The sequence below is a fragment of the Crassostrea angulata genome, chromosome 7, assembly GCF_025612915.1.
Source record: "Crassostrea angulata isolate pt1a10 chromosome 7, ASM2561291v2, whole genome shotgun sequence".
NCBI classification, from domain to species: Eukaryota; Metazoa; Mollusca; class Bivalvia; order Ostreida; family Ostreidae; genus Magallana; species Magallana angulata.
In genome coordinates this window covers 40250815-40493110 of record NC_069117.1, presented here as the reverse complement: position 1 = coordinate 40493110, position 242296 = coordinate 40250815, and the positions used below count along the sequence as shown (strand labels likewise).

The following is a 242296-nucleotide window of genomic DNA, read 5'->3' as shown; positions in this document are numbered from 1 at the left end:
ATGCGATTTGTTAAGCAACAAATTATTATTTAGAATGAAAAAAAATCATAAATGTAAACTTTAACTTTAAAGTTTTATTTTTCTATATCTTTATACAGAGCTTTACTTTTTAAGGAGATAAAAATCGTCTAAAAATGACCAAGACCATCCAGCCCTCTTAATGATTCTACAGGTTTTGTCTTAAAAGAAAACTTTTAAAATAAAGAATCTGCCGTGATTGACTAAATTATTAGTATTAACCTTTCGTCATTCAAGAAGAGCGATCTTTGGTTATCAAATGAGATTGCACAAAAACGGACTTGAGTATAAATTTTATTTTAATATTTAACGTGTATAAAATTATCCCTGAACACTTTAAGAATAACACAATTAACATATATTTCGCTGTCTACGCATTTGCTGGTGGTGGATTATGCCACCGAGGCCTTGTACAATTCCACTAGCTATCATCGCCACTCCGCCACAGTAAAACCCTTGGTCGTAAACACCAAAGTGGTCCTTCAAAAATCCTAAAATGAAAAAAAAATCTATAATTTAAAAAAAAGATACTATAGAATATTTTTTTTCTACAATTGTTAAGGGTATACGCTTGAATTCACTTTCAACTGTTAGTTACAAGTACCTACCAGATATTGGAGGACCAAATAACACTCCAAACCCCTGGAAACACACGAGTAGGCCCAGAGAACTGATGAGATGCTCCACACCTAAAATGTCCACCACTAACGTAGCTTTCTGTGCGAGTCCTGATCCTAAAAGAAACCCGTAAATTCCACACACAAATAAAAGCCATCCGAACACTCTCAGAAACGGAATGATGACTGTTAAAATTCCAAGTACAAACAACACTATGTTGTAGATCAGGAGCCTGTGAGGTTTTACCATCGGTAGATCGAGGATAATGCCCGACAGAATGCTCCCTATAGTCTCTAGAGCACCGGCAGACGACACGACGTACGCCGCCTCGATGTGGGACTGGCCGTTCTGAATGGCCAACGGAGGTAGAAAAACGTACGAAGCCTGGAAAGAAAGGGTGTACAGACAAATACCGATACAAAAAGTCAGGAACCGGATATTCTTTAAAAGTGATAAATCTAAAAGTTTGGGACGTGAATTGGATAGCACTGGCTTTTTTGCTTTGACAGTGCTATCATTTGAACCTAAAGACACGCGAGACATAGCATGTTCCTGTAGCCGCTCATTGACACTTCCACTGAAGTTGATCAATTCCGAACTTGCTCCATGTAGTACTAGTGATGAGGACAGCGTTTTGACAAACGACTTTTCTGTTCGCCTTGCTAGCAGAATATTTGGTAAGCTTCTGGTTAACTCGTCACCGTTTTGGAGTAAAGTCGATCGCAGGTGATTTTTGACGGGTTCTGTATTTTCCACATGGTCACCATCGTCCAAATCACCATTGCTAACGTCATTGGAAATGGCGTCCGTTACTACAATTTCTGTTTCCACACACCGTCTAGAACCGAAAAAAGAATACAGCTAAATCATCAATGTTGACCCCCACAAATAAAATAAATTAAGAAGCGCTGTACAATACGTTGAAGTTCAAAATACCGCTTAGATATTCTGTACTGGGCAGCTAATGGGCGAAAAAGTGCACCGAAAACGCAGGTTTGCAAACCAAAAGCAGCCAAGAGAATGAATGCACCAGCGAATCCAAAGTCCCGAAAAAGAATCTCCACAACAGGGGGAGCGATGAATGTACCAGAACCGATCCCGGCATTAGCAATCCCAGAAGCAGTTCCTCGTCTTCTTTCAAAATACAGAGCGACTATCACCACTGCTGGGGTATATATGAAGGCCCTACCCACACCTAAAGGAAAGTATTCAAAATTAAAGGTGTAAATGTTTTTGATAATTCCCTTTAGTGTATATTAGATGCAAGTGTTCTGTTAAATAAGATTGATCAAGATTGTTTTACCTCCAATGAAAGAGTAACTGAAATACAGAAATTCCAGATTAGGAGCAAAAGCACTGATCAGCACACCAGCACACAGCACAACTCCGCCCGCCATCACTACTGTGCGACACGAGAAACGATTGCACAGGGCGCTGGCCAGGGGACCTACAAGCAAGTACCCAAATATTAAAACATTAACCACCAAAGTCTAATTACATGTAATAGAATACGTAAGCTTTCAGAAATAACTATATTATTTAAAAAATTCAAGGAAAGTCTAAACATAAGAATTGCAGCAATATAAGGGCTAAGAAGATTGTGCACATCAGCACTGGAGTAGAAATTGTGCTTGGTCCGAGGGACTTGGATTCTGGAAATCGGCAAGATCAATAAGCAAAGTCACAAACTTTATTATTTAATACAGAATCTGTTGAGCCCAGATCCTCTAGAACTACAGTATTCAAAAGGCACAACTAAAGGCAATATTAGGGTCGATGCAACAAAAAATTTCTCTTAAGATCTTATGGATTTTAGTACTTTCCATGACGAAACTTTGTCATTTTAAACTTAATTTAAGATTAGATAATGAAAAGATAAACTTCTGTCGACCTCGGATTTAAAAAAAAAAGATAAACTGAAGAGAGTGTGCCCATGCCCTAAGTGCATGTCTGCACATACATGCACTTTTATATGTCACATGCACGCAGTACAAACACAACTTTTTAGCTCAAGGTCAAGCTAAAATTATGAAGCACTTGAAATATCTCTTTGTTATGTCATATTGTCAATTTTGAATATACCGGGTGGCAGTGAATACAAAATTTTATATTTACTGCCACCCGGTAAATTCAAAATTTACAACAGGACAGTTAGATGAATTCTTTTAAAATGCAGTGAAATCGACGTTTAAGTAGGTTTTTGGTTTTCTCTCTATCCCCCAATCCCTTTATCTTTTTATCTTTGCTTGTCAAGAATTTTTGGCATGAGTCTTCCCCCCCCCCCCTTAAAAAACGATGATACGTGTCTGGGAGAGTTAAAATCCCAGTATTAATGCATGATTCAACGTATCTGCAGTAAAAATGTAGAATGAAACGTTCGAACCATAGTTCAAAGTTCACATGATAAAACTATTTTTAGACGGATAGATAGAATTGACAAAAAATCTTTTATGTGATGCAAACAATAGCCATAATAAATATCATTAAAACTGTTACCATATAACTGAACTTGAGTTCTCTGCAAATTCAAAATAATCAGAAAAATTAAGTTCATGTGTTTATTGTGTCCATAGTCTTAACGAGAGAGAGAGAGAGAGAGAGAGAGAGAGAGAGAGAGAGAGAGAGAGAGATTTCTGTTGAGAAAAAGAAGTATTCGAATTAAACTTAACAAACACATTATATCAGTCTTTAAATCAAACATCACAAACAGTGTATAATACTTTATTGTTAGGTATGCTTCCTTTCTCTTTACTTGAATTCAAACATCACAAAGAGTGTAGAATTTTCTCTTTGCTAGAAATCAAAACATCACAAACAGTGTAGAATACTTCATTGATAGGCATGCTTCCTTTCTCTTTACTTAAAATCAAACATCACAAACAGTGAAGAATACTTTATTGTTAGGCATACTTCTGTTCTCCTTACTTGAAATGAAAACTATTAGAACGAAACTTTTTTCCCTTATCATGGAAGGAACACGTGGCGCACCTCGCGCGTTGATTTGATTAACATTCTCTCTCTCTCATAACGATCATAATAAGAGAATATCTGGATTAATCAAGAAACCCCTTCTGCAAGATAGAAAAGGAGGGGGGGGGTTGTACAGTTAGACAAAGTAGTTTGCAATTTAGAGGTTATCTTTTGTCTTGAACAGGTGTGGAAACCTCTAGGATATGCCGTTTTCTACCTTGGGTTTGCAAATCACTATACACAGGAAATAATATCGACTTAAACTAAATATACACAAGAAAAGAAATGTGTACATAAATAATTTGCATTGTATTTTTCGAGTTCGAGTTGTATGCATTTAATAACATGAACAGTTTCCCATGTTGTTTTGTGATACAAAATAATTTCCTCCTTCCTTTTTTCGTAAAGAATAAACACCTTTAAGAAGTAACATAACAAGCTTATAAGGTTAAAATAAGAGAACAACACTAATTATTTAATAATATCTACCTAACTCTGATGTCAACCTGAATAATATCCTTGCGACCTTGAATTGCCATGATACTAAACCGCTTTGCGAATATTCTAACATGATAAGCGGTAAGCGCGCTGTTTTTCCTTAAATAAAAAAAAATCATATAAATTTTCATTAGTTTAATGATGCCTCCGTCTATCAGTACTTTCAGTACTTTGATTGTTATAAATCCATGTTCTAGTAAACTCTCATATTTACCGAACAACATGCGGACGGTGACCGCCAATGATATCACCCATGCTGTGTTGGCCGCAGAGTCGTGGAATTTCTCTCTCAACTCGATGTAGATGACACCCCCTGATCTCATGAAACCGCCTGTAAAAAGTTTCAGATCACATAGAACCACATACATGAAGAATCTTAAACTATAGACTATATCGCGCATAGTCTGTGGCACGCTGGTTTATAGAAGATGATTTAATTTCTGTGTTCATCTAATTAGCTCACAAAGGGTCTTGCCGATTAAAGTTGTTTAAAAATAATCAAGATATTTTGTTAATGTACTACGACCTATAAATATATACGTACTTGTGGGGTTTTTTTTAACATTAAAACAAATCCTGTAAAAGCCAATGATAATAAAAATACATTTATCAGTTCATTTCAAAAGAAAATTACAAAGAGGAAGTATATCAATACACGACACTGGTTTTCCTAAAATTTCCACAACTTGTTGACGTTTATATGGTACTATATAAATAGTGCCTGTTTGGGAGGGTAACAGTTGAAATTGACACCCCGAGAAAACCATTGTCAACCGACGCGAAGCGGAGGTTGACAATGGTTTTCGAGGGGTGTCAATTTCAACTGTTATCCTCCCAAACAGGCACTATTTATTTTGTTATACTGAATGTCTTTTTTAAAAATTTTATGAAAATTTTACTGCTTTTATATAGGAATAACGTGAATTCTACAGCGAACCGTACGCGCATAATTTTCGCGCATGTAACATTTTTTAATGTTACCCGTTGCCAAGTGCGTTGCTAACGCTGAGGGTAATAGTAAATATTATTAACTGCGTCTTAACCAATCAGATTTCAGTATTTAACATGAAAGTATAACAAATGTACTTATGTAATCCGTATATGTATGAGCGGTAAATCATCAGATTTTTTCTGTTGTAATATATGTGTACGCCAAAGTGACATTTTATCTTCTTCTTTATTTTTCTATTTATATTAATGACCTAGAAAATTTTCTGTTCGATAAAAATACTGCTGGGTACAAAGTATCAGCTCTTCCACTGAAGATAGTTTATGTAATACATAAAACTTTGCCCCTTGTTTTATGCGGACGATACGTTTATAAAGACTTGAGACCGCTGGTAAAATTAGATTGCGTTAGATGAATTGCATGTGCATTGTTCTCAATAGAAACTAAATGTAAAATTTTAAAAAATTTTCATAAGGCCTTAAGCCTAGAAATATTGTTTTTTAGTAATAAACAACTAAATAAATTATTACAATATTCAGTACTGTATATTCACGAACGATTTCGTATTGGTAAAAAAAAATGATCCAAGGTCAAGACAAAAAATTGTGTTTACTGTTTAAAAGTATATATCAGTTCGATATATGTATAATCCATTGATTTTTTTTATTCGACATTCGACATATTTTAATCTCTTGTGGTTTTAGCTCACCTGAGCCAAAGGCTCAAGTGAGCTTTTCTGATCAAGATTCGTTGTCTGTCGTTATTGTTGTTGTCGTTGTAAACTTTTCAGATTTTCATATTTTTCTCCAGAACCATTAAGCCGATTTCAACCAATCTTCGCAAAAAACATCACAGGGTGAAGGGGATTAACCTTCCGTCAAATAAAGGGACATGCCCTCTTTTATAGGAAGATAATTTAGAATTATTGAAATTGTTGGGGTATTTTTTTTCTTCAAAAAATCTTCTTCTCAAAAACAATTTGTCCGTCCAGAAAAGCTAGCACTTGTGTGGAAGCATCCTAAGGTATTGTAGATGAAAATTTTGTTTAAATCATGGTCTCCAGGGGTAGGCTGGGCTACAATGGGGGGAAATCAAGTTTTACATAGGAATATATCAATAAATCTTTTAACATCTTTATCAAATAATATAAAGCAAAAATGCTCAAATTTGCATAAAAGCATCTTCAGATAGTGTAATTTCGAATTTGTTCAAATCTTGGTCATCGGGAGTAGAGTGAGCAACAATGGGGGATGAATTTTTACATTGGAATATATAGAAAACATCCTTTAAAAACTTCATCTCAAAAACCACTGGGCTAGAAAAGCTCAAATTAGTGTAGAAGCATCCTCCAGCATCGTGGTTCCCGGTGGTAGGATGGTACCACGATGGGGAAGTCAAGTTTTACATTGAAATATATCGTAAGGAAAATTTTAAAATCGTCTTCCCAAAAACTATTGGGCAAAAAATGCTGTAGAAACATCCTCAGGTAGTATAGACTAAAGTTTGGTCAATTTATGGTTCCCGGTGGTAGGATGGGGCAACAATGGGTGATGCCATTTTACATTGGAATATTTAGAGAAAATCTTTTTTAAAAACTTATTTTTAAAAACCATTAGGCTAGAAAAGCTTAAATTTGTGAGGATTCATCCTCAGGTAGTATAAATTCAATTTTGTTCAAATCCTGAACCCCAGGGTGTGGTGGGGCCACAATGGGGGAGGGTTAATTTTTTACGTGGGAGGATATAGAGAAAAATCTTAAAAATATTCTAGGAAAGCATTCAGCCAAAAAAGGCTACAACTTGAGTGAAAGCACAGATCGTGCAGATTGAAGTTTGTTCATGATTACCTGGAGAAAAGTGGCCCCCACAGAGGGAGGGGGGGGGGGGGTAAATATGTGGATGAAAATCAACAGATTTTTTAACCTTTTGTGTTGGATCTACTGTACTTAATTGTCAAGATATTTTGAATTTGATACCATTATGCTCATTTAATCAGAGTAATGGCTATTGTTACTCACGTGAGCGATGTGGCCCCTGTGCCTCTTGTTCTAATACCTGGACACAACAACGCACTACAATATTTACTGATAAGTGGATTTCTGCTGCCGTCATACAAAGGTTACAAGACCAGTTTATTCAGAATTGGCAAATAAAATAGATAATTTATTTAAGGGTCAATTATATAGAATTAATAAATAAAACTGGGGGTTTGAAAAAATACTTGTAAGCATTCTTAAAATATTTTGAAAACCACTTATTAAATTCAAATCACCATTTACCGATTAAAACTGGTAGATAGTATGGAATTCCTGTAAGTGACAGAAATTGCTCACTCTGCAATATTGGTTTAGATGACGAATTCCATTTTATTCTCGAGTGTAAATCCCTCTCAACTTTACGAAAACAATATCTACCAACAACCAGGTATTGTCATAAACCGAATACAATAAAATTAAATGAACTGTTTACGACATCAAACTCAAAATAAAAAAAAACTATTAAAAAAAAAACTAAAGCACTTTTATTTTAAAGAACGAGGAGCACGTCTGGTATTCAGCCATTATACAGCCTTGACATCCACTATTTCTATCACCTTTTTATACATATATTTTAACTTATGCTTACTGGCACTTGTATTATTAGGTCAGTTTTATTAGAGTATTATGTAGCAAATAAGACCCTCGACATTACGATTTAAAGCATATTACACAACTGTATGTCTATCTCATGTCTATTCTCACGTACCATTTTGTTTAATTAAATTAATTAATTGATTAAATGGTTTGAATGAATAAAAGAAGTGAATTGTGACTTGACCGCTGGATGTGGTCAGCGTGTGATTAACCCAATTGAACATCATTATCTTGTAAATTGTTGACTCAGTCGATAGTTAATTCCTGTACATGGTCCGGACTTCACCATCAGTAAATATAAAGTGCAGTACATGGTCCGAATATACTATCAGTAAATAAATGTTACATAATATGTGTTCAATGCTGATTGATATTATATACATATAACATTAATAATTAATATATCAATCCAACAGGATACGTCTTATTGTTTTTGTTCTATGAGCTATGGATTAATTTTTTCTAAAGTAGGGAATTAAACAAAAGTGGTGGATTTTAAATGTGTCTATAGGGTAATCCATTTATTTTTTATAATATACCATTAAGCCAATACATGAACATTTGGTCGATTTTTTTTTTCTGTAGGTGTTATTGGAGGATGTTTGTCATTATTTCTGTTTCTAAAGTTCATAAACGATCTAAAAATTTCCGTAACGTAAGGTATATCTGAATTAAGAGGTCTGAAATGATCATGACAATTTTTAGACCATATAGAATCAAATGGAAATTGTTTATTGTACATCTAAGGGGTAATTTGTTGTGCATCCAGCCTCCTTTAATTAGTTATTTATCAAAGTTTTTTTTAATGTAATGAGCAGAAGAATGGAGTAATTAGTATCGTAGATAGCTCGTCTAGCTGCATTTTGAACTAAATATATATTTATCAGCAAAATTACGAACCTATTTTTTATTATTAGCATATACCCTGTAGTTCATTTATCATTGACAAATAAAAAATAAATAAATAAATAAAATTTTTAAAAAATTACATGTATATCGAACACATACAACCGTACTGATAATGAATTTCACTAATTAAAAAAAAAAACAAGAATGAAGATTAGTGCGAAAGAAATAAAGTCAGAACACATGCATACATTATTTAGTTTAAGAGCTGATGAATGCAAGCAATGTAGAGCAATGGGCAACTGAACAAGTTAGGGGAGAAAGTCGTCTGCTATTCTGGATGAATTTACAACAGATTGAATGTGCATTCTATCTTTCAGCGCTTTTTCACGGCGTGCAAAGTGTGCACACTAACTTTAATATTATTCATAAATTAAAGCACATATGAAAAATAAGTCAACCAATAATAAATATTTATTCATAGATGGAATCTCTCATTCATTTTCATTTCCTCCGTATTCTACAACTATTCGGGGAAAACTATTTGCAAATTGGACGTCCATTAACTAGTGTGAGACACGTACGTAAATGCTCGAAATACTGTAATTAAACTACTTATTAATCTATTTTAAATACTTATCTATGACGAAATGTGCCAGAAAACTCCCCAACACGATCACCCAGCCGTATCCGCCATCAAGGGCGTGACTGTAGCCGCATGCATCGGTCGTCTGCTCCTTGTTTCCCGGCATGTTAGACGACGTACATTTACACACAGTAATTTTTTTTTATTGCCAACTGTCACTGAAATCGTTGGACCACGTCAAAAATTATCTCGAGATCCAGTCTACACTATAGTTATTCGTTTCATTTCTGATGCGAGTGCGTGATGTGATTTTAGAAGAAAGAAAAATCACATCAACCTTTACATGGGAATGATAAAATAGGATGCATGTTTTTTGCTTTGAAATATATAAGAATTTATCTGAGCGGGGGTAAAAAGGCAAAATAATGTTATTTACATTAACACAATACAATGTCATCTATTATACTCTGTCAGGAGTTTTTGCTTCCACCACTTTTCGCTTGATATTTCGATAATAATAAATACCTTTGTACTCAAACTACGTTCATCCACTATTATGAAAAAAAAAATAAAATGTATAAAATATAGGCGGGAAACGGGCATTTGCGTTCACAGTTCTTTGAGCAACTTACATGTGTACAAAAGTATTTTACATGTACAATGTATAATAATTTGTAATTATTTTCACATAAATTATATCCATTTAAAAGAAAAGATATAAGTAAACAATAAAATGTTTTCTTTGATGATTCACGCAGGATATGAAGGTGGCGACATTGCAGAAAAAATACATTTATATATAATTTTATATTTTATATATAATTTTATATATAAAAATGTAGTTTTTTTTTTCTGCAATGATCGCTACCGTCATAACCCGCATGAATCGTAAAAGAAAGCATGTTATTGTTTATATTTACATCTTTCTTTTAATTAATTAATAAATTGATTGTAACAAGTTAAATTAACTAAATTAACTAATTAACTAAATTATTGTTAATGACTTAATGGACATCAGTAGGCTAGTTAAAAGAAACAGCCAAATCATCTCCTACGGGAATTTGAGCCTGACATCATCATGATTATTTCGTGCAGTCCGTGATTTGTCTTAGGTCGCTGTAGGTTTCGACCAATCGATAAACGGGCGTGTAGATTTCAGTCGTGTTAGCTTCTGTAGAGCTTTGAATTAACGTAGTTAATTAAGTTTTCGTAGGAACTAGAGGGAATCCTACTCGGTACATGTAAATATTGAAACATGTCATAAAAAGATAATGAGAGCTTGATATTTTAACTGACGATCGGAGATGAGTGTGATAAAACAATAAACGTGTTTCCATCGTCGTATAGATACTGCTGGGTGTAAACACTGCTGTTCTGGCAAAATAGATCAACAAATTTTTCACATCTTCTCGTCTTTAACTTTAAACGTATGCTCTAGAAAATCATAAACACTACAATTATCCCATATATTGTTTTCCATATCCTAACACACTCCACAGAGGCCCCGGCATACCAAGTTGCGGTCAAGGCGTTGTAAAATTCCTAATCGCAGCAAATGCAGAAAAAATGTACAATTTATTCGATTTTTTTTACAACTGCATATATCACGGCGTCCTGACATTAATACTGAAATCTGATTTGTTTAGACGCAGTTGGTAATCCGTTCTATTACCCTCAGCGTTAGCAACACGCTTGGCAACGGGTAACACAACGAATTGTTACATGCGCGTAAATTATGCGCGTACGGTTCGCCATAGAATTCAGTTCATTTCTATATATTTAACTATCCCATGTTTAATTTCCTCTTTTTCTTACGGAAAAATATAGTCAATTCATAGCTCTATAGAAACAGCCAAACTGAAATTTACACGCCCCATTTATCGATTGGTCGAAATCTACAACAGCTGAAAGTGACAGGACTGAAATTGACACGCCCTGTTTATCGATTGGTCTGAATCTACAGCGACCTAAGTAAACTCACGGACTGCACGAAATAATCATGATGATGCCAGACTCAAAGTCTCACAAGAAACGATTTGGCTGTTTCTTTTAGCTAACGTACTTATGCACATTAACAGTAATTAAGTGAATTTTACTAACTTTTCATAATCAATTTATTAATTAGTTAAAAAAGATGTTAATATAAAAATAAATTGCTTTGTTTAACGCGGGTTATGTATTTTTCCTGCAATGTCGCTACCTTCATATCCCGAATGAATCACCAAAGAAAGCATTTTATTGTTTAAATTAAAGCAGTAAAATTTTCTTTAAAAATAAGACATTCAGTATAATAAAATAAATAGTGCCTATATAATGGTATTGTTTTTGATCATATCGGATGGTAACCGTCCGGGTGCAAGGAATTTTTCATGGTTAGTGAGCACCTGTTGTTTATAGAAGAATTTGTACGCACGAGTTTTACTGGCCAATACTGTTTGGAAAAAGAACTGTAAAGGATTTGTTTAAACTTTTTTTGTTAAGGAAATCACTTTAGTTTCAACAAAATTTACCCCTATGTCATGCCACGACTCAAAGAAAACCAACGTAATCGTGCTGTTGGGATGCTGCAAGCTAAGCTGGAAAGGCACAAAATAGTGTAGCAAGACACTTTGGAGTTCATCGGAACACCATTCAGTCATTATGGAGACGTTTTCAACAATCTGGCAACACCCAGGATCGACCGCGCTCTGGGCGACCTCGTGTGACGTCACGTCAACAGGACAACCACATTAGACTTGTGCTTCTGAGAAATCGTTTCCAGACAGCAAGTTTGACTGCCCGTAGCATTCCAGGGCTTCGACCAATTAGTCCAAGAACTGTGCGTAATCGTCTGCGCGAGCAAAACATCAGACCAAGACGTCCAGCGGTGCGCCCAGTACTGCTTCAACGTCATCGTATCGCCAGACTAGCGTGGTGCACACGACATCTGCGATTCAGAATACAGGACTGGGCCAATATTCTGTTCACTGATGAATCCAGATTTCATTTGGATAGCAGTGACGGCCCTTGTAGGGTGTATCGTCGCGTTGGGGAGCGTTACCAGGACGCTTGTGTTGTGCAACGTCGACAATTAGGTGGAGGTAGCGTTATGGTGTGGGGTGGAATATCAGCACGTGGAAGGACCCCTCTACAAATTGTCAATTGAAATCTCACCGGCGTACGCTATCGAGATGAATTTATTCAGCGCCATGTGATGCCCTTCATACAGAGACATCAAAATCACATCACTCTGCAGCAAGACAACGCAAGGCCACACGTGTAGTCAGGGACTTGTTTGTTCAACAGAATGTCGATGTCTTGCCTTGGTCAGCTGTTTCCCCCGATTTGTCGCCGATCGAGCACGTTTAGGATGAAATGAAAAGACGTTTAAGCCGTTTACCAAATCAGCCAGACATTGGCTGATTTAGGCCAGGCTTTAACCAACATCTTGAACAACATCCCTCAAGCATTTCTGAACACTTTAGTGGCATCAATGAGGCGTCGCTGTCAAGCATGCGTGAACGCAAATGGTGGTCACACGCGTTATTAATTTTGCTAATTCAATTTCAATAACAGTGACTTTCGAGTGTGCTGAAATTGACGTTATTCGACGTTGACGTTAATGTGTTATGAGATGTTGTTACGAATACATGTGTTAACAGTATTACAAAAAATAGAATTTGTTCATTGTAATTTTTAAACGTTTTTTCATATATTAAATAATGCAGTTTCTTTTTTCCGCTAGTATACAAAGTCATCCATATCAAGTTTGAGAATACTACATCGCTCGCTATTCGCAGCTAGGTTAAGGCCTCCCATAGATTTCACCTCATGAATATCACGTGACATTTCATGACGTTAGCTCCGCCCATTATTCATGTTTTCATCTTTTTCCTACTTTCGATATAGTAAAGCGATCGCTGTAAAAATTTATCGATTGATTGCTTTAAATAATCATTTTGAATTTTATTTTAAAGAATATTGTATCGAAAATATGTGACTGAAGGTGTTTATTTCTTAAAATTACATTGTCGTTTGCTTACCATCCGCGTCAACACAGCGCTTTCACTCGCCTTGTTTTGGTTGCGAACAGCTGACAGCGGTGTGTCAACATTTTCATAAGATGCATGGCCTGCAAGACGCCGAGAGTGAAAAATGCAGCTCAACCATCGTTTGAGAGATAATAAAGGTATGTTTTAATACAGAATAGGTAGTGCTGACCTTTTCTTTTCAAATCATTTGCTCTTTTCAGTCCATGCAGTGTACATGTACGTTACACACGTGTTGTTTTGCACATCATCGCTGTTTTGAATTATTATTTCTTATTAGGCTATTATTTTGTGTATTGAACTACACACCAGACACTGTAAACATTGCACTTGAAATAGGTGGGGTTCCCAGGGTACACAATTGTAGAATTCATTAGGGCCTATAAACCACAGGGGCTCGTCACGAAGTCAACCTTTTATATATACCACCTCTATACTATAAAATACACAAGGGTTGTGTATTTTATAGTATAGAGGTGGTATATATAAAAGGTTGAAAAAACTTCGTGACGAGCCCCTGTGCTATAAACAGCTGATAAAGTGCATATGCATGTTTGCATGGTGATAATACATATGTTTTGCACTTCAGGAAATTTTTGGATCTTAGATGATATAATTCATTTTGCTGGTATAGTTTACAGTAGATATCTGTAAAACTGTTTTGAATTCTTATTTGTTATTATGCTATATATACATACTGTATGTACATGTGTGTCTTAGTTCCGGTTTGTATTGAACTATTGTATATACACACCATAATACATGTAGGCTAGCATACACTGTATAAACATGTGGGGTCCCATGGTACACAAGTGTAGAATGATGTAATCATCAAGTGCATGTATGCATCATGATTTCTTTACTTTATTTTAATGAAACAATACTGTATCATATTGCCATCCACAGCTTCATTTATGAATTCAAATGTTCAGAAAGATTTGTACTACATATTCAATTTGTATGTGCTGCATTAAAAATATATGATTAATATATTTGATGTGTTAAATATGTGCAGTTATGCTTCATAATAATCTGATAATAAACCCCAACCAGTAAAATCTAACATATGTGGTGGTCAGACTCGGCCGCTTCAGACCAGGTTGCATAGTGGCTAGATAATATTCGAGGGGCACAAGCTTTAAACTGACCTGGTTTGTTATTATTATTCACTACCTTATCCACATGTACATGCATACAATAACATATACATTTCCTCAATAGCAGACTTTTTAAAAAAATTTACCAATGTAAATTAAATTTATATGCTATTCTAGAATTCATTTATGTATTTTCTTAAAAGAAGATTTTAAATTTTTAAATTGAAAAGAACTTAATATATATATTACCCTAAGGTCAGAATTTTTGGGTATTTATATTCCCTGATATTCATAATACAGTCTTTTCTGGATTTTTTTTTTACAGAATCATTGTTATTTGTTTTGAGTTATGGTTTATCTTTATGTTATGAAATACATATTGATTCACTTCTCGGTAAAGTGTTCATGCATAGCACATGTACATTGTGTACAAACAATTTTGAGATAACAAATACATGTGTATGTTGAGTAATTGTTACTGTGCTCAGATACATCAGCTTATGTGTGACATTATGGACAATTCATTGTTAGAAAAAAAATGAAACTGATGGAATTATAATGTCAAAGATTATTTCGAGAAGAGATAAATAGTACTGTATATCAAAAGAAATTAAATATTTACTACATGTATCATGCTTTGAGGAAAGCAGACTCTCTCTCTCTCTCTCTCTCTCTCTCTCTCTCTCTCTCTCTCTCTCTCTCTCTCTCTCTCTCTCTCTCTCTCTCTCAATTTGATATGTGTTAATAGTTTAGACCTAAGCTATTTGGTTTGGTTTTTGTACTGCCATCTTGTCTTATGCATAGATCCAGAAATTTTTTTCCAGGAAGGGGAGGGGGGGGGCAGGAGGTCCAAAGGGTAATTGTTTTTTTTCATGTGGTCTGAGGCATATTTGCGATAATTTTACAATGTAAAATCTTCCTCCCTTCTAGATCCGCGCATGTTTTCATACATATGACACTGCATGGTCAGTGTATTTTTTTGGTAACAAATATTCATGTATTTGCTATGCATATGTTCCCCCAGCTAATTGATTTTTTAAAATTTTTATTTCAGCCCAACATGGACTTCTGCTACCACCTGGCGACATGGGTTTTGCGGGTCGATTCTTGTGGTTTCAACTCTTGAGGTTACCCTGTCTTCCCTACCCACATATTCCCTGTGTTCTACAGACTATTTAATAAAAAAAATAACCTGATAATGCATAAACATGATGGATAAAAAGGTGCTCATCATCATGCTTTGGTGTATTTTGAATGTGTGAAGACATTATTAAAAACAAAATTTAAGCTGTTTAAAAAAATTACAATTGTGAGTTTTGAAATTATGCTTTTCAATAAAAGTATAAATTGATGCCTTTATTTTGTATAATTCATTTGATATCATATGCACTATTTTTTATATACAATTATTTATGAAAATCTTGACAAATATGAGGTTCAGTGTGTCTTTAAAAGAATTCTGTATCTTAAGGTAAAGATCTAGTAAATGATTCGAAAGTATCGTTTTGGTGCTAGAACCATTATGACGTCATAATTTATTTGATGAATCTTTTCCCGTATTTTACGTCTTTGAAGGGATTATGTAGAAAATAAAACAATATTTTGACATTCTATATTTAATCACCGGAAAAGTAGTCCCGGTACCTATATTCAATTTGATATCATTTTAAAGAGGAGGTCAAGCGCTTGTTTAATGCCGTTTTTGGAGAGACTGTAGGCATTCTAGATATATTTCATTAGTCAAAAATAGACAAAACTCCGAGGTTTGTTACTTTTATTCTTCATATTTCATAGAAAATGGTTGTTTAAAACATGATTTTTCATTGTGTTTACCAAAAATACAGGCCCCGGTACACCATATGAAACAAAGATATTGTTATAAAGCATCATTGAAAGAATTTATATCTTGAATTTCATAAACCTGTAGGCACATTCCATTTACTAGATCTTGACCTTAATATGATGAAAAAAATATTCTGATTTTATGGTAGAGATACTCTTATAGTTATTAAGCAAGATTAACTTATATCGTGGCAGAGACACCATGCGCGGCTCCAAAAAAAATTCCAGGGGGGGTGGGGGTGTCTGAAGGATGAAAGGGGGGGGGGGGGGGGGGGGGGATGGTCGTGCCCGAGGCATATTTGCGATGATTTTACTAGACGTATGTAAATTTAATAAATTTTCATTTTCCAGGGGGGTTGGGACTCCTCTTACCCCTCCTCTAGATCCGCGCATGGACACACTTGATAACAATATCAAATTACATATTTAATAAACAGGGGTAGATTGAAGCAGGTACGTAGCATAAGATGGGGGGAGGGGGGGTCCCCCCCCCCCCCCCCCCGCTTTTTATTGCCGAATTTTTTTTTTTTTAAATTTACATATAAGAAATTAATATTCATGGAGTTGGCCCCCAACTGTTTTGAGAGTATGTAAAGAAATATTGATTTTTTTACTTTGCTTGTCAAGATTTTTTGGATGAGTCTGGCCCCCCCCCCCCTTTCAAAAACGATCCTACGTACGCGTGGATCTGGCTTCTTATTTTTTTTTCTTAAGCCTGTTATATAAACACTTTAATTAGTCTAAAATTATAAGGAAGACATTTATAGAAAACCAGCACCCACCCCAGACCTTAGATCCGCGCATGGGGTTATCTGATTCTGTTCTGGTGCATTGAGGAATCTATCACTCTGTTCAGTTTAAACTGAACAAAAAATAATAAATTGGTAATATTCCTGTGTATTTTACGAATTGAAAGGTTTAAAAGGTTAATGAAATGTGCAGGTAAGGAATAACCAACGATTAACAATGTAAATCTTTAAATTTTCCGCGCTTCACAACGCCAGATTATCTGCCCTTGATCCTGATCATCAGTGCGTTTGAAAATCGGCTAATTTGCATAAAATCATATACATCTGTCTAAAATTGCAAAAGTTCAACGATATCCCGTCAATTTCAAGGATTGTGTTTAACTTTTTTATTTTCATCAAATACCAGTGATTGTAAAAAGTGCTGGGAGCAAGTTGTTGCTTGAAAGGAAACATTTTTTTGACACGTGAATTAACTCGGTTATCGAAAATTTTTATTAAACTTGAACGATCAATGCTAAAGGTAAGCATGTTGCTGGTACTGCTATAGTTGCTCCCAGCACTTTTTAGATTAAGCAATTAATTTTCTTTTAAGTGATATAAACAACAATTTAATATTTTATTCGTATATCGTCGAACTTTTGCAATAAATGAAGTCATATGTAGCTGCTCTATTTTTAGCGTATCACGTGATAAACAGCTGATGCGGTGGCTGTGTTCCGGTGAAAAATGTAGGGGAGATCGGTAGTAACATAATGATGTATAAACTTTATCATTGCCATATTTGGATGAGTTTGTATACTTTGTCTGGAATAAAGTCCGTTTTTAGTGTATTTATTTCATACGATAATCCATGGGCGTCCTTAACCTAGCTGCGTTGTCCAACTTTTTGTGGTCTGGCTGACAATGCACTAGAAACAGGGTGGATGCGCGTTATAAACGCGAATGAACGCAGAAGAAACGTCAAGAGAGCGCGATGTCGCAGCAACAGCTCTTTTGGGTCGCTGTGTGAACGCAGCAAAATAAAAACATGTTCAAGCGTTGTGGATGCGCAGTGAGAGCGCGATAGAGACTCAGTAAAATCACAAGGGACTTCGATGGGTCTATGTGCAAGCGCAATCGACTTATCACTGCGCCTACACTGCTATTATGTGCGTTACCAGAGCGCACCAACGGAACTCTAATGATTACGGCGCTGTAACGACGACCCCACTTCGTTTCTACTGCGTGTTTATCAGAACGCAGAGCCACGTCGCGCGCCGTTGCATGGCGTTCTACAAGGTTCTAGGCGATCCCAAGGCGACAAATGAAGATGTCGTTGTGTTATTGCGGCGCTTTAGGAGACTATACTGCGTGTACCCAGGCGTTTTATATTACCAAAGGACGCAGCAGGATCGCATTGAGGACGCAGCCCCGGTGTGACAGTGTTCTGAGGATTTCATTATTTGTTCTGCTGTAAGACACTATACAATTTGGAAATATCTTGTTGACGGAGAGAAATTTTTATTTAGTCTAGATGTTACGCTAACTACCTCCAAGTATTTCAAGTTGCCACTTCCTTGGTTACGTGATAGTTTTTGTAGAGAGAAGCTTCAATCTTGTGATTTTACAATGATAGTTCGTGTATTCTGTGCATTCCTAAGCACTGTAAATAATAAAATCAAAAAAAAAAAAAAAAAAAAAGAAAGAAGAGAATTTGACCAAAATCGTGACCACGCCCCATTTAAGGTACCTCACTATATGAACAGACACTGCGTACGTCACAAATGGTGATTTGAATTTAAATGTTTTGTTTAATTGTTTGTATTGATTGATTTGGTTGAATGTCTTCATAGCTCAGTGGTAAAAGTATTGGGCTTGTGATCAGCAGATCACGAGTTCAAATCTGCCTGGATCTTTTGTTTATATTTACAGGATTTAATTTTTAAAAATCAGTACATGTGTTATAATCTAAAATTGCGTGTGTTTTTTCCCGCCTATTTGACTTTCACTTCTAATGCATCATGTCCTCTATCATGATCACAAAAATTTCTGCTGATCTACATCCCAAGTTCGAATCTCACAGGGGCGTCTGCTCTTACTTGTTGTATTGAATTTTTTAGATAATGAGTTTTTATCCCTAAACTTCGCTTATTTGACATTTGTACAGTTTATTTATTATCATATCTTTCATAATTAAATAATTTACTGTTACGAGTGATTTTTGTCCAGGTGTGTTATTCCACCTTAAACAATGTTTTTCATTTCATTGATATAAATACAATAAATAAAAAAAATAATATTTGATCTCTTTATTGGGGAAACATAATGACAACATACCTTGCTTGGTTTAAAATCAAAACCAATATTGGGTGTTAAAAAGTGCAATTTATACAAGTCTATACAGATGAATATAATTATATCATTAACAACATTTTAAAAAATATATATATTTCAATAAAAATAAAAACAAACAACAGGATTTCACATGAAGTTTCTAAGCATTGTAATATCATACTAGCAAATTAATTAAAACAAAAATGTTGTGCTTCATAATTCATAAACATTACTGTATCACTTTGATTGAAAAAATAATCTTCAATATTCTTTGTAAATATACAGGTATTGTTCCATATAATTTTTAAAATACAAATGTACTTTGAAATTATTTGTTCATGCTAGAGTTCATTTTAAAAATATTAAAGTTATCTAACAGTGTTTAAACAGAGACCACCAATGACTTTAAGCTTAATCTAATTGCACAGAGAATATTTCTGGAGGAAAGAATATGTTTACTGTATAACAAAATGGAAAGTTTCATTTTAGTAGCTTTCAGCATATTAGCTTACTCCCAGATGTTTTATTCTGATGGAAAAAAAAATATTTCGACTAGTTTCGATCTTTACAAATTATTGTACTTTCAAGACTTTTGATCAGTCCAGGGCCTTGACCTTATCTTGTACACAGAATTTTCAGCAGATAGAGTGTATTGAAATGCATGTATGACTAAATAAATATATACCGGTACATAAATGCTATGAAATATAAATAATATAAAATATAAATTTATACAAAGAATAAGTAAAACAGAACATTTTTAACAAATGGACGGATCAAAGTTTACCAAAGGTGTAAAATAAAACTGTGTTAGGTTTAATTAAAACAGTAAAATATTTGTTTGGCAGTCGTAAGGTTTTTTACAGCATGTAAAGGTATATATGCATAAATATTTAATAACAAACACAGAAACTTACACTTATTAAGTTATTTTTAAAAGAATTCTAATTCATTTGATTAGAGTTTCAAATTGACTAGAAAAAAGACATTAGATTCACAAAGAATTTTAGATCTTCGGGAACAAAAAGTTTCAGTAATATTACACTTTAAATCACAATACAACAGTGGAGTACTAGTATGTAAAACAAAAGGTAAAAACATAAAACATTTCTTAAGCTTTTGAATAACTAATATACCAGTGCATACAGAAATGTCCTTAAGCTTTTTATACAAGTACCCTTTACACCTTTGGGGTTGGCAGGAGTTGTCCCCCTTTGTAATGGGGACCCCGTAGATCTGGGATTTGACTTTACATGTTGACGTGGCCCTCCTCGGCCTCTCGCGTGTCAATGACCATCGGTGTGGACATTTTACGGAACACTTGTTTCTTTTTCTCCGCGGCTGCCTTCCTCTGCTTCTGGTAGATCTCCTCCTTCTGTCGGGCCATCTCTTCTTGCTCCTTTTGCTGTAAATATATATATTAACAGACTTTTGATGAAAAAAAAAGATATTTCAATGATGTTCAGTTTTAAAAAGAAAAATTCATGATAGAAGCAATTGATTGAATTTCATTTAATTACATGTATCACAGATATACTGTTAAATAACATCGGTAATTCTATTAGACTATTAGTGTAGAATTGCATTTCATGGGAGATTATAAAATTCATATACATTTATACCTGATACATGTACCACCAAATTGTTAAGATCATGCAAAGATATTTGACAAACTGTATTTATACATGTACTTAGATATGATGATAAATCTTAGATACTTGTCCATCTATGAATTGACATTCCCATAAAACTATAAACTGCAATGAAAAACCCTTAAAAAGAGTCTTATAAGGCCTCCCCAAAACTGAATGATACTCATGTAAAAACATTGTCTCATGAACACAGGGTCACTGATTACGTACTGTTTGGTGCCACCGGACAACAAAGTTTCTGTCGCCGTCTGCGCTGGGGTGGGAGTACGTCAGTCGCTCCTCCTTCCTGATTTCTGTGCTCACGCTCTGTTCCACAACAAGCACTATTTTCGCCCACTGAAATTTATTGAAAAACATTCCTAATAGAAATTTATTTCAGTTAAAGTTTTTGATGAATACATAATTTAAGCACACATTATTCCTGTTAAAAATATTTGACTTCAAAAATATAACATTGCTTAATCTTTACACTTTATTCTAATGTTTGCTGTCCTCTCCCCCATAATAAATGTCATAATGATGTTCCTTTTTTTATAAACAAAAGACATATACATCAAATATTCTTGATATACAACATTAGTTTCACTCGTAGTAATTGAAATCAAAATTCCGTCGTTAAATACCTGTCTAAACCACTCCTTCTGAGTCTCGTTGACCAGCTGGTAAGTGTTACCCATCATGGCAATCAGCATGTTCACCAACAGTAAGGTCACCATGATCATGTATATCATGAAAATAATCTAAAACGTAGACACCAAAAAAATCTCATTTCAGTGGGGGTCCTTATATTAAGATCAGAAAACTTGAAAATTCAAAATGCATCATTTTTTCATCAGCACAGGCTGCATTTTATTTATTTACTATTAAGTATGGTAGACTTGAAATAAGAAATTTTAGATAATAGTCGTATATAGAGATCGGCAACACAGACGAGACAGATAGATATAAAATCTATAGATGTTATCTTATGCCATCATCCAATTACAGAATATATATGAAAGTATTTGACAGTAACACATTATCTTATGCCATCATCCAATTACAGAATATATATGAAAGTATTTGACAGTAAAACATTTTTTCAGTTAAAATTGGTCAAACAAGAGGAAAAATTAATCTCTAAGACTGTGCTTGTCCTAAATTCATTTTTTATTTTAGAATTAATTATTAAATATTCTGGAATATTAGTTCAATTAAAAAGTGATTCACAATGAAAATGGTTAAGAGGAGGACAAATTAATCATCTTGTGCAAAATCATTAGGGTAATTGGGTAGAAATAATTCAAATCAAACGTGATGGATATATAAAATACTTAAACAAAAGATATTCTGGTGCTCAAAAATTTAGTGAGAATTCATCAAAATTATTTTGAAATAAACCTTTCATATAAGTCAAACTCTAACTACTGAAATAAAAATTTGGCAATTAAGGCTATTAATATTTTTAAATAAAAATAAAAGAAATGCATGAAACTACTGGTACAATTTAATAGTATTTTTTTCCCAGCATAAAAACCCCCAAAAAGCAAAAATTGAAGAAATGTGTGCAAATATTACATGTTTATACTAGTCTAAAATGATTTTTATATTGCTTAAATTTGTGGCTATATAAAAAAAATAAATATGGGGGTACATCCAAAAAAAATATGCATATATGGGGGTACCTGTGTCTCAATTCTACAGTGGGGAAAACATAATTACATGTTCTACATAGATATTGATCGATGAAACATGCAAATTTACACGGGGAAAGCTACTATGCTGAAAGACATTGATGTATGAACATATACATGTCCCATTTTAACAAAAAATAAATCCCATCAAATATCACTGTGCCTCCAATAGCATCACTTACTTTGATGAAAGTTGGATATTCAGAGTAATCAAAAGTGCCGTAAATGTCCTCAAATTCTCCAACATTCATAGCAAACATTCCGACTATGGACTCAATGGGGCTAAGGAAAACACAGGGGTTTGACTCGGGGTCACAGGTACCATTAACAAACGCAATAAAAAAGGCTGAAATAAACACAAGCAGTTGAAGGAAAAAGAAAAAAAAAGATAACAAAAACAAGCAATTATGCTGAAATGATAAAAAATTATAATACACTTAAATCAAAATTAAAAATAAATGAATAAAAGTATACACTGAAAAGCTGAAACTAAAAATTGAATTTATAGAAGACCTGAAAAAAATTAAATAAAGCTCCAAACTTAAAAAAATTATTTATATTATAGTAATAATATATAGTAATAAAGAAAAAAAAAGTGGCTTCACTTTTTAAATATTTTAATGCACCAGCAGGCAGTAATTCGCTTATATTATAAGTTATTATCACTGCTATCGAAGATAAAATTCTGTGCAATAGAGTTTAATCGTCTCCTCAATAGATGCGTTCCTATTGCCTAATTAACAGAAACTGCAGTGTAGAGGGTCATTGAAATTGAATTAAAGCACAACACAGCAACTTGAAATCCAACAGGATATTAAAATTTTCTGCTTTTGACAAGATTTAGACAAATGCTCTGAGAAGATATTATCATGGTCTATTTTGTTTTTTTTCACAATTTCTGTAAACTACGAAAGCCCATTGAGCTCATTTTCGTAGGTAAAAAAAATATTTTTTTCGCGAATAAACGCCAAACTTACGCGAATAAGCGTGATTAAACGCGAAACTTTCGCAATTAAACGCGAAACTTAAATATAAATATTGTTATTTCATAGAAGAACCCCTATGAAGAATAGTTACTGAAAACAAATATATCAACTTAAATAAAACAAAATAATATTATATAAAGATGTAAGTGAATTAGATTTAACCTTATACAAATTAACATAAATTCAAACGTAGGAAATCTTTAAAATCTTAGTACTGTTTTCAAAAGAACATAATGCATCGCGCTTCTCACATTCTAATAGGCGCTGTATTATTGAAAATGAAGCAGCAACATATTTTAATTATAACAATTTTAATTCGAATTAAACGTTTAATTAAATATCATTTAAGAATTTAAAGAATATCATTGTTTAAAACGTTACACTATATGTTATATCACTGCGACATAACTTAACGTCTTATGTCTAGTTTAATATCAGAAAGGTCAAGCTGTGAATAGAAATTTTCAAGCCTTTGTTCAAATCTAGATGACGCAAATTCGTCCTCCAAATTTATCCTGTTCGAACACAGGTTCGGCGAACAACTGAAAATCGTACTATAATGCCCAAACTTATTTTTTACTTTGGACTTATAACATATAAAAATGTTATAAAGTTTAATCAGATTTATTAATACCTATATGCAAAAAAGATAATTTTGTCTTCATAAATCAACCTAACACGGATATTTGAATAATAATGAACAATGAGTATTTTATGATATAAACTTAAAATGTGTTTGTTTTCAATCGTTTTTCTTCATAAGGGTTCTGTATGAAATTAAAATATTTATATAATGGTTTCGCGTTTCTTTGCGAAAGTTACGCATTATATCGCAAAAGTTTCGCGTTTATTCGCGAAACTAACGCTTTATATCACAAAAGTTACACGTTATATCGCGAAAGTTTCGTGTTATATCGCGAAAGTTACGCGTTATATCACGTTTATTCGCGAAAGTAACGCGTTATATCGCAAAAATTATGCGTTTATTCGCGAAAGTTAGCGTTATATCGCGAAAGTTTCGCATTTATTCGCGAAAGGTACGCATTTATTCGCGAAATTAACGCGTTATATCTCGAAAGTTTTGCGTTTATTCGTGAAAAAAATATTTTTTTTACCTACGAAAATGAGCTCAATGGGTTTTCGTAGTAAACTAACTCCTTCAAGTACGAGAAAATGTTCATGAGGTTTTAAACAAATTATTTGTTGTGAATTTCTCTTGCGGCATAAATGCCACAAATTTGCAGTCCTCAAATTTCTTTCTGCATGCATGGTTGTTATTTCCCTATACAGAGCTACAAGAGATATGACTGCAGACCAAATGTATATCACAAAATAATGACTGTTATTAATAGCAGTTAATTCGCTCACAGTACATATTTTTCCCAATCAGATGACTTCCATGGAAATTACCAATATTTCTCTTGCGAAATGCAGAAAACATTAATTATTAAAATTTGGTAAGAAAAAAATGAAACAAAGGTTAAAATCAAATGCAAAAGAATAAGTATAAACATACATAAGAGGTGTCAAAGGTCAAATGTCCCCACACAGACTCAGTGACACAGAATGCTCTAGTACTAGTTAATTAACACTCAGGGTTAATGTTAAACAACAGAAATATCAGGGGAGACAACAACCATTACAGAGTAGCGTCCCCTACTTTGCTGAGAATGGGATGATTGGTCTGACTAAAAGACTCATAGTAGTCCCCGAATTCTCCCAGAGACATCATAAACATGCACATGACCGCTTCCACTGGGTTATTGAATGGACTCCCAGGTACATTTAAGAATATTATGTACATGGCTGAAACAAAATTTGTCATATTATTTATTGGTTTAATCTTTCAGTTTGTATAAACTTGGTATTATTATTATCATAATAAATTTAAAAGCCACGTGCACAATTTAAAATTTACTTTATTTAATCTTAGTAATTTTTTGTAATTGAAAAAAAAAAAATTAGGAAATGACCAATATATTTTAAATTTCAAAGCATTTTTAAAATTATTTTTTTCTATTATTCGGCCTTGCAATCATGATTAGACATTAAACATGTTAATTTAAAGCCAACCAAACTGAAACTCCCATCAATCCCGTAAGCCTAAATTGAAATTTTAAGAAGGAAAAAACACCATATACATGTACATATACCCATACAGATACAATAATTTTCAGGACTGGACTATTTTACCTTGAGAGAAGCCAATGATGAAGACCAAGTAGATGATGATCCACCTCAGCAAGTCTCCAGCGATCATGTTGTAGATCATCACAACAAAAGGTCCTACTATCTTGAAGCCCCTGAAATTACAAAATAAGATATTTATTTCTAAGAAATGGGCTCAAGTAAATTTATAAAATTTGGGTAAAAACCACTTCCAGATTCTAGCTCAAAAACATGGGAGTTCTAAAAAGACTTGTTTCATTACTGATGAGATAGCATAATTTTTTTTCTACATCATACTGCTTGTAAATCATCAAATTCTGACATTTTCCAGGTACCATCCTCAAAGTAAGTTATTCATAGATAGCTTAGCTAAGGTACTTTACCTGCAGAAGAACAGAAAATATGGCGCTGTGAACAAAATGGCGAACACTGCGATGATGTCCTCGTATTCGTGTTGACAGAGAGCCCGGCCTGGTAACATCAGCACTACCAGGACATCAGACAGCAGGAACATGGCCTTGGCTGGGGCTCCTTTCTACAAAACAGGATAACATTCTGCTAAACTACCATGTCTTCTGAATTACTGCAAACTTTAAACTGCACTCTATATACATTCTTGATTTTTAGCAATATACTTGACACTCTTTCTTACTATACAGTTTCACTACTGAAGCAAACATCCATAGTTTACTGTTAGCATAATTACATATATGATACTAAAAGAAGTACTGTGGAATCATTAAATTTCGTGGGGGCCAATTTTCGTGGATTGCTTAAATTTGACAGGTTCGTGGGGACGTAATTTCATGTATTTTCTTAAACCTACAAAGGATATATGAGTTTATTACCCTGATTTATTAATTGGTTGAGGATGTTAATTCGTGGATGCGAGGTACCCACGAATTCAACGAAAATTGAGCCACCACGAAATCTAATGATTCCACAGTATATGCCAAATGACAATTTTTTATTCATTATGTATTTGTTAAATTTGGTAAACAGTTTCTACATTTTAAGATTAGGCATTGGGGAATAAACTAAGTTCACTGTAAACATGAATTCATAATGAAGAGTTTTGCTGTAAACATATTTCACTTTATTTCTGTGAGACTGTATCTTACCAGAGTGATGAAGAAGACTCTGAACCCCTGATGGTAGATCTCCTTCATGGCTATAAAGATGTACCACACCGCTCCAATTAAAACCATTATCTCCAGTGCAAATCTCACCTGTATCACAAAAATTGCAGATATAAAGGCCATGATTGTGTTTCAAACCTGAACATTCATTTTCCTTCTATTAGGATTACAAAAATCGATTTATAAAAAAATTTGCATTTAGTTTTGGACTAAACTTTACAGCTTAAAAAAATTAATCGCAATACAGCTTGGTAAGGTTGATTTTGTACAGCTAGGTAAGGTTGAACATATTGCTAAAGTTGACGCTTCACTGCTTGGTAGTGTTGATCATACTGCTAGAGTTGACACTACACAGCTTGGTAGGGTTGATAGAGTGAAACTTGTTGTGGTTTGTTATACCTTGTCCTCGGTCCGACAGGCTTTGATGAGGTAGCAGGCGTCGTTCTCCGTGGTGACCTGACTGGACTGGCTGGTAGTGGAGTTAACGCTACTGCTGCTCGCGGTCGTTGTCGGACACAGGTCTACCCCGGGCCGCAGGATAAAAGCAACCATGAAGATGATGAAGTAGGCAAAGAAGATGGCAAACTTTTTGTAGAACCTGAAATTTTTGCATATTTATAGATGCGTTCATATTGAAATTTAGAAATTTTTTTAAATGAATTTTACTGTACTCAAACTTTAAACTAAAACATGTCGTTTTAATGGTATGAAACAAGTACCTATGTATCAACCTTTTGCATTTTTCAAGTGTTTCATATGGCAGTTACACATTAGGGAAATTTAGAGAGATTTGCAAGCAGTTAGCGATAACTATTAATATTTGATTAAAAAACGTAAGAAATTGTGCTCGTAGTTTTACACACCTGTGGCCTACAAAGGTTTTCCATTTGTCCTTCAGAAGTTCCACAATCAGTCCATCCATCATATCCAAATGCCCATCCTCTGCCTACAAAAATAAAATAATTCTTGTTCAACCTAACAACCTAGCTGCTTTTCATGAAAATAACAGTACTAACCGTACATGTACATGAAGTTTCTGGTTAATTGCTCCACTTTTCTCTCCTCTTAACACTTGACAGATTAAGTACATGTATTAAAAAAATTACAGAAACTTTGGTTGAAATTTTTATTAAATGGGCAGTTTTAGATCATGCATTGTCAGCTGACAAAATACTTTGCAAACAATGCATTTTGGTAGAAAGATACAGATAACATCAATCCAGATTTTTTTGAGTGCTAAATCTGTCATGGCATTGTGAAGAGAGGAGCAGATAAGACCCAATAAATTGACTTGGGAAGATGACCTACCCCATACACGACCAAATTCAATACAGAGTTCCTGTTAATTTCTCCTGTCTCTGAAATGGTGTCAATGTCTTTCAGAGGATATCCGGCACAAGTCACATTCCCAAATATCCAAACTACTTGTCGGATCTTCTCCAAAATGTATTCATACATCTACAAAATTAATGTTGTATAACAATAACAACATATAATTACAATAACTTTGGCAGTATACCTGCAGGTACACATTATTAATGGTTGATCTAGAGCTAATAACTCTACGCATTTAAAGAAGACTTGATATTTTTCGTAATGAATTTTAAAAAATTGAAAATCTACCTATACTAATAAAGCCATTTTTATTGTATGGGTTGATTTTCAAATCTTTATCTTTGAAAAATTCAGCTATCACTTATAAACTGGCTCTTATCATGAGGGTTAAATAACAGAAAAGGGCATCATAAAGGTACTGTAACATTGCAAAGTAGCAAATTACCAAAAGAATGCTACTTCAAAGCCCACTGAGGGCTTTTTATTTCTTACTGTCTTTGAACCATGCAATTAATCTACAGCAGCTAGATCAGTCCATCCAACTGCATGCAAATAGTTACCGGCCTCCAGGGGAGTCGATGACTCTTGCTCCATTACATATAGTAACATGGAAGCCCTATGAGCCTGGGTATTCCAGACAATTAATCATGCATATACCTGTAGCAACATACCAGGAGCATCACAGCTACATGTATTAACAAGCTATTAGCAACCATTGCCTGTAGAGGCTTGCTCAGTACCTCTTTTCTTGTGAGCTTGGCCGCCAGCGTCAGTGGAGTTAAGCCCTGCCGATTCTTGATGTCCAACCTAGCTCCAAGCTCTACCAGGAGGTTAAACATCTCCTAATAAAATACAGGAAATAATATTACCATGGCAACAAACATGTAAGATACTGCTTCATGAATTGATGCTTCATAAACTAGCTAGTATGGTACTGCATGCTGACATGCTTTGCCTTGTCGAACCACACCTAATGCTACAGTGTCACAGGCCATGCATTAAATTTTTGAGCCTGTTAAAACTATTAAATATCAATATAACTGTTTTGATATCAGTGCATTGAAAAGTTCAATAATAGTATTCACATTAATTAAAATCTATACATGTAGTTGGTTCCTTTGATATAGCAGACAATTAGAGATATAACTGAACATGTACAGTACATCATCAACTAATGTACAAGAATAAATTTAAATGGTAGATAGGCATGGGGTTTCCTGAACACTGCATGTACTGTATATCTGGTAATTTTCGCAATGATCTAATTTTCACTTTTTTTTGTGATCACTTTTACATCGCAAACATATGAATATGCAAAAATTATATTCTGTGTTATATTCTATGGGAACCTTTTTGTATTGCAAAAATTACTAAAGCAAATAAAAAATGATACACTCGTGCATTTTCTAGATTTTCTCAAATTTTATGACACGCAAAAAAACCCCCTGATATACTGTATATTGTGCAGGTACAGATGAATTGGGAGCTTTGGGTAAACGCTGGGTTCTGGCTGAAATACTACATTCACATCAAACAAATATGTGTACAAAGATACATAAATCTACAGGAACCATGACAATAAAATAATAAAAATAAATCACAAAACATGCCTAGAAAATACATGCTATACATGTGACAGAAGAAAGATGACAACAATGTAGTACAATGATTCAAAGAACTGGACTTGTTTCTTCTGTTTTTCCTTACTTGAAATAAAAAAATTATGGTCATCTAACGGAGAAAAATCTATCAGAATTCAAATTTATCATTATAACTACTGCTTTTCACAATATACACTATATAATACATTACCTGTGGGGGTCTCTCTAGTTCAAGCTATTTCAAAAGGACATAGATTATAAACGAAGTTTATATTCAGATAGTATTTCCTTTAGTACTCAACTGACAGTACAGAATTTTGATCTGTAAGCAGTTTTATTATGAGCTAGATTAATTGATTTATTTCAATTAATTGTTATAGACACTGCAGGCTCCTGGGTCATCAAACTTAGACAAGCTCCATTTGGATCTTTTTCGTAAGGGATACTAGCATTCAGTGAAAAAATTCTGACTTCAAAGTGAGTATAAAGTTTTGTTTCCAGAGTCTCATCACATGTTTTGTAATTCTATCCTTTTCCCCTCTCCCATGCAGTCATGCAGATCATCATGCAACACATGCATTAAGCCATTGTAAGCTAATAATTTTATGTCCATTCAATTTATTTTCATTAATTCTATATATCGGTAATGATTTTTACCAACAATTATACACAGAGAACATGTAAACACTATATATCGATCAAGCTTCTTAATTCTCCTATTTTGCAAGAAAACCGATTGTGATTCAAAGCTTTATAGAAACTGTAAAGGCTGATATCTACACAATACAGTTCTGGCTGAAACCATCAGCAATCTGAGAAAAATTACGGACTGCATGAAATAATCATGAAGATGTCAGACTCAAATTCCCATATAAGATGACTCTGCTATTTCTTTTATCTGCACATTAACAACAGTTAAGTAAATTTCACTTACTCTTTACAATCAATTAGATAATTTGTTAATTGAAAGATGTAAATATAAACAATAAAATGCTTTCTTTCATGATTCTTGAAGTTAGCGTAATGTTGCATATACGTATTGTCGCAACTTTCCGCATGAATCGCCAAAGAAAGCATTTTATTGTTAAATAATAGGGCACAATATTGCATCATTTCAAAAGCATACATACATGATAAATATGAGCACAAACACATGTATTTTTAGCACATACACAGCAATGGGACGTTCAAAATAGGACAACATGACACAATTATTTAACTAATGGTTCTAACCAGTTTAATCAACATTATGCAATATGAACACACACAGAGGTAAATATATATTATGTATATATTTAATAAATTTCATGGAACTTGGTATGGGCATTACATGGGACAATACAATATATGATACAGAGAGCAATGAAGACAAAAGATAAGCAGAAAAAGTTATACAAACCTGTTTAGAAGCGTACTGAAGCGTGAGCATGGAAGAAAAAAACAGAGTTTTTAGTTATTAAACAAGCTCATCTTGAGAGATATCAGTCAGAAAGTACAGCTACATATTACATATGAAGGAAGAGCATAATTAGAATTTTTAAGTTCCAAGCTACAAATAAATATATATTTTATGAATTATTGAAATTAAAAGTTAAGAAGCTCGAGAATTCATAATTTTTTTTCAATCTAAATCATTTATTTTGATAAAGTTTTTAATTCTTAAATACATGTCACTAAATCTGTATAATTGGATTCTGATGTCTTTTAAAAGCACACAATGCTCACCAATGAAAATGCACTTACATGTATCATAATAATCATTACAATAATTATAGACTGAAAAATATGCTATTTAATTCAAATATACCGGTAATGAAATTATTCTTCATGGGGAAGCATCTTGATAGCATGGTAAATAAGATTTGTCAAACCTTTCACTTTCAGAGATGTTTTCAATTATGTTTTATTGATGTATTTAAATCATAACTTTACATGTATTTTTAAAATCATTATCTGCAGTAATGAGACTATATAAACTAGATATTTTCTACTTTAAACATAGGAGTTTGGTGAGATAAACCATAATAGATAATGCAACATTTACTGAAATATTTAAAAGAATGCAGGAGATTTTTACTGTGTCAACATGACTTTTTCTGACCACAATGTACAGTATATGTTTTCAGGTTACAATTCTGATGTAAAATGTCTTCCACAGTAAAGAAAAATATTCAAAAATGAATGCCATATGTAACTTGGATAAGAAAGCTTTAGTTGGTAATGTTTGAAGATGATGATATAGGCCAACTATTCACCACCAAAGTTGTTTCAAATTAAGGTTATTTCAAGGTCACTGATCAAGGTCAGACTTCAAGGTCACTGATTAAGGTAAAATTTGATAATTAACTCAATTCTTAATTTAAAAAGAAAGTTTGGAGAAAAAAGTCAACAGACAAACTTTGATCAGCACGCAATCAACCTTTTAGCTCAAAATAATTTCACACCCAACAATAAAAGGTGAAAACACTTAAGATTAAACTTGAAAAAGAGAGAGAAAATGAAATCTTTGTTAATATTAGAGATACATGATTCACTGTGAAAATCAAGAAACTTTTTGAATTGAATCATTTCCAATAAATCCTTTGGAAAAGAGGGATGCAATACATTCTAAATATATTCTCAGTAGCTTTTATATGGGAAAATTCATTGTACAACAACAGGTATATGCATGACTATTTGATTTTTCCCGTAAAAGCTACAGGTTTGCAGCTCTAGCTTTGTACTTATGAAGTTTTGCAGAGCTATCTGCTTTCTTTTTGATTCAAATCAATTGTTTCATTGCTTTTCACATTTGAGAAAAAGACTAAACAAAAGAGTAGCTATTATACTTTAGGTGCACGCAAAAAATTAATCATATTTTAAAGTAATAAAAATTAGATGGGGTGAAAGAAAAAATTAGGATTGAGTACATGCCACATATAACTTAAAACTTTAGTTAGTATAATGATGGAATGGATTAACTATCAAGTATTGATAAAATGACATTTTATGATAAAAAGGGCGAAATATTATTGATTTTCTATTGAAGATGTAGTTTTAATGCAAGAAAAGAGGCAACGATTCTTTACATAATTAATAAAAAAAATATAATTAAAATGCTACAATGGGTGTAATGGTTTATTAAAAAGAACTCAAAGAAATTTAACAGCTATTCTTCATGGTTAATGTTTTAATTAAATCATGTTAGCAAATTCTGTGTTGCAAAAATTTTGCAAAAGGTGGTTTTGGGCATTGGTCTTTTAAAGGTGATTTATTTTTTTAAAATAGGGAACAAGATTTAATTTAAACATCTAGTTATACATGTAAACTAAAAAATTGTTAATATTTCAAAATGTGCATAATACGCATAAAAGAAACCAAACCTGTCCTTCATATTCACTCTCCTGAACATAAATACAAAGTCAGGTATACATATGTATTTATAATTGTAAATTGTGAAAATTTTTAACTTGAATAGGATGCATTCAGGCTAACAAAAATTGCATTATATGGTGTATACTACAAATAACATTAACAATATATGCTATGTAAAAGGGTTAGCTAATATCTGTATATAACAGCACAACATTAAAACAGAATCTATCCAGTGATTCTAATCACCTTTGTCACGCATAACACAGGCTTTAAATTGTAACATCTAATAATTTTCATAAACTACATGTATATATAAATAATCATTATTAATTTTTTAAATTCTCATTTTGAGAATATTATACAGTTAACTACCAGTAATAAATCAGTTGAATTTCATCACAATCAATTGCTTGAAGTGATCTATAAAAATACTACATACAAATAAATACATCAAAATTACCATAATCAATTCTAAAATTGATTTAAAAAATCCACTAAAAAATAAAGTCAAAAAGAAACTTGCAATAAAAGAATGATGAGATCTACCATCATGTGTCCAGTACAGACATTAACCGTTACCATGGTTACAGTGTCACATGATCAATAGCCACAGGGCGAAAAACCATCTTTAAGCAAGTCCTTAAAGGTGGCTTAAAGGTGACTTAAAGGAGCTTAAAGGCTATTCAACCTTTAAGCTGCCTTTAAGTCACCTTTAAGCAAGTGCTTATAGGTCCTTAATGTCCAAACTTCTTTAAGCCACCTTTAAGCCACCTTTAAGCCATCTTTAAGCATCTTTAAGTGGCATTTACGCTCTCTTTACACTGTCTTTAAGTGGCCTTTAAGTCAATATTGATCAAGCTGAACAATAAAAACATATATTAAATGCAAAAGCTCTTTTATAGAGAAGGGAGGGGGTCATCCGAGTGATAATATAATTTCCAAGGAAGGGGGGGGGTGTTCCAGGCGGTTTTAATCGTCCCTCCATTAAACACAGATCGCTATCATCAGCACCGCTCCGATGGACACAGATTGCCGTTATAAAATTCTTTATAATTTTTGGGGGGTTTCAAAATTATTGTAGGGATGAGCGCAGTCTCTGTATCTTAATATGTGCATAAAACTAATTAAAGTATGTTTGTTTCCTATTATAAATTAATCGGTGAAAAAATATCTCTCTCTCTCTCTCTCTCTCTCTCTCTCTCTCTCTGTGTTCCTCCAGTTATTAAACAAAATAAAGATAATGAACCAAAAATGCATGATTTAATTTGATAATCGGTTTAAGGTTTGTATTTTTTTTTTCAATTTTCATTATTTCTAATTCTAGATCTGCTAGATACATGTTAAAGATGAAAAGACTCTCAACTGCCTATGTTATATCGGGCAGGATATTACTGCTTTGTTTGTCTAGACATAGTTTTGTTCGTTTGTGTATATCTAATTAGAGTCTATTGTTTGTCCAACTTAAGAAAACCCCTGGAACTAACACAGAATATACAAGATATACACAACAGTTGTGTCGTGTGCCCAGGTGCATGTTTGTGTATATCTAATTAAAGTCTATTGTTTGTCCAACTTAAGAAAACCCCTGGAACTAACACAGAATATACAAGATATACACAACAGGTGTGTCGTGTGCCCAGGTGCACGTCAGGGTTTCTAAAGGCGTTGAATTTTAGTATGTACAAGTATACGATAAGTCTAGTGAATAAAAGTTAATTTACATTTGTAATTCATTTTCAAAGTATTATATCCTAGCTCTGGGTTTCAAAGATGTTACGTCTACAAATCAACGATACATGTATGTAAGAGTAAAATCTTGAGGCTAATTAATTAATGTACCGGTGGTCATAAATAGGGGTTGATTATTTAAATATATGTATAAGGGTAAATATGTCAAATATACCCGGCCTGGCACATCATACAATTGTATATACAAGTCATTTGCAATTGCCACATGCAGTAAATACGTCACCGGTAATTGGTAATTTTGTTTGTAATAGAATTGATAGTTTAAAAATCATGTACATACAATTACATGTAAATATTTAAACATATTGGAACGGCGCCGCGATCATGAAAACCGGGAAATTGCGGGAAATTGAACAAATACCCTAATAGTATCAATGCATTTCATAAAAGAAATGATTTCATTTTCTTTCTTACATTTTTATAGCTATAACTTAGATGAACGTATATCTACTCAGTTTAAATTTATTAACTAAGAAAGCCTACTATAGTGAACCTAACGGTTTCCATTTAGGTATAATATATTTCTGTTCACTGAAGACCAAGTTCCGTATTTCATTCTAAATACATGCATGCATGTAATTTATAAATTAGATATAATTGATTGTTACAAACTGAATGGTTTGTCCAAATCTTTTCAAGTAAACACATTCAATACAGTGTTTCAATATCCACTGATATATACGATATAAAAACGCTCATATATATGTAAGTTGCCGTGGCGCAGAGGAAGTGAGGTGATGCTAGTAAACTAAGGGTCCCGGGTTCAATTCTCACCATGACCGGGTTCTTTTTGGTGTTTTTTTTCTTCATTTTTCTTTCTAGAACAAAAACCGTTTTAATACCTTTTTTTTCATAAAGTTAATACATTTTGTTGGAAATTAAGCACAATATTGAAATAATTTTTTTTTAATGGCTTAAAGGTGGCTTAAAGGTAGCTTAAAGGTGGCTTAAAGGTGGCTTAAAGAAGTTTGGACATTAAGGACCTATAAGTTGTCCTTAAAGGTGGCTTAAAGGTGGCTTAAAGATAGTCTTTAAGCTGCCTTTAAGCCATCTTTACGCTTTCTTTAAGCCATCTTTAAGCAACACATATAGCTTAAAGGTAGCTTAAAGGTGGCTTAAAGATCGTCTTTAAGCTACCTTTAAGCATCTTTAAGCTATCTTTAAGGAGAACTTAAAGATGGTCATTCATCCTGTGAGCTATTTCCTATACTGACCTTTCTATCATGTATCACAAGCATGTGCATGACAGTGTTGCCATTGCTATCTTGGTAGTTTGGGTTAGCTCCCTTGGCCACCAGCAGTCGAACACACTCCTCCTGACCCAGACAAGCCGCGAAGGACAAAGGGTACTCGCCGAAGTAAACATGTCTGTGAAAGGTCAGAATGACAGTATTTTTCACATCAAAATTCCAAATTTTGATAGTTTTAATGCAGTTTAACATGTCGAATATTGAGGCTGCAGATGACAAAAGTTTACATATTTTTCCGAGGATTTTTAGACTTAATTCATTGTGTTAGATGCTCAATCTCCCTTTGCGATGAAATTCTCTCATCATATAATCAATGTTGCTTTCAACTTCAAGTGAAACTGATCCAGGAGGATAAAATGTTACTTCTGTCACAATTTTTTTTCTTTCTTGAGAGAGACAGAGAAAATGTAGGGTATAATTTTTCCTATTTAAACTCACCCCTCATAATTTGTTTTTTCAGTCACATCAACCCATTCATGATCGTAGGTATCCATACGAGAGCTCTTCTGATCATCTGGGCAAAAGAAATTTCCACATGCTCTCTCGTGTACATCAGCCCCATTGTCCAGGAGAAACTTGACCATTGCTGGATCTTCATTCACAATGGCTATGTGCAAAATGCTCTCCCCTGTGTAAAAAATAAAACAACCCCAATGTAATGATCATAATTTGAACACATAATCAATTGAATTAATTGTTTTAAAAAAGTGTCATATTTAAGATAGACCTGTATTTAGAAAGTATTCTTCAACAAACTTAAGGTTATGTATCTAAATAATCAGCATAGATCTTCTCATTTACCGGTATATACTGTCTATAGGGAAATATTTGCCCCCGTTTTATTTTTGCCCATTTTGCCATTGTTGTCAGTGGGCAAATTTTAGACCAGGCGAATTTCAATGTCTCAAATTATGATAACTCTCTTTAAACATAACTGTCTGGGCAAATTCAAGCACTATAAGTCATTGATTTGTTTGTAAAACTAGACTGTGAAAGTTTTTTACCAAAATATTCATCAGCTAGGTAGATGTCGTTGATCATCTTTGGGTAGGCCTGGATTAACCGCTTGGCCAGATCAGCATGGATGGCGGTGGCATTTAGAAGGCACAGATGTAGAATAGTCTCCCCCACTGACCCAGTCTGGTGGATGTCCCAGCAGCATTCACGGAATTTGCGATCTGTTCATATCAATTTTTTTTTAAAATGTACCAAGTTCAAAATATACATCACTGGATTCAGAAAGATGTACTTATCCCAGCAGAAAAGTTAGTACATGTACATATAATATAAATGGGCTGTAAAATGGGTGCTTGAAAACAGACAGTGTGTAGATAGTTTAAGTCAGTGACTCACACGATATTGGACCAACTGCCATATAGCTATCATAAAAATGACAAGGATGAACCCCCTACCCCCTAAAAAATTCCCATCTCACTCGAACAGAATATCAAACTGTAACACTGTTAATTATTAATCACACAATGTGTATATACTTGGTCCTAATGCTCCTTACATTTTCAATTATTACACATAATTATAAATAAATTTAGCAAAGAATCTTTGTTTTAATTTTGATTACAACATCTCTACAATTCAAATAATAGAATACTGATTTCATGTCCGGAAATAACACTTAATATACTCAGATTTGTATAATACATGCAATTAACACAACAACAATTTTCGGATCGATCAAAATTTATAAATATATATGTTAATTTACAGTTTGTGATGTTACAAAAATTTTGCACAAAAAGCCATCATACCAATGCAACAAGAATCAACATGTGGAAAACATATATATGAGAGTCACAAGACAAGGGGGTAATTATATGACAGTACACGGACTGAAGCCCAAACATAATCCACAGGCTTACCTGGCATATTCATTTCATCTGAAATTCAAAATCTCAGTCATTAAAGTACAAGTTCTAAGAACTACAGTAGATCAATATCTGTTTTCTGACATTTTGGTCATAATTGAATCTTTAATTGATTCTATTGATAATATTAGTTTTGATATTTTCAAAAATCCCCATTTTAAATTTTATACAGTGCGACATTTGTAGAATATGGTTGACCAGCATTAAATTCTCTCTCTCTCTCTCCTGACCAAAATTACACATGTAAAATAACATCAAAACTATTAAATGACAAACAATATATAGTCAAATAATATATTTATAGATGTTTTATTTTATACATCTCTCTCTCTCTCTCTCTCTCTCTCTCTCTCTCTCTTTTATTCATGTTACATAACATTTAAAATTAATGACAGTTTATTTTTAACTAATCAAAACATTTATTTAACTTTTTATTAAAAATCAGAGAGAGAAAAATGTAGTTCAGTTATCTCTGTAAAATAATTCAGGCTATTATATATAGGCCTATATATTATACAATTATTTAATGCTTGAGCAGTCAATAGACCAGAATATTTTTCCCGAGGTGCAGGGAACAGCTCAGTATGATCTATTGCCCGAGGCCAACGGCCGAGGGCAATAGATCATACTGAGCTGTTCCCTGTACCAAGGGAAAAAATTCTGGTCTATTGACTGTTCAAGCATTAAATAATTGTTTTATTACCTAATTCCTTTTTTAGTTTTCGGGGTTTACAATTTGCATATTGCAGATGGTTTTCGTGCCATTATGTAATATACTAAGATTTTTTTTTCATCTTTAACATGCACAAAACCTGTTGCATGCATTACAACATCTCAATTTAATATTAGTTTACACAAAGAAGGGGGAGTCTTCAACCCATTAGATTTTAAATAGTCTTTTACCTTATATGAGGCTTTAAAACTGTTGATTATTTGATACTCTATTTTGATAATATTGAATTTGGTTTCACCAAGTACTAAAAACAGCGTCTATGTAAAGGAATATTCATTCCCTGAGAACTATCGAAAGAATGTAACATTAACATAACCGCGTTCTGAAATACGTTGCCGGTCCAATAGATCGCAGTCTATTGACCGGCGGTCTAATAGATCGCAGTCTATTGACCGGCAGTTCAAAATAGACGCAAATATTTAATTTGTAATAAAACAACAAAATCCCTTTGATTAGGTAATAAAATCATATAGTGGTATTGTGAAAATAATTATAGATAAAAAAAATTAAAGGCGTCTGCAATTCTAATTGAGATATTCTACCTTCATAATCATGTTATTTCTGAAATAATATACGCAGATAAACATGAATATTTCGTCCGATACTTCATGTCTGCAAATTCAATTTTTTAGAGTTATCGCCCCTGTTTCATATTGGCTGCATATATCGCGAGCTTCATTGAAATCCGGTACAAAAAAGTCAACATGAAGATTTTGTTCAGAAGATGATGGACGATTCAAAAGATGTGTGATGACTGCAACTGTGAATTCCACAAATTGTAACTATACATTACTAAAGTCATCCAAGAAACTTCGATCGTTTGTAATATAAAATTTATATCGACAGATTTAATACACAAAATACGTCACATACGGCCTTATTATTTCAAATAGCCTAGCGATTAATTGATTTTCTCACCTGGTTTGTTCTGGAGGTAATTGCCTTCGCTATCCTGAAACTTCAAATCCAATAGTGCTTGTTCGTGTGTCTTCTTTTGTTTATCTTTTGATGCAGACTTAATCGCACTCGAACGAGTTTTGTTTCTTAGCTCTATTATTTCACTTATGGGAACTTTCTTTCCACGTCCACCGTCATATAAAAATGTCCTTACTTTTTCTTGAATAGTGTCATCTATCTCTTTAAAATTTTTGGTCCAGCGGGCTCTTTTCATCATCTCAACCAATTCGCCGCCTCCTTTCAAATCTACCATTTTGTAAACATCGGCGGCACCGCCCGACCCCTCACCCTGGCGCTTTACGTCATCCCCTACGGTACTGATCTTGTTCCCCATCGTTTCGTCTAACGGTACCTGTTAATTATCCCACCGATGCGCTAATTTAGCACCTGTAATTTATACCCGCCATATTGTTTACCTGAGATTCGGCTCTGGCATGCGTAGGACGGCACTTCCGTGCAATTATGTTTGGCCTTTTGAAGTTGCCGCCACGGTACAGGTAAATAATACAATGCGATTGGTCTGATTCTAAAGAGTATAATACCTTAGCAACTCTGAGCGACCTAGACGACGGAAGGGAATTGTGGTCAAACAAGTCACTATTTCCGATTATAGTCGCTACCTGTGATAAAAAAATTACCCGTGTGTGGGGGGATATACTATAGATAAGGTAAAATGACAACCATAGCTTTCGGAGGGGGCCCTAGTTTAGACCAGAGGCGCTCATTCGCAGCCCTAAGAGATGGAACTCACGTACCAGGGTAGGTCTTTAACTGATTGTTGATTGCAATCTAGATGTGCAAAGCTACAATGGTTTCAATAATGAAACGTTTACACAATGAATAAACCTTTTCTTGTTGAAATTTGACTTGATTAATTGTTTTTTATATAATTCTTCTTGCCAGTTTTTTTTTTAATTTTATTGCCAGAAATATCTTAATTCAAGATTTTTACTTTCAGCTACCGAGGATATTGTCCCCAGATAAAATACAGAGTAGGGAAAACATATGGTACAGATACCCATGAATTGTCCCAGGTAAGGAGGAGTTACAAAAAAACTGTCATCAACCAATTTTGAATCCCTGTGATATATACTATTTGTTGAAACTTAAAAGGTAGGGGGAAAAAGTCCACAACAACCTAGATTGTTCCAGATTGATTTGAGTATAATCCATAACTTGTGACTTGAAATTTACTTTGAATTTATTCTACAAAATGATGTATTTTTACTCGCATAAAAATATTCTGACTCAAGGCAATTGAACAATATATGTGAAACATTTCTAGGGATTAACTTAAGCCTAATTATATTATTATTGTCTCTATATCATGGAATCATTAATCAAAATAATGTGATGGCCTTAATGAAATAATCACCATCTCTTGTTGATTGTCTCTTTAAAAGACTATGGTTAATGAAACAAGATTAGAAGCCATATATTGTTTAATGAAGTGACAAGATTTAAACAGATTTATTAACTCACTTTTTTTTCTTAGAAATACTATAAATTAAAACTGTTCAATAGATGCAGAGTTGCATTATAAATTAACTTTAATCTATTGACTCCTAAAAATGTTATTAACCATAATCAAAAAGCTAGAGGACTTAATTATCATGTAGTTTATAAAAGATCACAATCAATTCAATTGCGTGAAAGAGAGAATGACACAATCAAGATTACTAGGTGTTCAAACACAAAATTATGACATACACTAGCTGTGCTATAATTTATACATATACTTCAGTTCCTTACTGTTAGATCAGCTTAACTTAGAACCATTTTAACAAGAGCTTGGACTTTCGGTAGGATGTAACTATCTATTTCTTGCGTCAAAACAAATTAAAAATTACACTGGTTTCAAGTGAAATATACTGGTACACATATTGCGTGTTCTTAGTGCAAAAGCCTATGTTACAATGCTGTTTGACACAACTATTCAAAGTCCAAGCTCTTGTTAAAATGGTTCTATATCTAACTGGTCAGAATCCAATTAGCATTATTAGTAATAGGATGAATGAATCTATCATATAGATATTCATAGAGGTATTCCTCCTATTAATCTCTTTTTACCTACATCTCAAATGAATTTAAAGTCTGAAGAACGCGTTCATGTTTATACAAGGTTTGACCAAAGGAAAAAATAAATACATTTATAGGCCTCAAGTGCTTTTAAGCCTCACTTGTACACAAAGACTGGAGGAGTTCATAGTTTAAAGAGCTATTGTAAAATGGACTCTAAAATGTGTGTTTAAGATGTTTCACAACAGATATCGATTCCTCCCAGTCAGTCTAATTGCTCCATATATATCTCATATAACTGTTATTAACAAATTGGCAATCCATAATTTCTTGGTGGAATAGAAATCATTAGAAAATTTAATAGATAGATAAAATGAGTCACATTACATCGAGACATTTTAGAGTCATGGTTGTTTCAACTGACAAAGTTAATTTACAGATTGAAAAATTTTGTGCTATCTCTCCAATTTCAGCAAGCTAAGCAATGGTGTGCGATTACTGTGTAAATCAAAACTTATCATGAACTTTTCAAAAGAGGTCCGTTTCAATATAGAGACTTTTTTTCCCCCCTCTAGTGGGCGATAAATTTTGCCTACAAGATAGCATTGATCCAAACTTCATTTCGACAAATCTTTTAATCTGCCTATGTTTACCCAAGAGTTAAAACTAGAGCATTTTTAAACACGGCTACACCGTACAGACATTTAACTGTCTGTGTTCTGATCAATTATAAATTGTCTAATATTACCTACAAGGTGGCGCAGGCTTCTTTTTAAAATCAATCGTTTCTCTTCTCAGTCATTTAAACTTGATAAAACATAATTGGAGTTACATATATTCAGGGATCACTGAGCATGCAATGAAGTTGCATTTAAAATATCTCACTACCCGGAATTTTACTTTTGAATACTCATGATTGAAATGAAATTTGAAACATTTAAATTCTAAAGAGATCAATTCAGTGCATTGATTTTAGTACCTATTTATTTTTTGTAGGATACTATCCACTTGGAACCTGCTTCCATTTTATCTGAAGTACCCACTACCAAGTCAACCACTAGAAACAGACTGCCAGAATCGACAGGAGACAATAAATACACTGAAAAAATGGTTCCCGGGTACACAGGTCAGCCTCAATATCACTTACATTTGATACACATTGCGATTTTCAGGGAGATAACTCTTCATACACACTTATTTATTTTATTTGCAAGCCAAAGGATTCTGATCTCCCTGGCTTGTAAAGATACCTAGTCACCTGTAGGAAATCCTGTCATTTCTGTAAAAATGTTGAGAATTTTATTTACTTGGATGAGCTACTGAATATGCATTGCAAAAGCATACAAAAAAGTACAGCAATGCATACTGTGGTTTCATTAATATTCAAGGGTATCAAATTTTCATGGATAAAGAAAATCATAGTTTCAAGGATATGTAAATTTGTGGCCAAAAAACCCTATAAATTCAAATTTATAGTAGAAATTGCACTTCAAAGAAAATTTAATTTATGGATAAACTCAACAACAAAATCCACGAAAATTGGTATTCAACGAATGTTGATGAAACCAAAGTACATGTAGTTTCTTAATCTGAACAGATGGTATTCTGTCATTTTCATGCAAAATAATGAATTATGAGGATTTTGTTTACTCGGATGCATTACTGACTATGCCTATTTAAAAAAAATGCATAATTTCTTCATGTGTTATTTTAATATATAGATAACTTAATCTTGATATTGAGCTGTAAACTTTAATTCCATCTTTGATTGATGCATATTAAAATATATGAATTTTTTCAGGATACATTCCTCGAATGCCATTCAAGTTTGGAAACACCTACAAAGAAGACTGTGACTCATGTATAGATGATTACCTCACTAATAGGAACTTTTATGACACAAAGGCTAATGACTTGAAGAGACAAGTGGCCAGCTGTCCGCGCCTCACCCCCATCTCCCAGGACCCCGAGGTCAGGGACAAGCTCAATCTGTACAGAGACACCCACCCAAGCAGACCTATCCTTGTTGGTAAGCATTTACATTTCCCTAAACTACTAGTCAGTCTCTACATTAGCATTATTTAAGACAAGTTGGGTAGATTAATTATTGCTCCAGTAACTGGGTAATGCAATCTGAATTTAAGAATTTCTTTTTAGTAAATGCAGATGCTATTTCAAGTTCACAGACATTTGCAATTTCATACTGTTTTTTTGCAGAGGACCGACGAGCTTTGACTGAGCCACCAGTACCCGGCTACTGTGGCTACATCCCCAGAATCAAGACTACCGAGCAGGGACTGGGAGCCCGCTATCACATGTCCACTAAGAACGGACTAGAACTTTTTGCTCAAGAGACTGCTTCAGCTTCTCAGAGGTTAACAGGCCAAGTGCCAGCCTCCTTAGACAGGTCAGTAGGTCAAGGGCAAAGTGTCAAGGTCTGAGTTCAAGTATTAGTAAATCAAACACCAAGTTTCAGAAGGTCATGGACCAAGTGGAAATTTATTTTTGTAAGGAGGCCAAAAACTGTTCACATTTGTATTTATTTTGTCTATTTGATGTTCCATTTGCAACTGATTCAAAAGAGATATGATAGTGGATAGTGCAGAGGTGCATTTTAAAATAAACACTGCAGCCTTACAGCTACAGATATAAGATTTGTTTTTATCTGTTGTAGTGTTCCTGAGCGAGTTTTCCAGGGAACGAAATCCGCTTCAACCCGTCGTTTGTACCTTACTGACGGAATGATTCCCAAGTACACTGGATATGTTCCACGTAAGTCTGCTCTTTTGATTTTTAGCAAACTTAATTTGGTTCAGTGTAGGTTTTGCAACATTTTTGCTCACTAAAAACTACACTGCACAGTAATGCTACTTAAAATGAAATAGATACAGATCTTTCTATTTGGCTTAACAAGACCCAGAATCCAAAGCTTTGAGGGTTTTTCGCCTTTTAAAATTCATGCATAGAATATGTTATACATGTAGTCATATTATTTTATTAGAGAGAAGATATGCCTTTGGCAACACCTATGGTGACACCACAAGAGGGTTGGAGGTTTGCGGACATCCAAATGGATCATACGGAACATTCATCCGATCGAAAACCTTTGCTAACTAAAGCAGCATTATACAATCCGATATCAAAATCAGAGGACAAGCGTGATGGACCAAATACTCTGTGCCAAGAAGACAGTATAAAACCTGCTGAGAAATGATGTTCCATCTATAAAAATATTCAAATTTTTATGTATACAAAATTCTATATATTTTTTTTTAATGTGCCTTCTCAAATGAGAGCCTTTTCTTTTTATCTCTTCCACTTGCCTTCTCTATTTATTTCCCCCTCTCTTTTATCATTTTTCTTGTTTATATTGGTGTTTGTTATCTGACAACTCTTGCCTTTTTAATACCACTTCTTTTCAAATTTTTTGGGTTTGGAGATGAAAAGAAGTGTCGTAGAGTATTAGGTATGCCTGTTAGTGAATTTTGTGCTCAGTTACCCTACTTTAAAAAAAAAAGAGAAATGTTGACTATTTTAACCCAGTATTTTTGTAATAAGTCCATGTGATATTTTTATTTATCCCCTTTTGTTGACTGTGTTACTTGTATATATGTATATGTATGTTATATTATATTCACTGTTGACTGTCACACAAACATAGTAGTGTTTATCATCTCCGTCCCCCGACTGTCGGAAATCATGACTTTGTGAAGTTCTTAATACTGGATTCTTGTGTGTTTATAATTGCATAATGAAAAGGAAGTTGACTTGTTGACATCATTTTTTTTTTAAGAAAGAAAAAATGTTAATGAGAAATTCCTGTTTAAAAGAGAAAGTCAAAATGACTGTTATTGTCTTGTAAAAGAATAAATTCTTGAAAAGGTTTGAGTCCTTATTTTTTTGCATTCATACGAAGAGATTTTGGTAATGTCTACTACCGAAACTGATATACTGATGCTTAAATTTGGGTAATTCCTTAAAATAATTACATAGACATGTATATGGATTACATACATTGTATAAAATAGAACATTGTTGCCAGCCAATGAGGAATATCTATGTAATATATACAGTCAAACCTCGTTATCTTGAACTAGATGGGACTGGTTAAAAACTTCGAGATATCCGAGTATTCGAGATATCAAGGGTAAAATACTAAAAGTTTAAGTGTTTGGGACCTAAAAATCACTTGGACATATCCATTGTATTCGAGATATCGGTGTTTGAGATACCGAAGTTCAACTGTACTAGTATTCCTCCTTTAGTTTCAGAGTGAGAGTTTCACATTTAAAATACAAAGTTTTTTTATAGGAAATTTTCTTAGACTAAATAAAATTTAATTGAATCTTGATATATATATGTAGCTCAAAGTGCACTTTCACATGGGGAGTCTGGCACCCTGAATTTTCATTGGTAAACTGACACAAATTGGAGAAAATCTTGCCACCAGTCAAATCACTGTACCATAGATGATACTACTTTAGTTACCATCAAATGAAAACTAAAGTTTTGTAAATATATTTACGATTATTCTAGAAACACATTTTAAATAAAATATTAGATAAAACATTTAACTTAGGTATGTTTGCTACATGGCACTTTTGCCAAATCTTTATTTTCCCATAAAATTGTTATAAAATTCTTTACAACATAAAGCTTTTGTGAATCTTTGTCAAAAGATTTCGATTTGTACATTAAGTTACCTTCCTTTACCTCCATTTGCCAAGATGTAAGTTTCATGAAACCAGATTGGTAACTGGTCATATTAAAAAAAATTCTAGCCATAAAAAGTGATTTAGAGCATGTACCATTGTTCAGAAAAAATGTTTAATGGTACACATCTACTACCACTGAGTGTGGGTATACTGTATCTTGAATCATTAATACATTTCATTCATGTGTATTAACAAAGCAAAACATTCACATTATCAAAAACAAATTTTATTCTAAAACACCAACAATACTTAATAATATATATATATACATCACAGCATTATTCATGCAAAACAAAGATATTTGTCTTTATTTATATTTGTAAAAGTTTTGTACAAATTCATCTGTAAATATTCTAATATACCCAGTAATCGGCAAGTACATGTGGGTACTACACACACAACCTCATGTCTTTTATCACAACTCTAAAATGTTATTTAGTCATATGGCATGTCAATTCTGTGAATCTGCAAATACCTTGTATTGGTAAACTACAGTAGAACTAATACAATACTCAAGAGATGGGTAATTTCAACAAAATTATTCTAATGTAAACAATGTTGCCAATGGATATAGATAATATGTATGCCAAAAAATCAATTCATTTTTTTCCATTTCTCCAACTTCACAGTACATTTGTATACTATGATATGGACAAGATAAACATACATATAAATAGCATGTTTCTGGATCCAATACAGACTGTAATTTATTCAAGCTGACTATATTATTACAGACATCATATTTTCAGTTCACTTTTAAAAATTCTCACCTTTATCCCAAATTGTTAATTGTAACAATAGAATTTTAAAATAAAATAAAATAATTTTCTTTGGCTAGTGCTACCTATCCTTCCAATTTCCAAATTCAGTAACATCATCAAAATAAAAACATTTTCTGTCTATTATTATTCAAAGAACATATGTCACAAACTTGATTCAAAAGGATGCTTAAATCAAATACCGGTAAATATCGCTTTTGAATAAATTTCAGAAATATTGCACTAAAAAAAATTTTGGCACGAGAAAAACATATCTCGTTCTGTAATTTTTTAAGCAACAATTTCTTGTTTTGTTTGTATCATTCAAATGAATGTTCAATCCAATTAACTAATTAACTATAACGGGGGTTACAGTATTCATTCTGTTTTTGTAATGTCTTCTTAGGCACTGCACTGTTATTGCAAGTTACAAACGGATATCCCAGTAGAACAAACTATTAGTTGATATGTGGCAGATTTACAAACTGGATTGTCAATAATGAGGTCTTTGTATATATAGTTGTTGAAAAATACTATCAAATGGTAATGGATTTAGAAAATTAGTGTAAATGTATATTGTATAAACATATCAACTGCATTGTAAAAATTTCTTACTTGAAACCAGTGCATTTATATAAAACTATCTGCACACTAGCTATTACAGGTATGGTAGGTAGTTGACATAACATGCAATGTCTAGCCTACTATAAGTCTATCTAAAGGTTTCTTCACACCAGATCTTAAATATGGTACGTATCACAAACTCAACATCAACACTACAAACAACAACTGTAAATGTAAACATGTATAATATATCTTTTGTCGTGACATACTGTAAATGTAAACATGTATAACATATCATACTGTAAATGTAAACATGTATATCATATCGTTTGTGTGACATACTGTAAATGTAAACATGTATAACATATTTTGTCGTGACTTACTGTAAATGGAAACATGTATAACATATCTTTTGTTGTGACATACTGTAAATGTAAACATGTATAACATATCTTTTGTCGTGACAAACTGTAAATGTGGATATTTTTTAGGGGTAAAATTCTGCAACTTTTGCGTAAAGCATTAAAATTCTGCAACTTTTGTGTAAAGCATTAATTTTATGTTCAGCTAGGTTACATTTGTGAAGAAAAAGAATAAATAAAATATATTACATGTATTAACAGATTATGGCCATACTTCTTTATCTTCACCATATACCATACCCCACACATGTATTTTTAGGTTCACAGTATAGTTCATGTTTATATACAGTATTTACATGTGCATCAGACTAGTGTGTCCTTGATCCCAAAGTCATCAAAGTAAATACACACGGAGGAGTGAGACCGGCTGGAATCATCTTGGTCCCGTATCAGGGCCGAGCTCTCGGTGGCATTCAGCGAGTCGCTGGAATCATACCGCGCGATGTAGGCCTGGGGGGAGGGGACCGGACTATCAGGGGGAGAGCTCATTCTATGAGTGGGAGGGGGAGAAGTGGGTGACTTGACCCTCTTAGCTAGGCGTCTCACGATGGGGGAGGTAACTCCCTGAGGGGGTTGTGTGTTGCTCTGGGGTTCCTGTTCAGCTTTTGAGGCCCAGTCGATCGGTTCCCGGGGGCTCCTTGCAGGGCTGGAGGAGGGGGAGCGTGAGTGGACGATTCTACCCCCCTGTCGGGCGATCCTTCCCCTGGCAGAACCGGCTGGGGCATTCAGGTCCCCGTGCGGATCGTCATGGGATTTGGAGCGCTGTATGTATCTCTGTCTATTAGTCTAAAGAAGGGTACCAGAATGAGTACAAGTCTATCTAACATTTAGTATTGCTAATAACAATAAGTATTCTCTTCATGACTATCAAACTATTTAGAGTGTACAAGCAATTATACATGTAAAATAAACTGCATGCATTATTACAACAAATTGAAAACAAAGAAAAGCATATGTACTGGAAACAAACAGAAAATATATATTCATCAAGCATCACAACAAAACAGGATAAAGCAAGAAATGAAAGAAGTTGACTGTCATGAAAAAAAAAATCAAAAAAATTTGTCCAAAGTGTCACATGCTTCTTTATGTAGATATATGCCCATTGTAGGTTGCTCGTAAGAGTCATTAACATAGGTTTACTTAAGAAGTTTCTAGGAGCATATCAAATTGTTTAAAAAACCTAAAATCAAAACAAAAGCATGTATGTTCACCTAATAATTTAAAAAAAAACCCATTGACATGCAAATTCATAATAAGCAAACTGTGTTTACAGTTATCATACAAGTTTAAAGTATTCTTCACTATTCTTATTTAGAATGCATGACCTTTACAAAAATGCTGACTTTTACAAAAATGTCAAGGAAACAATTCAAACCATTCCAAATTGATTTAGAACGTGCATTGAATTGACATTTAAAAATTAATATTAGCTGACAGAGAGATTCAAAGCATGCTTAGAAAAATGCCTGTTCACTCTGTTGACAAGCACAAAGATGAACAATAAATCTGAGGTACCTTGATTTCCTCTCCCGGTGGTTCGTGTTCCGACTGTCCTTGGCCACTTCGGTGCTGGGTACGATTCCTCTCTGTCGCTGTACCGCTGCCCCAGCTTGACCGTGTATTCCCTAAACGAGACAGCTCAGGGAAACCAGGATGTGACGTAAATCCCTGATGGCTCCGAGAAATCTCTCTGACATATGCGGACCTGTCTTGATAGGACGTGAGGGTGTCACGTTGGTTGGTGCGGCGCATGCTGTACGCTCTTCGAGCTGGAGAACTCTCCGAGCTCCCTGCCTCCCCTTCGCTGGTGTCCTCTGGGTAACCATGGCCCCCAAGTCTCTTCATGCTAGGTGCTTTAGTGGCCTTCCTGCGTTTGAAGGTCTTTCTGCTTCTGACATCTTGCCTTTGCAGGCGATGAACTTTGGGATCCAATTCAGGGCTTATTGTCTGTTTTGCTACAAGAAAAAATGTACTTATCGTAAAGGAGGTTGGAAAATCAACAATTGGTCCAAACATTTATCCTAATACATTGATTACTCACAATTAACATGTTGGCAAAGTAAAAATCTCTTGTAATCAATTAAATTACACAATGTCATCTAATTTGAAACAATAATACAGTTAAATAATGAAATTTGAAATTCTCAAAAATTTGTGGTTATATTTGAAAAATCACAATGAAAGATGAAAGAATTGCTGATCGGTTTACATGATGCTTTTCTTACCAAGTCCATTGGGTGGTGTCTCCAGCTCATTAGTCTGATACATCACTGCTGGGGGGAGAGGTTCATCAATGCTACTCTGTCTGGAAATAGTGTCCATGGACCGGTAGATAGCTGGCTGTCTGGACAGGGAACAAACCTCTGGCCCTGAGGAATCTGAACGTTACAAACATACAAGTTATCTACATGTATAATGTCTTCAGCAGTACTTCTTCATAGTATTATCACTTTACTTTGTTTTCATCCATACTATCAATTACACTGTGTAAAAATATGGTCTGATTGGATACAGAATCTAGTGTCACTGACAAACCTTTCTCACACTCTGACCAATGAGCTAACAAACTTTTTTTCTTATGAAATGCATCAATGTAAGAACTTCCCCACCCCCACCCCTTTACACCAAAAATTGATAACATCTAGTACACATTGGTGATACAGACAGCTTACCTGGAGGGGACATGTCATCCAGGGGATGTTTCCGGAACCTGTCCAACAGGTGGAGGTTTTCCTTGGCGGAGATTCGTCGGCTGGTCTTCCTGTCTTTATGAGTCGGACTGTCGCTTTCAATACTGGACGTAACAGCAGTGGCCTTAAATGGTGGACTTGTGCTGGAACTTGGCTGGGACAAAATGGTGGCTGAAACAAATTATGAATCAAATATTACTGTCAGTGTAATTATTTATTTTCTTGACCAAAACTTGATAAAACCTCTTTTATTAAAAAAGAAATGTTAATATTGAGCAAATTTTCATCAACAGCAAAAGCTGATTATAGCCATAACAAGAATCAAGTATTGCACATGCAATATTACAATATTCATACAATGAATATGAAATTCAAAGGGAAGGAAAAGCCTATACCACTGGGGAATTTTCCTCCCGCTGCTAATGTTGGTCCCAGGGACAATCCAATCAGATCGATGGCCACATCAGTGACACTGGCCCGCTGTTCATACTGATTGTGTGGAAGATCTGCCTCCTGGGAACGCACCTCACCTGTCAATCAAAGCAGACATCACCCTAACATTACAGGTTTAAAAGGTAATAAGCAACTTTCAAAATGCAGTAAGACATTTCATTCAAAACAAGCATCATGCTTTGCCTTAAATAACCAAAGTCACTGAACAATAAGAAATCTTTCTATTACCAGTATATAGACAAATTTAACAATGTAGAAAGCAAGAGTACAAAACATGGTTCACTTGCCCACATTGTAGAACTCCTCTTTGAGATGCTGCAGCTCCACAGCCAGTTGGAGTAGCACGGTGGCTGAACACTTGGGATGGGAGAAGGAGAAGCCCTGCATCTTGTCCTTGATGGCCTGCTGTAGGTAGTACTCCTGGGCCGTGTCACAGTTTATCTTCATCATCTGTACATACAAAAAGCATCTATCTTGCATCTGATGTACATGCATTTTTTTTTTATTTTTCGCCTTGTATAAACTCACAAGGTCCAAAACATTTATAACTTCCAGAAAAGGCATAGGAGGGTCAAAAATTTCAACAAAACAATGTTGGAATGTGAAGAAACTGACAAGAACCCTTTCTTACTTCACACGACACACCAAGACTGACAGACTTCATTTTTGCTTCAAAACAAAAAACATGTATGAGTATCCATCTATTCTGTCCTATTTAAAAGATGAAAAGATCAGTTCCCCATTATACTTACTTTATACAAAATAAATGGATGAAGCATCAAGAAGCAAGATGGTCTGTGGGTGACCAGAAAATCCACAAATCTCCACAGTGGCAAAGATACTACAAGGTCAAATCATCAAGTTAATATGAATGTTCTAAATGCAACTGTTAGTTTTCTTTTACACCTATTTAAGCATCAGAAAACATATTCATTGCTAGTTAGCCCATATTCTTTTTACCTTTTCCTTTACTCCCCAGATCCTGTATGACCTTTGTGACCTTGTGCCACTCAGATGACAAAATTCGATCAAAACAGACCATCAGTATTTCCAGACCTAGAATAGAATAAAAGTCATTTTAAAATACAAACATTTTGGTACAGTGTATATGCATGAATCATATATGTGCTCACATATGTTTATGTACATGGATAGACATAATTCTGAACACAAAAGCAATGTAAGAAAAAAACTGCTATAAACCCTAGAAAGGGAACTGGACACCCTACGTATGAAGTAATATTAAACAACAGTTGCATCATACAAATGTAAACCGATATCACAATAAAACTCCTGCTTTAGTCTCTGGGTAGGGACTGTTGGACTGGAAAGGAGACATACTACTAAAGAAACATTCAGCAGCAGAAACTGCAATATACACTGACACCACAATATAACTCCTGCTTTAGTCTCTGGGCAGGGACTGTTGGACAGGAAACTAGACATACTACATAAGAAACATTCAGCAGCAGAAGCTGCAATATACACTGACACCACAATGTAACTCCTGCTTTAAACATTATGGTATACATGTATATAGACAGGGAACTTGATTACCAAGATAAGCCACATTGAGCAGTAGCTGGTTCTCTGGCCGGTGGATCTTGTCTGACTGACTGAAGCTGCTACAGCGGTGATTTTCGGAGAAGGACAGGTGATGTATGGTGGACTTGGAGCTGGAGTTCTGCTGCTGTTGGGGGTTCCTCGCAGGGGGACACAGAATATTCAGGATCACCGTCAGGGCAAAGGTCACATTGTCTGCTCTCAACTTGGGAGTGTCTCCTGCGAAGAATGAGACAACTTTTGAAACAAATCATGACTTATTGTAAGTACATGTATATACCTACATGTATAATTCTGTACATGAATGACAATAACTTTAAAATTTCTAAGAATTCATAACAAGTTGCCTTGATACCCTTTCTGGCACATCCCAGTCTGATACAGAGAGGCAATATGAAGTTGACCAGCATGTTGATACACTTGTCATGAGAAGCAAACACACTCCCTCCACAAATTTGCTCCAAGGAAAACTGGTCCTTGAAAAGAGAGAATAAACAGGATACTAAGTACATTGTAACTATGTAATGGCCAAATTTTTCCATTCTTTATGTCAGCTAGAGGAATATTGCTTTGTAAAATTAGATTCGCTTACCCCTAATGCTTGCATCTGCATTGCTACAAGTTTGACCACAGCTGAACAAAATGTGGGTGGGACGATGTGAAATACCGCTCCATACTCGCTGCGGTGGCTGCCGTGGATTCCGGAGGTGGTCTCTGGTAGAACAGGTGCCCCCGGACCCGCCAACACAATCACCAGCAGTGCATTCACAAATGTCTGCAGACACAACATTATCAACTTAGTAAAAATGCATGACATTAAAATGACTCTAAAGAAATGAAGAAAATGAGATAAACTATTTACATAGAATTTTTTTTCTCCCCTGAAAAATTTTAATAAATATTTTTTATCTTATTATAGTCAAGTACTCAATGTCAGACTACAATTTTCTACCAACAACATGGCTAAAGTAAGTTTTTTACCATATTCACAGATTGTCACCCAAAGTGTTTACACCGAAAACCATTTTAATCACATGAACCTCTCGATTTTTAAATATTTTAAACTATGAACAAGTCTATAAATGTCTTAATTTGTGTAAGTTAAGGTTTTGAACATAATGTGAAACCATTTTATCTCAAGTTAATCCCCCCCCCCCCCCCCCCAAAAAAAAAGTTGTCCCAAATAAATAAAAGGTGATTAACATTCAATGAACCAGTAAATCATGTCAAAATGTTCATTAAACTTCAAACATTCCGTTCAAGGTATATATATTTTAATGCAACTTATAGGCTTTTTTTCAACACTATTCATCAAACGACAAAAGTTTATACATATGAATCTTGAAACTTTATGTTAAAGATAATCTATGAAAAATATATATATAAATACATGTATAACCATGAATTTCTGCATATTATTTGTAATATTCCATAAAGTTAAGCAAATATGGTAAGTTTTATTATATTTTAATAGAACAACAATGAAAATGTTCATGCAGCAACAACAAGGTCTACACAAACACAGTGTTAATACAGAATATTTTTTCCAGAAGCAGATATATGTATGGTATATATTCAGAGGAAAGTAGACAGAAGTCAGAAAGAGAAAACTTGGCACATTTAGGAACAATTAGGATAAGCTTCAAAGATTCATGACACCATCAAGTTTGTTTGTACAGAAGAAAGCTATCAAAGATGCCCAATTGCATCCAGTCATTTTTCCTTTTGAAAAAAACCCCTACTATCACACTCATCTCATTCAAACTGCTATTAATTAAAAACTTGCTGCTAGGAAAAGGCTAAATTAAATTTTTCACATGAAAAGGAAATGTTTACGTTAACAACCACTTTAAACCTTACAGTTTACAGACGAAAGTTAAAAAAAAAAATGTTCACATGAAGAGGAATCTTCACGTTAACTTGACAACCAGTTTGGACTTGACTATATTTCACAGACTTGGACAATATTCAGTAATAATATCTCAGTATCCAGAAGAAGGAGAGCTAGGACATGCAAGACTGTCTACTGATCACCATAGACTGTACATAGTACCTACGGTACAGGGGAAGAGAAGTTCTCATGCCAGGGCTACAGCATCTATATATACAGGGACCACCAGGCATGCACCGCCCATGTTAACTGTGTTACCTTTAGGTGGGGTAAGTGGGCAATATACTGGAAAGTCTTTAGTGCCAAATATACACCTTCAAGCAAGACAAATCCATCAAAGGTTAATGGCAATTAACAGTTACAAAATACAGCATTGGTTAATCATTGATTATTTCTGAAGTTCGCAGAAGTGTTAATAGTACCATATGTGTACAACAGTGTACCTGGTATTATATGTTAATGTCACAATACATGTAATATGAAAGCGATACAATTTGTTGATTAATACACAGGTACAAGTAATTCACTGAAACTGAAGTTGGATGTCAAATGGATCAAGTCATGAAACATCAGTCATTTAAAGGGTCATAAGGAAAAAAAATCCCCCAAACTCAAGGTGACTCTTATTTTTGCATAATAATCTTCTTTTTTTAAACTGGTACATGTATTTCATTTTTTCGTGTACTGGGTCTAAATATCTTTTATTCTGTCATCACTGATCCACTGGTATAAAATATCCCCACCATGCACAATTCTACGTAATATCATACCATATAAATACTGTTAAACAGATTTAAAAGTTCCAGAGCCAGCTAACTGTGTAAGCATACATACGTTTGATACCATACTTGGTCTTGTAAAAACTATGGCATATGAAATGCAGAATACATGTTTCTCTTTAAAATCTCTGTTGTAGATAGTGAATACTCAACAGAGCAAGCTTTTAAGTTATTGAATTAAATAAATAAAATAAAATTATCCACAAAACTTGATTAATACACTGGGATATACAATGTAGATATACACAGTCAAGTAAAGGATTTGTTTAATTTGTTAACAGTAAAACTCGTTTAGTACGAACACGGATATTGCGAATTTACGGATATAGCGAAGTCATCATGGATCCCCAGCTATATAAATTTAATGAATTTCTTATACGGTTATAACGAATTACGGATATAACGAAGTAATTTCTTAGGTCCCAGTGACTTCGTTATAACCGAGTTTTGCTGTATTGCACTGTTATTAAAGCATATTATGTAATTAATATAGAGTTCCAAACATATTTGAAATTTCTGATACAGAAAATATCAAAATTACATGTACATGTATGTATTACATCTGAGATTCAATAAAACCATATATTATTTATTAATAAGTTAAAAAAAAAAATTTCTGTATAGAAAATATCAAATGGATTTGGAACATCTAAGCATTCAAGACGATAGGTTGTGATGTATGGACATGGTCAAGCATGACTGAAAATAGAAATATTCTCCTTCATGCCGTGTCACCTTGGTGTGCTGGTAGTTAGCCAGATCCTGGTGCCTCCTTACGGTGTAGAACACCCCTACACATAGTACACAATCAACTGTATTAAACACTTGACAACTGTACATTTACACTGTAGAATATGTACATGTAACTGCATGTAAGTAAAATGTACATGTAAATAAGATATATTTGGACGGAAATTTATTTCCTTCTAGGATGAACGCTAATTTAAATGGAAAAGACACCTTAAAAAGATGCCATTTATATGCTACCAATGTGCTGTTTGTATGTCCCCCCTCTACCTTTTAATTTATCTAGCTTTTTGTATGACACAAAACCAGTAATTCATGTTTGCCATTGGTATGGATTGTGCAGATATCAATGATGTAAATGTTCTACATATGCAATGAAATTTTTCCCAAGTAATCTGACAAAATTATGGAGTCATGTAAAAATATAATTACCTATAAAATGAAAACAATGATGGCTCACAATTTCAGCGATCAAACATTGGATATTGATTGGACAATACCTCGATCATATACACAAAATTCTTCATCCATGAGCAAATTGTTAAAAAATTGAGTTAACGAATTTGCGTGTTTACCTATAGAGCTTACAAAAGCAGTGCTTTATAATTTTATCTTGAGAGAAAGACATTTAAAAATGCACATTAAAACTACAAGTAGTTTGCAAAATTGATCAAAAAAGATTGTGTGATAATTTCTTAGGCGTGATTTGAAATACAAAATTATGAAGCAAAAATATTCTTAATCTATTCTAATTATTAAATGCAAATTCCACAAAGAAATACAAAGTTCAAGTTAAAATATATTTTTATAACCTACAATAATCAGCATTTATGCTTTTCATACCTTGTAAAAGGTTTGCTGCAGCGTTCCAGTCTGCCTGTCTCTAAAGTAAAAAAAAAAAAAGTTGAAAAACAAAAGCAAACCACAGTTTTACAATTCCAAGAACTCTGTATATATATGGATAAAAGAAAGTTGTACCCTGAGGGACGATTTTTTTGAAATTTTGTTGAATAGTCGATCAAGTCGCCTCAAAATCAGATTTAATCCTGGCCTCACAGCTTCTTGCTTCCAGTTTGTCAGTGGTAAAATTTCTGTCATATACCTTGAAAAGAAATTTGTGATACAATTATGAGCATATATTACATGTATCTATAGCCAAGAATAAATTTAGATGCTTAAGATAGAAATATCTACTTGTTCTTTTAATGGACAAATATTGTGATTACTGGTAACATTCTGCTATTATGGTACATGTACCTTTGAAGTCCAGTACAACTTAGTGTTTGGGGATCATATGGAGCCAATTTCAACAGTGTGTTGGCTATTTCTGCAAGCCTCTATAAGAAAATATATTGTGAAATATTCTAACTTCATCTACAGAAATCAATTGACCAAAATACTACCAATACACTGCATGCACATGAATATTTGATGAACTTCATAATACAATTACAAAATACAAATTCTTAATTACAAAAATACTATTCTCTGGATTGGCAAAGTTAGCAGTCAGTCAATGAGATTCTGTCAGTTTTGTTAAAGACAAGAGAATGGCCATACATTGTGAGATCTGTGATCCAGTAGTTCCGTGGGAGGACGCGATGCAGCATCCACCAGCATCCTTCGCAGTTCGTTACTCTTCAGTCGTGGCTGACAGGTGCTGTAGAACTCGGCAATCACATTCAGAAACAAATCGCGGGGTTTCCTGAACTCATTGGTCAGTTCTGTGTCCTCAGTTTCCTGTCTCTTTCTGCCTTCTTCCACATGGCGACTGGAAAAAAAATCAAAGTTTTGAAAGAATTTATGGCTACATGTAAGTGGTCATTCGAGTTAGGCCAGTATTTTAAAGGTTTGCTGGTTTGAGCCTTTCTGTGGTTATTAAATGTTTGTCCTAAGACAAAACACTTTGTCAGCATTTTCTCATTCCATCCAGCGAATGCATTCCGGTACCTGTTTGATTTGGTGGTTACCCATTAATAAACCGCTGTCCAATCCACGTAAAGTTAACAACTCCCATCCACTCAAGAAGGTGATAGACACCAGCAATAGTAGCCAAGCCAATAGATGGAGTTGAATCAAAATGCACACTTATGCTTATAAAAGCAATTCTACTGACTGAGTGGCTAAAACAGTCATAAGAATACATATTTTGAACTCACCTGATATGAGAGTCTTCCCTGTCGTCATAGTAACTCGTTCCTCCCAGAGGAGAGTGATTGCTGGTCACACTCTTGGGGTTGGCTTTCTCATTTTCTATCTGTCTTGGTAAGGCCATACTCCTATATCATGTACAAGGAAAAAATAATAGTGATATCGATAAAACTATCACCACCACATGTACATGTACCACTTTATTTCACCACTTCTGAGGTTTCAATTTCGCTAACCTGGTAAAGTATTCACAGGAGCTGATGAGAGCCCGCATTGCGATTCCTACGTCAATAATGGCTGACACCTCGGCCTGGGCTGCATGGGGTTTATCCACTCGGATCGTCTCACTTCTGACATGGTGGACGTACTTAGAAACCACAACTTCAAGGATGGTCTAACAAAATAATATTGATATTAATATTTATCACATACTGAACCATCATGGACTATCTGATACATTGAAATAATTTAGGTAATTTTCTGCATGTACTGACCAACATCTCCACACTTCTGAATGAGTCGGGGGCATATGCTATCACAGTCACACACAAGTTGACCACCTCGATCATCGTCAGCCGATCCGGCTCATTCTCGTAACAGAAGTCCTAAGAATATATTACAGTTAAAAAGATAAAAAATTTCACAACCTTTTAAATCAATACCTTTCTTCTTATACATGAATAGAAAATCATGTTTATCAATCACTCCACAAATTGATTACTTTTCCGATTATCTCAGTCTGCAACAAAAACATATTGTATCACATGAGTATATAGTTATCCTACCAGAGCTTGTAGAGGCTTTGCTCCGTCCACCAGTTCTAAGATACTCAGGTTGTCGGCACAGTCTGGCTTCTCCAGGGACAGAAGAAGCTTGAACAGGCAGTCTGGCTGAATCTGAAGGCAAAGAACATGAAACTGTATCTGTTATCCATTGTTTTCAAATTCAGAAATATACTAGTTATTTATTTTTTGACGCATAAAAACCACATTATTAGTATTAATGGAAAAGATCACTCTTAAAATGTACACATACAGATGTACAAATACCCTCTACATTTGAACTGTGTTATAAAAATGTATGTAATCACCTTTCTGCAGTCTATCATCCCAGTTTCTTTGGAAGTCAAGTCCAACATGGTGGCTACACTACCAAACATCTATAAAGGATCAAAAATGGTTAATGTACATGTACATGTAAAGGAGTCTGACAGTAGGATTTTAAACTGCCTCTAATAAATGTACACTGTTAATGTATCTGAAATATTTTTTCCACATTCCAATTAGAAATGATTACAAACCAAATTATTTCTGAGAAATACATGTAAGATTGCATATGCCCCCCCCCCCCCCCAAAAAAAAAGAAATCACACTTTAGTTCTTTAGCTAAAACTTTATCTTTGTAAACCTTCCAATTAAAAAAAATTGAGCAATCGCCTTTTTTTCAATTTGACAATAAAATTTAGCAATGCAGCAGCTTCTGACAAATAGAGAAACAAATTCTTCATTTTTTTTATAGCATATGGTGACTTGCCTGTAGTATGAAGGGTTTGCGGTGGAGTATGTAGAACTGTCGACAGACAAACTCTATGGCCTGACACAACACAGGGTTCGGCTGGTTGTTACTGTACGTCTTCAGGAGGGTGGGCATTATGTGCATAAACCTGCAGAAAATGACATCAAGTACTTAAACAAGTGTTTACAAATGCACATGTAATATACATACTATAAAGATGAATTATTGCACATATATCATGTACCGGTACATCATTTAACATATATGCAGTAACAGTTGTATTCTAATTTTATTCCTAAGTTTACTATAACATATAAATCTTATTCAAATTCAGTATATTTAATACTGTTCAAATATCAAAACAAGGTTTAATCATAATACAAAATACATGAACATCATTAAAGTTAACACAGAATGCAGAAGTATACTTTGTATTTCACTTGTTTAAAAATAAAGTATTTTTTCTGCTTGTACAGTTTCTTTTCCCTCAGAATTTATCAGTAAAAGGGAGAAAGTGGCCGCTGATAAAAGATATGGTGGAGACTGACCCGTTCATGGAGAAGATATGTTTGAAGTGCCTGGAGGTGTTGATCAGTGAGGCCAGACAGAACCGGAGCAGGGCGGTGTCCTCACAGTGGAGAATGATGCAGCCATTGATCACATTCAGGAACAGCTGCAGGTCGTTGTTCCAGCCAAAGGAGCTGGTCATTGATGAAAACAGTGTGTCTATCAGCTGAGTAAATAAAATTTGTGTATTTTGTAATACTGGAAGGAGATGAATAGGAAGTGACTGGACTGGGAATCAAACCCAGGACCCCTGTATTTTTAGTTAGCTCTACCACTGAACTTTCCATATACTGGGTAGCTAATACTACAACATTATAACTTATTACATGTGCCAGGAAGTACAATTCATTACTTCATTTGGTAAAAGCTCAATCCATTTTGGCTTGCTGTTAAATCTCTTGTTTTACATTATGCTATGTTGAATGTACATGTACATATATACCAGTTCTGTACTTAGCTCTTTTTACTTACCTTGACCCAAGATAATTTATGCAAGGTGTCCAACCCATATATTTCCTGTAATGTGAAAAAAGAAACCAATGAAATTTTACAGGTAAAAGACAATGTGTGTATTTTTTTTTTTATAACTATACAACTTCAACAATGGGAACCAGTGTATGACTTGCCTCGCCCCCTTTACCGTTGTACAGACTGAACTCAGCTTCCAGGGCTTTCCTAGGAAAGGCGGGCAATTTCATAAATTCCTCATGAAGGAAACTCACATGATTCTGAATCTGTGAAGAAAAAAAGTACACTCCAGGGCTTTCCTGTCATCGAGGGACAAATATTCTGGTATTGTCGCCCGAGAAGACATGTAATATATGTTATATAACATTTTTAAACAAATCAAACTCGGGTTATCAACATATTTATTTAATTCACAATGCAGAGGCAAATGTTTTTAAAACACTCACGCTTGAGTTATCACTTTTGTCGTATTCGCCGAATTTTTTTTTCATCAATTAAACTATCGAGATCATCTGCAATTTTCAGGGCATAGTAATATACCATTTTTGAATAAGTTTTCTCGTTATGTCACAAATGAGATAATTTTATTACTATGCCCTGAAAATTGCTGAATCACACCGGAAACAGTTATATTGCCCTCCCGGAAACAGTTATATTTCACAGGAAATAGTTATATTGCCCTCCCGAAACTGTAATATCACCATCGCGTGCAAGAATTCTGCATATTAATTACGTCGGGTTCGAAATTCAAGGAGCCAGTTGCTAAGCAAACGTAAACAGATCTGCGAATTTTCAACATGTCAGGCCAACGTCTACGGTTTGTTCATCTAAATTCAGATGAACTCGATAGTTTAATTGATGAAAAAAAATCGGCAAACACGACAAAAGTGATAAACTCAAGCGTGAGTGTTTTAAAAACATTTTCCTCCGCCTTGTGAATTAAATAAATATGTTGATAACCCGAGTTTGATTTGTTTAAAAATGTTATATAACATATATTACATGTCTTCTCGGGCAACAATACCAGAATATTTGTCCCTCGGTGACAGGAAAGCCCTGGAGTGTTATGTCGCCCTCTGCCTTCGGCATCGGGCGACATAACACTCCAGGGCTTTCCTGTCACCTCGGGGCAAATATTCTGGTATGTCGCCCTCGAAGCCATGTAATATATGTATAATATGTACCATAAAACATAAATAAAACAACAAACATTTAAATGTAAACTGTTTTATGTTATGAAGATAAGTATGGTATGGTAAAATATTTAACATTTATTTCATTACAACACACATCATCAGAGAGGAAACTTATAGTCATTATATTAACGATAAAGAGGTTTGTATTATAGCTGGTTTATAAACTTATGTACCTTATGCAGTGGTGTGCTCTTCAACACATTGGTCGTAAATAAGATTTTCCCTATCTCCACAAATTTTAATGTGAAGGCCTGGAATATTAAAAACAACAAATTACATATGATTTGAATCTGATACTAGAAAGGTACATTTACATGTTATGATAAAAAAAAAAATTCATGGAAAAAATGGCATGTACACTGTATACACCTGTAAATGTTGATCTTATTAAGTAACTTAAAAGATAAATACATGAACATGTAATACAAGAACATAATCATGTAAGTTGGTGGTTTTTTCATTCTACATTATAAAATAAAAATAAAAATAAAAGTACACATCATGTCTTTACAAGTAAAGAGGTCTGCATGTAATCTAAAGTTGGCATTTATAATAAATACTGGAAAAAAGTTAAGTAATTCCATTTCACCTGTCTTTCCAGGGAGGCCATTGCATTATCTGGATCTATGGCAACCAAACTCAGCTGTGGATAAAAGTTCCGACGGAAGAAGTAGAAGTCTCTGACATAGGAATTCAGGTTGTGTATCTGATCTGGAAAAGTTATCAAATATAGATGTAAATTTATACTTGTACCTGGTACTTGCTTTTAAATTTGCTTAAAAATTTATACTTTTTCAAAATATAAACAACAAAAGTTCTCTTACTTGATTTGGTATCCACAAGAAAATAGAGTGGATAATCCTCTTCGGGAATATTAAAGAAATCCAAACTGTCTTGCAAAATTTGAGAGAATTGGGTGTCCTGAAGATGAAAATAAAAATTAAAGTTCTAATTTTCAACACAATTACAAAAATATAATTATTTTGATATCACTGTAATAGAAGAGGAGGGATGACCACAACTAGGCTCAAATTTGGGACCCTTTAGTTTAAAATTCAACGTTCTACCAACTGAGCTTAAGGGTTAACCAACTAGCTAGTGCTAGTAGGAGCGTGGCGGTACTGAGCCTATTATACATGTATAACTAATACAGACTACTGCATCAAAATACAATCAAATCATGATATAAATTAAAGAAAGTGAAACATGTATGGAACAAGAATAATATCAAAGATAATTAAAACAGACATGCATGGGTATCAATCTTGCACACCTCATGTATTGGCAGTTGTGATGGAATACTAGCTTCATCAGGGCCATGAATTAAGATCTTCTTTGCACTGGGAACATTGGCAGAGATCAAGATATATGGCTACATGAAAGAAAAAATATAATAAACCCATTATCATATGATGCTCGTACATTGTAAGATATGCGTCAATTTTCTTAATGTTTTATTGCTTTATGGTAAAAGACTCACATCACATTGCTCTTTTTTCAGTGTTTGCTTCAAGTCCTTGAAATAAATGCCATCAACGCTGGGAATGACCTGTAAAAGCAGACAATATATCACAAACATGAACATAAATCCCATTTACTGTAGTTCACTAGTATTTGTTGAATACCAAATTTAGTCGATTTTATTGTTGAGTTGATCCACGAAATTTAAATGTTTATTAAAGTGCAATATCTTATAGCATATTGTTTAGTAAGGATAATTGGCCACAAATTTACTTATTATTGATACCATGTAAATTCTTAAAAATTCATTCCCATGATTAACCATAGTTTATGTATTTTTGTCTTCCTGTAATATTACATATTAAACATTTCTCTGTGGAGACTAACCTGCCAGATCAGAGCGAGGGCACCTGCTATGGCCTCCTGACTCCCTGCACAGGGGGACCTCACATAGAACATCACATACCCTATCTACAATACAAATCAAACCTACATTTACATGTAAAAACAAGTACATTATATCATGATTTTAAATTTTTTGATAATTGGATGTGGTTAGATAGAATGTCAATAATGTCTATACATTAGCAATTTTTCAATAAGCTTGCTATGGAATATTTTCTTTTTGCATTTGAATTATGATTAAGAAATTCTATTTTTAATAAATGTATGATATGGGCATTTTTTTTCTTCAAATTTTGAGTTATGGTGTGTGTTATTTGATATTTTCCTCACCAGATAGTTATACAAAGCATGTGCCATCTGAGCAGGAAGCTCTCTGTAGTGAAGCACAAGTTTTCTCATCAAGAACAACAGTTCTTCCTAAAAATATAAAACTACAAGTATACAGTATGTAAAAATATCACAGACAGTATATACATGTATATTTTGCTGACACCCTCAAGACAAGGAAGGAAACAATATAAATAAAAATTAACTTTTTAATTAAACTTTTCCTACATAATAAACATGAATGTACTTAAAAAAAATTTAGCCTATTATTTTTGCCTATTACAACCTATTATGAAACATTCAGAATTGATACACTGAAGTGTTGACCTCTCATCAGAACAAAGGCATACAGTATTAATATTTAATAATAATTAATAGTAATAAATTTAAAGAGAATGATCCCTAATACAGTACATTTCCTGAACATTGCTTAAAATACAAAAGTACACATTCTTAAAAAAAAAAATTGCAAGGCACAGAGCCCAGGTCTGCTGCACCAACATTATAAAATATCTCAATGCATCTTGCACTTCAACTTCTATAATTACTTGTGCATAATTTTGAGGTATAAAACCTCAGGCCCCACTGTCCTCAACTTTCGTCAAGTCATTACCTAGCCTCAAGTCTGAGTTTTTACCTCAAATTTATGCAATTTTCCTTTGAGGATTTGAGTTGAGGACTAAGTTGAGTGATTTGAAAATTTTGATGATGGCCAGATCTGAGCTTGAGAATTAAGATGAAGAATGCTGGTGACAGCAGGTCCCATTTTTACCAGTTTGTCCCTGTGTGTGAGTTTCTCCAGGAAATGCCTGAGGAACAGCACAGGGTCCTCAACCATACAGTTCCAGATGACCTTCTCCGCAACCTCGTTGACAGACACGCCGTCACCGCCCACATCTCCATCTGCCAGCAGGTGGATGATGGGAAGGACCGCCGCACAGATACAGGACGGGAAGAACGTCTGGGCCTGCTGCATGTGGTGGAGGTGTTCAGCACGCTCTTCCTCCCCTGTACCAAAACAACAGTCACACAGGGGTCTTCATCAAAAAGAAATGTATGGATATTTTGTCGGACATTTTGGTGTACTTAGGAGGGCGATCAAAAGATCAATGTCAGATAAAATCTTAATTCATATACAGGAAGTTTGTGGGAGGAGGGAGGAGGAAGTAGTTGAATCTTCCAAAAGAAGGTGGTGGTCTTGATAAAAACTGCCTAGTATGTGAATTTAGTTTTTTGTCAGGCATTGAACTTTTGATCTCACCCCAAACAGTTTTTATTTTTCACCTACCAGTTTTCTGCCATCCTGGTAATGAGGAAATTCTAACTTCTAAAATTTTTAAATTTCCTACCTCTAGTCCTTATCATCTTTAATTTTTGAACTTTCTGGTATTAAAAATCCATGCTACTTACCAAAAGTAAAAAAAAAAAAAAGAAAACCCTCAAAATTAAAAACAGATGCTTTACGGTTAGAAAAGCTTATCATTTTTAAAATGTTAAGTACCTTCCAGCCTTGCCCAATAGACACTACCATTCCTCCAAGACATGCTACGACTTTGTAAGTTAGCTCGATTGAAGGGAGCCATTGATACACGCCGTGCAGCCAGGTTGCTAAGTTCATCCGTCATCACAGCTATTGACACAAAATAACAAGCGGGTGGCATTAAACATCACACAAGCAGTACAACATGGGTTAAACTCTACAAGGTCATGGTCCGGTGAGGTCAACATGTAAAGGGTCAGAGTGCGTATGGATTTGTGGAGGTCAGAGGTTAATTCAGTTAGTTGACTACTAAGATGACTAGGTTGATTAGGCATGTTAGACTTGGTGAAAAGGGGGGAAATGGAGGGGTGGGGTAAATTTTATGTTAAACTATAGGTCTAGTTCTGTTGTTTGATTTTTTTTCTTTCCTCTGTAGTTAATGTTGACCATGTAAAAGGTTTCCTCTCTAATCACAACGATTCACAAAACAGAGAGAAAAAAGAAATTTCAAGAATTACATTGTAAGAGGAGTATGCAGTTAGTCAAAGACAAATGAATAAGACACAACAGGAAAACAAATATTAATTCAGGGGGGAAACTCAGTTAGTGCAGTTGGGAGGTACATAAATCCTAGCCGTCATGCGCTTGACCCCTGAAGTCCTCGGCATGCCCCCACTACCAAATGCCCGAGCTCTGTACAATATCGCCTCACCTTCCTCGTGTTCTTCGCTGGCATGATGGATGGCCGGTTCGTAGGCCGCCAGATGATTGACGGGGATGGTCGTCATGGGGAAGCGTTCTCGCCCCACCCTCTTCCTTTCTTCCTCTGCCTGGAAAGCCTTTCGGATCATCTCCTGTTGTTCTTTACGCCGAGTTGTAGTGGTTGTCACTAAGGATTTCTGCACACACCAACAAAAGTTTTTACAATACATACTGAATTTAATTATCAAACAACAGCTCCACAACAGAAACACTGCGATTTTACAAAATTTAATACAATGTACATTTATGGTAACTGTTGCTTTAAAAATACTGTGATTTTACAAATACATTTACATGTATGGTAACTATTACTTTAGAAGCACTGTTTTATACAAAGCGTTTTTATCTCATTATTTTTGAAGCTCTGTGAGGCTTACAGTTCCCTCCTGGTTAACCGTGACTTCCTCTATCTTGGCCTTGAAGTGGGGGGTCCAGGGAGGGTCAACCACGGTCTGTGAGGGCAGGCCAATCGTGGGAGATGGCAGGGTGAAGTCTATGTTAGGAGGGGGCATCTGTGATTGAAAAGTAACCGATATTAAATAAAGTTACTTTTACAACTGATGAACCCACGTGCAATGCAAATTGCTGTTCAGATTCAATACTGGTAAATGCAACCTGCATTAATGATTGAGAATACATGTACGAACCGGTATACTTTGTACATGGTTCAGCCCAGACAATCAATTTAAAAAATACTTTACCTTAAAACATATATAAGTTTACAAGACATTAAATGTACAATGGCTCCTTTTAACTAACAAACAAACATTCATACCTTAAAGAACATGTTTGCTCCATCTTCCATTCTTGGCCAGACTTGATGTCTAAATTTCCACAAAACCCCAAACCTAAAGAACAAATCATTACACATTTCAAAACTTTCATGACATTTTCAGACCCTTTTTTCATACCCACATACGATGAATGACTAGAGTTGAATGTTACATGTACCTTAACACAGCATTGATCCTCTGTGTGGTATCCTCATGCTGCATCTCCTTCACCATCAATTTCTGGGCCTTATCGGGGCACTTCACAGAGGTCAGCAGAAACACAGAAGCTAAAAAATAAATGAACAATGAAATTTTTATAGGTACTGAAAGACAACAAAGAAACAATACAATAACCTGTCAAAAAAAATTGTAAACAAACATTTTCCTTAAAAATAATAAAACTGCAATTCAAAAAATGTACATTTATATAATAAGATATTGAGTTTCATAAAGACGAATATTTTAGCAATGTACATGTATATGTACATGCTAATCTCCACAATATTATACACAGGATCATGAAAGTCAGTGAAGACATTTTCTGCTGGCCAAACAACATTCTCATACATAAAAGAATCAAATCTGCACAATTTAATGTTACCAGCAGAAGCAGCCAGTTCCTGGTCCGTCTCCATTATCAGCTCCCAGGCTACAGGGATAATGTCAATCAGATTTTCCTCCGACAAAATGGGCGCAGCTTTAGCAATTATTCCCATTGGACACTGAGTCAGTTTCTGAGCCTGTGGAAATAGTCACAGTACATTAAACAGTCATTCTTTATTTTAGAGGGAAGGAATAAATATGCACTGCATATATTTACCATATTGATGCTTTTGAAATAAGTTACAACTTTTTATTCAAACAAAAAATTTATTAGTTAATCAAATATTTAAAGAATATGCATTACTGCATTAAATTGTCTAGCCTTAGTGTTATTTATGGCAAATTGTTATAGATTTACTTGTAAAGCACTATACAATGAATTTCAACAGGTCTACCTGGGATGCGATGTACTTGATCATGGGTGATTCCTCTTTAACCTCCTTTGGCTTTTCCTCCTTCTTCCAAGTGGAGGTCATCTTAAGTTTAGTCATGGAGACGTCCGTTTTGATCTTTTCTAGCAGCGGAGTGCTCTCCCTTCTCCAAGTAGGTGAAGCTTGTTGATGAAAGATTGATCCCTGCAATGATATTAATAAATTTATCTATAAATGTACATTATATATGCATATCATGCTTTATTGTAGTTGTAAGACCATCAGTCTATGTGAAAAAGCTTAACAATTTACGAATAATGATATGTTTTTGCATCAAGTTTAATTGAAAATGACTCAATATTTCAATGTTTTGAAACATTGAAAATGCTAACCCTCCTCTTGAGCCTCTCCTTGAGGAAGTCTTTCTTTGTGTCCTGTTTCTTGTCCTCCTCCTCGTGCTCCGAGGACTGGTAAATCTTCTTGAGGGCCGTCACAAGGCGGGAGCACGACCTCCTCTGACGTTCGTAGCAGTTTGGGTGGCAGAAGTTTTGGTGTGGACATATAAAGTTTGAGAGATTCGCAAGCTGTACTACAACCTAATATAATTGAAAATGAACATGAAATCATCATTGTTAAGTTTCAATTTCAAATTGTCCAAGTCAGAAACATTAATACAAGTATATTAACAAGCCTTTCAGTGCATATACAATGTATATGAAATTTTTGCTTAATTTCAAGTACACTTTCTGTTAACAATGATTTCCACTAACCAAAAATATCATCATACTGTATTTTGCTGTGGCATGCTATTTGTTGCTAAATAATTATCTCAAACACAAAATTTCAATTACAATTTTCTTTAAATCTTATTCTGAAAGACGTAACAAAATTCAGAAAGTACAAGTCTGCGTGGAAAACTTGCAGTTGCATTGACTACCTTGATCCATGGCATGTTGTGACAAAGGTTGACGTCATTGGGCTCGTCGTGGTCCCCGCTCTCGTTCTCATCACTGAGAAGTGATTCTGTGTCCTCCATCCCCAGGTCCTCCTCCGCCCCACGGTCAGAGAACTGAGACTGGCTGCTGACCTTCCTTGACTTCTGACTCCCGTATCTCTTGAAACCTTGTACACAGATAAAACAATGTTATACAATGTGAAAGAAAATTTTCATGAAAATCATGACAACTTATAGATGGAAGTTCTTACTGCTGCTTTGCTTCTGTGGAAGCCCCTTTTTGAGTCTGAAACTAGAATTGGTTCCAGATCCTCCCCTGAAAAGTTTGATTTTTGGTCTAGTTGCTGCTAATTTTCTCCCTGATTTGAAAAAAGCATTAAAACATATATTACAAGATGAGTATCTTAAAAATGAAGTAATTGTACTTTCAAAACCAAAACATTTAAGGCAGAAATAAACCATGTATGTACCTTTCTTATCATCACTGTGGATATTGGGGGACACGGAGGGATCCATCATGGAGATGGAGGTGGTGCTGCTGTGAATGGAATCAGATCGTTCCCCAAGCACAGCAAAGCTTATCTTCCGACTGTTGTCCCCACTTGGGCTTCCAACCACAGCTAAAATCAGAAGAATATATGTATATGAATGCTCAGCTCAGATTAAGGAGAGGTAAGACTAGTCTGAATTAACTTGTGCAAGTTTTCAAAGTTTTGTCAAATGTGTTACGAACCAGACGATGAATGTGGCATGTCAGCCATGCCGGACTCGGAACTCTGGGAGTGACCGGGACTGCTAACAATGCTGCTCCACCTCCTGGTGTTGCTGGTGGGCCGGTCCCACACATGTCTGACACTGTGTGCTTTTGGCAGGTCCCTGAACGTCTCCCTAAGAAATGTGGTGATCTCTTGCAAGACTAGGCAGGCAGCCATCTTAAGTGCGTATGGACACTCTGATCCTTTCTCATTGACAGTACCTGGATGGATTCAGAAGTAGGATAGTTACATACATGTATCTACGGTAGTTAAAAACAGCAACAGAAACGTCAGTTCCACAAATTTTACAGAATACTATATCATTTGAATATTTCTATAAACTAATGACGTTTAAATATACATGTAGTATCCTGTCCTAAAATCTCAATATAAAGTTTGGTTGATTCAGATGCTATTTATCTATAACATCAACAAAACAAAGTACCTTCATCTAGAAAGTCCTCCTCTTCATCAGATATCCGGAGTTCTTTCTTCCTAGACTCGCTATGAATGTCACTGATTATATTCAACCTATCCTTGTTCTCCTTGGCTAAAATGTACTCCATCATACTACCAAGATTCTGAAGAAAAGAAAAAAAAAGAAAAAATAGTATATGCCTATGCATTTCACATCTATAAAATTGAATTCAACCTGGCATTCTTATTTTCTGCTCATCTTGCACTGGAAATAATATTGAAAATTTGCCATGCAAAACTTCTCCAGTAACATGTTTTATATATTCCATTTTCATACCTCTGCCCATTTATAAAACATCCTCCCTGCTGATTTCTGTAGAGCCAGGGTGCGTCTGTAGCCCGATGGCTGGCCCCGATTCTGTAGAGCGGAAGTAGACTGGCGATAACTCGGCAGATTGAGTCTCATCCAGTTGGGCCAGTCGCCATGGTTACAGCGATGTATAAACTGGGCACACTCCAAAAGTAATGCTGCACGGGCTACTACAGGGGCTTCCTATCAAAAATGAATACTTTGTATGAATTTACATGAATTCATACTTTACTTGTATATCTCACTTTACAGACTTTAACAAATGATTTTCAATGCACTGTACCAAGTCTGAAAAGAGATTTTTCAGTAAAAATCAATAAAAGGTCATTCTAAATATTTGAACCATTCAACAGTTAAGTTCTGAGAATTTCTGTGACATTACATAATGGTACTCGTGGATTACATGGATTCATTATCAAAATGTGATGGCTCATCTATAACCAGAAACAAAGAGACAAAAATCTATCAATATCAATTATTATATCATTCTTAGTTAAAAAATTAAAAAGTCATTGATGTATTGTAACTCCAGTTCTGATTAACATATTAACAAGCTCAAAGCCTACCAGTTCCAGCATGGCTGCTACAAGCTGGGGGTCAGGAATAGCTCCGGGAGGGGCACACTCCAGCAGGAAGGAGAACCTGAGCATGCCCGACTTGATCAGGAACTTGTCCACCAACTTCTTCTCCTTCACAATAATGGCGTCATTTTCTGCATCCTCCACCTGGGTGGTCTCTTTTTGCTTCCATTCTTCAAAAGCACAAGCAAATTGCAAATCAACATTTTACATAATCAAATGACAAAGTATGACATGCAAAAATAGCTTCAAATCTGACTGATAAATGTGTACCTGATTTCATTCAAACCATTAGTACAATTATTATAACCAGTTTAGCTATCCCAAAGAAAAATCTGTTTTGAAAAGTAAGAACAAATCCGATAAGATTGTTCACCCACCATCTACACTTCCTCGCTTACTCATCCTCTTCCCCAGACTTTTGAGACCCCCCTCAATCTTTCTCCTGGCACTAAGGAAGGTGATGGTGGCCTGGCTTGCTGTCCTAAATGACATTTTGGTCTTCATTCTGGGGGCTTGTATGTCACTCTTACTCTCCCTCCGGTCCAAGGGAGGGGGGTCACTCATAGCCTCCTCCTCATGGTCAGGCTTCAAGGGACGTCTAAACCCTATACATGGATACCAAAAAGATAGCATTGTTCAACAACAAATCCAAGGAAATTCTTCATAAAAAAACCCACATTTTTTTTAAATTGTGAAATCCATTGATCAAATTCAGTTGTTGATAAAACTTTTTAGCAACTATTTTTTCTTGGCACATTTTTAAAATCCAACATCTATTAAGCTAAATTCAAGGAGAGAATATACACAGGCTATGCCTAATTTCCAATCCTATTGAATTTATTCAATAAAATATGTTTGAATTAAATCAACTCAATTCATGGTGCTTATACCCAGATGGAATTTGCTGAAGCGTCGTCGCCCCGTGCTGGAGGTATTGTTTGGTACAGCCTCGTCGTCAGTGGTAACGTTCTTATTCTTGGAGTCTTCCAGTAGCTCCGAATCACTGGCTGTGGCATATGGCTGAAGGATTAAGGACTAAAAAAATGTTTAAAATTTTACAGGAATACAGTACCCCAAGTACTGACTTTGGATGTAACAACAATTAAATTGTGATAATGAAATTCTCCACCTAATTCAAACACACACACACACATAGAGTATCATGTTTTTTAATCCAATTTTATATACTATAGTGTTTATATTTTCTCAACGAATAACCATACCATCAATTCCTATATGTACACCCTGGTTTTTTTTCACAAATATATAAATATACCTTTTTCGGCTTCTTTTTGAAGATGGATTTCCGGCCTTTGCTTCGAGTGGGTGGCTCTTCACTGGGTGTAGCAGGGGACTTCCCAATGTCATCTCCACTATCAGAAGTCTGGGACGTAGTTCTCCTGCAACAAAGTACATGTATATAATCATAGTTACAAGTATATTAACCTTATTCAATGTTACTTAAGGTCAGACGACACGTTCCTCAATTTTAGATAACTTTTTCCAGGAATTTGTTAATGGTTTACTTCTACTTTGACAAGCTTTCTTGCAAAAAATTAGGGTACCTTACCAGGCATTTCTGCAAAATACTACAGTATGCAATTTCCTATATAATCTTCTTGAAAATACACTTGAATTGCTGATATAAAAATAAATATATCTACAGCACAGCGAAATTCCCAATATTAGAACAATATCTCCGCCTCGGTGGGGCTTTGAACTCACGACCTCTAGAACCTATACGCTTCTGGCAGAGAGCAGCCACGGTTCTAACCACTCGACCATCTAGACATCTAACCATCTAACCAAATCCAAGAAAATTTTGATAATTTTTAAAGTAATCATAAAATTAATATTTTTTATTAGAACTCTTTATTACGAGGAGATATAAAAAAGATTCTCGAGGAACGTGTCGTCTGACCTTAAAATCAAAAGGATAAAAATCTGAAGTAAAAATGCCCACCTGATGGTTATTGAGGTTCTGGCTTTGGATTCTTTTTCCTGCTTTTTCAGTTTCATTGCGGAATCCAGTAATCCACTTAGTTCCACTCTTCTGAATGTTCCTCCGTGGATTTCTTTCACGTAAGCCATAAACTGGCGGATATCACAGAACACACACTGAAATCAAGTCAAACACTGCTCATAAAATTGTGTACAAATACTGAGAAAACTTTAAATTTTCATAGGGACTAGTTTGAGAAAATGTGGTTTGTTTGTTCCTGGTTGTTAATGAACATGAATTATCTCCTTGTTCTGAGTTTTTGGGGGAATATGATTTCCTTGGGACAGACACTACATGATATCAAAGGCATTATGTATATATCTCCAACAAATATACATGTATCTGAAATTTTTCAACACTATTTTCCAAATACATGTACCGGTACATGTGTAACATCGTTAAGACCATTCACCAATATAGAAACTAACGGTAATTTATCATTTATATATACATGCATACAAAAGTTCTCCAAGATTTATGAATGGACAATCCTACATACTATATTGTCACTTCCATACAACTCCCTGGCATTATCCACACACTTGGACACGAATGGCTTCAGGATGTTTGCAATCAGCACTCCCTCCTCCCCTCTGTAACCAACTCCCCCAATGCTATGTCCAAAGTTGTTATGGAAACCATTTACTGGGCCATCTTGCTGGGAACAGGATCTTTTCCTTTCCGCTGTTGAATAAACACCGATAATGAAAGTAAAAACACAAATCATACCCAACAATGGACTTCATGAAAAGAAAAAAGAATACTGCAAAGTACTGCAAGGTATGTGTACATGAAAAAACAAACACAAGCACAGGTACCGGTACATATATATTTGTAGCAATATGATATATAGACAATTATGCCTCAAGTAGATTTCATGTGTAAGAGCATTGATTTCAGATAATCTTATTCACTTCACATGATTTTCCAAAATAAAAATTTCATGAATTTCAAAATCATTCCACCTGCACTTAACATAAAATTACAAGCACCTTCATAAGAATTTCACTTGAAATATTCTCACATGAAATTCATATAATTTTCATTTGAAATTCATGTGAGACACAATTGCCTGTGTAGTTCTTACCTTGACCCTGTGTCTGCTGAGCGATCAAAGTTGGATCTGTGCAGAATCCCAAAAGAGAATGCAGGAAATCCACTGTTTCTTGAATAGGACATTTTTCAACAGTTTCTTTCAAGTAGACTCTGAACATCACAGAATTAACCTGCTGCAGTCTCTGTAAACACTTGTGACCTTTCAACCTAAGGTGGTCTCCATAGCTACCCTTCAGTCCATCTCCACATCCATTAGGACATCCCAGAGATTTGAAAATGCTTTAAAATGTAAAAGGAAAAATAATTCATAAGAACCGAAAGTTTTTGTGACAGGACAAATTAGTAGAGTTTAAATATAAATTTCATATAATAAATCTGAGTACTAATATGTACTATAAACATACCCCAGTACTTATTTTTATAAATTATGGACTCCAAATGTGATAATTACTGAAAATCTGAATCAGAATTTATCAAAATACTTTGATTATATACCTAAACAAGCTGTCCATGGCCAGTCCATGTGCCGTCTGCTCCTGGGCAGAATCCGATGTTGTGCTGCGAGAGCTGCCTTCGTCCGCCTTTTTATTTTCGGGTGATTCCGTCAGCTTGACATCCTGCTTCCTCTCCACGATGTCCAGATCTAACAGGCAGTTGATGATGTTCAGCAGCACCTCACACACTCTCGGCGTGGCCTGATTCAGAGCAATGAAGTGAATGGCTTGGAGTATGACTTTGTAATTCAAATGCCCGTTTTTCTGTATGTAGTGGACTGACCCTGGTACCTCGTGGACCTCCTCTTCGTGGCTGTAGTTTATGTCCGAGTCTGTCATGCTACGAGGAAGAGACCCTTCTTTCTCTTTCTTTTGCTGCTGAGACTGATCATCGACAGAAAACACTGATGGAAATTTTTCTCTTTGGGCAGCTGTGTCCTTCATCCAACTTGGATTGTGCATTTCAAAAATGTTTTTCCTGCCTTTAATTCCATTGGAAGCCTCCATGGGCTTATTAATCTTCTGCCTATTCCTCTGCCTATCCCACACCCCGTGCTCCGATACCATTATCATTGGCTTCTGTTTCTCGTCCTCGGAGGACACTACATCTGACCGCCCTTCAGTGCCTGTTCTGTTCTCTGCATGACTAGAGTCTCCCATCTGTGAGGATGATGAGGAACTATGGCTACTGGTCAACAGGGAATCATAGTCAGAGCCCTGCTGCTGCTTATATTTAGCATCGGCTGTTTTAATCAGATACAGGGGAAATGACACTGTCTTCTGACCTTTATTTCCAGGATCCACATCCAACTCCTGTGTAGATGTGGCTGCACTTGAGGAATCTTCCTTCTTTGTGAGATACTGTTCGTAAATTCTCTCATTGTACTTTTTCCCTTTGTTTCTCACTTTTTCAAAATTCAAGAATTCATTGGTCAAATGACTGTACGGACCATCATCTTTTGTTGGGGACCCGGCAAGGTAAAAAGTGGGCTTCCTATCTTTGAAAGGTGGGCTTTTGCTGTCCTCATGTCCAAGGGTTTTAAACTTCTTATATGCCTGATGGGTAGTACTATCAGTGTTCTGATCAGGGATTGTTTTATGATCCAATGCAGGCGAGATTTCTCCAGCACTTGGAATTGTTTCTAGTCGGCTAGAGGGTTTCTTAATTCCCAGTTTGGCTTTTGATTTTTCCACTCCATGCAATGGAATAGTTTGACTTCTCAGTAGTTTAAAATCTTGGAATGGCAGGGAATGACTTCTTTCTCGTTCCGAGTAATCTCTTCTCAAGTACTCATCGCAAACTTCTAGCAGCCTCTGATGGACATATTTTAATGCCCAGAAAACACCATCCTCTGACCAATGCAAGCTAAAAAGACAGCGCAAAACTGCAATGTCAAAGTAACTGGCACTGAGTATATCTGGCGCTGTTGGTCCTCTTATCCCACTTGTTACGGCACTAGCAAGCCTCTGCTTTACCAACTCCTCATCCACAGAGGTGGATAGTTGAAAGTTAAACAAGTTGGGCTCTAGAGTGAATGTATCTGTGCTTTCCTTTTTGTTGCACTGACAAGATCTTTCCTCCTGATCTCGGCTAGAAATGACATTGTTACAGTGTTCACACAGCACCTCCATGTTGACCGAGTGCGAATCTGCGGTAGAAATGGGACAAATGTCACTCCATCTCGCAAGAGGCGCATGTATGGAGTGTTGGTCATTGAAGCTGGATTTACGACTGGCCCCAGAAGGTTCTACAAGGAAGCTAAGATTCTCCCTAGAAGTGCCTTTGCCAATGTAAATATTGGCAGCATTTGTGTTCACTTTAAGCAGGTTGTGCTGAGCCTTAAGAATATTTCGCTGAGGTTTAACAGGTGTAGAGAAGCATGGTATGTCAGGTTGTCTGTAGTCCCATAATGGCTGCCAGAACCTCAGGCCATTCTCTAATTTCAGAGTCTGAAAATCTGAGTCCCTCAAGAGATGGATTACAGGGGCTAGGAGATACACTAAGAGCTGGACTGTACATAAAGAGTGCAGTTGTACCGAGGCACCATTTCTAGCAGGGTCACTTTCCAGGTCTTCACATTCGGAGGCAGCATCAAGAATGATCCAATGAAGAATATACAATAGTTTCACCTCACTGGGTCCAAACTGGGCATCTAAAACATGAATCAAGGAACAAAATGCATTTCAATATTAAACATGTGTGTATTGACATTGTGCTTTCTATTGAATCTTTGCAAAATAAAAATCATCTTTAAAACAACTTTGGTAAATAAAGTTTATTTTTTACACATTAATTACATCTTTCATTTTATCTACATGTATCATTTAAATATAATTTGTTAAATAGTTTTATACATGTTCATAGAGTATTTAATGCATTTCTTCCAATATTTGTAAAGGGATAACTATAATAAAAGTCAAAGAAGATGAAAGAAAGAATAAATAGAGAAAATTAAATTATCATAAAATGCATAATTTTCTATATGTGTAATATAGTTTACCCTGGTCACACTGTTTACACTGCTGAATGAGAGCCGCACATGCATGCATGACATGGGGAAACGCCGCCTGAATGACCTTCCATCTGGGCACGCTCTGAATGGCCTCACAGAGACTCGGAGACAGACCATGCAAAATATTCTGTACCACCACCCTCTCCAGAGACTATAGTGTAACCAAACCATGCACATGTATTGAAGTAATATATGATACACATGAAATCATTATTAATATTTTTTTTTTAATTAAGAAGAAAGATATAACAAATAATCATTCATTTGTTAAAGCATATCAAATGCATCAACATATTAAATAATGGAATTAAAAAACTGTAAGTATTAAAGAAAAATTCAGATTTTCTATCTTGCTATTTTTTTTTTTTGGTATTAAATTGCATTAAAATCTGTTTGAGATGATTAAGAAGTACATGATTACATAATGATACAAGGAATAAAACTCACAACACAGGCAGCTTCACATAATTTTCCTAGTTTTGGTCGAATGAATGGGCTGAAATACAGGAAATAGTAAATATTGAAAAAATATTTTAAAATTGTTTAAATGTAACCACAGTTTAGTGTTCCAATTATAATATGTAATATCATATACATCCCTGGTAATATGGTATAAAAAAAAAATGACTCAGTCAGCCTTAACTTTTTATAATTGAATAACTTATGCAGCTATACTGAACATGTTCAAAAGACATGGAGGTATCCAGGTGCTTGCAAAATTTCATTTTGTTTTTTTATTTATGAAACACAACTAAAACTTCAAAAGTGTCCACTCTAAGTACTGAACAGCTGCTTAACTGGCCAATTAGCTGTTCCTTCAAACCCAAACTTGATATCTTATCAAAACATTAGATGTTTAATGGTATAAGTTGGTCTACACAGACATTCATGTCATGAAAAAAATTAAAGAAACTCTAAAATGTCTAAGTTGCAAAATTAAAGAGCATAAATTCATTAAATTGAATAATTTGAGAAAAGTATCTTTAATAACTCGACCTGGAAATAATTATTATGGTATATAGTAGGTAAATATTACTTTTATTTCTATTTTCTTTTAGTTGCTTAAATCCTGGATGGAGTCAGCCTATCAGTACAGTAGAGTTGACAACAGCACTAACAAAAATTTGGTTGGTTTTATCTTGTACGCAGATTCCATACAAGGGAAAGATTATATAAATTAAAGCATCAAATTTTCGCCCTCAATTAGTAAACTTCATTTTTAAATATAATTTCCAAACATCATAAACGGTATCTCTATTATTCATGTAAACAGACTCTGCAAATCACTTTCAATTTGCATAGCATTATCATATTGAGGAAATACGAGAGCACCTTGTCTGTCTCCAGAAAAAGGACTGAATCGGGAGCGGGATGGTCTGGTCGCCCTCTGTGTCGTCTGTGGGGTGGTTCTTTCGCTTCGGCATGCTTCAAAATGCCGGTCGTGAGTTGTGTTATGTCATTTAGAGTCTGCAATATATACATTAAACCATTTCATACATCTAAGATGGCTTCAGATGCTGAATATGACCTTTGATCTTGTGAAAGGTAAGCTTTAGAGACGAACGCGAATGGAAGCTATCGATTCCGGATATCCACATCGGTGCGTTCATTCGTAGACTATACAGTAAACACGTTAAAATATATTTCTTTTTTTACATTAAAAAAATTCCTGTAACATAATATTAATCAACAAAGGGATTTATCTTATTATAAAAACAAATACATGTATTTTTAACGTTAGGCTCTTATGGTAGGCCGTTTTTCGTAATTAATGTTGATTTGCCATGCATGGCATGCATACGATCATTTGGTATCTTTTATGTCACTGTGTACATATATATCAATTAACTTATACTGTGTGCTAGCACACCGTTCTGGGATTTATTAACCCATTTTATTTGTGCCTAGTATACAAGATGTAATCCCTCAATAATCGAAAAGTAAGTTAATAAATAAAATAGACACGCCTGCAGGAAAAAAAAAATGCGGCTTGAATTGATATACCTTAATTATATGCGAATCACTTTAAAAATTCTTTGTGGATGATATATTGAATATTCGGTATCATAAATTTGTCGTGTGCCCCCCCCCCTTTTTTTTACACTGGGACACAATGGTTCATACTATAAGAGACCTTCAGTGCGTTCTTTTTATACAGACTCACTTACAATGGAATACATTGTATAGCACTCTGCAACTACACGTTTTGTAGACATATAACTAGATGATGCTACAACCAGCCCCGTGTGGAGGCCTCTCAATGCGTTCCTGTCTTATCAAGGGACGTTTTGTACGAGCTTCGGTTTTTACGAGTTCACGTGCGGGACATTTATCGATCAAAGGAACAATTGTATTGACTTGCATGTCATCCAGCTCGGGATGAAAGTGCCCCGTGATAGAGAAATTCATGCATGATAAACACTTGCATGTCTTTTAAAAAATCATCTGCTGTAGATATTTTATGTTTCTCATTTATTTAATTACGTAACCGAACATACATTATAGTGTAAAGATAGTGAATGAATGTTTGCATTGAACTGTGACATGTATATCAGCATGAAGAAACAATATACTCCTGAGTATCGTGTTTGCAAAGATTATTAGTTCAGACCCATTGAGATTGGAAAAAAATAATCACAGTTTCTTCAATATGTGATAAATTAAGCATAAAATGAAAGCATGTCTAAAATAAACTATTTTAATTCTTCATATCTTTTCGGCTGTAAACTAATTCATGGAGTATCTAATTGAATTGATAGTATCTTAAGCTACATGTATTTGACGTGTATGGTGCTTTGAGAATGGTATGATTTTATATATATACAAACAATTCAATGGTATATGTCCCTCAATCTTATTTTTTTTTTTTGTAAATTATATTTTACCCGGTTTCATGTATTTCTTACATACATGTAGTTAATTAAAAAATAAAAATGCACGAATTCCCCTTAACAATTCAAATGCGTCAAAAATGAATTAAGCATTCAATCATTCCAAATAAATCACAATTATAATATTGTCTCTTTTTCCTCTGACCGATCAGAGTCTCAAAAGCCATGTATGGGCTAGATTTTTTTTTACTATAATGAGTTAATGACTGACAATTTGGCTCTGTGTAACGCTGTTGTCCATGTTGTGTACAACTAGTAGGCCATTGTCATATGCGCAAATTCATATTTTTTCTCGGGATGGGGGGGGGGGGGGGGTGTGAGTTCATGGCCAATTTAACAGTAATGTCCTTTCCGATATATTTCATTTTATCAAATAAAATATACAACATGACTAATGTTGTATATTTTATTTGATTAAATGAAATATATCGGAAAGGACAGTAACATCATAATATATGTGAATCTGAATTTTAGCGGGGATGGGTATTCGCTCATGATCGATTGTTATATATAGAGGATAGAATGTGGTGAGTATAACTGCGTGGTGGACGCGCCCGTACGTGTACGTGGTGGTGGCGGTGGGGGGGGGGGGGTGGTAATATCAGCCAATATAGCGGAATTTGGGGGTGACGTGAAAGGGCTGCCGTACGTTGTATGAGAGCATCATAACAGGGAAATATTAACCACCGCAAACAAAGTGCTAGATCTGACACAACCATCTGAAAGGAAACATGCCTCCCAAGTTTGTAAGTACTAGATTCCTTCATCCTTAATTACCTACTAACTCTGGCGATTAACTTAGCGTTAACATTATCTATAATAAGATAAATGGAGATGTGAAGAGTTTTTGTGTGTCTGTATGCTTAATATGCGCATGTTTAATTAGGAAATTCACGTGTAATGTCATGTAATACCGGTAATCTTTCGTGACTTTAAGAAGGCAGTTTCGGATATTTTCTATTAATCAATATATGTATTAGTTCTAATTATTCATTAACGGTATATAATACATCAATCTTCTTTCAACCAAATGAAGCAAACTTGCGTCAAAATAAATATTTGGAGTGAAATGAAAAGCTAGTCACAAATTATGTTAATGTTCAAACCACTGATTTCATTAAGCTTCTTTAGCCATGTTTGTGTGTGTGTGAGCAGATAAACATATCGATGTTTCCCTTTCTCTCTCCCCCGGTTAACGCCCTGACGATGTGTGTAAATACAATTAACTGTCTGCCAAACCCTCCATTAATATCGCTGGAAACTTAAGCTTCCCCCTAGTGTGTCGAAAGACAAGCTTTATGTACGCGCCTATAACTAACTACTTCAGAAATATTACAATTTGGGGGTAGAATGTTGACTTGAAATATTTAAAATGCTCGGGTTCAGTCACTTTAATAATGTGTTGCGTTCATTGACACATTCCCCTTTATAATTGGCATTTACAAGATATATGAGTATTGTACATGTAAGAAATCCATCCTTTGATGTTGATTTCATGGATCAGAAAATCCCATTATGCTTCACTTGAAATGTATGAAACCGTGATGGAATACTGTTAATAAAGTATTTCTTGCACGTGAAACTTAAAAATTGCGGTGAGAGAGAGAGGGGGGAAGAGATAGATAGAGATGGGTTCAACACAAACTTTAGTTTTCACTATGTTCTACCGACAAGGGGAGGGGGGGTGGGGTAGTAGTAGAATAATGTCTATTTTTGGTACGAAAAATATCTCTTTCAAGCACGTAAAATTTGTACACACCGTCTGATTTTGGCTGCTTTCTCCTTTTGACTACCAGGGTGGCGGAGAGAAGTGCGGCATCTGTAGTAAATCGGTGTACGCTGCCGAGAGGATAGAGGCGGGGGGCACACCCTTCCACAAGCTGTGTTTCAAGTGTTCAGAATGTAAAATGAGTCTCAAGTAAGTATTATATTTCATTAATATAATGATAACAATACCTTCAGTTGCAATTAATCTACCTTAAATAACACCTAAGAACAATGCATACCTTCCCCTCCTATTGTTTTTTTTTTTTTACATGAAATTGAAGAGAAAAACAACCCCAATTTGTTTTAAAACAATTTCAGTGTCGTGACTCAAGATAACCTGGAATAAGCTACACCTAACAGGCTGCGATTCTGGGAGACAGAAATTAAATGCTTGGCTTTTGCGAATTATACAGTCGGGTCATGATTTTAAACATATGCTATACAACTGATTTTTTTTTCCTTTAAATCATGTTGACTTCTAAAAATATTTTCCCCAAGTACTGTTTTCTTGTATCTGAATGGTGGAAAAACAAATCCCTATCTATACTCTCGTGCACTTGTAGAAATTCTACACCGCCTACGCAACATAGAGCTCTACGAAACACGTGCATTATTTTTGTGTTTTTCAGTAAATAAAAAAAATATTTCGTTTCAGGTTAAACACGTATGCACAGGCCGATGGCATTCTGTACTGCAAGAAGCACTACCAGGAGATAGTGGTTGCCAAGAACACGCAGACTCCCGTCTTATAGCCGAGAAGCCCAGGGAGCGTGTGTGTCAGTGATCTTTGTAGCTCTTTGATATAAAACTGAAATGGTTGTAATTTGTCCCGTATGTCGGTGCTAGTTCATCTATCTATACATCATGTACACAAGATCTGATTATTTCCGTTGAATAAAATTATTAGTTTTATTAGAAACTTTATTTTTTTTAATTTTTAGTAGGGTAAGGGTGGGGATGGGGTGGGGGTGTTGTGTTGTTGTTATACGACGAAAATGTTGTACTACAAATTACAAGAGTAAGTTAAAGATCGCTCAGTTTTCTTCTTATACGTTGAAGTATATGAAATGCATTGGCCTATCATGTTATAATAGCATCCATATAAATGTAAACGGTGATGATTTCCAAATCCGAGGATTATTATGTTTTACATTGATCGATGAGATCATGGAAACACACAGAGAGCACAAAGAAATTCAGTTCATAAAATGTTTATAAATAGCTATGTACTTATACAATGTATCTACATTCGAAGTGTGTCTTCTTTATCATATTTAATTTTTTATTCTATTTTTGTTGGTTTTAAAAATGTTGTTGTTGTTACTGTTGTGTTTATATTTAATCTCTATCGAATCGACCTAAATAAAGAACATTTACTAGACAGGTCGATATGATACAGTGTTATGTAAAATTGTATGTTGATATATAATCATCCTTAACTTGCGTACGCGGGTTTCTTAAACAACAGGATTAGACATTTATGTCATGTTCTTGGGATGTAATTCATGTAAAGTACAGATATATAAGATAATGTGGATCTACGCTTCATCCACACTTTCTATTTGTGAGTGATTATTAAATACAACCACTGGCATTTAAGAAAGTACTGTACAGAAATAATTTTCTGCTGGCTCTTTAGTCATGCTAGTGATGTCATAATTAATAATCTTCTTATCCCATTCTGGATATAGCTGCTGCTTCGTTAATAACACGTGTAGGGGCAGATCCAGGATTTCTTGAAAAGGGGGAGGGGCCCAGGAGCAAGCCCCTAGAAGCATGCACGTTTTGGGTTCTTTTGGAACCTTTTTTAGTCTTTTTTTCAGTTATTCTACCTATTCTTCACAAGTTATAAGATCAACGAATGAAAATAAGTAAATGGTCTGAAATTGTTCAGTTTCATAATAATGGCTTGTTTTAATTGTATCAGGCATTCCATCCTCACCCAGCACATCATCATACCTCTAAGCAACACTGCACCAGCCAGGTTGTTCTAGGAAAAAATTTTTTGAATTTCTTAATTTCCTTGAAACAAGATTTATTTTTTTACCTATTTCAAGATTAACTTCTATCTAGAATAAAATTCATATAATCAAAAGAAGAAGGGGCAACTAACTGATCACGGCGTATAACACAGAATTTTAAGGAACCTCACAAAATTTTATTAAAAACTAAAATTGTGATCTTAATGGTCATGTATTTAACTTAGTATGGTACTGACTAACTAATTAGCTAAAGGAATAGTTTGATACATAATCAGGGGATAGTCCAATGCCATTACATGTCATTTCCAACTTGATGATGATTTTGACTGAAATTAGGGGGAAGGTAATTCGCGAATCTAAAGGAGGGGGAGGGGTCGGGGAAAAATTCAAATTTCTTGAATTTACATTGTAAAATTAGCAAAAATATGCCTCGGACGCCCCCCACCCCCCCCCCCCCCCTTGGCAAACTCAAATACCCCCCCCCCCCCCCCCCCCACTAAAAAATGATGGATCCGCGCATGAAGCTAAGTAAAACAAGTTCAAAGAAACACATCGTGAGTAAATGACATTGATGTCCAGAAACAGGAAAGAGTTATTTGTAATACATGTACATATCAATTTCAATTTCAATTCAATTTCATTAGAAATTACCAGCACGTAATAATTTTAATTCTAATCATTAAATGGAACAAATAAAGTCGAGTTGCAAATTGTTCAATGATTTATAACACGACTGATAAATTCAGCATCTATAGAAAATCAGGCGGGAAAGTTTATCTTTTTTTTTTTTGGTCAATAGTTTTACTTATATTTTCTTTTCAATCCGCTTGTTTATGTAAAAATATGCATTTAAATATAAACACATGTATCATGTTTATGCATCCACTCATATATAGAGGGGGTATAGGATTTTTATCTCTAAGGCTCAGTGCGTTACGGTAAGTTCTGATGCTGGTCACGGTGTGGTGTTAAACATAGACATAAATAACACCGTCTCTGCTTTAAATAATAAAATTAAGCACAAATATTAAAAAAAAAAGTGACTTAATAAACTATACCAATAAACACTCCCCTGATGCTACGTGCCTGGAATGACTAGCTCATAATCTAATTTTAAAATAAGCTTGCATCAGTTTCAATTAAACAAGAATCCGGAATGTTTTCCACTACTACTCGGCTTTTATGTACAGAAATAGCGGAAGTGGAATTTCGAGCCCAACACCTCTTTTCAAGGAGACGATTAATTCGTGATGAATAGTCAATTTTGGTATGTTTTAATGATTACCTTACTTATAAACATTATTCCTCAGATTGACAAAATTATTTTTATGATGATAGCAAAGACCATTAACGGTCATACCCCGATTTTATTTGTGAAAATGATCGGGCTCGGCCTAGCGTGGGTTTTCACCACAAAGCCGCCATGACAGTACAAACAAGAAGTACAGAAAAACACTTTAGTTTTCGCTTTGTTATGCGTTATAAACAACATGAATATATCCAGTTTCGCAAAATGTTGAGGAATGAAATAAATTAAGCCCTTTTCTGTACTTGACTTCCCTTTTTAACCAGGGTGTTTTCTAGTTCAGTAATTGAGCTGTGACGTAACAAGTTTGTGAAATTTTCAGCGGGAAATTTCGATCCACTTTTGCCATGTACATGATATATGAGGGGCACAGGTTAAACAGGAAATGAGAAACATTACTTACCCCACACTTTGTTTTAAAGATTTTAGTTTAATCCAAGCATTCCCAGTTTATAAGTCAATTGTCTCCTATCTTTGTTTAATGGAATAACTTCTTTACTGGACTCTCACAGTAACAATGATTGTCATATGGCATTTGCAGGGAGGTATATGCTAACTATATTGCTTCGGGAAGGGGCTATACCCATGGATATATTGAAAAAAAAGAGTAATTATTCAAACTGAGACTATCAACATTTTGAAATGGGCTACATGCAATTAAAAAAAAAATTCCCTTTTGACTTATCTGGTAATATTGGTTTCGTATGGAACGCCAAATTAACATATATTCAAATATTTGTACCTATCTTCAAATAATTGTACCTATCTTTAATTCAATTGTACCTATCTTCAATTCAATTGTACCTATCTTCAATTCAATTGTACCTATCTTCAAATTGAATTAGAGATAGGTACAATTCAATTATACCTATCTCTAATTCATTTGAAGATAGGTACAATTCATTTGAAGATAGGTACAAATGCAATGAATTGAAGATAGGTACAATTGAATTAAAGATAGGTACAATTGAATTGAACCTATCTTCAATTACTAAAATATTGGCAATAATGAATACTCCCTGTATAGTACGTCATTTCCGTTACGTCACAAATATGATTTTGTCAACTTTTCGAAAGATTGAGCCGATAAACAAACAAAAACTCATAATAATTGTTACCGCTTTAATAAATAGAGTGATTATCAACTGAATTATACATTCTTTGATAAAATTATGGAAAAAAATAAAGCCAGTTTTTTTTATTTAGGTATATAACGTTAGTCACCCTAACTACGTCACTACCCTAACTCCGTCACTTTTGGGGTATTCGGGTACATACATGTTTTTGGCTTACTTATTGATATACATGTATATTTTAATAAGTAAATGATGCCTTTTGCAAATATATTGCACACACACACACATACACACACACTCGTTTCCCTCCATGTTGAAATGTCTTCAAGGGAGCGTTCATTATTTTCAACAATACACAAAACGAATTGAACCTAGGTATAATTGATTTGTACCTATCTTCAAATCCTTTGTAGATATGTCTGAATTGAACCTATCTTCAAATCAATTGTACCTATCTTTAAATGAATTTTACCTATCTTCAAAAAAATTAGAGATAGGTATAATTCAATTGAACCTATCTTTAATTGAATTGAAGATAGGTATAATTCATTTGTACCTAGGTATAATTCATTTGTACCTAGGTATAATTCATTTGTACCTAGGTATAATTCATTTGTACCTAGGTATAATTCATTTGTACCTAGGTATAATTATTTAGAGATAGGTATAATTATTTACACCTATCTTCAATTCAATTGTACCTATCTTTAATTCAATTGTACCTATCTTCAAATGATTTGAAGATAGGTACAATTAATTGAAGATAGGTACAATTAATTGAAGATAGGTACAAATATTTGAATATATGTTAATTTGGCGTTCCATAGTTTCGGCCTGCCAAGGAACACAGTTCATTTCATTTTTTTCAAAGTTTTAACTGATGTTCATATTAAGGTCCTAAATACTTATTGAAATGCTGAACAGGAGATTTAAAAAAAAAAATCTTTCAAAAGATGTATGATAAACAGATATGTAGTGAATTGCTTGTGCTGATGTGTTATTTTTTTGTTATGCTCCAGCATAATGTGTTTAATTTATGATGCAAAATGATATCGTGGAATATACATGCAAAATGTTTGGAGGAAACTTTGACTTACTTTGTTGCCAAATTTAACTTAAAGAAGTAAAATTATTTTCAATAAAAAGTAGGAATTGAATTTCTTTATTGATTCAACAAATCAGCAATATAAACAATAATGTTATGATCATTTCTGTTGCCTTGCATTTATGTGATAGATTTAAATAAACAATTGTATTTAATACACCAGGAAGTATTACATTTAAACTTGCTGTCATTTGCCTGTTTGTTTTTGTGGATTTACTTTCATTGTTCAGTACAGGTGTATTAATAAATTTCTCTTTGTCGAAGTGAATTGTTGAAAAAGCATTGTCCATAAAAAGAGCATTCATTCAAATCGTAATACAATGTATAATGTTTTAATTAAAATTTTAGATTTGACGAAAAAGTAAACATGGCAGTTAAAGTGGACACAAGCAGGGTGGATGCCCTTAAACAGACCGTAGAAGAAGTAGTAAGTACTTATTATTTATTAACTGCATGTACTAGTTACTAAATGTTTAGCCATGAAAATCTCTATATTTTTTAATGAAAGTCTGGAAATGTGCAGAATTTGTTGACTAAGGTTTAAAGGATTTTTCAACTGACAAAATTTGAAATTTTTTCAGTGTGTAGAGCTGGCAAGTCTTGGTGAGGAATCCTTGTTTATGTCCATCAATTTAAAACAGAGAAGTTGCTTCTACCTTGGATCTGAACCTGGCAAAGAATTCCTTACAAAGAGAATGGACGTCATAGAAAACTTCTACCACTTTATCAACAGTATGTTTATAACAATCTGTTAAATTAAATAGTAATTCAATATTCCTTGCACATGTTGAAATCAATTTGGTTTTACTTTAGATCTGCATGTAATATGCGCTAGTTGAAATAGGAAAATCTTGTTAAGGTCAAGAAAGATGTTTTGCGTTTTTCTTTAGATGTATGTTTTCTTTTGAATCCTTTAAAATTGTACCGTACTGCATTGTCTTGATTGAAACGGATAATGATAGGTTATTTTTGCCCAATAGTTGTTAAACAAATGAAGTTTATTATTAAAAATGTAGTGAGTCATGCTACACAATTTAAAAAAAAATAAAATGTTGCAAAAATGATCATGGACATCTGACCCAATGGCATTCAACCTGAAAGTTTAAGCTTAAATGATATACTTGACTGTGGGATGATTCAACATGCATATTACAAAAATTACACTCTTAACACACAATTAGTGTTTTAGAATATGTATTTACCAGACTACATTTGACAAAATGATTTAAGGTTGCATTCAATGTTGTTAACAAAGAATTTATGTCTATAAAACATTGAGAAAACGTATTAAAGGTAGATTTCAACATAATGATAAAAATGATGTCCAATACCTTCACATAATGCACAGGGGTATTCTTGAAATCATTTTGATCAGGTATTAATACGCTCCTTTAATAAGAACATTGTCATCTTTGGGTAGGTTAGATATAGAGACATTTCCCTTATATAAAATTAGTTTGAGATTGTCATAAATCAATAGAAAACACTTTAACATTTTGTATTTGCAGCTCACTATCCACTTGATGAGTCAGAGCAGCAAAGTACAACTTCATCACCGACCAAGGCTGCACAGTATACAGGTGATATAGACTTTGAGAAAATTCCACAGAATCCACAGCCAAGTGAGTCTGATGCAGATGATTCCAACTCTTTCACTATCGACAATGAGATGAGGGAGGACCCTGATTTTGAGCACAACTTAAAAAAGAATTCATTAGCATCACTGTTTAAAAAACGGTCGGTTGGGAGACCAAGAAAAATGGATATTTTTGATGGACGGGACAGAAATGCCACCTTGTTAGAAGATATGGAAAAAGTTATCATGAACAAACCTGTCGTATCAGAAATACCCTTTGGAGATCAGCTGAACAATCTTAGTGAGAGTGGAAGTAAGATAGAAAAGATTGTTACATCAGATGTAGAGTTTGTAAAATCATTAAGAAATAATAGGAAATGCCTTCTAATTTGTGGAAACTGTGGAACCCCATGCTCCTGGAAAAGGTCTATGTTGACACATTTGGGGATCTGCAAAGGAAAGAAGAAAGATCAGAAAGAAGAGAAAGATGTCACAACAACAGTTGTCATGCAAGAAAAACCTCCTGAAACCAAAGTAACTGAAACCATAGCATCAGAAGGAGGTCAGATAGTAATAGAACTTGTAGATGGAAATGGAGAACAGCAAATTGCAGTACTTCAAGCCTCACCAGAAGATACATTAGCTCAAAATTTACAGTTACAAAGAGAAGTTGCAAAACAAACAGATGATCCTCTAGAACAAGCTATACAGAGTATAACAGAAAGCCAAAATGAATCACAACCATCTGTAGAGAAGACACAGAAAGAGGAATCAAATCAACCAATAGAGAAGGAATCTCAACAAGTCAACACTACAGAAATGATGGAAGCATCACAAATAGAACATGGAACCTCCGAAACTAAGCAGGCTACAGAAGAGCAAGTTTCTAGTCAAGACGATGGCAATAGCCAAGATTCCAAGTTTAGTCAGATCAGTGAAGACAATGATGATACACTAGACAGCACAATGGGTGATGAAGAAATGGAGAAAAACTTGGAAGATATAGAAGCAATGGAATCTCTTATCATGACATCTGGAGGTAGCGAGAATAAGAAAAAAGAGGATAAGGAAGACAGTGATGAAGCAGAAGTTGAAGAGGAAAATATTGAAGAACCGATGGAAGAAGATGATGATCCAGATTTCAATGCCCAAGAGGAGGCAAGGGAAGAAGTTGAGATTGCAACTCCAAGGACACGTTCTAGACGTCAGATAAAAATGAGCAAAAAGTACGAAGAATATATTGTAAAAGTAAAAAAGGAACCTGTTGAAGACTCTCAGACTTCTGAGGAAAACCTAAAAGCAAATGAAAGCACTGCATCTCCAATGACACGGAAAAGAAAAGCAGAAGAGTCTCCCACAGTAGCAAAATCTCCTAAGGGAAGAAAGCCTAAAAATCAAGGTGAAACAGAGAAAACGCCTGGGCCAGCAAGTAAGAAGGCTAAAACAGTTGAGGATGAGTCTGCAACAGAGATAGTCACACCTAAAAGAGGGAGAGGACGACCTCCCAAGAATCCAAAACCTGCTGCTTCAAAGGAGGACAAAGCAGAAAAAATCCAGGACGAAACAAAGGAAGAAAAAGAAGAAAAATCTGCACAAGGAGAAAAAGATGAAACACCAGAAGAAGATGTGCTCGGGGAAGAAGAAGAGGAGGCTCCTGATGACACAGTAAAAGATGAAGATTATGATGAAGAAGTGGAAGAATTTGTTGAGCCAGTTAAAAAGGTGAAAGGAAAAAGAGGAAGAAAGCGTGGTGGTAGGAAAGAAAATGAAACTGGATACAAGATAACAGCGCAAGATGTCAATGATGCCGCAGACATTGGTGTAGAAAAGGGAGACTTTAGATGTAAGCAGTGCAACATTGTTATAAAATGGAAAAGGTCATTTATGAGACATATTGAGCAACATAGACTGTTGAATGATGGTAAGACAGATTATCTTAAATGTCCAGAATGCAGTCGAGAATTTGTATCAGAATGGGAAATGAAGAATCATATGAGAGGCAAACATAAAATGCTGGGAGTCTTCGAGTGTGATACATGCCCAAGAAAGTTTAACACGGCTATACAGTACAAGAATCACAAAAAAGAATGTTCGGAAGAAAACCCAATGCCTGAAGATCCGGAAGAATCTGAAGAGAAGCCTTTCACATGCAACTACTGTTTGTTCAAGTTTAAGAGCGAAGACCAGCTTATAACACACAAAGAGCTGCATAACATTGTAGATTTCAAGTGCGATGAATGCGGGAAGGTGTTTCCTGAAGGATATAGGCTGAAGAATCACAAACGTGACGCACATGACAAATCCAAACACTTTGCATGCGACATCTGTGGAAAGGTTTTCACCAGTACAAGATACTTGCACAGACATCGTGTGTGTGTTCACAAGCAAACAGAAAGTGTCTGCAGAGTATGTGCAAAACTGTTCTCAACAAAAGAAGAGCTAAGATTGCATATCAAAACTGCCCATGAAGAAACTGATTCTCTAACCTGTGGAGTGTGCAAGAAGAAATTTACCTCGCTTCGAGATTTAGATGCCCACAGACCAGAACACTATGGCTACCAGTGTGACACTTGTGGAAAGAAGTTTCAAAAACTGATCAAACTCAGAGAGCATGTTCATTCACACACAGGAAATTATCCATATTATTGTGATTTCTGTAGGAAGGGCTTCCTGCATACGCATGCTTTGGAAACTCATCTTTTGACGCATGAGACAAACAGACCAATATATATTTGTGATGTATGTGGTCAGCAGTTCAAAACTAAAACCATTCTGCTAAAGCATGCCAATGTACATAAGGAAACAGTTGATTATCCATGCAAGTTTTGCGACACTGCATACAGAACTCCTGATGGGTTAAAGATTCACATGATAGAAGTCCACATGAGTGAAGAACAGATTAAATCTTGCGGTCTGGAAATTTTCAAATGTGAAATATGCGACAAAGTCATGGCCCGAAAGCAACATTATGATCGCCATAAAGCACAGCATTTGGGACTGAAGAAATACAAGTGCGAGGAGTGTAACATGTCTTTCTACACCCAGTATCACCTCAACCGCCACCACAAACTGCACCACGATCAAAGCAAGTTTGCCAATCAGAGGTCTATGCTCCAGCAACAGCAAGAAGAAGGGAAGGAACAGATTGAGGAGATTATTACAGAGACGATTGTGGAAGAGAATGTGGATAATGCCGAAACAATACAGTACATAGGGACGCTTGAAGACGGCAACCACCAGGTCCAGACCATCAGCTACGCCATGAGTGGAGAAGGCGGCGAGGAGCATCAGATGGTGGAGTTCGTAGTCATTAATGTACCTCAAGACTCGGTGACCGAAGTGGTGGAGCAGCAAGACGGCATGGAAGGAGAGGTCGTGACTGAAGACGGCACCGTGGTTCATTCAGCTCAAGTGTCGGAGATGCAAACAGAGCCTGATCCTCAGAATCAACCAGAAGTGACGACAACAATCACAGCAGAAGACGAAAACGATGTGGTCCAGTCAATACTTAATTTGCAAGAAGCCATCAATATGGGTTGAGGTGTTTGTGGTATTTAATCACGCATTTAATTTGATATTTACAACTGTGTTTTCCAAAATCTAAAAAACAAAATTTTCCCCTTATCTGAACTACCTTCCTGATTTTAATTTATTGAGTGATATTTACGTAAAATGACTATATTTATAAATCAGTAATGTAACAGAAAACACCATTGCGTTGAATTTGATTTCCACTTATGTTATTATATCATGTATATATGTAAATAATTCTGTTTAGCATGTTCTTGTCAACAGTTCATTATGTACGAGTTTTTTTTAATTGAAATGTTATTTATTTGGCAACTATTGAGAGACTGTTCATTGTGTTAACAATTCATAAAGTTACTCACTTCTTCTTCCGTTTCTTTTAACGCCTTACTGTTTTGAATATATTTATTTCCGATTGTTGAGGTATATATGAGAAAGACATCTTGAATGTACACTATGTTAATCAAATAATGGAAATATTATTTATGAAGTTGAAAAATAAAATTTGAAATTCAGGTTTGTCTTTTTAGTGGACATTCAGTTTTGGTATATAGTAATTTTAGGGGCGACATGTGCATCACAAAGTTTGTGACAGACTTGCATGTTACAAGGAATGTGACCACTTAGCGGTCAAATTGTAAACGAATACATGCACGGATCTAGACAAGTGTAAATAACTAGATTTGTCATGTTTGAGAATTAAAAGGGACCCCATTTGGATGTTTTCCTATTCATTTAAAACATTTTATGCTAGGATAAAATTCAAGATGAATGATATTTATGTTGCAGGGCAGATAAAAAACATAAACCAATATGCCAATCTACCGATTTTTTTGTTCTGAACAATGTATATCTACTGTAAAAAAGATATTCCCAGCACTTTAACAAGCACAGTACTTGAAACATTTTGATAGTGTGGTTATTTATACAAGAAATAAGTGTTCCATCTGTTTGTCAAGCTTTAATTATGAGCAATATGAGCTGCAATTTTGATGCAGGAAATTTTTATTGTAAATTGTAATTTACCATATAGCGGTAAATTGAATAATGGTTTAAAAGAAAAACTTGTCAAGTTTTGGTAGAAAAAGCTATTTAGAAAGTTATAATTATCTAAAAAATTAGTTTTCCATGTATTCCATAGTAAAGTAACATTCTTATATAATGTAACGATTTGGTGAAAACTACAGTTTATGATACAGGTTAAAGTAATATGCAGAATTATCTTTGCCTTAAGTTTACATAAGGAATAAGAAATCATTCTTTGAGTATTATGAGGTGATAATTTTGGTCGGGGCATGATCAAATTCAATAAAGGGAGTTATGATAAATTTGATCACGCCCCGACCGAAATATTCAAAGACTGATTCCTTATTACTTACATTTATATAATTTTAATTAGCCATTGTACGATTAAATATTCAAATATAAATAAGCAAACCCCGCAGGCGCTGGTGCCTCAATTATACGTCATTTGAAGTTATTGGTAATATAGTACAAAATCGATACGTAGTACTATCACAGGCAAAGACACTGGAAAATGTAAATTTAGCAATTTAAGTCCAAAAAATACAGCTCATATTATTAAAGTTCTCAAAAAAGGACCAAAATAAAAAACAACTGGAAGCGATGACCCACTCTTTGGACGTTTTTGGGGCGCAACTGCGTTAAAGAATAATTCACTCAAACGTTTTGACTTCATTGGCCCAGTGGCTAGAACATTAAAAAGATGCGTTTTGCTTAAACAATTTCAGCGAGTTTTTTAGAGGTTCATCACAAAAGAATATTTTAACTATTTTTATTCTTCGTGTTAATTTCCTTAAATTTTGCCAGTTTATTTTAACAATCAATGACTAATGTATATTTTTATTTTGGGTGGTTTCATTCTAGCTGTTTTTTAATAAATTAAAAGTTGCAATCGTATTTTACAATCAAAATAATAGGTATTCGGCAATGTCATTTCTCTACGAACAAAAAAAAAAAATAATATTCCAATTCTATAATGAACAACCAAAGAAAACATTTATTTCTTTAATTTGCCATCATCAAATTTATATACCCAATTATATATTTAATCTTCACAGCATCATGCATTGATAATTTTTTTTTTTAATTCTTATTCACTTCACTCAAGATAAGGCGGATGGAGCCAATACAGGGAAACGTATGAACACAGTTCATTTCTATTTAATATGGGTCTTAACTACTCCTTTTAATAAGGAAGAAAGCTCTATAAGTAAGCAAATGAAAGTGTTGGGTTTTATTTCTAAGTATAAAACAAATAATATTTCAGTTGAGTGAAAGTATTTCAATATACTTCAGATGACATTAATGTAAATATGAAACATAGGTATATTTGTAAGTAAACTTAATTTCCTGCTTGTTTGCCATTTGTGAGCGACGACACGGAAACTATCGGTATGAAAAAGATTATACTTCCTGTACCGTCTGAATACACTTGCCAAGGAATACGTAACTCCTAAACATCTAACTGTAAGTATATCAACGTATTTTTCGAATAATTACTAAACATTGAACTATAAAAATATCAAAATCGTGTAAAATAGGGGGATTTGGTGGGGAGTTTTCATGAAGGGAGATGGCATAGATGAGCGCAATGTTTGTTTTTACCTGGGGTCAAATGATATGTAAACCAATAGGCATCTGGAAGCAATACGATAAAAACAAATCTGATACCCGATACATGAGGTAGTATTTGTGTGAAAATTTTATGAAGCATATCTGACGCTATGCTTTAGCGATTTTTTTAATGAAAAAAAAATTCATTTGCTGCAGTTGTTCTTAACGGACGTTCGCCCGGCCAAGCGGACTTCAGGCTGAAAAAAAATGGAGCCAGGGTACGACTACCACGTTGTTGGAACGATTCATAATTTTGGAGTCTTCAAAAATTCGGGAAAGAAGGTTATCTTACAGGTAGTTATGATTTAACATTTGCATTATTTTTTTTTAATAAGGATTGAGAGTCGTTTTAAGGAAAAAAAGTTTGATAAAAATGAAATATATATCGATGTTATAGCATATAGTTACACGTAATGTCATCACTCTTGATATCAAACATCACGTACTTTGAATCTTAAATGGTGCTTTTGGCTGCTAAAAAAGATAAAGTACGTTCCTGATTGTCTAAAATTATAATACACATATTCATCCAATTGATTTCATTGCTATAACTATACCCTTCTTGACATTCTTCCTTATGAGTTTCCCGTCTATTATGATATATATCGCAAGCATATAGATTTAGATACTAGTATTGCAAGCAGAAAAAAACTCTTCATGATGTCTAATTTTAGAAAAGGCGAGGCACAAGTCGATCCTAACTCATATCTATGTTTCTTGTTTTGTTGAAAGTTGAATTTGAATTTGCAGATTGACTTCAAGACCAACAAAGTCAACCTTATAAAAAGAGGGACCATTCAATATAAATGTGACTTTGATGATCTCTCCTACGATTCGGAGGTAAAATTAAATTCATGATCGATAAAATTCAAAAAGTTCATGTACCTGACTACATCAAATCAAATAAATTTACAGCCCAATAAGGAAAACCAACTTATGAGTTTCATTGTTAAACAGTTTGTTAACAATTAATTTCCTCTTGTGATAAGTTTGCGAAATTCACACCGCATTTCAGTTTCTATGTATCCTTGCAGGAAGGAGTGTTGTTTTGCATCAAAATTGGCGGGAAACAGACAGAGCTCACAGCTGAAAACCTTGAGGAGAAGACCGCGATCTGTCGTCTGCTGAGTATCGTACAGTCGACTGCTGTTGATTTGGTGAAACGCGAAGATAGAAGTACGCAGCTACATCACAACTTTTACAAATTTATTGCTTTAACAAACCATTTACCATTCCAACCCACCCATCCCCTTAAAAAATTCTTCGATTTACATGATCGTATACTCTTTCCTTTAGTAAACAGTTTGGATAAAGATGAAGATCTTGTTGTCAGAACCCGGGCGGCGTCTGTACTGAAAGAAGGCGTGCTGGAAAAGAAAGGAAACGCCACCATTCAAATATGGGCAAAGTAAGCGATTTCTCAAGCTCTGTTCGTAATGATGTAATGATGCAAAAAGGGGTTGTAGTTTTGATGAACTACATGTACATTTAAGCATTGAATACTTATTTTTAGATGTCGTCCGTCGGTCCTATAACACACGAAGTGGTACAGACAAATTTAATACTGTGGTTTCATCAGTATTTGTTGAATACCAATTTTCGTGGATTTCGTTGTTAAGTTAATGTTCTTTGAAGTCCAATTTCTATTAACATTTTGTATTAATAGGGTCATTTGCCACGAATTTACGTATCCTTGAAACTGTGATTTTCTCATTATCCACAAAAATTGACACCCTTGATTATAATTTTTGTAACTGCTTGGTGTGTTATAGGACCTACGATATCCAAAAATAAGCATTCAAATGAATCTTATAATTTCATACTGATGTCTCTTTTCTACAGTTTAAAAAGTTTTACGTAATAGTTTGAATGAAATTAATTTCATATAAATTTTTCAATTCATAATCTGATTGTTAAAGGTATCAATGTAAGGTATTTTTATTTTAAGCCAATTAGCAAAAAAAAAAAAACTATATATAGTCTTGTAAAAGAATACATATATGTAGTGAATTCGGTATGGTTATTATTGCGAATTCGTTATGCGGATATAACGAATTTCGGATATAACGAAGTAAATCCACTGGTCCCTATGACTTCGCTATAACCGAGTTTAACTGTAACATGCTGTTTATCGCTTCAGCGACTTTTAATATAGTGACATAAAATTGGTCAAAAAATCTTTTTTATTGACAAATAGATATGATTAAACGATTCTTTCCATTAGTACATATCAAATTGGTTATGTAAGTTTAAATGTTTCAATTAATCTTACATTAAAAATATACTCAAAACGCTTCTATTTTGTGCTTCTGGCGCAGTGTATTCACAGTGAACTAACGTCGCATATTTACAATGGAAACATAAGGGGAAATATACACTGATTATATCAATATTAATAATTTCAGGAGAAAAGTAAAGGTGACACCAGGAATGTTTTCATATTTCAAAACCGATGAACAGGTAATAGAATTTGTAAATATATGCACAATTGACTAAAATTAGGAAATAGATAATTTTTCCTGATGTAATGATCCTTTACATAAATGAAATGAGATTCTGCATGAATATCATTTTTTTTTCAGGTTTGAACGTTTCGTCCTTATGAAATGAAATCATTATGCTATTGCGTTCTCTTACTTTTGGTCTTTATATATTCCAGACGGCGTTGAACGTAGTTCCATTGAAACCGAATCAGTACACGGTAAAAAGTGTGGGGCACTATGGATTCAACATTATATTCCCAAAAAGAACATACTAGTAAGTAAATCATTCCATTTACCGTTATTATCTGATGTTCCTTTTAATCATGGATTTAGTTAACGTAGTAAAAATCATCATATTTCTTATTTTAAAAAATTTGTATTTCTAGCTTCCGTCTGGTTAGCGGCTCCAATTCACCAGCCTCGCAGACAGAGAGGGATGAGTGGATAAGCGTAAAACATTCAATTTTTGTTTAAAAATAAAATTTAAAATTTAATTTTTCATCAAATGACATGCAACGATGCATTGTGTTATAATAATATCCTTCAAAAATATTTCTTAAACACTTTTTCTACCAACTTTATAAAAGTTCCTTTGTTACCTTTTTAATGTCGCCTTTCCAGGCATTCTCAAATGCAGGTCTAGAAAAGAGAAGAACAGTGGTGGATTTCGAAGGATGTGCATTAGAACCAAGCCACCAACCGAGTCAGAAGTACTTGCTAAATGTTGGCTCATTCAGACAATCAGACGATGCGTTGTACTACCACGCTCTTGGGGTGAGTTCAGTGTTTACAGGACATGTACTGTATACAGGGAAATATTCGCCCCCGTTTTATATTCACCCCTCTCGTCTTCGTTGTCAGCAGGCGAATTTAAGACAGGGCGAATTCTGATGTCTTCAATTATTTCTCTTTATAAACACAACCATGTCTGGGCGAATTCAAAACGGGGCGAAACTGTTTGCAAGTGTAGAAGGGCAAAAATTATACGGGGCAAAACAACCCTATATATACAGTATGTATATATCTCTTCATATCGATTTTCAGGTGCGAAACTCACTGTAAAACTACTGTAAAAAAATCAATTTTTCTTGGAAATTTATTTACGTATACATGTAATTTGAAAGGCTCAATTTTCTCCCAAAATAAAAAAATAAAATTAAAAGGGATATACAACATACCCAGCGATTATAAATTTTTGTCACGTTTGAAGAATGAATATGAAGGTTTCACTAGATAGTTATTAGAAGCACACATTTCTTACTAAAACAACCATGTTTTATTTTCACAGGGATAGGTAGAATATTTAAATTTTTTGCAGAAATAAAATTTGTCTTTTTTTTAAGGGCGAAGGAAATAGCAAAAATGATGAGGCTATGTGAGTAAATATCAAATGAATGAGGAAACATATATTCTTGCCGCGATTGAAATATCAATCTTTGTTAAATCGCGTTTTTTTTTTAAATAATTATTTTTATTTTGATATTCAGGAAAGATTCTGCAAATCAAACAAATTTTGGAGAGAAATTATCTGACATTGTTTCAACATCTGTCACGAAGGGGAGACCCAAACTTAGTTCCGGCGAGAAACAACCACTGGTTGCCGTAAAATCGCTTATAACTGAAGAAAATGAGGAAGAAGTAGAAATGCGAGATGGCAAAAGAATTCAGGATGAAGACGCGCTGCAATTAAAGAACCCTCTTTATGATGTTGTGAAAGATCTGCGATACTCATCTTCTGAAGACAATATGAGTTCGGGTCACGAAGAGATGGTTTGTCCCGAGGGAGATTATGCTTATCCGGAGGATGTTTTCGAGAATCAACATGAAGAGGGCAACAGAAAATCAGACGCAGGATGTCCAACCTATGACGAAATTGGAGACCAGATTGTTCCATCTGGTAAAAAGCATATCCTTGCTTGTTTGTATTTCATCGGGCACCTGTGCTCGTAAAGTGTTAAAAATATCCTTCATAGTTTGTTAATTTTTTTGTAGAAGAAAACAGGGATCAAGATAAAGAGGAGAATACCATGGAACACGCTCTTTACTCAACAGTTAACCCCAAAACCAATACACACGATTCAGGCAATAAAAAACAATCTTTCACACCCAGAAAGGAAACACCAATTTATTCAGTGTCTGTAAAAAGGCGAAAGTCGAAGAGGGAATTGCAACAACAGCGTGGATCCCTCCCGGCCCCTCCCCCTCCTCCCCCTGTCTCCCTCATTTCACCACTAGCTTTACCATCTGTACAAATCTCAGGTTCACTTTCTGAAAACACGAATGAAGTGAAGTTCAGCCGAAAGAAATCCTTAGACAGGCCTAATTCCCATCCACCGCCGCCCCCAATATCTGAGGATCGCCGCTCGGTGTCATCGGCAACAACAAAATCAGTTGTACCAGACACAACCGAACAGCAAGAATCACATGTAGAAGGGTCACCTAGTGTTTTTCTATCACCGTCTGACAGGAGGTCTGCTTCATCTTTTTCATCAGAGCTATCGCATTCATCTGCAGGCAAGTCGGGTGTTTTATCGGATGATGAACAAGGACAGTTTTCAGAAAAAAATGTTTCGGAATCTTCAAGAGAGAGACTATCTTCGACACAGTCTTCAGAATCATCGAAGTCGGACACACTGATTACAAACACGGAACAAGAGTATTCTAAATCAGATGCTGGGTCCTTAATCACGCTAGTCCACCAGCTAACAATAGTGTCGGATGAGAAAGTCGACCTTTTAAACAGCCATGAGCATCCGACTCCTGCAACCGAATCGGAATCCTCAAACTCTATCAAACAAAACGATGACAAACCCGAAATTGAAAGCAAAGAAGAGTGTCCAACCAAGGAAGACCATATAGTGACATCTTTAGATTCAGATACTGAGAAAACCGATTTACATCATGATGCAGATTTATCAAGGATGGGTTCCTCCAAATTAAACCTACCAGCCCATAATCTTCCCCAATGGCCCCCAGTATCAGAGGTAACACCCCCACCACCACCACCACCACCACCTACCCAGTTTCATTTTCTGTCAAAACCACCAACTATTCCTCAACCCCCCGCGCCCCCGCCTGTCCCACAGACAAACAAGTCACACTCAAAGAAATTAAGGACGCTGCATTGGTCGAAACTGAATAAGTCACAGGCGAGTTAACTGTTTCGTTGAAAATAATCATGATTAACCGAAATACTTTTTATATAAAAATATTAATAAATTGATTAATCTTGTTTATCATTGTAGGTAAAATCGTCATTTTGGAAACATGCGTCAGATCGTAAAAATGACATCAACAAAGATCTCATAATGGAACACTTTTCTATTGTTGAGGAAAACCAACCAACTAAAACAGGTGATAAATCCTTTTCCCTCCATTTTCAAGTTTCTGAAATACATTTGATGCAAGTATACACGTATATTGGTATTTGATTGGCAACTGGGTTTTTTTTTTATTCAAAGCTGAACAAACATTTGCTGGAACGAAGTTGTTATTAGATGCTACCAGAGCAAGAAATCTTGGTATCATTCTAACGGGACTCAAAGCTGAGGGAGCTCGTCATATTCGTGAGGTCATAAACTCTGTTACCGAGGACGAATTCTTTCCCGCTGAGAAACTTACCACTATTCGTCGATATCAGCCAACATCTGATGATATAGAACTGTTCAAACTGTATTCCGACAAGAAATCGACACTAGATCCTGTCGACAGGTTTATGTGTGAACTGTGTGAAATTGAATATATTGGAACTCGACTGGATTTGATTCTACTACTTTGGGATTTTCCAAGACAGTTGAGATGTACTCACGAAGTAAGAGTTATTTAATGAATATATCACTATTCCCTAGGAATCTTAAAGATGTGTGATTTGATTTAATGATTTGGTTATCTCCGTTTGATTACAGTCTCTAGAAGAACTTTCACAAGCGTGTTCGGACCTGAAGACTAATACTTACCTTGTGCAGTTGATGGAGTATATACTTGCCGTTGGAAATGTTATGAATAGTAGTCATAAAACACATGGGTTTCCATTAACCTCTTTGAGGATGGTAAGAACATAAGCATTAATACACACATTTATTCAATACTACATATACTTTCCTACTAACTTCGATATTCATTAATGAATAAAAGTATAGATAGTCATTTGGAACCCTTTTACCAGACGGTCGTATTATTGTGTGGCATATCTGTCCATCTGTTTGTAAGTACATTCTTTTTCGGAGTACATTTTTTGCACACACAATGGTGCAATCACACAGTTTTGTATGGTGCGATGCTGCATCCAGGAGAGAGGTGACTCGATACATTAAGTCGACTCTAAAACTTATAAAACAGTGACTCTATGTTTCGTTTTCATGAGCGATACACTTTATTTGGTTTCATTATGCTAGTGTTACCATCTTACAAACACATTCTGTTATTCCACTGGATAAACCTCTGCTATTCAGTCAACTTAATGTTAACTGAAAGGTCTGGAAAGGTGACTGAATGGCAGAGTTATGCCATTCAGTCACATTTCAGTTACCTTTCAGTCACATTTAAGTTGACTGAATGGCAGAGAGATTCATCCTGTGTTCATACTCAGGAAAGAGAAATATATGTATGCCATTTGCAAACAAAAGAATACGGTGTTTCCAGTGGAAAACTATAACCATTAGGCTGCAATTTCGTTTCTTTTGAAACAGTTTATGGATATGCGAGGCAAAACAACAGATTTTACATTTTCACATTTCCTCGTGGTAATGTTGGAAGAAAAGGATCCAGAGATCATAAAATGGACCGGTACAATGGACAGTGTAATCAGATGTAAAGACATTAACATCAAGGCCCTTGTTACTGAAGTAGAAGGTAAAATTGCAACGTCACTGCACATGAAAAGTTCTTTGTCTTTAGGTTGAAACACAAGTACGAAATAGAATTATTCATGCAATATTTTTTGCATGAAACGTCTTTGATTAAGATATTTTAATGACTATATGTTTTTTGCAGTTTTGAAAAGTGACCTTACAAAACTAAAAAAGAACCTCAAACATTTGAAATCGAAAATAAAGAAACCAAACGAAATGGAGACGGACTTCTTACATAAAGCACAGGTGCTTTTCTGTTCTTAAAATTAGTCTTTCTATACTAGTGCATACTATATTACTCATCGTTTAAATGCTAAGTTTGTGATAATTTTCTAATCAACCAGCATAAACTGGTGGAGTTTGAAAACAGTATGAATTCATTAGAGAAAGAGAGTACCAACATACAGACCACATATCGTCATCTTTTGGTAAGCCATACCTTTTGTTATTGTTGTTATATTGTAACTTAGGTATTTCATCAAATGTACACCACTTTTATCAAATAAAGCTATATGGGCTATTATGACCTTTAAAAAACCATACAATGTTTAAAAGGCGAATGGACATTGGTTGTCAGTCAATCTGATTAAAAATAATTAAAGATAATTTGGTCCGCTTATATAGAGCTCTACGCTTGTGTGAGAGCGGAGAAAAAGATCTAATTTAAATTAGTTTGTCAAATAACCTTCCTGCTGGCTAAAGAATTACAGAGTTCACCGAAAAGGTTAACAATTAACGACTGATTAGATTTCACGACTTGCAACATTTCTGTTCAGGAAGTTTTATATTTTAGTGAGGGTAAACTATATAAAATATTCAGCACAGTATGATCCAGTTTCATACTTCCAACTAAGATGCATGTACTTTAAATACGATGCCATTTCAATGTAGGGTAAGAGAACACTGTTTCTTTTTTAAAGATTTTTTTCCTCAAATTTTAATCTAGGAATACTTTGGAGAAGTAAGCAGCCTTCCGTCAAATGAACTGTTCTCTGTCTTGTCCGACTTTGCCGTTAAATTCAGGAAGGCGACAGAGGACATTGATAGGAAAAAACGTTACCAAACACTCCGCCATTTCTAAGGTGATCAGAGTGTGATCAGAGAACGACAAATTACCAAAAGTGACGACTTACTACAACTAGAAAGAAAGAACACATCTTTTACCTTGAAGATACGATCACGCACTAAAAAGATGCAATAAAAAAAAAAGAACTTGTGAAATTATAGAGACTAATAATTTTTAAAAACTGCAAAGATGATGAATATTATCATAATGGTGTACAGTGTATTATTAAAACTTTTTATAGCTTGTAAAATACATAATTGAAAAAATCAAATGATACACCCGTTGTTTTCTTTGTTATTCGTAGAAACAATATTAAACATCGTCGGAAACCCACGGTTGGTCTCCATTCTCTTCACCGGGAGTTTCCGACGATAAACATTATAAAACAGCACTTTCTTTAAACAACACTATTTGTATACTTAAGTATCGGATTTTAAAGATTATCTTTTTCAAATTATCATACACAGATAAATATTCATTTGTTAACAATTCATTTATCCATCAACATCAAATGAAATTAATATTTTTTTCTGTGAAATACTAGTATATATATTATATCTGCTGACGGGTCAAATCAAAGGGTTTTATTTGTTACTGCAATTTTGTGCGAAACAAAAAGAATAAGTATTTTTTTTTTCACATTGGATGTTAATCAGAAATGAATAAAAAAATGATGACATTATAAAACAAAAAATAAACATATATCAAACAAATATAGTAAAGTCATAGTGATTAATACAATGCATATAGACTATACCCTTGATAGCGATACATTATCATAACACATCTCCAATGAGACATAATGTATTTGCATTTGCGATTCTACAGAAACTTGCATAAATCTTGAACTAGGTCAAGTGATACCCTATCTAGTGTGAAATTGTGACATTTTATATATAAAAAAAAGTTGTCATGAAAAAAAATCCCTTAAACCCCCGTCTTGCTTGGGTTGTTTTACAACGTATACGGACGGGGTTGATACAAGACATCTTTCCAATTATGCAGTCATTATAAGCTGATTTTATTATATTTTTGCACTGTGAACGAAATTTGGATTACAATCAACAGAATACATACAGTTAAGGTAAGTCAAGATATGCGAATGAAAGTAGCGGTTCTCTCGTACTACAAACAACTAGTAAAACATCTTCCTGTTTAAAACCTTTTCATTTTCTTGGTAAGTTGACCTATTTGACCACAATATTGCATATGTAATGTCAAACGCAAAGCAATTCATGCAACGAAATCTATCTATTATTTCTATGTAATAAGCTGGAATTATTTCTATGTAATAAGCTGTCAAAAAAGGAAGAATTCTACTTTTGAAACTTTATAAAATGATATCACACAACACATTTTCACAATACATCCTTAAAAATAGAGAAAAAATTATATAGAGAGCAAAAACAAACCCACAAAAAACCCCTGAACAACATTCCTATCCTTAAAAAAAAAACCCCGAAGGAGTCAACGACTTTCCTCCGCTTGACACTGCAGATACAGGGCGTAAGCCTCAGCCCTATAAGCTCATGGTTTTGCATTACTTTATACTGTCATATTAAATAGATAATTTGTTAATATATGTACAAACACTTAAGTATTCGTAATATAAGATAAAATAACACTTTCTGTATACTAGTATATTGTTCTGCAAACAAAACAAGTAACCCCCCCCCCCCCCGAAAAAACAGCACCCCCCCCCCCCAAAAAAAAACACAAAACAATCATCATTTGTTTATGATTGCGTACAGCTGAATAGATGTAGATCAAATTGATATGGTGCTTGAACGTGTTCATTATCATGATTCTATTATTAGAAAACAACAGGATTAAGTGATAATAAAAAACTAGCCCACATACTTCGCACTTATATATGCATTTAGATATCTAAATGTTTCTCAATTGTAAATGGGAAATCCCCGCAAAATTCAATCAAAGATGTAAACTATGCCCAAGTGACAAGCGAAGGTAAGTTGAATTTGTGGCATTTCAATTTCAACACAGACATGCCTCAGAAACCTCGTATTATGTTAGAAGATAAACCCCATTTCGGTAAAAAAAAAAAAAAAGTTTGGAAAAAAGGTGTTTCGTCGTTATAGGCTGAAACAAACAAGGAAGAAGTTCTTGATGTAAGTATTGAGTTTCCGAAGTTGAAGTCGTTCAGTCGTACACGACAGTAAGTATAATAATATAATATTCCTGGATAAAGGGTCAGTCGATGGTGATTATTTCAATTTTACGAGGTAGTCCAATGTTCACTGCAAATTGTCCAAAAAGAGTACCGGTATTAGGTGCCATCGTAGGAAACCCACGGTCGGTCACGCTTTTTTTCTAATAAGCGCGACCGACCGTGCACGGGTATGACGATGACTAGGTGCATAAGCAGTGGATTTTGTGTTACAATCTACACCACGATCTGTAAACCTTATTTTATTTATCTATATACATTCATAGATAAGTGCAGCAGTACAATCGAATGATTCGGGTCAAAACTTACCTTAGGAGTTTAAAAATCTTACTAGCTTGTTTACATTTGTGCACCATGTATCAATTGTTCATCCGCAGTATTTGCTGCCTACCCGGGTCCTCGTCTAAATGGAGGAAGGAAATGATGGCGTTGTCCAAGAATTCACTTTATGGAAATCAGGAGGACAACGTGTTATTTTAAAGGTACATTTTTTAATGTATATTTATTTTCTATAACTTCCTGATCCAGATTATCAAGTGACCCCCTTATTTAAAAAAAATCCACTCATTATCATCTTTGTTGCACTGGCGTCGGAAGCAAATTGAAAGTGGGGGGGGGGGGGGGCTAGACTAATCCTCAGAAATATTGAGAAAAAAAGGGGGGGGGGGGCTAGTATGCTTCTGAATCCAACTTCTCAATCTTTCAAGGTAAATTTAGGAACAATAATCTTTCCTGCGAGAAAAAGGGGGGGGGGGGGGGCTGAACCCTCTATCATGCTATGTTTCTAATGGTTAGGTATACCTTTGCAAAAAAAGTGGGGGGGGGGGGGGGGCTAAGCCCCCCCCCCCCCCCCTTGCCCACCCGGTTCCGTCGCCTATGTTTGTTGTTTTATTAAGTGTACTGAGATTTGAATATGAAATGCATTGTACATGTTAACTAAACAACGAGGAAAATTATGAATCTATTTCAAGAACCCAATTAAGAGTAAATGGTGTTTAAAGTTCAACTGTGTGCTTGTTTCAGATTGACTCGGAACAAGGGAACGTAAAGTACATAAGGAAAGGACAGGTTAAACACTCGTGTATGATAAAGGACCTAACTGTCACCAACAAGGTTATATACTAATAACGTAACGTTTGTTAAGTGATGATGCATCAACTTCAATTTCAATCAGATACCAGCTAGTTTCTCTATGCTTAAAATATCTCTTGCAGGATGGGTTACAAATAGCTGTCAACATTGAACATCAGCAGAAAATTCTGTCTGCTGAAAATTCTCAGATTAAGGAAGAAATACTAAAAAACATCAAAGAGGCCATAGAGCAACACACGCCTAAACCGAATATCCCCCTAAGTAAGACAATCTAATGTAAGGTCCGTTTTCACACTGCGTGCACCCTGATTAAAGGGTACTTTTGAGTGTGTGTGTATATATATATATATATATATATATATATATATATATATATATATATATAGTGATCTGTCATATGGATGTATATAATGAAAAAAGGTAACTGCTGCAATGTACGGTGCATGCCAACATTTGCACTATAAGTAAGATAACGAATTTTTGGAAAACTTTTAAAATTGTGTGCCTTTTCCAAAACTAAGAAAGTTGAGGCATGAGGTATTTATCAAAACTTTTTTGTCTTTGGTGATTTTGTATTGGTTAAAATTTCAAGTATTCTTTGCTGAATTCAGCTAGATACAGTGAAAGCAAAAACAACCCCCTTACAATATTTTTTTAATTAGAAACTAGTGTATAGAGTGTTCTAAAACAATCAAAACATAGAGTATTTTCCAAACAGTTTGATTAATTTTTAAGTTTTTAATTGCAGATGAAGGATCTCGTACTATAAAAGAAGGATATTTAATAAAGAAGGGAAATGCTGTGATTGAAAAATGGGCCAGGTATGATATATTTTCTTTTATTCTTTTGAAGTGTAAAATTATGCAATGAATGTTGGGCTCGTTGAAATTTTACGTTTATACATGTATAATTATGTTCTACTTTTACGATTTATTCCCAATCAATAAGATTTTCGTGTTTAATACCCATCCTAATATTTCTTCTAATAAATTAATTAATGGAAGAAAATTAACTGATTTATGATGTGTATTGTATGTCTTTTTATTTTATTTTAACCACCGGTGTTCCTCAGAGGTCTTATGAATATATATATATATATCAATGAAACAACCCTTGATGATTGATAGAGACACTAGATTCCTTGAAATGTGTCCTAAATTTTTCCTTTTGAAAATGAAGTTTAAAAGTACAAATACTTGCAACCTGTGTTCATATGAGTGTCCGATATATAAACAATTTTTGACGAGTTGTTGGTCTTGCGAAGTTTCTGATTAAAAGCCGAGTTATATTTTTTGTCCCAATTCAGGCGAAAGATTTGCGTCAAACAAGGTTTCTTGATCTACTACCCCGATCATTCAGAGGTAAAAGTTATATCTTTAAAAAAAAGATTCTAATATTAAGGATTTTAATGATAAAAGACGTGCTTTATTTTTTGAATTTCCGAGGAATAAAAATTAACCAAGCAGTCGTTTTACAACAGAAAATAGTCAAACTTTCACCAGTAATAGAATGTCACGTGGAAGCCGTAGGGACAGACAAGTTCAACGTCATAGTACCGGAAAGAACTTACAGGTAATCAAGATATCAGTATTCCACTTCTTGATAGTTTCAGTCATGGTTTTAGTTTGGATAAAAGCCAATGTAATGTAATAATGATGATTGTTTTGTAGTTTTCAGATCCCAGACACTGTACAGGATAAACAGGAAGAACGAGATGACTGGGTCAGGGTAAGGTTTCTTGATGGCGACGACGAATGATATACGTTCTGGATACACTAGACACTGCAAAACTAAATAGGCGTCATCCTGTTAAATTTCAAGCAACTAAATAGCGTCACTTTATGTTAAAAAGACTATACTGGAATTTACAGTGTATGACACAAAATTAAATCTAATTAGGATATTATTATTACGTAACACATAGACAAATGAATCACACTCTCTCTTTGCATGCGTTTTCTGTTTATTGATACATTGTATTCTTTCAACATGTTCGCTGGGAATACGAACAGTTGCACATTTTAATAAGAGAAATGAAATGGTGTTATATATATATATATATATATATATATATATATATATACATAAAATGCGCTCCTCGTAGAAATTGATTGTTGTTTTTTTTATTTCAGTGCATTAGGATAGCTATAATGGATAGGTAAGTGAATAAAATTAACTAAAAAATTAACTCAGAACACCTATACAAATTTGTTTTTTTTTCTCTTAAATTCTACTTTTATTCTTTGATAGAAAATCACAAAGAGTGGGGAGTCAGAAGGTGCTACCGGATGCTCTGATTAGACATAGCGCCAATCGAAAATCCTTCCCTAAATCACCCATATTAAAACAAGGCATTCTCGATAAGCAGGGACACGCAACAGTTAAAGTCTGGAAAGAGTACGTAAAGTCAACAAATAACATTCTTGGATAAGGTTGTTTTAAATTATATTGGTTTCGCTAAAATATATTTTTTTATTTTTAAGGCGTTTTGTAAAGGTGGAATCTGGAAAGTTTTCATACGCTCCCCCTGACAAAGTAGAGGTTAGATCACACACAACAATCACAATTATTAAAAAAAAATTAATTTTTATATTTTCATCTATGTCCTGACCATACAATCAGATCAAAACACCTATCCTTATACGGATTTGATGTATTTTTTAATAGAATACTTTAAATGTTGTGAATCTTCAAGAGAACAAAGTTTCAATAATAGCAACAAAAAATTATGGATTGGATGTGCAGGTTCCAGGCAGGACTTTTCAGTGAGTTAAAAATATAATTGTAATCAGATTGTTCAAAGCTCGGAGTTGCAAATTTAACTACTTTAAATTAAGAAACTAATTTCACTTTGCATCAAACTGCAGTTTTAGGATGCATGCTACAGTTGAAAACAAAGAGGAAGAACATTGGAATTGGATGGAAGTGAGTTTTTTCTTCAATAGTATCTTTTTTACTAATTGCATGAAGAAAAGTAGGAACAGTCTTAATGATACATTTGTATGATAAATATATACAATACTTTTTGAATGCTAATTGTGTAGGCTTTCAACAAAGCATGCTGTTCTAGGACATCTTCTGAGTTACTGGAAGACATAAACAAAGAAAATGGTCATAATGACACTTGCCCGACAGAACAGGTAATACCAGAAATAGTTTGATGATAGATACAAAAATATTCGTGTTTTTTTTCTAGTTTTCATATTAGATTCAGCCAAGTATTTCAATCGTTACTAAATTCTAAATTCCAAAATTGTAAATGCATTATTAAATGCCTATCATTTTGTTACTAAATTATTAAATGATGTGGATTTTGAATCCTTGATAAATTGTTTTGTCGACATGATAGATAAATTATTCCTGGTGCAAGACATTCGTGCATGTATAACACTGCCTGTACCAGTCACAAATCAACAACAGTTAAATAGTCAAACTCCATATTATGCAATTGAACTTTGAAATTCAAAACTTGAAAATTTGAAAACTTTGTATAATTATTATATAATACGGCATTCGATTTTCATATCCTCTTTTTTTCTACATATAAATAATTGTAATTGGTTTTTAACCCCTCTCATCCCTTGCAATATTATCAAAATTATTGCATTGGTTTCCTAGACACAAGAAACGTGTAAATACCACTTTTTAATACATTTTGCTGGATTGTCTTTCTTGACATCACGAAAGTCAATATACAGTTTCCACAGTCACTCAATTTTGTGTGCATTCATTCAACTAAATTTGTTGCGATTCTGGTCAAGTGAAGATCGTAGATCGGGATATTACGCGATATATATGCTGAAAGTACAGAGCTGGCATCAAAATCTTGCATTGATTTTTTTTTACCTCTTTGGCTTCAATGTTGCAGGGTCCCCAGAACACGATGGGCAATGCAGACGATGAAAATAGGTTTGCCAATCTCTATTACTAACTTAAACGTATTATTCTAAAAATTTAATACACATTTTGTTTAAAGTTAATTTTTTTTTATTGCAGCTGTCGATTGACTATTCTGGTACCTCCAGGAGATACATTAAACGTGATCAAAAAGCCAAGTAGGTCGGGTACAAAGAGACCTACCCGAGAGCACCTTAGACGGGAAAGTAAAGAGGAGCCTCCATAAAATAACTTTTTTGGGGGGAGGGGGGATCTAGTGGGTGGCTGTTAGTAACTACTACTACTGATTATTATTGTGTAATCGCCATATATGATATTATATCATATATAGTATTTAAACTATATTTGGATTATAGATTATTTCAGGGACATCTTACAAGAAGTATTTATCATTTTAGTTCTTGTCTATATATCAATTAAAATATCGTAAGTATATTCAATATTAATACAATCTGAACAATTTTGTTTGTTTTACAGAAGTGAAATAATTGTGATTAACATGAGAAAGAAACATTGTTTATTTAATGTGATACTCTTGCATTTGTTCGTTATATATATTGCAATGTTAATTGTACTAAAATTTGTATGCACCAGTTAAAAAAAATTAATAAAAATTCAAAATACCAAATGTTTTCTATTCTGCTTTTAAACGTTTGTCAAAACCAGTTTCATGGTCTCTTCATTCTTCCTAATCGCTTAATTTGATCTGGAGATCGACTGTCTTTTGGTAAATTTATATACAAATGATCAGCAGACAATAATTATTCAATAAATTATCGAAATAGAGATCGATTTTATCGTTTTATTACCCAGATCTGGCTATACACTGGCTCTTAAGGTAGGCATATGCCTTTCAGATACCAAGAGAAGGTTTCAGCATGGATTTTTTTTTTGTATTGATTAAGTGCTGAAATTAAATGTTATCACGCACGGTAGTTCTGTTACATAGGTCTCTGGGCTTGATTTCTAAATAATAGAATGAGATTGTCAAAATTATATGATTATATTGAAACCCATGGTGTTTCATATCAGTATATTTTACTGTAAAAAACATTTGAATCTACCATGACAGACAAATTAATTACCTTTATACACGTACTAGTATATCAAATCAACCAACTTAAGCTTGTACGACTGTAACGGGCTAAGACAATAAATACTAGTAAAGTGTTAATATTTGTTAATAAAACTTGTTTCCACGAATTTTATAAATTCCGCCATAGCGGGATCATTAGATTCTTTAGCTTAAGAATAAAGTGTATCACTCTAAATGAGCCTAATAGATAAGTGAAGGTCAAAATTGTAAACACAAAGATTCAAAAGACATTTACAATACTCTGTAATAATGATAACTATTCAGATGTAAGGTCAGAATGTGCGGAGAATTTTTTTAGTTCCTGGTTTGTTATTTTGTCGATTAGCAATAGATACGTTAGGCTTCCTTTCCTTATCAACAGATAATGGCTTCCTTCCGTTATTTTTAATCGGACGTTTAACTTATCTATTCATTTAATCATTTTTAGATAAAAATTAATATTTTGTTCATATTTTTTAAACCTATAAATATAACGTTCTAATAGTATGTGTCAAATGTAAGGCAATCATTAAAAGAAAAAAAGGAAATCGTAACAAAATTTACCTGCTTTTTAATTAAAACAATACATAACATGTTTGAAAATATAAAAATAAAGAGTTTATAAATTCCTTTTGTACTCAACATATATTGTAATATAAACATAATACTAAGTCAATTGCCCAAAACGGCTACAGAATAACCTTTTAAGTAAGACGAAATCGTAATGTGCAAGATCACTACGAAGGCTTATAGTTCTGATAATTCTAAAATAAACCAAGATGTAAAATAAAAATGAACAGTAACATTGTATTTGGAACTAGCTTGCCTATTTCATTAAAATATTTTATTTCTATATTTTTCATCAAGAGTTGTGCTTCTATATTATAATTGCTATATTATATTTTGAATCCTTAAGATGTTCCTTCCCGACCCCTTAGGTCACTAGGAACCGAAAAAATTCCATACTTCCTCGCTCATACATAGCTGTATATATAGATTTAGAACAATTCGTTTCTAGTATTCTACTATTCACCGATGCTCTTACAAATTCTGGGGGTTTTTTAAATTTAAAATTATATTCTTTTATAAAATATATTGACTATACACTATTTCTAAATTTAATTGATTCATAAGAAAAATGATGTGTGGTATTATCGTTTGAATATATTTTAGACAGATAAGCGATGCTTTGAAGAGAGTAAGCAAATGACCATATTTTATTTGACAGGCGAGAAATGCAACTTCGAAAAATAAATATCGTAAAAAAAAACAACATCAGAATAAAGAAAAAAGTGGACATATAATAATAGTGTCAGATCGTATAATTAACTACAGGGAATTAAATTATGATAGATACTACATTAATATATGCCTTTTCGTATCTAAACGTTTCAATAATAAAACCATGGAATTATAGTAATATTAAATTATCAATATTAATATCAGTAATATCTACCCAGAAAAGGGTTCAAAACCAAGCTTTACGGAACAGACAAGGAAGAAGTTGATATTTGTGTTGGATTTCCCAAACACTGAATCCTACAGTCATACACAGTAGCTAACCCCAGGCGAGTAAGGGTAAGTCGCTTGTGATCAACTTTCACTGAGCTCCCGGTGTTGTCCTACATTTTATTTTATCAAATGAGATTTTTAACAATTATTTGTATTATTTTGGTGAGGCATGGACTTTTATAGTTAAATCTTATTTTACTCTCCTCTATCGGTACTTTGTTTTACTTTTATGTTGTTTAGCAGTACAATGTTTGCTCTGAGAGCTCTAGACCCTTTATGTACACATGAATTTTTAGATGTTTGTGCATCATGTATAAATTGTTTAATCGTAGTATTCGCTGCCTACATCCGGTGCTTTTTCTTTCTAAATGGCGGAGGATGAAGGTGATTATGTCCAAGAATTTTCTTTATTGGAATCGACAGGACAACGTGTTGTCTTAAAGGTATTTGTATATGTATTTTTTTTCTGGAATCAAGATTAGCAGGCGACTTTGTCAAAAAATCCATTCATTAATAATTTCTAACAATTAAGTGAATTTATAGCGTATTTTGCTAGTTCCAACACAGTTTTGTTTCAGCCCTATAAAGCAGAAAAACGTTTAATTTCTTTTGTTTCAGATTTGTGCTGTTTTAGCACAATATGTTTTAATCAAAACATATTTCTTTGGTTTCAGATTAACGTTAAAGAAGGGCACGTAAGATATATTAGGAAGGGAGAGGTTAAACAATCGTGCATGGTACAAGATCTTACAGTCTGTAGCAAGGTAAGATATAGTGGTGATTGAGGTGTTGAAATGAGTAAAGCAAGTATCAATATATACTTATGTCTATTCTCGTACAGAATGATTTAGAAATAGCAGTCAATATTGGGCCACTTGAAAAAATATTGTCGGCTGAAAATTCCCAGAGCAAAGTGGAAACCCTAAAAAACATTGAAGCAATCAAAGAACAACACGCGATCAAACCTAGCATCTACTCAAGTAAGTTGACAGGAAGGTCTTCTTAGCCTTTTCATTTTTATTTATAATTTACACGCACATACACAAAAACCCAATATTTCAGATAAATATTTTTGATTTACAGAAGAAGGATCTTACATAATAAAAGAAGGATTTTTGAATAAAAAGGGAAATACCGTACTTGAAAAATGGGCCAGGTATTAACCAATTATTTTTAAAAAATAACTTGTGCATAATCCTTGAAGAAGGTTACAATTTAGCTTTGGATATGCGTTATAACCAGAAAATACAGCAATTTTATGTGAAATGAAATGAAAATGTTACAAGTAAGAAGACTGTTGAAGATCAGTTATAAAAATACATCGTTATTTTATTTTCCACCTGTGATTTGCCTGATAACTTTTCTCAAGAAAGGAACAATCGGTCATTCGATTATATCTTGTCATGATTAATAGATACTATCTCAAAAAGTGTAAAAGGCTAACCACCCTTAATCCAGTAGCATATACTATGTAATTATATACATGATCTCAGAAACGTTGATTTCATATCAAGAGAGTTAACAATACATGATCAAGTATTTTGACAAAAAAGATTTGCACAGAAATTGGTGAGTGAGTCTTCTTTTTGTAGGCGAAAAGTATGCATCAAACGAGGACTTATAATCTATTACCCAGAGCAATCAGAGGTAAAATCATTCAAATAGTTTGAAATAATTTAAAGAGAATAAAAACCCATCTTTTGCAAATATATATTTTTTTTTAAATTTAAAATAATTTTGATTTCAGAAAACGATTAAACTTGAGCCTATTATAGAATGTCATGTGGAGGCCATAGGGACAGACAAGTTCAACGTCACAGTACCGGAAAGAACTTACAGGTAAAATCAAAAGATATAATTTTTTATTTATGTCAACTTTTTATGGATATATATAACATATATTGAATAGCTTTCAATGATAGAGACTGTGTCTAGTTTTCAGATTCCAGACTCTGTACGAGACAAAGAGGAAGAACGGGATAACTGGATAAAAGTAAGTTGTTTTTGTGAACAGATACGCTTACGGCAATCACAAACAATAATATCAATTTACTCTTGTAAGGCTCTGAAAAAAAGCTCGAATGTAATAAAATGACGAGTTATTAAAAGTGAAATCAAAATGCACCCTCTTAAAATTAAAGTAGTAACTGGAATAATTTTAAGCTAAAATTTAAGAAACATAAAGTATGCCACAAAACAATATCCTCTACCAAGTCATTACTTCAAACTTGTAGATTAAAGGACAGAAAAGGAATGCTATTATGCTCACACATGCAATGCATTGGAATATTTCTATATTAGTTGTCTTATCGCAATCCTAGAATAAAAATAATTGAATTATTGTGTTATTTTATGGTTTCATAACAAATATTTCATTTTCTCTTTTCAGTGCATAAGAACTGCTATAACTGACAGGTATGGATATTTCATAAGGATTTTATCAAAGAACAGTCAAAGACATTGACTTCTTTCAATTTCGACTTTTATATTTGAATAGAGTCCCACCCCAAAGACCCGGATTTCATCAGGTGTTACCAGATGATGTTATTCGAAAGAGCATCAAACGGAAAACCATCCCCAAATCTTTGGTAGTAAAGCAAGGCTACCTTGATAAAAGGGGAAATGCGAAAGTCAAAGTCTGGAATGAGTACGTTAAGTTGTGATGTAGTTTTTAGAAGTGGTATATTCAGAAATCATAAGGTAAATTATGGCATTTTATGACGTGGTATTCTTTATTTTTTTTCAGGCGTTTTGTCAGTGTGGAAATTGGAAAGTTTTCATACGCTCTCCCAAACAAAACAGAAGTAAATGCACATATGAAATATAATTAGCGTAAATCAATTCTTATACCTCTATCCTTAAATCAGCCTTTTATATTGAAATTATATATATATATATATATATATATATATATATATATATATATATATATATATATATATATATATATATATCACAAAAGTATTTTCTCAGTGTCCGGTACAAATATAATAAAAGAAGTGTTGCTTTTTTTCTTTTATTTTATATATATATATATATATATATATATATATATATATATATATATATATATATATATATATCTTCAATGTTATAGAATACGTTAAATGTGGTCAATCTTCAAGAGGGTGAAGTTTCAGTTATATCCACTAAAACCTATGGGTTTGATGTACAGATTCCTGGCCGAACCTTCCAGTAAGTTGATGATAGGGTCATTGAAAAATTTGTATTTTGAATTGAAAGGGAGTTCAAATGATCATATTTTTTTTATCTATATGACAGTTTTAGAATTCAAGCCAAAGTGGAAAACAAAGAGGAAGAACATTTAAATTGGATGAAAGTTAGTAATTTCACCAGTTTTTACTATAATAAAGCTTTAAAGAAATAAGGTCTGATGACCAGTCTGCTTGATTGTACACATGATTGAGGTATACTGCCAAACTGTAATATAATTTTTTTCATGAATATGTGTAGGCTTTTAACAAAGCATGCTGCTCCACTACATCCTCTGAGTTAATAAAAGGAGAACACGAAGAAAATGACGACAACACAAATAAGAAAGAAAAAGTAACATAAAATATATATGATAACATGTTATATGATTACATGTTACATAACGTGATGGCATGTAATTTCTTTTTTTTAAATTAGATATTATAAAAATGTATGTTTTTTTTCTCTCCATTTTCAACCGCTTTAAACCTCATCATATTGTTGTATATTATTCATGAATATGTGTAGGCTTTTAACAAAGCATGCTGCTCCACTACATCTTCTGAGTTAATTAAAGGAGAAAACGAAGAAAATGACGACGACAACACTAATAAGAAAGAAAAGGTAACATAAAATATATATGATAACATGTTATATGATTACATGTTACATAACGTGATGACATGTTATTTCTTTTTTTTAAATTAGATATTATATAAATGTATGGGTTTTTTTTCTTCATTTTCAACCGCTTTAAACCTCATCATATTATTGTATATTATTTATTTTTAATCAACTTATTCAATTCATTAGGGGTTTGATTTTTACAGGAATTAAAGAGTGTGACGGACAACACTGATGATGATGAAAGGTTTGTTATATTATACGATCAATTATTGTGTGCAGTGAGGTTAAAGCTGCATAGTGCGGAATCGTGTTCGATTGAATAATTGTTTTTGGACAAAGTAAATGTTCAACTAGGATTCGTGAATTGATAAAAACCAAAATATGGGGGGGGGGGGGGTCCATTAGACGTCGCGTAGACATTTTGACTTGTGAATCAGCCCAACAGCGAAAATCATGAATTTATTTTTATTTTTTTTTAAATGAAATCACATTTTTATTTTCTTCCTCTAATTGTAGCTGTAGCGACACTTCGAGAATTCCATTAAAAGGGAGCTTTAAGGAAACTAAACTGGGTTCAACAAGATCGTACCGGAAACACCTCAGAGGCGACAGTTTAGATGAGCACCTCTAAATCCGGTCTTTTATGTTAATCATTTTGAGGGAAAACGGGAAAACATTATCTCTGTATGGATGCAAATCTACATGTTTATTTTTCATATGATATTTTAATGTTGAAAGCATGTAAATGTTTTTTTACATATCACTAGTTAGTAGTTTTCAGTCATCTTAAAGAAAATTCATGATTTTCTTCTTTTGCGAGAAACATCACAAAAAAGCAATCTTTAAGTTTTGGTTCTCGTATTTATTAACGAGGTTGTTTGTATCAAAACTAGTCTTATATACTCTATGCTTTATATATTTTTCTTAAGAATCACAGTAACACAGTCAATAAAACAATAACGTCTGATGTGGTGGTTGTATATTTTTCAAAAAAATGATTTTATTGTACGATCTTCCTTTCTACAAAAACCTGAATGCTGCATAAAAATAAACTAGGTCAAAATATCGCTAGAGCTCTCTGGGTTTTTTTCACCACGTGCAGTTGTTTCCGAAGTGGATGTTAATTTCGTTGCTTCCTTCCCTTCTTCCTCTTAGGCTTGAGCTTGGAGTTCAGTAACTCTCTTCCTAGTCTTTTGATATCATCCCTGGTGAGTAGGCCTTCGTTATCGAGATCGTGATCGAAGCGGAACTCATCTTCATCGCTTCCTTCATCTCTCTCTACGCGGATCCGGACGTTGTCTGGAGTGAGCTGGCTTTCCAGATAATCGTGTAGCTGTTCAAATTGATAGACAGATAACAGTAAGAAAGGGGTCGGATATCGTCCTCGGAAACCCACGCAGTGTCGTTCTAGGTACGAGATTATGAGAAGCGAAACCAAGTTCTAGGTTTTCAATCAGGAAAAACTAAACTGTATTCACTTTTAGTTTGTTGCAAAGTTTTGGGTTTTTTTCCTGAGATGATTGATAATTTAGCGATAAGCATGTGAACGTCATGCTTTATCAACATTAAAAATACTAAAGAAAACCCCAATTAATTTTACTTATAAAAAAGATAAAAATAAAATATGACACCTATACAACATTTACTCATATATATATATATATATAGATATAGATATAGATATATATATATATATATATATATATATATATAAGAAAAACCTCAGTGGTCGGTGAAATATATATAAAACTTAAATAAATGAAAACACATTTTTCATTTATTTAAGTTTTTTATATATATATATATATATATATATATATATATATATATATATATACACGCGCGCGCACACACACACACACACACACACACACACACACACACATTGTATGACCAGGCACCGGGGCCATAAAACTTAGATGAGCTTAGTTGTGATCTAAGTCTCACTTTTACAAAAGAAACATAAAGTGGAAAAGTGAGACTGAGATCAAAAGTGAGCTCGTCTCAGTTATGGCCCCGGGGCCTGGCCCTGGGGCCATAAAACTTAGACGAGCTTACTTTTGATCTAAGTCTCACTTTTACAAAAGGAACATATAGTGGAAAAGTGAGACTGAGATCAAAAGTGAGCTCGTCTAAGTTTTATGGCCCCGGGGCCTGGTGTACAGGTTTACATATACAAATGCTTGATTTGTTTCATACCTTAAACTGGTCTGATGCGTTGGACAATTTTGGCACTTCCTCTCGAATGGCTTGCTTCTCAGCCAGTAGCTCTAGTTTACGGGAACAGTTGGACAAGTCATCTACCGGATCACCCTTACTAAAGTTGTGATAGGGCTAAAGAAACAACAAAATAGATTTATACACATTACAAGGTACTGGTACATGCTGTAAACATGTACTCTAATATTACTGCAATTTTAATTTGTCGATGTAAGTTAGAAACTTCAACCACAGCTAGCTCTATATACTTTACTACCGCCAGTTGCAATTATAAATTCATTTGCTTTCTGCTTATTTAGCAAAAGAGTATTTATTGAATGGCCTTTACTGTCATGTCTTTATTATCTTATATGATATTACTATTAGATACAAACAATATCACTTAATGAATACTGTAGTAAACAAAATATACGAACAATTCAAGATGACAAATCAATGGATGGTGTCAATTCAAACTGGCAATTGGCAGCCAACAGTAACCCTTTTCACAAGATATCTTAAGACTAATTTTTATCGCAAGTGTAAACGTATGTTTTTTGTTCATTTTCACATAAAAATCTAGCAACATTCTAACGTGTAAAATTTGTAACTAAGAGAGCTTATACTCTCTATTATTGTAAAAATAAAAAGAGTAAAATTCAATAACAATGAGCCATAACTGCTGGTAACCATGGAAGGTGGACAGCATTGAAGTATAAGGAGAACATTTCTTTTTTGATAAATGGAACTAGCCACACATGGTAATAAGTTTACTTACTACGATGCACTAAAGGTTACAAGGTTACAACAGAGCACTAACATGTCAGGTACACCAATGGATCATTGCTAATTTTTAAGGGTATTAGTGTGTAGAGCTAGCCTAATTTCAAAAATACTAGCAATCCAAAAAAAGAATTTCCTTTTCGATATGGGGCGCTTTCCATTAACGTTGCCTCGCCTGTGACGTTATCGGGAAACAGTGACGTTGATGGAACGGTTGGCAACGTCACAATGATCCAACGATGACGATTGCAGCTTACAACTGATACTTGTCTTAAAATTTGATCAAGAGATCCTTCGATGCCGGTTAAGGTATACGTTTACTCAGAAAAAAAAAATTCCACTGATGATAATGAAAAACCATCTATTGTGTGTTAAAGACCTATCATGGGAGTGCTATTTTTTACTTTCAAAAAAGTAGGTCAATGACCTACTTTTTGAGATAATGGTCATTGAAATTTTTTTGGAAATTCAAGAAAAGTCCCTAAAAATTTTAAACTATGATTTAAATTTTCTTAAATGTGAAAAAAATTCAAATTGCTAAACTCTTTTAAAAATGAAATACAGTTTATGAATGGCAGTGACACTCAAAAGACACAATGAAATAACTTTTCATTCACAATTGTTTTGAATATTTCAGTCCGAATTTCCTCTATCAGTTTTCGAATTCCTATCCTTTTTTGATTTAATTTTACAAAAAACTGAATGATGATAATACTAAAACATTAATAGCATTAAACTAGGTATATCGACGTTACTCTGCAGGCATAAAAGTTATATGAGGTCAATGATCAAAATTTTGAGATATGGTGTCTTTTATCGTTTTTAGGCATTTTTCAATAATGTTGTATTGTGTGCCATTCGAATATCTTAACGAAAAAGTGAGATAAAACCAACAGAAAATATGCAAAATTATGTTATTTAACAAGTAAAATCTTAACTTTAAATATTACTGTACTACCAAAAATATTTCAGTGAAAAATAAAATCTGAAAATTTTAGTCCGAATTTCCCTGTTTTGCTAAAAGTCCAACTTTGCTTGAGCCTAATTCCATAATATAGTAAAAATATTGAATGGTTTGTCAATACTAATTCATTTCATAAATACTTTTAGTGGTTAGAACAAATTTTACTCATGAAATTGAACTTTATACTAATCCGAATTTGAGAACTCCAACCCTGAGTAAAAAACGTCCTTAAATGGAAAGCACCCCTAATAAATGATTCCTGAGTGTCTTTTTTGGTGCTAGAACCATTATGACGTCACAATTGGTCTAATGAATCTTTTCGCGTATTTGACGGGTTTAAAGGAATAATGTAGAAAATAAAACAATATTTTGACATTCTAAATTTATTCATGGGAAAAGTAATCCCGGAACCTATATTCAATGTGACATCATTTTAAAGAGGAGGTCAAGAGCTTGTTTAACGCCGTTTTTGGAGAGACTGTAGATATATTTCATTAGTCAAAAATGGACAAAACTCCGAGATTTGTTACTTTTATCCTTCATATTTCATAGAAAATGGTTGTTTAAAACATGATTTTTCATTGTGTTTACCAAATATTTAAGCCCCGGTACACCCTATGAAACAAATATATTGTTATGAAGCAACATTAGAAGAACTTATTTCTTGAATATCATAAGCATGTGCGCCTTTCATTTACTAGATCTTGACCTTAACTTATTCAGAACTTACTGGCTTTAGTTTGACATCTTTCAGTTTATCATAAAGTGTGGCAATCCCGAACTGTAGGTCTATCAGTAACTTCTCGTTTTCCTGCATTTCTTTTACAGCCTCTGCACATTTCGTCTCATCTTTTGCTACGAACTCGTGCATGTCATCCACCATCTTTCTACCTCTACTCAAAACAATACAAAACTCCATAGTGATAATAGTTTCAGATCAGTTGCGCATTTTTGTTGGCACTCCAAAATACACAGGGATAGTAACTCAACATCAGTTGCGCAATTTTGTTGGGACTAGTTTACACATTACACATACTAGTACTAGTATAGTCAAGCAATTCATGAATAAGATTCCTTATGAAGTGCGTTTTCCGTGCATCCAATGTACTTTTCTATGATTCCCCAATGACCCACAGAAAAAAATTACTTGTATATCTGATTTTATCAAATCGTTTAAAACATGCTTGCATCTTTTAAATGAATTGTGTCCCAATAAGACCATTTGGAGCAGTGTATTTGCGCGTAAGTAACAACGCATTGGCGCAAAGTGACAATTAATGCTCTAGTGCGAAGTGACAACGCCAAAGCGCGTAAATAACAATGTGCTTATACACGTTTGCAAAAGACCCTATCGGGACACCACATGTATGTACTTTTCTTACTTTGCAAGTTGGCGCTGACTTGTGAACTTCATCTCTTCAAAGATTTTCACGAGCTTCTCGCGTTCCTCCTGAAGTCTGAGTTTTGCTTGCTCTTTCTCTTTCTTCTGTTGAAGCAATCGTTCGTGTGTGGATTCCTGGTTTGTTACTCTGAACACAATGTCCTAAAAGTAAATTTAATACATTCTACTTCTTACATTTTTTACAAGAATATATTGTGCTTTATGATACGGAATCTACAATATGTAGTTCTACAGATTTGACTTCAATCGAATATTGCAAACATGCATACATGCAAATGTCTCCTATGGCCACAAATTAATGTAGAAGTAATATTGTAAACCAACAATTCCTAATAAATACAAATGTTTATATCTCGAATTGTATGTGAAATAGCATTCAATACCTCCATGTCTGACACATTGATGGCGCTTTTGATTTTCTCGAATCCCTCGGTAAGTGTTAACAGCTGTTCCTGCCTCTCAAACTTTTCTGTCTGAAGCTTAGCTGCTTTTGCATCTTAAACCATAATATCGACAAATATTCAAATGCAACTTCAATTCCTACATGATATCTATTATTTGTATACATGTTTTTCTTTTCTCTTAGAAATTACAAAACGAATCATTAATAAAAAAAAAAAGAAGGGACTTTTGTAATAACCTACCCGTATTTTCCATGATGATATTTACTTTCGCCTGAAAAAAAAATGTAAATATCATGTATAACTTTAAAATACATCTATTAATTAACTAATTGGCAATATTATAACTGTAGGAATGTTTTACCCTCTTTTCCACCCTTTCCACCACCGGTTCTCTCCGCCGTTCCACTTCCTTTTTGGTTTCGTTCAGCGTGGCGTCTCGTGCACGTTTTGCTTGGTACATGTCTCTCTCCATGAAATGAAGCTCTTTCTGGAGCACGAAAATTAATTAAAGTACGTAGGCATAAATGTACTTAACTGTATGTGACAAAATTTTGACATTTTTCAACGGGACTAAAATGTTCTAAAATTTGATGTACCTTTGCTTCCTCTTTGCTGTTAACAGCTTTTTTGTTCATTCGCCGTAAGACGGAGATTTCCTGCCGGGCCTGAACCACTGCCGACTCCATGGTGTCCAGACGCGCCGGGTAAAGGCGACACTCCTACAAATGGAAGAGAAGGGAAGGCAGAAAAATTGTACTTTGACTCTTTTTTATGTACATGTTATATTAATAAACCAACCATAGGGCGTGTATTCAGTCAATCACAGAGCAACTGTTACCTCTTTGGTGTGTTGCATAACCGTTATTATTGATTTGAAGAAAAAAAACTTAATTTATAAAAGATTTTATTTTTGTTATGTAGCCATAGGTATCTTTTCTTGTAAAAAGATGCATCTTTTACGGTATTTTACAGTACGTATATAAAAAAAGTTCCTCTTCAAAGTTGAATTTTTCTTTTCTCCATTCTGAACAGTAATAGATTTATAAACTGTTTACACCATATATACCTCTTCCATGTAGCGCATGATTTCCTGATACCGTTTGGTGATGTTTCTGGCAGCTTCGTATTTAATTCTGGCTTTATCCATTTCGTTTTGCAGCCTTCGAATTTCCTGAAAAATATGGATGGAAAATCAAAGACAAATCATGTTGTAAATTTTGAATTTACTGGGTGGGTGTAAATACAAAATTTATAACATGACAACTTGTAATTTTTGTATTAATGTCATGTTGTAAATTTTGTATTTACGCCCATCCAGTAAATTCAAAATTTTCATGACATTTACACCCACTCAGTAAATTCAAAATTTACAACATGACAGACATGTAAGGCATAGATACATGCAATACCATACGTAACTGAGATGGTCAGGTATGCATTAAGTCTTACTTCAAAAATGAATTCCGATTTTATCATACACTTTAAAAAAGCTATATTGTCTCACTCTTTTCCTTTCGAAATCATAGTCCTGTGCGTCTATCTGCATCATCCTATCGAGCCGGGTCTGCATATCCTGGTATCTCTCCTCTCGGTCCGCCTTCTGGTACAGCAGATTGTTGAGGCGCTTACTAGCTTCACAGACCTTCTGGTCCATGGTCTTAATCGCTTCCTGTTCAAAACAGGCACAGTGAAATCAAGAGAGAGAGAGAGAGAGAGAGAGAGAGAGAGAGAGAGAGAGAGAGAGAGAGAGAGAGAGAGAGAGAGAGAGAGAACCATAGACGTACTTCAACTGTGCATCTCTGCATGGACAACAGTTCCTCTCTTCTGTTGTTAAACACTGTTCTGATTACTTCTTCGTCTCCCTAAAACGGATGGGTACTTAAGATAAATACACGAATTACACTGGTATTATGATTATCATATCATGGGTAATGTGCAGTGTATATATGTACTTACTAGTATATAAATTGTACATATAGCTTGATTAGCGTTACAGGCACGTAGCATCGGGGGGGGGGGGGGGGGGGCAGGGGGGGGGGAGCTGCCCCCACTTTTTCTCGCAGCAACACATTTTTTAAAATTTACATATAAAAAATTGAATTATCATGGAGTTGCCCCCCCCACTTTTTGGGAGTATGTAAAAATGATATGAAAATAAGGAAATGAGGAGTGAAATTGAAGTTATATGCTACGCCAGCCCCCCCCCCCCCCCCCCCTTGTCAAGATTGTTTGGATGAGTCTGCCCCCCCCCCCCCCTTTCAAAAACGATACTACGTGCCTGCGTTACTTTTACATTCAAATATGCAACATGTTTATACCGATAAAACTCACATAGATCTACATGTATTTGATAATTCTTCTGGTTTTTTTTTTCATAAATTACCAAATAATAACCGAAGTTTAACAGTCTCCGAGAAAAATTCAGTACACTACATGTACTACAAATCTGAGAAGCTTACATTGATACTCTTGGCTAACTGCACTCTCTTGTTTTTGTTTTCGGATCTTAGTTTGGCAATCAGTCTCTCATAGTATATTTTCCTGGTTTCTGCACTTTCATAACACGCCTTTGCATCTCTTTCTGTTATAAAGTTTTTAAAAATATAAATTTCTTTTTAAACTGACCTTGACGTATTACTTTTTTTTTTCTATCAAACAACGCTAATGAATTTATTTTGAGTCGTTTTTTCATAATCATACCTTTAAGATGAATTTTCCCCCTGAGTTCCTCAATTTGATCTAGCGCTGTTTGGGTGGTCTCCAAAGACGGCAACGTATTATCTTGCTGCATGATTAATTACTTGAAGTGCTCAATCCAAACCTCTAGAGACATCCGGCCGAAAAAGGTCTTCCTGTTATTTGTGGGTTTCTACGAAACTAGCGTAAAACACAACGTCATAGTAATTAATTTTAGCGTCAAACGGAACGTACGTTAACGTAAAACTATACATAACGTCATAAGTCATTTCTCTTTTCTACAATGTGTTTCAGAAAATGAATGGTCTTGGTTTTTGTTTTTTCGGGGATTTTTATTTAACTAAATATGAAACAACTTCCGAGTTTTAATTTAAAAAATGCAACAGGGTTCCTCATATTCTGAGTATTTATAGATATTAACGGGTTATCATGTAAGCTATATGCCCAAAAGAAACCCCCACAGTGTTGAAATGACTTGTCCGTAAGATAATTAAATTAGTTAACAACAAACTATCCCGAAGAACATAGAACAAGACAGAATGCGGAAATATTTACTCCATCGATACTGGTTTGTGAATAAGTGTCAACAAGTAGTTTCCGAGCATGAGTAGAAAGAGGTGGGTGATTTAAATATTTTATTTTTCAGTCCCTAACGAGTTATGTTGATTAATCAATTAGATCTGTAAAATCTTTCACTTTATTATTACACATAGTATTTACCTTTGCAATTATCCTGAAAAACATGGACAGAGGCAGGCGAAGGAGGGAAATCGAATGCCGCCGGTTTTTATGACTTAACGTTAGTCATTGACTATTCATCATGGATACATCGTCGGAAGCCCACGGTCGGTCTCGCTTCTCTCTTAGGTAAGAGTAGCGAGACCGGCCGTGGGTTTCCAACGATGGGGCAGATAGAACGAAACTATTTCCATACAGTTATAGATAGAATTACAATAGCTCGTAATTTTCGTTGTTATTTTACAAAAAAAATTATGGTGGCAAATCTCTGCCCCTTGTGTGCAAGTTATTTTTCTATCAAATATGTCGACATGCAAGATAAATATGTTGACATGCAAGATAATTATGTTAACATGCAACATAAATATGTTGACATGCAAGAAAATTGGAATCAGATAAGAATTATACAAAATCTCAAAAAATCTCAAATATCGCCCACCTGTGACATCCAAGATACTAGATGGTACCCTTTTATGTCGACATGCAACTTATTTATGTTAACATGCAAGATAAATATGCTGACATACAACTTATTTATGTCAACATGCAACTTATTTATGTCAACATGCATCTTATTTATGTCAACATGCAACTTGTTAACATGCAACATATTTATGTTGACATGCAACTTAGTTATGTTTACATGCGAGATGAATATGTTGAATGCAACTTATAAGTTGTATGTCAACATAACTAAGTTGCATGTCGACATAAATATGTTGCATGTCAACATATTTATCTTGCATGTTAACATAACTAAGTTGCATGTCGACATAAATAAGTTGCATGTCGACATAAAGAAGTTGCATGTTAACATAAAAAAGTTGCATGTTGACATCAGTAGGTAGCATATCTAGCATCTTGGATGTCACATGTTGGCGATATTTGAGATTTTTTATAACTCTTATTTGATTGTTGTTTTCTTGCATGTCAACATAGTTATGTTGCATGTTGACATAACTATCTTGCATATCAACATATTTATCTTGCATGTCGACATAATTAATAGAAAAATAACTTGCACACAAGGGGCAGAGATATGCCACCATAACAGAGTGATTATACAGTTTAGTCAGTTCTGAGTATATATTTCCAATTCAACGACTTTTGTAAAATTAATATACACAACTTAATAGTGCCTAGATTTGATTGTCAAAGTAAACCAGGTTTTTAAATCGGAGGATGTCAATATTGGGAAAACATTATTGAAATGCAATTCAAGCTAAGAATGCTGATGTCTGAAAAAACACGGGTATTTCTTGCTGGCAGTAAATAAATTGTTATGCATGATGAAGCAGAACTTGAGCATCTTCAACATAACCAAATTTTTTCTTCAGTTTAAATGACTTGAGACGACCAAAGACTACAGCATTCAAATCACCAGTAAGTTTATTTCTTTTATTTATTGATTTCTGTTTTGTTAACTGTCACAAAAGGTTTTCAAATTGTGCAGTTTAATGGCATATCCTATTTTTCATGGACTAAGATGAAATAATAATAGCCCCAGACTCTCAGTGAAAATACTGTGCCCTGTGTGTCCTAATGACCATGTCAGACACTGTCAGTTAATGAATCCATTTATAATTCATTGATACATGTCTAAGAAGTACAGGTACATGATAAATGTACATGAAATAATTTCAAAATTTAACATTTCGTCTAAAGCTTTCAAAGTGAATAATTAATTTTATTGGCTAGTGCTTTTTTATTACAAAAAATTCTTATTAAACATCATTACATGTGGATTTTATATCTGTTTAAATTCGCAAGAATCATGTCTGGTGAATTTTGAAACCTCACTATAATTTTTTAACAGTTAATTGCAAGCTTTATAAATCTGAATAAAAGTAAGATTTTTGCAATTAATATAAAATGGTGGAATTTAGTACATGTATTCATGTGAAATAAGAAATCCCCTGCACATAATTCCAGATAAGTTTGAACATGCCTTCATTTATAACACAGTTGCAATATTTTGAATTTTCTGTCATTAAACAGCTCCAAAATACCTCACAGAAGTCAAGCAATGGTTTAAAAAACAGTGAGCAAGATGATGTGCAAGAATTGGAAAAGAAACTGGAGACCTTTAATACTGAAATAGCAGAGCTAGAAAGCAGGTAAAATCTAAATTCATTTGATGCTTAGCCTTACTAAAGATGGATTAAACAATGAAATTCAGATATTTTTTGAAACGTGTATTTTTGCACTACGATAATCACATGTACATGTACAATTGTTTTGCCTCGGATGAGTACTATTATTTTCTCCACTATTTCATCAGAAATCTTATTGTGTTTCATATAATTCATATCAATTAACATACCCGAACAACGATCTACTTTGTTATTTAGCCCGTGTACGAAATTAAGCATTCATTTTGCTATTATAATTGCTTTCAAATGCATTGTTAAGGTAATTAAATAAGATAATACTGACCTTCGTATACCAGGTATCTGCAAATGTTGTATGTTTCAATCTAGGTCCATTGTTGTCACCGCACACTGATTTATTTTGATACAAGAGTGACAGACCTTTGCTGCTGCATTACATTACATCATGTACATCGTATTCTAAAATTTCATTTCAGGGGCTTAAATGTAGAAATGCTACAAACCCACATAGACAAGTTACACCAGTACAACGAGCTTAAGGACTGCGCCCAAATGGTGTTGGGAAGAATAGGTAGATATAGATTTCTGCTAAAAAAAATAATTATGTCTTTATGAAAAAGGTAGCGACAGTTCATACTATCAATTAAAGGCCCAGGTATAAATAGCAGCCAATCACAAAATGAATGGGAGACTCAATTTTCTTTGCAGCTTTCAGTTCAGAGAGAATATTTTCAAATTAATAGCATTATTCATGAATAAAAAATTCTAATTTTTGGTGTGGAAGAAGCTACCAAGGCAGCTATCAATTGATGTCAAAATTTTTACAAACAAAAAATTATTAAAAGAGTATTCATCTTATAAAGTTCTGAAGCAGCTCAAAATTTTGAATTCTAAACTAGTGATTGACATTGGAGGCGGAGATCACCAATGTTTTGTTTACACAGGAAGTGGCTGTAGCCATGTGCTCTATAGATTACTCATCATAGCATGAGAAATGTATTGGCAAAAATCTTTTACCTTAGCATTGATTAAAAATTAATCCATCACATGAATAACACTGTTTGTATGATAATTATTGAAATTTATTAAAAACCTAAAGTTAAAATTATCACATTGCTTTTAATTCCACATAAGAATCTTCATGAGTCCGAAATAAAGATGCAAAATGTCCCATCTATGGTAGATAAATTGTCAAAAATGTGAGTTAATTCACATGCAAAACTTCCTATATTATTAATACATCTGGGCTATGTTTGATATCTCCCAAAAATTCCTGTGTCGAAATTTAAATCAAGCTTCTGTCCTTCCAAAGGTGTGAGCTACTTTACTCTGCACATTCCACTAGCCACCATAGTTTTGTATGTGATGTACGAAACAACACAAGCAGTGCTAACATTCTTCAATCTTCAGTCTCCCAAACCCGACTTATCACAAAGTCATCAAAATGTGGGTCACTGTCCTAAGAACTTTGTAATAAACCCATTACTGTTTTTCTCAACAGGAACTTCATTAAAATCCCAACTTATTGTGTCAAAAGCTAAAAAATGTTTCTCCACGACATTTAGTTACTTCCAAAGCTGGAACATTCATTTCTCCCTGCTTATTGTGATGTCCTTCCATTTCCCTCCAATTTCAATTCCACCACATGATAATTAATATGGGGTAAATAAGGGGTATATGAATATATGTTTGCTTGTAAAAGCAAATGAAAGTTTTATGAACGTTGAGTTCTCAACAACCAGCTGTTAATTAGTGTTCATATTTTCTTCTCACATCGTAATGACAATCTACTGGGATTTTAATCAGTTGAATGAAAAATATCCCTAGAGAACCTCTGATAATTCTTTGTAAGCGGGGAACTGCTAAATGTTACTTGGATCAAGTTTCATGCTTGAAACCACTATTGTTTCAGGGATGCCATATATCAGTATTGAAATTTTATCATCTCCACACATATATGTTACAAAACAACATAAATGAAATTAAAAACTGATCAAAATCCCTCTATATGAAAATTTATACAGCCCCTCTTAATAGATTGGGTTTTCCCCAGTATATAAACAAAGCGGCCTGAGCCACATGCAATGCTTACTCTTATCAGCATCACCGACAGTGATGGAGGTAGCCCAGCCTTTTTGCCCTTATAGGCTTAATTGTCTACCAGGTGGCAGAAAATCTAGGTCGACCCAGGCCTTTAAAGATTATGCATTGTTATTGCACATTAGTCGACTCGTTTTTCCTGTACAAGTGTCAATGCATCATAAATGATGAAAATACCAGATAAAGATTGAGATATCTTATTGTTTCTAAAATTCAATATCAGCAGCTGGTTAATTTGTCCAATTTATTATTACATTTCCCAGTGTTATATAATCATTTATCTTATTTTTCTGTACTATTTCAGCTGTACTTGAGGGTGTCAGGACCAAAGACCTCTACCCTCGCTATAACCTTGACCTGGAAGACTAAAGTCGATAGGAGCCAATGAAATAGTCCGTTTCATAATGAACGTGATGGACCACCAATGGTGGCATTCAATTGACGCACAAATTTGTTGAAGAAATACAAACGGAGTTGAATACTTTAAAATTTTATTTTATAAAATTGTTAGCAAATGCAATTGTACTGTATATAATTTGTTGAAGTTTAATAAAAATATTTTTTGAAAAAATTAATGAAGACATGTCATGATTGAGAAAAAATTCAGACAAGTTCATAGAAACTTGATGGTGAAAGCCCAGCGTATATACATGATATATTCCACATAGCACCATATTAGTATATATATAACATTGCATTGCAATTTCAAATACACATTTTCACACGAAACAAAATCTTGACCTACATAAAACAACAAGAACCACATATAATTCGGATTTCCAGCAATGTAAAAGTTGGCAGTCTATATGTAAACATGTTAAATATGGCAGAAAAACTATCCAAAAAATTAAGCTGTAAGTAGTTTTCCATGAAATCACAACTGGTAATTTATTAGGTTGATTGAGTTAACATTAAAATGATTATTGTATACATGGTGTGATATTTTCTACATCAATGAAAAAGTTCATACATTGTACCTAATAGGACATTTTGTTACAAAGATATGAATTATTTGCTTACATATTTTAGTACATTTATAATGAAATGAGCTTACGGTGCATAGTATTTATGCATTTATTCTATCTACAAAGAACTGAAAAATAATGGAAAGAAACTTAAGTGTACATGGTGAAAATGAAACAGCCACTCTAATTATTCTAACTGAGACTGAGATAATCATATTATGCAAATTCTATCATTTGAATTAAAGTATAATACTAGCATGTGTTAAAAAACACAAATACATGTATGGATAATACATTAAAAGGTATACCGGTACCAATACAAATACTTCAGTTTACTTATAATCAAGCATACAATTACACCCAACAATAGACTTCAAAACAAAACACCAATGACTAGACAGCATATATATATATATATAAAAAATACAACATTCACTCTGCATGTACATGTACTTAACACAATCTCAAATAATCTCGGATGTTATATAGAAATCAATGATGATCACAACTCCTCTTTTGATGATTTTCCCTCTTGCAACGATTCTTCAGGTTTCACTACAAAGGAGTTTTCTGTGTCTGATATATAGTTGGGTTCTCCGGTGTAATGTGTTGGTTCTACTAGTAAAGGCTCGGCTGACATTGTAATCAAGTTACGAGGGGTAAAATTGGACTTCCAATCATTTCTGAAATTGATAAATGAATAAGTTTTGAGCATCATCAAAGATTGTCAGATTATATTTTCAAACATATATTTATGTACATGTACATCGATAATCTTATGTAACAGAGACAAATATTGCCTCTGTTGGGGTGTGAACCTGCGTTCTCTTGCATGCACTTTCAGTACTTTACTTTTATCAATTGAGCTAACGGTTAACCTACAAGCCAGAGCAAGTAGGAGTGCCATATACCTGACTCTACCACACTTACAATGCATGAAACCAGGAACTTATCACTAGATTATTTTTTCATGAGCTGGCCAATGCTTAAAATTTAATAGATCAAGTATTTTTTGGAAGATTTTTAAAATGGATACTTTATGTTGCACCAAAATTCTATATAAAGAAAATATGCTAAGAGATTCATGTCAAATAATTATCCTATAAAGTTAATATTCCTCTTTCAATGGTAAAATCACAATTCAAAGAGAACTTTTTGGTGTCATTTCTCCTTAAATTTGGTAACACAAAGGAATTTAAAGCTTGTGTTATTTAAGAAAGTCAATATTTATGGATGTTAAGAGATGCATCCTTTATCCTCAAATTTACATCCCAACAAAAAATGGTATAATATTTATCCCAGTACTTTTAATGTATTATTCCAAAAAAATATCTTTCCCTAATTTTTATCTCGTACTTTCAAATTGATTACAGTATACATGTAAATTATTCCAAGAGATTCAAATTGCCATGAACTTTTCCCCACAAATATTTGCCCCTGTTCCCAACATATAAAGGTGAGTCTACAAAATTTTGCTTTCATGTTAGAGTTCCTTACTGAGGATGTCTATTAAACATGATGGGAAGGTACTCGTCCACTGGCACCATTTTGCCGAGAGGCTTTTGATTGAGCAGTTTCTGGGCCCCCTCTTGGGATACTATGTAGGACAGGGTCCAGTAGGAATAACTGGGCCACACTAAGTGAGAGGTTCCATCCACTACTTTCTCCTCATTCCTGTGCAAGCGTTTTCTCCCTAGATATCTGTAAAAAAGAAAATAAAACACTTTCAATTACAACGTATATTAGAAGTACATGTAGTACAATGTACTGTAGATTCCTTATTTTACAGAAGTACCTGATTCCATGATAAAGCCGTTTCGCATCTAAACACGAAAAATATGAAATTGCAAATGCCGAATTTTTATATAAATCTACATACTTTACGACTGTCTGAAAAACAAAAGTGATATTTTAAAATTCGTGACTTTATGCAGATATTACTTCCTTGTGTTTAATTAGGAATTTACGGTACATTTATGTCTTATTCCAAAATTTCAATAAAAATCAAGATATTTTACTTCTGAATCAATATATCATAAAAGAAAAGTTATAGATTTTCAATTTAACCAATGATCTATTAATTTTACAATGGTCTTACATAAGATCCCAATCTTTAACATTTTGTTCTACTTCGGACATCAATCTTGTCAATTTTGTTTTGAAATAAGGACTAAATCGGACATCATCTTCAAACACAATAGCCTTTTTGTAACCATTCTTCACAACCTGGAAAGAAGATCAAAAATTTATAATTTATAAAATAATCACTTAATGGTTACATCGAAGTAGAACCAAAAAACAATGCCAATGTTTGTATAGATTAAACGTGTCTGTAATGTTTTAAAAATAGATGCATTTTACTTACATCTTCCCAAATAAAATAGTGACTAAGGAAACATCCAATTTCCCCCATAGTCAGAGGTCTGCAAATGAACAGTGGATATCTTAATTAACAAGATAGGCTGTACAATGCAGCAAGAATTTCAAAGGTGCACTGTATACAGAGTTATTTTCGCCCTATGCTATTTTCGCCTTTCTTCACTTGCAAACAATTTCCCCCCATCTTGAATTAACCCCGTCTTGTTGAATTCGCCCAGACATAGTTTTGGCTAATGAGAGATGATTTGAGACAATAGAATTTGCCCAGTTTTAAATCTGCTCACTGACAACTAGGGCGAAAATAAAAAGCAGGCAAATATTTCCCTGTATGCAGTATATATAATTATAAAATTAGAATCACATGGTAATTTATAGGTGGAACTAATTGAAGTGTTTGCATTTTTTCGAGTTGGGAATATATAAATGTAGACATGATATTGTCGTAATGCAACTGACTTCAAATGTGTAATTTGCAGAAAATGTTTATCTTTACGTCTCATAGGTATAGTTAAACAAGATTTTTAGAACTTTTGATCATAAAAATGTCCCATAGTTACAGGAACTAAGATTTAAATGATTCATGTTAATCTAACTTATTTCTTCATGTAATATATGGATAATGTATTTACATTAGTATTTAATGAAAACAAGCACCAACATTTTTTTTTATAAAAATTACAATCTACAAGCAAAAAAAAAATGTTCTAGAAGTATGAATAATATAAACCCAATTCAAAGTACATATAATAGCTAAGTACCAATATATGTATGTCAATTATAAGCCACACACCAAAAACCAGAAAAAATGATCCGCTCATGTGAAGGAATAAAAAAGTGTGAGCGAAAAAAAAGATTATAAATAAGAATATCCACTTCCCATAAAGGCTATAAGGATGACCATGGGTTGTTAAAACATAAATGGCCTTTTTAATAGCATACCAGGTATGCAAGAAAAGTAACAAATTCTTGATTACATAAAGAGCTTCAACTCAATGTCCAATCCTTTTAAGCTACACCTACATGTGGTTACAATCAATAAAATTGTTTAAAAATCAGCATGGCATCCTTAGATTTGCTAATAAGCAAAAAGTCTCTCTGAAAAATTCCAAAATTTCAATATACATCCAAAATTAAAGCGTATATGTATTACATGAAATTGAGAATTACAACATGGTATGTATATATCAAGATACATTATGATATACAGATATTTACTATATAATAGGTGCATTGTACTGTACGTGGCATAAAATCTCGCAATACAAACTTGCCTTCCATGATAAGGATCTGCATAACCTTTCATCATTTCTACTCCGAGTTCATTTAGGTATGTAGTATTTAGTTCCCTGAAAAGAATTAAAATACTTTTCAGACAAGAACATTTGATAGCTAGTTGTTGATAAACACTGAAGTAAATAAAACCTATTCACAGAACATGGAAGATTTATTGTTATCTTAAATAAATATACATGTACATGACTTACTTTCCATCAACAGCATTTACTGTTTTGGCTTCAATACCAAGAATTCTAAATGCTTTATACATCCTTTCGCGTCTCAAGGGTCGTCTTAACAAATTTATCATGTAAATCTGAAAAAATATTCAATATAATATAAATTTTTACTGTCTTGTGGTTTGGTTTTGTTTAAGCTTTCTTCTTGTTTTATTCAACTTGACTCCATCTTGGTTTCTACATGTAATTTCAGCATTTGTTGATGATTTCTTTAGTAAATGCAGTCACATAGACACATACTTCCTAATATCAGAGAAGAAGATATCAAATATTATGTTTATTTCTTCAATGATGTGTACCCCATTTTACGAAAAAGAAATTGACAAGAGTGAGCCAAAATAGCTCTTGTGTGAAGTTGGGCATACTGAAGGACAAAAATTGGTACCTTACAGATATCATGCGGACATTGAAATACATACAGCGGCCATATAAATTGTCCAACCCAATAAAAACCTTATAAAATTCAAATGAATTTGAAATAATTTTTTGGCATGCTGCTGCATGTAACATTTAATGATATAAACTGTACCTGGTCGAAGCCTAGCTTGGATGGTGTTGGGTCTGTCGTTGTAATAAATGGGGAACTGAAAAGTTCTTTTCTATCCACTGTCAAAAAAAATTTAGAAGAACCAGTTAACTATGAAATATAGCTATAGAATATAGAAATATTGTAAATCATTAATAAGACATTCAATATTTTTACAGAAATATTTGAAATTATTAATCTTGCTGGACTTCAGTGTTACATGTGAAATGAAATCTCCCATAACCTATCCCTTTGTGGTATTGTATGATATTTTGCCATTACTTGATCGATCGACCCTTAATTTGTTACCACACTTCAAATTTAAATTAATTACAACAAATATAAAGGAAAAATAATAATAGATAATAATAACATCACTGGTATATTTCAAGGGTTTAATTAATATCTTAACATGTTGCTATACTAGCTAGTGCATGTAATTATATACCGTACAATAAATTTGTTGGAAGTTATATTACCAGCTACCCCCCCTTTCAAAATTTTTGTGTAAAAAAAAGTTCATATATTTTCATCATATAACCAGTACTGTTCAAATATATATATATATAGATATAAAAATATATAGCAGGGTAATAATAAATTGTTTGTTGATATACAGTGTTTGTCTACAACTAAATTGCTATAAAACATGAGACAATACATGAGCATAGCAGTGTGCTTGCCATTCTAATTCATTAACCCTACAATCAGATTATAAAAGCAACATGAACATCATGCCTGCAATTTGTTCCTCAAATTTTCTAAGCACATGATCTCAATACATTGTAGATATTTTTTGCTTATTTTCAAAAAAATTAATACTAATAATCAAATCATCGAGACTTTGGAAATATATAGCTTACCGGTAATTCATCCAACAAGTAAAATGATGGTACATGTACATCGAAAAAAAAATTCTTGTACAGATTTTGTTTGTACAACTATATATTCCTTGTCGAATTATGTAAGCACAGTGTTTGTATAATTTTTTAAGCTTATAAGTTTGAAGTAATAGTTTAAACTTACTTCAAATTGCAAAAAAAAAAATACATGTAAGGTTCTGGCTTTGGATAAACGTTGATCAAAATATAAAATTATTTTGCCAAGAATTCATTTTAATGAATTTTGCAAAGTCCTTTAGGATCAGATTACAGAGTATTTAAGAAAATAACAAATAATCCATAAAGTCTTTTTTTAAGACATACTGCCAAATTGAAAGAGATCTGAAATTTACAAATCCATGCTTTCGAACACCACATTTGGAACAAGTCAATATTAATAAAGCAAATTTTATTATAAAATTTCATCAAACCTGGGAATTGTCTGCCTATTTTCATCTCATCAATAAAGTTTGCATCTACAGTAAATAAAATCATATTTGCTGACACATTTCTGTTCCAAACTGAAAACTAAATGTTCCTTTCCCAGCAAGAGAACTTGGTTTAATTTTCACATCTGAACCATACTTTTTTTTTTTTTAAACAGTTTCATGAAACCATGGTTTATCAATATATACATGTAAAAACATAGCATAACAGAAGAATATAATAGACAATAGTCATCTTCGAATGAACCTCCTTACTTTATATTTGCCAAATACTTAAACAGGTTGTAATGGGACACTGTAAGTTAAGAAAGTTAATTGACCTTATACATGTTGTACAAAAATTAATGGGAATACATGTATATGCTAGCTTGTACTTGATGTAAAACAGCAAACTTATGTTTGACAGCTCCAACAGAACTCCAAAAAGCCAATTTTGAAATTGTTGTTTTGCTTTACACATGCATGATTATATTGTTATCTTAAGAAATCTCATTCCTAATATTGCTGAACAAGTTTCGGAAAAGTAAGAAAACAAAGACAAACAGAAAGAAGACAGAGAAATGACTTCAGAGTTACATAAACACGTTATTATTTTGCCAAAAACATAAATCGAATTTAACACAGTTGATAGTTTGTATAGCTGTTTTAAGAATAACAAAACATTCTTAACAAGCTCTTAAACTTATCAAAATCACATTTAGGGAAATAGCTAGGAAACAAAAGAAAGAAAAGTTTTACCTATAGCCTCCAATAGAATAAAATCAAAATGTTGGCTTTCTTGTTCCAACGTATTGTGACTCTCTAGAGGAACCATCACAATTCCAAAATACTCTGTATTCATAATGTGCATAACCATTCCTGCAAATAAGCAATCCTAAAATTATTTCAGATGTTTTTTCTAAAATATTTTATGCAATATTGATATTCAACATATGTTTATGTTCAACTAAAGACTACATAATGATGGTGCTATTTGTATGTTGGCTATATATTGAATATTCAAAAGAATTTTATACAGGTGAGAGAATAAAACATCAGATGAATTCACACAAGAAAAACATAAAAAAAAAATGTAACAATTTCAATATATAAGAGAATACTTATTTCTTGGAACCATATATAAGTGCTTTATTATTTTCATAATATGCTCTATACGATTTGTCATTTGTATATCCAACGGAGTTTATGACAATGCATTATCATCCACAAATTTCTAACCTGCTTTTCTGACATTGAGACCAAAAATAATGATGTCATCATGAGGGCCATCATAGCCCTCAGGTTTGTTGTAGGTAAAGGAATCGGACTCCATCAGATGCATATCTAAAAGGAGTGCTGTGTGAACCATTGGAACCTCAAAAACACCCAACCGCTTTCTCTCCAAAATGTCAAAATATCCAGGGGCTCTCTTATAGTATCCCTGCAATATAGGACACAAGTGTGTTCATTGACCATAAAACAAAATGAAGTAATCTTTAGCAGTAAATATTAATTAAACATACAGCTATTCCTTTTTTTAATTTAGATATCCCTCTTTTCACAATTTGGCCAACAAAAAAACTGCTGAATATCAACAATTTTTATGTTCTATTCAGATGACTGCTTGACTATAATCTTGGCATTATGGACTTCTTCTGCTTGGTCAAAATGTAGAGCATATTTTATTGATGAAACAAGGCAATATACATCAGGGTTAAATTTCAAGCAGATAGTACCTCCTATCCATAATCTACAGGAATATTTACCATTTCATCCATTCCTCCCCAAAAATTTGAATATGTTTCTCCTATGCTTGCATTTAGCATGGGGGCTATGATGGGTCTGAAAAATATTAAACAATTATCATTCATTAACAGTACTTATGAGGATAGTTCAGTCACTTATGTACATGCACGTAATGAAGAAAAAAGGCAGTTGAATGTATTATGTATCAAATTTTAATCAATAATTTAAAAGAAACAGTGCTGACTTCTAAAATCATACTTTTCCAAATTCTACCAAGTTTTCTAGTTAACTTTTATAACTGTGTAAATTTTAAGAAATGGTTTTACAAGATGGTTTCCATTACCGGTACTTACTGTTTGGCATCAATCAGTTGTGTAAGTGTATTTCTATTTTCCAGAACAACATCAGCATCAAGCATCTAAAACAACAAAATATAACAAAAAACAATGGACCAAAGGTAATTTTAATTATTATCAATTACATGAACAATGTACCGCTAAATAAATGCCAAACTTAATCATTTATACACGACATTATACTGTAATATTATGCAAAGCTAGCAATTTGATTTGAAATTACATAAGTATATAAATTCTGTTTTCCTTACAAATAAGTAATCCGCCCAGGCATGTCTAGCAGCTAGCAAAGCATTCTCTCTAAGGGCAATAACTTTGTCAAATCTCTTAGTAGACCAGTGTAAAGGACCAATTTCATCTTCATATTCTGCATGTAAATACACAAAAATCATGTTCAAAGATGCAGTGATAATTTTTTCTATAAAAAAAAAATGATTTTAAAATATGAAAATTAATGCATTTTAGAATAATTAAGTGAATCTAATCTATTCCATTAAAGCTATCTCATACAAATATATTTCAAAATATTAAAATAGAAGTTTCTAGAATTTTTCAGTAGATAATGACAGTCATTAGCTATTCATAAATTAAGAGCTGGGAAATATAGTAAATTGTCAGATCTGTATGAGTACATGAGTTTCATATCATTTCTTGAACAAGGATGCATTTGGACTACAGCCATATTATTAAGAAATAAGGTATCATTTTTGGATGTATATCGGGATATAAATACAGGTTTGTCATGTGATAAACCAGGCAATTTTTCATGTCTATCTAAGAAACAGTTCGCAATTACACACCATCAATTAATATTTTTGTTACTCTATATCACTCCTGTAGTCAACTGGGCAAAATAGAAACTCATTTTGACAAACTTCAAACTTGCTGCATGATACATCTATTACTGTATAAGTTAAAGTGAAAACGGCATCACTTACTGTCTTTGTTGTCCTCAATCACCAAGTCTATGTTGTGGTAAACATTTTTATTGGCATCCATCCACTCCCTGAGCATCCGGGCAGAGTCATCCTCATTGTGGTCACTTCTGATCCTGAGCAACAGAGCAAGATATAGATATGAAATATCACCAACACACGTTTCAAGGGCTGTTCATATCATTTGTAATCAATAAAAATGCATAAAAACTCTTTTTTGAGAAGAAGAAGATAAGTAAAACTCACCAAAATGATATTCTATTCTTGGGATAATTTAGTTTTTCCAAGTGTCCGAAGAACCATGGCAGAATGTGAGCCTTATTTCGGACCAAAATCGCTATCATTACCGTCGGTTCTGCATATTTGTAATTATTTTCGGAGGCATTTTTTATGGCTAAATCTTCACCCTGCACAAAATTACCCTCATTTCGATATAAAGTTAAAAAACAATAAGAAATCACCAGACACGTCAGCCAGCTTCCCATCTCCAACGGCTTCAGTCAAGTGAAATATGATCTTACTTCGCAATTTGATCATCGTCTTATGCAAAACGTTCCAGTGACTTCTTCAGAAGCGGTGTATTATCCGACTTGGAATCGGCGAATTTCCGCATTTAACGAGTAAATTAAAAAAAATAAAGCTTACTTTTTCCGAGTTTTTTGGCTGGTACACCTCACGCCTGAGATTACGTTTTACTTAAAATACAATCTTCTAATCTTCAAACATTATCGCCCAGCAAATCAAATAATTGAGTGCTTCAGTAAAAAATCAATAAATGAAATTTTAAAGATGTTTTTTCCCCAAAAAATAAAACACAAGCATTGATTGGAATCAGTGTGTCTGTTGATCTGAACTGAAGAACACATAGCCTAAGCCATAAAAGCAAATACCATTTTTTATTTCAGCCCCCCCCCTTTATATATACGTCCCTTCTCAAACACCTTTGCCTTATTTTTCATATCAATAGGCCTTAATATAAAGAAAGTAGATTTTAATTTTCGTAAGTTTGTAATTCTAATCTGAATATTTCTTTTCTATGAAGACATATATGGCCCTGCCACTTGTACGACTACACATTTCTCTGATGCAACTTTTTTCCCCTCTGTTCTCCAAAATTCAGAAAAAACAGAATGATCTTCAAAGTAAAATGGAGGAGGAGGAGCAGCAGGATGAGAAGCACCAGCAGCATCAGAAAGAGGAGCAGCAGGATGAGGAGCATCAGAAGGAGGAGCAGCAGGAACAGCATGATAAAAAAGTGTCTTTTCGCATAATTTCCATAAAAACCCACAACATTGACTATTTTTCCATAGGGCCACACCAATATAATTGCTTGTTCGTCAGGACTCTGCGCGCTCGTATTTCAATAAAACTATACAAATAAAATAATTATTAATTTCCCACATCCAGAAAATTCTGTACTGTTTTCTGTCCTATTTCCACTATATACTTTTCATATTTTAAATAGTTTTAATTTATAAATCAGAAACAAATGGCAGAAATATCAATGTCAGCTCAAATTTATTTACAAACTACCAGTACCTAAAAATTTTGGCTACAGACAATAATAATTTTATTTTTTAATCGCTTGCCCACTCTCACCCTTTTTCACTGAATGTCTGACAAACAAGAAAATTATATTGGTGTGGCCTAGATAACCATAATATAAATCTTTAAAGCACATGTAAAATACATGTACATTTACTATCTTTTAGATAGTAAAAAAGACCAAAAATTGACAAAATATGAGAAATAAACAGAATTTATTTTTACATCAGGAATTACATTAAAAAGTCATTCATGCATGCAATGATTCAAAGGAAACACTACTTCAGTCCAGTTACGTAAATGTATGTACAAATCATGAAATTTCTATCTAACAAATAATTTAAAATTTACTTTGAGTGTATAAATAAAATAGCCAATAGCAGGCAAAGTTTGACTCAATGAAAAAAACAATGTAAAGCATATGGACGGAGAAAAAATATCACAAGCATAGAAATGTATGCACAATGCAAATCTGACACAAGGAGAATGCCATACAACAAATCACAATGCATATCTGCACAACATCCAATATGGCTGATTGTAAGATAAAGGAATTCCAGATCCTAATTCAAATTTGTAAATACCAGTTCAACAACAAAGAGTTTTCAGATCTACAAGTACATGTGATCATTCATTCATTCTAGACATAGTTGTGAAGACACCTTCTTTAATGATATCAGTACTTTCAGAAAATGTGAATCATTTGTACATGCACTATGGCGACAAGTAAAAGAAACAGCAGGTGGATGTCACTATCACAGATTTATCACTTGGTTCATACACTCTGAACACATTCGGACCATTGAGTTTTATGATCAGTCTACGTTTTTCTACATCATCTATAGTTGTTCTATTCATCGGTCATGGATCAGTACACTCCTTCATCGTACCCATTGTACCCATACTGGTAAGGGTCCTCCTCCATGCCCATCCCATATCGGTCCATCATCATGGATTGTCTTCCATCCATCATATATGGGTCCATCTCCAGTGGCCTGCCATACTCATCCACAGGGGGGCCGTTCCCTATGAATCCCATATGGGATTCTGGCCGTTCATATGGATCATATCCACCGTCCATGGGATTACCATACCTTGTATAATAATTAAAAATGTATTTCCAGCAAAAAAATCCAAATATTTCTCCATTTATTCAATTTCATGAACAAGGTATCTGAATGCTTGTCAAAATTGAACTTTCCATAAAGAAAATTAAAATATTGAGGTTTAAAGAATCCAGGAATTTTTAGACAACACTGTGCACATACCCATATCCGTATGGCTGTCCATCATACATGCCATTCTCATCAATGAACTCTGGAGTCAAGTGTCCATCCATTATGTATGCATTTTCATACATATCTGAAACCGACCAAAATGATTAAATACAATAACATCACGTTATTTTGATCAATTTTGATATCAAAAACTAAAACAACTGTATGTCTGTGACATACAATATGTACATGATTTGTACATATACCTCATTGACAAAGATGCTTATTTGAAAAAAAAATTAAGAGCATGATCCTAATATCCACAAAACACAATACATGTATGTATATCATAATCATTTACTATATATAAAGCAAAAATTCACACATGCAAAATATAAATATACCCGGTACATGTATCTATAAAAATTGTTATCAAAGCTGATCAACATTTTCATACATAAACAAACTTCAAATTGTAAGTATAATTGGTACATGTACAGGTAAATGCTGGGGGTAAATTAGGAAGATGCACGGTCCCTTTGCTGTCAACAGACCCAAGGCATCAATTAAGGTATCAAAATTAGGGTGGTTCATTTTTTTTAGGCAAAGCATGCTATATTGAAATGCATTTTCTTTTTATATATCTGTATGTATAAAAATTACATACACGTACCCAGTAAATGCATGGTTGCAAATTATGAGCACTAATGCTCATAGTGTATGTCCACTATTTGCAGAAAGGGTTTCATATATTCATTTCTCATGTAGACTATTGCTTTCAATTTGTTATTTCACAGAAGTTAAAGCTTTTCTTGCCAAATGGTTTTTTAAGAAGATCTTTAAAAATTGCAACAAATTTTCAATTATTCTAAATTATCTCCCCTTTAAAGAGGGCATGGCCCTTCATTTGAGGAAATTTGAATCCTAATAATGCTTTGTGCAAAGTTTGGTTGAAATTGGCCTAAAAGTTCTGGAGAAGAAGACAAATGATGATAAATGATCAAATGAAATGAAAAATTAGGAAAAAAGGCTTTTTCTGCTTCTGCAGACTGAACAATTTTTAACACCATGCAACGATACACAATTATAATACTTATATTTGCAAACATGAACCACCATAAAACATATCTCTCTCTCTCTCTCTCTCTCTCTCTCTCTCTCTCTCTCTCTCTCTCTCTCTCTCTCTCTCTCATCATAATCTGGAGTAAAAATTATTAAGGACAAAAGCTTGTAACTGCAGTACATAATAAATCAATTCAAGCTCAATTATTCATGCATCCTCATACTAATAAACATGTTAACAATAATGGACACAATGTAACACACTCAAATACATGTAGGATTCATGCATGAGCTCTCACCTTTTCCACCTATCAAAACAAAACATCTTTTAAACTGAATGATATGGAACACAATCCAAATCAATAACAGGGTTTATTTTTTATACCCATTTTTGAAAATTAAACCAAAATTAACTTTCAAATAGAAAACGAGCTGAAAAACCAGTCATATGAGGTTACAAACTGTTACATATTGACCATTAATTGCCAAAACCTAATGAGTTTAAAACCTAATGTAGCTAGTACATGTAATTACAAAATTACACTAAGACTCTAGCGTGCCTGACCAGTCAATTAAGTCTACTTCATACATTTTAACATCCCATTTTCTTCACTACTGGGCCAAAATTAAAAAGAACATTATTTAATCACATTGTTGCATCAATATTGGTGGATTTCACCCGTTTTAAATTTTGATATATGATACTGCAAAGACGTCCAATGAATTTTCAAACATTACTATTGAAATGAAATTAAAAGGTCTTTTACATCAAAAAGCCAATGAGGAATGGGGATATACACAAAAAGGCAGGATTAATAGAAGTGATACAAAGTGATACAAAGAATTTCTCATAATTTTATAATTTTTAATGGTATATATATGATACTGTAAATTCCTAATTAAACGCGAGGAATTAGTATCCACGTAAAATCGCGAGAAGCATCCTTCGCGGATTTTAAAATCTGGCCATTATTTTCTAAGAGTTGAAAACTATAAGAAATAAGGAGAAAAGTTCAATGTTAGCATTTTATATTCTCATGATTTGATACAAACCAGCGGGATTGCGGAATTAAGTACTCGCATAATATAAGGAATTTACAGTAGTCATCCAACTTGTGCATTTTCTTTCCTCTCACCAAGATTCAGAGATATAAAACACAAATTGTTGGATGAAAACCATATACCTTCACAAATCTTTGAGATTTTTTATACTGAATAAAAGAACAAATTAACAATACTTTACCATCGTAGAACAGGTCCGGTCTGTCCAGGATGTCAGCGTCCTGGAGGTAGGGGTCGTACCCCTCCTCTGGGTACATGTAGGGGTCCCCCATCTCTGTCACCTGGCGAGTCTCCACCATCTCTAACCACTGCGAGTTGTGCCAACGGAACTTCTCCAGCTGAATCTTCTTGGCCCACTCCTCGTCAAATTCCTGTAATGGTCAAATAAATCAGAGATATTCAAAAGCAATTTTTGCAATTAATGTTTCCTAGCAGTATGAAACTCTGACATCATTGATAATAGAGACTTAGTTAATTTAACCAATATTTTATTATGCTAATCATGTAAATACATAAAAGGATTGGACATCTGTCAATATGTCAAACGTGTTCTATAAAAGTTTGCCATGCACAAGAACATTACCCATAAATATCAAAATTAATTTTAAAAGGCATGATTAGATGGTGCAGAAAACAAACAATAGAGAAGAAACTGCTGAGATTTAGAGGAAAATTCCTGAATACAATACTCACAGCTATCATATCCAAAGTATTGTCACAAACTTTCCTGATCTCTGAATTCTTGTCATGCATCAAATCAATGAGGTAAGCAGGAGCCTCTAAACTAGGTCAAGGTCATTTGAAGAATTTAATCAAAAGATAATCTATAAAAAGCATTCGCTGAATGTTTACTTAATTGTACTACATCTTTAAAATTGAGTCTGATTCTTAGAGAGGGGCTTTTTTTGCTACATAGGTACATAAATAGAAAGGATACGGGTATCTTTGATGATGACCTCTCGGGTCGATTCATGGAAAATCATCTGGTAGAATACGTATACAATTTGACAGACCATTTCATCATCCTCTTGCTTGGCTAAAAGAAATAAATATCAGCAATGAAGAAAATGACCAAAATCAATATTACTTGACATATGTCATTGTATACTAAAATATATAAATAAGTTCATTCCAATTTCAGCTATACTAAACGGCACATTATTCTTCACAGTAATTATATGATATACATGCATTAAATTCTATTATATACAACCTGTCTAAATTGTATCTCATCTAGTTCTAAGAAATATACGTACACTGTAAATGGTGTATGGCTTTCAGTAATCACTAACTTCTTTGTATAACAATTATTGCATGCACTACATTCAAGACAGAACTGATCCACATAAAATCTTTTTAGACACTTATTCACTTAAGAAATTTGAGTTTCAGAAATGCATGAACTGTTAAGTACTGCTTTTCAAAAACTGTAACAACTTAATCAAAGAAATGATAGCAAAAGATATTGCAATGCCTGAGGTGACCGTATGCAAATGTTCAATGTTACATGTATTTAAATTATTTGACATTCTACAATAATAATCAGTGTCTAAATAAACAAAGTACTGGTATGTGTATTTACATGGGGTTTTTTCCTATATGGCATGCTTTAGATTTGTGATATTAGACAGAGTTAATGTACATTTAGCATGCAAATTTATTGTGCAAAAAAACTAGCATCTATTCTAACACCATTACCAAACAACAAAAGCTTAATTATATAAGATACTTTAAGCCATTTTCATTGAATAGCCAACCATTACCATACAAACGTATATAGAACAAGATTGTTACTACAAATTAACATTTTGTAATTAAAATCAGATTAATTTCAATTATAAATCAAAATTTTGATTTTGATCAGCCTAAAGGAAAAAAATACTAAAAATAACACCATTTGTTTTCTATCACCAATGTTCAAATTTTTCAAGAGAATATTATAATGTGTTTTCATTAATATTAATTCCACTTTTCTGCATAGCTTCACTACATGCATTGATAAAATTATTAATAAAGAATTTTAAAATATTTTTTCATCACTGGTTGGTGGGATACAAAGCAATATGATATATGAACTTTGTGTATAATGGGTTACGGTACACCAAAAAAATCACTGAGGAACAATATCAGAAATGGGGCAAATTCTACAACTTTAAAGCACAATGTTTACTGTGGTCGTGTGTGATTGACTTTTTACCTTCGTCTGGTTGACAACAAAAATCCAATATTAAATAATTTAATTTAATATTCAAATAAATTGAAAATGCAAGAAAATTATTGGAACAGGCACCATTTGGTGCTTACTTTACACCTGGAAATAACATTGCTGCCCAAACCCATATTCATTTATCTTTTAAATAAAATCATTTAGTTAAATAATACTCTGGTAAGTAAATTAATGTATAGAAAAACTTTAGCCAAAAATAGAAAGCACATGTGGCTAAAGATCTGATTTTTGTTTTTACACTGTATATCAAATTACCTTTGGTACCTTTATTCTTATACATTTGTACATTTGTAATTATTTCTGTTTTTTGTACCTCCTGTACCATTGATATGGTTTGAGAGAAATAAAAATTCATTCATAAGTATAGCTGAATATGTATAATTTTGGTAATTGAGTAATTAAGCTTTTGGCTGATGTGAATTATCAAAATCAATATTAATAGAGGATGATCTCCATGATGTATAGAATACAAATGGACCAAAAAACTTAATGATTTCTTTCACAATAAAGATGACCAAAATTCAAAAAGCAAATGGCCAAGAATAACTGGTTTTTGTTACAATAAATTAATATTATATTCACCATTAAGCAATTCAATCAGTGACTGTATGATGTTTGCTTCAGCCAGCATCTTGGCACAGGCATCATCATTGCACACAGTTCCCACCAGGATGATCACCTCCAGCACCCAGTCATCTTCACAGGCACCTGTCAAAGTAAGAAGTAGCTACATATACAACTTATAAAATGTGATGAGGTCATAGGTCAAGGTCAAAAGTTAAATGTACTGAGAGAGGTCAAAGGTCAAAAGTGGATTCTACCTCCAGGGAACATGAATCAAGGTCAAATGTCTAAGTCAAAAGTGGATTCTACTGATAGGATCATTGCACATACCTGGTTCTAGTCGACTCTTAATCCAGGGTATCAAATTATACTCCTTCAGAATGAGTTCATAATCCAGGTCAGGAATAGTAAGATTTCCCAGAATTCCTAGGCATTCTAGGCCAAAGTCCTCGTCCTCTTCATTAAGTACAGCTTGAGCAAGATCGCTAATGTAATCCTATCAAATAAAACAAAAATTAATTCATCTACCAACTCTATCCTATTTCTCCTTACTCAATAAATTCATTCAGATGCAAGTTGCTGTTGGATTTAAGAATAAGTACCAAAAACTTACTACAAAGAGATTTTTGGTTGGTCCATCATGCTGTGACAGATTTCTGATCATTTTCATCAGCAGTGGGTGCCTGTATTTGAAAGCCCGCTTCATCAGCATTTTGAGACCCTGACCTTCACAGATCATGGCTGCCACCCGTTTATTAGATGCCAAGTTGACACATAGAGCCATCAACTCCATCTCAACATTTTCTCCACTCTCAAAAAGCATTTTCATAACCTAGAAAACAAAATATTCAATTATATACACATATGTACAACAGTGGTTTTAATCAAATCATTATAAAATCAAGCGAATAAGGTATTCCCTTACCATTGGGATACAGTCAGTGTAAGTAAACATTGATTTGGACTTGTCATCCATGCTGATGTGATAAAGAATCCCCAACACATACATTCTGTGGTTCTCATTTGCTTTAAAAAAAAAAGAAATAAGATTTCAACATGCCATGTTTCTTTGTCATATAGTCAACTGTTAGTACATGTACAATGATTCACGCAATTAGAATTATCATTAGATTTATCCTTACGTAGTAATCCTACAAGTTTTGGAAGAAGTCCAAACTTGAACATTTTACTGCGTAGTTCAGCATCAAATGACAGGTTCATCAGCAATCTGAGAGTGATGTTTAGCAAGTCCTCATGGTCACACGGCACAAGCTTAGTGAGCTTTTCTATAATGTTCAGCTCGGCCTAAAAATATCAAATACCAATATTGAAATGTGAAAATTTCCTATTCTGAGCTTCATGAACTTATAAAAAAATCATTTATTCAAGAGTTCCTACCATTTCTGTTTTGTTTTCTATAAATATGCTGAGTTTCTTGAGGAAGGACACCACCAATATCAACAGTTCATGGTTGTCCCTGTCCAGTGTCTTCACAAGGAACGCCACAATGCTCTTGTTTCTCATCTTCATTTCCACCTTCAAGTCCTCCGCCAAGTTCAGTAATAAGTAATATGCCACTGAAAAAGTAAACAGTCAGATTTTCAATCTCTGAAGTAGTTTACATTAGCAATTCTCGAGATATACAAATGTATCTGGGTCTATCCCATTAATTCCATTGGCTAAGACTTACCCCTTAAAAGCTGTTCCTGCTTTTTGACCAGACCCTCATACTTTTGAAGGCTTTTCTCATATTCCTCTTTTCCTTTCCTGTCTTTATCAGAACCAGGTAAATATAGTTAAGGAAATTATGCAACAAGACTGAAAACAATTGTGTTTTATTATTATTTTTTTTTAAAAGAAATTTATGTATCTAGTGAGGTTTTTGTTAAAGCTGTTTGGGGTATTTTGCTCAAATTATTTATTTAAGGGGATTATATATGAACCAATGCATTAAAATGTATAAATAAAAACTGCATATATTATTTTTGTCAAATGTTTATATGAATTTACCCAGGTACCAAATTAAATAATCGTCTTGAGCTAAAAGCTTAAAAGGATATCAGCTTTTTTCTTTTTCTGTAGCTCCTCATTCCACATGACATATTTCTTTAGCTCATGTTCTACAATGTTCATGCACAATGCCCCGATTTTGAAATGAACAATAACACCATGGAATTGAGTGAAACTGGAGAAGCAGAAGAAGATGTAGACAATGTTGGTGGCCAGCTCTGTGCTCTTCTTCCAGTCTTCCCTTAGCACCCTGGCCAGTGCCCCAACCACAGTTTCTAATAGAGTAAAACATTTGAAATTTTTTTCACAAGTTTGTGCAAAGACACTCTTGTATTTCTTATCATGGCAACTTAATATTTAGAATTCTTGTTGATGAAAAGAGCTTTTGCAAAATCAATAAAAATATGCATTAAGTGTAAATGAAAATTATTTACCGTTTTGGAAAAGCTCTTCCAAATTGTCAGGGTTTCGAGCTAATTGTAGCAGTAAAGCTGATCCGCGGACCTTCTCTGGTACATCCTCGTACAGCAGCTCCATATAATCATCCACATCATTAATGTTGGCCACTTCATCAATCTCTGTGCCATCATAGGAGGGTAATTCTGGTTTCTCATGCAGCTCTGTTTTTTCTGAGGCTACTGTAGAACAAAAGATACATACTGAGTACACAGATGTTCTTAAATCACTTTTTCTCTTGACTTATCAAATAACTAAAATGACTAAAATTAATTTTTTGTTAATTGTACATGTTGGTGTGCAAATGACATACAATGTATCAAAAACTAAATAAAAAACTCCAAAACAACATTTTTGCTGAGAGATAGATGTATGATAACTATGTCCATACCACTGACTGGCCCTGTCTCTTTTCTGTTCTGTAGATAATACAGCAACTGTTCCACCTCTGGTAGTTTTGTGGGATGAATCAGTTTGCACTTGTCAATTATGTCCTTTGCCAAACTGGCCAAATCACTGTTTTCATTCAAACTTTTTACTCGTATACTGCAAAGAACAAATCAAAACAGCTCTAGCTATATAAACTATCAACACACTCAATGTTTTAAATAATAGATTACTGTTACAGTGTGTGGGTTTTATCAATAATTTCAAATTGCTTACATTTTTTGGCATTCTTTCCATTCTCTGAGCATGGGATCACCAAGTTCACCCAAGATTGTTGCTTCTAACTCATAGTTTACAACTAAGGCTTTTTCTGTGGGATGAACATCAATATTTCCTCCTTTTACTTTCCTGGGAATGAATATTACACAATTTATATTAAAACAATGAAAGTTTTATCATATTTATTGGAAATGTATTTGATATCTATTTAAATACAACCCATTGCTAAAATAGGAAGCAAAATTGAGCAATTTGTCCTACTGATTCATCATTGCAATATGAAAATAAATCTTTAAGTTCAATAATCACCAGAACATCACTTAAATTGTCCGATCAACCAGGTACAGTATATGTTTGTAGTTGTATGATATTATTAGTTTTCCAAAGGTGTGTTAACTTGAAGTTTTCAATGGCAGTCACTAATTTGTTAACACATGTATGCAAGTGTTGAGTCTGAGGAATGAAGTTAAATATTTAATACTATCAATCATTTTGACACACACACTCACACACACACACACACACACACACATTAATTATTTTTGACTTCCTGACTGTATTTGATTTTGACGTTTTTAATCACCCACATGTAAAATGTTTACATAAAATTATTTAAAAAGAATTCATTTTATAAGTTACACAAGTCAGAGAACTGGCCTCGGTGGAAAACATAATCAACGAACTAAAAATGAACTATGAATGACTTTGAAAATCACCAAACGGGAGTCAAACCACCAATCCATCAAACAATGTCCCAACCTGTTCATATTGTACCGGTCTTTAATTTGTATGTTTATGTATTGTATGTGACTCCACATCATGAAAGTGTTTTTCAAGTTTGGGTTTTAGATCTAAGGCATTTTATCCCATGAGTAAAAACACGGAAAAAGTTCATACTCAAAAAATAACATTCTGAGGAAATTCGAAAGTATATTTATTTTATTACTTAGAATCTTTTGAGAGACAATATCTTACCTTTTCAAATATCTAGCATCTTCTGCTTGCATCATCATCGTGAAGGCTTTTCAAAAATGTAGTCACAGCGGCAGATTCCTTCCCAATTTACAAAAATTCACATTCATAGCGACAAATCAACTAGCGATGTCAGCCATGTCAAAATATTTATAATCTCTAAACAAAGTGCAATGAATTTCGGCATAGATAATTTCTCTATCAATCGTTTAATTATCAAAAAAAATATAATTTATAACGTTAGGCCTGTGTGATATTGATTTTTCATGTGAAACCTTTAATAATTTTTTTCATTTAATTACGATGAATAGCATGAATAGCGAGAGAACAAGATTTAGGTACAAGTTGTTTACACTCGAACGCACCTTCTGTCAATCTAAAAAGATTTATTTTGTCAACAAATTTACTGTTTGGGATGTGATATTTTGAAATTCAATGGCCGAGGGTCAATCACAATCAACGGGTGTCACCGAAACACAAGTTATAAATGAAGAAGCAGAGGTATTTTTTTTTCTTTTTTCGTTAAATGGTGATATGATTTAATATGTTTTAAGTTAACGGGGATCGAGGTGAGTACTGACGGGGCCGTAAGGATTTGAACCCAGGTCCCTGAATTCTCTTTGATCTTCCAGGGAATTTAGGGACATGGGTTCGAGTGCCCAACCAACTGAGATACCAAACGCCGGTGATCAAACCGGTCTGACCATCACATACCCCCTTCTCCGTCTCAAATGATCTTTGGTCTAGAATGTTCTTCCATTAACCTGTCAGTTACTGGGGTTTGTTACAACACTAAGTGTAAAAGGATGCTAAAAATAATCAAAGAGTAGACTTAATCTCAGAAATCGGAAGTCTGGCAGCATTTGTTGTCAAACCAGTCTGTCACATTCCTTCTGCAGCAAATGGATCTTCAACCTTGAAAATAGCTGGTTCTTTTCTCCGAAGTAAGGCTATCAGATGTAGGGGTTGCCATGGCAGCAAATGTAATGGGATGGGAGAAATAATGATGGAACAGACCAGGTCTCAAACCAGGGTCCCTGAATTCTTTAACCGGGTTCTCCACCAATTGATCTGATGCTCACATAATCAGTAATCTTAGAGAAAGTTTGAACAAATATTGATGTATGATATTGATATAATTACACAAACATTAAGCGAAATAGTGTCTCTATTTAACTATACTCTAGCTGTTTAACAATTTGCCTTCAGTTAATTGTTATTCAGTACTTATATCTTGTAGCGAGAGACAGATCACTATTATTTCAATTCCATTCCGGAGTCTACAAAACATTAAAAGACTATATAATTTGCTTATAGGATCAGCAATAATATGAATAACAGTTTAGTGAAATCAATGAACTCAGTACCTCATAGTCAAAACTTAATATATTCTTTCACAACTATAAAAATCAAAGTAATGAAGAACTGTCAGGAGTTGATTTTGTCGATGTTTATTTATTTTAAAATCAATGATATGTTATTTTGCATGACAAGTACATGTAGTTTCTAATTTGAATTAGAATACGCACATTTTTATAATATGAATTTTTGGACTTTTTGACAAGAATGTCGAGAAACCCCCATGTAAATCATGTTAAATAATATATAAAGATAAAATTAATTCAATCAAACTATGTATCAGTATTAGAAATATTTCTCGAAAATTGTATGAATCCAAGCAATATTGAACTCTAGTCTCGTTCAACCAAACGCTCTGCTGACACCGTAAATCTCCGACAAGGATTTACAGAGACAGCTGAGCGTCGAGTTGAACGAGACCATATTGAACTCTGGCGTAGGAATACATACGACTACAAAAAATATTTAAATTGTTCGTACCATTTAAATTCTGACTATTTTCAAGGTATTTAGAAATAAGTTTCCTTGAAAAACAATGCTTTAGCATACATTACATCGAATTTATCAATTATTTTCAAGAATTAAGTCATGACAGCAGCAATGATTTGTGCTGAGGTCCAAACACTGTTTCACTTTCGGTTTGTCTGAGTAACTGCATAGGAGAGTTGATAAAAATCAACTCCCAAAAATCACAAGATTAATTTTTTTGAAATGCCCCTCATTCTTATCAGGTGAGGAACTTGGCTGAAGATGAAATTTTCATCGGGAGTTGTTTTGCAACAACTTTAAAGTACGACATAAAAGTACCCCAGATGATAATTTAATGTAATGCATGGAATCTGAATGGATAATTAAAAGATGTCAGATTTCTATTTTATATATATATATATATATTATAGAGCTGATTCAATGAAAATTGGTTATGTATAATAAGTTTAAAATAACCTAGGGCAGGACAATTTGAAAAATATATTTTATAACTTTAGTTCTTCAAAGAACCCAAAAGTCAAAAAATATCTATTCCAAATTGACCAATCAATCATCAACAGCAAGATCATCTGCCAATACGTAGTATATATAGCCAGATGATCTTGATATGTTTGATTTTATTAGTTAGTATAGTGGTTGGAATTCCTAATGTGAAGGCAGAAATTCTGTGAGAATTTAAAAATTGTTTTTGTGATCAAAAGCCTTTTCCAAACTCTGAATCTCTGATCAATGTCATCAAAAATTAGTTTGTAATTATGTAGTTGTTTAGCGTTAATAAAAAATTTCCAAACATTTCATGAAAACTGAATCTTGATACTTTAATACAACTTACCAGTAGCACTCCTTATGACTGTCTGAACATTTTATGTTGGCCTGTACATACTGGTAGCAATGGATGTTAAATTTCTGATAACTAGCTAGCTCACAGAAAAACTAATAGGATAAAGTTGTGAGCAACTTTTATATATTTTGTTTATAGATTTTAAAGATATATCTTTTGGAAATTTTCAGCAACCACAGGTACTACAACTCAAGTTGAGAAAGCCAAAAAACAAGAGGGAAGTAAAATGGACAACAGACACAGTAGACAATGAACACATGAACAAGAAAAAGTCAAAGTGTAAGTTCATGCTGAGCATTAAATTTTTCCAACTTTCAGTTCTGATTAATGCTGCAGGGAGAAACATGCAAAATTATTACATTGTATTTCAAGTATATAAAACCAAAACAGCTGAGAGAAAATATGTATTACATGTATTATTTTCAGATAAGAACTTAAAAAACAAGAAAATGTTATGTAGGACGTTTAGTTATATATCAGAGGGTTTGATTTTCATGTACTTGTTTGTCATTGTCTTTCATATCTCAGGTTGCTGCATCTACGAGAAACCAAAGATGTTTGATGAATCATCATCAGATGATTCAGACGATGAGTGTCGTAGTTGTAGAGGACACAAAGACAAATGTTTCCGTACAGACAAAGATGATGATTCAGGTATGTGATATTACACCATACAAAGCAAACAGCATTTTTATTTAGTTTATTAAGAAAAAGCAAAGTCAGAATATTAATAGGCATCTGTTTAAATTCAGTTAGACTATGTAGCCTGAGTCATATATATACATTTATTTACAATAATTCACAGAAATTACACAATATCTATAAACTGCATACTCCATATGTTTTTAAACATTGTTGTATTTTAATTTAATTTCCAAGGGATGATTTTGTTTGCCAGAGGGGTCTGAGGCCTATTTTTGTGGGTTTTAGTGTGTAAATTTAAGAAATTTAATTTTTTTTTTTTTGGTGGGGGGGGGATGGAAGGACAACACATATGAACCCTTTTTTTAGGTCTGCTGTGCATGGTTTTTGTGTTCAGTATCACAATGTATTAATTTCTAGATAAGTTTGTTTTTACAATTTCATTCAATATTGCAAGCTGCATATGGGGAGTTTGTTTGTATTCAATCTTCTTCATAAATTTCCTTTACCAACCAGCCTCTTTAATTAGAATTATTTTTAACAAATCTGGAATTTTTCAGGTCCTGGTCCTGGTTCGGAAGTTCCAAGTTAGCAGTGGACCAGCAAGTGAAAATTGTCGTAATATATGTACTATACCGGTATATTATGTTCTGTTGAGTTGTCGGAAATCTAATGGGATTTTTGTTTACATTATGCATTCTATGATTTAGACAACAGAAACCTGAAATATATGCTGTACATAAGTATATATATGTACCGGTATATTTTTTTTTTGAATATTTTGTTGTCTGAATGTTTGTGTTTTAAATTGAAGTAAAATTAATTTTTTCTCTTGCAAAAGCCATAGGGTTTTATCCATCTATCACATAATTTGGTTAAGCATACATGTTTAATTGATGAAAGTAGTCCAATATGTATTATAAATGAAAGGGAAATTATTTGATAACTCAACCTACAGAATACATACACTGTATGCATGTGAACTCTGGAAATATTTATATTCTTATGTATGAGTATTGTAAGCTACCCAGTGTATAGATATGTTTGATGATGGCTGAAAAGAACTTTCACATTCAGATTATATAGATAATACAAAATGTAATATTTCTTTGTAAATTCCTAAAGGTTTCTTATAATACCAAGCTATACTCTACAAAAGGAAGTAAAATATTTGGTAATACAAAACTACCATTAAGAAAAAAATTGCAAGATACATGTACTTGCCAATTTTAAAGCCTCAGAAATTTTATGTTCCATTTGTTGTTCAAGTTTCAAAACTAGCAGGGTCATTAAGGATTGTAATAATGATGGTTAATAAAAAATGCAGTTAGTTTTATTTTATTTTTGATGCTGTTTTGTGCATTGTAAATCCTCATCAAATTTTCAGTTGTGAAATAAATGAAATTTCTTCAAGACATTAGAAATCAATTTGTCCTCTGGAACCAAACATTTGTTGCTGTGTTGGCTCATCCCTGCAGGATTCTGGATTTGGTTTCAAAGAAGCCGTAGAAATAGGGAAGTTAATAATGTGTGCTGAATACTTTGTTTTACTTACTTAATGATGGTTTGATGTTTTATTGAATAAAGATAGTGCTATTTTTCTGCCAAACCAAGTCTCATAAACTCTGTATTATTACGTAGATGGAAACTTTGTTATTAAAACAAGTTTAATAAGATTTTTACATACGTCTTGAGGTAAGCATTGCTTCTTGTAAAGTTTTGTTTGTAATGCCCATGCAGTTGCAATTTGGAATTCTTGAGGTATACATTAGGCCACACCTTTATAAATTCTGGTTTGTTGGACCCTGCGCGCTCGTATTTCAATAAATCTTTACAAATAATATTATTACTAATATCTCGCATCCAGGAAAATTTGCGCTTTTTTCTGTTCTATTTCTGCTCTATTTTGCGTATTTTAGATAATCTTAATTTATAATTCAGAAACAAGTAAAAAAAATTATAACCGTCAGCTCATTGGAGGTCCGACGAACAAAAAATTATATTTGTTTGGCCTTACATGGTATGTATTCACATTTCTTTTTTGCTTACCCCAAAATAGCCAAAAATAACCATTGGTTCAAATAAGTTTTTCTAATCACCATTGACCAGCTGTCTGAATATCTAACTTTTCCGTAGAACTAGTAGCCTATTTCTTTCAAACTTGGTACAAAGCACCCTTAGTGAATGGGAATTTGAATTGCTCAATTAAAGGGCCACATATTTTACTAGATGGAGAAAAATATTTCCAAAAACTGTTGAAAAAAAATTTCATTTAAAATGCCAACAGTTAGAACAAAGTTTCTAAAAATAATCAAAATGTAGAATAATTATAAGAGCATAACTCCATCTCTGAACATTTAGATGAGATATGTTAACAAGCCTCTAGGATTTCACCTCAAATTACGCATGCACGTGAAAAAGGGTTTACGTATTTTCTGTCAGAGCTGCTTTTACAATGAAACAGTATGAATAGCTACCATTGACTATTATGAAGGCGTCCAATATTACGCGTTCCATAATTAAAATACGTCATAATATTCTTGTGTAGTTTAAATGTAGTTTTTATCTTGATGTAGATTTTTTCCGGGAATCTTTTCCTAGCCCGGCAATATTTTTTTAATTAAATGTTGAATCACGTCCGTTCATTTCCTGGAAAAGTTCGATCTTTTATTACTTTACCTCATTGCAACCCACAACGCGGAAAGTAGCCCTTTCTTTCTTGTGTATTAATGTAACATGCACTTGTGAAACTTGGGAAATGTGAAAACAGGAAGTGGAGTGGCAGAAATGCTTTTCGAAATTATTTGCTTTGTACTTAAATGTCCTTAATTCTTGTAAACAGTTTGATTAATTATTAAGTACATTTAATGATAAAATATTCAGTTAAAAGATGCACAACAGAATAGTTTTTAGATTTTTTATTGGCTGTAAACATGGTAAAAACCAATTTGAAGTACAACTTGGCAACCTTATTGTCATCCTAATGACTCACATTTCTTGTTCCTTGGAGAAGTGAAATGTACCAAACTATACTAAAAAAAAAATAAAAAAAACCCCAAAAATAAAAAAAATAATTATAATAAACACCTCTCATTATGCAGTTAATAAATAGGTATAATCCAAAGCCAGTTCAATCTACCTACAGTAAATTGAAATGTTGTTTGTTCTCTTTGCCTGGTTTGTATTTATATTGATACTAGTCTAACAAGTACAAAGACTTAGTGTATAATATCAACATGATTAAAACACAAGCGGTTAGATTTTAAGCACTACCACGTACTGCACTTTTAGCTTTGATACGAGAGAAGCATTCTCCTCTGATTACGAGGCAACATGAGATACAACAGTTGGGATATGGTTAGCATTGTTAGGTTTTTTGCGACATCTTAAAAGTTTTCTGAAGTTTTTATAAAACAACGCACTGTTCAGAGCATACAGGAAGGGGTTGATCGCCGATTTTGCCCACAGCAACCACACCAAAAACTCGTAGAAGTAAGTATCGATGCAACTATCGCAGAAAGAAATGATAATAGTTGCAATTGTGTAAGGTGCCCAGGTGATTGCAAAAACGAGAACGAGCATGGCAAGAAAACGCGCAGCCTTGATATCCTTGCGAGTTTTCTCCCTTTCTTCTGCGCTTGTCGTCTGCTCCGTTATTGGGTTTGATGAAAAATTCCTTCCGTTGGGTAGTGGAGAAACGACCGTCCGTTTTCTTATTTGGAGGTATATCAGAAAATTAATGATAGTCACAGCGAACAATGGAATGACGAATTCGATGATGGCCGTCGCTGTAGTGAAGATGAAATGGTAGGCAAACTGCACATCGCAATCTCCCGGTTCGTTAATATCTTCTCCCATCCATAAGTCCCAACCGATGATGGCGGGCGAATAGAGCGAAAACGACAGTATCCAAGAAACGAAAATTTTGATTAACGTTTTCTTCGTTGTCTCTTTCACGATGTAATGCGGCCCGTGCTTCAATAGAAGCAGGCGATCGAAGCTGATCATTACGATAGTAATGATGGATTCTAAACAAAGCGTGAAGTCTACCACAAGAAAGGCCTTGCAGAAATGGTAGCCAAATGGCCAGTTATAGCTAGCAAGTGTTTGAACTGAATAGAAAAGCATGCTGAAGAGGCCGAGGCAGAAATCGGTAACGGCCAGGTTAACCAAGTACATGTTGTACACGGTCCGCAGACTTTTATCCCTTGCAAATGCTATGATGGTAAGAGCGTTTCCAGACACTGCGAGGACAACTAAAACCGCCAACAGAACGCCTAGAGGGATGGTGACATACAAGGAAAATAACTCAATCTCATCTCCATCGTCTTTGGTCGTATTTGCCGAGTCAATCATGGCGTTTTCTACAAAAGATTTTATTTTCTTGAAAAAGTTACTTTGAAATGTAATTCTTTGGGTCTCTTATTTGTGTAAAGATGTCCATATAGTTAAGGGACAAGAGAATATGAATGCGAAGTTCAGTGTAGTATCTTGTATGATATTATTTAGTTTCTTTACTTTCTTCATTATATCACAAATTTGGAAATATGCTAGTAATACGCGACAAGAAAACGTTAGTTTGTGACATTCATAATCTGAAGTATTATCCGCAGAGGGTGTTCTAAAGTAACGTATGATCCATTGGTTTTCAACTTGTTATATCCGTATTTGTTTGTAAGAGTCGGCGTTGATCCAATAACTTCGTTTTTGTTATTTCGTATTCATTATCGCATGGAGTGAACGCAATTGGAAAAAGGAGCATATTCTAGATTGAAAAAAAGGGTTCTCCACACCTTTGGGAAAAGCAACAGAAACAAACTGGTATTTTATTTTTAGTTATGATACTACTAGTAGTATTTTAGGTGGCATTTATAGTTTACTTAAGAAATATAGTCCCCCAAAAATAAAAGTTTTGGGAAAATTCAAATAATAATATTTAAAACTCTTGTTACAGACTTTCCTGCCGTATTCGAACTCGGGTTCTGCGGGTCGGGGTTGCGTTTGGTGTCATGATCGCTCCGCCTCGAAGAAATGCAAAACCGATTTCCCAATGCAACAAGATCTCTATGATATAATGTTATCATAAACATTGGTCCAAGTGTGTTAAGGAGCCATTAGTATATTTTACATTTTTATATCCATAAAATATACATTTGGTACAGATTATGAATAGCTAAATTGTCATTTATATATAGCATTTGATTAACGAATACCAAACATTAGGCAGAAACAATGTCTTCATGTGCTTTAATATCTTTGGAACAAAATATTTGCATCATAATTACCTTCTTTGAAAGAAATCTAACCTTTAATGAATTAACATTACAGGTCAGTGATAGTGTAATTAGTGTATTTTTATTATCAAACTTTGAAAAGCAATCATTTATGTACAATGTAGAAAATTAATGTTTACTCACCTGTTAAAGTATAAGTCAATTGGCATCTTGGGGGTAAGCCCGTCGTTTTTTATCCTCTTTTATGAACCATCAGTTGTGCTCAGCCCACTATTTGAAATCCCCTCTTAATAAATCCACCTTTTTGAAAATAAAGAACATTATTTTATATATTTGATATTATGTTTGTCTCATTTCTAAAAGAAACCAAAGCAACGGCCGAGTTTCAAAGAACATGGGCTACAGATGTTAACCATATACCTGTCAAACTTCTAGTACCTGTATTCATTAAATTGATTGCGTCAAGCCCGGCCTTTCTGGTTTGTCATGCAGATTTGAAGGGCAAAAACGGTTATTGATTTCAAATTTCATGAGTGGGAAAAGTTTATTAAGCCTTTAATAACGTATACTTCAGGGTAATCGGAACTGCGCCCAAATTTAAAGGCTTCATTATATCATCGCTACAACGATGCTAACAAGAAAGAGGAAAAATAATGCCAATTTGTGTTGCAAATCTGAAATTGATTTTTCCCCGACTGCGACATTTAGAATATATCATCTTATGGCAAAACATTTATCTCTTCCGGGGCACCTTGACAAAAGTAATACAGTGAAATATTTTTTTGTAGATCGTTGAGTGTCTACGGTATATTGTAGTAAAATACTTTCTCTATGTATCAGTGAATAGGTGGTTGTTGCTTCATTGCATGCTGTTCAAAACGCATTGGAAGATAAAATAGCATCTAGTGCACTAGAAGGGAATTGGAAGGGAATATCAAATGATAAAGACTGTAGGTATCATTGACAAATGATCTGCCATACTTAATGGACATTAAAGAAAATCAATGCAAAAAAAGGAGATCGAAATGACCACCCTGGACTTATCACCTGTATGATATGTTGGAAATAAGTGTCGTTCAGGACCTAATCCCTCTGCAGAAACACGTGTTCGATATGCACTTTCGGAAATCTGCAGATAGAACAGATATATCCTCTGTGTGCAAGATAATTGTTAGATATTTTGGCAATTCCTACAACAAAAAAGCAACCCCTGCCTTTAAAAAAACCTTTTTTTAATCCAGAGAATGTTTAGGAAAATTCTGTAATAATTTCAAAATGATGCAAACTTGACTTTATGCATAGTCATTCATGTCAGTCACATATCACGGTAAAATCAATTATTGTTTACGTTACTGAGAAGATTTTTCCCGAGATATCTTCTTGTTGATTTGGCACTCGAACTAGTTATTTAGAAGAAGTTTTTTCCCAATATGTTTCTGTGCTGAAATTGTCACACTCCTTTGATCCCCATTAAGTATAGTTCTTCGAGGTTTATCTAGAGATCGATCTTAGAATTAAATGTATATTGATAAAATTGGGAATTCGCAACTATCGATTATAAAAAGAAACGGGTAGATGAAGTAATATTGAAAATCTCCTAAAACTCTACATTTTCTTTTGCATTTTCTCCCCTCGAATAAAATTTGTCCAAAGTATATATAGAATGGCGGTCACTTCATCATATCTTGTGATTCCAGGGAACGGTGGCGATTGCCTGCTCTTTAACCATCCGAGAAAGTTTCGATCGGAAACAATAAATCGTAACTTATACCCTTGTCGTAGTAGACGAAATATCGGTAAAAATATGGCTACCGAATAATTTATTAATTCTTGTCGGCTTTAATTGATTTAAGATTATTGGAGATTTGCACGCGGAAGACTTTAAAAGTACCAGTATGAAACTAGTATATAGCACTTTTCCTGTATACAAAAACCGATATCAGGATCTCAACAAAAAAATCCTAACATAAGACACATATTCACAAGAAGTTGGAACCTTGACATTGGGTTGAGGAAAAAGAAACCATGCAATGCAACTAAAAAGAAATTATGCATGATGCATAATTCGATTTCTTAAATTTATAAATATGATAAGATATTTATATAGAAAAAATAACTCATCATGTGACCTGGAGGGAAGGGCTTAACTCGCTTTAGGATGAAATTTCCGTTTTCCATCGCCCTGCTAAACAATTGTCTGAAAGGTATGAATTCGTTATAACATTAATACTTAGTGAAAATGTATTACATTTCTAGACATTTTTAGACAAAAGTAACGAGCATATATATATGCATGCGACAGAATGGCTGACAGAGGAGATTATAACTTTTTTTTAAATAAAATATAGGTAACCCAAGTTTACAGAGCTCACGTTTAAACGAAACTTAAGGAGACCACGATTATCAAATTATATGATGCAATATTGTTTCCTGTCTTTTGTACAATATCGTACTATATATGATACAAAACGATATACATTGTAATTTCATACTATACAAACCGATACTGTACATATAATACAATATCATATAATATAATACAATATCGTATGATATGATACATGTACAATACGATAACCATGCAAATATGAATAATCATTAATATTTTCTTAATAGATATGTGATCTGTTCCATGTAACCTTAACATCCTCCAGCATCCAAAACCCTTAATTCATATTCAGCATTCAAGCCTGTCGAGTGCAATAGTATCATAAGATGCATCATCAATCCAAGATAAAGAAAATATGAATTAGAAGATATTAACACCAAAGGGCACCTGCTAAAAAACTTGAACCAGATTAAAAAAAAAACCCTGACTTCCTAGTCGAGTGTATTAAAAGATACATGAACCATCCAAGTTAGGTGAAAATAGAACAAATAATCACTTAGATATGACTGTCTAACGTTATCTACTCCAAAAAACCTTAACATGCTCCAAAAAACCTTATACGAGGGTCAATCAAAAAATACGAAGACAATGTGGCTGTCTATCATATATTTTTAATGAGAGTCAAACATAACAGATTTATCTGTGCACCAACACTTATGTTATTGATATGCGAAGTTTTAGTCCATTTGATGAAATGGTATTTTTGTTACCCCTTTTTAAAAACAACATGTTTTGTCACCACGGCGCACGGTACCGTTCAAAACACGACGTCAAGATTAAACACGCACAGTTGATAGATATACCCCATCTTTTTATCACGCTTAGTCTCTTGTGCCTTTCTCCTTACAATTTAAAATGACACTGAACCACTTAACATCTTACTTGCAGACATCTGTTCGAGAATCATAAGTTAGTTCTTCGAAGTTTTCATTTTCTAACCGTGTATCTCTTAGTTTACAGCAAGGATAACCCTAGAAGTCGGTTGACGTTACTTATTTTTTTTACCAAATATTTACAGATATTCTACTCTCTTTCGGACTGTTTTATATGCAAAATATAATTATCACCACCCCAAAAAAATTTATTACAGTTAAACACAAACTTGCAAATAATTGTTGACTTATTTTTTGCACAATTGAGCATTTTCACAGCTTGTGTCGGCTTTTTTCTGGGTTAAATCCATTTTGTTTGTACCTCTCGTTGCGCCGTGACGTCCGGCGACGTCGATGTTTTTAGTCAATTTTAAAGAGGACTATCTGTCTTTAGTTAATAATATCTGTTCGACAAAACAATCTATCCTGTCATTGTTTGGAACTTATAATACCAAGACAAAGCTTAATTTGAGGTTTCAATATCATTTGTTTTTAAGCCCAATTGATAGAGATATTACTTTCAACATTATATTGATTATTGTTGACATTACACAAATTTTGACCGTGCGCCGTGACCTCATTTTTGCAGGATTAGATTCTAAATAATTCTTAGAAATAAAGGAATCTATTAACTTTTTTCCTTGGAAATTGTTTGAAACTGTTGCTAAATTATGTCTACCAAATTTAGTAATGATATGACGTTAAATAACATAGCTATGACAAAAGTCTTCGTATTTTTTGATTGACCCTCGTAACTACTCCGAAAACCTTAACTTTCTCCAGCATTCGAAAACTATGGCCCTGATTCAGCATCATACCCGTCAAATGCATAATATCATATGATGCACAATACATGCAAGAGTAGGGAAGTTAGTACCAATAATACATGTAACCTACATACTTCACCTACTCCAAACACTGTAACCAGGAGTCTTGACACCGACGCCGAGCGCCAAACTAATGTCTCCCGAAACGGTGAGCTAAAACAATTTCTGATTTGTGTTAAACTTTACCCTTTGGTAAGCTGAACTTTTGTGCATTTCTAATAAATTTCATTTAAATCAATTTCAACAAGTATCAAGTGATAAATGTACACGAAGCTGATGACATTAGATAAAAATACTGTAAATTGGTGTTACATGTATTTAAGAATACAGCAATATTATACAACAATTCTGTCACTTCATAGATTTTGTCTGTACGAATACTAATACTATGAACGACTAATTATTATCCCTTTTATACCTATTAAGAGTCCTAATGTTTGATTTGTGTTTTGTTACATCCTTACAATGATTTCTACCCTCATTATTTCTAAAATCAATTGTTTATAGTTGTGCGTTTTTTTTTTCGTGTCTATTGTACTTTCCATAATACAACAAACGTGTTTATCTCATTTAAGTTTACAGAAGGGAATTACTTTAGTTCTTTATTCTCTGATATATACATTTTCAATGAACAACAGTTACATATACATACTTTAGTAACATACTAATACATATATTATACTCTCTCTCTCTCTCTCTCTCTCTGTTTATTAAACCTTGTTGTGAGAGAATCACTGCAATAATTGCCACGAATATTGAGTAATCATAAATCAAATTATTAAGAACTGGTACTCATTATTTTAAAAATCATGTAATCCGGACATTTGTACAAACAATAAACAAAAAAACAAAGAAACAATTTAAAAATCTGACAATTAGAAACCTAAAATTAGGTACAATTTCAGTCATAGTTTGCCCTTTTTAGAGTGATTATTAAAAATATCACAAGAAATTGAAATGTAACATTTATTTACAAAAGAATACACTTGAACTGAGGATCTATAAAGGGATACCTGATTAGACTTTTACAAGGGTAATTGTGACGTCATAAGCAGTGCATTTGCCCGTAATTTTCATAAAACCGATCAAAAGACATCAATTCCTTGGTGTTTTTTTTTTAATAGAAAAATTTGCCCGCAGCTGTCGCCCACAACGAAACTCAAATTATAACTTTAACACGTGATATCACATGAAATATATTAATTTCGTTGTGTGCGACGGCTTCAGACACTCTCCTCTTTAAAAAAAACTATGAGAAAATGCGCAATTTTTCATTATTTTTTCACTAAATCTTGAAATTTGCCAAAATCTCATAATTATTTTTGGAACAAGATAAAAGTGTATAATTTGGTACTTTATATATACTCACATTCAAAATAATATATGTGTATTTTCATGAGATGAAAAAACACTTTTGAATTTTAGGGCAAATATTGAAAGAAACTGTACTTTCTTCTTCTATTATTTAGTGATTAACTTGAACTGTCTATAACAATTAAATGCGCAATGAAATAAAGAAAGATCAACTTGAATGCCTTTTCCGTGTAATCTAATGAATAAGATTCTGGTAATATGAAAAAGTCAACAACTTTAATGGCTTATGGTTTCGAGTTTGTAGTGGCAGTGCCTCAGTGATTTTTTGCCACAAACCAATAATATTCTGGAAATTCTTCGCGAATCTAGCAATGTTGTAGGTGTATAAAAAAGGGTTCAGTGACGCTTTTGACCATAGCAGATGAAGGCCTCATAAAGATTCATGTTGACACAGAAATCACAAAACGAGATGATTATGGTCGTGACAGTTGTCACGGAGAGGGGGTCTTCATCATCATCCTCCTCCTCGATGTCACTGGCCAAGGTCAGATTGCTCATGTTGGTCTAAAAATATTATGCATATGCATTTATAATGAACATACACGTATATCAAAAGCATCTGAGGTATAACCATTTACATGTATTAATCTATATTTTTTCATTTAAGAAATGAAGATAATAATTTTTCTATTGATCATTCTTTCTATTAAAGAAAAAATTGACCGGAAAACTTCATCAGTGCGTTACGCATTTTTAAGAGAGTAGAAAAATGTTAAATTTAACAAATCAGTTATGCATTTAAATTATGTAAATTAAAAATATCTTATTTCCTTTTCTCAGTTTCTCTTATTTTGAATTATTCAAATTCACCCTATATAGATGCAATATCAATTTTATATCAAAAATTCAAGTGTATTTTCAATGGTATTATATAGAAAATTGCATACTCTAGTATCTTGTGCAAATACTTGCTAAGGAACTCTAATTTTTGGTAAGAAAGCTTGTCAAAGTAGCGATAAATCAATAACCAATTCTTGGAAAAATTATATGAAATTGAGGAACGTGTCGTCTGACCTGAAAACAAGTTTAATAAGATTTTAAAACCCCTGACACACCGGAGCTGCGTCCTCACGGCGACCCCGCTGCGTCCTTAAATAATGAAAAACGCCAAGGTAAACACAGTAGAGTCCCCTACAGCGCTGCAACAACGCAACGGCATCTTTGTCCGTCACGGTGGGATCGCCTTGAACATTTTAGAACGCCACGCGACGGCGCGCACTTTGAACATGCACAAAGTACGCACCGTGGCTCTGCGATCTGATTAACAAGCCCTAGAAGCGTAGTGAGGTCGCAGTGACAACCCTGTAAAGTCTCCAACAGCGCCACGAGAGCTCCGTTTTCGCGTCCAAGGAACGCAGCTAATCGCAGTGTAGACGCAGTGATAAGTTGCGAGACCTCTCCGAGTCCATTGGGATCTCACTGCGTCCCTATTGCGCTCTCACTGAGCATCCACAGCGTTTGAACAAGTTGTTTTTCATTTGGTTGCGTTCACACAGCAACCCCAAAGAGCTGTTGCTGGGATCATCGCGCTCTCCTGACGTTTCTTCTGCCTTTCGTCGCGTTTGTAGCGCGCGCCCACGGCGCCTCTAGTGCTTTGTCATCCAGACCACGAAAACTTGAACAATGGCTGTTGTACAATAGCAAGCGATGTAGTAATTATCAAACTGGATGTAGATGACTATGTAAAAAGTAGCATTTGCTAATATTCCAGAACCTATCGAAGGGCGTAGATGAAATTCATGCCGTTTGGTTCTGGTGTTTTCACATCCTTTCTATGTTTTCTAACAACTAATAACGGATCTTTTTTTGTTGACCTGACTACATAGAGTTTTGTCCTAGTCCTTTACAAATTATTTAGAAGTAGTTACGTTTCAATTACAATCTACCTATTCATTAAAAATAAAACTTCTTTATATCACTTATTTACTAGTTGTAAATTCTTGTTTGTTTCATATTAACCTTAACCTACCAAAAAGTAAAGAACGTCTTGTGGACGCGGTCAGGGCGCAGAGCACGCCGTGGACGCGCGGTAAAACCCCCTGGCACGTTATGAGCGCTCGGCGGATACTCAGCGAGAGCGCAGTCAATCGCCAAGTAGAACTCTGTGGAAACGCAGTAACACGCCGTGGAAGCTCTGTAAGAACGCCTCCGTCGACGTCAGGACGCAGTGACATCTCCATTTGTAAAATTTTCAAATAAAATTGTACAATTAATGAAGATAAAGTTTAAAATCAATATACGTCTAGAATTTATATTTGACAACAAGTACCTAGATTCTATAAGATAGACTATAAACACGAGGCACGATTTTTACTGCGAAACTGAAAGGGTCAAATAAAACCACGTGGTCTAAAATTTAAATGACAATAACATTCGCAGGGGTGTACATGTAATGATAAAAATATCCAGTTTAAAGGTGTGCAATGCATTAGTTCTATTTTGATTGTTAGCACGGCGCAAATAAACATGGTAAAAACTAATTTAAAATGCCAATGACTTGGCAACTTTACTGGCATCCTAATGAAATGTAACAAACTATACAAAATAATAATACTAATAATAAGAATGATAATAATACATGTATTAATAAAAATAAAAACATAAATCACTATGCAGTTAATAAATAGGTTTGGCCAAAGCCAGTTCAATCTACCTTCAGCAAATCGAAACGTTGTTGGGCCTCTTTGCCTGGTTTGCATTGATGTTTACACTAGTCTTAACAAGCACAATGTGTATACTATCAACACTGATTAAAACACAAGAGGTTATATTCTAAGCATTATCCCATACTGGGCTTTGTGCTTTGATCCGAGAGAAGCATACTCGTCTGATTACGAGGCAACATGAGATACAACAGTTGAGGTATGGTTAGCATTGTTACGCTTTTTACGACATCTTAAAAGTTTTCTAAAGTTTTTATAAAACAACGCACTGTTCAGAGCATACAGAAAGGGGTTGATCACCGATTTTGCCCACAACAACCACATCAAAAACTCGTAGAAGTAAGTATCGATGCAACTATCGCAGAAAGAAATGATAATAGTTTCAATTGTATAAGGTGCCCAGGTGATTGCAAAAACGAGAACGAGCATGGCAAGAAAACGCGCAGCCTTGATATCCTTGCGGGTTTTCTCCCTTTCTTCTGCGCTTGTCGTCTGCTCTGTAATTGGCTTTGATGAAAAATTCCTTCCGTTGGGTAGTGGAGAAACGACCGTCCGTTTTCTTATTTGGAGGTATATCAGAAAATTGATTATGGTCACAGCGAACAATGGAATGACGAATTCGATGATGGCCGTCGCTGTAGTGAAGATGAAATGGTAGGCAAACTGCACATCGCAATCTCCCGGTTCGTTAATATCTTCTCCCATCCATAAGTCCCAACCGATGATGGCGGGCGAATATAGCGAAAACGACAGTATCCAAGAAACGAAAATTTTGATTAACGTTTTCTTCGTTGTCTCTTTCACGATGTAATGCGGCCCGTGCTTCAATAGAAGCAGACGATCGAAGCTGATCATTACGATAGTAATGATGGATTCTAAACAAAGCGTGAAGTCTACCACAAGAAAGGCCTTACAGAAATGGTAGCCAAATGGCCAGATATAACTAGCAAGAGTATATACTGAATAGACAAGCATGCTGAAAAGTCCGAGGCAAAAATCGGTGACGGCCAGGTTAACCAAGTACATGTTGTACACGGTCCGCAGACTTTTATCCCTTGCAAATGCTATGATAGTAAGAGCGTTTCCAGTCGCTGCGAGGACAACCAAAACCGCCAACAGAACGCCTAGAGGGATGGTGACATACAAGGAAAATAACTCAGTCACATCTCCCTCTTCTTTGGTCGTAATTGCCGAGTCATTCATGGCGTTTTCGACAAAAGATTTTCATTTTGGAAAAAAGTTACTTTGACAGGTCGAAGCAAAAATTCATTTGGGTTTCTCTTTGACATAACGATTAAGAAAAGGGACAAAAGTATGTGTATGCGACGTACGTATATTTCGTTCAATGTAATATTTTGTACGGATGATATTAGTTTTTATTTTTTACTTTCAACATGACATATTTACATTTTCGGTATATTTGCCTGTGATAACACAACTTATCGATTTTGAACTATACAGTCAAATAAATTCAAATGACGTATAATTGGGGCACAAGCGAGGTTTGCTTATTGACATTTTAATACATGATTTAATCGTGCAAGAATATTTCGGAGAATTGTATTAATATAAGTTATAAGGAATCATTCTTTGAATATTTGGAGGTGATAATTTCGGTCGTGGTATGATCAAATCTATTATAAATTCCTTCGAACTTTTTAAAAATTGAACACGCCACAACCAAAATTATCACCCCACGATACCCAAAGAATGATTTTTTATTCCTTAAATCAATAATTTGGAAATATGCTAGTAACATGCGTCTGAAATTAAATCAAGAAAACAAAAGTTTGTTAGATTCATAATTATAAGGTGGTCTAAAGTTAGGTATGATACAATGGTTTCCAACTTGTTATATCTTGTTATACATGTATATATTTGCGTGTAACGGTAAGTATTGATCAATTAACTTCGTTCTGGTATCAAAAATGCACCCAATTGGAGCATATTCTAGATTGAAAAAGGATCCTCCACACCTATTGAAAACACAAAAGGCACAAACTGGTGTTTATTATATTTTATAGTTGACTAAAGAAATGGTCGTCCAAAGTAGAAGAGTTGGGAAAATTCAAATGAAAATTTTTAAACTCTTGTGCAATGTATGTTACAGAGTTCCCTGTTGTATTCGAGCTCGGGTTCTGTGAGTCAGGATTGCTTTTAGTACCATATACGTTCCGCTTCGAACAAATGTAAAACTGATTTCCCAATGCAATTAGATCTCCGTGTTATGATGTTATCATTAAATAGTATAGGTCCAATTGTGTTTAGGACTCTTAAGTATATTTTACATTTTTATATCCATAAAATATAGAAATACTCCCAAAACAAAAAAAAAGGGGTAATTTTTGCCCTGTGTAATTTTCGCTTTTCTACTTCTGCAAATAGTTCCACCGGTTTTAACTTCGCTTAGACATATTTGAGTTAAAGAGAGTTAAATTGAGACATTTAAATTCCCCAATTCTAAAATTAATCCACAGTAAACGAAGGCGAAAGGGGCGAAAATAAAACGTTCGAATATTTCCATGTATACAGTATATATACATCTCCTTCCCAAAAAAAATAAAAATCAAAAGCATATTTATAAACAAAAATAAACTTAAACCACAACGAAAAAAGATCAATTTAAACTTAGTACAAATCAAGAATAGATAAATTATCGTTCCAAGCATTTGACCAATGAATGTCAAAACTTTGAAAAGTAATTATTCTTGTACAACATTGTAAAAATTAAAGTAGAAAATTAATGTTTACTCACCTGTTTAAGTTTAAATCAATCGACATCTTTGGGAACCCCGTTGTTTTTTTTTATTTATCTTTTTTTTATGATTTATCAGTTTGGTTCAGCACATTGTTTAAAATCCCCTCCAAATAAATCTACTTTTTTGAAAATAGAGAACATTAATATATATTCGATATATATTTGTATGTCCCCTCAATTACAAACTAAATCTAAAGGAAACCACAGCAAAGGTATAGTTTCAACGAACATGGGCTACAGATGTTAACCATATGCCTGTCAAACTTCCAGTACCTGTATTTATTAAACTGGTTACTTGAAGCCCGGCCTCTCTAGTTTGCCAGGCAAAATTGAAGAAAATAAACCGTTATTGATATAAATTTCATGAGATGGAAAAATTTATTTAGCCGTTAATTACATATACTTTAGGGTAAATCGGAGCTGCGCCCAAATTTCCAAGGCTTCATTATATAATCGCTACAGCGATGCTACCAAGAGAGAGGGAAAATAATGCCAATTTGTGTTGCAAATCTGAAATTGATTTTTTTCAGACTGCGACATTAGAATGTATCATGTATGATCTTAATGCAAAACATTTATCTCTTGCGGGCCACCTAGAAAAAAGTAGAAAAGTGGAATATCATAATATTAGTTCACTGAGTGTCTTACGGTATTTTGTAGTAAAAATACTTTCTCTATGTATCAATGATAAATTTGATATTTGTGTGTGTGTGTGTGTGTGTGTGTGTGTGTGTGTGTGTGTGTGTGTGTGTGTGTGTGTGTGCGTGGGTGAGAGAGAGAGAGAGAGAGAGAGAGAGAGAGAGAGAGAGAGAGAGAGAGAGAGAGAGAGAGGGGGGGGTTTGCTTCAGTGCATGCATTTCAATACATATTAGAAAAGAGAAGATGTCAGCCATTGCACTGATGGGAATATCAAACGATACAAATTACAATCCAACACGCATTTTTCGATGAATAAACTTTGTTTTTCAGTAGTGTGAATATTAACACACACACACAAAACAGATATTTCCTCTGTGTGCAAGATAATTTTAGATATTTTCAGAATGTCCTCCAATGACATAAAAGCAATCCCTGCGAAATATATTTTTTGAAAGCCAAAATTAGGGGAAAAGACTTAGATAATATAAAAATTTCACTCTTGAGGTGTGAAAAAACTTCATTCAATGCAGAGTCAGTGAATGAAAATCAATATTTAAAATATACATTGTACTATGACGTTGTATTCGAGATTTTCTCTTATCATTCCAATATGAGGTTTATATCCAACAATTCATTACTAATTTTTAAAGACTTTTCAATATATTCCTATGCAAAAGTTGTCTCTCTCCTGATCCCCATTAAATATAGATATACAGATTTAATCAAGATATCTCATAATCACATCAATCAATGAACTCGAAACCATCGATTTTCTACAGAAACGGGCAGATGAAATATAATTGAAAAAAAACTTAAATGAAAAGTACAATGTGTTATTTAATTCAATATGGAATGCACACATTTTACAACACGATAGAAAGGATTGTATAAAATAAGAGGTACTATAAAAACGTAAAAGATACTGAGTTTAAAGAGTTCATGATTAGTAGATCTATTTTGGTATAAACAAATATTATTATATTAGTAACTTGATCCAAAGAGTCGGATCAAGTCGATTCGTCTGGCGCAGATCATCAGATCAAATGAGACAAGAAGCGTCGAGTTTGATCCGATGATCAGCGCCTGGCAACGAGACGTGATCCACGACTTTTTTGATCAAGTTACGGTTATAATAATAAATTTATTATATGTCCTTGACTATTCAAAAGTTTTATTTTAAAGCGGGTCGAATTGTGTACAAGCAACTAATTAGGGACGTTGGATCCTGCGATCAAAAGTCTTACAGTTTTTTTCTTAAAAAATCTACACACATAGTTTAACCAAAATTCAAAAAAAAAATTTAGGGTCTAGTATAAGCTTCATTTGGCGCTACGGTGTATTTGATATGACCTTTCTGCACTGAAAATGCAGATTGCACATAAATCGCTTTTCCCCCTTTATTTTATTATCGGAATGAACCATGGCATCAAATACAAATTTATACTATTCAAAATAAATGAAATTAAAATTATCCTTATTTTTTTTGGTACAATTTCTTCACCTAATTGATATTTTAACCTTTTTGCACTAATAAAACGCTATATTTATCCATTACCAATTCAACATGTAATGAAATTATTTAAAAGTTCTCAAATTAGGTTACATTTGTCAGAAAAATCTTAAAATATCAGAAAATAAAACAAAAAGTATGGGTCTATTATGTAAAATTTGAGATATGGCATGAAATAAGCTGATTTTAAGCAAAATTGGGATTCATTTTTCCTTGACTTTTATGAAATAAAAGTTAAATTTGCCAATATGCAGGTGTGGAAAATAAAATGAATGAATTAAATAACAGATGGGAAATATGGCAACATTTATTTACATAATTCTCTCTCTCTCTCTCTCTCTCTCTCTCTCTCTCTCTCTCTCTGAGATAAGTTTTTTTAAATTTATGTCATTTAACATTTTTTGAAAACTTTCATGCTTTGTCATTATGATAATTGTTTTTGTATGAAATTAATAAATTGATTAAAAAAAAAAATAAATAAAAAAATTTGCCAATATGTGTTGATAGAAATATTGAAAAATAGTAAAATTATGTTTTTCGTAACAAAATGAAGATATGAAGATGCACAAACTATCTGGAAATTTTGTTTGCATTGAAAATAAGGAAGCTAAAGTCACGGTACTCTAAATTCTAATAAGGAATAGGGATAATAAGGAAGCTTAAGTGACGGTACTCTAAAACAACTGAGTTATGAAAAATGTTCATTTTCTTCTTAAAAACCTTCCGCCACAAAATAAAGTCCCAAACTAAACTCTATAAATATATTATTTTTCCTTTACTACTTTATTTAAGATAGTTTAACTGATATTATAAAATTTGAATTTATGAGTAGAATCAATGTATGATGCGTACTTTCTAGAATAGAGGTGACCCAAAATGGCTACCCAAAAACAGAGGAACGAACCTCTTTAAAATCTATAAAAATTGCAAAGGACGACGTTTCTCTGAAATTGTTACGGGGAAAGAAACAGGAATAAATTATTTTGAACCTCAGAGGAAAATTGATAACAAGATGCGGTTGACTAAAAAAGGCAAAACATCCTGTTTCAGCAAAACAATGCCATTGAAAGTGCAAAGACATGGTAAAGGTCCTTTATTTCAAGTTGCTATTCCAAATCAATCAATCAATCACCAGACATGTATAAAAAAACATTACGAAAGGAAGACACCAAAATAAGGAATTCGCAGCATCTAACTTCTTCAATAGAACACCCCAGCACCTAAATCCCAGATTGTGAGATAATTTTTTGAAAAAGAAAAGGTTTTACCCACTCCTCCATATTCATCCGACTTGTCTCCCTATGACTTTTTTTCCTTTTCCTAATTTAAAACAGCACTTGTCAGGATAAAGATGTGCTGGTGTGACCAGTCAGCGGAGGATGTTACCCTCCATGGCACCTGATCCTACTTCTAAAATTATTAGAGAACCGAGTTTGATCTGCTCCTGTTTTGTATGTTTTTGCTACGGACTTTTGATTTTGATCACTCTTCGTTATTACCACATGGTATGATTCGAGGAATGCTTTAAGCCCTTCCATTTATCTGTACTAGCATACCATTCCCAGAAAATGAATCTTATAAATGCATTAAAAGTTTGAGTAAATCGATTGAAATTATGTGTCTGTTAAAGGAGAGTATTTTTAAGGTAAACATTAAAAAATAACAAAAAATATCTTATTGTGTTATTTTTGTAACAACGGTGACAATATCTATTGAACGCCCCTCGTAAAAGCAAGTCGTGTGAATCATAAGTTGTACATGTACATGGATCAACTAGCAAAGTTTTGTGAAAATAGAACCAAAAATAACATTATACTTGTATAGAGTCTTCAAAAGGCACTTGCTCCAAAAACTTCAACCCATTCCGAAAACCTGAACCTCCTTCAGCGTTTGAAACTTATGGATCTGATTCAGGATCAAAGTTTGTCGAGTGCATCAGTATCACCAGATGCATCATCCATTCAAACATGGGAAAGTTAGGACCCACTGGACCTGCTAGAAAAACTTCAACCAGGTCTTGACGCCGACACCGATAGTATATTAGACTCGGTGAGTCAAATTTCCGATTAATGCCAATATTTGCCACTTTGTTTGATGATTTTTTTGTGGAATTCAATCAATACATGTATATAAAATGTTGACAGAGGTGTTTTCGCGTTTTTCGACTGACAATAATTTTAATAAAAGCAGAGACATATGTATAACATATATTTTGTGTTATATATATATATATATATATATATATATATATATATATATATATATATATATATATATATATATATATATATATATATATATATATATATATATACACCAAAATGAGTAAAGTTAATCCACACAAGTATTAAATAATAAAAAATAACAGAAAGCCGATTCAAAACTCTACCGGTTTCATTATAATCTTCAGGAGTTTTGAAATATATACTCAGTATATATGTCTCTGATAAAAGGAGCAGTTTTAAAGTTTTTTTTCGGTTACTAAAATATCAGTGTTCCACAACCAATTAAACGATGCAGTGATTGAGTGTTCCTACATTCATTGAATATTTAATTTCATGAACAAATTACGGAAGCGTGTTAGGGCCGTATCAATATTTTTAGCTCACCTGAGCTGAAAGCTCAAGCGAGCTATTCTAATCTCATTTTGTCCGCTGTCCGTCTGTGAACTTTTTACATTTTGAACTTCTTCTCTAAAACCGCTTATCCAATTTCAACCAAATTTGGCACAAAGTATCCTTATGGGAGGGCGAATATAAATTGCAGAAATAAAAGTCCGATCTGTATTCAAAGCGGAGAAAACGTTGAAACTGTAGAAAAAGGGGGGTGCATTTTTAAAAATCTTCTCAAGAACTACTGAGTCCAATTCAACGTAGTTTAGCATAAATTATCCTTATGGGAAGGAAAATATAAATTGCAAAAATTAAGGGAAAATTCTGTTTCAAATCTGAGTTATTACGAAAATAATAATAAAGGAAAGGCGTGTTTCAATCAGTTTAATAGCTTTGGGTTCGGTATCCGGTAAAATGGGTAGGCAAGACTTGGCCTGGGCAAAACAAAAGATTGGCAGTTATTAATCTGCCAATCTTATTAAAATTTCAGGATATTTGATGGACCAGTATATTTGTATTCGCTGTAAATATTGCTGCAAAAAATGCGTATTTGGAATTGACGATTGCCGATCTGCCTCGGCTTTTATTTTGCCACGGCCCGGGATTGCATACCCATTTTACCAAGACTCGTATTCCATACTTCTAAAACGAGGTTCTTTGTTTAAAGCAGCCATGACATTATACGAAAAAGGGTCGATATGACTATGATGAATTTGCTTGTTGTACAACAGTTCGCGTATGAAGGGAAATTTTTGAAACATGCAAAATATATTGGTGCCGATTTTGGGAAGTAAATTGAGGCTAAATATTTCAATGCGTTGACAGTTTTCACACATGACGTTGGTGTTGAGCTTGTTCTGAGTTTCGTTTTGTTTTCATTATTTATGCTTTGTAACCTGGGAACTATCGTCTGTATTTCGTGATTTTTACGTATCAAATCAAACAGAGATCTAGACTTCGGTAAATCAAACAGTTAACTGTTTACCTGCGCAAATTAAGCAAAATCTGATGTATCAAAAAAGTAATGAAATACAATTCATTCTATCGGTAATTCGGCATTATCTTTTGCGTAATGGTAGATTAATGCAATAGGTTTTGTTAAGATGCTCGACATTTTCTCGAGTTTATTCAGTTTAAATAGAGTTTGATACCGCTGACGGAAATATATAGGTATATATACATGTATATATATGATTCATTTCGAAAAAATAAATTGTGATCTTTATTTGTTATAGTGCATGTTTCTTGTGTTTAAGTGTTTACAATTTCTATTTACTAACCATATTTGAGTATTAAGCTTCGAATTATAAGCAAGATACAGAGATTTGCTCACAATTCTATGTTTGTACACAGATCTTAAAAACTAAAGATTAAAAAAGTAAAAAAATTGTCATTATTTTTAAAGAAAATTTTCAAAGTCAACAACCAACTTAAACAACTTATTGTACTGTAAACTTACCCTTTCTTCGTCATTATTACTCCTACTGTACATGTGATCCTTGACTGTGTTTGTGTACATTTGTATAAACTGATTTTGAACCTCAAATACCAGTGAACTGGTCTTGAGTGAATAAAAAAATTGAAAATCTTAGGCCATTCTTTTTTTCCATTTTAAATACTGAATAGGAAATACCAAGTTAAACTCATGTGAACAAAATATGACTCAAACCTAGGCGAACTGTGGGCTCTGTATCTTGCTTATAATTCTACGATTGACGCTGAAATTTTGGTTGAACATTAGAAATTCTATATGAATTAGAGTGTGTTAAATACTTGTACAAACAAAATAAAAAAATGATATTCTGTATATACCTACTCTCTCGGGCCCCCTCTTTATACAATAAATAATGTGAAATCTACCACAAGTAAATAAAATCGACGTCTTTAAAACAGTTTCCATAGTTCTGACACATTTCTGTTGCGGGGATAGAGTAATTATTGCTATTCCTAAGAAAATATCACAGCGGAAAATTATCCTGGTTTGTACGCGAGGTAAATAACAGTCATTTAATTATAATGGAGAAGACAAATTAAATTTTTGAATGTTTTTAATTTGAGGAATTGAGCACATTGAGGTACAATTTTCTTTTTCACATCTATACATGTAGGATTTTTTAAATAAAAAGCAATAACTATTATATATTTTTTTTTAAAATACAATAACTAGTAAGTAGTTGATGAAAAAAATGTACCTATATGCTCTCATTTATTTTGATCGCTTTACAAAGTGTGTGTGTGGGGGGGGGGGGGAGGGGGGGGGGGGGCGAACGAAACTATAGGGAATTGGAAGTTAACAACTTAACAGTGTACCCCTACCAAATGTTTAGTTTTATATCTTGCGTAGGATTTTCTTATTCTGGTAAAAAATAGTATTTCATGAAGGTACAATGTCAAAGATTACGTGTATGCAAAAATAAGCGTAAAATCAAATACTTTAAAATATTTATTTTTTGTTATTCTACCGAGGGACCATATGGCACAATATCTTTTGAACGCCCATTATTGCTCAGGTGAGCGGTGTGGCCCCATGGGCCTCTTGTTTATTAAGGAACATATAATCAATCTGTTTTAACAAATTATTAATGTTATAACAAATTGATAATCTGTCATAACAATTTGATAATCTGTTATAACAAATTAATAAACAATACTACTGCGCTTCCGTAACAAATACTTTTGTCAAGGGGTAACTAATATGTTATACATTGTATTTAGTTTTCTTACCAATGTTCAAAGCGGTAGTTTTAACAAGTGAAACATTTTAAATGTCATTGAAACTTCTGACATTACGTAGAAGATATACTGTAAATTGGTGTTACTGAGAATTTGAGAATACGTTTCTATAATAATTTTGTCAAAATGGATTCTGTTTGTATAAATAGTGTTAACGATCCCATAATTATCACCTTTATGGCTGATAAAGAGCACGAATTTTAGATTTGTGTGTTTGTTATATCCTTCTAATGATTGCTACCATCATTATTTCTCTAAGATAACGTGTTATATAGTAATATTTTTTTCATGTCTATTGTTCTTTCTATAAATACAACCGATGTTGTCTCCCTGTGTTATTCTCACATATATACTTTTACACAATGGAATGTGCTCAGTTCTTCATTCCATGAAACAATATTCATAAAAAACAGTTGCTTGTACATAATTGTACTTCATACATACTATAGTACTACATGCAAATGCATACATTATACTCTCTCTCTCTCTCTCTCTCTCTCTCTCTCTCTCTCTCTCTCTCTCCTTTTCCTAGATAGATGTTAACAGGGTTTTTTTTATTGAATTTTCACGAATTACACGATAACTGAGCCATAACAAACGTTACCGGTATTCATTATATCAAGATTCATATAATCGGAACATTTGTACAAACATTAAGATGTATGGAACACCTCCATGTTGTGACGTATTATTTATCGAATTAAAAAAAAATCAAGTGTAGTTTATTTAGTTCGAATCGCGCTTGGGATTTTAACAAATCTTTACCTTTCCCAAAGTTTTAAAACGTATTTTTCGGTTAAATATTGTGAATTGAAAAAATCATTCACTGGTAAAAGTATTTCAATTATCATGTGCTTTAATCCACATTAATTTCGACAGATATTTCATACCACCTTAATCAAACAAACAAAAGAAATGATACAAAAATGCAGACATTTTGGAATTTTTTATGCTTGTATTAATGATCAACCAGATAGGTAAGAACCGTCTACAACAATCAAATTCATACTGCAATAACTAAAGATCAATACTTTTTCATGAACATCTAATGAAAAAGGTAGTAGTAATACGATATAATCAACAACTTTGGTGAGTTATGGTTTGGAGTTTGTAGTGGCAGTGCCACTCGTGGTGTCGGTGACTTTTCCCTTTTTGCAACAAGCCAACATATTCTGGAAATTCTTCGCGAATCTAGCGCTGTTGTAGGCGTAGAGAAAAGGATTAAGTGACGCTTTTGACCATAACAACCAGTTGAAGGCCTCGTAAAGATTCACGTCGACACAGGAATCACAAAACGAAATGATTATGGTACTGACAGTGTACGGTGCCCACGTTATGCCAAACACGACTACCAGCATTGCCAGAAACCGTGCCGCTTTCCGGTTTTTGGCGTCGACTGCGGTGGTAACAGAAGGAAGTGCATCTTTTGCGACAGGTGATATCTTAGACCTCTTCCTGATCTTACAATAGATCAAAAAGTTGAGAACACCTATCGCAATAAATGGTATCGCAAACTCCACTACCGCCGTAGACGCCGTAAAGGCAAGGTCGTTGGCAAACTGGACGTCGCAGTCGCCTTGTTCCACGCTGTCTTCTCCAGTCCACAAGTCCCAGCCGATGATTGCTGGCGAGTACAAGGAAACGGCCACTATCCACGTTAACGCCAACTTCAAGACAGCAACCTTTGGTGTTTCTTTGTGGCTGTAATGTGGACCGTACCGAAGCAGCAGCAAGCGATCAAGACTTATGACAATAATCGTCAAGATGGACTCCAAGCATAGGGCAAAATCTATCACCATGTACGTCTTGCAGAAATGGTAACCAAACGGCCAACTGTGGCTTTTAAGGGTGTAGACGGCGTAAAATGGCATGCTGACCAAACCAAGCAAGAGGTCAGTGACGGCCAGATTTATAAGGTACATATTATAGACATTTCTTAGACCCTTGTCTCGAATGAATGCCGCAATCGTCATTAGGTTGCCAAACACGGCGAAGAAAATCAGACAAACGATGATGATCCCGCACGGAATGGTCACGGTGAGGGGGAACTCTTCATCCTCCTCCTCGATGTCATCAGTCAAGGTCAGGTTGCTCATGTTGGTCTAAAAATGGGATGCATATAAATATATAATAAACATACACGTAGTTCACAAGCACCTGAGGTATTACCATATATTTTCTCAGATTTTTATCATGAGAAAAACATCGGATGTCTGTGATGTCTTTCAGGATTCAATTTCTAATGATTTTTTTTTTTAATATATATATATTTTTTATAATTTTTTATTCAAAAGGTGACTTCAATCTGGCATTTTTTTTCAAACACGGGCGAAACCCGATTGAGTGTCACGTAGAATAAAAAGAATAATTCTTTGATTAAGAAATGACTACAATAAAGCTATAAAGAATCGAGTCATGCAAACAGACCGAATAATATATTGTTTGTTGAAAAAGAGAAAGAAATGCCTTTGAGCATTGTTTGAATATTGAGTTTCCATCGATCATCTCAGGGCGATTTTTAATATAATTTTTTTCTATAAACTGAATTCATCTTATGAATTCCGAAAATATGGCCTTTTTTATTTAGATCACTGTCTTCAATCTTCATAGAAATTCTTACGATGTTGTTTATTTGCAATAACGGACTCTTCGAGCAAAAAAAAAAAAAGTGGATAAGAGAAACACTATGAAACCATAGTAACCTATCGATATTTGAGAGTACGAATTCCAAACATTCGTGAATTGAAAATCGTACTTACGTAATTCTTTATATTTCAAAGGATTTTCAAGAACAGGTGTTGGTTTGAAATAGTCCTGTGGCGTATAACATAGTGTATTGCTGGGGCTAGAAAACCTTGAACGCTCCTTTTTCCTTAAGTTGTAAAGAAGAATTTTAACACTATATGTACATATATGTGTATAATTGGAAGCATGTGGTTTTTTAACTACGTGAATATGAACAAAACTGACCTGCCCATTAATTTAATCATAAAATGAATTTTCTTCTTCAATTGAACGCGGACAATGGCTACTCCTATCTCCCTTTTCCTTTTTTTGCTCGCCTGGATCTAGGATCATAAACAATTGAACGAGGGGTGGGGGTTGAGGGTCTGAAAAATTTTAATTTCTTAAAATAACACAAAAAGTAGCCAAAAAAATGTCCCAGGCCCCCTATTAAACATATATCCCTCAGAACCCCCCCCCCCCTCCCCTTTGGAAAAAAAAATTCCGGATCCGTGCATGTTTTAAATCTGTAAAATATTAATATAAAAGGACAATGAAGCAGTTCTAAATTGTATTTTCAATTTTGTAGGAATTGCCTAATAAATATGTGGTGTTATGAACTTTTTACCTTTTTACTAAAGTTTTAGATTGCTTTAGGGTTCTGGGGCCTGATAAAAAAGACCGGGGATCATATATAAAGGCCCCAAATTCCAGGTAAAGGTGTTCAACCCGACACAAAAGTACGACACCCCGATGAAGTAAATGAAGGCTGTGTTTTAAGGGTGGGGGACAATTGAAGCATGCTTTCTTACAAGCAAACAATCTAGCAAGGGGCGGTACGAAGATGAATATTTTTAGAATTCATGGACCTCTTATTTCATTTTTTTCTAACCTAATCTTTCTCCTGTTTCTAGTGTTTGTACATAATAATTATTTGCTTTTCTTAAAATGTGGACTCTTTTTCTCTTTTCTTTTGTATGAATGACAAAGCCAGCAGCAACCCCGCCCTAAAATTATTTAAGGACCTAGCCATGTACGATCAATATTTCATTATCATTTTTTATGCATAAAAGAGATACAGAGGTAAAAAGTCCATTGTTATATTTAAACAAAGCTTGATTCTTATTATTTTTATTTTTTAAACAAATAATGTAAATTAAGGAATTACCATTTCGTGGGCAAAATGACTCGTGGCTAACAAGATTAACTAATTCAATGTGTTCTTAAATTACGATACCAACAGAAGAGTGACATTTGGTTGAAACTTATAGAAATTATAACAACAAAACACATATGTAAACAATAATAATGCTCCAACTTTATTTAAAAAAAAAAAATATTCCAACACTGTACCTGGATTTGACTTTCAAACACTGACAAAGCATTAGAAATATACCCATATTAATCATTCTTAATATAAAAATTAGAATAATGAAATTTATGAATATGGGCTAAAATCGTGTGTATACCGTTTTAGACTTATTTTTTTTTTAATAAAAAAAAACCCGCATTTGTCTCAAATTTAAAATCTGAGCAGCGTTCTAATGGTCTAAGACTTTTTTTTATAAAATATTTTTTTGAAATCAAGCACAAAATGAAAAAAAAAAATAAATGCTTGATATAAAGGCATTGATCCGTTTGAACATCCGAGGAATAAACTCATAATAGTCCGTAAATGCTCCAAAAGTACGAAATTTCAATAATAATGGTCAATTTTCAATAACAAATGATGGTCAGCGGACAGCTTAACACAATATAATGATATGAATAGAAAAATTTTAGAATAAAGAATTTTTTTTTAAAAATAATTGTTACAAAGGATATATAAATGGGTTTTTTTTAAATGCATTTTTACACCAGATAGGGAAAAAAAGGTAAGGGTAAATCAAAGCAATGTTATGGAATTGGTCCACCCCGTTGAACTATTTAATATAATTAATGATAACTGCTGCTTATATTCGATTTTCTTTCTAAATTCCTTTCAATAAAAACAAACTAAGACCGTTTCGAAATGTATATAAGAAATAAATCACCTACATCCTTTACATCCTTACCTGTTTCGAGCTACCGCCGATATGAGTTATGTCTTATCTTGGATTTATTTAAAATGCCTTTTATAGTTAATCAATGCGCGAGCAGACCTAGCACCATTTGTATCAAAAATAGAATGTGAAAGTAATAACAATATCGTACTTTTCCGATTACAAATTAAAAACAAAGATAATGCAATAAAGACTTGTTTATTACATTTTGTTCAAATGAAATATGCTTGAAATATGAAATGTGAATTAGGAAATGGAGACAATGTTAATCATAGTAGATTTGATTAAAAAATATGTAAGTACATAAGTTATATTTATGCACACTGTAGTAAGTATTAATATCAAATAACCCATGCAGTGACGTCACAGATTCCGGACGAATGTCAATTTCATCTTTAAAATATAGTGTCTAATTTAATGTTGTTGATTCAGTTATTCAAATCTTTCATTAAATCCAGACGATTTGAGGGTTCGGATTATCAAGGTTTCGGTGCATACCTTTATTTCTCCTATCAAATTGTCAATACATATTCTTTGTTTTAATTCATATCACTAATGCTAGCTTAAGTAATTCCACTGCATACGACGAGACCAATATGGATCATACGATCAGTCTAGCTATATGGAAAATTGCATAAGTACTGCTACTTCGTAGAGGCGTTTATAGTGCTAGCGATCTGTGTTTTCAATGAAGCTAAAACGTAGCTTATGTAGCAACTTGGTCACGATATCGTTTGTGATCCGCGTAATTATAAACCTCAGTAGTGTGAATTAGGACACCATAATTATGGTCATGTGATATAATAATTATATATTGACACGAAATGATATGAAATACATCATGTATATTTCAATCTGGAAGGGGTGCAATAAACCGTACACATGTCGAATCATGTAAAATCTTTTCATGTTTATATTACCTGCGCAAAGCATTTCCAGAGAATCTAGAGGAATCAACTGATAAACATAGGTAATCACAGATTACAAAGCTCACCGAGACGAGACATCACCCTTATGAGACTTCACCTTTATGAGACCACCTTCATCATATTAAATGAAAATCATACTTTATGATCTTGGATATTCATGGATTCTGTTTTGACACAATATCGTATGTCATCTGTTAAAAAATTGTATGATAACCATATGTTCATATGTTAATCAATACAATAATATAAAATTAAATATTGCATCCTATCATATTTACGACATATATCATATAATACAATAAAATACCATATTAAACAAAGATGAGATATGATATTGTAACGTATGATATGACATTGTATTGTGTTATACGTTATTGTATTTGATCACATAATACAATATCATAATGTATAAAACAATATAGTATTATATTACAATATCATATTACATAATACATCATAACATTGAAACATATGATATTATATTGTATAATATAGTATGATATTGTATGATACTGTATCATTTTTGAAACATAATATGATATTGTATCATATAATACAATATAATTTGATACACGATGTATCATATCAAATAATACAATATTATATGATAAAGTAAAACATATAATACAACATTATATTATACATATTGAATCATATGATACAATAATATATTTTACAATATCATACAATACAATTTCATGTGATGTGATAAAATATCATATTATAAACCAGTATCATATTATACAATTTCATGTGATATAATTCTATATAACATAAACTAATATCATATTATACAATACGATACAATATTATAGAATATACAATATTGTATCATAGGATACAATATTACATTTTGCAATATCTTATGTAATAGTATCATGTGATTAAATAATAAATTAATAATACAATATTATATAATACAATATTGTATCATAATATACAATACTATACATAACGATAACATGTTACAATATCATAACATAAAATATCAAAAAAATTGATACAATATCATATCGTATTATATAAGTTTTTATAATATTACATATAATATTATATTGTATCATATTAAACAATATTGTTTCATACCATACAATACTATATCATAGGAATCATGTTATATCTTTTATCAACAAACACATCTAATTATCGAGCAGGTTTGAGTGACGTAGGAGATTTCTTTAGCATCCTTGATAATGGAGATCAGGCTCTGCATCTGAAGCAACCTCTGCGTTTCATATATAATATAGTTAAATCAACTATGCAAGCTATCATCTATAAAGTTTCGTTTATAATATAGTTAAATCAACTATGCAAGCTATCATCTATAAAACATGTGACCTGTTCCAAAAAAACTAAACCTCATCGAGCATCCGAAACCTATGGCTCAGATTCAGCATTCAAGCCTGTCAGGTGCATCAGTATACATAAGACGCATCTCCATGCAAGTTTGGTGAAGTTCAGACCAGTAATAACTAAGATATCATCATCAGAGGGCACTAGCAATTAAAACCTTAACCTGCTCCAGCATCCGCAACCTATGGCTCAGATTCAACATCCATGCCTGTCAGGTGCATCTGTATCATAAGACACACCATCCATTCAAGTTTGGTGAAGTTAGGACCTGTAATAACTATGATATATTTTTTATCAAGCTCTGCATCTGAAGCTTACTCTGTGATTCATTCATATTACAGTTTAATTAACTATGCCTTGGAACTCGGATAGCCCTGATTGCTGCCAATATTTACAAGAGCAGACTTTAATCACCGCTCCTGCACATATATAGGGACTCAATGTTACGCAGGGAGGGATGACCGCACACCTACGCTACTCAACAGGTTCCAACGTTAACGCAAGCAGGGATGACCACACACTTGCGCCAACAGCTCAACCTAACGCAAGCAGTGAGTGCCACACACTTGTGCTAGAAAGGCCTGAATACCAGCAGGGAAGACCATACAAAGCACCACCGCCGCAACCACCACCAATACAAGCAGGTATGACTGCACACTTGTATTAATGCGATACAGGGCAGGAATGACCGCACACTCTGTATCGAAGATTAGATAGATCAGGGATGTCCACACACTCAATCTATTAGTACCTGTTCAAATTTAACCCCAAACAGTCGCTCATCATAATGCTATAGACACTGTCGCTATATACGTGCCGGCCTAAAATAATTCATAGTATCTAAAAATTGGAAATCAAAAATAAACAAACTAATCCGGCCTAACCCAAAACTTCTTATGCAGAACAACTTATATACATTAAAGTTTTAATATTGTATAAAAATTATCATCACAATAATTGGTTAACAGTGGATGCATTAATTAAAATAATCAAGAATCAATAAATCAAGGGCAATAACTCACTACAGTAATACAAAAAGATTCTAATGAAAAAATAGCTGCCTGCTTCAATTTTATAGTCATATCAAATGTTGAGTATTGCAGTTCTCAAAAAGATCCTTTACAATTGTTTATATATGGGATATTTAGCTACATCAAACTCTGAACCTTCTTGTGAGACCGAAGAATTGTCCTGGAGCCAAAGTCTTAACAATTATAAAGAATCATTTTGCTGATTAGTTTCTGAGAAGAAGATTTTTAAAGATTTACTCTATATATTCCTATGTAAAAACTTTAACACCCCCCCCCCCATGTGGCCTCACCCTACCTCCAGGGATCATGATTTTCACAACTTTGAATCTACACTACCTGAGGATACTTCCACATAAGTTTCAGCTTTCCTGGTTGATTAGTTTCTGAGAAGAAGATTTTTAAATATTTACTCCATATATTCCTATGTAAAACTTCGACCCCCCCATTGTGCCCCACCCTACCCCCAGGGATCATGATTTTCACAAATTTGAATCTACACTGCCTGAGGATGCTTCCACACAAGTTTCAGCTTTCCTGGCTGATTAGTTTCTGATAAGAAGATTTTTAAAGATTTACTCTATATATTTCTATGTAAAATTTTAACACCCCCCCCCCCCTCCAATGTGGCCTCACCCTACACCCAGGGATCATGATTTTCACAACTTCGAATCTACACTACCTGAGGATGCTTCCACACAAGTTTCAGCTTTCCTGGCTGATTAGTTTCTGAGAAGAAGATTTTTAAAGATTTACTCTACATTTTCCTATGTAAAACTTCGACCCCCCATTGTGGCCCCACCCTACCCCTGGGGGTCATGATTTTCACAACTTTGAATCTACACTACCTGAGGATGCTTCCACACAAGTTTCAGCTTTCCTGGCTGTTTAGTTTCTGAGAAGAAGATTTTTAAAGATTTACTCTATATATTCCTATGTAAAATTTCGCCCCCCCCCCCATTGTGGCCCCACCCTACCCCCGGGGGTCATGAATTTCACAACTTTGAATCAACACTACCTGAGGATGCTTCCACACAAGTTTCAGCTTACCTGGCTGTTTAGTTTCTGAGAAGAAGATTTTTAAAGATTTACTCTATATATTCCTATGTAAAACTTCAACCCGCCATTGTGGCCCCACCCTACCCCCGGGGGTCATGAATTTCACAACTTTGAATCTACACTACTTGAGGATGCTTCCACACAAGTTTCAGCTTTCCTGGCTCTCTGGTTCTTGAGAAGAAGATTTTTTAAAATTTCTCGAAATTTTTCATTAATTTCTAATTATCTCCCCTTGAAAACGGGTGTGGTCCTTAATTTTCACAACTTTGAATCCCCTTTGCCTAAGGATGATTTGTGCCAAGTTTGGTTGAAATTGGCCTAGTAGTTCTTGAGAAGATGTTGAAAATGTGAAAAGTTTACGGACGGACAGACGGACAGACGGACGACAGACAAAATGTGATCAGAATAGCTCACTTGAGGTTTCAGCTCAGGTGAGCTAAAAACTTAACCATATCCAGCATCTGAATCCTATGGCTCAGACTGAGCATTCAAGCCTGTCAGGTGCATCAGTATCATAAGATGCACCATCCGTGGAAGTCTGGTGTAGTTAGGACAAGTAATAACTAAGATAAAATCATCAGAGGGCACCGGTTTCAAAAACTTTAACCAGCTCTAAAAACCTTAACCTCCTCCAGCATCCGAAACCTATGGCTCAGATTCAGCATTCAAGCCTGTCTGGTGCATCAGTATCATAAGACGCACCATCCATGGAAGTCTGGTGAAGTTAGGACAAGTAGTAACTAAGATATTATCATCAGAGGGCACCTGCAACAAAAACTTTAACCAGCTCTAAAAACCTTAACCTCCTTCAGCATCTGTAACCTATAGCTCAGATTCAGCATTCAAGCCTGTCTGGTGCATCAGTATCATAAGACGCACCATCCATGGAAGTCTGGTGAAGTTAGGACAAGTAGTAACTAAGATATTATCATCAGAGGGCACCTGCAACAAAAACTTTAACCAGCTCTAAAAATCTTAACCTCCTTCAGCATCAGTATCATAAGACACACCATCCATGCAAGTTTGGTGAAGTACGGACCTGCAGTAACTTAGATATTGCTATCAAAGGGCACCTGCAACAAAAACTTTAACCTGGTCCAACAATCTTAACCTCCTCCAGCATCTGAAATTTAGGACTCAGATTCAGCATCTAAGTCTTTCAAGTCCATAAGTAGGTCCAGATGCATCATCCATGCAAGTTTGGTGAAGATAGGACAAGTAATAGCTTAGATACAGGACCAGCAACAAAAACTTTAACCAGGTTCGGACGCCGACGCCGACGCCGACGCCGAGGGTACTGTGGTTTCATCAATATTCGTTGAATACCAATTTTCGTGGATTTCGTTGTTTAGTTGATCCACGAAATTAAATGTTCATTGAAGTGTAATTTTTATTAACATTTTGTAATGATAGGGTCATTGGCCACGAATTTACGTATCCTTGAAACTGTGATTTTCACTTAATCCACGAAAATTGATGCCCTTGAAAATTAATGAAACCACAGTATAGCATAAGCTCCCCCTGACTTCGTCTCGGTGAGCTAAAAAATGGCAAAATGAGTATATGTACATGAAATATGATACGGATAACTGAGGTTTTTTTTTTACACCTTCCGTAATGTGAAAGAAGACGGTATATACTATCTTTTCAATTTAATGGTTTCTGATCAGGCCGGGCAGTGGCATAGCTGTCGTTAGGCACTTAAGGCACGTGCCTACACATTATTTTAAGACCAAAAATTAAAAATGTTGAAATGCCACATTTAATTTAAAAAAATAAGAATAAAATACCACAAAGCAAATATATGTCTTTTCTCTATTTCAAGACTCTGATTGTTTGATGTCACAAATGCGATCTCAACTATCATTGATAAAAGGACTATACTAAGTATATGATATGGGCCTAATATGGCCCCCTAAAATGAACATCATCAATTTACTGTAATTCTTTGCTATAATATGATATTATTACAATTTAATGTAACTGAAACACTTTTAAAAATTGCGAATAATGGGGGCCAAATTTGACTCATATCATATATAGTTCTTTGCGGCTAATAAAGATATATGCCTTGACTTTGTGAAACATCAAGTACAACTATGTAATTGAAAAAAAAGCAATATATCTGTTTTCTTATTAAAATCTAAAATAACCATTGCAACTGTTTTTGACTTGTGACATTCAATTACAAAGTCTTTCCCTATAATAGTAAAATAAACTATGGAGACAGATAACAGCTTTGGTATAATTTTTTCCGTCATTCACTTTGATTACGTTTAAAGGGTACCTGCAGCCCAGCCGATGTGAAACATATGTTAAAGAGTTTATTTACCAAAATTTAATGCAAAAAACCGCATCGAAATCGGTGCAAAAATAATGAAGTTACGCCCCTTCAAAGTGGCTATTTTTACCTGCTTTGGGAAATCTAATCAAGAGAAAACAGAATTAGGCGATAACGAGGCTTCAGCGGAAGTGACGTCACGAGGTCAACACGACGGAAATTTCCTTACAAAACTATACAAATTAAATTCGATTTTTCAGCCAACATGATTGATATAGGTCTGATGTTTTGACGTATTTTGTTAATTTAAGTATTGTAGATCTATAAATTTGTATCCGTTATTATTTTATTACAATCTGATTTCTTTTTAAACGATTTTAAAATTTGTTATTCTCGTCGCCTTTTTACCGATGAATACGATATCTTAAAACGCTTACATGGGCAAATTTATGTTCATTATTCATTTTATTGATTACATAATATCCTTTCACACACGAGTGATCCGAGATAATGACACAGGTAAACAGGTAAACTAACGAAGCCACTGCTCCAGACACACGTGTATCTGGGGTATGTATACACAAGGTACACGAGTCTGGTGAACAAAGAGAGGGTTTCACACCTCTGGACTGGTAAATTGATTTGTGTATAATTAGCTACTCAATTGTTAAAAGATAAAACAGAAAAATAAATTAGACTGTGTAAAATCAAGCATTCGTCAGCTAAAACATGTGTATAGTCCGACAATCAGTGATTAAAGAAGCATGCATGATACTATTGAATAGTAAAACTAATGTTCAAAGTAAATGCCTTTATTGTTACTTATCTTATCACTTAAATAATGACAAAAATTTACAATTCTGCAATTGAAACTTTTTTTATGTGATCAAGTAATTATTTCGGATTTATAATTTGTTATTTAATAAAGTGCAACTTTTTTTCGAGCGCTATGGTCAGCAATTAAACGCTTTATAACTCCGTATAGCTTAAATTGTAATACTGACAACGAATCATTATGAAATCTAAATAAACTGGAACAATTTTGACAAAGGATGTAAATAAATGTAAAATTAAATTCCATTATCGTATTTTTAAGACAGACATAATCATGCATGCAGCCATCTTGGACTTTCGCCTTGATCCGTTTATAATCCCGTGTTTGTTTGTTAAAGAATGCATACTATTTTGATTGTTATTGGTCCGATATCAATATTATTGAATAATCGGGCGACATCATTTGTAATGTTATGCCTTATACGAGGAATAGACCCCGAGTTACCTTTTACGAAATATCATTATGTATCATCAATATTATTATTATAATCAGTTAATAATGTCACTGAGAAATCATTCGAAAGAATGACAATATTAACAAAATATGTTTCGTATAACAATAATGCTTTGATTAATTGTCATTTTGCTACATATGGTGTGCATTTATATGTAAAATGTGTTACACATTTGACGAAATTCATGAAGCAAACAATTGTCCAAATTCGGCATTTTTGTTCGATAAAATACGGGTTAAACTCAAACGACAGTATAATTAGTCATCCAGGGTTGATACGGAAACAAAATAACAGAAAAAAATATTCATATATCGATTAAACAATGCAAGAAAACGAACAGTTTTCATACGATATTCCTGTTTCTCATACAGCGGCGTTGACCCCGTGACGTCACAGTTCATCTCGCGCCAAAACGGCTTGATTCAAAACTCGTTCAGGTGTGAAATCGGGTTTCCCCCAAATATCTCGAAAACTACTTATGCGATCGATGTAAAAATTTCAGGATGATGTTTTTACACATAGATCTCCATTATATCAAAAATTGACCGGCACTGCAGGTACCCTTTAAAGGGTACCTGCAGCCCAGCCGATGTGAAACATATGTTAAAGAGTTTATTTACCAAAATTTAATGCAAAAAACCGCATCGAAATCGGTGCAAAAATAATGAAGTTACGCCCCTTCAAAGTGGCTATTTTTACCTGCTTTGGGAAATCTAATCAAGAGAAAACAGAATTAGGCGATAACGAGGCTTCAGCGGAAGTGACGTCACGAGGTCAACACGACGGAAATTTCCTTACAAAACTATACAAATTAAATTCGATTTTTCAGCCAACATGATTGATATAGGTCTGATGTTTTGACGTATTTTGTTAATTTAAGTATTGTAGATCTATAAATTTGTATCCGTTATTATTTTATTACAATCTGATTTCTTTTTAAACGATTTTAAAATTTGTTATTCTCGTCGCCTTTTTACCGATGAATACGATATCTTAAAACGCTTACATGGGCAAATTTATGTTCATTATTCATTTTATTGATTACATAATATCCTTTCACACACGAGTGATCCGAGATAATGACACAGGTAAACAGGTAAACTAACGAAGCCACTGCTCCAGACACACGTGTATCTGGGGTATGTATACACAAGGTACACGAGTCTGGTGAACAAAGAGAGGGTTTCACACCTCTGGACTGGTAAATTGATTTGTGTATAATTAGCTACTCAATTGTTAAAAGATAAAACAGAAAAATAAATTAGACTGTGTAAAATCAAGCATTCGTCAGCTAAAACATGTGTATAGTCCGACAATCAGTGATTAAAGAAGCATGCATGATACTATTGAATAGTAAAACTAATGTTCAAAGTAAATGCCTTTATTGTTACTTATCTTATCACTTAAATAATGACAAAAATTTACAATTCTGCAATTGAAACTTTTTTTATGTGATCAAGTAATTATTTCGGATTTATAATTTGTTATTTAATAAAGTGCAACTTTTTTTCGAGCGCTATGGTCAGCAATTAAACGCTTTATAACTCCGTATAGCTTAAATTGTAATACTGACAACGAATCATTATGAAATCTAAATAAACTGGAACATTTTGACAAAGGATGTAAATAAATGTAAAATTAAATTCCATTATCGTATTTTTAAGACAGACATAATCATGCATGCAGCCATCTTGGACTTTCGCCTTGATCCGTTTATAATCCCGTGTTTGTTTGTTAAAGAATGCATACTATTTTGATTGTTATTGGTCCGATATCAATATTATTGAATAATCGGGCGACATCATTTGTAATGTTATGCCTTATACGAGGAATAGACCCCGAGTTACCTTTTACGAAATATCATTATGTATCATCAATATTATTATTATAATCAGTTAATAATGTCACTGAGAAATCATTCGAAAGAATGACAATATTAACAAAATATGTTTCGTATAACAATAATGCTTTGATTAATTGTCATTTTGCTACATATGGTGTGCATTTATATGTAAAATGTGTTACACATTTGACGAAATTCATGAAGCAAACAATTGTCCAAATTCGGCATTTTTGTTCGATAAAATACGGGTTAAACTCAAACGACAGTATAATTAGTCATCCAGGGTTGATACGGAAACAAAATAACAGAAAAAAATATTCATATATCGATTAAACAATGCAAGAAAACGAACAGTTTTCATACGATATTCCTGTTTCTCATACAGCGGCGTTGACCCCGTGACGTCACAGTTCATCTCGCGCCAAAACGGCTTGATTCAAAACTCGTTCAGGTGTGAAATCGGGTTTCCCCCAAATATCTCGAAAACTACTTATGCGATCGATGTAAAAATTTCAGGATGATGTTTTTACACATAGATCTCCATTATATCAAAAATTGACCGGCACTGCAGGTACCCTTTAAAACTGCTGGTGAAAACAATTTGGAGTATTTTTTTTTTGGCCTTTTTCCTACTTTTTACTACGAAAAAAATCGTTAATAAACCCCAAAATGTTCTGTACGAAAAGTGCCTAAAATTTGTTCCTTGATAATCTCTAAAACACAAAATCCGTTTTCCGTCGGGGGAAGGGGGGGGGGTTCGCCCCCCTGAACCCCCCACCAGGGCTCTGCCCTTGACCCTCCGGAGGCCTTGAGCTGCCCCCAGACCCCTCGCCTTAATGGGTGCCTATACTTTATTGTATTTCTAGCCACGCCACTCATCATCATCCGTTCCGTTCTACATTTCGTTTATGTATTCGTAGCTGATCAGAAACCATTGACTTGGAAGACAAATATGGCAACGCTGCATAAAGAATGTGGGCGCTTAAGATGTAGATTCGGCAGGAATCTGGGCGCACAAGGAGAGTGAAAATTTTATCAATTAATTTTGAATATTTTTCGAATTGTGACCGTTATTTGGTTTCTGTTGGATGTGGAATGAGTGGAAAAATATTTGAAATGCAAAAGGTTTCATTATAATATGGGTCTAAATATAGCAACACGATGCAATTCATGCAAAATCCTACTTATTTACAACTGTTTTTAAATGATTTTGTTGTCTCTGGGTCTTCTCTCCACAAATTTGAAACGTGTAAAGATAACATATTTCAACATTAAAAATGTCGCTTTTCAAAAAAAGATGGAGAGATGACCCAGAGATGACTAATTATGTACTTTTTCAAATTATTTTTTGAAGGATAAAAAACTAAGTCCATTGATATGACAGTGTTGTTTCAAACAGTACTTTATAGAGCATATATCATGTATATTGACAAGTCTCGCATGGCTTAGTGGTTTCGTCCTGGATTAGTGAATACAGACATTCAGTGTTTTGGGTTCAAATCCACCTGGTGGTCTTTTTAAAAAAAATAAACTTTTTTGTTCTAAATGTTTGTTATTATAACATGATGTTGAATTATAATATACCTGTATATTTTAATTTGTTGTTATTGATTTCTAGATCTGCTGTATGAACACTATAAAAACATTATTTTCTAATTACTAGTTTTTTAGGATATACACAATATAACTTCATTAAAATATGTTTGCATTAACATTTCCAACTAGTTATCGGTTTACCTCTCATTGCAATTTTTTGAAAGCTTTGTGAGTTTTTTAATAACCGGAATAGCCATGTACTTCGACTCTCGACATAATATATTTTTGTTGAAACCTGTACATAGCCTTTCGAGGTTATAGACATTTAAATCCCAATTGATTCGTGTCGAGGATTCCTGCAAACTTACAATCTTGTGCGCTCACTTTCTTTAAAGCGATTTTTCAAAGAAAACTAAAGGAAAATCCGGTTACTGAAATAGTGAAACTGGCGGGTGGGCGAGTGGGCGGCTGCCAAAAGTTTACCCCTATCGTACGAATAATCCTTACAGTGTTTAAGATAGGAAGTTGTTGTTTTGAAGATCAATTGTAAATAGATCAGAGTTGCGCATATGTTACTTGGATTTTGAATTTTGATCATTTATTAAAAAAAAAAACCTTACATAATATTGCACATTGGGTACCCCTATTGTACGGATAACTCATTCTATAGTTTTCAAGATAGGAAGTTGTCGTCTTGCAGATCAATTTTACTTATATCAGAGGTTTGTAAGGTGGCATATCTCTGCCCCTTGTGTGCAAGTTTTATTCTATCAAATATGTCATGTAGACATGCAAGATAAATACATTAATTTTGACATGCAAGATAGTTATGTCAACATGCCACAAAACTATGTTGACATACAAGACAACTGCAATCAAATAAGAATTAAAAAAACCAGTCTCAATAAATCTCAAATATCGCCCGCATGTGACATCCAGGATGCTAAATGCTACTTATTTACGTCGATATCCAATTTATGTTAACATGCAAAATAAATAAGTTGACATGCAGCTTATTTATGTCAACATGCAACTAAGGTATGTTCCCATGCTCTTAATTTACGTCAACAGGCAACTTAGTTATGTTGACATGTGAGATAAATATGTTAACATGCTACTTATGTTTGTTCACATGCGAGATAAATACGTTGACATGCAACTTATAAGAAGTTGCATGTTATCGTAAAAAAGTTGTATGTCATCATAACTTATTTGCATGTCTATCGCCGGGTGGCGTTGCGGCTCCAAAATAATAACGTTCAATAGGTTTACGTAGCTTTTACTCAGGTAATCATTTACAGATAAATTTCCAATTCTTCAACAGACTTGAGATTAAGGTACAAAAAAGGGATCTGAAATATAAATGAAATGATAAATACACAGATAACATTATTTTACTCATACTTGCATTTTACTGCGCATTACGTTACTCAATACATTTTCCTGTATTTACATTTATATTTGCACATTTTGCTGTACATAACTTTACTTCACTACATATGCTTTACTTTACACAATCACTAGACTCGTACACGTACTTCACTAACATATACTTGTGTACTACATAAATACATTTATTTTACGGCAACTACTACGCGCCTTACTCTGAAATACATACAACATATGTTTACATCACAACAATATCACCCCTGCGAATGTGTTCGGAATGTTTTCTTTATCGTTGCTAAGTAAGTAATAAATCCAGAGGTGCTCGAATGAAAGTTCACGAGACTTCACCGATATTTGTTCACTTCCTGTGAAATTTCGAGCGGAAGTATAAGTGTTCGGATAATATTCTCAAAATACGTAAGTACTGGTCATTTTTCATATTATATCCTACTGTGATTTATGTTAAAACGGGAAAAGCTTTCAAGATGTATGTCTTATTTTACCATCTAGCAGTTATTTATATTAAACGATAATATTCAGAACAGAGTTATCGTTCGTGTTCAAACACGTGTAGAGTGGTTGAAAATATAACCATTGGGTTGCTTAATAAAATCATAGCCATGTTTGATGCTTGTGGTGTGCAATACCATGTTTATAAAAAAAATAATGGGTGTCTGTTTTGCATTAAAACTTAGTATATCGAGCCATTTTCAAGGAACATTCTGCAAAAAATGGTATATAGTCTGTTTCACTATTGATGTTATTACTAGGTCAGGCGCGGATCGAAAATTAATCCTCAGGAGGGATCTCTTTTTTAAGCATGTTAGTTGTTGCAACAGCAGACAAAAACTAATTTTTTTTTATAGTCACATTTATTTCTAGAACACATTTTATTCACCAATTAATGAAGATAAAGTTTAAAATCAATAAACCTCTAGATTTTATATTTGACTACTATATTAAGAACCTAGATACATGTACTGTGAAATAGGCTTTATACACGAGGTACGATTTTTACTGCGAAACTGAAAGGGTCAAATAAAACCACGTGGTCTAAAATTTGAATGACAATAACATTCGCAGGGGTGAATATACATACTTTTACTTTATATTTAATAGTTTTCATATGAGCAAATACTCATTATCACACATTACTCAAAATACTTCTAAATTACTCACGGAAAATATAAAACAAGGTTATCTGGCCATTTTAGGAATAGATACGGCATTAAATCCGTCACATTAAAATTAAAACAAACTTACCCAGAATAGTTGGACTCTGGTCAGTAATACTTATACGTTACATGGAGGATGAAATGAGGGAGCTGGTAGAAAACGTCCGCTCTCTCCAATTGCTACGCCCAGACTGAATTCTTAAATGCACAGGATTAGAACCCGCCTAGTAAAACCAGTTGAGTGAGCTTTAAACTATGGAAAGCAACCCTGACAATAAATTAGTAACATTATAAACGTAGCACAAAATGTATGGAAAGTAATTATGGACGTAAATTGTGACAATGTCGACATAAATATGTTGCATGTCAACATATTTATCTTGCATGTTAACATAACTAAGTTGCATGTCGACATAAAGAAGTTGCATGTTAACATAAATAAGTTGCATGTTGACATCAATTGGTAGCGGATCTAGCATCTTGGATGTCATATGTTGGCGATATTTGAGATTTTTTATAACTATTATTTGATTGCAGTTTTTTTGCATGTCAACATAGTTATGTTGCATGTTGACTTAACTATCTTGCATGTCAACATATTTTTCTTGCATGTCGACATAATTGGTAGAAAAATAAGTTGCACACAAGGGGCAAAGATATGCCACCATAGAGCAGAGATATGCCACCATAAAATAGGGTACCCCTATTGCATGGATAACTCCTCCTACAGCTTTCAAGATAGGAAGTTGTTGTCTTGCAGATCAATTGTTTGTGCATATATCAGAAAAGTGCATATACATGTATAACTGAAATTTCGATTTTTGATAATTTATAAATAAAAAATGCCAGCTGTTAAATTTAGTAATTTTTGGCAACATATTGCACATAAAGTATCCCATTTTTCTGGATAGGTACAGTGTAGTGTTAACTAATTCAGGGTTGACAAATAGATTATGGATATTGTTCACGCAAAAGAAAACCCGGTTTGCTGTCACATTGACAGCATTTCTCTTGTCTTGGAATGGTCTGAAAATATTAGGCGTCGAACGCTAAAATATTTTGTTATGCTATTGTCAATTTTGAATTTACCGGGTGGCAGTCAATATAATTCATATTTACTGCCATCCAGTATATTCAAAATTTACAACTTGACATTATTAAAAGAATCAGGAAAGTGAAACACATTTCATATGTAGGTAGATTGAATATACCGTACAATAAATAATGTAATTATTTAAGGGTCTTGGAGACTAATTGAGCTCAAAATTTTTCAACTCCCCCCCCCCCCCCCCCCCCATTTTATAGAATGGTAAATTTGGGCATCTTAAATGATTCGTTAAAATTTGAAAGTCAAATATTAAGTTACAAGCAAGATACAGAGATCAAATGTTTTTGTTATGTAAACAAGGCTCGAGTCTTGTTATTGTTTACATATTTGTAGTATTGTAATGAGTTTCAATCAAATGTTGATTTTTGTTTTTAACATTTTTTTTACACACATTGGATCAGTTTATCTTGTTTGGTAATAGTAATGGCAATTTTTATAGTTTGCATTACTTGTAATATCTTTGTTTAAATAACAATGATTTCCTACCTCTGTATCTCGCTTGCAACTTGACTTCTAGCGTTCAAATTTTTGTCGATCATTCAAAATTCACCAATACAATTATTAATCATTTACATAACTTTCTTTTCCACTCACCTAGTACAAATTGATGGTTTTACATCATACATATTTGTTATGTTTTTAAAAGTGAATGAAATAAGAACAGATCAAGATTGGCAGAGTTATTTATAAGGGTCAATAGTTTGAATATCTTAAATGATAGACATTCTCACTCGATTTATAGACTCGGATATTATTTAAGGGAGATGTTTTATATGCAAATTACGCATAAAGAACAGAACAATGTTTTTTTTAATAACATTTGTTGAACTGCGCACCTGCAGACTTGTTTTGAAGGTTTAAAAATGTGGAAAAAATAATTAAGTGGTTCATAAGTGTCCTTCCTACAACCATTTGTTGAGAAAAATGTTGAATTTTGTACAATATTGTTGTAACTTGCCTCAAAATTAGGTACCCTTTTTGTCATCAGTCGGCGTGGGATCTATATTTTTAGAACAAGAAAAATCCAGTCTTTACTTAGAACTCCTACATGTTTATGGAGACACTATCATTTAAAAGTATAGATGTCAATTCAAAACAATCTGCGTTAAATGTAACAGACATATCAATAACAGTTCCAATGGTTTTTTTATTCAGTTCTGTAAGTCTTTTAAGAAGAATAGAATTTTTATCCTCAAATGTAGTAAAATGTAAATGTTCATTTAATGTACAATACTGTATGGCCGCTCACCCCCCTTATCTTCGGTAGTAGTATGATGATATTTTAGATCACCTCTTCTGTCCATAGATATCACCTTTGTAGAAATCTATATCCATTAAATGAGAGTCTCTCTCTCTCTCTCTCTCTCTCTCTCTCTCTCTCTCTCTCTCTCTCTCTCTCTCTCTCTCTCTCTCTCTCTCTCATGGCAAATCCGGACCACGACAATCCGTATGATTTTCTTTTGTATTTACTTGTCTGAGTATAATATCCTGTATAATTCTTTGAGGTAAAAAATTACCTTGTGACTTAATTTAGATGAACAACTAAAGAATACAGGTAAGAATAAGCACTCATTTTAAAACTGAATTTAAATTTAAAGCTTCACATTTTAATCATGGATGGGCAACGTATTTTATCAGAATCTGTCGGTTTGAATGGGAACGCCTTTCTCCTTCCGGGAGTAGTCACTAAGTCAGGCAGTATAGGTTGCTACATGCGTTTTCCGCAATTAGTCAATATTGTTTGAGTGGGAAATACTGCAGATCTTCTTAAACTTCACTCTTCTGAATGAAAATATCCTTCTATTTTGAATACACATATTTTTATATAGACACACCCTTTTTCAAGTTTCGCTGTAATCGGCTGAAAATTCCACAACAAAATTATCATGTCATATTGTAATCCCTAACATCAATAAATACCAAGGGCCATTTCCAAAGCTAAAAAAAGTCTTATGGAACATGTTGAATATTAATATGTAAACGGTGGGACCGTTGGACCGAGCGCAGATTTAATACAGTGCAGTTTGATTTTTGTAGAATAAAATTTATTTGAAACGCACACAGTAGGATCCCCCTGGTTGCCTATTCAAACTATTAGCCAAAATTTAACTAAAAGTCGCGTGCTCAGTCTACATTATGACGTCATATTTTAGACGTAAAACGTTCAAGTTTTGTCTTCGGAAATAGCCGAAGAGAGTTACGTTATTCCGAACTTTTTTTTATTTCTTCCTCCATTGTTCATCAATTTAATTCATATGAATGCCGCTGTAATAAAATTAAATACTTTATTCGGTATCTAAAAGATCAGTTCATTGACCTTAATGTTTTTATTTTTCATCTGATAATTTGATAAGACATACATAGAACAAGTCGTGTTTTTTGATTAAAGCAGTATTGAAAATTATCTGGTTTCCTTTTTAATTTCTTTTAATTCAAATTACCTTCAAATGAAACATTGAAACTTATCTAATCGAGTTCAGGGGCAATAAACATCGATAAGTACCAGTCAATCAATGATCGAACTAACTTTTTAAAAACAAAATGGCTGCCAATATGGCGGCGCCCAGGGCTGGAAGAAAATTTTTTTGGCCTTAGTACCCCTGATTCAACTTTCATTTTTCACTGATTTTCATATATATACGTGTTACCATTAATCCTCGCTTCGCGAGGCGGGCTTCACCCGCCTCTCGCTGCGCTCGGTATAAAATTGTCTAGATAAAACATTTTTTAAAGAAATATAGATTGTCTGAAATATTATATAATAAAATGAAACTAGCTCTCATTCATTACAACGAAATCAAAACAATTGTTAACATTTTCTCAAAGTGGGTTTGATGCAAAGTCAAACTGTGTGATTGTGAATTTAAGCAAAATTTCAACTCTTAATTATTCTTGCTCACCTGAGCTGAAAGCTGTAGTAAGTTTTTCTTTTAAAATTACTTTTACATTTGTGTATATGAAAGCATCTTAAAATATAATGCTCATAATATCAAATGAATTCTACAACATTTCTGTTGATTTATTGTTATTTGAAAAAAATTAATGATCATGACTATATATCGTTATATTGATAAACTCACAGTATTAGTATTTTTCAAACAATAAAATACACTTTCTTTTGGTGCTTTATTTGTGCTATGAGGGTAGTTAGCATTGCAGAAAAATACAGTTAACTCATGTAATCTACCCTTGAATCAGTTAATCAATTACCATATCCATATAAGTGAGTCAAAGTTTAGATGTTATTATTATTATTGTCTGTTAAAATGTTACTCAGAAGAAACAGCCAATTTTCCATATACTTTGCCATCGTAACGTACTACAGTGTACTTGAAAGTCTGCATGAGGTCAGTCTGTACAAGTCCCCGGAGTTCATACTCTTAATGATGTAGCTTTAGTTTTGTACAATCAAGAAATTATCTGTGCAAAAAAGTAGCAAAAGTACAAAAAATTGAGGCATTGATGAACGGTGAAAAAAATGTAAATTTTAGCTACTTAAATTAAAGTTGGTGTTTTTATAAGGTAGACAAATGCATCTGTAACAGCTTTTGAAAATTTAGAGGAATGCAAACCAGGAAAAATAGGTCGTGCTTTAATTGGATTGCATAGATTTCTGTCTAGTCATGTATATATGTATTACGATCATTTTTTTAAAGAAATAGAGGGAAACGTACTTAGTGGATGTAAATATATTCCAATGAACTTGATGAACTGATTGTTCTGTTTAACGTGCTACAAATTGAAGAAATAAATCACTTACTGGTAATCTTATGAACATCACAAGGCATGATCCCCATCAGTTAAAATACTACCAGTAAATGAACTTTAAAATCAAGAGCTGACCAATTGAATGTAAAACTGGTTATTTATGCTGGTGGTTAAATACCGGTGTGTGTTTTCTATGGTTAAACAATAAGTGTGGGTACCGGTATTAAGTTCATGGATGTGTGATTTACCACTCTAAAGTTTTGAGTTTTTTTACCATATGCGCAGGGGTACTTTTATGCAGTTTTAAGTTTAACGCGTAGCTAGTGTAAATTTCCCCCACACATAAATATCAATCCACTTTTACAGTCAGCGTTTTTCCCAGCTTTCATGAAAATACGTTTACGAAACTAACTGAAATGGAAAAAATGACACAGATTTTAAACTTATTGTGAAAATATAGACTCCAACTGTGACGGCTAGCTGTGATGCTTAGTTGATGCATAAAGGTTTTTTTATTTCAAAAAAGTCTTCAAAACACGTCTACAGTGTATTAGGTTCAATCTTATAGTTTAAGATAAAGAAAATGAATCCTATTGTCTTAATATTAAATCGTTAAGGTTTGATTTTTTGAAGTTTTTCTTTGTAATGAAACGTGATATTGCCTGACTTTGTTATAGTCCAATTTATCACTAAGCCAAGTACAAATGTATAACCAACTGTGCATTCAAATTGTCAGTAGACATGTATACAACCGTATTGATAATATGTTTTTTTTTTCTCAACAAAGTAGAAATAGAGCATTATTCAATCAGATTGTCCTTTTTTTTGATGTCTCTTCCTTGCAGAAGAGTGTCTATAAAAGTATTGATTTGCTCTCTTCTCTGATAGAAGTAAAGATAGTAGAATAGCGCATGATTATCTTAGGCAAGCAATGGTGTTTCTATTTAAACAAATTGTAAAAACAAATTATATATAGTCATTAAATTTTCAGTGTATAAGCTGTACAAAGATGCCTAGATTAATAATAGAAATACAATGCAAAATATTTTATGAATATGTATGATCTTTAAGTGGAAATATAAGGAAAAAAAGTTATCTATTTTGTTACATTTTATCTTATTAGAAATCTTACCTTTTTTCAGTGTGTGAAACAGACTGCTCAATCAGATATTAAAATGTTTAAAAAGTGTAAGCTTGTATTGATCTGTTGATGATGCTGGATTTGAATTTTGCATTGTGTCCATTTGAACTACAAAAAAATTGTGATTAAAATTTCTCTTTGCCACATATTGACAAATATAGGATATTTTACTTCTTTCTTGTTTGTTTTAGAATACTGCAAACAGTATGAGGCAAAATCAAAGATATTTGTTGGAATTAATTTTTATTGATTTCTTAAATTATATGTCTCAACTCTTCACATACCCGTATATTCCCATCATACCCGAATAACTATGTACCATTTAATATTAATCACACCACTGTCATTGATTTAGCTACAGCTGCATAGGCCAACATTAGCTATGCAAACATTAATATCTAAACTCATTACTGTTCATGAATTATTCCCTGTAATCTAAAATTAATGCATTGAAGTACATTTGTATATAGTTTTCGTCCTCAAGGTGTATACTCTTTGACATTTTTGATTTTTATTAAAGCTGTTTCTTCAATAATTAATCATATTTGATGTACCGTAACATCTTTGATTTATTCTCTGACATCTGTTATTAAGGTGGCTCAGATATCACATTTAAACAAAACATATTGTTTTGTTAAATCTACCTTTCCCTCATATTCTGAAAGAACTATAGATGTTCCTGTAAGATTTCTCTGTAGACAAGACTGTTTAGAACTGATTGACACAAATATTAATACATGTAACATTTATATACAAGGGTTGATCCAATAGTAATGTCACACTATGCACCGCGTTTAACACTGGCGCTGTATTGTATAAAATGATACATCAAAATTTTCCTTATCAAAATTCTTATTTGAAGTAAAATTGTGATTAAATTTCGTTGAACACTTAACAAGATATTGATGTTTATGGCCTGATATATACGTGACATCGCTGCGTCATGAAGTTACGTCTTTTTTAGGGTTTGTATTTACGTATAGATAACATAATTTTAAAATTAAAAAAAAAAGACCCAAACAACACTCTATTTTGAAACAGATATACCATAGACTCTTTCTAACTGTTTTAAAAATTAGGGAACGTTACGGTCCATTTCGGATATCTACGCAATGCCTTTTGTCCCAGGGAATAAAAAGGTTGGACATGCGAATAGTGATATGAAGCATTTTTTGCTTTGATAGATAGAAATCACTAGAAGATGTACTGGAATTGGTATATCAACCTAAAATTAAGAGCGAGTGAACAGGGTTCCCTTTACGTGGTTCCATTATCTGATAAAAGCATATGTCTTGTTGATAGATAAATTAAATAGACAGAAGATATACGCTCTGAATGAAACTCAAAACTAGGTTATTACGTCATGAGCTATATCACAGAGCTACATTCATGACTTCTTGAAGAGACCTCGAAAAACTGATCACTCATTAAATAATATCCAATATACTACCCCATCGATTACAAAAAGAGTAATTAGTTACTTTATGAGAGAAGAAAATGTAAAATAGAGCATCATGGTCAATTTTTATGGAGTACTAAATTACGAAAATCTACCAGAACGCCAAAGATCTATAAATGATGTCACTAGCGTGGGGCGACTATCCTTGCTTCACGTTCTACAAAATATATTATCTTCAGAAATATTGCATTGTCATAATGCATTAACATTTTCAGATCTGAATTGAAACAGATAGATATCTTAAAGCACTAGTTTTGTCTCTTTACGTGGATTTTACACGATTTTATTGCATCTGTGACATTATTTTTGGATCAACCCTCGTATTTTATATGATATCAGGATATTTGAATGGTTCAGATATATCAGCTGTGCTCATGTTTTATAAACTTTGAAAAATCAAGTATCATTATAACACATAATTTATTTTATTTATCGGTAATTGAATTACCAGTTGAGAATTAATCTGCGAGAATTACAATTTCTGCAATCAAATCTATATGTTCATTTCTTGAGGTGTGGTTTGTAGCCACATGCAATAAATATTGACGACCAAGATATTTATCACACTTGAAAAAAATGTGTAATGCATGTATATAATTTGGTTTATGGTAATTTCCTGTTCCCTTTTGGTCTAGTCACTTGTGGGATGATAACCCTGGTGCAGTCTCAAGTTGTTCAAAGAATATGTGACCAAATGTTACACACTTTACTTCCTTTTATTGTGTTGATTGTATAACAGACGGTTAAAAAGGAAGTAAGTTTAAAATGATCTATAGTGGGCTGTATTTTTATTATCATTTATTTTTTTTAACAAATGCAACAGTACAAATAAATTAAATATAGTTTCACTAATGAATACATGTATTTGAAATAGACAAATGAGAATTAAGGAAGTAAGGTAAAGATGTTTTTTAGATGTACAATAGATATAATATATACTACACTTATAACTGCATATACCTATTAAAACCAAACAAATATGATGAGAACAGTATTCATTTCAATATTTTTTGCAGTTTGACAATTACTGTAAATTCCTAATTAAACATGAGGAATTAATATTTGTGTAAAATCGGGAGAAGTGTGTCTCGCAAATTTAAAATCTTGCTTTTAATTTATGGACATTTGTAAATTACATAAAACTATGATAAAATTTCAGCATTCACGATTTGATGTTCTCGTGATTTGATGGATAACTGTTGATTCGCGGAATTAAGTACTCGCGTAAAATAAGGAATCTACAGTATTTCAACTGAAGGATAGATCTGTCTGCATGGGTAGACCTATACACTTTTTTTTTAAACTCCAAGATATCGAAAACTGTATTGTTAATTAAACATTAACTTATTATCCATCCATTGCCTTTTTCAGTGATATTTTTATCATGGATAAAGACAGAAAAGGAAAAGATAGGAAGAGCACAAGTTTTGTAAGTCTGATTTGGAATATAATGTTGTAGTTCAATTGTTTTAACAAATTTACAAGTTATTAAAAGTTAAAAGGCTTTCGTTAAAAGGCGTATTGAAGGTTAATGATTGTTCATTTTAATTCTCATACGCAGTTTCATCGTCCAAAGAAGAAAGATGAAAAAGATAAAAAAGCTAGCACTCTTCCTGGGTTGTCAGAAGGAATTGCTGGAATGGCCATGGAAAGTATGTCTCAGTGGGAGGTCAATGAAAAGTTTGAGATAATGCTGGTATGTAGAAGCTTTTGTAGTGAAAGTTTTAAATGAAGATTTGATCAAGCTTAGTGCATCAATATTACTAAAATGCTAAAGATTCTGTAAACATTACAGAATCTCTGATAACATTAAACTGTATGCAGTGTACCAATATGTTGGCACCTAAGTTTTATGGAAGTGCATTACATAACTTCAAGTGCATATTGATTGTTATTACCGGTAGTCCCCTACCGGTTTTCACTGGAGGGGACTATAGCTTTCCTCTGTGTCCGTCTGTCTGTCTGTCCATTGGTCTGTCTGTCCATCTGTCCGTCTGTCTGTCTGTCTGTCTGTCCCACTTCAGTTTTCCACACTTTTTTTCTTTATGCATTTGAGGAATAATATGAAATTTGCTGAACATGCAGCTTCAAAATGTCAAACTACAGATCAAGTTTACACTTTTGTAGCGTCTGGTTGACATATTTTCGACTATATTAATTTTTTATATTCCAATTTTTTAATGTTCAGGTTCAATATTCTGCATTACAGTGCATTGTTTTCACAATTTCCACAAACCGGTAGGGGACGTGTATTGCCTATGCAATACTCTCAGAATGCTTGTTGATTTTAAAGATTTAAAAAAAATGTCATTATAAAGATGAGCTTTAAAAATATTTCATGATTAGTAAGCAAAGATGTGCTAATTTTTTTTAGACATTTATTAAAAAACAAGAGAATAAATTCTACATTTTTTTTTCTCTATAGGACAACCTGAATTTGACTGAGGAGAAGAAGAAGCCCTTAAGGCAGAAAGGCATGGAAGAGAAAAAGGCCATGTTGAGAATGCAGTTGAATGCTGACAAAGTACGGAACATTCGGGAAATGTAGATTTTTATGATTCAGGTCGAATGCCGATTTGGTAACAGTTCATTTTTTTTTTACTTAACAGATTGAGGTGGGATCAGATCATCCTGCAGCATTTCTTGAAAAGTTGAACAATCCAGAGTTACAGGGAGAAGAGAGACTAGAGATATTTAAGTCTCTGAAGGTTTTACTGACAAGTAAACCAGTCAGGTAAGAGATGTATTCTTTCACCACCCCCATTATTCACCCTGCATTATTATTTCTTTTTTAAATTCCAGCTGGCTTTTTTTATTAAGCCTCTCCAGAAGTAAAACCAACAACTCACAAGTAAAATAAAAAAGAGTCAGTTGGAAAAAGTTGAAGTAAAATTTTAACAAAAATTGATGTGATAATTATTTAAAGCTTTTCCATTGTATTTTTGGGGTAGATGGGGGGGGGGGGGGCTTAGTAATCTACATCCTCTAATTACTGTCCACCATATGCATTTGTACTTTTAAAAAATGTTTTAGTTACCAGGAAGTCTGTATTATCATAATCCATTACGAATTAGCCTGATATCAAATGTATGACAACAAGAATAAGAATAGTTGTTTTTTTCTGCTGTCTAGTCAAAAGAAAATGGCCATATTAAAGCAGCATTGGGATCAATTGCAACAGACTGTTTCTAACTTGAAAAAATCAGAAAAATTTAATATCTTAGCAAATCTTATCATCATCATGCATTTTTTTTTTCAAGCTGGGTGAAAGAATTTGGTGAAGATGGTTTGAATATGCTGTTGAAACATCTTGTTCATTGCTGCAACAGGTGAGATATATTGTTAGTACCATACTGGTGTGCATTTATAAATGATTATAGGCGTGCATGTATTGTGCAATAGATATTTATATTTAGCATTTGTTGTGTTTTTTTTTCATGTGTATTTCATGTTGTTCATATGATATGAAGTAGAATGATTGCATGATGTTAAAAAACACCTATAATCCTTATTTTAAAACATTTTCATAGATTGTGAAAAAGGAAAAAAAAAACCCTCTGTATATGTACTATAAACTAACTTTTATTCTGCGTGATGATAGCTGTCCCTAGGAACAGGCCCTTAAATTTGTATCATGATTCATTAAATTTGATATGCAAACTCTGATTTTGTCTCTTTGAACCAGGTTATTTCTGGTGTATCACGAAATAAATCCATTGTCAATTAAAATTTGTTTACAGTACATATGCGCAGTTAAATAGATTTGAAGTCTGCATGTTTTTGACATGCAACATGTAAAGTTTACACCAGATATGAGCATCATTAGAATCCATTTTAATGAATGGCTATATAAGAGCAAAGTTAAGGTTGCTGATTATCAGATAATAGAAGAAAAATGGTGGCTTTGAGTTTTGTACCATAGATTGATACTATTCAACTCTGTTATACTATGTGGTTTAATGAGTCAAATTATTATGTATTTGAAACTGTTTGAATTCAGAACAAAGGAAACCATGAGGTATAATTTGCATGCCATCCCTTGACGTAATATATGGCTTCATCAATTTTTTTGTTTGTACTTTTTGGGGCTTTTAATGAAGTAAAATATCTCTTAATGGAAATGATATTTGCAGCAGTTACTTACAGAGAGAGAGAGAGAGAGAGAGAGAGAGAGAGAGAGAGAGAGAGAGAAAGAGAGAGAGTTTTTTTTAAAAAGCCTGTTACAAAAGAATTGATGAAGCTAAAGAAATTTTCTCAGGAAATGGATTTTCAATATATTTAACTGTTATGTACCAATATTTATCAGAAATATTTACCAATAGAAGTACAAAACTGCTGCATCATACAGATATATATTTCTTTTTGAGCATGTTCTTCTTCTTCATTTACTCTGCATCATTCAAGGAAGTGTACAAGTATATATAAATTGCATCTTGTCTTCAGGAAGAAAGTAATAAGTGCCTGTTTATTAAAAGCCTATGTACATAAAACTTGACACACATAATCTAGCTAGCATGTCTGAATTTTCTTTTGGTATTGGCCGAGTTTCATAACATCTGATTTTGTATCTAAATACTCACACTCCCATTTCATATATGGAGTTTAAAGTGGTTTTTATCTGAGAAAACCTTCAATTAAACCCAATCTTTTGTACAGAAAATGCAAATTGATTAAGATAAGATTGGAAAAGCTATCAGGTTTTAAATAATGTAGTGAATGTGCCATTTTCATTAAGACAAGGTACATATTGCAATACCGTGTATTTTAATCTGAGGTAAATTAAAACCGAAATACCTTAGGCATATTACTGAAGTTATGATTTTCATTTCGATACAAATAATGTACCGGTACATGTACTTGATAGGGACAAAAGTGCATTTCAAACAAAATAAATGCACAGGTTTTCCTACATTTTCTTCAATATACTGTAGACGTATTTTTTTCCACGGGGTCATAATTCCACGGAATCACAATATCAATTTAATCCGCAGGTAAAAATTTACACGGATTCTTTGAATGAAAAAAAATCATTTGATTAATTATTATTAAATTTAGTTCTGAGCGATTTACATAACCTAGAATTTGTCCAACTTTGGACTTTAATTGTAAGAACTGTTCAAAGTGAACAGTAATTATCGGTTGTGCACTTGTCGGTAGTCATTAGTTAGCCGTCAAGATGTTATGACGCTGGCTAAAATCGTCTTGTGAAACACCACATCGTTTAAATTATGAGTTAATCAGTTTTATCACTTTAAAGTCAGAGCACAAAGGGATCTAAAAATTGCAGTAAAAACACAGGTCTTAGCGTGTAGTTAATTGGGTCATTGAATGACAGACCGGCTTGGGGTTATTTGTCGTCTGACACGTGCCGTTATCTCAAGCTGGGAGAAGTTTAAATTTCATGCAAGTAAATTTACAGAAAATTCAAATCTTTAGGAGATTAAATTAATAATTATGTGAATTCTCAATACAAATTTGTTTGACAGTTTGCATAGATAAAGATGATATACATTGGGTACACGTATATATATGAAAGTGTTATATATTGTAGTATCTTCCTATTATCCTTATCCATGTAATGAAATTTCAAAATTTCATTCCAAAATGCACTTTAAGTACACTGGGAAAAGATTCGACAGAAAATTTGTGCCCGTGTTCATAGCGTAAATTAATACCACTCGGACAAAAGTATGTCTACAGTATTCTTGAAACCGTCAGCGAACATATAATTTTTGGTTCAATTTATATTTTCTGTGGAAGTAGAATTTGATAGATAGAAAAATATCATAGACAGTGCTTAAATCCATAAAGTCCACAGTGTAGGATTGATTTATCGTAAACGTTTCTTGACAGCTAGTACCGGTAATGGTGATTTATGAGAGATGTTGCTTTATGAAGCCTTTAGATGCTAGCGCTACTATCTCTTTGTGAATATCTTATGTGTTTAGGATAAGAGGATTCTGGTTAATAAGCTAGCCTTTATACTCTATTTGCAGTTTCTTTCAATGTTGTTCTCATATTTCTTTAGTTTTTTGTTTTCTGAAAATTTAGAAATGTTTATCGACATTGGTGAGGACTGGTAGTTATCTTTAAACAGTTACATATATATCAAGACTTTCTTTGATAATGATTGTCAGCTTATGTCATACTATGTATTTGCGAAGGACATAAATAAAGTATGAATTCCCTCTCCTTCTACATACACTTGCTAATGTATACTTTCTGTTGTGTTTTGAGACTCACTTCTATTACTGTGGATTCCTAATTAGAACCGTTTTAACAATAGCTTGGACTTTCTGTGGGATGTTACTATCTAGTTTGCTCATCAAAACAAGCTGTCAAATATTGACCTCCTATCTTTCGATTCGCTAAGAGAAGCTCATTAATATTTATAGGCTGTCAAAGCCGGAAAGTTGTTTGCAAGATCTGCTCTGCTGTGTGAAATTGACGCTGTTCCAGCGAAATATATATCTCTGGGTGAAGACGGGGAAGTCTCATTGTGTTCAATATATTCATATTTATTAGACAATGACTGGCCAGTTAACCATGAGTAGACCCGCCTTCATCAGATCGAATTTTGTCACGTACTGCCAAAAGTCCAAGCATTTGTTAAAACGGTTCTAAATGCGGATTAAACTGTTATCCACATAAAATCGTAAGACGCTTCCCTCACAACGTCTATTTTTTTTTAGTTGTATACTCTAAGGAATCATTAAAAAATTTAACGTTCTAACAATTTAATTACTGACAGCTAGAATTACAGAATTAAGTACTCATGTAAAATAAGGAATCTACAGTATCTCAATCTTGACTGGCAAATTATTTCTCAAAAAAAAACAATAAAAAGATATATGCAATGGAGGGTCAGACATGGGGAAAGTTTTCTCTTATACAGGTAAAACTTGTTTTATGAAAAGCCTGGCATAAATGGAGCCAAAATGAGTCACTTATATATATTGAAGCTATATATATAGTCATTGATGCTTAAATAAGAATATGCATGCAAAAAGAATACAACTCTAACTCTTGATATATATTTTTTTATCACTTTAGGACATTAAAATCACTTCAGTTAATGGTATTTTCTTATAAAATCAAATGGTTTATGGGTCTAAATTGTACATCTTTAGACACCTTAGAAATACCAATATTTTATAAATGAGTCCTAAAGAATGGACTGAATCGAATGAGGGATCTGAAAATTTAAAACTATTTATTTCCTTACATGATTTATTCAATTTTCAAACTCTATAAATCTTGCGAGTAGTTCTTGGAAATCTATAGATTTTGTGAAAAATGTTTCATAGACAGTACTTTATGTCTTTAATAAAAGCTACTGGCTTTGAATATACCAAAGATATATAGCATTTGATAACAGAATACTAACTAATTTATGTCTATCTGATTTTTTTTTTGTAGGAAAGAAGAGAGGCAAAGTAGACTGGAATGTGTGAAGTGCATAAAAGCTTTCATGAACAATACTGTAAGTCTGGACTTAGATGATTTAGCATGTCTAGTCCGCAAATAGTTGTTCAATCTATTACCTGTAATCCATTTGGGTGCAAAGTTTTAGTGAAATTACACACTAAATCACAAAAAATAATCTTTTTGAAAGTATCTGTTTCCAAATTCTTTGGGGTTTTTTTTCACTTAACATGCAAAGTAATATGAGAGAGTCGTATTTGATTTTCTAAACGTAGCTTAAACGTGTGAAAAATACAGGTACCGGTAAGAATTAATTTAAATATTCACTGTATTTTATCCAAACAAGTGTATCTGACGATGGAATATATAACAAACTAAAATAGCTTTCACACATAAATGTTTCAAGCAGGAAGTTATTGATCATAATATTATTTCCAATTTAATTAGAAAGTTAAAATCTTACAATTTTAGAGAGTTTCCAACATGAAATGCATCTCATGTTGCATCAGATACCTTTTCTCTCTATATTACCTGTAGTTTATATTTAGGAATATAATTAATTTTTCTGGTCAGTTGAGGAAATACTTAATATGCACATGCCTTTAAGTACTAATGGGTCATGATATATGTGGGTTCAAAATAAATAACTGAGCAAATAATGAGAAAAAATGGCATAAATGAATTGAAAACATAAAACAGGTACTTATTCAGTACAGATTGACAATTTATGAGGGGAGTGGCAAATTGGATTATTCAATGTTTTTCATAATTTATTTCATATTAGTAAAGTTTTTAAATTCTTTTATAATAAAGTTGCATGAATTTAAAACAGGGATCAACTGTAGGAGTTTAATGTAGCTAATAGCACTGTCTCGTAAATTTTAAGGGGCTTGCTTTTAAATAAGGGTTGGGTCCTAAAAGTTAGTGGGAATTGGATGTACCTAAACATTGTCCCTCTACTACTGGTGCTACAAATGAAGTGTATATTTTATGCAATGGTTTAATGTAAAAAAAAAAAAGAGGATATTCTATAAAGACACATACTCGTACAATATTTTTAATTTTTAAACAAATATATACTATTCTAGAATATGAAATAAACTGTTTTAAGAGCAATTTAAGGAAATATGTTACCAAGTCACTTGTAACCCAACAAAAATGAAAAACTTACTGATCGATACATTAAATTCTTGTAAAAAAGAAGGTTTTTCAATTTGTTTTTTCTTGTTTTAGGTAAGAATTTAAAGGACAAATTAAAATCTATATACTATAAATTTATTTTCATACCTTAATTGGCTTGGTAGAAAACGTCCAGGTGACAGAGTATATAATTTCTTCAGTTGGTTTATTGTTGTATCAAGTAATCAAATTGGGTGTCATTGTTATATGGCTTAATAATTGTGCTTTTTTTTCACAATATAAAGATGATTGAGATCATATTGATTTCTCTGGAAAAAAACCCACAAAAGTATAAACTAATTTACAAAGTAACTTGAGTTAACTTCCACTTATAATGATGGAGTTTGGGTGCTGTGTTAGGGTACACAGAGGAAATATCTACATATGATGATCAAGCCAGAAGGCAAGGCTACAATTATTTGATTGGCTCCTAGCTGTGCAGTGCTTTCATTAAAACAAAACTTTACAGAGTCACTCATAATAACTATAGTATCAGTTGAAACTTTATCTATATTTGTATGAAGATTATAATGACAGAATGTAATACATGTACCATAATGAAGAAGTAAAGCAGACCTTTCCATGGTTATTTTTAGCAAGTTTCAGCCATTTTTTTTGTTTGAATGTTTTTAAAAAGTTAATTTTTTTGTTCATTGTTTGTAGTTTGGCCTGACAAAGATGCTTGAGAGTGACGAAGGGCTCTCCATTTTATCCCGGTGCTTAGACCCAACTGACCCAGACACCATGATGTTGTGTGTCAGTATTTTGGCTGCAGTCTGTATCTACAACCCACCACTTGGGTAGGAACTTTTGAGAACACCTGTAATTTCAGTGGGTTTCCTATCAACTAGATAGGCAAAAATGCTTTAGAGTATTATTTATGTCACTAGTATTGATTTTAATTTAGTAAAACTGTATGAAATATTGATTGGTTAAGTTGTAATGTAAAAAGCATAAATATTCATTTGGGATTCATTTTCATTGATAAGGTCAATCTTCCTTACTTTGAAAACACCTCTAGGGATTTTCTGCAAATTAATTTTTTTTCCTGCGTTACTTGACCTACTTTGTCAAATACGTCATCTTTATAAGTAATGAATGAGTGTCACATCTTAGTAAATCTGAAAAATCAATTTTGACTTTGGCTCCTTACATTTCTTGATTCATGGTGAATACAGCAAAATTTGAATATAACAAACACGGATATTAAATTTCTTATGAATTTGCTATTTATTAATGTATAAGGAATTATGGTTATAACGAAGTCTTTCTATGGTCTCCTGAAATTTGCTATAAACGAGTTTTGTTGCAGATTGTTTAGTATTGCTGCTCCAAAACAACAAGACATAAATACTTCTTACTACTTTCACAAATTTTTCTAGGTCAGACTTTAAGAATCGTCCAATCATCTCATTGCAAAAGAATGCGAGACTCCTAAAAGCAATAATTGCTCATTGAATTTCAAGATCAGTTTGTTAACCATTTAAGCTTTTAAAGTAATAATTTCAAATGACTTTTTACCATTTGGAATAAAAGTATTCACCACAATACATGAAAAATTTATGAAGGTCAGAGGTCTAGATCATTCAAGGCCAAGAAAACCCCCAAAAACGATGCTCTGAAACTGGTCTATGTAGAGACCTAAAATCTCCTATAAAGTATTCAAAAACACAAAGTTTTCTTTCAATTTATTAATGACAAAGGGCTATGACAATTCCTATAGCAACTGTAACTATGACCCCACTTTGTGGGTGCCCTTTAGTGATAAGTATGTATTTCTGTCCATTCAATTATCCTATCACCTGTAAGTCGGATTTTCTGTTTGTCTGAAGAATATCAGTTTCCCTTGATTGAGGATATGCAATGACATTGAACTGATTTTCTAGGACAAAGGTCAAGGTCAAATAACCTCTGTATAAAATTTTTGTTCAGAACATGTTTTCTTTCCTTTTCATCAAGTGACAGTTTTTGAATTGGGATAGATAATTACACAAATACTTTCTTCTGTTACATTTACCATCAGTATACATTATATGGAACACCATGGAAAAAAAATGTTCACTTAACTGTATCATTTGGTATATTATGCATTTTCAATTTCTAGACATGAGAAGGTGTTGGAGGGTCTGACCATCAGTGCTGAGATGAAGGACATGGATCGTTTTGACATGATCATCACTGGTCTGGGTATGGGGATAAATCTTCCTCTCCAGGTCGGCTGTATGCAGCTGGTCAATGCCATCATCTGTACACCTCAGGATCAACTAGATTACAGGCTTCATCTCAGAAACGAGTTCATGAGATGTGGGCTCCAAAACATGATCAAGGTATTTGATTTTAATCTTTATATCACGACCATGACTGCGTGAATAAATGTACTGGACATCGAAATTATCAAATTAAATCTATTAATTTTTTTTTCATTTAATTACAAGAAATAACTTTGTATCACTTAAAATAAAAACATCAGCCAAACATATCAACAAAGAGATGATATTTCAGGAGCTAAGGGTTCGATGCATTTTGATAATGTATATTTTAATCTGTTTTATTTTCTTTACCCCAATTTTGCAGCATCTAGATGAACAGGATAATGAAGAGCTTCAGGTACAGCTGGGAACATTTCACGGCCAGGCGGATTACGATCAGGAGGAGATAATCCAAAGATTCGAACTCACCAAAGTGGACATGACGTATCCTTGAAACACATGCATACATGTAGATCTTATTCATTTTCTAAAAATAAAAACATGAAAGCCATTATTTCTGTAACTGTAAATTTTAAGTTGAAACATTGATAGTTTCAATGTAGAAATAGAGAAATGGGAATGGGTGCTGTATTTATCGGCCATGTTTTGTTTAAACCTGGGTTTAATGATTTGCTGGCTTTATAAAATCTTGTAAATTTTGGTGCATATGTCATGATTTTCTTAACTGGTTTAATATAGAGATGCTGATCATTGCTTTGAAATGCTGAAGCAGATGAATTCTGCGGACAAGGAGAATGAGCGATGCTTCCTGTCCATCCTTCAGCACCTGCTCTGTGTGAGAGATGACTTCTTTGTCAGGTAAGACAGCTGAACCTCATCTCTTGTACATTGCATGTCAGAACTCTGTTACTGTATAGGGCAATTCAAGACAGTCTTTTTGTACATGGCATGTCAAGATTTCCTCAGACAATGAAAGATAAAAGAAAAACAAAACTCCCACATAAAATGCTTGTTTGGTACCTGTAGCTGACTTCCATTTTTTGTCTGTAGTCATGATGATGTTTTTCTATTTTCACATTTGTAAGTGCAAGCGTTCACAAGCACCTGCTGTGCTGAACTGGCCAATAGTGACATTTTGTTATGATTCATGGTCTGTGGTCAGATATTAGTGCATTATGCGTGCATTTCTAAAGCCTTTACCATTGTATAATATTTCTTGTACCGAATATTTTTTTAAGATTTATATAAAAGAATGTCATATTCATGTAGCTGGCTAATTATTATATTTATTTATAAGTTTCATCTTTTCCTCTTTGATTTAATATGTATTATACTGCATATATTTCAATTACAATTAATTCACTTATTCTAGCTTTCTCAAATAGATTTTGAACCAAAGCTTACAGATTAGCTAGTACATTGAAAACTTACTTCATTAGATGATAGTAGTACATTTGTACTTGAGTGATAACAGAATGCAACTGAAGCACTATAGAGTAGGTTATCAACAGCTACATTTTCATTAATAGCTCGACTGAGCTGAAAGCTCAAGAGAACTTTTCTGATCACTTTTTTTTTATCCTGTGTCCATCTGTTTGTAGAATTTGCACATTTTTTACTTCTTGACTCCAGAACCAATGTGCCAATTTAAACAAAACTTGGCAAAAAATCATTCTTACTGGAAGGTAAAAGAGGATTCGAGTTTGTTAAAAGCAAGGGTGACATCCTATTTCAAGCATATATTTAGCTTGATGCTTTTATAGCAGCTTAATTTTTCAATAAGAAAATTCACATGCAATTTTGGTAAATTAAATGCACAGTACAATGCAAATAATATATAAAATACTGGTATGTAACAAATGATTTACACTTAAAGGTTAAAAATTATATATCATTGTTAGTCCTGAGGTTATACTAGTCTTATGGAAAAATTGTCAAACATCTTCTCAGTAGACAAGGGTCTACGATCCATTTCTTTCCCCCACATCCTCTCCTCCTCATAGAGGGAATTGGGATGGCTTGTTAACCCTTTGGTAGCAAAGATGGCTGTCAAAGCGAAAAAGCCATTTCAAATAAATATCTCTAATATATTATTCTGTATTTTGCGATTTACCAAAGATAAACTGGTTTGTGATGCCTAATTTTTGTAATCAAGATGTAAGCTATCTGGAAAATAAGATATCAGAGACATCTAAGGACTTGTTTGGGGCAAAAAGTATTTGCAATGATGAGGCTCTTGCAAATCTTGCGAAAGTTTCTCACAAGGAATGGCTTGTAAACCCTTGGTTAGCAAAGATGGCTGTCAAAGTAAAAAAGCCATTTCAAGTACCATAAATATCCATAATATGTTATACATTGTACTGTATTTTGCGATTTACCAAAGATAAACTGGTTTGTGATGCCTAATTTTTGTATTCAAGATGTAAGCTATCTGGAAAATAAGATATCAGAGACATCTAAGGACTTGTCTGGGGCGAAAAGTATTTGCAGTGATGAAGCTCTTGCAAATCTTGCAAAATTTTCTCACATGCCAGTAAAAGTTGTTTTGCATTACCAGTACCTGGTCTTGAGTGAATATGAATACAGCTTGGAATTTTTGTTTTGTTTATTGAATATAAACATATGATGATACAGTTGGTATTGATAAAGATGTTTGGAAATCTGTGATGTAAATGACACTGAAGAGATTTTTCCTTTAGGACTGAGTATTATCGACTGATAGAGGAATGTCTGACCCAGATCGTTCTACACAAAGACGGAGTAGACCCCGACTTCAAGAAGACTAAAAGATTCGACATCAAAACGGAGAAGTTCATAGGTTAGTCTTATCTCTTATTATAGATTCAGTCTTATATCATTCCAAAGAACTTTCGACTTTGCTAGACTTAAAAAAAATTCAGAAAGAAAGTTGTTTTACTCAATAACTTTTAGAAAGCTGGATCCAAAAAGATATGGCCTGTTTATTACAGGGTATAATGAAATTTGACTGGTTTTTGTAGTTTTTGCAAAATTGTTCTTTTTATATATCTCTATCATAAAATTCAGACCTAAATGTGACATTGATATAGATAATACAACTCATCTTTACAGCGAATTACAGAATACCTGTAGAGTTTTTAATAGCTTGTTGGATTGCTCAATAGGGTATTTAATTTGGTCAGCAAGGTATCACATCAGGTTTAAATCTAGGTCCTGTGGTTACCCAAGTGTAGATTGTTATTTTGCACTCAACCAATTCATTTGGCACAAAGAAAACCTCTAGAACACTCTCTCCTATTGTTAGCTATTCTATTCATAGACCTTTAAAAAGAATGTTCACCTGGACAGCACTGGATTCTATAGAGCATCAATTCTGCTTGGAGTAATTTGAATTTTGTTTTTCAAAAAATGTAATTCAAAAGACATTTCTGAAGAAACAAACAAAAGAGAAAAGCATAACTTTAAGAATTACGGAGATATTTTTTTCCTGCAAAAAATCATTAGACATTTTGGTTCCCCAATTCCTTGTGCAACATACAGCACTAAGATATTTTTGTGCTGTGACTGCTTCATTAGTTCAGACTTTTATAGCAGTAATGTAGGACAACAGGGAGAAACAAAAAAGGCCCAAATGTGCAAATGTTTACTATATTAACTCACTTTATCGCTGTCATACCTGAGTATTCACATGGCCTAGATTTAAACCTAATGTGATACCTTGCTGACCAAATTGAATACCCTATTGAGCAATCCAACAAGCTATTGAAAACTCTACTGGTATTCTGTAATTCGCTGTAATATAAAAAAAAATAGGACTACATTTCATGTTTCTTCAGTGAAGATTTCATTGCTTTTTGACAGATGAGCTTGGAGAAAGAAGGAAGGAGATTACAGAGCTAGAGAAGAGGGTGTCACAGCTGGAACCAAGTGCAGAGAACCTTCCCAAAGTTCAGGCCCAGCTAGACTTAGCCATGATAGCCAAGCAGGAGATAGAGTCAAAGGCCCAGATCATGGAGGAACAATACATGACGAAGGTCAATGAAGCTGATGAAAAGAAAGAGCAGTTGGAGAACAAGCTCAAGGAACTGGATGCTGAGATGAACTCCAAGCTAATGGAAGTCAAGGAGCAGAAGGAAAAGATTGAGGAAGACTTCCTCAATATGAGGGTGAACAAAGATAAGGAAATTGCTAAACTGAAGGAACAGGTAAATTGAATGGAACCCAATTTTGATGAATGAATTGACTTTCAGTCTTTTTGATTTATATTCTTCCTCCAATTTTTTTTTATAAAATATGAATAATTTTTTTTATATTTTAACGTTTAAAGCACATACGAATCCTTCATTCTTTGATTACCGTATACATTATTGATTGAGCTAGAAATTTGTTTTTTTCTGTTTAGGTTAAAAGTCGGCCAGCCATTGTAGATATGGACATTGCACGACCAATGAATGTCAAGGCATCGACTCCAACCCCGCCCACTCAAGTCAAAAATGCATCAGTACAGACCACAGAGGAACTCCTTCCAGTAGCACAGCCATCACAGCCCACACAAACACCAGCCCCTCCCTCTGGTGCCCCAGCCCCTCCTCCTGCCCCACCCCCACCTCCACTTCCACCAGGGGTAACAATTCCTGCCCCTCCCCCTGCTCCTCCACTGCCTCCAGGTACCCCAGCCCCTCCTCCAGCACCTGCCCCACCTCCTGCTCCCCCTCTCCCTGGTGGTGTAGCACCTCCCCCAGCCCCTCCCCCTCCTCCCCCAATACCTGGTGCTCCAGCACCTCCCCCAGCCCCTCCACCTCCATTTGGTGCCCCAGTTCCTCCCCCTCCACCCCCACCCCCTGGTGGTGCCCCAATTCCTCCACCACCTCCTCCCTTACCAGGTGGTATACCCCCACCACCCCCTCCTCCTGGTGGTGCCCCTCCCCCACCACCTCCCCCAGGTGCCCCTGGGTTTGCACCAGGTCCACCTAAACCTGTTGTACCTCAGTTGCCCTATGGAATGAAGCCAAAGAAGAAGTATGAAGTTAAGGAGCAAACAAAACGTATCAATTGGGAAAAGGTAATTGTATCTACATCTTGATGAAAAAGTTATCCTGGCTTTTCTACAATAAACTGCTGTAAAATCTTTTATTATCATACTCTTTACATAAAATGCTTCTGTTATGTTTTAGATACCAACTAATAAACTCAAGGAAGACTCATTTTGGGTCAAAGCAGAAGAGGCCAGGTTTGAAGATGACTTCATATTTCAGTCATTAGTGGAGAACTTCAGTGTCAAAAAGCGTAAGTTAAAAAAGAACTGTGTGTATGGCTTTGATACATTTTAAATGTTGCCAATACTTAATGTGTAACACTGTCGTGTGCATAATTTTCAGCTGTGAAAAAGGATGCTCAAGTTGAGGTAGCAAATGAAAAGAAAGGTAAAAAGGTCAAGGATCTCCGAGTGCTGGATCCCAAATCTGCCATGAATCTCTGTAAGTATAAACTCTGAAGTGTTGTTGTCTTCATTTCTATATACATGTACATATACTTACTGATGTACAATTAACTCATCATTGTATAAAACTATTGAAGTTTAATTTAGAACACAGAATAGGGAAAAAAAGAGGGAAGAAAATTAATTATTTGCATGTAAATGTTGTTTTGTGACGTCAATTTTTGTCATGGTTTTACAGCTATGTTGCTAGGATCTCTGAAGACTCCGTACAAGGAAATTCGTCGTAGAATCCTGGAGGTGGACGCCGAACACCTGACCACGGGAATGCTGGAACAACTCATCAAGTACCTACCCGAGCCCGAGCAGATCAAGGAGCTGGGCGCACTCAAGGAGGAGTACGATGATCTCGCCGAGGCTGAGCAGTTCATTGCCACGGTAGGTAATGGAAATGTGGGAAGAATAAGTGTTCATTGTGGATTACATTTTCATTAAATTTGTTCTACTATATATTCAAGCCCACACACTCCATTTAATTCAATTCTTTATTTTTGAATCTTTTCTGAACCATGTATGTTTAAGATTATACAAAATTATTTTGTAACTAAAAAGTACTGGTTCTAAATGAAAACTGTCTCACTGTTGTTTGTTAATTTTTTTTTTTATATATAAAACTAAAGAAATGAATTCCAACAATAATAAATTGTTTGCACCATTTTCAAAATTGATTCTAAACACTTCCACATTTAAGTGAAAGTATTTTTTAATGCATACATCGACCATGGATTTAACACTGACTGAATATCAACATATTATAATATAATTATACCTTTAACACACTTTGTAAATTTCAGATCTCAGATATCAAGAGAATCAAGCCGCGTCTGCAGTCCATACTTTTCAAGATGACATTTAGTGAAGTGGTGGATGGCATCAAGCCGGTAGGAACACTTTCTCAAAGATTTCTGGTAGTCAAAAGCCATGAGTGTGGTTACATGTATCTCTTTGAAATTTGTCCATCTCTCTGTCCATCTGTCTGTCTGTCCTTTTGATGGTTCTTAGTTTTTTTACCCTCACAATATTTTAGAGTGAAAAAATTGCATTTCCAGCAGTAAAAATTGTCTGTAAAAAAGAATTACTGTATATTTGAATATATTTCTTTCCCTTTATTGAATTGTAAATTGCAAATACAAGTGTTATTGCAGTCATTGCAATCATGCAGAAGTTTTAGCCAATAGTTTTAATGGATTTAAAATGAAATGGGCACTATTTAAATCAAACTTAAGTAAAACAATGGCAGCTGATTTTAACCTGCACCTCCCATTGCGCCAATGAATAACAAAGAAATTCTGTATTCTTGTTTTTGCAGATGTCCTGTGAGTAAATAAATCTAGGCCACACTAATATAACACATACTGTTATACAAGTTGTACAGTGTACATTTATCTGTGTAGTAGATGCATTATTTTGCATGCTAGGTCTGTTCTGTAAGGTTGCCAAATCATGGCTTTGATGATATCTTCATTTATATTAAATGATGGAAATAATGTACGTGTCATTCCCAGATCAGTTTAATTTGAGCATGCGCGGATTATTTAAAATATTAATTTGTCAATTCTAACATGAATTATACAGCAAAACTAGTTCACACTTTACGGGGATCAGACCATCAATATTACCTTTAAATGGTACAGAATTACAGTGTCTTCAAGTTTGTGTAATATTTGATTCCCTCCATCTTAATATTACTTGTAATAAGCACAAACAAAGAATTTGCACTTTTGAATAGAGATGTATCCTTTAGATTGCAGTTATCGGGAATTATTATTGTTGTTTAACTAGTCACTAACTCTACGGTAATTCATTTTTAGCTCACCTGAGCTGAAAGCTCAAGGAAGGTTTTCTGATCACATTTTGTCTGTCATCTGTCTGTCCATCCATCTGTCTGCGTCTCTCCATAAACTTTCACATTTTCAACATCTTCTCCAAAACCACTTGGCCAATTTCATCCAAACTTGGCACCAAGTGCCCTTAGGCAAAAGAGATTCAAAGTTGTGAAAATTAAGGACCACATAATTGTCAAGGGAAGATATTAATAAGGAATTATTGAAAATTGACAAAAAATTTTCAAAAATCTTTTTTTTCAAGAACCATTTAGACAGGAAAGCTGAAACTTATACAGAAGCATCCTAAGGTAGTGTAGATTCAAAATTGTGAAAATCATTATCCACGGGGGTAGGGTGGGGCACTAGGGCCAGAATTGGGGAGGGGGGGGGGGGGGGGAAGTGGTGGTAAATTTTTACATAGGAATATATAGCGAAAAGTCTTTTAAAATCTTCTTCTCAAAAACCAAATGGCCAGAAAAGCTGAAACCTAGGTAGAAGCATCCTCTGGTAGAGTAGATGAAAGTTTGTTCAAATCATGATCCCTGGGTGTAGGATGGGGCCACAATGGGGGGGGGGGGGGGGGTCAAGTTTTTACTTGTAATGTATAACATATTATACCTTTTGCAGAACAATATTCTGATCACTTGTTCAGTAGAATTCATAACTCTCTGATATTTTTAAAAATATTCTGCTGATATGGCTATTAATAAATGTAAAAATCTCTAGTGTGAAAACACAATGGTAGGTGAGTTTTAGCCACATTTAACCCAATGCACCTACAACATAAAAAATATGATAGCAATTAAAGCTAGGTGCCTCAGGTTAGAATGTGGACTAAATCTGGATGTTCCCTTCCCCTCACATAATACATGATGATAGAGGTAATTTTTAATATCCATTTTCATTCATGGAAACAAAGAGCACTGCAACTCACAGCTATACATAGATATACTGATGACCAATATCCGAAATGGATTGGTTTATCATTGCAAGAGAACATTTGAAAATGTACCAAATGAACCTTACAAAAGTATTTTTAGATTAATAATTTTACAAAATATTGCAGGATTTGATGGCAGCAACTGTAGCCTTGGAAGAAATCAAGACCAACACAAAGTTTGCACGTATTCTGGAACTCATTTTGCTGGTTGGAAATTATCTGAACTCAGGCTCCAGGAATGCACAGTCTTTGGGATTTGACATCAGTTTCCTTAGCAAGGTTTGATATGAATGTTGATTGATTTTACTCTAATTTTTCTCTGATTGTTGATTATTGGTATTAACTTTATTTATTCTTAAAACTGATTTTTCTTAAAATTAAGCTGAAAATTATAATTGATAGGAATGAAGAGAATAAGGAAATAGCAAGGTTTACAGTGCCATTCCCTTATCTTTATTTCTTATTTGAAAGCAAAGAGATTATTGAGGATGACGCTAATTATTTAACTTATATTGCTTTCATGTAGCTGAAGAATACAAAAACACAGGACAACAAGTCGACGTTAGTACACTTTCTGGTTAGTATAATCGAGGAGAAATATCCGGATCTGGTGCAGTTCCAGGACGACTTTACTTACCTGGAAAAAGCCTCCAAAGGTAAGTCCATAAGCAAATACATGTACTTTATTGTGGGTAGAGAAGAAAAAAATAAGATTTTTTTAAATCATTAAATCCGTAATATTGAAAAATTAAAAAAATGTTATGTTGCTGGCGTTTGGATTTTGCTGGACTCGACTATTTTTAATAAAAATTTAGTCTGAATTCTATTGTTATGAGTTGGACTTTTTCAGTTTCGGATGAGTCGATTCAGGGAAACTTCCGTTCCATCGAAAAATCTCTGAAGCAGGTGAAAGGTGATTTGGAAAACTGTAAGAAGTCCTCAATGGAAGGAGACAAGTTCCCAGAAGTCATGGAGATATCCTTTGTTTTTTCCAAAATACACTGTGCAAAGTTCTTATTTTGCATGTATTTTATCTGCATGTGATATTTTATACAGATAACTTTTGTTGGTTTCTGAAAAGAAAAACACTGGTTATGAAATACCAGGTATGGCAATGTCTGTCCTCAAATATTTCAACAGTTGACAAATTAATAACAATTTCTTGTCTGTGAAATAATGACTTTAAAGTGATTGTTGTATGAGAAGTACTTATATTTTCATTACCAGTTCATGTTTTACAAAACCAATTATTGTATATTATAGGCTTTACAAGCTTGCATCTTTTGACAATATGTCACATGTCTAAATCGTAACTCTTCCAGTATCAAAAAAAGTTAAACCACGTTAGTTTCACCAAAATTGCATCTTCCTTGACGCTGCTACGGTTTTATAGGTGATGCTAAAGGCCAGTTTGAAGTACTGAACAATATGTACAATAAGATGAATAGTCTGTTTGAAGATATGAGCAAATACTATTGTTTTGACAAGAAGAAATACAACATGGAGGATTTCTTTGGCGACATCAAAATATTTCAAGACAGCTTTAAGGTACATTGCAGTTTTATTTTGTGGCATGTTATTTCTATGTTTTTTTGTGGAACATATATATACAATGTACGTGCCACTATTGCCTTCCCATATAAGTGTTACTGTACTTCCATTTTTTGGTGTTCAAATAATTATGTATATGACAATATCTACATTTATTTTCAAAACTTGTGACCATTCAGCAGATATTCAGGATTGTATGTTAAAATTCATAACAATTTATTGAAAAGTAAAGAGTATGTCCTGTGTTGAAAGAGCTATTTCAGTGACATCTTACAAACATCTGCAAAAGGCTACATTTTCTCTACAAATTTGGTAATTCCCTCCATCTTATCTCCTGAGGATACATGTACATGTTTGCCTATGATTTTTAATTTGTATTGTAGCAAGCCCTCAAGGATAATGCTAAACAAAGAGAGACCAATGCTAGATTACAACGTGCTAAAGAAGCCAAAGAGCGTGCTCAAAAAGAGAAGGAAGAGAGAATGGCAGCTCGCAAAGGTGAGTTCAGAATCATTATCATTATCTTACACTGCAAGGTATAAATATATTCACTTTCATCATTCACAATACTGATAACATGTGTATATGGATAGAGGCTTATCACATACATGTATTACAAATATATTACTGATATCACTTGAAAGCATATTAATAACTTAATGTAAACTTTTTTTCAACAAATGGTTGTTTTTACCTGTATTCATTTTGTTCTTTACATTAATTTTCATATTTTGCATTAAAATTAGCAGAGAGAAAATTTTATCTTCTTAAATTATGAGAAAACCATACAAGATGAAAACCTTTATACACTATTTATATATGCATTTCAGAGGATGAAATCCAGGGCAAGAGAATTCCAACACGAGGACTTGGCCCAAAGGGTAAGCATCTCCATGAACTCCCAATGAAAATAAAATTCTTTGCAGAAAATTTTTTCAGCTAAATCATTTGTTGATCTTTAAGACTAGTTCATTTATCTCATTCATTTAAAATTCCTCTCTTCCTTCATTTTGAATGTTGTAGCTGTTCCTTCATTTTGAATGTTCTGTTCCTTTATTTTGCATGTTCTGTTCCAGATGATGATTTGAAGGGTGCAATGGACAATCTGCTTGATGCACTGAAGACAGGATCAGCATTCAACACGGCCCGCAGGAAGAGAAATCCAAGACCTCATGGTTAGATACTGTTGTATAGATCCCGTTCAGGGGAGGGAAACATATTTGATCAAATCATTTGAATGTTTTTGATAATTATTATACCAGGTACATTTAACAATTAAGTTAAGCAGTGTTACTTACATTGATTTCTGGTGCATACTGTTTAGAGAAAAATATTCGCCCCTGTTTTATTTCCGCCCCTTTCTCCTTGTATTCAGTAAACACATTCAAGACTAGTCGAATTAAAATTTCTTAAATTATCTCATTTCTTATGCAACTGTGTCTTAACAAATTGAAGAGGGGGTGAAACTGTTTGCAAGTATAGAAGGGCGAGAAAAAAAAAAACATGGGACGAAAAGAATCCTCTTTATAGTAGCAATAGATAATTTTTTTTACAAGTTACTCATTGCTGGAATATGATATGAACTTTTTTTCTTTTTTTAATGCTTAAATGTAATATAACTGAACTTTGAAGGTTTGTACCAAAATTGGTTTTGAAGGTGATGGAGAAGTGAAAGGAATGAGGAAGAAACCAATAGATATTATGGCCATGCAGGAAGATTGCTGAATAATCCAGGGAGATTTGGTGGAGAAACCCTTCCACAGCAAATATCAACATGCAAAACATACCTCTTTTAATGGAAAAGTGGACCAGTCTTTAATTTTTTTGCGTCTTCCGATCGGATATCCTTTACTAGATTTAACTAGATTTTATTTTTTGATATATGTATATTAAAACTATTTAACTTTTTTTTTTTTTTTTTAGGAAATTTGGATGATGTAGATATATAAATAGATGTACATGTATTTGTTTTTATACTCTAGCAAGCATAGTTTTACTTTTCTTAGCACCTGTATATTTTGATTACATGGAGTGCACATCCAGATAAGAGATGTTTTTCAAGTCAAGATTTATTGATTGTATACAATTAAATGCTAAGTCTATCCTTTTCTCTTCTGCAGCAACCTTTAATACACTAATTAAGAGAGATATTTAGCTCTCACTAGGTGAGAATCTTTCAAAACTTACATGTTATTCTAAAATCTGTTTAGTAATTTTTAGAATTCTGTTTTGAAGTAGGTTTTGTTGGAATTTTTGTCTCTCTCCTGTCAGTGATTTGATTTGGTACTATATATGGCTGTGGATTTTGTGTTCTTGAATTCTAGTCCATATGGATGAAAGTTTTAAATTTTGGTTAAAAACAACAGCATTTTGGTGTGTTAATATTCTGATGTCTTTGCAAGTACATGAATTACCGTATATCAGTGTACAAAATTTGCAAAAATGTGGGAAATGTGTAGCATTTTTAATTTGCGCCAGTCATTTTTTGCAATTTAAAAAGCTTAATATAGAAAATAATACAGAATTTAAGTTCTACGTATTAAAAAGTTTGCGATTTTAAAGACAAAAAGCAAAAATTAGATAATTGCGAAAATTACTGGATATACGGTACATGTATATGGATGAAGTTGAAGAAATGGACATCATTAGGTGGTGTTTTTGTTCTGGTATTTGATTTTGAGTTAAAGTAATTACGTTTTGCCATTGTTTGGCTCAATTCATTTGTTAGATCTCAAGTTATTGGTTAGTTAGATGGGGTTCATAGAGTGTTGTTTGTCTCAAGTTTTATATGTATCAAAACATGTACATGTAGATGGGCGCTGGTTATCATAAATATATGTACTGGTACAGTGTATGCAGACATGCGTATCTTATGGTAATGGCAAAATCATGTAATTTTTTCTATTCATATACAGTATCTACCATATAAATTTCTGTACATGAATATTAAGATGTACAAATCATGCAGCTAGGGCATTCATAAAGGTTTTTTTAAATGGAGGTCAATGAGGTTTTCACTACTGATATGTTTTTGTGTTTTATGCAATTTTGATTTGATTTATTTTGCATAAAATAACATATCTAATGAGTCTTTTATCATAAGTTTGGCCTTTGGGAATGATTTAAAAGTCACAATAATTCTTCTAGATTTCATATAGGTGCTATTTTCTTTGTGTTCTTTTTACATAGAAATAACTGATTCCTCGAAAAAATGAGGTACATTTAATACCTTTATAATTATAAACTTGACGAAAAAAGGCAAAATTGTCGTATCTGTAGATATTTTCTAGTATATAATGCATTTAATGTTTATATTTGCCTTTGTATAGATTGATGATGGACAATTTTTCTCATTCTTTGTTTAATTTTGATCTATAACAATTGGGACCAGATCGATTAACATCGTTTAATTGTTTCAGTTAATGCAGCATAAATCAGTTCTGCTGAGCTGAGTGTCCGTCCTGTTGACTTGTCGTAATACTACTCCGTTACAAGTCACTCTCTGAGAGAGCAATAAACAGCTTTGTTATTATACATCTAGTAGCCAACTGTTGTCTGTTATTGAGGTGATTTCAAATCTGTTGAAACTTTTGTTGAAGATTTCTATTTTTTAGTAGTATATAGAGTGCAAGTGTGTCGTGGCAGAGAAAAATGTTTTTTTTTTTTGTTGTTGTTGCAAATACATGTACATTATTCACATGTTTATTCTACATGTATCTTATGCTCACATAGATATATCATGTGACCTTATTTAGCAATCAACTTCCTTCACATTTATATATTTAATACTACAGAAAATTATGTACACTTTATATGCAAATATTTTGACTGTCTTCTCTTTTTTGGTAATACTTTTCGTTACTATAAGAGCCAAACTTTCCCCCATGCAGTGCTAGTCTAAAAGTACATTTTGAATCTATTGATTTTGAAAAATGTTTGTTGGAATTAATGTCTCCACTAACATACTAACTTCTAATTAATTCTGTGGCCAAAGATAATTAGTTTAAAAAATTAATAAAATTGTAAAGCGTTCAATATGTTTCTAACAAATAACTCAACAAAAAAAAAGATATTTCCTCTATTGAAGTCGGTACAAAATGTATCTGTGATGTTTTGTTTATATATCAGTGTATACATGTACATTCTACATGTTCATTTTTTACCTTTGTTGCAAGACGCTTTTAAATGCATAAGCCTATACTGTTAATGTGTGTTTTAGAATTCTGACCTTTAATTTGGTCTGTAATTTCCATTATGTCTCTTTATTAAAAGTCAATACTCTTGGTATTTTGGTACATGTATTTTTACATGTATAAATGGGAAAAATATATACATGGCAAATATCATTTCTTTATGTCAGTTATTATATCAAGATTTATTTTTTTTTTTCTAATTCATGCATTTACATGTATATTATCCATTTGTATTCCACATGTAGCTATATCAAAGACTAAAGAAAATTGTATGTCAATTTTTTTAATGAATGGGAATATTATGTTTGGTAATGATAAATTAATGATAAATTAAAGGCAGATTGTGTAAATTTTTTTTTTGGCTGTATCATAGGGAAGTTTTTATCATACTATATCTCTCTCAGGTAAACGGTAGGAAACATCTAGTCATATATAACTTATTTACAATCTAGATACAACTACATGTATGCAATGGTTTCTTCCCCTTTTTCTTGACACTGTATATACATGATTATATTTTCACCCCAATATTTACCCAAAATTAAATTCTAAACTGGGCTATATCAAACAAACTTGACGACATATTTTTAATGTTGCTGTCTCGGAGAAAAATATACAGTGAAAATATAAATTGGTGGTTCATTAAATATTTACTAGTTAATTGTATAGGTGAAGTACATGTATTTGTACCTGATAAGTTCCTATAGTTTAAACTCTGAAACTGATAAAAATTATTATTTTTATTTTCAGAAAGTAGTCTTTCAAAATTCTAAATTTTTGTTATGAAAATAAATGTTTACATTCCTAGTGGTTTTTTTTACTTAAAGAACTTGCTTGCTAAATTCAGTTTCTTCGTTCACATTGACATATGCATACACATTCCTAGTTAAACATGTGCTCAGTTTTCTATTAGCATAAAGCTCCCATCTGATTGTGTATGACTGCTTCCTGTTTTAGCTTGGCAATAAATGAAAATCAAGAAAAATTGAGTTTGCTTTTATCTCACATTTACTTCAGTACATTGGAAATAACTTTCATTAATCAAGACAAGATATTATATTTCATGTGCTTTTGGAAAAATTAAGCTACGGAAGTTTTTATTGTATGTATGGTACTAGCAATTTTGTCATTGCCCTGCTCTGCTCAAGATAACAAATCCTTATGGCCATTGTCCCTGTTAAAAATATAACCTTGACAACATATCTGACAATTCTAATATTTTTCTTAAATGAAATATTTATTATTTCATGAAATATGCTGAAATAGTGTTAATTAACATGTACATGTATCAGCATTTAAAATACAGAGTATATCTTTATAGAAAATTATTACGCATAAGCTTGAATCCCTACATTACCACTGGCACTTGCATTTCTTTTAACAAAGGGCAAATAAATGTGTAATGTGTTGGTTAAATATTGCTGGTTTGAAGCCTAAAACAAGAACTTGATTGATAGCCATGGCTCATATTTTGTCTCCTCTCCTCTTCATGTATGCATTGTTCCAATATTTACATTCCATATATTTTTTGCATGTAAAGTGTGTGAAAAGATACTGCAGTTATAAGACCGTAACACACACAGGGTACCCAAATGATTAGTTTTATTATGACGTCACAAACGTTGAACGCTGTAAATTGCAACGTCACAAGCGAAAATCAAAGTTCACGCTTGTGGCTATTACAATGGCTCTTCCATTAATTTGAACTTAACCTTAGAATAAATAAGAAATTTTGACGTATAAATCACATTTGCAGACAAAGCAAGAAGTTTAGAAAAATGTAAATATAAGCATTAAATCATTATTTTTTAAAAGATATAGTCTCATAACTGCAGCGGTGTGTGCATACAAATTTTCATAACGCGCTAACGAGCGTTACTCAATTTGTATGCACAGAGCTGCAGTTATGAGACTTTGGGTGCTTTCCATTTAACCGGCATCGCCGGATTTGCCGGTGCTGCCTTCGTCGCCGATTGCTGGAACGCGCGTCGCCGGCGAGCGATTGTGGCAACGCAATATACCGTTGACGATTAGGAAACAATATGGCGTCGAGGTTATCATATTCTACAAAACCAGTATTTCTAAAACTACAATATGTCTTACTACATTGAAATACATTAAAACTGCAAATAGCCAAAAATTTTGGATCAAATTTTAAGATAGATGTCAGTTTTAAGCTGCAATCGTCATCGTTGGATCATTGTGACGTTGCCAACCGTTCCATTAACGTCGCCGTTTCCCGATAACGTCGCCGGCGAGGCAACGTAAATGGAAAGCGCCCTATATCTCTAAAAAAAAAAATGATTCAATGCTTAATATAAAATTATTCATCAGTTGAAAATCCCAGAAACCGGATAAGGGACACCTTCAACCTGTCTGTCTAACATTTATTGTGAAAATTAATATACCTTTTCCCCTATAGCTTATAATATTAGAATAAGATGATTTATTATTTTATTTAGAAGGAAAAAATGTAACCAGTAAAAAGGTACCTGTAAACATTTTCCTACATTTACATTTGCAAATACATTTTATATGAACCTATAGAATAGGGAAAACGTTCGATTCTGTATGATTCGTGACGTCACAATGATTTATATTTGTTTGTTTTATACGATATAAAATGGTTCGGGGCAGTTTACGCTTTATAAACCGGGTGACATCGGGAGGTGGGACTCCCTCATTTGTAACCAAACATCCTACAGCTGAGTCTGTTCTTCAAGGGAATGATTGTGACTTTAAAAATTTACCCTTGCGTGACCCAAAGTTATATTAGTTAGGTCAGATACACAATAATATGGATCAATGGAATGAAGTTTTGAGTCAGAGAGTAGTAGATGAAGATGTTCAGTTTAGAATACTACAGTAAGTAGGTGGCTTGCAGAAGGTGTAGATGTTATGGAATTCTTTTTACATTTCAGAGAAAATTTTAAAGGTCTTAATTTCTTATGACAGTGATGAACCTCCAAGTATTTTCCTAGAAAATAGTGTTAGTTGTAGGAATCAACGAGAGTTTGTATGCAAGGTTTTGTAAGAGAAAATAAGGTCAGGGACCATAAGAGTTCTAGGGAAGATTGGTGAATGTGACATGCCTAGGGCTGTGATGAACTTTTAGTAGAGCAATTTAAACCACGGTTATGTTTGGATGAAAGGTACTTAAAATTGTGGGTCAAAGGTTCTAGCTCCGTTTTGTATTGAAACTTTAAATGATGTTCATAGGTTGATAAATTCAGAGGCATGGATGGCAACATGTGATGAAAAGTCAGGCTATGAACACATTGCTTTGTCAGAGAATTCACAAATTTAATTTGGGAATGAATTTGGTGGATTTATCATCATGTTTTACACAGTTTTGCCTTTTGAATGGAAGGAGTCCTTAAAATGTTAGGGATTTATTTGTCAAAAAATCTATATTTTAATTTTTCCTTTTCCCGAATTCGGTGGCTGAAAAATGGACAAATATTATCAGTACCCTATATGGCGACATATGGAAATCACTGTGACATCTATGTTTCGGCTGTTAAAATATTAATAATTCGTTTAAAAAATAAACGGCAATTTATTGCATATAAATTGGATATAAGCTTCCAAAATCATTTACTGCAAAACATGTATAATATTATTCGGTTATTTCAAGAAAAAAAACCCCGATCTTAACTTGAGCGACAGTGATATTTCAAAATGGAGTCATATAAATGAGAATTACTGTTAATGAGATTGGATAATTACTCAACGGTCACCGTGGCATATCTTTACGATATCCAAATATTTCAAGAATGTTTATATAATAATATTGAATATATCTTATTAATTAATAAGGATATTTGCGTTTTTCCGATTGAGTGGAATACTTGTCTTGCTTTATTTAAGTTTTAAACACGGGCCCTGGAAGTAATTGTAAATATATTGCATGTGCATGTATAAAAAAGTACTTTTTTATACATGCACATGCAATATATTTACAATAACTTCCAGGGCCCGTGGTTTTAAATGAAAATCTACTAAATATTACATGTTACATACATGCGTTGATCGACTTTTCATTTGCCTGTTATAAAAAAAAATCCGGAAATATATTGTTCAACGAATGGACTAGATATTATGCTACTTCCTGCTATTTCAAGTTAAATGCGCGGGCATGTTTAAACTTCCTTAGTTACGTGATAGTGTTGCTAGAAAGAAGCTGCGTTTTCGTGACTTTCAAGATTGATAGTTTGTAAATCCTATCAATCTTCGCCTTCGCCCATCGATTCGTCGAAAGTGTCCGGTGCTCGTGTGTGGTTATACATCGTTCAATTGGAACAGTTTATCAACTGTAAATTTATTTTTATTTTCATTCTTTAATTGAATACAGAAACTTGAAAGGCCGTATTGGATACCTTGAAATTCATCGTGTCCAAAGATGAAGGACACTATGATTGTGACAACCGAAGTCCTGCCCAAGCGTGAACCGATTGTAGTAAATCGGGACGTTTGGTACAGCTTCATGAGCAAAGAGGATGCCGACCCTCAGGCCTGTTGGCTTGAGAGGAAGCGACAAGAGAGGATGAAAGTAGGTTTTTGCTTGATATGAAAGTAATGTCTTGCATGTATTTACATTTGTTAACAATATATGGAGATAAATTTTTTTTTAATATTTGAAATTCATTTTATTTAAGGCTGAAAAAGCTGCCCTGGGAGCTTTTACATCTAGAGTTTCTACATCTACAACTTCTTCCTCTGGGTCTGTAGTCTTGGACTCCTTGAAATTGAGATATATTCAGCAGAAGGGTAGGGGTATTTGCATTTTACTTTTTGTAGATTTATTGAGTCCTGTTAAAGTTTGCTTGCTTTCTCTGACCAAATAACAAAAGGCTTCTGTAAATCTTAAACTCAAAATATTTTTATCAAACCTTTTTTTCTTTTTGTTATTAGAAATACAATTGTTATAGTAAATCTATTTTCTGTTGGATTAAAATAGTCAAAAATTAAGTTTTTTGGTGCAGCTTTGATTGAGTAAAAACAACTTCGAATACTGAATTTAGGAGATTAATTTATTGAAGGTTAATCAACTTAATGGGGGGGGGGGGGGGATAATTACAGATATTCACAAAAGTACATTCATTTTTATTATAATAATTATCAATTAATGTTTTTGAAACTTTTTTAAGAAGGCAATTATCATTTAATTGAGAAATGTATTTATACAATTATAGTGGACAGAAACCAAAACCAGACTCCTTCTCCACCAAGTTCAGTTTCTCCACCAAGTTCAGTTTCATCAACTGAATCAGATGATGAGGTACCCAGAATCCTAAAAACTGCCTCAGAGGATGAAGTCCCCAGAAGCCCTAAAAAGTCATCTCCAAAGGCTGAAAATGAAAGTGAAAGTGCACCACTCTCAGGCCATATACAGGCGTCAAACAACAAGCACTATGCCAATATTGGCCAATATTTGAATGAAATCTATAACAGAGAACAAATATGCGACATTTCATTCAAACTGGGCAGCATCGTTTACCCAGTGCATAAAGTCGTCCTTGCTAGTCAGAGTCCGTTGTTTGAGAAGATGTTTGACAGCAAGGACTTTACTCAGCCCCCCGTCAGACCTAGGCAAATTAAGGTTACTGGAGTGTCAGACGGTGCTTTAAAGACATTCCTAAATTGCATTTATTCCGGTGATATCAATATTATTAAACCTGATTGTCTGCATGAGGTACTTGACCTCTCACGGATGTTCAAAGTGCAGCAAATCACACGGATGTGTTTGCAGAAAATATCCTCTCTTGGTCACCATGACATGCTGAAACTTTTGCAAAAGATGAGGAGGCATAAAGATGTTCAACTTTGTGACATTCTGATGGATGGCATAGCCAAAGATTTTATGGAGATTAGGAACAGTTCCTCTTTCTATGGCTTAGATGTGGAAACCATCTGCATGATTTTGTCAAATGAAAGGCTCGATGTTAATTCAGAGATGGACATTTTTGAGAGTGCTGTAAGTTGGCTTCACCATCATAAGGAGGATCGAATGAAGAATCTGGAGAGAGTGATGGATACCGTGAGGTTCTCACACCTATCAAGCCAGCAATTGATGGAATGCTTTGTTAAATGTCCCGCCCTTAAGCAGAGCTCCCATTGTGTGGGCTTGATCACTATGGCTAACTGGTTAGTACATATACTCTTCAATATTATTTTACTTTTTATATATGAAAAAGATAAATCATACTATGATTTAACCTATTAGGTTAATAGCTTGAAATTAAACAATAAACATAATCAAATCTAATACCAACTTTTATTTGTGAAAACTTTATTTTGCGTCATTTACCAGAGTCAAAGTGGTTTGCAGCTACTAATTTTTGCAACAGAGATCTATACTATTTTAAAAGTAATACACCATAGGTTTTGAGAACTGGTTTGCGACGAGAAAATAATTGTGACGATCAGGCTCTTGCAAACCTTCTCAAAGATTTCGATTCTCGGAAGCAAATAAAAGTTGATTTACAGTAAGGCATATATATTCCCAGTCATGCATTTTAAATAATCTGCTCTTTTTTGTTGTGAAAAAAAATGACAGTGTATTAAAGAATATTTGAATTCAATGCATCTTTTATAACTTGATGTAGGGTTCAGACCTCAATCAGCCTCAATCAGCAAGATCCTCTGAATCTGGAGATTCAAGAACCTCGGAGCCTTGCCAACAGTGGAGGAAGTGTTGAGCAATATCTGAAGGTGCATGAATAGTTATGTTTCTTTATAACATGTGTACCAAATTGTTTTTTTTTCCTTTTACGTTAATTTATGATGTGTTTTTAATTAAGTATTTTTATACAGCACATATCATAAGCAGGTATTACCAGTAGTTACTTTTACTTCCACACTAAAAGATGAGGCTTCTATAAATACCGGTAATTAATGACTGGTTTGACAGCATGATCAGATTTGCTCCATGTTCAGCAAATCATGCTTAGATAGATTGATCATCGGTCTGTATATAAAGTATTGTCAAAGGTAAGTACAGTATACATGTATGTTAAAAACTCGCCTCAAAACTGGAATGAATTAATGGAACAACTGTTTTGATTATATTAAACCACCTTGAAATTCAAGCATTAATATGTTTGCCCTCTTTTGACTCGCAATGTTCATAAACTGAGGAAGGGAAATTCATTTTTCTTTTCAACGTTGCATGCATGCATAAGAATTAATATTACATGTATTAATATAATGCCCAGAATTTTATGAAATACACCTGCATACACAAATTACATAATTATTCATTAGCTGACTTGGAGAGAACAAAAACTTCTTTAAGAGGTGGCCAAATATCATATATATATTTGATTTATCATATCCTTTTTACATGATGCATTTTTATGTTTCAATGAGAGAACAAAAACTTCTTTGAAAGGTGACCTAATATCAGAAATAATTATATGATATAGCTCTAGCTATTTCAACATTTCAGTGCAACATTCCATTCTATGTCTACTCCACATTCTGACCTATTCCTTTTCTGTCTTTCTTCTTTCTGTTGCCTGTATAGACACACTGTAGTTCTGAGTTCAAGGAACCTGATGTCACTTATGACATTGTCCTAATGACTGAAGATGCTGTCGAGGATTTTAATCGTCATGCCTGTTCCCGAAGTCAAAGCTGGTCCACCATTTCTGCACCTTGTATCAAGCAATACAGAGAATCAAAATGTAATATCTTATTGTCAACATACCATCAAAAAGTAAAAAAGAAACTGATGTGAAAAATAATATTAAAAGGAGGATAAAACGGTAAAAAAAATATTTTTCCAGGATCATCATAAGAAAAATTGACTTGTTTTAATTCAGTAAAATTCTCTTCATGTAAAAAGACACCTTGGGATAAAGAAATTTTGTTTCCTAATAAGTAAGATTATTTATTATAGTAGAAGAAAGTTTAACAAATGATGTGTGAAATATTATAATTTCATTCAAAAATCCCAACTAAACCTATTATTTTAGTATCCAAGTTCCTTGTAAGCAAGTTTTACTGTAGGTGTTTACCTTGATAACAATTAATATTCTATTTAGGTATATAGATTAGATAGCCATTTTATTTGTCGATAACCTGTTTTTTAATCAGTTCATCTTTCTGTCACCTAGCGCTTTATTCACTTGATGTAGTTGCAGGCAAAAGGGCATGGATAGTTGGATGCACTACAAACCTCATCAAAGTGCATGAATGCATGCTTTTTAATTTTAGTCACTTCAAATATTTAAATCTCAAATTCATTTAGAATTAAGTTGTTATTATTATGGTCTGTTCCAGGGACAGAGTATTAAAAAAACTTCTTTACGAAGAATTTCATTATCAATGTGGAAATTGATATCTTAAAGTTCTGATGTTGAAACATTAATCATGCAGTTAGATATTCAGGTACACAGAGCTGGGGACTTGCATGCTTCCTAATCATATACATATGATGACCAGAGTTTATTATTTTGTAATACAGCAATTTAACGTGCTTTAAAACAGCTAACTATATTATTGTAAATTATATATATATACCTAGGGTCTATGATGGATGACACAGAATGTGAACTAGCTGGAAAGCCAGCCAGATTGGGAACTACTGGACTACAAAGCATGGATTGTATGATGGGGAGGAAACCAAAGCAAAAACATGTTTCCATAGCGGAGGGAAAAAGCAATGACAAACATGTCAAAAAGAAAAGGAGTAAACAACATAAAAAACAGGACCACTCTGATGGTAGAAAGGCAATGGTTTGGGGAGGAGACCGGTGGTACATGGTTGGTAAGTAGATACAGTTCTACCTCATTATATAGAATGCCAGTTAACTCTTTAGTCTTAATATCATGGACATCTGGAAGGAATTTGGAAGTTCTATTCAGTGTTTCTCTGTGTGTTTTTTTTTAAACTTCTATATATATTTCAGATAATTTCTAATTTGTGGATATCTTTAAAAAAATTATCCTTCCCTTTAATCAACAGTTCAAAATATTAATGAAACTTGACTTATGCAATGCTTTTAGTTTTTCACGTCACCCATAGTATACACTGAAGGACATGTTTTCTTTCATTCTTTTCTGTACGTGTCTTACTTTTTCTAACTTGACCATATCTTTTAAACTTTAAAATGGAGACTTAATCATGTCTTAAAGGGAAAAAGTCACTGTTAGAGGTCTATCAAGATTGTAGTAGTAGATAGATCAAGGTAGTCGAATTTCCATGGGACTTTGACAGGGTTTGGGGCATAATGAAGCATATCACAAATCAGCAAAAATTGCAGTTGACCAAATTAATTTTTATTTTGAAGAGAATATATATTTGTCAAATCAAATCATGTTAAAATCAATGCAAGATGATCTGAATTTGCGATTTTTGTAGGTGGAGCCAGGTACAAAGATTCGGAGTGTCCCTCCCCCACCAATAAAGTATTTGTGTACTCGTACGAGACCAAAGAGTGGAGACCAGTAGCTCCATTGAATGTTGCCAGGATGGAGCATTCCCTTTGTGAAGTAGATGGCTATATATTTGCTATTGGTGGAATAGGTGAAGGCAATCGGTATGTACCAGTATGTCTTCACAATTTTCAGGACAAAAAGAGCAATATTGATTAAAATTAATGGGAAGAAATCTGGGTGGTAAATTTTATAATTATTTTTATATATTTATCATCAATTCAGCTTGCTTTCATCGGTGGAGTGTTATAATCCCAGAACCAACTGTTGGTTCTATGTGAAGGCACTCCCTGAGCCCAGGGCTGCTGCCTCTACCTCGGCTGAGGGGGGCAATGTTTGTCTGAAAGGGGGATACAGTGCAATAAAGAATGGGATGCCCTCCAGTTTTTACTATGAGAACAAAGTTGAATTATTCTACAATATGGAAACCAATAAGTAAGTAAAGAAGTCATAAGCTAGCTCATCAAAACTTTTCCTGTCTGCTAAGACTTGTTTGCCTTAATTTTGTATTTATTTTAGGGTTTAATTGTGATCAAATCCTGTTTCTCATTTATTCACTGGATTAGTTATACTAAACAGTTTTTGTAATTCATAAATGTACATCATGATTATGTAGTAATCTTTTCATATCTTTTTGTTTTCAGGTGGTTAAGAAAATACTGAGGCCCATGCATCAAACTGAAATCTTTTCTGGAGTTATTTTTTTAAATTTTTTATGGACAAAGGACAAAAATCTAAACTTGATCAAATTTATATCTTTATTGTCAGTATAATTTTTAAAAAATTCATTTGGTTTTATGTAAAATGGGGCAAAAGTAATTAAATTGTATGCAACTGTTGGTATTCCATTTTCTTTTTTATGGGGGCTTAATTGCTATGGCAAAATGGTCAATACTTGACATGTACTCTTATTATAGCATTGAATCATGATTTTATGAAGTATACAGTCTCATAACTGCAGCAGTGTGTGCATACAAATTGAGTAATGCGCGTTAGCACCAAAAAGACACTCTGGAACCATTTACTAGATAATTAAGGTCAAGATCAGCTAGTAAATGATTCCAGAGTATCGATTTTTTTAAAGCAAGAACCATTATGACATCATAATTGATTTGAAGAATCTTTTTCCCATAGTTTACGGCTTTGAAGGAATTATGTAGAAAATAAAACAATATTTTGATATTTTAAAGAAATTATGTAGAAAATAAACAATTTCTTGACATTCTATTCAATATTTATTTGTTTGATACGAAATAAAATGGTTTGGGGCAGTTTACAGTTTATAAAAAAGCGTAAACTGTTTCAAACCATTTTATATCGTATCAAACTAATAAATATTGAATTCATTGTTTAAAATTTAATTTTTTTTACTCTTCGTTGTAGATAAAAACGGTCATTTGACCTTTTTATGACATAAAATTTTACAAAATTCAAACGTAATGTCAGGCGTATTGTTAGTCTTACTATGACATAGGCAACATCCTTTATACGATATAAAATAATTTTTCAGCCAATCAGAAAGCGCGTTACAACCAGAATTAAATTATATAGTTATAACGATTTGTCTTTTTCAAACGTAAATATAAATAATAAACAGCAATGTTAAAAGGTTCACCGGGATATGAAATTGGTTGGTACGTGATCAAATCTACCGAGAAGCCCTTTAGGCTTCACAGGATTTGATCACGTGACCATCCAACTTCATATCATTGTGAACTTTTTAAATTGCTGTTTATTTCTTAAGTAAATCCATCTCTCCTGGAAGAACTAGCTAACACAAGAACCAACAAGAGATAATTATATTCTTATTTGTATTTCATTTCTGTAATATTACCTTGTACATTGTACAATAATTTACAAGCGGTACAAATAATTCAAGCATTAACATAATTCATTTGACAGAGCTGCAGGTATTTTTGATGACAGATGAAGCACAACCTACACAGGACTATACAATATATTAAAAGCTACATGTACACATTTTTATCTGTTGACTCTACATCCTTAATCAAAATAAAATATGACCTTAACCAAAAAAACAAAAGACAGTCACTGTAAAGAATGGGAAAAAGGGGGATATGTTATTGAAATTATTTTTTTTTGGTTTGCATCTATCTGAAATTATTTACCCATTGCATCAGTATAATTTTATGTATATAAGTACCAGAGTATTCATTTTTAAATAAAAAAAAATTGCTCAAATAAAGAGTCCCGACACAATTTCCACTTGAAAGATTATTATTATTTTTATATTTATTTTATATTTTCTTCTGCTTAGAAACGTAACATAAATACAAATGATGCACTTAGTCTAATAAATAAAGGACAAGGACTTCTGAATGATTTCTAAGAAAAAAAATTGTATTGGCAACAGGAACATAGTTTTAGTAAACAGATAAATAACACATGTATTTTAAAATAAGAATTTCAATATTGCTAGATTTATGGTAATGAATTACGTACCATACACATATTACATATACATAATGTAAAAGAGATTTATAGAGAGAGAGAGAGAGAGAGAGAGAGAGAGAGAGAGAGAGAGAGAGAGATGCAAGTCATTTTCATACACCAAATCTACAAAATCATAGTAAAACTACTACGTGAATATTTCATGCTCTTTGTTTGCATGAACTATGCATAAATTTATTGATGCGGAAAAAACGTAAACTTCTAATATCTACAACACAAATTACAGTCATGTAACATGAGAACCTTTGGCATCTATGAACATCATGTAAAAAACAGGAAGATCATTTTCAACTCTTACAGCTTAGTCCTTACATTTAGTACTTGTAAACTAGTTTCTGCACACAGGC

At 33.6% G+C, this 242296-nt stretch overlaps 19 protein-coding genes and 1 long non-coding RNA gene across 46 annotated transcripts; 11 read left to right on the top strand and 9 right to left on the bottom strand.

The window, feature by feature from the left end:
- Positions 1–304: 304 nt before the first annotated feature.
- LOC128191873 (monocarboxylate transporter 11-like) lies at positions 305–9411 on the bottom strand. The gene is made up of 6 exons (XM_052864221.1): positions 9174–9411; positions 4319–4437; positions 1940–2083; positions 1573–1831; positions 627–1474; positions 305–509 (listed from the first exon to the last, which is right to left on the bottom strand). Exons 1-6 carry the CDS (start codon positions 9281–9283, stop codon positions 370–372), a joined length of 1620 nt encoding a protein of 539 aa, XP_052720181.1. The 5' UTR covers positions 9284–9411; the 3' UTR covers positions 305–369.
- Positions 9412–12909: 3498 nt separating this feature from the next.
- On the top strand, positions 12910–15594 carry LOC128191874 (uncharacterized). Its single transcript, XR_008244478.1, has 2 exons — positions 12910–13285; positions 15297–15594. It is a non-coding gene; the product is annotated as an uncharacterized LOC128191874 (long non-coding RNA).
- Positions 15595–19106: 3512 nt separating this feature from the next.
- On the bottom strand, positions 19107–40092 carry LOC128191870 (transient receptor potential cation channel subfamily V member 5-like). 11 transcript variants are annotated; one of them, XM_052864209.1, is made up of 19 exons: positions 39589–40082; positions 37932–37949; positions 37059–37232; positions 36493–36682; positions 36019–36172; positions 33064–33084; positions 31101–31115; positions 29913–29936; positions 28841–28942; positions 28074–28223; positions 27629–27711; positions 27165–27363; positions 26748–26855; positions 26010–26161; positions 25651–25760; positions 22654–22817; positions 21422–21538; positions 21009–21134; positions 19107–20551 (listed from the first exon to the last, which is right to left on the bottom strand). In XM_052864209.1, the coding sequence occupies exons 1-19, from the start codon at positions 39959–39961 to the stop codon at positions 20396–20398; spliced, it is 2436 nt and encodes an 811-aa protein (XP_052720169.1). In that variant the 5' UTR covers positions 39962–40082; the 3' UTR covers positions 19107–20395. The 11 variants fall into 11 exon arrangements, 10 of the variants coding, with proteins under 10 accessions (XP_052720169.1, XP_052720170.1, XP_052720172.1 ...); XM_052864210.1 differs by lacking the exon at positions 22654–22817 and adding an exon at positions 25118–25263 and having other exon boundaries at positions 39589–40079; XM_052864212.1 differs by lacking the exon at positions 33064–33084.
- Positions 40093–40163: 71 nt separating this feature from the next.
- LOC128191872 (protein FAM166B-like) lies at positions 40164–45435 on the top strand. Its single transcript, XM_052864220.1, has 7 exons — positions 40164–40386; positions 40586–40661; positions 42643–42772; positions 43448–43675; positions 43864–44053; positions 44321–44418; positions 44648–45435. Exons 1-7 carry the CDS (start codon positions 40301–40303, stop codon positions 44761–44763), a joined length of 924 nt encoding a protein of 307 aa, XP_052720180.1. The 5' UTR covers positions 40164–40300; the 3' UTR covers positions 44764–45435.
- A 1136-nt stretch (positions 45436–46571) lies between these two features.
- LOC128192769 (protein unc-80 homolog) lies at positions 46572–78975 on the bottom strand. Its single transcript, XM_052865728.1, has 58 exons — positions 78786–78975; positions 77901–77949; positions 77442–77604; positions 74942–77093; positions 74478–74725; positions 73890–74074; positions 73352–73506; positions 72665–72788; positions 72279–72423; positions 71766–71993; positions 71374–71558; positions 70775–70990; positions 70466–70601; positions 69999–70241; positions 69736–69885; positions 69517–69624; positions 69248–69432; positions 68703–68906; positions 68335–68514; positions 67938–68076; positions 67515–67623; positions 67339–67411; positions 66941–67075; positions 66514–66700; positions 65823–65951; positions 65094–65329; positions 64325–64411; positions 63977–64060; positions 63609–63677; positions 63402–63500; positions 62953–63049; positions 62718–62839; positions 62302–62379; positions 61091–61198; positions 60936–60980; positions 60446–60630; positions 59916–60045; positions 59473–59541; positions 59168–59278; positions 58877–58987; positions 58619–58776; positions 58391–58510; positions 57792–58002; positions 57489–57568; positions 57210–57333; positions 57075–57114; positions 56220–56275; positions 53407–53589; positions 53170–53290; positions 52809–53033; positions 52212–52307; positions 52004–52092; positions 51539–51701; positions 51194–51328; positions 50781–50969; positions 50334–50486; positions 49624–50063; positions 46572–48891 (listed from the first exon to the last, which is right to left on the bottom strand). Exons 1-58 carry the CDS (start codon positions 78875–78877, stop codon positions 48409–48411), a joined length of 10617 nt encoding a protein of 3538 aa, XP_052721688.1. The 5' UTR covers positions 78878–78975; the 3' UTR covers positions 46572–48408.
- A 1962-nt stretch (positions 78976–80937) lies between these two features.
- On the top strand, positions 80938–83030 carry LOC128155987 (uncharacterized). Its single transcript, XM_052817930.1, has 3 exons — positions 80938–81090; positions 82141–82262; positions 82767–83030. The coding sequence occupies exons 1-3, from the start codon at positions 81076–81078 to the stop codon at positions 82861–82863; spliced, it is 234 nt and encodes a 77-aa protein (XP_052673890.1). The 5' UTR covers positions 80938–81075; the 3' UTR covers positions 82864–83030.
- Positions 83031–85277: 2247 nt separating this feature from the next.
- Positions 85278–93200, top strand: LOC128155243 (zinc finger and BTB domain-containing protein 11-like). Of its 3 annotated transcripts, none has more exons than XM_052816857.1 (4): positions 85278–85360; positions 87929–88007; positions 88162–88312; positions 89089–93200. In XM_052816857.1, the coding sequence occupies exons 2-4, from the start codon at positions 87948–87950 to the stop codon at positions 92694–92696; spliced, it is 3819 nt and encodes a 1272-aa protein (XP_052672817.1). In that variant the 5' UTR covers positions 85278–85360; positions 87929–87947; the 3' UTR covers positions 92697–93200. The 3 variants fall into 3 exon arrangements, with proteins under 3 accessions (XP_052672817.1, XP_052672819.1, XP_052672818.1); XM_052816859.1 differs by lacking the exon at positions 85278–85360 and adding an exon at positions 85516–85535; XM_052816858.1 differs by lacking the exon at positions 85278–85360 and adding an exon at positions 85565–85748.
- Positions 93201–95008: 1808 nt separating this feature from the next.
- On the top strand, positions 95009–103986 carry LOC128156982 (uncharacterized). Its single transcript, XM_052819330.1, has 19 exons — positions 95009–95174; positions 95478–95615; positions 96072–96161; positions 96356–96497; positions 96618–96729; positions 97727–97781; positions 97981–98078; positions 98191–98254; positions 98426–98578; positions 99148–99179; positions 99292–99701; positions 99797–100953; positions 101050–101158; positions 101266–101615; positions 101710–101853; positions 102493–102655; positions 102797–102900; positions 102999–103082; positions 103601–103986. Exons 2-19 carry the CDS (start codon positions 95529–95531, stop codon positions 103733–103735), a joined length of 3489 nt encoding a protein of 1162 aa, XP_052675290.1. The 5' UTR covers positions 95009–95174; positions 95478–95528; the 3' UTR covers positions 103736–103986.
- A 673-nt stretch (positions 103987–104659) lies between these two features.
- On the top strand, positions 104660–111624 carry LOC128155212 (uncharacterized). Of its 8 annotated transcripts, none has more exons than XM_052816816.1 (17): positions 104685–104804; positions 105820–105896; positions 106286–106390; positions 106932–107021; positions 107123–107261; positions 107749–107821; positions 108307–108361; positions 108481–108572; positions 108671–108728; positions 109133–109158; positions 109251–109397; positions 109484–109542; positions 109696–109765; positions 109868–109925; positions 110045–110140; positions 110869–110909; positions 110997–111622. In XM_052816816.1, exons 3-17 carry the CDS (start codon positions 106316–106318, stop codon positions 111121–111123), a joined length of 1206 nt encoding a protein of 401 aa, XP_052672776.1. In that variant the 5' UTR covers positions 104685–104804; positions 105820–105896; positions 106286–106315; the 3' UTR covers positions 111124–111622. The 8 variants fall into 8 exon arrangements, with proteins under 8 accessions (XP_052672772.1, XP_052672776.1, XP_052672778.1 ...); XM_052816810.1 differs by having other exon boundaries at positions 104688–104804; positions 109484–109541; positions 109668–109765; positions 110997–111585; XM_052816811.1 differs by lacking the exon at positions 104685–104804 and adding an exon at positions 105628–105688 and having other exon boundaries at positions 109484–109541; positions 109668–109765; positions 110997–111585.
- Positions 111625–113400: 1776 nt separating this feature from the next.
- On the top strand, positions 113401–117978 carry LOC128157558 (uncharacterized). 2 transcript variants are annotated; one of them, XM_052820199.1, is made up of 17 exons: positions 113401–113550; positions 113817–113927; positions 114159–114248; positions 114326–114464; positions 114568–114640; positions 115077–115131; positions 115232–115323; positions 115420–115477; positions 115874–115899; positions 115982–116131; positions 116231–116288; positions 116582–116679; positions 116767–116824; positions 116959–117051; positions 117226–117321; positions 117528–117568; positions 117841–117978. In XM_052820199.1, exons 2-17 carry the CDS (start codon positions 113853–113855, stop codon positions 117953–117955), a joined length of 1317 nt encoding a protein of 438 aa, XP_052676159.1. In that variant the 5' UTR covers positions 113401–113550; positions 113817–113852; the 3' UTR covers positions 117956–117978. The 2 variants fall into 2 exon arrangements, with proteins under 2 accessions (XP_052676159.1, XP_052676160.1); XM_052820200.1 differs by lacking the exon at positions 116959–117051 and having other exon boundaries at positions 113402–113550.
- Positions 117979–118442: 464 nt separating this feature from the next.
- Positions 118443–126052, bottom strand: LOC128157557 (outer dynein arm-docking complex subunit 3-like). Its single transcript, XM_052820198.1, has 13 exons — positions 125777–126052; positions 125536–125657; positions 124861–124938; positions 124581–124745; positions 124143–124247; positions 123673–123795; positions 123438–123563; positions 123317–123347; positions 123056–123168; positions 122653–122813; positions 122001–122163; positions 119524–119658; positions 118443–118657 (listed from the first exon to the last, which is right to left on the bottom strand). The coding sequence occupies exons 1-13, from the start codon at positions 125865–125867 to the stop codon at positions 118445–118447; spliced, it is 1626 nt and encodes a 541-aa protein (XP_052676158.1). The 5' UTR covers positions 125868–126052; the 3' UTR covers positions 118443–118444.
- A 266-nt stretch (positions 126053–126318) lies between these two features.
- LOC128155493 (DNA repair protein SWI5 homolog) lies at positions 126319–131297 on the top strand. 3 transcript variants are annotated; one of them, XM_052817221.1, is made up of 5 exons: positions 126319–126390; positions 127849–127894; positions 128510–128628; positions 129099–129193; positions 131027–131297. In XM_052817221.1, exons 1-5 carry the CDS (start codon positions 126377–126379, stop codon positions 131089–131091), a joined length of 339 nt encoding a protein of 112 aa, XP_052673181.1. In that variant the 5' UTR covers positions 126319–126376; the 3' UTR covers positions 131092–131297. The 3 variants fall into 3 exon arrangements, with proteins under 3 accessions (XP_052673181.1, XP_052673179.1, XP_052673178.1); XM_052817219.1 differs by lacking the exon at positions 126319–126390 and adding an exon at positions 126501–126556; XM_052817218.1 differs by lacking the exon at positions 126319–126390 and adding an exon at positions 126579–126640.
- LOC128155492 (procollagen galactosyltransferase 1-like) lies at positions 131197–141023 on the bottom strand. 2 transcript variants are annotated; one of them, XM_052817216.1, is made up of 15 exons: positions 140696–141023; positions 140453–140565; positions 139766–139881; positions 139512–139576; positions 139179–139254; positions 138652–138853; positions 138172–138291; positions 137419–137463; positions 136110–136186; positions 135551–135657; positions 135338–135412; positions 134053–134110; positions 133786–133913; positions 133185–133388; positions 131197–132370 (listed from the first exon to the last, which is right to left on the bottom strand). In XM_052817216.1, exons 1-15 carry the CDS (start codon positions 140932–140934, stop codon positions 132190–132192), a joined length of 1806 nt encoding a protein of 601 aa, XP_052673176.1. In that variant the 5' UTR covers positions 140935–141023; the 3' UTR covers positions 131197–132189. The 2 variants fall into 2 exon arrangements, with proteins under 2 accessions (XP_052673176.1, XP_052673177.1); XM_052817217.1 differs by lacking the exon at positions 137419–137463 and having other exon boundaries at positions 140696–141022.
- Positions 141024–142192: 1169 nt separating this feature from the next.
- On the bottom strand, positions 142193–152385 carry LOC128156004 (kinesin-associated protein 3-like). Its single transcript, XM_052817955.1, has 17 exons — positions 152234–152385; positions 151256–151387; positions 150984–151138; positions 150571–150774; positions 150187–150411; positions 149817–149912; positions 149525–149703; positions 149269–149431; positions 149052–149152; positions 148740–148958; positions 148457–148622; positions 148145–148270; positions 146273–146371; positions 146029–146114; positions 145517–145706; positions 143263–143356; positions 142193–143088 (listed from the first exon to the last, which is right to left on the bottom strand). Exons 1-17 carry the CDS (start codon positions 152269–152271, stop codon positions 142863–142865), a joined length of 2499 nt encoding a protein of 832 aa, XP_052673915.1. The 5' UTR covers positions 152272–152385; the 3' UTR covers positions 142193–142862.
- Positions 152386–152571: 186 nt separating this feature from the next.
- On the top strand, positions 152572–157174 carry LOC128156965 (E3 ubiquitin-protein ligase PPP1R11-like). Its single transcript, XM_052819307.1, has 4 exons — positions 152572–152731; positions 155090–155198; positions 155448–155573; positions 156122–157174. The coding sequence occupies exons 1-4, from the start codon at positions 152666–152668 to the stop codon at positions 156151–156153; spliced, it is 333 nt and encodes a 110-aa protein (XP_052675267.1). The 5' UTR covers positions 152572–152665; the 3' UTR covers positions 156154–157174.
- Positions 157175–158609: 1435 nt separating this feature from the next.
- Positions 158610–161087, bottom strand: LOC128156964 (histamine H3 receptor-like). The gene is made up of 2 exons (XM_052819306.1): positions 160979–161087; positions 158610–159925 (listed from the first exon to the last, which is right to left on the bottom strand). Exon 2 carries the CDS (start codon positions 159915–159917, stop codon positions 158883–158885), a length of 1035 nt encoding a protein of 344 aa, XP_052675266.1. The 5' UTR covers positions 159918–159925; positions 160979–161087; the 3' UTR covers positions 158610–158882.
- A 7698-nt stretch (positions 161088–168785) lies between these two features.
- On the bottom strand, positions 168786–170123 carry LOC128191146 (histamine H3 receptor-like). Its single transcript, XM_052863208.1, has one exon. It carries the CDS (start codon positions 170121–170123, stop codon positions 169089–169091), a length of 1035 nt encoding a protein of 344 aa, XP_052719168.1. The 3' UTR covers positions 168786–169088.
- A 9980-nt stretch (positions 170124–180103) lies between these two features.
- Positions 180104–198124, bottom strand: LOC128191205 (muscarinic acetylcholine receptor M5-like). Of its 3 annotated transcripts, XM_052863291.1 has the most exons (3): positions 182143–182242; positions 181932–182044; positions 180104–181274 (listed from the first exon to the last, which is right to left on the bottom strand). In XM_052863291.1, exon 3 carries the CDS (start codon positions 181266–181268, stop codon positions 180267–180269), a length of 1002 nt encoding a protein of 333 aa, XP_052719251.1. In that variant the 5' UTR covers positions 181269–181274; positions 181932–182044; positions 182143–182242; the 3' UTR covers positions 180104–180266. The 3 variants fall into 3 exon arrangements, with proteins under 3 accessions (XP_052719251.1, XP_052719252.1, XP_052719250.1); XM_052863292.1 differs by lacking the exons at positions 181932–182044; positions 182143–182242 and adding an exon at positions 197909–198124; XM_052863290.1 differs by lacking the exons at positions 181932–182044; positions 182143–182242 and adding an exon at positions 183951–183965.
- A 2276-nt stretch (positions 198125–200400) lies between these two features.
- LOC128191203 (protein diaphanous homolog 1-like) lies at positions 200401–228062 on the top strand. 2 transcript variants are annotated; one of them, XM_052863286.1, is made up of 27 exons: positions 200401–200483; positions 206608–206665; positions 206798–206932; positions 207662–207760; positions 207846–207970; positions 208497–208565; positions 209237–209254; positions 212656–212719; positions 214504–214640; positions 215945–216167; positions 216415–216533; positions 216789–216908; positions 218750–218868; positions 219891–220234; positions 220432–221091; positions 221204–221315; positions 221408–221506; positions 221708–221904; positions 222321–222407; positions 224419–224571; positions 224819–224948; positions 225143–225268; positions 225677–225840; positions 226227–226341; positions 226674–226724; positions 226920–227018; positions 227501–228062. In XM_052863286.1, the coding sequence occupies exons 2-27, from the start codon at positions 206621–206623 to the stop codon at positions 227566–227568; spliced, it is 3678 nt and encodes a 1225-aa protein (XP_052719246.1). In that variant the 5' UTR covers positions 200401–200483; positions 206608–206620; the 3' UTR covers positions 227569–228062. The 2 variants fall into 2 exon arrangements, with proteins under 2 accessions (XP_052719246.1, XP_052719248.1); XM_052863288.1 differs by lacking the exon at positions 209237–209254 and having other exon boundaries at positions 225143–225267; positions 225676–225840.
- Positions 228063–232976: 4914 nt separating this feature from the next.
- On the top strand, positions 232977–240316 carry LOC128191204 (kelch-like protein 2). The gene is made up of 9 exons (XM_052863289.1): positions 232977–234588; positions 234695–234806; positions 235232–236183; positions 236645–236750; positions 237565–237724; positions 238567–238809; positions 239404–239581; positions 239703–239912; positions 240122–240316. The coding sequence occupies exons 1-9, from the start codon at positions 234439–234441 to the stop codon at positions 240138–240140; spliced, it is 2130 nt and encodes a 709-aa protein (XP_052719249.1). The 5' UTR covers positions 232977–234438; the 3' UTR covers positions 240141–240316.
- Positions 240317–242296: the final 1980 nt, after the last annotated feature.

Bases quoted from the DNA above. Each gene is read 5' to 3' on its own strand.
- LOC128191205 (XM_052863292.1), bottom strand. From the start codon at position 181,268: ATGAGCAACCTGACCTTGACTGATGACATCGAGGAGGAGGATGAAGAG.
- LOC128157557 (XM_052820198.1), bottom strand. From the start codon at position 125,867: ATGCAGCAAGATAATACGTTGCCGTCTTTGGAGACCACCCAAACAGCG. The intron at 123,564-123,672 runs GTACATCAAATT...TTCGTGCTCCAG, and splicing joins ACAGCAAAGAGGAAGCAAAG to AAAGAGCTTCATTTCATGGA. The intron at 123,169-123,316 runs GTAGGTTATTAC...TTATGGTTTAAG, and splicing joins TATCATCATGGAAAATACGG to ATGCAAAAGCAGCTAAGCTT.
- LOC128192769 (XM_052865728.1), bottom strand. From the start codon at position 78,877: ATGCCGAAGCGAAAGAACCACCCCACAGACGACACAGAGGGCGACCAG. The intron at 63,050-63,401 runs GTGTGCAAGATT...TTTCATCTTCAG, and splicing joins CACAACTGCCAATACATGAG to GACACCCAATTCTCTCAAAT. The intron at 62,840-62,952 runs GTAAGAGAACTT...TAACTTTTCCAG, and splicing joins TCTTGTGGATACCAAATCAA to ATCAGATACACAACCTGAAT.
- LOC128155212 (XM_052816815.1), top strand. From the start codon at position 106,316: ATGGAGGAAGGAAATGATGGCGTTGTCCAAGAATTCACTTTATGGAAA. The intron at 107,822-108,306 runs GTATGATATATT...GTCCCAATTCAG, and splicing joins GTGATTGAAAAATGGGCCAG to GCGAAAGATTTGCGTCAAAC. The intron at 108,729-109,132 runs GTAAGGTTTCTT...TTTTTATTTCAG, and splicing joins AACGAGATGACTGGGTCAGG to TGCATTAGGATAGCTATAAT.
- LOC128157558 (XM_052820199.1), top strand. From the start codon at position 113,853: ATGGCGGAGGATGAAGGTGATTATGTCCAAGAATTTTCTTTATTGGAA. The intron at 115,900-115,981 runs GTATGGATATTT...ATATTTGAATAG, and splicing joins AGAACTGCTATAACTGACAG to AGTCCCACCCCAAAGACCCG. The intron at 117,052-117,225 runs GTAACATAAAAT...GAATATGTGTAG, and splicing joins ACACAAATAAGAAAGAAAAA to GCTTTTAACAAAGCATGCTG.
- LOC128156964 (XM_052819306.1), bottom strand. From the start codon at position 159,917: ATGATTGACTCGGCAAATACGACCAAAGACGATGGAGATGAGATTGAG.
- LOC128191203 (XM_052863286.1), top strand. From the start codon at position 206,621: ATGGATAAAGACAGAAAAGGAAAAGATAGGAAGAGCACAAGTTTT. The intron at 207,761-207,845 runs GTACGGAACATT...TTTACTTAACAG, and splicing joins TGCAGTTGAATGCTGACAAA to ATTGAGGTGGGATCAGATCA. The intron at 216,534-216,788 runs GTATCCTTGAAA...GGTTTAATATAG, and splicing joins CTCACCAAAGTGGACATGAC to AGATGCTGATCATTGCTTTG.
- LOC128191873 (XM_052864221.1), bottom strand. From the start codon at position 9,283: ATGCCGGGAAACAAGGAGCAGACGACCGATGCATGCGGCTACAGTCAC. The intron at 2,084-4,318 runs GTAAATATGAGA...ACTTGCTTGTAG, and splicing joins CACCGTCCGCATGTTGTTCG to GTCCCCTGGCCAGCGCCCTG. The intron at 510-626 runs GTAGGTACTTGT...TTTTCATTTTAG, and splicing joins ATTTGGTCCTCCAATATCTG to GATTTTTGAAGGACCACTTT.
- LOC128156965 (XM_052819307.1), top strand. From the start codon at position 152,666: ATGGCCGAGGGTCAATCACAATCAACGGGTGTCACCGAAACACAAGTT. The intron at 155,199-155,447 runs GTAAGTTCATGC...TTCATATCTCAG, and splicing joins GAACAAGAAAAAGTCAAAGT to GTTGCTGCATCTACGAGAAA. The intron at 155,574-156,121 runs GTATGTGATATT...GGAATTTTTCAG, and splicing joins AGACAAAGATGATGATTCAG to GTCCTGGTCCTGGTTCGGAA.
- LOC128155243 (XM_052816857.1), top strand. From the start codon at position 87,948: ATGGCAGTTAAAGTGGACACAAGCAGGGTGGATGCCCTTAAACAGACC. The intron at 88,008-88,161 runs GTAAGTACTTAT...AAATTTTTTCAG, and splicing joins AACAGACCGTAGAAGAAGTA to TGTGTAGAGCTGGCAAGTCT. The intron at 88,313-89,088 runs GTATGTTTATAA...TTGTATTTGCAG, and splicing joins CTTCTACCACTTTATCAACA to CTCACTATCCACTTGATGAG.
- LOC128191204 (XM_052863289.1), top strand. From the start codon at position 234,439: ATGAAGGACACTATGATTGTGACAACCGAAGTCCTGCCCAAGCGTGAA. The intron at 236,184-236,644 runs GTTAGTACATAT...AACTTGATGTAG, and splicing joins TTGATCACTATGGCTAACTG to GGTTCAGACCTCAATCAGCC. The intron at 238,810-239,403 runs GTAAGTAGATAC...CGATTTTTGTAG, and splicing joins AGACCGGTGGTACATGGTTG to GTGGAGCCAGGTACAAAGAT.
- LOC128156004 (XM_052817955.1), bottom strand. From the start codon at position 152,271: ATGATGATGCAAGCAGAAGATGCTAGATATTTGAAAAG. The intron at 151,139-151,255 runs GTAAGCAATTTG...TGTTCTTTGCAG, and splicing joins TGGAAAGAATGCCAAAAAAT to TATACGAGTAAAAAGTTTGA. The intron at 149,913-150,186 runs ATATCCTTTTAA...AACTATATTTAC, and splicing joins ACAGAAAAAGAAAAAAGCTG to CTGGTTCTGATAAAGACAGG.
- LOC128156982 (XM_052819330.1), top strand. From the start codon at position 95,529: ATGGAGCCAGGGTACGACTACCACGTTGTTGGAACGATTCATAATTTT. The intron at 98,255-98,425 runs GTAAAACATTCA...TCGCCTTTCCAG, and splicing joins AGAGGGATGAGTGGATAAGC to GCATTCTCAAATGCAGGTCT. The intron at 102,656-102,796 runs GTAAAATTGCAA...TGTTTTTTGCAG, and splicing joins CCTTGTTACTGAAGTAGAAG to TTTTGAAAAGTGACCTTACA.
- LOC128155492 (XM_052817216.1), bottom strand. From the start codon at position 140,934: ATGGGAAGCTGGCTGACGTGTCTGGTGATTTCTTATTGTTTTTTAACT. The intron at 135,658-136,109 runs GTACAGTTTATA...ATATTTTTTCAG, and splicing joins CCAAGCTAGGCTTCGACCAG to ATTTACATGATAAATTTGTT. The intron at 133,914-134,052 runs GTAAGTAAAATG...TCTTCTTTCCAG, and splicing joins ACTATTTTATTTGGGAAGAT to GTTGTGAAGAATGGTTACAA.
- LOC128191146 (XM_052863208.1), bottom strand. From the start codon at position 170,123: ATGAATGACTCGGCAATTACGACCAAAGAAGAGGGAGATGTGACTGAG.
- LOC128191870 (XM_052864209.1), bottom strand. From the start codon at position 39,961: ATGGGGAACAAGATCAGTACCGTAGGGGATGACGTAAAGCGCCAGGGT. The intron at 28,224-28,840 runs GTACTGAGCAAG...TTAATTTTGTAG, and splicing joins CCAAGCTCACAAGAAAAGAG to ATGTATGAATACATTTTGGA. The intron at 20,552-21,008 runs GTACGTAATCAG...ATATATTTACAG, and splicing joins TTGTCCGGTGGCACCAAACA to CAAAAGGAGCAAGAAGAGAT.
- LOC128155987 (XM_052817930.1), top strand. The intron at 82,263-82,766 runs GTAAGTATTATA...ATTTCGTTTCAG, and splicing joins GAATGTAAAATGAGTCTCAA to GTTAAACACGTATGCACAGG.
- LOC128155493 (XM_052817218.1), top strand. From the start codon at position 126,594: ATGGATACATCGTCGGAAGCCCACGGTCGGTCTCGCTTCTCTCTTAG. The intron at 126,641-127,848 runs GTAAGAGTAGCG...TTTTTTCTTCAG, and splicing joins CGGTCTCGCTTCTCTCTTAG to TTTAAATGACTTGAGACGAC. The intron at 129,194-131,026 runs GTAGATATAGAT...GTACTATTTCAG, and splicing joins AATGGTGTTGGGAAGAATAG to CTGTACTTGAGGGTGTCAGG.
- LOC128191872 (XM_052864220.1), top strand. From the start codon at position 40,301: ATGACAACCATAGCTTTCGGAGGGGGCCCTAGTTTAGACCAGAGGCGC. The intron at 43,676-43,863 runs GTAAGCATTTAC...GTTTTTTTGCAG, and splicing joins AAGCAGACCTATCCTTGTTG to AGGACCGACGAGCTTTGACT. The intron at 44,054-44,320 runs GTCAGTAGGTCA...TATCTGTTGTAG, and splicing joins GTGCCAGCCTCCTTAGACAG to TGTTCCTGAGCGAGTTTTCC.